Source organism: Bombina bombina, chromosome 3 (assembly GCF_027579735.1).
Source record: "Bombina bombina isolate aBomBom1 chromosome 3, aBomBom1.pri, whole genome shotgun sequence".
Taxonomy (NCBI): domain Eukaryota; kingdom Metazoa; phylum Chordata; class Amphibia; order Anura; family Bombinatoridae; genus Bombina; species Bombina bombina.
The window spans coordinates 422,665,749-422,954,106 of NC_069501.1; positions in this window are offsets into that span (position 1 = coordinate 422,665,749).

A 288,358-nucleotide genomic window follows, 5' to 3' on the forward strand; every position below is an offset into this window, starting at 1 on the left:
GGCAGATTAGATACTGTCATAAATTAGCTAAACCAGCGAGGTACAGAAATGTGCGGAAATAGACATTTTTGGAGTCGCCAGTGACTTACGGCAGTAAAAGATCTGCCGGTGCCTAATGCAAAAACAAAAAAAAAGTTTAATCTCCTATAAACATCTAACCCACCTCCAAAAAAATGAACCCAACATGTCAAAACCCCTAATCCGCCACCCCCCCCCACATCACAACTAAAAATAAAACATATTAAGCCCTAATCCACCATCCCCCCGCATTGCAACTAATAATAAAATATATTAACCCCTAATCTGCCACCCCCCACATTGCAATTAATAATAAAATGTATTAACCTCTAAACCACTAAAAACGCAAACTACCTATTTAAACTATTAACTCCTAATCCACCAACCCCCACATTACAAACTAGCTAATAAACTTATTAACCCCTAAACCGCCATCCCACAACGCAAAGTTCCTATCAACACTATTAACCCTTTAAACACCCCCTAACCTAACACCCCCTAAGTTAACCCCAATTACATAAAATAAAAAAGACTATCTCCCTAAAAAATAAATTAAAAATTACCAAAAAAAATAAATCCTAACTTAACATTAAAAAAACCCTAATATAAAATAAAAAAAATCTAAAATTACAGAAAAAATAAACAAAATTATCCAAAATATTTTTTTTTAAACCTTATCTAATACCCCTATTAAAAAAAGCCACCCTAAAATAAAAACACCACCTAATCTAACATTAAACTAGCAATAGCCATTAAAATGGCCTTTTGTAAGGCACTGCCCTAAGTTTAACAGCTATTTTACATTAAAAAACTGCAAATTAAACCCTAGCAGTAAAACCCCCTCCCACCCAACCCCCCAAAATAAAAAATAACCTAACTCTAAAAAAATCTTTAAACCTTAAAAGGGCAATCAGCTCTTTTGCTGCCCATTAAAAAAAATAGGATTTCAGTAGCTCTCATCCAATTGGCTGATTTGAAAATTTCAGCCAATAGGAATGCAAGGTATCCCAATATAAAAGGGATACCTTGCATTCAATCTTCAGTGTGCGGCAGACGATTGCATGAAGAGGACCTCCACGTCGCTGATGATCGCCGCCGCCGAGGAGGACCACCGCTCTGATTTGCGCATCGGAAGACCGCTCCGCACCTCCTGCAAGAAGAATGAAGATGGTCCCACGATGGATGAAGATAGATCTACCTAGATGAAGACTTTTAACCACCTGGAAGAAGATGGATGTCCGGACTTCAGGAACGGTGAGTACATTTTTTGGGGTTAGTGTTATTTTTTTTTTTATTTTATTTTTTTAGATTAGGGCTTTTTTATTTTTTTAATGGGCAGCAAAAGAGCTGATTGCCATTTTAAGGACAATGCCCATACAAATGCCCCTTTTTTAGAGTTCATTTTTTTTATTTTGGGGGTTGATTGGACGGGGGGGGGTTTACTGTTAGGGTTTAATTTGTAGTTTTTTATGTAAAGGAGCTGATTTCATCAGGGCAATGCCCTACAAAAGGCCCTTTTAAGGACTATTGATAGTTTATTCTTAGATTAGGGGGTGTTTTTATTTTGGGTGGCTTTTTTGTTTTTCTATGGGTTTTAGATTAGGTTTACGTTTTGTTTTATTTTGGATAATTTTGTTTATTTTTTTCTGTAATTTTTTTTTTCACCTAGATTTAGAGTTTGGCGTTAGCCGTCAAAAGCAGCGTTAAGGGGTCCTAACGCTGCTTTTTACCGCCCGCTGGTATTTAGAGTGAGGCAGGAAAGGGTCTAGCGCTCACTTCCTCACCGCGACTCCAGGCTACAGCAGATCCCCTTACGCCAATTGCGTATCCTATCTTTTCTATGGGATCTGCCTAACGCTGGTATTTGGAGTCTTGGAAGAAGTGAGCGGTAGATCCTCTAATGACAAGACTCCTACCGCCAAAAAAAGTCAGTAGTTAAGAGCTTTATGGGCTAACGCATGAATATAAAGCTCTTAACTACTGTGCTACAAAGTACACTAACACCCATAAACTACCTATGTACCCCTAAACCGAGGCCCCCCACATCGCCGCCACTCTAATAAATTTTTTAACCCCAAATCTGCCGACCGGACACCGCCGCCACCTACATTATAGCTATGAACCCCTAATCTGCTGCCCCTAACATCGCCGACCCCTATATTATATTTATTAACCCCTAATCTGCCCCCCCAATGTCGCCGCTACCTAACTACAATTATTAACCCCTAATCTGCTGACCGGACCTCGCCGCCACTATAATAAATGTAGGACAAAAAGATGAAGGTAGCACTCTTAGCAACAGGAAAACACCACATTGGGCGTCGTTCCTATTAAAGGTGTTTTCCTGTTGCTAAGAGTGCTACCTTCATCTTTTTGTCCTATTTGATTCCTTCAGATCTTGGTTGGGGGTCTGTGAAGGTTTGAGCACCTATTTCCTGCAAATCCTGCAGTGTTATATATGGAGGGGATGACCCAGGAGTGCTGATCCTAACATCAACTTTAACTATAATAAATGTATTAACCCCTAAACCGCCACACTCCTGCCTCGCAAACACTAGAATAAATAGTATTAACCCCTAATCTGCCCTCCCTAACATCGCCGCCACCTACCTAAAATTATTAACCCCTAATCTCCCGCCCGCACCGTCGCCGCTACTATAATAAAATTATTAACCCCTAAACCTAACTCTAACCCTAACACCCCCCCTAACATAAATATAATTTAAATTGAATGAAATAATATTCCTAAAATTAACTAAAATAATCCTATTTAAAACTAAATACTTACCTAGAAAATAAACCCTAATATAGCTACAATATAGTTAATAATTACATTGTAGCTATTTTAGGATTTATATTTATTTTACAGGCAACTTTGTATTTATTTTAACTAGGTACAATAGCTATTAAATAGTTAATAACTATTTAATAGCTACCTAGTTAAAATAAGTACAAAATTACCTGTAAAATAAATCCTAACCTAAGTTACAAATACACCTAACACTACACTATCACTAAATTAATAATAAAATAACTATTCTATAATACAAAAAAACAAACACTAAATTACAAAAAATATAAAAGAATTACAAGATATTTAAACTAATTACACCTAATCTAATCCCCCTAATAAAATAAAAAATCCCCCCAAAATAAAAAAATGCCCTACCCTATTCTAAACTACCAAAGTAATCAGCTCTTTTACCAGCCCTTGAAAGGGCTTTTTGCGGGGCATTGCCCCAAAGTAATCAGCTCTTTTACCTGAAAATAAAAATACAATACCCCCCCAACATTACAACCCACCACCCACATACCCCTACTCTAACCCACCCAAACCCCCCTTAAAAAACCTATTGCTAACCCCCTGAAGATCATCCTACCTTGAGTCGTCTTCACCCAGCCGAGCCGAATTCTTCATCCAAGGTACGCAGAGGAGGTCCTTCATCTGGTAGAAGTCTTCATCCAAGCGGGGCAAGAAGAGGTCCTCCATCCGATGGAAGTGTTCATCCAGGCGGCGTCTTCGATCTTCATCCATCCGGAGCGGAGCTATCTTCAAAGGAGCCGACGTGGAGCCATCCGGTAGAATGCGAGCCAATAGAATGCGGAGCCGATCGGCCATTAGAATGCGAGCTAAATAAGATTGGCTGATTGGATCAGCCAATCGGATAGACCTTCAATCTGATTGGCTGATTGCATCAGCCAATCAGATTTTTTCAACCTTAATTCCAATTGGTTGATAGAATCCTATCAGCCAATCAGAATTGAAGGGACGCCATCTTGGATGACGTCCCTTAAAGGAACCTTCATTCGTCGGGAAGTCGTCGGTTGAAGAGGATGGCTCCTTTGAAGATGGCTCCTCTCCGCTCCGGATGGATGAAGATTGAAGATGCCACCTGGATGAACACTTGTACCGGATGGAGGACCTCTTCTTGCCCCACTTGGATGAAGACTTCTACCAGATGAAGGATCTCCTCTGCGCACCTTGGATGAAGAATTTGGCTCGGTTGAGTAAAGATGACTCAAGGTAGGATGATCTTCAGGGGGTTAGCGATAGCTTTTTAAGGGGGGTTTAGGTGGGTTAGAGTAGGGGTATGTGGGTGGTGGGTTGTAATGTTGGGGGGGTATTGTATTTTTATTTTCAGGTAAAAGAGCTGATTACTTTGGGGCAATGCCCCGCAAAAAGCCCTTTTAAGGGCTGGTAAAAGAGCTGATTACTTTGGTAGTTTAGAATAGGGTATGGCATTTTTTATTTTGGGGGGATTTTTTATTTTATTAGGGGGCTTAGATTAGGTTTAAACATCTTGTAATTCTTTTTTATTTTTTGTAATTTAGGCCTAGATTTGGAGTTCGGCGGTAAAAGGGCTGTTAACGCTCCGCGGGTTTTTTTCTGGCCGCACCATAAATTTAACTCTGGTATCGAGAGTTCAAACAAATGCTGCGTTAGGCTCCAAAAAAGGAGCGTAGAGCATTTTTACCGCAAATGCAACTCTCGATACCAGAGCTGCTTACGGACGCGGCCGGCATCAAAAACGTGCTCGTGCACGATTCTCCCATAGGAAACAATGGGGCTGTTTGAGCTGAAAAAAAACCTAACACCTGCAAAAAAGCAGCGTTGAGCTCCTAACGCAGCCCCATTGTTTCCTATGGGGAAACACTTCCTACGTCTGCACCTAACACCCTAACATGTACCCCGAGTCTAAACACCCCTAGCCTTACACTTATTAACCCCTAATCTGCCGCCCACGCTATCGCTGACCCCTGCATATTTTTTTAAACCCCTAATCTGCCGCTCCGTAAACCGCCGCAACCTACGTTATCCCTATGTACCCCTAATCTGCTGCCCTAACATCGCCGACCCCTATATTATATTTATTAACCCCTAATCTGCCCCCCTCAACGTCGCCGACACCTGCCTACACTTATTAACCCCTAATCTGCCAAGCGGACCTGAGCGCTACTATAATAAAGTTATTAACCCCTAATCCGCCTCACTAACCCTATCATAAATAGTATTAACCCCTAATCTGCCCTCCCTAACATCGCCGACACCTAACTTCAATTATTAACCCCTAATCTGCCGACCGGAGCTCACCGCTATTCTAATAAATGTATTAACCCCTAAAGCTAAGTCTAACCCTAACACTAACACCCCCCTAAGTTAAATATAATTTTTATCTAACGAAATAAATTAACTCTTATTAAATAAATTATTCCTATTTAAAGCTAAATACTTACCTGTAAAATACATCCTAATATAGCTACAATATAAATTATAATTATATTATAGCTATTTTAGGATTAATATTTATTTTACAGGTAACTTTGTAATTATTTTAACCAGGTACAATAGCTATTAAATAGTTAAGAACTATTTAATAGTTACCTAGTTAAAATAATAACAAATTTACCTGTAAAATAAATCCTAACCTAAGATATAATTAAACCTAACACTACCCTATCAATAAAATAATTAAATAAACTACCTACAATTACCTACAATTAACCTAACACTACACTATCAATAAATTAATTAAACACAATTGCTACAAATAAATACAATTAAATAAACTAGCTAAAGTACAAAAAATAAAAAAGATCTAAGTTACAGAAAATAAAAAAATATTTACAAACATAATAAAAATATTACAACAATTTTAAACTAATTACACCTACTCTAAGCCCCCTAATAAAATAACAAAGCCCCCCAAAATAAAAAATTCCCTACCCTATTCTAAATTAAAAAAGTTACAAGCTCTTTTACCTTACCAGCCCTGAACAGGGCCCTTTGCGGGGCATGCCCCAAGGATTTCAGCTCTTTTGCCTGTAAAAAAAAACATACCATACCCCCCCCCAACATTACAACCCACCACCCACATACCCCTAATCTAACCCAAACCCCCCTTAAATAAACCTAACACTAAGCCCCTGAAGATCTTCCTACCTTGTCTTCACCATCCAGGTTCACCGATCCGTCCTGAAGAGCTCCTCCGATGTCCTGATCCAAGCCCAAGCGGGGGCTGAAGAGGTCCATGATCCGGTCAAAGTCTTCATCCAAGCGGGGCAGAAGAGGATCTTCCATCCGATTGAAGTCATCATCCAGGCGGCATCTTCGATCTTCTTCCATCCGGAGCGAAGCGGCAGGATCCTGAAGACATCCAGCGCGGAACATCCATCCGGACCGACGACTGAACGACGAATGACTGTTCCTTTAAGGGACGTCATCCAAGATGGCGTCCCTCGAATTCCGATTGGCTGATAGGATTCTATCAGCCAATCGGAATTAAGGTAGGAATTTTCTGATTGGCTGATGGAATCAGCCAATCAGAATCTAGTTCAATCCGATTGGCCGATCCAATCAGCCAATCAGATTCAGCTCGCATTCTATTGGCTGATCGGAACAGCCAATAGAATGCGAGCTCAATCTGATTGGCTGATTGGATCAGCCAATCGGATTGAACTTGATTCTGATTGGCTGATTCCATCAGCCAATCAGAAAATTCCTACCTTAATTCCGATTGGCTGATAGAATCCTATCAGCCAATCGGAATTCGAGGGACGCCATCTTGGATGACGTCCCTTAAAGGAACAGTCATTCGTCGTTCAGTCGTCGGTCCGGATGGATGTTCCGCGCTGGATGTCTTCAGGATCCTGCCGCTTCGCTCCGGATGGAAGAAGATCGAAGATGCCGCCTGGATGATGACTTCAATCGGATGGAAGATCCTCTTCTGCCCCGCTTGGATGAAGACTTTGACCGGATCATGGACCTCTTCAGCCCCCGCTTGGGCTTGGATCAGGACATCGGAGGAGCTCTTCAGGACGGATCGGTGAACCTGGATGGTGAAGACAAGGTAGGAAGATCTTCAGGGGCTTAGTGTTAGGTTTATTTAAGGGGGGTTTGGGTTAGATTAGGGGTATGTGGGTGGTGGGTTGTAATGTTGGGGGGGGGTATGGTATGTTTTTTTTTACAGGCAAAAGAGCTGAAATCCTTGGGGCATGCCCCGCAAAGGGCCCTGTTCAGGGCTGGTAAGGTAAAAGAGCTTGTAACTTTTTAAATTTAGAATAGGGTAGGGAATTTTTTATTTTGGGGGGCTTTGTTATTTTATTAGGGGGCTTAGAGTAGGTGTAATTAGTTTAAAATTGTTGTAATATTTTTATTATGTTTGTAAATATTTTTTTATTTTCTGTAACTTAGATCTTTTTTATTTTTTGTACTTTAGCTAGTTTATTTAATTGTATTTATTTGTAGCAATTGTGTTTAATTAATTTATTGATAGTGTAGTGTTAGGTTAATTGTAGGTAATTGTAGGTAGTTTAATTATTTTATTGATAGGGTAGTGTTAGGTTTAATTATATCTTAGGTTAGGATTTATTTTACAGGTAAATTTGTTATTATTTTAACTAGGTAACTATTAAATAGTTCTTAACTATTTAATAGCTATTGTACCTGGTTAAAATAATTACAAAGTTACCTGTAAAATAAATATTAATCCTAAAATAGCTATAATATAATTATAATTTATATTGTAGCTACATTAGGATGTATTTTACAGGTAAGTATTTAGCTTTAAATAGGAATAATTTATTTAATAAGAGTTAATTTATTTCGTTAGATAAAAATTATATTTAATTTAGGGGGGTGTTAGTGTTAGGGTTAGACTTAGCTTTAGGGGTTAATACATTTATTAGAATAGCGGTGAGCTCCGGTCGGCAGATTAGGGGTTAATAATTGAAGTTAGGTGTCGGCGATGTTAGGGAGGGCAGATTAGGGGTTAATACTATTTATGATAGGGTTAGTGAGGCGGATTAGGGGTTAATAACTTTATTATAGTAGCGCTCAGGTCCGCTCGGCAGATTAGGGGTTAATAAGTGTAAGCAGGTGTCGGCGACGTTGAGGGGGGCAGATTAGGGGTTAATAAATATAATATAGGGGTCGGCGGTGTTAGGGGTAGCAGATTAGGGGTACATAGGGATAACGTAGGTGGCGGCGATTTGCGGTCGGAAGATTAGGGGTTAATTATTTTAAGTAGCTTGCGGCGACGTTGTGGGGGGCAAGTTAGGGGTTAAGAAATATAATATAGGGGTCGGCGGGGTTAGGGGCAGCAGATTAGGGGTACATAAGTATAACGTAGGTGGCGGTCGGCAGATTAGGGGTTAATCGAGTGGCGGCGATGTGGGGGGAGCTCGGTTTAGGGGTACATAGGTAGTTTATGGGTGTTAGTGTACTTTAGGGTACAGTAGTTAAGAGCTTTATAAACCGGCGTTAGCCAGAAAGCTCTTAACTCCTGCTATTTTCAGGCGGCTGGAACCTTGTCGTTAGAGCTCTAACGCTCACTGCAGAAACGACTCTAAATACCAGCGTTAGAAAGATCCCATTGAAAAGATAGGCTACGCAAATGGCGTAGGGGGATCTGCGGTATGGAAAAGTCGCGGCTGAAAAGTGAGCGTTAGACCCTTTAATCACTGACTCCAAATACCAGCGGGCGCCCAAAACCAGCGTTAGGAGCCTCTAACGCTGGTTTTGACGGCTACCGCCGAACTCTAAATCTAGGCCTAGGTGTTTGTTTTTTTTTGTATTATAGAATAGTTTATTTTATTGTATTTTAAGTTAGCTAATTGTAGGTAATTTATTTAATTAATTTAATGATAGTGTAGTGTTAGGTGTATTTGTAACTTAGGTTAGAATTTATTTTACAGGTAATTTTGTACTTATTTTAACTAGGTAGCTATTAAATAGTTATTAACTATTTAATAGCTATTGTACCTAGTTAAAATAAATACAAAGTTGCCTGTAAAATAAATATAAATCCTAAAATAGCTGCAATGTAATTATTAATTATATTGTAGCTATATTAGGGTTTATTTTCTAGGTAAGTATTTAGTTTTAAATAGGATTATTTTAGTTAATTTTAGGAATATTATTTAATTTAATTTAAAATATATTTATGTTAGGAGGGTGTTAGGGTTAGAGTTAGGTTTAGGGGTTAATAATTTTATTATAGTAGCGGTGACGGTGCGGGCGGGAGATTAGGGGTTAATAATTGTAGGTAGGTGGCGGCGATGTTAGGGAGGGCAGATTAGGGGTTAATACTATTTATTCTAGTGTTTGCGAGGCGGGAGTGCGGTTAAGGGTGCGCTAGGAAAAAAAGCAGCGTTAGCTACGCGGGTCTTTACCGACAAAACTCTATATCTAGCGGTTTGTATTTTAATTTAATCTTAGTTTTTTTTTTTTTAATGTAATGATAATGTTATTTTAATTTTAAATTAGGATTTTTTTATTTTGGTAATTTTGTATTTATTTTTTAAGAAGATAGCCTTTTCTTTCATGTAATTGGCAAGAGTCCATGAGCTAGTGACGTATGGGATATACAAATCTATCAGGAGGGGCAAAGTTTCCCAAACCTCAAAATGCCTATAAATACACCCCTCACCACACCCACAATTCAGTTTTATAAACTTTGCCTCCTATGGAGGTGGTGAAATAAGTTTGTGCTAAGATTTCTACGTTGACATGCGCTTCTCAGCATTTTGAAGCCCGATTCCTCTCAGAGTACAGCGAATGTCAGAGGGACGTGGAGAGTATTTCCTATTGAATGCAATGATTTTCGTAACGGGGGTCTTTTTTCATAGGTTCTCTGTTATCGGTCGTAGAGATTCATCTCATACCTCCCTTTTCAGATCGACGATATACTCTCATATACGATTACCTCTACTGATAACTGTTTCAGTACTGATTTGGCTATATGTGGATGGGTGTCTTTGGGTAAGTATGTTTTTATTACTTAAGACACCTCACCTGTGGTTTGGCACTTTATGCATTTATATAAAGTTCTAAATATATGTATTGTACTTATATTTGCCATGAGTCAGGTTCATGTATTTCCTTTTGCAGATTGTCAGTTTCATATTTGGGAAAGTTAATATTGAGAAATACTTTTCTTACCTGGGGTTTAGTCTTTTTTTCAATTGACTTCAAATTGGGGGCTGTCTTAGGCTCGCGGGTGCGCTAAATTCTACACTTTATTGCGTCATTCTTGGCGCAAATTTTTTTTTGCCGTGAAAGGCACGTCCGTTGACGCAAGTTCATCATTTCCGGCGTCATACTTGATGCAGGGGTTCACACAGGGTTGCGTTGTTAGTGACGCGAGTGTGTCATTTCCGGACATGGTTGGCACCAAAAAAATTTCAGTTATGTTGTGCGTCATACTTGGCGCCAAAACTTTTTTCATTATTTATTGCCCCATTGCTTTTGCTTCTTGCCTTTTGCTATGTCAGAGGGCTATGCTATTTGCATTTTTTCCCATTCTTGAAACTGTTATATAAATAAAATTATAATTTTGCTTTATATGTTATTTTTTCTCTTACATTTTGCAAGATGTCTCAATTTGATCCTGCCTCAGAAGTATCAGCTGGAACTTTGCTGCCTGACATTGGTTCTACCAAAGCTAAGTGCATGTCAGGAACCATCTAATTGACATACTGTCACTTTAACTTTCTACATCATGTGATCAGCACATCCTATTTAAGCTTACCGGTGTCAATCAATCATTGCTAGGTAATTTGATACTATTGAGAATCTTCACTCTAGCCTCACTTTTGATAATCGCAGACTGAACTCTGAATCCTCATTATTTGTTCCTGGGATCTCAGCTCTCTAATTGCCTCTGCAGTTCACCATACTGGCAGCACTATTTGGTAACGCGTTTTCTTTGATTTTTACTCACCACCGACTGCAAGTTCTTTTCTCACACAGTACTGCATCTCTAACACGCTGGAGCATGTTACGTCACTCTGCAGAGCGACACAACGATCTCAAACTCAGACTCAGGACTTCCTGTAGCCACGCAGCCTGTCAGCAGTAGCAGCACCAGAGGACAGAATCTATGTACGGTACAGTGTTAATTCAAATAACGCATACTTACACTTCACTGGCATATATAAGACTTTTACTACTTGCTGATGTATTGCTACTTTTGCCTGATATTCGGTTACTCTAATTGGAGATTGTTTTTCACTGATTCATTCCTATGCTGCACGCTTACTCACCACTGCCATCTACTACTGCTAACTTACAGGAATCATATTGCTTGCTATTCCGTTTAACAAATTAACTTATGTATATATGTACCAGTTTACTCAATGCTACACTTTGTTCTAATTAGGAATTCTATTCTGGGCCTTAGAATTACTTATTACCCCTTTTGTATTCTATAGTTATAGTTTAGTTTTAGTTAGTGCAGGTATGTCCTCAGTGTATAGGTACTAATAAGTACTGTTCCACTACCTTTGACCTATGTTGGTCACCCTCATGTCTATGAGCAAACCAGGGTTTTTTCTTGTAATAAAACTCGAAGTGGGGTGTGAGACTGAGCGGTTATTCATATATATATGTGCATATAAGGGTGTTGTACTGATTCCTCACATATTACCTAGCCTTTAAACTGTTCACCCTGTCTACATATATATATATTCTCTTTCACAGAAAATGGATGTTGCAGAGTTGACTAACCGTGTTGGAACTCTCGCACAAAATATGGATCTCATGATCCAGGGGTTGAGAGAAATGCAAGCAGAAAATCTGGAGCTGCGTTAATTTATACGCGATCAAGCACAGCAAAAACCTGTTACCGCTGAAGCCCCACCTCCTGAGCCTGTACCTTGTCCTCCTGACAAATTTTCTGGTGAAAGATCACAATTTCGTGATTTCAAAAACTCTTGCACACTTTACTTCTCCATAAAACCCCGAAGTTACCCGACTGATCGAATAAAAGTTCTCACAGTCATCTCATATTTGAGGGGTGAACCAAAGAGTTGGGAGAATACTTATTATGAGACTGACGATCCTATACTGGATTCTCTAGAGTCCTTTTTCTCAGCTATGTCTCTTCTATATGAGGACCATGATAAGCAGACAACTGCAGAAACAGCTATTAGGTCCTTGAAACAAGGCCGGCGTCCCATTGAAGAATATATAGCTGAGTTTAAAAGGTGGGCTCCAGATACTTTGTGGAACACCCCAGCCTTAAAAAACCAATTTCGCATCGGTTTATCCGACTTATTAAAAGATGAACTTGCCCGTATAGACATGCCTGATAACTTTGAGAATTTAATGACTCTCACGATTAATATAGACCGACGACTCTATATCTAGAAAGGAAGCATGAAAGGGGCACATCAGACCTATTCCAAAGGAAATCATACAGCTCTAGTTCTATTAGTACTCCTAAAAACCAGGATGAACCTATGGATATAGCTTTTGTTTGTGGGCCTCTTAAGCCAGAGGAAAAGACTAGACGCCGGTTAAACAACTTGTGCCTTATTTGTGCCTCCAAGGACCACACCGTAAAGGAATGCCCAACCCTGCAAAAGTCAAGAAAGGGTAAGCATAAAAGGTTTAATCCTGAGCTTAAACATAAAAATGTTTCAAATAACACTTCACATTTTAATCATTCTGTTTCTCTGCAGTGGGATCATCAGGTGGTATCCGCGGTGGCGGTGATTGATTCAGGAGCCACAAACTGCTTTATAGATTCCACTTTTGTGCACTTGTATAATATTCCACTAATAAAGAAAACTGTCTCACTCGCAATACGTGTTGTGGATGGGTCTTTAATTAATTAATTCAGGTCCAATATCGCATCACACTCGACCTATACAGTTAACTTTTCCAAATGGCCATACTGAAGTGCGCTCCTTTGATGTTATACATTCACCTCTTTTCCCTCTAATCTTGGGTTTTAATTGGCTGAAACAACACCAGCCCACGATAAACTGGCTTCAAGGCACTCTTACCTTTGATTCTCATTTCTGTATAACTAACTGCATGCCTGTACCTATTCTGTTACAGTCCTCTACACAATTGATCCCAGATGAGTACTCAGATTTTAAAGATGTGTTTGACAAAAAACAAGCTCAAGCTTTGCCACCCCATAGGCCATTTTATTGTCCTATTGATCTCATACCCAGTTCAAAGACTCCTGTAGGTCATGTGTACCCTCTCTCACAACCAGAACTCACTCATTTGAAACAATATCTCAATGAAAATTTAGAAAAAGGTTTCATAAGGCCATCATCCTCACTGGCAGGGGCCGGTATGTTCTTCGTCCGTAATAAGGATGACACCCTTAAACAAATCATTGACTACAGGGAACTCAATAAGTGCACAATAAAAAATCGATATCCTCTCCCTCTCATCCCGAAGTTAATTGAACGTCTCCAGGGTGCCAAAATATACACTAAGCTTGACTTGCGCAGTGCATATAACTTGGTCAGGAATGGATGAGAGAGGGAGACGAGTGGCTCACAGCGTTCCGCACCCGATATGGCCTTTATGAATATCTAGTAATGCCATTCGGGTTGTGCAACGCACCCGCCACATTTCAGTATTTCATTAATCATCTCTTTAAAGATCTACTTGACACTTGTGTAGTTATCTATTTGGATGATATCCTCATATATTCAGATAGCATCGATAACCACATTAATCATGTTAGGACTGTTCTACTCAGACTTAGAAAGAACCAGCTGTTTGCTAAATTGGAGAAATGTATCTTCCATTCCGAGACTATTTCATTCCTAGGCTACCACATTTCCCCTAGAGGTATTAGGATGGAGTCAAACAAAGTAGAGGCCATTACCAACTGGCCCCCACCAGCTTCCAAAAAGGATGTACAGAGATTCCTAAGTTTCTCGAATTTTTACAGAAAGTTCATTAAGGATTTCTCAGCAATAGTGAAGCCTTTAACAGCACTCACAAGAAAATCAACCAAATTTCTCTGGACTAATCAGCCAATCAGATTGAGCTTGCATTCTATTGGCTGATCGGAACAGCCAATAGAATGCGAGCTCAATCTGATTGGCTGATTGGATCAGCCAATCGGATTGAACTTGAATCTTGATTGATAGAATCCTATCAGCCAATCGGAATTGAAGGGACGCCATCTTGGATGACGTCCCTTAAAGGAGCCTTCATTCGTCGATAGTCCGTCGGTAAAGAAGGATGTTCCGCGTCGGCGGGATGAAGATTCAAGACCCGGCTTGGAAGATGACATCGCCCGGATAGAAGACTTCTTCAGCGCCGCTTGGAAGATGACATCGCACAGATCAAAGACTTCTTCAGCGCCCCTTGGAGGATCACTTCATCGGATGGAAGATTTCTTCAGCGCCACTTGGAGGAAACTTCTTCCGCTCCGGATGTCCACTTGGTTCCATCGCTGCTCGTCTTAGTGAAGATGACTCAAGGTAGGATGATCTTCAGGGGATTAGTGTTAGGTTATTTTAAGGGGGGTTTGGGTTAGATTAGGGGTATGTGGGTGGTGGGTTTTAATGTTGGGGGGGTTGCATTTTTCTTTTACAGACAAAAGAGCTGAATTCTTTGGGGCATGCCCCACAAAAGGTTCTTTTAAGGGCTGGTAAGGTAAAAGAGCTTTGAACTTTTTTAATCTAGAATAGGGTAGGGCATTTTTTTATTTTGGGGGGGTTTGTTATTTTATTAGGGGGCTTAGATTAGGTGTAAGTAGCTTTTTAAAATGTTTGTAACTTATTTTTTTTATTATTTGTAACTTAGCTTTTTTTATTTTTTGTACTTTAGTTAGTTTATGTAATTGTATTTAATTGTAGTTATTTGTAGGTAGTTTATTTAATTTATTTAATGATAGTGTAGTGTTAGGTTTAATTGTAACTTAGGTTAGGATTTATTTTACAGGTAATTTTGTATTTCTTTTAGCTAGGTAGTTATTAAATAGTTAATAACTATTTAATAACTATTCTAACTAGCTAAAATAAATACAAAGTTACCTGTAAAATAAATATAAATCCATACGGCTAGATTTGGAGTTTTGTCGGTAACGACCCGAAAAACTAACGCCGGCTTTTTTCTGGCCGCAGCATAAAAATAACTCTGGTATTGAGAGTCCACATAAAGGCTGCGTTAGGCTCCAAAAAAGGAGCGTAGAGCATTTTTAACGCAGCTTCAACTCTCGATACCAGAGTTGCTTACGCAAGCGGCCAGCCTCAAAAACGTGCTCGTGCACGATTCTCCCATAGGAAACAATGGGGCTGTTTGAGCTGAAAAAAAACCTAACACCTGCAAAAAAGCCGCGTTAAGCTCCTAACGCAGCCCCATTGTTTGCTATGGGGAAACACTTCCTACGTGTGCACCTAACACTTTAACATGTACCCCGAGTCTAAACACCCCTAACCTTACACTTATTAACCCCTAATCTGCCGCCCCCGCTATCGCTGACCCCTGCATATTATTATTAACCCCTAATCTGCCGCTCCGTAAACCGCCGCTACTTACATTATCCTTATGTACCCCTAATCTGCTGCCCTAACATCGCCGACCCCTATATTATATTTATTAACCCCTAATCTGCCCCCCACAACGTCGCCTCCACCTGCCTACACTTATTAACCCCTAATCTGCCGACCGGACCTGAGCGCTACTATAATAAAGTTATTAACCCCTAATCCGCCTCACTAACCCTATAATAAATAGTATTAACCCCTAATCTGCCCTCCCTAACATCGCCGACACCTAACTTCAATTATTAACCCCTAATCTGCCGACCGGAGCTCACCGCTATTCTAATAAATGTATTAACCCCTAAAGCTAAGTCTAACCCTAACACTAACACCCCCCTAAGTTAAATATAATTTAAATCTAACGAAATAAATTAACTCTTATTAAATAAATTATTCCTATTTAAAGCTAAATACTTACCTGTAAAATAAATCCTAATATAGCTACAATATAAATTATATTTATATTATAGCTATTTTAGGATTAATATTTATTTTACAGGTAACTTTGTATTTATTTTAACCAGGTACAATAGCTATTAAATAGTTAAGAACTATTTAATAGCTAAAATAGTTAAAATAATTACAAATTTACCTGTAAAAGAAATCCTAACCTAAGTTACAATTAAACCTAACACTACACTATCAATAAATTAATTAAATACAATTCCTACAAATAAATACAATTAAATAAACTTGCTAAAGTACAAAAAATAAAAAAGAACTAAGTTACAAAAAATAAAAAAATATTTACAAACATAAGAAAAATATTACAACAATTTTAAACTAATTACACCTACTCTAAGCCCCCTAATAAAATAACAAAGCCCCCCAAAATAATAAAAAAAATGCCCTACCCTATTCTAAATAACTAAAGTTCAAAGCTCTTTTACCTTACCAGCCCTGAAAAGGGCCATTTGCGGGGCATGCCCCAAATAATTCAGCTCTTTTGCCTGTAAAAAAAACATACAATACCCCCCCAACATTACAACCCACCACCCACATACCCCTAATCTAACCCAAACCCCCCTTAAATAAACCTAACACTAAGCCCCTGAAGATCTTCCTACCTTGTCTTCACTTCACCGGGTTCAACAATTTGTCCAGAAGAGCTCCTCCGATGTCCTGATCCAAGCCCAAGGAACCGTCATTCGTCGTTAGTCCGTCGGGCCAGCAGGATGTTCCGCGTCGGAGGTCTGCAAGATGGATCCGGATGAAAGAAGATTGAAGATGCCGTTGATAGAAGACTTCATCCGGATCATGGACCTCTTCAGCTCCCGCTTGGATGAAGACTTCAGCCAGATCACGGACCTCTTCAGCCCCCCGCTTGGGCTTGGATCAGGACATCGGAGGAGCTCTTCTGGACAGATCGTTGAACCCGGTGAGGTGAAGACAAGGTAGGAAGATCTTCAGGGGCTTAGTGTTAGGTTTATTTAAGGGGGGGTTTGGGTTAGATTAGGGGTATGTGGGTGGTGGGTTGTAATGTTGGGGGGCTTGGGTATTGTATTTTTTTTTACAGGCAAAAGAGCTGAACTTCTTGGGGCATGCCCCGCAAAGGGCCCTGTTCAGGGCTGGTAAGGTAAAAGAGCTTTGAACTTTAGTTATTTAGAATAGGGTAGGGCATTTTTTTATTTTGGGGGGCTTTGTTATTTTATTAGGGGGCTTAGAGTAGGTGTAATTAGTTAAAAATTGTTGTAATATTTTTCTTATGTTTGTAAATATTTTTTTATTTTTTGTAACTTAGTTCTTTTTTATTTTTTGTACTTTAGCAAGTTTATTTAATTGCATTTATTTGTAGGAATTGTATTTAATTAATTTATTGATAGTGTAGTGTTAGATTAATTGTAGGTAATTGTAGGTAGTTTATTTAATTAATTTATTGATAGTATAGTGTTAGGTTTAATTGTAACTTAGGTTAGGATTTCTTTTACAGGTAAGTTTGTAATTATTTTAACTATTTTAGCTATTAAATAGTTCTTAACTATTTAATAGCTATTGTACCTGGTTAAAATAAATACAAAGTTACCTGTAAAATAAATATTAATCCTAAAATAGCTATAATATAATTATAATTTATATTGTAGCTATATTAGTGTTTATTTTACAGGTAAGTATTTAGCTTTAAATAGGAATAATTTATTTAATAAGAGTTAATTAATTTCGTTAGATTAAAATTATATTTAATTTAGGGGGGTGTTAGTGTTAGGGTTAGACTTAGCTTTAGGGGTTAATACATTTATTAGAATAGCGGTGAGCTCCGGTTGGCAGATTAGGGGTTAATAATTGAAGTTAGGTGTCAGCGATGTTAGGGAGGGCAGATTAGGGGTTAATACTATTTATTATAGGGTTAGTGAGGCGGATTAGGGGTTAATAACTTTATTATAGTAGCGCTCAGGTCCGGTCGGCAGATTAGGGGTTAATAAGTGTAGGCAGGTGGAGGCGACGTTGAGGGGGGCAGATTAGGGGTTAATAAATATAATATAGGGGTCGGTGGTGTTAGGGGCAGCAGATTAGGGGTACATAAGGATAACGTAGGTGGCGGCGCTTTGCGGTCGGCAGATTAGGGGTTAATAAGTGTATGTAGGTGGAGGCGACGTTGTGGGGGGCAGGTTAGGGGTTAATAAATATAATACAGGGGTCGGCGGTGTTAGGGGCAGCAGATTAGGGGTACATAAGGATCACGTAGGTGGCGGTCGGCAGATTAGGGGTTAAAAAAAAATGATTCGAGTGTCGGCGATGTGGGGGGACCTCGGTTTAGGGGTGCATAGGTAGTTTATGGGTGTTAGTGTACTTTAGAGCACAGTAGTTAAGTGCTTTATAAACCGGCGTTAGCCCAGAAAGCTCTTAACTACTGACTTTTTTCCTGCGGCTGGAGTTTTGTCGTTAGATGTCTAACGCTCACTTCAGAAACGACTCTAAATACCGGAGTTAGAAAGATCCCATTGAAAAGATAGGATACGCAATTTACGTAAGGGGATCTGCGGTATGGAAAAGTCGCGGATGAAAAGTGAGCGTTAGACCCTATTTTGAGTGACTCTAAATACCGGCGGTAGCCTAAAACCAGCGTTAGGAGCCTCTAACGCTGGTTTTCACGGCTAACGCCAAACTCCAAATCTAGGTCTAATATAGCTACAATGTAATTATTAATTACATTGTAGCTATCTTAGGGTTTATTTTACAGGTAAGTATTTAGTTTTAAATAGGAATAATTTATTAAAGTATAGTATAGTGTTAGGTGTAATTGTAACTTAGGTTAGTTTTTAGTTTACAGGTACATTTCTCTTTATTTTAGCTAGGTAAGCTATTAAATACTTAATAACTATTTAATAGCTATTGTACCTAGTTAAAATAAATTGAAAGTTACCTGTAAAATAAAAATAAATCCTAAGATAGCTACAATATAATTATTATTTATATTGTAGCTATATTAGGGTTTATTTTACAGGTAAGTAATTAGTTTTAAATAGGATTAACTTAGGCCTAGATTTGGAGTTTGGCGGTAGCCGTGAAAACCAGCGTTAGAGGCTCCTAACGCTGGTTTTAGGCTACCTCCGGTATTTGGAGTCACTCAAAAAAGGGTCTAACGCTCACTTTTCAGCCGCGACTTTTCCATACCGCAGATCCCTTTACGTCAATTGCGTATCCTATCTTTTCAATGGGATCTTTCTAACGCCGGTATTTAGAGTCATGTCTGAAGTGAGCGTTAGAATTCTAACGACAAAACTCCAGCTGCAGAAAAAAGTCAGTAGTTAAGAGCTTTCTGGGCTAACGCCGGTTCATAAAGCTCTTAACTACTGTGCTCTAAAGTACACTAACACCCATAAACTACCTATGTACCCCTAAACCGAGGTCCCCCCACATCGCCGCCACTTGATTAAATTTTTTTAACCCAAAATCTGCCGACCGCCACCTACGTTATACTTATGTACCCCTAATCTGCTGCCCCTAACACCGCCGACCCCTATATTATATTTATTAACCCCTAACCTGCCCCCCACAATGTCGCCGCCAGCTACCTACAATAATTAACCCCTAATCTGCCGACCGCAAAGCGCCGCTACTTAAATTATCCTTATGTACCCCTAATCTGCTGCCCCTAACACCGCGGACCCCTATATTATATTTATTAACCCCTAATCTGCCCCCCTCAACGTCGCCTCCACCTGCCTACACTTATTAACCCCTAATCTCCCGAGCGGACCTGAGCGCTACTATAATAAAGTTATTAACCCCTAATCCACCTCACTAACCCTATAATAAATAGTATTAACCCCAAATCTGCCCTCCCTAACATCGCCAACACCTAACTTCAATTATTAACCCCTAATCTGCCGACCGGAGCTCATCGCTATTCTAATAAATGTATTAACCCCTAAAGCTAAGTCTAACCCTAACACTAACACCCCCCTAACTTAAATATAATTTAAATCTAACGAAATTAATTAACTCTTATTAAATAAATTATTCCTATTTAAAGCTAAAAACTTACCTGTAAAATAAATCCTAATATAGCTACAATATAAATTATAATTATATTATAGCTATTTTAGGATTAATATTTATTTTACAGGTAACTTTGTATTTATTTTAACCAGGTACAATAGCTATTAAATAGTTAAGAACTATTTAATAGCTAAAATAGTTAAAATAATTACAAAATTACCTGTAAAATAAATCCTAACCTAAGTTACAATTAAACCTAACACTATACTATCATTAAATTAATTAAATAAAATACCTACAATTACCTACAATTAAACCTAACACTACACGATCAATACATTAATTAAATACAATACCTACAAATAACTACAATGAAATAAACTAACTAAAGTACAAAAAATAAAAAAGAACTAAGTTACAAAAAATAAAAAAATATTTACAAACTTAAGGAAAATCTTATAACAATTTTAAACTAATTACACCTAATCTAAGCCCCCTAATAAAATAACAAAGACCCCCAAAATAAAAAATGCCCTACCCTATTCTAAATTACTAAAGTTCAAAGCTCTTTTACCTTACCAGCCCTGAACAGGGCCCTTTGCGGGGCATGCCCCAAGAAGTTCAGCTCTTTTGCCTGTAAAAAAAAACATACAATACCCCCCCCAACATTACAACCCACCACCCACATACCCCTAATCTAACCCAAACCCCCCTTAAATAAACCTAACACTAAGCCCCTGAAGATCATCCTACCTTGTCTTCACCTCACCGGGTATCACCGATAGGTCATGGCTCCAAAATCTTCATCTAACCCAAGCGGGGGCTGGCGATCCATCATCCAGTGGCTGAAGAGGTCCAGAAGAGGCTCCAAAGTCTTCATCCTATCCGGGAAGAAGAGTAGATCCGGACCGGCAACTATCATCTTCCAAGCTGCATCTTCTATCTTCATCCGATGAGGACCGGCTCCATCCTGAAGACCTCCACCGCGGACCCATCTTCATCCGGCGACGTCCAACTGAAGAATGACGGTTCCTTTAAGGTTCCTTTAATTCCGATTGGCTGATAGGATTCTATCAGCCAATCGGAATTAAGGTAGGAATATTCTGATTGGCTGATGGAATCAGCCAATCAGAATCAAGATCAATCCGATTGGCTGATCCAATCAGCCAATCAGATTGAGCTCGCATTCTATTGGCTGTTCCGATCAGCCAATAGATTGCAAGCTCAATCTGATTGGCTGATTGGATCAGCCAATCGGATTGATCTTGATTCTGATTGGCTGATTCCATCAGCCAATCAGAATATTCCTACCTTAATTCCGATTGGCTGATAGAATCCTATCAGCCAATCGGAATTAAAGGAACCTTAAAGGAACCATCATTCTTCAGTTGGACGTCGCCGGATGAAGATGGGTCCGCGGTGGAGGTCTTCAGGATGGAGCCGGTCATCATCGGATGAAGATAGAAGATGCCGCTTGGAAGATGATGGTTGCCGGTCCGGATCTACTCTTCTTCCCGGATAGGATGAAGACTTTGGAGCCTCTTCTGGACCTCTTCAGCCACCGGATGATGGATCGCCAGCCCCCGCTTGGGTTGGATGAAGATTTTGGAGCCAGAACTGATCGGTGATACCCGGTGAGGTGAAGACAAGGTAGGATGATCTTCAGGGGCTTAGTGTTAGGTTTATTTAAGGGGGTTTGGGTTAGATTAGGGGTATGTGGGTGGTGGGTTGTAATGTTGGGGGGGGGTATTGTATGTTTTTTTTTACAGGCAAAAGAGCTGAACTTCTTGGGGCATGCCCCGCAAAGGGCCCTGTTCAGGGCTGGTAAGGTAAAAGAGCTTTGAACTTTAGTAATTTAGAATAGGGTAGGGCATTTTTTATTTTGGGGGTCTTTGTTATTTTATTAGGGGGCTTAGAGTAGGTGTAATTAGTTTAAAATTGTTGTAAGATTTTCCTTATGTTTGTAAATATTTTTTTATTTTTTGTAACTTAGTTCTTTTTTATTTTTTGTACTTTAGTTAGTTTATTTCATTGTAGTTATTTGTAGATATTGTATTTAATTAATGTATTGATAGTGTAGTGTTAGGTTTAATTGTAGGTAATTGTAGATATTTTATTTAATTAATTTAATGATAGTGTAGTGTTAGGTTTAATTGTAACTTAGGTTAGGATTTATTTTACAGGTAATTTTGTTATTATTTTAACTAGGTAACTATTAAATAGTTATTAACTATTTAATAGCTATTGTACCTGGTTAAAATAAATACAAAGTTACCTGTAAAATAAATATTAATCCTAAAATAGCTATAATATAATTATAATTTATATTGTAGCTATATTAGGGTTTATTTTACAGGTAAGTATTTAGCTTTAAATAGGAATAATTTATTTAATAAGAGATAATTAATTTCGTTAGATGTAAATTATATTTAACTTAGGGGGGTGTTAGTGTTAGGGTTAGACTTAGCTTTAGGGGTTAATACATTTATTAGAATAGCGGTGAGCTCCAGTCGGCAGATTAGGGGTTAATAATTGAAGTTAGGTGTCGGCGATGTTAGGGAGGGCAGATTAGGGGTTAATACTATTTATTATAGGGTTAGTGAGGCGGATTAGGGGTTAATAACTTTATTATAGTAGCGCTCAGGTCCGCTCGGCAGATTAGGGGTTAATAAGTTTAGACAGGTGGAGGCGACGTTGTGGGGGCAGATTAGGGGTTAATAAATATAATATAGGGGTCGGCGGTGTTAGGGGCAGCAGATTAGGGGTACATAGGGATAATGTAAGTAGCGGCGGTTTACGGATCGGCAGATTAGGGGTTAAAAAAATATGCAGGGGTCAGCGATAGCATGGGCGGCAGATTAGGGGTTAATAAGTGTAAGGTTAGGGGTGTTTAGACTCGGGGTACATGTTAGAGTGTTAGGTGCAGACGTAGGAAGTGTTTCCCCATCGGAAACAATGGGGCTGCGTTAGGAGCTGAACGCGGCTTTTTTGCAGGTGTTAGATTTTTTTTCAGCTCAAACAGCCCCATTGTTTCCTATGGGGGAATCGTGCACGAGCACGTTTTTGAGGCTGGCCGCGTCCGTAAGCAACTCTCCTTTTTTGGAGACTAACGCAGCCTTTATGTGGACTCTCAATACCAGAGTTATTTTTATGGTGCGGCCAGAAAAAAGCCAGCGTTAGCTACGCGGTTCATTACCGACAAAACTCTAAATCTAGCCGTTAGTTAATAAGAGAAATATTATTTAGATTTATTTAATTAATATTTAAGTTAGGGGGGGTGTTAGGGTTAGTGTTAGACTTAGGTTTAGGTTTAGGGGTTAATAATTTTATTACAGTGGCGGCGGTGTAGTGGGGGGCAGGATAGGGGTGAATACATTTATTATAGGTGGCGACGGTGTATGGGGGGGCAGGATAGGGGTTACTAGGTATAATGTAGGTGGTGGTGGGCTCCGGGAGCGGCGGTTTAGGGGTTAAGACATTTATTATAGTTGCGGTGGGCTCCGGGAGCGGCGGTTTAGGGGTTAATATGTATAGAGTAGCTTGCGGTGGGCTCCGGGAGTGGCGGTTTAGGGGTAATAACTTTATTTACTTGCGGCGGTGTAGGGGGGGGACAGATTAGTGGTGTTTAGACTCGGGGTACATGTTAAGGTGTTAGGTGCAGACATCTCCCATAGGAATCAATGGGATGTCGGGCAGCAGCGAACTTGTACTTTCGCTATGGTCAGACTCCCATTGATTCCTATGGGATCCACCGCCTCCAGGGTGGCAGTTTGAAAACCAGGTACGCTGGGCCGGAAAAGTGCCGAGCGTACCTGCTAGTTTATTGATAACTAGCAAAAGTAGTCAGATTGTGCCCCACATCTGGAGTGACGTAAGAATCGATCTGTGTCGGACTGAGTCCGGCGGATCGAAGTTTACGTCACAAAATTCTACTTTTGCCGGGATCTAGCCTTTGATAACTAAGGCGAATCAGCCTCGCCACAAATACGCTGCGGAATTCCAGCGTATTTGAGGTTGACGGCTTGATAACTAGGTCCCTATGTTTTAAATACATTTACAGACATATAGTGATAATGAATTAGCTATATGCACAGAAAACACTTACGGCTAGATTACGAGTCTTGCGTTAGGAGTAAAAAAGCAGCGTTAAGGTTCATAACGCTGCTTTTTTACTACTGCTGCTATTACGAGTCTTGTAGGTACAGCTGTACCGCACACTTTTTTTGCCTTACCGCAAATCAACTTACGCAATTTGCGTATAGTCTATTTTCAATGGGACTTCCATAGCGCCGGTATTACAAGCTTAACCTGGGAGGCCAAAAAGTGAGTGGTACAGCCTATACCGTCAAGATTCGTAATGCATTCTAAAATCAGTAGTTATGAGTTTTACACTACAACGCTGTAGTATAAAACTCATAACTAAAATGCTAAAAGTACACTAACACCCATAAACTACCTATTAACTCCTAAACCAAGGCCCTCCCGCATCGCAAACACTAAAATAAAATGATTAACCCCTAATCTGCCGCTTCGGACATCGCCACCACTAGAATAAACCTATTAACCCCTAAACCGCCGCACTCCCACCTCGCAAACACTAGTTAAATATTATTAAGCCCTAATCTGCTGTCCCTAACATCGCCGCCACTTACCTACATTTATTAACCCCTAATTTGCCGCCCCCAACGTAGCCGCCACCACTATATTATATTTATTGACCCCTAAACCTAAGTCTAACCCTAACACCCCCTAACTTAAATATAATTAAAATAAATATAAATAAAACCTACAATTAATAACTAACGCCTAGATTTAGAGTTTTGCGTTAGAAGGAGTGCGTTAGCTATGCGTGTTTTTTTTCCCCCGCACCTTTTAAACAACGCTGGTATTTAGAGTTCTCTGAAGGGCTGCCTTAGGCTCAAAAAAGGGAGCGTACAGGCATATTTACCGCCACTCTAAATACCAGTGTTGCTTACAGACGCGGCCAGCTTCAAAAACGTGCTCGTGCACGATTCCCCCATAGGAAACAATGGGGCAGTTTGAGCTTAAAAAAAAACTAATACCTGCAAAAAAGCAGCGTTCAGCTCCTAACGCAGCCCCATTGTTTCCTATGGGGAAACACTTCCTAAGTCTGCACCTAACACCCTAACATGTACCCCGAGTCTAAACACCCATAACCTTACACTTATTAACCCCTAATCTGCTGCCCCCGCTATCGCTGACTCCTGCATTACACTTTTAACCCCTAATCTGCCGCTCCGTACACAGCCGCAACCTACATTATAGCTATGTACCCCTAATCTGCTGCCCTAACATCGCCGACACCTATATTATCTTTATTAACCCCTAATCTGCCCCCCCCAACATCGCCGCTACCTACCTACACTTATTAACCCCTAATCTGCCGACCGGACCTCGCCGCCACTATAATAAATGTATTAACCCCTAAACCGCCTCACTCCCACCTCAAAAACCCTATAATAAATAGTATTAACCCCTAATCTGCCCTCCCTAACATCGCTGACACCTAACTTCAAGTATTATACCCTAATCTGCCAACCGGACCTCACCGCTACTATAATAAATGTATTAACCCCTAAAGCTAAGTCTAACCCTAACACCCCCTAAGTTAAATATAATTTAAATCTAACGAAATAAAATAAATCTTATTAAATAAATTAATCCTATTTAAAACTAAATACTTACCTGTAAAATAAACCCTAATATATCTACAATATAAATAATAATTACATTGTAGCTATTTTAGGATTAATATTTATTTTACAGGCAACTTTGTATTTATTTTAACCAGGTACAATAGCTATTAAATAGTTAAGAACTATTTAATAGTTACCTAGTTAAAATAATTACAAAATTACCTGTAAAATAAATCCTAACCTAAGTTACAATTAAACCTAACACTACACTATCAATACATTAATTAAACTACCTACAATTATCTACAATTAAATCAACTAAACTAAATTACAAAAAAAAAACCCCACTAAATTACAAAATCAAACAAACACTAAATTACAAAAAATAAAAAAAGATTACAAGAATTTTAAACTAATTACACCTACTCTAAGCCCCCTAAAAAAATAACAAAGCCCCCCAAAATAAAAAAATGCCCTACCCTATTCTAAAATAAAAAGTTTACAGCTCTTTTACCTTACCAGCCCTTAAAATGGCCTTTTGCGGGGCATGCCCCAAAGAAAACAGCTCTTTTGCCTGTAAAAAAACATACAATACCCCCCCCAACATTACAACCCACCACCCACATACCCTTAATCTAACCCAAACCCCCCTTAAAAAACCTAACACTAAGCCCCTGAAGATCTCCCTACCTTATCTTCACCACGCCGGGTATCACCGATCCGTCCAGAAGAGGGTCCGAAGTCTTCATCCTATCCGGCAAGAAGAGGACATCCGGACCGGCAGAAATCTTCATCCAAGCGGCATCTTCTATCTTCATCCATCCAACGAGGAGCGGCTCCATCTTCAATACCTCCGACGCGGAACATCCTCTTCTCCCGACGACTAGACGACAAATGAAGGTTCCTTTAAGGGACGTCATCCAAGATGGTGTCCCTCGAATTCCGATTGGCTGATAGGATTCTATCAGCCAATCGGAATTAAGGTAGGAAAAATCTGATTGGCTGATTGAATCAGCCAATCAGATTCAAGTTCAATCCGATTGGCTGATTGGATCAGCCAATCAGATTGAGCTTGCATTCTATTGGCTGATCGGAACAGCCAATATAATGAGAGCTCAATCTGATTGCCTGATGTAGGTTGCGGCGGTGTGCGGTTGGCAGATTAGGGGTTAAAAAATGTAATTATAGTGGCGGCAATGTGGGGGGACCTCGGTTTAGGGGTACATAGGTAGTTTATGGGTGTTAGTGTACTTTAGAGCACAGTAGTTAAGAGCTTTATGAACCGGCGTTAGCCCATAAAGCTCTTAACTCCTGACTTTTTTCTGCGGCTGGAGTCTTGTTGTTAGATTTCTAACGCTCACTTCAGCCAAGACTCTAAATATCAGCGTTAGATCCCATTGAAAAGATAGGATACGCAATTGACGTAAGGGGATCTGCTTTATGGAAAAGTTACGGCTGGAAAGTGAGCATTAGACCCTTTCCTGACTGACTCTAAATACCAGCGGGCGGCCAAAACCAGCGTTGGGACCCCCTAACGCTGGTTTGGACGGCTAATGCAGAACTCTAAATCTAGGCATAAATTATTCCTATTTAAAACTAAATACTTGCCTATAAAATAAACCCTAAGCTAGCTACAATATAACTAATAGTTACATTGTAGCTAGCTTAGGGTTTATTTTTATTTTACAGGCAAGTTTGTATTTATTTTAACTAGGTAGAATAGTTACTAAATAGTTATTAACTATTTACTAACTACCTAGCTATAATAAATACAAATTTACCTGTAAAATAAAACAGGTAAAATAGGCCAATAGGATTGAGGTTGCCAATAGGATTGCCAATAGGATTGAGCTTGCATTCTATTGGCTGATCCAATCAGCCAATAGAATTCAAGCTCAATCCTATTGGCTGATTGCATCAGCCAATAGGATTTTTTCAACCTTAATTCCGATTGGCTGATAGAATTCTATCAGCCAATCTGAATCTAAGGGACGCCATCTTGAATGACGTCATTTAATGGAACCTTCATTCCAGAAGAAGCCGTTGATTGAAGAGGATGCTCCGCGCCGAATGTCTTGAAGATGGAGTCGCTCCGCGTCGGAAGGATGAAGATAGAAGATGCCGTCTGGGTGAAGACTTCTGCCCATCTGGAGGACCACTTCTGCCGGCTTCGTTGAGGACATCTTGCCGCTTGGATGAAGACTTCTCCCGGTGTTGAGGATGGATGTCGGCTCTTCAAAACTGTAAGTGGATCTTCAGGGGTTGGTGTTAGGATTTGTTAAGAGTGTATTGGGTGGGTTTTATTTTTAGATTAGGGCTGCAATAGAGCTAAATGCCCTTTTAAGGGCAATGCCCATCCAAATGCCCTTTTCAGGGCAATGGGGAGCTTAGGTTTTTTTTAGTTAGGGTTTTATTTGGGGGTTGTTTGTGTGGGTGGTGGGTTATTCTGTTGGGGGGTTGTTTGTATTTTTTTTTTACAGGTAAAAGAGCTGATTTCTTTGGGGCAATGCCCCGCAAAAGGCCCTTTTAAGGGCTATTGGTAGTTTAGTTTAGGCTAGGTTTTTTTTAATTTGGGTGGGCTTTTTGATTTTGATAGGGCTATTAGATTAGGTGTAATTAGTTTAAAGATCTTGTAATTTGTTTTTTATTTTCTGTAATTTAGTGGGTTTTTTTTTGTAATTTAGCTAATTGTATTGAATTTAGTTAATTGTATTTAATTTAGGGAATTTATTTAATTGTAGGGTTAGGTTAGGTGTTAGTATAAGACAAGTTAGGTTTTATTTTACAGGTCAATTTGTATTTATTTTAGCTAGGTAGTTAGTAAATAGTTAATAACTATTTAGTAACTATTCTACCTAGTTAAAATAAATACAAACTTACCTGTAAAATAAAAATAAACCCTATGCTAGCTACAATGTAACTATTAGTTATATTGTAGCTAGCTTAGGGTTTATTTTATAGGTAAGTATTTAGTTTTAAATAGGAATTATTTAGTTAATGATAGTAATTTTTATTTAGATTTCTTTAAATTATATTTAAGTTAGGAGGTGTTAGGGTTAGACTTAGATTTAGGGGTTAATACATTTAATATTGTGGCGGCGATGTTGGGGGCGGCAGATTAGGGGTTAATAAGTGTAGGTAGGTGGCAGAAATGTTAGGGACAGCAGATTAGGGGTTAATAATATTTAACTAATTTGAAGCAAGAAGAGGATTTCAATGGCACTGCCTTTCTTAATTCTTGTGACTACACCCTATATAGGTTACTGGTTTCTGTTTCATATAACCACTGGGTAGATGGTGCTGTGTATTGTATACATTACAGAAAAAACACATAGGCCCGAAGGCCGTGAAAGAATACACTTATAGCACTCTTGTAGTCCTCTTATGACACACTATGTGTGTAATTTTGAAGATAGAGTACCAATGGTAAGGGGAGTACGCTTGAAATAATTAAAACATAACTTTTATTAGTACGCAAAAAAAAACGGAGATAAAATAAAGGGATGTGCAATTAAAAACAAAAGTTACCTGGGGAGTGATAAATTATGTATCTTTTATCACTGCGGTGTCTGAATATAACACTTTTCAGTTGTTGTATAGATAGGGTGTATACAATTGAAATATAAAATATATTAACCCCTGCTTTTATGGAAATGATATTGATACTCAATGTTTCATATATTAACACTTGAGTTAATTGTTTAGAGTAAACCCTAAGTTCATTGCAGGGAAAGGTTATCTTGTTAATTGTTACACAGAATATCTTGAAATTCTATGATATTAGAATTGTATAGGGCACATAAATGAGGGCAAAACGTGCATCATAAGTTTGGCAGTCAGTGTGATTGGTGTATACTTAGGTATTATTATTGGTGTGTTCCTAAATGATTGATTTTAAGCTATTTGCACTTCTTATAAAATACCTATCACATAAAGTTAGTATTTCACACTATGTAGTGAATATAGATACGTTTATTTCTGAGAAGATAGCTATAAATATAACCAAACCAGATCATATGTCAGCAGAGTCTTATAATCAGCTTCAGGTTGTTCCATAAATTGTATTATAGTCAAAAAAGATCAACCTTTATATTATTATACACCAGTATGTCTCTGGTATTGTGTTAAAATTCTCCCCTTGTAGAGAGAGTCTTAAATAATTTGGTTGGCTAAATAGCATATATTGTATGATATATATGGAGCCCACTTGATTGCTGTATTATTGGATAGTATAGTTGTCACAGTGTATTATTTTTAAGCAGAAACTCCTGTCTGCTTCTGTACACTGAGTGTGCAGTTTCCATATATATCTATCTCACTGACTCATGCTTGGAGTTAGCTAATATTAGTGTTAAACAATCGTTGCTAGGTGAATATCTTAAGTTGGTGCTTATGATTATATTGAGATTAAAGCAGTAAGTACTGTGGTCAATTAACAAAATAATAAATATAATACTATATTCTTGTTATTAACTCTGAGTTTGCAACCATTAAAGGTAACAGTTAATTGAATGTGCAACAGGTATAATTTTGTTGCAAACTCTCAGCTGTAAAGTTTGCCTCTGTATGTCACAGCTAAGCCGTTTGTTATACAGATTGTTGTCCACCCTCGTATTAGTCTTATATGTTAGTTTTCCCACCAGAGATTAAAAGTTGCTCTGTGTTGGGATTTCAAGTTATTTGGACTTCGCGGGTGTTTGCAATCAGCTGTATATATAAATCGACTGCTGTGTATTCAGCTATTAGCGTTGTCTATTGCGCCCATAGTACTGCATATCTTAAATAGTAAAAAACAGCATTTGGACTGCCTAAATGATCCCAGTTATGCTCCTCTTAGTGCCAATCTAAGTGATATATCGTTATCAAGATATTATATTAACAAATTCTGTGGTGCCTAATAAGCGTCTAGTATTGCTACATAGTACTGTGGCTGTGATATGCCTGTGACCGCTACAGCAGAACAGAAATTAACAACCTCTATTACCCCAGGTAACTAAGCCCTAACAAACACAGGAGCTCCCTGACTCCTCACCAGTTCCCTAACATGTTTCGCCGTATACCCGGCTTTCTCAAAGGGGGTTGTGCGCGCGTCGCGCTTAAGGTGCCTTCTTATTGCGTGGCGGAAGCTGAGTTGCCGCCCATTATATGACGTCACAATTTACCCGATCCCTACACTTGTATGCTGATAGCGGATAGGTATAGGTATTATTGTCTGTCATTTTCTATCAGTGTCTATCGGGTTAATGTTCTGTTTTATAAATAAGGGGAAACAGAAGATGATACTTAAAATTCCATTGTGTATAAGAGAGTAATTTTTATAAGTTCATAATGTGATTAGTAACGTTATCAATTGTTGATTCTGATGAAACGATTCTGTCATGTCCAAAATTCCTTTAACATATAACTAAATAAACTTATCTTGCTGATGTTTACTATATGAACATTAAAGAAACACTAATTTGTGATTCTTGTGTTTTTAGTGATTTGTTGCCCAAATGGGTTTACGTTATATAATAATAATTAGTGAAAAATTGTGTTTAAATGACTGGGAAAAGAAGAGAAAAGGTGGGGAGGAGAGGGAGGGAAAAAGTGAATGTGAATAATAAGGAAAAGGGGAAAGAGGGGAATTTAAGTGATGTGTCAACGAACATATTAGTATACATATCATTAGTATGAATTAAATTAATGCCTCAATTGAATGAGGTTTGTGACTACATTTATATTGTGATTAGGAGTGTTCATGTGATGATAAAATGTGTTGTTACAGTAATATAAAAATAAGATGTAAAATTGACTTCATTCTAAAGTCAAAAACATAAATGTAATTGATTACCATTACATTTGTGTAACCAACAAAGTTTATAAGATTTAGCTTAAGTAAAGGATACTTCTTGTTTGGTGCATACATTATATGTTTATTCGTTCCCAATTCATTATGAAATATTAATTTGGGTATTTATTTTCTATTTTTTGAAAAATTATTACTATCATTGTAGTATGTTTTTCTTTTCTCTTACAAAGTATACCATGTCTGACTTATATGAATAATAATTTATTATTTTATTTATATATGATGATATCATCTGCTTGTCATTGTTGATTTTATACTGGCAGACAATTGTTAGATTTTTATTCACAGATAGTGTCTGGTGGAATTTATACTGTTCCCCCTGGTCGGTTGTTTGCAAGACTTATAAAAAGTGGGCATAGTTGTTTTGTTCATTTAACCCTAAAGGGTGGACAGAATTTAATAAGAAAATCCACCTTGTTTCTGCTCTTAATAGAGTTTTTTCTTGGTCACCTCCTCTTATACCTAGATTTATTTTCTGTAGACCAAAACAGTGTAGATCTGATTGTTTAGATCTATGCACTGTGAGGAAATGTCTGGCGACAGAGGTAATTGTTTTCCCTGAGTTGCTGTCTTTTTGAGCATTTTTGATATTTCTCAAATGTTCCTGCAGCCTTGTACGTATTTTTCTGGTAGTCATTCCGACGTAAAAAAGGTTACACTTGCATATTAGAGCGTAAACTACCCCTTCTGTGTGACAATTTATATGCGCATTGATTTTGTGTATTTTCCCAAATCTGTACTTGACAGTATTTCTCTTGAGCATATAGTTACATGTGCTGCATGTCCCACATTTAAAGGAGCCTTGAGTCAGTTTGGTTGTTGTATTTTCTCCAGCAAAATGACTAGGACTGATCAGATCTTTAAGGTTCTTGGCTCTTTTATAACCCACCGACAGTTTGTCATCCAAAATGGTTGATAGCATAGGATCTGCATTTAGGATATGCCAGTTTTTGTGTAGTATTTCAATTATTTTATTGGTTTGTGGGTTATATGTGGTGACAAACCTAATTGTTTCCTTAGATTCAGCATCTTGTTTCTTAGTTAATAATTTTTGTCGGGGTGTATGTCTGGCTCTGTGTTCTGCTTTTTTAATAGACCGCTTGCTATAACCTCTTTGTAACAATCTTTCAGTTACTTCTTTTGCCCGATGTTTATAGTTTTCTGCTGTTGAGCAATTACGCTTCATTCTTAAGAATTCTCCAATCGGCAATGATTTAGCTGTGCTGGGCGCATGAGCGCTAGAAGAATGTAATATGCTGTTTGTTGCAGTTGTTTTTCTGTAAACATCAGTGCTTAATGTACCATCAGGCTCTTTGTTAATACGTAGGTCTAGAAATGTAATTTCGGTTAGGCTTGCTTCATACCTTAGTTTGATGTTTAGGTTATTTGTATTCAGGTTCTGTAAAAATATATCTAGTTCTTGTTTGTTGCCTTCCCATAAAAATAACACATCATCTATATAACGTATCCACAAGGGGATCTGGGATATGTATTTAGAGTTGGTATCTGAGAAAACCACTTTTTGCTCCCACCATCCCAAGAAAAGATTTGCATAAGTGGGCGCGCATGAGGTCCCCATCGCTGTGCCTCTTGTCTGCAGGTAAAATCCATGGTTAAAGGTAAAATAATTGTGATGGAGGACAAAACTTAATAGTTTTAGTATGAATTCATCATGAGAGATATCCTTGTTTGAACCCATTTGTAGGAAACTTTTCACTGCTTTCAAGCCCAAGTCATGATTGATACTTGTGTACAACAATTCCACGTCTGCCGTTACAAGCCATGTATTGCTGTCTATTTGAAGATGTTCCAATTGTTTCAGCACGTCTGGGGTGTCTTGAACATATGATGATAGCTGCGATAGATATTCTCTTAGTCGGTAGTCAACATATTTGCTGGCTTTTTCAGTAAGGCAGTTTATTCCTGAGACAATTGGTCGACCAGGTGGGTGAGTTTGATTTTTATGTACTTTTGGAATCATGTAAAACGTTGCCACAGTTGGATTTTTAACTTCAAGAAATTTATATTCTTTCGGTGTGATTATACAATTGGCTTTTGCAGTGTCAATCAGATTCTGATATTTTTCCAAAAAGGTATGAGTTGGATTGAAATGAAGTTTCTTATAACATCTGATGTCTTTTAGTTGTTTGTCTGCTTCGGATAGATACATTGAGATTGGCCATATTACAACATTGCCACCTTTATCCGAATTTCTTATTATTACATCATTCCACTGTTGTAAATCCGATAAGGCTTGTTGTTCTTTTTTAGATAGATTGCTGTCTGTTGTATAAGTATTACGATTTATAATTTCATTACATACCATCTGGTTGAATACTTCCAAATGATGATTATTACTCATTTTGGGCATGAACTGGGATTTGTTTTTTATTTTATTTCTCCACCGAGATTCCTGTTGTGGTTCTTTTTCTCTTAGTAAATCTTTCATAGTTTCTATGGTGGATAATTCCTCCTCAGTCCAGATGTTATTATCTGTTTCATTTGTAATGTTATTGGTTCTTGAATTATATAGCTTTTTCAGTGCTATTTTTCTTACAGTTGCACGTCCTTAATGACTTAAAATTTGTCATTTTTTGCAGTGGGGCAAAATGAGAGTCCTTTGGAGAGTACTCTGGTATGTTCTTCTGACAGCAGTTTGTGAGATAAATTAATAATTCTCATTTGGTCAGTCTTATCTGGGAAAATGGGCTCGGTTCCCTTTTGTATGGTTTCCAATTCTTTCTCTCTGACTTGTTCTGGTTGTTTTTGTTTTTCATTTGTTTTTTGGGCTTTCCCCCTGCCTCTTCTTGTCCGTTTGTTGGAGAAGAGGCATTTGAATCTAAAAAATCCTTCCTTTTCCTTCTTGTTGTTCTTTCATTACTGGAGGTACTCGGTGTTTGAGTTTTCTGTTTCTGTTTCGGAATTATCTGTTCCTTCTATGTCTGTATCTGATACATCGCTTTCTACCAGAATATTTAACTAATGTTTGCGAGGCGGGAGTGCAGCGATTTAGGGGTTAATATGTTTATTATAGTGGCGGCGATGTCTGGAGCGGTAGATTAGGGGTTAATAATTTAATTTTAGTGTTTGCAATGCGGGAGGGCCTCGGTTTAGGGGTTAATAGGTAGTTTATGAGTGTTAGTGTACTTTTTAGCACTTTAGTTATGAGTTTTATGCTACAGCGTTGTAGTGTAAAACTCATAACTACTGACTTTAGAATGCGTTAAGAATCTTGATGGTATAGGCTGTACCGCTCACTTTTTGGCCTCCCAGGACAAGCTTGTAATACCGGCACTATGGAAGTCCCATTGAAAATAGACTATACGCAAATTGCGTAAATTGATTTGCGGCAAGGCCAAAAAAGTGTGCGGTGCCCCTAAATCTACAAGACTCGTAATAGCAGCAGTAGTAAAAAAGCAGCGTCATAAGCCTTAACGCTGCTTTTTTACTCATAACGCAAGACTCGTAATCTAGCCGATAGTTTGTTAATGAAAATCTATTCGCCAGCTTTTTCTAAAGGGGAACATCTTCAGGGCAACAGAGGAACAGATGGACAACAGCTTCAACTTAAAGGGACAGCAAAGTCAAAATTAAACTTTCATGATTCAAATAGAAAATGCAATTTTAAACAAATTTTAAAGTTACTTCTATTATCTAATTAGCTTTTTTCACACTGTATCCTTTGTTGAAAAGCATGTCTAGGTATGCTAAGGAGCACCAATGCACTACTAGGAGCTAGCTGCTGATTGGTGGCTGCATATAAATGCATTTTGTTATTGGCTCACCCAAACAAGCTGCATTAGCAGCTTCGGAGCCCTGGTATTTTAGGCTCGCGTCTTAAGACCGCTGCTACCTAAAGTGTGGCAGATTGCAATCATCGACTCTTGAGTGCAATTGGCCACACGCAAGCAGGGGGTAACTTTGCACAAGCAAGGCCGGACAGATGAGGTTATTGACAGCAAACCTGCCTAGGTTTAGCTTTTTAACAAAGAATGCCAAGAGAACAAATCAAATTTGATGATAAAAGTAAATTGGAAAGTTGCTTAAAATTGCATGCCCTATCTGAATCATGAAAGTTTAATTAACTAGACTGCCCCTTTAACTAAGGTTACCAAGAGGATAAAGACATTTTGATAATAAAAGTAAACTGGAAGATTTTTTAAAATGCTCTTTCTGAATTATGAAAGACAAATGGGTATTTATTTAATGGAGTCAGGATTAGCCAATTATGTAAAGCTCACATAGTTATTGGTTGACACAATGGGGTCGATTTATCAATGTCTAGCGTATCATGTCCGCCAGATATCACTGAATGCCGACAGCATACGCTGTTGGCATTTAACATTGCACAAGCAGTACTAGTGAAATGCTTGCGCAATGCCGCCCCCTGCAGAATCCCCACTACCAGGGGGTGTCAATCAACCCGATCGTATGAGATCCGGCAGATTGATGTCTGCAGCCTTAAAGGCAGCAGGCGAGTTAAGGAGCAGTGGTCTTAAGACCACTGCTTCTTAACTCCTGTTTCCGACGAGCCTAATTCTTGCCATGATAAATCGACGCCAATAAATCATTCGACTGTCAAGGAGAGTTCTAGGTAGTTATTAAAAAGTGTAAATATAAATATTTTACCATAGTTTGAGTAATGATTTTAACTGAGTAATTTTTGTCAATAAGGACCACTTGTTTATTTTTTTTCTTTCTACTTTTATCCAAATCTAAATGCACATACCTTCAAGGGACATCTTTATTTTACCAATTTTTTTTTTTTTTTTTTTTTAAATATTTTTATTGAGGTTATAAGAAATGTTACAGAAAATGCTCGTCTCTTAACACTAAGAGTTTGGTATTGAAACATATACAGTATACTCAAAAACATAATGAAAAAATAGAAATATAACAATTCTGGGCATGTATTCTATGCTTCTCCAGAAGAGTAGCAAAACAGTAGCTATGTAATATGAAACTATATCTGGTATTCTTATTGTACAAGTTGTGAGTAGCGTAATTTGTAACAAATATCTAGTCAACGGAAATAGTGTTATAAGATATAGAAAACTGGTAAAACCACAAATGAAATTGAAACCTCATTTTTATATTATAGGAATAATAAACCTGGTCCCCACATTGCAACTTGTATGGTTATTAAATATGATAAAAAGGAGAATCGGGGCAAGTGGTGATTAGCTGTTGTTTGGTCACTATTGGACCAAATTGGCAGGGAGTGGGAAAAGGAGTTCAGCGGACAAGTGCCGCTCTAAGTGGAGTGGGGGGGAGGGGAGTTGGGGGGGGCGGAGCCTTAGACTGCCTCAGAGTCATAACATGCAAGGGATGAGTATAGAATATATTATAGAGCTAAAGGGATGGACTATAAGGGACAATCTATTAGATATGTAGTTGAAAGTAGATAATTGATAATTGATAAGGGGACACCGAAGTTGCTCAGAGCATAGCGGTTTATATACGTAGTGGAGGATCTGATCGGGAGGCCCTATCTGGCTAAATAGAAAAGTTTTGGCCGCATATCTATAAGCATAGGGGTGGGGAGCTGATAATGCCCTATGAGGAGATAATCCATATAATTAGGCATCTAAATTCCTCTGTAAAGTGCAATAAAACATGTAGGTTGGTTGCTAAAGGTTATTATGTAACACTATTATATAACAAGGGGTCATAGTGATGTAGAAGGCAACTGGTTTCCGACCCAAAACACATTACAAATAAATCTGTTTTCTATAAGATGAGCAATGTGGGAGGGGGAAATAGTTGTGTATGGAATATTAGGGACTTCTGGGTGAGTTCCTCTCCTGGGGAAATGCCAGCTATAGGCGATGTGGGAAAAAGGAGTAAGGGTATGACCCGCAGGCAGCCAGTACCGGCGGGAAAGGGAGGAGAGGGGCCCAGCAGTAACATATAAGTTATACTAACCATGAATTCACCTTAGGGGACCTCATTTTCCAGAGGAGTAGCTATAATTTAAGTCATAATAACAAACTTCACATATAAAACAAATGTATAAGTAGAGGGCGTAAGGAACTGCTAACCGCAGCACCAGCAACTTTCAGCATGCAATAAATGAGATTTCTAAGAAGGTAATGTAAAGTCTCTAACATCTATGGAGTGTGATTCTTTAAAAGAGATGAGATGGTAGCTTGTAAGGGCATTTCTAACATTCCTATGTCACAACCACCCCGACACAAAGGTTACCATAAGACATGTTATATTATGGCAATACAAGATAAACCCAAGCTGAAATATATGGTGTCAGTAAATAATTAGACACAAGAATAAACCGCATATTAGTTAATATAGCTATACAAAGATAAAATATGAGTTCAGATTAATCTAAGAAGCTAAGTGATCTATAGTTCAACATTGCATAATGAACGGGGGAAGAACACAAAATCAAAAACACAAATTCAAAATCACAGCATATTATGTAATGCGATACCAAGAGCTAAAGGAGAGTAAGGTTTGTACCCGTGTGTGAGCTCTTGGGTTTACCTGAGCAAGTCCTCTTGTCGGAGTGAGTCCTAACAACTAGTTCTGAGCAGTCAGAGCAGAATTGGAGTAAGTTATGTACCCGTGTGTATGCTCTGTAGGTGCTTAGGGTTTTGCCAGGGCGAACATAGCAAAGGTATCTGAAGGTGTAAATCAATGTCTTGAATAGTTAAGATTATCCGTGTAGGTCTTCTTCTTCTTGGGGAGGAGGTCCCTCACCTGGGGGATGCCATTCTGGTGCTGTAGTGCTAAGCTCCTTGGAGTTGTTTTTCCGTCTATCACTGGATTCCCGGGTGGGGGTAAGTTTCAGGTTGTGTAGCACTTTCAGGCCCTGCTCGAAAGTTGAGATAACGTAGGATTGTTCCTCATGTCTGAAGAAAATCTTTACCGGGAACCCCCACCTGTATTTTATGTTGTGATGTCTCAGGGTTTGTGTTACCTGTTGAAAGGATCTTCTTTTTGCTAAGGTGCGGGGAGATAGATCCGGAAAAATTTGCAAGTTGTGGTAAGGTTTATTGAGGGGCTTGTTGGCAAAAGATGCTCTGAGGATCTTCTCTTTCGTTGTAAAATAATGAAGTCTCAGGATAACATCCCTTGGAGCATCTGAAGGTGAGTTACGAGAACGTAATGCCCTGTGGGCTCTGTCCATCAGAAGATCTGAATCAGAAACGGCACCTAAGAGGTTTCTGAAGAAGCCGAGCAAATAGCTGTTAAGTTCCGCTGGGGCTATTTCTTCTGCTATTCCCCTGATCCTCAGATTGTTCCGGCGGGATCTGTCCTTGAGATCCGCCATCTTATCTTCCAAGTCAGAGATTTGCACTGCTAGGCTCTGTGAGTATGCAAGAGCATTAGAATGGTCTATAGCCAGATCTTCATGTTTCTTTTCTAAAGTTTCCGTTCTGTCATCTAGTGAGGAGATATCACGTTTCAATTCGCTAACTGATTAGCGTAAGTCCTGTCTTATGGACGTGTAGTGAGTGTCCATTTTATCTGACAAGGTCTTGATAGTCTCGAGGAAGGTCGCCTGTGATAGAGCTGTTCTGTCTTTAGATGGATTATCCCCTTCCAGGCGTCTATGTATGGAGAAGTTAGGGTCCCTTGAATCCTCCTCTGAGAGGTCTGGATCGGACGCATTTTTACTGTGAAAGTGGTCCGTTAGGGTTCTTTTGGGGATTTCTCGATGTTTTGGTTTCCTCTTTCCAGATTGTGCCATGTTGAGTAGAGAGTTGCCGTTTGTAATCTGGTCGGGAAAAGAATTTCTGCACTAAAAATGACTCCTGGGGGTCACTTATGGTGAGCCTAGACCTTTATCGTGTATGGAGGTTGTTTAGGTAGAAGAAGGGGTAGCAGATGAAGCCGAGTGCCAGTTGTGCCCCCTGAGCGTTTGTTTTCCCTCAAGAGAATTGCAACTGGTATTCTGAGGGAGTGAATATAGTCTTTTTGCAAGGCTGAGCTCTTAGAAGTTTCCCCCCTCCCAGGATAGTGCCACCTCTGGGCGAGTCCGGAAAAGGGAAAGTGGGTATGACCCACAGCCTATAGTGGCTGCGGGAAAGGGGGGGAGGGGGAGAGATTTAGTATAGTTGGTGGCAGGTAGCGTGATAGACCGTTTAATGAGAGGAAATTAACAATCTTTTGCAAAAGTTCTCCGTTTGTAAAAAAGATAGGGTTTCTCTTCCTAGAAACTCTGGGTCTGGAGGTGGGAGCGATGAAGCAAATCACCTCAGTTAAGGTAGTAGGAGAGGCAGGGATCATCTGCAACTAGGGTCTTCATTAATTGATGTCTCTGAGCAGTGGATTGCCTTCAGGAGTTTAAGGTTTAACTTTTTAGTTATGGCTACGTGACCTTTCTGTTGTTGAAAGCTGCAGGGATGCTTTAACTGGGGTGTTATGTGATATTAGAGTATCTGATGAATTGCTTGTAACGTGAGGGGATGCAGCCAATAAGAGCAGGGACCAGATGGTATAGTGTAGGTAGCGCTGGGAAACAAAGTCCTCTGTGTCTGTCTCTTGCAACTGAATAAACAATTTTCCTTCCCTGCACACCTAGATAGTGCACTGCAAAAATATTGGCAATAGGAGTACCTTTATGCAGCCTAGTTTATCAGGGAACTGACTTTCCTGCCCCCACTCTATCTCAAGAGTAAGCAATTCGTTGCGAGCAGAGGGGCTTTCCCTTAACCAGTGTGGAAGTACTTAGTAAAAATGGCGTCTATTCGCGCCAAAAAAAAAAACCTGTCACTGCTCCCGCTGCAGCCCCTGTGTCCCATCTCATAAAGTCAATCCAAGTGTGGGCTCCGATCTGTCCCCCCAACCACCAGACCCCAGGACCAGGTGTGCTGTGAGTTTACTTGTAACTTACCCCCAAGTGCGGTGGGTAGTGATGTGAGAGCTCCTCTCTGCAGCGTGTGTCGCCAAGTGCTGGGAGTTATAACGCAGGATGCGCCGCTGTATCAGGGGCCCTGCGGGAAACCCGTAGTATGTGCCTGAGTGCTCGATGTTGTAGCAGTGGCCGGCGGTATAAGTCACGTTCAGGGTAGCCGATCTGGGTGCAGCTCCGTATTGCGGCGGTGTTCCGCTATATGTCCTGCAGGCTGGTGGCTGTGAAGGGGGCTAAAGGAAGCTGTGGGGTGACAAACCAAGGAGGTTAGGTGCTAGATTATATTACCCATGCCCCCAAGGCTAAAGCACTTAGTTACATACATAAGAAAAAGGTTATATGGGCTTTTGTTGAGGAGAGCTCCTGTAAAACACAACCGCTCAGTACAGCTGCTGGCTCCGCCCCCCACCAAATTTTTAATTGTACAATTTGTACAAAGATGTAGAGGTCAGTTAATATTTTATTTTCCCTGTTCATTGTTTTTACTTCTCTATTTTTATAGTTAATCATCATATGAATGATTTGAATTCCCAAGAATGAATTCTCAAGAAGCGAATTATCACAATGTGCTTTGAAATTGAAAACATAACAAAAAAATGTTGATCTTGTATGTTTCAAGTAAAACTCAAAAGTCCAGCAAATAAATGATTAATTTATCCCCCAGAATAACTTAAAGGGATATTAAACCCAATTTGATTTTAGTGATTCAGATAGAACATGCAATTTTAAGCAACTTTCTAATTTACTCCTATTATCAAATGTTCTTCATTCTCTTGGGCCTAGATTTAGAGTTGAAGGGTAGCCGTCAAAACCAGCGTTAGAGGCTCCTAACGCTGGTTTTTACCGCCCTCTGGTATTTGGAGTCATTAAAGGGTCTAACGCTCACTTTTCAGCCGCGACTTTTCCATACCGCAGATCAACTTACGTCAATTGCGCATCCTATCTTTTCAATGGGATCTTTCTAACGCCGGTATTTAGAGTCGTGGCTGAAGTGAGCGTTAGAAATCTAACGACAAAACTCCAGCCGCAGAAAAAAGTCAGTAGTTAAGAGCTTTCTGGGCTAACGCCGGTTTATAAAGCTCTTAACTACTGTGCTCTAAAGTACACTAACACCCATAAACTACCTATGTACCCCTAAACCGAGGTCCCCCCACATCGCCGCCACTCTATTAATTTTTTTTAACCCCTAATCTGCCGACAGCCACCTACGTTATACTTATGTACCCCTAATCTGCTGCCCCTAACACCGCCGACCCCTATATTATATTTATTAACCCCTAACCTGCCCCCCACAACGTCGCCGCCAGCTACCTACAATAATTAACCCCTAATCTGCCGACCGCAAAACGCTGCTACCTACGTTATCCTTATGTACCCCTAATCTGCTGCCCCTAACACCGCCAACCCCTATATTATATTTATTAACCCCTAATCTTCCCCTCTCAATGTTGCCTCCACCTGCCTACACTTATTAACCCCTAATCTGCCGAGCGGACCGCACTGCTACTATAATAAAATTATTAACCCCTAATCCGCCTCACTCCCGCCTCAATAACCCTATAATAAATAGTATTAACCCCTAATCTGCCCTCCCTAACATCGCCGACACCTAACTTCAATTATTAACCCCTAATCTGCCGACCGAATCTCGCCACTACTGTAATAAATGGATTAACCCCTAAAGCTAAGTCTAACCCTAACCCTAACACCCCCCTAAGTTAAATATAATTTAAATCTAACAAAATAAATTAACTCTTATTAAAGACATTATTCCTATTTAAAGCTAAATACTTACCTGTAAAATAAACCCTAATATAGCTACAATATAAATTATAATTATATTATAGCTATTTTAGGATTTATATTTATTTTACTGGTAACTTTGTATTTATTTTAACCAGGTACAATAGCTATTAAATAGTTAAGAACTATTTAATAGCTAAAATAGTTAAAATAATTACAAAATTACCTGAAAATAAATCCTAACCTAAATTACAATTAAACCTAACACTACACTATCAATAAATAAATTAAATAAAATACCTACAATTACCTAAAATTAAACCTAACACTACACTATCAATACATTAATTAATTAAATAAAATACCTACAAATAACTAAAATTAAATAAACTAACTAAAGTACAAAAAATAAAAAAGAACTAAGTTACAAAAAATAAAAAAATATTTACAAACATTAGAAAAATATTACAACAATTTTAAACTAATTACACCTACTCTAAGCCCCCTAATGAAATTACAAAGCCCCCAAAATAAAAAAATGCCCTACCCTATTCGAAATTAAAAAAGTTCAAAGCTCTTTTACCTTACCAGCCCTGAACAGGGCCCTTTGCGGGGCATGCCCCAAGAAATTCAGCTCTTTTGCCTGTAAAAAAACACATACAATACCCCCCCCAACATTACAACCCACCAACCACATACCCCTAATCTAACCCAAACCCCCCTTAAATAAACCTAACACTAAGCCCCTGAAGATCTTCCTACCTTATCTTCACCTCACCGGGTATCACCGATCGGTCCTGGCTCCAAAATCTTCATCCAACCCAAGCGGGGGCTGGCGATCCATAATCCTGCGGCTGAAGAGGTCCAGAAGAGGCTCCAAAGTCTTCATCCTATCCGGGAAGAAGAGGCGATCCAGACCGGCAACCATCTTGATCCAAGCGGCATCTTCTATCTTCATCCGATGAGGAACGTCTCCATCGTGAAGACCTCCAGCGCGGATCAATCTTCTTCCTCCGACGTCCAACTGAAGAATGACGGTTCCTTTAAGGGACGTCATCCAAGATGGCGTCCCTCGAATTCCGATTGGCTGATAGGATTCTATCAGCCAATCGGAATTAAGGTAGGAAAATTCTGATTGGCTGATCGGATCAGCCAATAATGTAGGGATAATGTAGGTGGCGGGGGTGTACGGAGCGGCAGATTAGGGGTTAAAAATATGCAGGGGTCAGTGATAGTGGGGGCGGCAGATTAGGGGTTAATAAGTGTAAGGTTAGGGGTGTTTAGACTCGGGGTACATGTTAGAGTGTTAGGTGCAGACGTAGGAAGTGTTTCCACATAGAAAACAATGGGGCTGCGTTAGGAGCTGAACGCGGCTTTTTTGTAGGTGTTAGGTTTTTTTTCAGCTCAAACAGACCCATTGTTTTCTATGGGGGAATCGTGCACGAGCACGTTTTTGAAGCTGGCCGCGTCCGTAAGCACCGCTGGTATCGAGAGTTGAAGTTGCGGTAAATATGCTATACGCTCCTAAATACCAGCGGTATTTAAAAGGTGCGGCCAGAAAAAAAGCACGCGTAGCTAACGCACCCCTTTGGCCACAGAACTCTAAATCTAGGCATTGGTATCTTTATTTGAAAAGCAGGAATTTAAGCTTCGGAGCGGGCCCATTTTTGGTTCAGCACCCTAGGTGGCACTTGCTTATTGGTGGCTTCATTCGCAGATAGAACATACAATTTCAAACAACTTTGCAACTTACTTCTTGTTTCTAATTTGCTTAGTTCTCTTGGTATCCTTTGTTGAAAAGCTTACCTAGGTAGGCCCAGGAGCTGAGAGCTATCTGTTGATTGGTGGCTGCCCATATATAACTCTTATCATTGGCTTACTGATGTGTTCTATCGTAATCATAAAAGAAAAACTTGGGGTTTCATGTCACTTTAAGTAAAAAATTGATTTTAACAGTAGTTTTTAATTGCAAGAGATTAACCGCTCTCTCTTCCAAGAACACCACATGCTTCCTTTTCCTCTGCAATTCTACTGATCTTATAGCCAACTCTATTTGCAATTTTATTAGCAATTATCTTGTCTACTCTCATATTGCCTGGTTCACTAAAGCTCTCTGTTCAAAATTATTCTATAATAAAGAATAATAACAGTTTATTGTAGAATGCCAGTAAATGCACATAGACACATCATCCCATGGTACAATTTACAACATAAAATCCATTAAGAAGTAGAGGACCGTACCCATGAAATGCCACCTAATCCCCTAATGTAGTTTGTATTGTAATCAGGACAAGCAGGCTCATAAGCTTTATCCTAATAAAAATACAAGGGTAATTGGTGAGAAATGAAAGGTTTCTGACATAAAGAAACAGCTATAGGTTGTAAGAATACCTGAATATTATCTATTATTATTATAATTTATTGAAGAGCACCAACAGATTCCGCAGTGCTATAAACATAGGCGTGCTATAAAAGGTAACATTTATAGGGATCAAATAGATAGAGGACCCTGTTGTAGTTAACTCTTATGAAGGTGATCTACAAACAGTTGGACTCTTAGGCTTACATGCTAAGGGGATTCAAGGGGATAGCAAAGGAGGAGAGGAACTGGTATTAGGAAAGGTTAGCGTAGGTTGTATGCATCCCTGAACAGTAGAGTCTTTAGGGAGTGCTTGAAGCTTTCAAAACTAGGGGAGCATCTTTTGGAGCGAGGCAGAGAGTTCTACAAGATGGGAGTCAGTCTGTAGAAGTCCTGTAAATATGAATTTGAGGAGGTAACAAGAGAGGAGGAGAGTAGAAGGTTGTCAGGAGAGCAAAGGGGACGGGAGAGTATCTGGAGACAAGGTCTAAATCCAAGGTGAGATATAGGGGGAGCAGTGCAGTTGAGGGCCTTGTATGTCAGAGTCAGTATTTTGTGTTTAATCCTGAATAGTAGTATTTTGGGAGAATACTACCTGAATAGTAGTATTTTGGGAGAATACTTGAAACTCTGAAAATATAGGGCAAATACTTACATAAAATCAGCAAAGTTAGTAGAAATCAAGGTTCTTTTTCAACATACATTTCAATTTAATGTTTATACACATTTTACTTCCTCTGAAAGTGAAACAGTAATATTCCTAAGTAATTTAAATGACTTGGAACATAATGTTCAAACAAGCACATTCATTCAATCATAAACAGCATAATTATACCAAGGACATAACATTCCTTTCTTCCTTATGTTACAAAACCTTATCACACAATTTCAAAATCAACAATGGGAGTAACTGACATCCATTATATTGATTCAACCTTGACTTTAAATGCATCCCAGTAACTTTACCAGAGCAATTTATTTGCAAAGGTCGTGCAATACAGCTTATTTGAGATCTTTCTTATCCTCATTTCATACATGTGCACCGCTCAACTGATATGTGCATTTTGTTAATCTTAGTCAAAAATCCTACTGTCCAATGGCAATGTTTTCCTAAAATATGTAACATTGCGTTGGATAATAACTTACTGGATAATATGATTGCAATTTTGAATGAAGTCTATAACTTTTAGGCACATTCCATATCAAGCGAAGAGCCAAATAACACCTAGATTATGAGTTTTGCATTATGACTCAAATAGCAGCGTTATGGGACATAACGCATCATTTTCCCTAACGCTGCCATTACAAGTTTCTGTAGCGCCACAAAATCACCATCTACGCTCAAACGCTCTCCCAGACCAGTAGTTATTGATAGATCGTTACCAAAAACATTCACAAATCACTTCAAAAATATTATACAAAGTACATTTACACTCATACAAACACGGTACAATTTTTATTTCTTCATAGATTTTTTTCTAAAAAAAAAATGTAAAAGATAAAAGATACGAGATCTCGGGTGTTAGAAAAAAAATGCACAAAAAACTATTTTACATTGACTTACATAGAACTTACTCTCATTTAGCTACATCTACGTACAAATATCATCACATACATACAGAAATTGATACATACAAACAATACAGCACATTACTTACACAAAACATTTTTAAAATATGAAATTATCACGATTTCGGTACTTTTTCTCAGAATGACATGATGTCACTCACTGTACGCTCAACAGAAGTGTTAGAAGTTTTTTTTCATGCAAATTCTAGCTTTGATTGACTTCTCTGGGGAATATGTGCTTGTGCATGCGACCGGCCTCTTTCCGTAACGCAAGAGATATTTTTAGCTTTGAAGACTTGAAATGGTAGCATTATAATTGTGGCACTAATTCATTCATTCTTGTGTTGGTCTCACACTGATAAATAGATCAAGAAATAGACTATTTGCCACTGGAGTTATGTGAACATCACTACAACATCAAATTCTTTTAGGAAATTACATTACGTCAACTATAAATCACGATCAATGCTATCATCACCAATACAAAATCTGTTTCAAGAATTAACACATTTAAACGGATATAAAAAATACTTTTTAAGATTTCATTATTCAGAAACAGTAGGCAATTTTAAACACTTGTCTTATTTACGTCTATTATAGCATTTCATATGCTTTGATGAACAGCATATCTAGATAGGCTCAGCAGATGATGATTGATGGCTGCACATAGATGGCTTTTGTCATTGCCTCACACATGTGCATTGCTATTTATTCAACAAACGATATAGAAACAATGAACACATTTACATAATACAAGTACATTGGAAGGTTGTTTAACATTGGATTCTCTCTCTGAATCATGAAAGAGAAATTATGGCTTTAGTGTCCATTTAACATCACAATTTACTCATAATATAACATTAGGAATTCAGTAGAATAATAAGATATCCTTAGAAAATATTATAGTTGTTGCTTTTTTTGAAAGGAACAACAATAAATGAACAAATGTGGAAGAGAATCACAATACATACATATATGTACATAACACACATCACCCAACAACAAAGCACACATTTATCTTTTTAATTATCACACAATAAGAATGTTGCAAAATACAACAACAGAACGAAGATTTGCAAACTAGACAGGCATGTTGCTAATATGATCACATCAGTCTAAGCTTTAACCATCTGCAGAAATGTAGAATAAAAAAGAAGGCGCCACCATAGTGAACAATCAGTGGAACAAACAAGCCCAAATGCCAAGTATTGCTGGTACTTACAAGCTCCCAGACACTTGAGAATTGTCACAAACACATTCTGGAACCTTTAGAGTCGTCCAGCTAACTCCCACTCTCGCAAAGGTCAATTCGCTCTTTAGGATGTCAAGTTTGAAACCGGCTGGATTTCTTGCTCAACAAATCCACAGGTCACGGGCTTGATCCTTTCTTTTACAGCCTCTGGTCCTGTGTTGGAGGTAGCCTAACTCGGTAGGCTGGATTACACAGCTATAAGCGTGCTCGTAGCACACTGTGTATCAAGGATTTCCAAAAAAGTAATAAGATTATGTGTATAAAAATGGTATTGTTAAAAATAAGTTAGTGGAAACAAAGTGTTATAAAAGTTATTTTATTTTAAAAGTTATATTTTAAAAGTTATACTTTATTTAACAACACAACGTTTCTTGGTCTTAGGTGACCATTTCATCAGGTGCATAATGACATTTGAATAACCACAAACTTTTATCACCGTCTTTCGGCATCTACTGATGTCCACAGCACATGTGTGGAGGTGTGTCCGGATTCCAAGGTTACCATTGGCCAATCTTAGGGTGGGTGTGTGAGATACTGACGAGTCTCTGTGGACTCCCTAACCTATGACTGCAGTAATTGCCATACCAACATTGGGTAGTAATATCATTGTCCCGGTGGTGAATTTACAAATGGAATGTATTGATTAATAATAATAATATACTGGGTCTTTTAATTCCTTTATTGACCTTTATCCGGACACAAATCCGTACATGAATTTAATACATAGCGGCATGTGGTACCAATCTCACAAAAAAACCTTATCATATAAACCGATGAAATACTACGGCAAATTTCTCCTACAAAGGAAGATATATATATATTTTTTGTGAATGGTAATAATAACCGTTGAACATATTCACATTGGATTCATGGAATTAAAACAATTAAAAATAATTAAAAAATACTTTTAAAAAATACCAAAATAACAATATAAAATATAAAATACGTATATAATAAAATGAAATAAAATAAAATATCAATCCTTGTGCATACACATACAAACCCCCTGTTGCAGTATATACGAGCAAATATATATATGTATATATATATATATATATATATATATAAAGGCAACAAGTGTGAAATTATCTTATTGCCTTTACCACCATAAAGTACAATATATGTGGACCTAAAAAGTATATGATACTTAATATCTAATACACTAGCGGCTAGATTTAGAGTTTGGCGGTAGCCGTGAAAACCAGCGTTAGAGGCTCCTAACGCTGGTTTTAGGCTACCGCCGGTATTTGGAGTCAGTGATTAAAGGGTCTAACGCTCACTTTTCAGCCGCGACTTTTCCATACCGCAGATCCCCTTACGTCAATTGCGTATCCTATCTTTTCAATGGGATCTTTCTAACGCCGGTATTTAGAGTCGTTTCTGAAGTGAGCGTTAGAGCTCTAACGACAAAACTCCAGCCGCCGGAAAAAAGCAGGAGTTAAGAGCTTTCTGGGCTAACGCCGGTTCATAAAGCTCTTAACTACTGTGCTCTAAAGTACACAAACACCCATAAACTACCTATGTACCCCTAAACCGAGGTCCCCCCACATCGCCGCCACTCGATTAAAATGTTTTAACCCCTAATCTGCCGACCGCCACCTACGTTATACTTATGTACCCCTAATCTGCTGCCCCTAACCCCGCCGACCCCTGTATTACATTTATTAACCCCTAACCTGCCCCCCACAACGTCGCCGCCAGCTACTTACAATAATTAACCCCTAATCTGATCGGAACAGCCAATAGAATGCGAGCTCAATCTGATTGGCTGATTCGATCAGCCAATCGGATTGAACTTGATTCTGATTGGCTGATTCCATCAGCCAATCAGAATATTCCTACCTTAATTCCGATTGGCTGATAGAATCCTATCAGCCAATCGGAATTCGAGGGACGCCATCTTGGATGACGTCCCTTAAAGGAACCGTCATTCGTCGGGAGACGCCGGAAGAAGAGGATGGATCCGCGTCGGCTGATTCAAGATGGACCCGCTCCGCACCGGATGGAAGAAGATCGAAGATGCCGCTTGGAGAAGATGTTTGCCGGTCCGGATGTCCTCTTCTTGCCGGATAGGAGGAAGACTTTGGACCCTCTTCTGGACCTCTTCAGCACCGGATGCCAGGACGGATCGGTGATAACTGTTGAGGTGAAGACAAGGTAGGAAGATCTTCAGGGGCTTAGTGTTAGGTTTATTTAAGGGGGGTTTGGGTTAGATTAGGGGTATGTGGGTGGTGGGTTGTAATGTTGGGGGGGGGGTATTGTATGTTTTTTTTTACAGGCAAAAGAGCTGAACTTCTTGGAGCATGCCCCGCAAAGGGCCCTGTTCAGGGCTGGTAAGGTAAAAGAGCTTTTACATTTATTAATTTAGAATAGGGTAGGGAATTTTTTATTTTGGGGGTCTTTGTTATTTTATTAGGGGGCTTAGAGTAGGTGTAATTAGTTTAAAATTGTTGTAATATTTTTCTTATGTTTGTAAATATTTTTTTATTTTTTGTAACTTAGTTCTTTTTTATTTTTTGTACTTTAGTTAGTTTATGTAATTGTAGTTATTTGTAGCAATTGTATTTAATTTATTTATTGATAGTGTAGTGTTAGGTTAATTGTAGGTAATTGTAGGTATTTTATTTAATTAATTTATTGATAGGGTAGTGTTTGGTTTAATTATAACTTAGGTTAGGACTTATTTTACAGGTAATTTTGTAATTATTTTAACTAGGTAACTATTAAATAGTTCTTAACTATTTAATAGCTATTGTACCTGGTTAAAATAATTACCAAGTTGCCTGTAAAATAAATATTAATCCTAAAATAGCTACAATATAATTATAATTTATATTGTAGCTATATTAGGATGTATTTTACAGGTAAGTATTTAGCTTTAAATAGGAATAATTTATTTAATAAGAGTTAATTAATTTCGTTAGATGTAAATTATATTTAACTTAGGGGGGTGTTAGTGTTAGGGTTAGACTTAGCTTTAGGGGTTAATACATTTATTAGAATAGCGATGAGCTCCGGTCGTCAGATTAGGGGTTAATAATTGAAGTTAGGTGTCGGCGATGTTAGGGAGGGCAGATTAGGGGTTAATACTATTTATGATAGGGTTAGTGAGGCGGATTAGGGGTTAATAACTTTATTATAGTAGCGCTCAGGTCCGCTCGGCAGATTAGGGGTTAATTATTGTAAGTAGCTGGCGGCGACGTTGTGGGGGGCAGGTTAGGGGTTAATAAATATAATATAGGGGTCGGCGGTGTTAGGGGCAGCAGATTAGGGGTACATAGGGATAATGTAAGTTGCGGCGGTTTACGGAGCGGAAGATTAGGGGTTAATAATATAATGCAGGGGTCAGCGATAGCGGGGGCGGCAGATTAGGGGTTAATAAGTGTAAGGCTAGGGGTGTTTAGACTCTGGGTACATGTTAGAGTGTTAGGTGCAGACGTAGGAAGTGTTTCCCCATAGCAAACAATGGGGCTGCGTTAGGAGCTACATGCTGCTTTTTTGCAGGTGTTAGGTTTTTTTTCAGCTCAAACAGCCCCATTGTTTCCTATGGGAGAATCGTGCACGAGCACGTTTTTGAGGCTGGCCGCGTCCGTAAGCAACTCTGGTATCGAGAGTTGCATTTGCGGTAAAAATGCTCTACGCTCCTTTTTTGGAGCCTAACGCAGCATTTTTTGGAACTCTCGATACCAGAGTTAATTTTATGGTGCGGCCAGAAAAAAGCCTGCGGAGCGTTAACAGCCCATCTACCGCCAAACTCCAAATCTAGGCCTAAGTCTAGACCACAAATAAAGGGATATGCTATATAGACATATATACGTGTATATTTATAATTAACAACATAACAATATTATGTGCAGTGCGGGCCTGACCTTAATAGATGCTAAAAGCCGCTTCATGCCAACTGGTGTACATAACACTTTGTACCATTATTTGTCACAAACCCACGGGAAAATATCCCTGGTCTATACTATTGCTCAGAGATGAAAGTGTGTGATGGTAACTAGTAAAAAATTATTTTTGTTGTTACCTTTACCACCAAAAAAATACAGTATGTGTGAAACCTACAATAGAGGTCTGTGTTACTTAATATCAGATATACTAAGTCTAAAACACAAATGAAGAAATATGTTAATGCCACAATGCCGGACAGAATATGATTCTAAAGTTAATATCATATCCTATATCAATATTGGCTGTATATATCCGACTAGTCAGTGCTAATCTATATTAATAATAATAATAATAATGGTCCACACTGTGTCGCCAGTGAAGGGACAGTGTGATTTAATAAATGCTCCATGGATGATCATATGTGATATACACATTATTGACAAACATCCTCAGGCTCTTGATGTCTATAACAGTGAGTCTCGGGGTATCCTAATGTTGTATATATTAATAGTGATGTCGCAAACTTAAAATTTTCCGTTCGCGAATGGCGAACGTGGACTTCCGCAAGTGTTCGTGAACGGGTGAACCGCCATTGACTTCAATAGGCAGGCAAATTTTAAAACACACAGGGCCTCTTTCTGGCCACAATAGTGATGGAAAAGTTGTTTCAAGGGTACTAACACCTGGACTGTGGCATGCCGGAGGGGGATCCATGGCAAAACTCCCACGGAAAATTACATAGTTGATGCAGACTCTGGTTTTAATCCATAAAGGGCATAAATCACCTAACATTCCTAAATTGTTTGGAATAACGTGCTTTAAAACATCAGGTATGATGTTGTATCGATCGGGTAGTGTAAGGGTTACGCCCGCTTCACAGTGACAGAACAAACTCCCCATTTAACGCACCACAAACAACCGCAAACAGTCCATTTGCACAACCGCAAACTCCCCATTGCCACGAGATAGATTTGATAGATAGATACATAGATTAGATAGATAGATAGATCAATAGATGCAATAGATACATTTGATAGATACGATAGATAGATAGATAGATTTGATAGATAGATAATTTCCCAGACAGAGAATTACAAGACATGCAGACTGTGACCCATGGTAAGGTTCCCAGAGGCAGTTGCGGCGCCTGAGGCTCTGATTAGAACAGAGCACTCTGGAAAGTATCTGCCCTTGGCCGAAATCGGAACATTCTTTTGCTTTCTGCCTGTCGGCCAAATGTCCGTCGGCCAAATGTCCGTCTGCCAAATGTCCGTCTGCCAAATGTCCTTCTGCATTTTGTCAGAGCACCGCGTGCAATCTACTGTGCCACCAGATATGAGTGGTGTGTTAAGTAGTACTATTCTTATCAGTTTAATCCCTGTTACGTCCCCTATCAGGGGACGTGTATATGGCATAAAATTTAGGAACCGGGAGATGGAAAAAGATGCTTGGTCGGTCCTCCTACTTCAAATTTGGGGCACTGCGCGTGCAATCTACTGTGCCACCAGATATGAGTGGTGTGTTAAGTAGTACTATTCTTATCAGTTTAATCCCTGTTACATCCCCTATCAGGGGACGTGTATATGGCATGGATTTTAGGAACCGTGAGATGAAAAAAGATGCTTGGTCGGTCCGGCCATGAGATAGATAGATTTGATAGATAGATAGATAGATAGATAGATACATAGATTAGATAGATAGATCAATAGATGCAATAGATACATTTGATAGATACAATAGATAGATAGATAGATAGATAGATAGATTTGATAGATAGATAATTTCCCAGACAGAGAATTACAAGACGTGCGGTCTGAGGCCCATGGTAAGGTTACTTCCTTTTGCACAATCGAAAACAGGTTGGGGATTGCCTTTTGTGCATTGAAATTTCGACCAGGTACCTTCCACTGCGGTGTCCCCTATCAGGGGACGTGTAAATGGCATGGATTTTAGGAACCGTGAGATGGAAAAAGATGCTTGGTCAGTCCTCCTACTTCAAATTTGGGACACTGCGCATGCAATCTACTGTACCACCAGATATGAGTGGTGTGTTAAGTAGTACTATTCTTATCAGTTTAATCCCTGTTACGTCCCCTATCAGGGGACGTGTATATGGCATGGATTTTAGGAACCGGGAGATGGAAAAAGATGCTTGGTCGGTCCGGCCACAAGATAGATAGATTTGATAGATAGATACATAGATTAGATAGATAGATCAATAGATGCAATAGATACATTTGATAGATACGATAGATAGATAGATAGATAGATAGATTTGATAGATAAATAGATAGATTTGATAGATAGATAATTTCCCAGACAGAGAATTACAAGACGTGCGGTCTGTGACCCATGGTAAGGTTCCCAGAGGCAGTTGCGGCACCCGAGGCTCTGATTAGAACAGAGCACTCTGGAACGTATCTGCCCTCGGCCGAAATCGGAACATTCTTTAGCTTTCTATCTGTCGGCCAAATGTCCGTCTGCCAAATGTCCGTCTGCCAAATGTCCTTCTGCATTTTGTCAGAGCACCGCGTGCAATCTACTGTGCCAACAGATATGAGTGGTCTGTCAAGTAGTACTATTCTTATCAGTTTAATACCTGTTACGTCCCCTATCAGGGTACGTGTATATGGCATGGATTTTAGGAACCGGGAGATGGAAAAAGATGCTTGGTCGGTCCGGCCATGAGATAGACAGATTTGATAGATAGATAGATAGATAGATACATAAATTAGATAGATAGATCAATAGATGCAATAGATACATTTGATAGATATGATAGATAGATAGATAGATAGATTTGATAGATAAATAGATAGATTTGATAGATAGATAATTTCCCAGACAGAGAATTACAAGACGTGCGGTCTGAGACCCATGGTAAGGTTACTTCCTTTTGCACAATCGAGTACAGGTTGGGGATTGCCTTTTGTGCAAAGAAATTTTGGCCTGGTACCTTCCACTGCGGTGTCCCCTATCAGGGGACGTGTAAATGGCATGGATTTTAGGAACCGTGAGATGGAAAAAGATGCTTGGTCAGTCCTCCTACTTCAAATTTGGGGCACTGCGCGTGCAATCTACTGTGCCACCAGATATGAGTGGTGTGTTAAGTAGTACTATTCCTATCAGTTGAATCCCTGTTACGTCCCCTATCAGGGGACGTGTATATGGCATGGATTTTAGGAACCAGGAGATGGAAAAAGATGCTTGATCGGTCCTCCTACTTCAAATATTGGGGCACTGTGCATGCAATCTAATGTGCCACCAGATAGGAGTGGTGTGTTAAGTAGTACTATTCCTATCACTTTAATCCCTGTTACATGCCATTTTTTTGTTTTGTTTTTTGAAGCCACAGTGCAGCACCAGTGGCCCGAAAAATTTGGCATGTACACATGCCTGAAAAATTAGGTATTGTTGCAGCCGCTGCTGTAGCAGCGGCCAGAACAATTGATGTTTGTTTCCCTGGCAGAAAGTGCCCTAAAACATTGCGGCTTGAACCCTAGTTGGTGGCGGATAAGTCACGCAAGTCATCCGGCATTCGAAGATAACATACAGCAGCTTGTGGACCATTTATAGCCCAAGGCAGATCATCTCATTAGGCCTTTTTTACTCGAATGTATCGCCCAATGTCAGTCCCTTCGGGATCCATCCCTCATTCATCTTAATAAAGGTGAGGTAATCTAGACTTTTTTGACCTAGGCGACTTCTCTTCTCAGTGACAATACCTCCTGCTGCACTGAAGGTCCTTTCTGACAGGACACTTGAAGCGGGGCCAGAAGTTCTATTGCAAATTGGGATAGATCAGGCCACAGGTCAAGCCTGCACACCTAGTAGTCAAGGGGTTCATCGCTCCTCAGAGTGTCAAGATCTGCAGTTAAGGCGAGATAGTCTGCTACCTGTCGGTCGAGTCGTTCTCTGACGGTGGACCCCGAAGGGCTGTGGCGATGCATATGAGTTGAAAAGCTCCGCATGTCCTCCATCAACAACTCGTCTGTAAAGCGTCCTGTCTTTGCCAGCGTGGTCGTGGGAGTCGGAGGATTACTTTCACCTCTTCCCCTGTTAGATTCCCGTTGTGCTGTGACATCACCCTTATACGCTGTGTAAAGCATACTTTTTAATTTATTTTGGAACTGCTGCATCCTTTCCGACTTGCGGGAATTTGGTAACATTTCAGGCACTTTATGCTTATACGGGGGGTCTAGTTGCGTGGACACCCAGTACAGGTCCTTCTCCTTCAGCTTTTTTATACGAGGGTCACTCAACAGGCACAACAGCATGAAAGACCCCATTTGCACAAGGTTGGATGCTGAGCTACTCATGTCCCGTTCCTCGTCCTCAGTGATCTCACTGAAGGTATCTTCTATCCCCCAGCCACGTACAACACCACGGGTACCAGATAGGTGACAACGAGCACCCTGGGATGCCTGTTGTGGTTGGTCTTCCTCCTCCTCCTCCTCAAAGCCACATTCCTCCTCAGACTCCTCTTCCACACAATCCTCTTCCAGCCGCTGGTCCAGTAAGCAATGCTGATAAGGCTGTTTCTGGTGGTGATGGTGACCACAACTCTTCCTCTTCATGCTCATCTACGGCCTGATCCAGCACTCTTCGCAGGGCACACTCCAGGAAGAAAACAAATGGTATGATGTCACTGATGGTGCCTTCGGTGCGACTGACTAGGTTTGTCACCTCCTCAAATAGACGCATGAGCCTACAGGCATTGCGCATGAGCGTCCTGTAACATGGCAAAAAAATCCCCAGCTCCGCAGAGGCTGTCCTAGCACCCCGGTCATACAAATACTCATTAACGGCTTTTTCTTGTTGGAGCAGGCGGTCGAACATTAGGAGTGTTGAATTCCAACGTGTCGGGCTGTCGCAAATCAAGCGCCTCACTGGCATGTTGTTTCACCGCTGGATATCTGAAAAGTGCTCCATGGCCGTGTAGGAATGCCTGAAATGGCCACACACCTTCCTGGCCTGCTTCAGGACGTCCTGTAAGCCTGGGTACTTATGCACAAAGCATTGTACAATCAGATTACACACATGTGCCATGCACGGCACATGTGTCAGAAACCACTTTGCCGATCTCCAGTTGGTGCAGAGTCAGTCACTGATCCACCTGTGCGTTCAGGGCGGACAGGAGTGCTGCTGCGGTGTGACTCTCTGCTTTCAGGCAAGTCAACCCCAAGACGGCGTGACACTGCCATATCCGGGATGTGGAATAGTACCTGGGGAGCTGTGGGAGTGCCGTTTATGTGGAGCAAGACGCAGCAGCAGAAGAGGACTCAGCCGAGGAGGTTATGGAAGAGGATGGAGTAGGAGGAGTATAGGAGGTGGCAGCAGGCCTGCCTGCAAGTTGTGGCGGTGTCACCAACTCCTCTGCAGAGCCACGCATTACATGCTTGGCAGCCGTCAGCAGGTTTACCCAATGCGCAGTGTAGGTGATATACCTGCCCTGACCATGCTTTGCAGACCAGCTATCAGTGGTCAAATGGACCCTTGCCCCAACACTGTGTGCCAGACATGCCATTACTTCCTTTCGCACAATCAAGTACAGGTTGGGGATTGCCTTTTGTGCAAAGAAATTTCGGCCGGGTACCTTCCACTGCGGAGTCCCAATAGCTACAAATTTTTTGAACGCCTGAGACTCCACCAGCTTGTATGGTAAAAGCTGGCGGGCTAAGAGTTCAGACAAGCCAGCTGTCAGACGCCGGGCAAGGGGTTGACTTTGGGACATTGGCTTCTTACGCTCAAACATGTCCTTGACAGACACCTGACTGTGGGCAGATGAGCAGGAACTGCTACGGAAGAGAGACAGAGTGGCGGATGGTTGAGAGGGGTCAAGGAGGACAGCAGTGGTTGACGTGGCTGAAGATGCTGGACCAGGAGGAGGATGGCGGCTTTGAGTTTGTGTGCTGCTTCTACTCATGCGTTCATCCCATCGGCGTTTGTGATGTGAGATCATGTGCCTTCGCAAAGCAGTTGTACCTAGGTGGGTGTTGGACTTCCCATGACTCTTTCTTTTGGCACAGGTTGCAAATGGCATCGCTGTTGTCAGAGGCAGACACACACAAAAAAATGCCACACTGCTGAGCTCTGCGATGACGGCATTCTGGTGGTGGCAACAGCATGCGTTGATTGGCGTGCTGTCTGGCTGACCCCAGGTGCCGATGCATGCTGTCTAACTGTGCCACTAGCTCCTTGCGATGACCTCCCCCTGCTTCCAACTCGTCTCCTCCTCCTCCTCTTCTCTGTCTCCCCATCTGAACTTTCCCCCTCTTCTTCTTCTCTTCTAGCAGGCACCCACGTGACATCCACAGACACATCATCATCAACCGCTTCACTTGTATCTGACAAATCAACAAAGGAAGCAGCAGCGGGTACAACATCATCATCATCACACCGTACGTCCATGTCTGTAATGCTGCCTGACTGAGACATAACACTGTTATCTACGTCCTCTGTCAATGATGGTTGCGCATCACTCATTTCTTCAAACTGATATGTCAATAACTCCTCTGACAGATCAAGTGAAGTGGCTGTGGTGCTAGTGTTGGTGGTGGCGGCAGGCGGGCGAGTGGTCACTTGAGAGGTGCCCGAAGCTAAGCTAGAGGTGGATGGTGCGTCAAGGTTCCGAGCGGAAGCTGTAGAAGATTGGGTGTCCTGTGTTAGCCAGTCAATTAGGTACTCAGAACTTTTCGCTTTCATGGGACGTGGCCTCTGAACACTGGGCATTATTGTAGGTCAAAGGGAATCACAGCACCATGACCACGACGGCATCTACGGGTGGCCTGCCTCTGCCTGTCATTTTTTTTTTAAATGTACACTTACACTACTATTAAACAAGATATGAGTGGTGGCACGGGGCAAGTGGGCACAGTATACGCTGTGAGCCTGACACAAAAAAGCAGACTGATGTTTCACAATCCCAATTTTTTTTTTTTTAAATGTACAATTACACTACAATTAAACAAGATATGAGTGGTGGCACTGGGCAAGTGGGCACAGTATACGCTGTGAGCCTGACACAAAAAAGCAGACTGATGTTTCACAGTCAAAAAAGTTTTTTTTTTTTTAAATGTACACTTACACTACTATTAAACAAGATATGAGTGGTGGCACTGGGCAAGTGGGCACAGTATACGCTGTGAGCCTGGCACACATGCTGGCAAGCAGGCAACTGCAATTAGATTACACTAGCAGACTGATGTTTCACAGTCAAAATTTTTTTTTTTTTTTTAAATTTACACTACTGTTACAACAGATATGAGTGGTGGCACTAGTTGGCAAGTCGGCCTGGCACACACGCTGGCAGGCAGGCAACTACAATTAGATTACACTAGCAGACTGATGTTTCACAGTCAAAAAAGTTTTTTTTTTTATTTACACTACTGTTACAACAGATATGAGTGGTGGCACTAGTTGGCAAGTGGGCCTGGCACACACGCTGGCAGGCAGGCAGGCAACTGCAATTAGATTACACTAGCAGACTGATGTTTCACAGTCAAAACTGTTTTTTTTTTTTAATTTACACTACTGTTACAACAGATATGAGTGGTGGCACTAGTTGGCAAGTGGGCCTGGCACACACGCTGGCAAGCAGGCAACTGATATTAGATTACACTAGCAGACTGATGTTTCACAGTCAAAAAAGTTTTTTTTTTTTTTATTTACACTACTGTTACAACAGATATGAGTGGTGTCACTGCAGGCAGGCAACTGCAATTAGATTACACTAGCAGACTGATGTTTCAAAGTCAATTACACAGGCAAAAAAAAAAAAAAAGACTGATGTTTTAGGTGCTGTCCTTACAGCAGAGATCAGATGAGTCCTTCAGGACTGTAGTGGACACTGAATACACTAGCCTAGCTATCAATTTCCCTATGAAATCAGCAGCAGCTACACTGTCCCTCCTCTCACTAACAATGCAGCTTCCGAATTAATCTAAAATGGCTGCTGTCCAGGAGCTGGGAGGGTCTGGGAGGGAGTGTCTGCTGCTGATTGGCTGAAATGTGTCTGCAGACTGTGAGATACAGGGTCAAAGTTTACTCAATGATGACGAATAGGGGGCGGATCGAACATCGCATATGTTTGCCCGCCGCTGCGAACGTGAACAAGTTATGTTCTCCGGGAACTATTCGCCGGCGAACAATTCACAACATCACTATATATTAATGGATCCATAGATATAAGTGATGTGACCTACTATATGTGTTTATTTATTACTAGATTTGTAGTATTAAGTGATATGACCTCGAACAATACAATGATGGATGATTGAATAATCCTATATCCTAAATTTGTGTGCCTCGAATCCTACAAGAATATTTATAACCAGAATACAACCGGGGAGCTTAATTAAATGCAGCCATATCTATATTTGCATTTAAGCCACAGGGAGACAAAGTCTTGAGTTTCCATATCCAAAAGGTCTCCCTTTGTCTCAAATGCAAAAATCTATTTCTACCCCATTTGGGGACAATCAACTCCAAAGGAAAAATACTGAAAGTATCTGTATTGCCTGCATGACACTCTATAACATGTCTCAGGACACTGTGATTTTTTAAGTTTTTAGCTATATTTCTCTTGTGTTCACCCCATCTTTTTTTGAGGGGTGTGGAGTTCCTTCCTACATACTGTACCCCACATATGCATTCAAGCATATAAACAACAAATGAGGAATCACAAGTGAAATGGGTTGTGGTACAAAACTTTTCTTTGCTGACAAAAGATATAATCTCTGTTTTTTTGTCATCTGTATATGCACAGAGTCCACAGTTTGGACGGTTACATTTGAAGAAACCAGGTCTCCCCAACAATTTATTTGTGGTTGTACTGGTTTCAAAATTTCTTGTCTTAGTATTAGTGTAGTATTTCTTCATTACAATCTTACTGGGTGCAAGTCTACTTTTTAGAGTTGGTGCTCTCCTAAATTATTTTTCAGTAGAGGGTCACCTGCCAGTATATGCCAATATTTTCTCAGAATATTTCTAATTTTCTGATGATTGTTGTTATATTGAGTAATAAATCGTACCTCTTTAGTTGATATTATATTGTCTTTCACTGGTTCTGCTCCTACTTCTGACTTCTGAGAGGCAACCTCTTTATTAGTGTAGTTTATAAATAAATCTTCTCTACATTTATGTCTAGCTTTCAAGTAGCTTTCTTCTACCAGATTGCTGGGATAATTTGTCTCCAAAAATCTATTTTTAAGTATCAATGCTTGACCGTCAAATGTGTCTAGGCTAGAACAATTCCTGCGTATCCTGTAAAACTGTTTGTAGGGAATGTTGTTCTTCCAAGGCAAGTGGTGATTGCTCCTATAGTTTAAATAGCTATTGGCGTCAACTGACTTAAAAAAGGTTTTGGTTGTTACTTTGCCATCCCTGTCCCATTCTAATATTAAATCCAAAAATTCTATACTCTTCATGTCCATCTTTGCTGTGAAACTGATGCCCATATCATTGTCATTAAGACTATTTACAAATTGTTGGGCCTCCAGTGCACTGCCCTCCCAGATGAACAGCAGGTCATCTATGAAACGACCATAAAAGACCAGACTCGCCCCAAATTTTGATGAGTAGATGTACTTCTCTTCAAATAGACCCATAAATAAATTTGCAAAACTTGGGGCGAATCTGGTCCCCATGGCCGTTCCCTTCGTTTGCAGGAAGAACTTCTCTTGGTACACAAAATAATTATTCTTGAGGACAATATCGATACAATCTAACAATAACTCTCTCTGCCTCGCTGGCAGGTAAATATCTTTTTTTAAGGTAATTTTCACTAGCCTTCACTCCCAAATGATGGGCTATTTTAGAATATAATGCTGAGACATCGCATGTAAGCCATAACAATTCTCTCTCAGCTTTGCGAATATTTGAAATTTTATAGATAAGATCAGGAGTGTCCTTGAGATTTGAAAGTAACGTAAGTACTGATTTTTTTAGGAATTGGTCGACATATTCAGACAGGTTGCATGTCAAGTTACCAATGCCCAAAATAATCAGTTTCCAAGGCGGATCCACAATACTCTTGTGAATCTTGGGGAGATGGTAGTAGTAAGCTAAATTCGGTGCATAAGGAATTAGATAATGTCTCTCTTTCTTGATTAGAATACCCTCTAACAAACCAGCATCCACTAATTTTATTAAGTTGGCAAGGAATTTTTTTGTGGGATTAAATGTAAGCACTCTATAATATTCTGTGTCAAGGAGTATCCTATCCGCTTCTTTTGTATAGTCAACCATATTTTGCAGTACTATTCCTCCCCCTTAGTCTGCTTGTCTGATGGCTAAGTTTTTATTGGATGCCAGTCTAGACAAGGCTTTAACTTCATAAATGTTTAAATTGGAGTTTCTTATATCCCCTCTAGGTAGTTTTTCAAATTCATCTAGGACCAGATTCTGGAATAGTTGTATGTTTGAACCCTTATTTGATGGATTAAAATTGGATTTAGAAATTAAATCTGAATGAATATAATTTTCAAACAATTCCTCACAGAGAATATCTGGGTCATAATATATAATGTCTGTCTGGGGGCATTCAGACATCTCATTTGTGAGAATGGGCTGTTGGTCCAAGCCTTTAAGCTTTTTCTCACAAAAGTAACGTTGAATGGACAGTTTACGTACAAATTTGTTGAGATCTACAAAGAGCTCAAACAAATTGTGATTGTTTGAGGAGCAAAAAGAGAGACCTCTATTAAGAACACAAATCTCCTCATTGGTGAGGATATGATCAGACAGATTAAAAATGTTCCCTTTCATTTGTTTTTGGATGACTTAGCTCTCCCTCTGCTGCCACGTTTGCGTAAGATCTTTTTTGTTGTTGTTGATGGTGGTGTTAAATGGTGTACCCTTTCGTCTGACCTTTCTAATTGTTTTAAGCGTATCGTGGCCTGTCTCAGGTGTGGTGGATTGTAGGTCTCTTTCTGATCGTATTGAAAACCCTGAGATTTATTATAGACTATTGTTATAAGTTGGATGAATATTTCCATTCTCATTCTGACCTCTATGTCCAGAAGTGGTTGGAGAATTGTCATATTCTCTATTATATAGTTGTGGCCTGTAATTGGGTCTATGTTGGTGGTATGAGTCTCTATTGGACTTATGATTGTCATATTCCCAGTTTGGAGTAGGATACTGCCTATGTGGTCTGGGGGAATCATAATTATATGTATTTTGATTGTTTTTATTTTTATTATTATTATTATTGTTCTTGTTGGTTGGTATTCTGGGTTAGATGTTTCTTTTTATCTTTTGGTTTGCTGTAATGATTTACCTTAACCCATACATTTTCTTCTGATATTTCACTGGGTGGGTCATTAGTAAGATCTACTTCCTTAACTTTAGAGTTATAATCATAAATTTTACCTTCTAAATAATCTTTTTCATCTCTCGCTAGTTTTTTTATTTTTGTGTGTATAATTTTTACTTCTCTAATGTACTTCCCATATTCAGAATTGGATTCAAATTTAACTAGAGTATTCTGTATATCTTCAATTTCTGACTCAGTTTTACGTAAAATTGTTCCCCTAAATTCAATTAATAAATCAATGAGTTTCATAGAACATTCTGATAGAATTTCCTGCCATTTTGAAGTTAGCTCATTATCATGTTTAAAAGAGCAATGTTTTGAAATTCTCAAACCCCTGGGTATATGTCGTCTCTCTTTATACTTCTGGAGGGTATCTATATCCCACCAGTGCCTGTGTTCATTTTTCAAGGCTTCCTCCAATTTCTGAAATAGTTGTACCATAGATAAATCACCAATAGTGTCGCTAGACATATCTATTGTATTATCTGTGTTCATCATGGCTTTCCTATTGTTGATCCTTTGAACATATTTTTAACAATACCATTTTTATACACATATTCTTATTACTTTTTTGGAAATCCTTGATACACAGTGTGCTACGAGCACGCTTATAGCTGTGTAATCCAGCCTACCGAGTTAGGCTACCTCCAACATAGGACCAGAGGCTGTAAAAGAAAGGATCAAGCCCGTGACCTGTTGATTTGTTGGGCGAGAAATCCAGCCGGTTTCAAACTTGACATCCTAAAGAGCAAATTGACCTCTGCGAGAGTGGGAGTTAGCTGGACGACTCTAAAGGTTCCAGAAGGCATTTGTGACACTTCTCAAGTGTCTGGGAGCTTGTAAGTACCAGCAATACTTGCGCATTTGGGCTTGTTTGTTCCACTGATTGTGCACTATGGTGGCGCCTTCTTTTTTATTTTACATTTCTGCAGATTCCTTCCTTTTGGGACACCAACAAAACATTTGAAGAAGTTGCAAGCCACTTCTTTCCGTGAATCGTGATTATACCATTTGATTGACATTCTGTTCAACTGGGGATTATCCCCATACCAGTACCAGCTAAATTACTGAGTATTTTGGATTATTTTTTGGGACGTTCCCTGGGAGATAAGTTACGTTATTCCTGACATTTATATTTGTTTATCATTGCATTGTATGTGATTTTCACTATTGTTAGCAATTTCTAACACCTTTATTTATATTTGTATTGCTGGCGCACTGTTCTCTTTTTTATTATTGTTGTTCACATATTTTTTAGGATTAGAACAGTTTTGCGACACTACATTTTATATTATATATATTATTTCTCTTGTAAGGTGTATCCAGTCCACGGATTCATCCATTACTTGTGGGTTATTCTCCTTCCCAACAGGAAGCTGCAAGAGGATCACCCACAGCAGAGCTGTCTATATAGCTCCTCCCCTAACTGCCACTCCCAGTCATTCACTTGCAGCTCTCGACAAGAAAGGAAGTATCAAGAGAGATGTGCTGAATTAGTGTAGTTTATCTTCAATCAAAAGTTTGTTATTTTTAAACGGTACCGGTGTTGTACTGTATTTACCTCAGGCAGAAATTAGAACAAGAGTTTTGCCTGAGGTTTTTGATGATCTTAGCAGGTTGTAACTAAGGTCCACTGCTGTTCTCACACATAACTGAAGAGTATGGGAAAACTTCAGCTGGGGGATCGGCCTGCAGAATTAACTGCTCTGAGGTATGTTCAGTATATTTTTTTCTAGAGAGATGATAAGGTCTAGAAAATGCTGACAGTGCCTGATATATTTAAGGTAAGCCTGATTACAGTGATTTAACAAACGACTGGCATCATGCTTGCAGTAAAGGGTAGTATTCATGTTACTTGCTCTTATTACTTAGTATGTAAAACGTTTGCATGAAATATAAAGAATGTTTTTTACTGAGGGTGATAAATCTTTATTTGGGGCCTAGTTTTCCACATGGCTGACTAGATTTCTCCTAGGAGTAGTTATTTATGGCCCTTTCACTTGAGTGCATGGTGGGAGGGGCCTATTTTCACGCTCTAATTGCGCAGTAGTTTTTACATTCTGAGACATCCAGCTTCCCTGAAGGAGTCCCCTGACATATTGGACCTCTGTAAAGGGTTTTTGTGCCTACAAAAGTTGTTTTATGGGCAGGTAGGAGCCACAGTAGAGCTGTGGCAGTTTGCTTGTGACTGTTATAACGGTTTTACCATTTTTCTGCTTCGTTTTTGAGCCTGAGGGGTTAATCATCCATTTGCAAGTGGGTGCAATGCTATTTTAGTCTATTATACACACTGTAAAAATTTCGTAGAGTTAACTGCTTTTTTCACTGTTTTGCAGTTTTTGTGTTTGTTTTTTTCCCTTAAAGGCACAGTACCATTTTTTATATTCTGCTTTTTCACATTAATTAAAGTGTTTTCCAAGCTTACTGGTCTCATTACTAGTCTGTTAAACATGTCTGACATAGAGGAGACTCCTTGTTCATTATGTTTAGAATCCATTGTGGAACCCCCTCTTAGAATGTGTACCAAATGCACTGATCTTACTATAAGTTATAAAGACCATATTCTGGCTTTAAAAGATTTATCACCAGAGGAAATTGACAAGGGGGAAGTTATGCCGACTAACTCTCCCCACGTGTCAGAGCCTATAACTCCCGCTCAAGGGACGCCAAGTACATCTAGCGCGCCCATTGCGTATACTTTACAAGACATGGCGGCAGTTATGAATCATACCCTTACAGAGTTATTGTCCAAACTGCCAGGGTTACAAGGAAAGCGAGACAGCTCTGGGGCTAGAACAAATACAGAGCTCTCTGACGCTTTAGTAGCTATGTCTGATATACCCTCACAATGTGCAGAAGCCGAAGCAGGAGAGCTTCTATCTGTGGGTGATTTTTCTGACTCAGGGAAGACACTTCAACCTGATTCTGATATGTCTACATTTAAATTTAAGCTTGAACACCTCTGCGTGTTGCTCAGGGAGGTTTTAGCAACTCTGGATGACTGTGACGCCATTGTAGTCCCAGAGAAATTGTGTAAATTGTATAAATACTATGCAGTGCCTGTTTACACTGATGTTTTTCCAATAACTAAGAGGTTTTCAGAAATTATTACTAAGGAATGGGATAGACCAGGTGTACCGTTCTCTCCCCCTCCTGTTTTTAAAAAGATGTTTCCTATAGATGCCGCTACACGGGACCTGTGGCAAACGGTCCCTAAGGTGGAGGGAGCAGTCTCTACCCTAGCGAAGCGTACAACTATCCCTGTCGAGGACAGTTGTACTTTTCTAGATCCAATGGACAAAAAAATTAGAGGGTTACCTTAAGAAAATTTTTATTCAACAAGGTTTTATTCTCCAGCCACTTGCATGCATTGCCCCTGTCACTGCTGCTGCGGCCTTCTGGTTTGAGTCTCTAGAAGAGGCTCTACAGGTAGAAACCCCATTGGATGATATCCTTGACAAGCTTAAAGCTCTTAAGCTAGCCAATTCATTTGTTTCTGACGCCGTTGTTCATTTAACCAAGCTAACGGCTAAAAACTCAGGTTTTGCTATTCAGGCGCGTAGGGCGCTATGGCTCAAATCCTGGTCAGCTGACGTTACTTCAAAGTCTAAGCTTCTCAACATTCACTTCAAGGGGCAGACCCTATTCGGGCCTGGACTAAAGGAGATCATTTCTGATATTACTGGAGGAAAAGGTCTCGCCCTTCCTCAGGATAGGTCCAACAAATTAAGGACCAAACAGACTAATTTTCGTTCCTTTTGAAACTTCAAGAGTGGCGCAGCTTCAACTTCCTCTAATACAAAACAAGAAGGAAATTTTGCCCAGTCCAAGCCGGTCTGGAGACCTAACCAGGCTTGGAACAAAGGAAAGCAGGCCAAAAAACCTGCTGCTGCCTCTAAAACAGCATGAAGGATCAGCCCCCGATCCGGAAACGGATCTAGTAGGGGGCAGACTTTCTCTCTTCGCCCAGGCTTGGGCAAGAGATGTCCAGGATCCCTGGGCGTTGGAAATTGTGTCCCAGGGATATCTTCTGGAGTTCAAAGCTTCTTCCCCAAAAGGGAGATTTCCCTTACATTGTGTTCAAGACCTCCTAGTTATGGGAGTGATCCACCCAGTTCCAAAGGAGGAACAGGGGCAAGGCTTCTATTCAAATCTGTTTGTAGTTCCCAAGAAAGAGGGAACTTTCAGACCAATCTTAGATCTCAAGATCCTAAACAAATTTCTCAGGGTCCCATCCTTCAAGATGGAGACTATTCTAACCATCCTACCTATGATCCAGGAGGGTCAATATATGACTACCGTGGACTTAAAGGATGCTTATCTTCACATTCCGATACACAGAGATCATCATCGGTTTCTCAGGTTCGCCTTCCTAGACAGGCATTACCAGTTTGTGGCTCTTCCCTTTGGGTTAGCTATGGCACCAAGAATCTTTATGAAGGTTCTAGGGTCACTCCTAGCAGTCCTAAGGCCGCGGGGTTTATCAGTAGCCCCTTACCTAGACGACATTCTGATACAGGCGTCGAATTTTCAAATCGCCAGGTCCCATACGGACATTGTTCTGGCATTCCTGAGGTCTCATGGGTGGAATGTGAACGAAGAAAAGAGTTCTCTATCCCCTCTCACAAGAGTTTCCTTCCTAGGAACTCTGATAGATTCTGTAGAAATGAAGATTTACCTGACAGAGGCCAGGTTGTCAAAGCTTCTAAATTCCTGCCGTGTTCTTTATTCTACTTCTCGCCCTTCAGTGGCTCAGTGTATGGAAGTAATCGGCTTAATGGTAGCGTCAATGGACATAGTGCCGTTTGCCCGCCTACATCTCAGACTGCTGCAACTCTGCATGCTCAGTCAGTGGAATGGGGATTACACAGATTTGTCCCCTCTACTAAATCTGGATCAAGAGACCAGAAATTCTCTTCTCTGGTGGCTATCTCGGGTCCATCTGTCCAAGGGTATGACCTTCCGCAAGCCAGATTGGACAATAGTAATGACAGATGCCAGCCTTCTGGGCTGGGGTGCAGTATGGAACTCCCTGAAGGCTCAGGGCTCGTGGACTCAGGAGGAGGCACTCCTTCCGATAAACATTCTGGAACTAAGAGCGATATTCAATGCTCTTCAGGCTTGGCCTCAGCTTGCTGCGGTCAGGTTCATCAGATTTCAGTCGGACAATATCACGACTGTAGCCTATATCAACCATCAAGGGGGAACAAGGAGTTCCCTAGCAATGTTGGAGGTTTCAAAAATAATTCTATGGGCAGAGGTTCACTCTTGCCATCTATCAGCTATCCATATCCCAGGAGTAGAGAACTGGGAGGCGGATTTTCTAAGTCGGCAGACTTTTCATCCGGGGGAGTGGGAACTCCATCCGGAGGTGTTTGCACAGTTGATTCGACTTTGGGGCAAACCAGAACTGGATCTCATGGCGTCTCGTCAGAACACCAAGCTTCCTTGTTACAGATCAAGGTCCAGGGATCCCAAGGCAGCTATGATAGATGCTCTAGCAGCGCCTTGGTCCTTCAACCTGGCTTATGTGTTTCCACCGTTTCCTCTGCTCCCTTGTCTGATTGCCAAGATCAAGCAGGAGAGAGCTTCGGTGATTTTGATAGCACCTGCGTGGCCACGCAGGACTTGGTATGCAGATCTGGTGGACATGTTATCCATTCCACCATGGACTCTGCTGCTGAGGCAGGACCTTCTACTTCAGGGTCCTTTCAACCATCCAAATCTAATTTCTCTGCGTCTGACTGCTTGGAGATTAAACGCTTGATTTTATCAAAACGTGGTTTCTCCGAGTCGGTCATTGATACCATAATTCAGGCTCGAAAGCCTGTCACCAGGAAAATCTATCATAAGATATGGTGTAAATATCTTCATTGGTGTGAATCCAAGGGTTACTCATGGAGTAAAGTCAGGATTCCTAGGATATTATCTTTTCTCCAAGAAGGATTGGAGAAGGGATTGTCAGCTAGTTCCTTAAAGGGACAGATTTCTGCTCTGTCTATTCTTTTGCACAAGCGTTTGGCGGATGTTCTAGACGTTCAGGCGTTTTGTCAGGCTTTAGTTAGAATCAAGCCTGTGTTTAAACCTGTTGCTCCGCCATGGAGTTTAAATTTAGTTCTTAAAATTCTTCAAGGGGTTCCGTTTGAACCTCTGCATTCCATAGATATCAAGTTTTTATCTTGGAAAGTTCTATTTTTGGTAGCTATCTCTTTGGCTCGAAGAGTTTCAGAGTTATCTGCCTTACAGTGTGATTCCCCTTATCTGATCTTCCATGCAGATAAGGTAGTTTTGCGTACCAAACCTGGGTTTCTTCCTAAAGTGGTATCTAATAAGAATATCAATCAGGAGATTGTTGTTCCGTCACTGTGTCCTAATCCTTCTTCAAAGAAGGAACGTCTATTACACAATCTTGACGTGGTTCGTGCTTTAAAGTTTTATTTACAAGCTACTAAGGATACTAAGGAAGCTACAAAAGGCTTCAGCAACTTCTCTTTCTTTTTGGTTAAGAAGTATAATCCGCTTAGCTTATGAGACTGCTGGCCAGCAGCCTCCTGAAAGAATTACAGCTCATTCCACTAGAGCGGTGGCTTCCACATGGGCTTTTAAAAATGAGGCTTCTGTTGAACAGATTTGTAAGGCGGCGACTTGGTCTTCACTTCATACTTTTTCGAAATTCTACAAATTTGATACTTTTGCTTCTTCGGAGGCTATTTTTGGGAGAAAGGTCTTACAGGCAGTGGTGCCTTCCGTTTAAGCGCCTGCCTTGTCCCTCCCTTCATCCGTGTCCTATAGCTTTGGTATTGGTATCCCACAAGTAATGGATGAATCCGTGGACTGGATACACCTTACAAGAGAAAACAAAATTTATGCTTACCTGATACATTTATTTCTCTTGTGGTGTATCCAGTCCACGGCCCGCCCTGTCATTTTAAGGCAGGTGTTTTTTATTTTTAAACTACAGTCACCACTGCACCCTATAGTTTCTCCTTTCTCTTGCTTGTCTTCGGTCGAATGACTGGGAGTGGCAGTTAGGGGAGGAGCTATATAGACAGCTCTGCTGTGGGTGATCCTCTTGCAGCTTCCTGTTGGCAAGGAGAATATCCCACAAGTAATGGATGAATCCGTGGACTGGATACACCACAAGAGAAATAAATTTATCAGGTAAGCATAAATTTTGTTTTAATTAGGTCACATGAATGTTGGACGTTTGAGCCAGATTTCCACCAGCACCTAATATAAATTATTCCATTTTATATTATTATCCATTTGAATCATGTTGCTCCTACATGAGCCCCTTTTAGATTTATTTTTTGTATTATTGTTTTCACATTGGGAATATTTATTTTTATGAATAGACACATCTTATTAATTTTTTAATTATTTAATTATTATTTATTTAATAATAATCACATTTATTATTCAATATTGACACTTATCTATTTGGTACATCCACATTGGTATACACAATGCAGAGTAAAGATCAAAGGATCAACAATAGGAAAGCCATGATGAACACGGATAATACAATAGATATGTCTAGCGACACTATTGGTGATTTATCTATGGTACAACTATTTCAGAAATTGGAGGAAGCCTTGAAAAATGAACACAGGCACTGGTGGGATATAGATACCCTCCCGAAGTATAAAGAGAGAGGACATATACCCAGGGGTTTGAGAATTTCAAAACATTGCTCTTTTAAACATGATAACGAGCTAACTACAAAATGGCAGGAAATTCTATCAGAATGTTCTATGAAACTCATTGATTTATTAATTGAATTTAGGGGAACAATTTTACGTAAAACTGAGTCAGAGATTGAAGATATACAGAATACTCTAGTTAAATTTGAATCCAATTCTGAATATGGGAAGTACATTAGAGAAGTACAAAAGAAAGCTGATATATTCCAGAAAAAAATTATGCACACAAAAATAAAAAGCTAGCGAGAGATGAAAAAGATTATTTAGAAGGTAAAATTTATGATTATAACTCTAAAGTTAAGGAAGTAGATCTTACTAATGACCCACCCACTAAAAATATCAGAAGAAAATGTATGAATTAACGTAAATCATTACGGCAAACCAAAAGATAAAAAGAAACATCTAACCCAGAATACCAATAAGAACAATAATAATAATAATAAAAATAAAAACAATCAAAATACATATTATTATGATTCCCCCAGACCACATAGGCAGTATCCCACTTCAAATTGGGAATATGACAATCATAAGTCCAATAGAGACTCATACCACCAACATAGACCCAATTACAGGCCACAACTATATAATAGAGAAAATGACAATTCTCCAACCACTTCTGGAGATAGAGGTCAGAATGAGAATGGAAATAGTCATCCAACTTATAACAATAGGGGCCAGTTCTATAATAAATCTCAGGGTTTTCAATACGATCAGAAACAGACCTACAATCCACCACACCTGAGACAGGCCCCGATACGCTTAAAACAATTACGGCTAGATTTAGAGTTTTGTCGGTAACGACCCGAAAAGCTAACGCTGGCTTTTTTCTGGCCGCACCATAAAAATAACTCTGGTATTGAGAGTCCACATAAAGGCTGCGTTAGGCTCCAAAAAAGGAGCGTCGAGCATATTTAACGCAGCTTCAACTCTCGATACCAGAGTTGCTTACGCAAGCGGCCAGCCTCAAAAACGTGCTCGTGCACGATTCCCCCATAGAAAACAATGGGGCTGTTTGAGCTGAAAAAAAACCTAACACCTGCAAAAAAGCCGCGTTCAGCTCCTAACGCAGCCCCATTGTTTGCTATGCGGAAACACTTCCTACGTCTGCACCTAACACCCTAACATGTACCCCGAGTCTAAACAACCCTAGCCTTACACTTATTAACCCCTAATCTGCCGCCCCCGCTATCGCTGACACCTGCATATTATTATTAACCCCTAATCTGCCGCTCCGTAAACCGCCGCTACTTACATTATTCCTATGTACCCCTAATCTGCTGCCCTAACATCGCCGACCCCTATATTATATTTATTAACCCCTAATCTGCCCCCCACAATGTCGCCTCCACCTGACTACACTTATTAACCCCTAATCTGCCGAGCGGACCTGAGTGCAACTATAATAAAGTTATTAACCCCTAATCCGCCTCACTAACCCTATAATAAATAGTATTAACCCCTAATCTGCCCTCCCTAACATCGCCGACACCTAACTTCAATTATTAACCCCTAATCTGCCGACTGGAGCTCACCGCTATTCTAATAAATGTTTTAACCCCTAAAGCTAAGTCTAACCCTAACACTAACACCCCCATAAGTTAAATATAATTTAAATCTAACGAAATTAATTATCTCTTATTAAATAAATTATTCCTATTTAAAGCTAAATACTTACCTGTAAAATAAATCCTAATATAGCTACACTATAAATTATAATTATATTATAGCTATTTTTGGATTAATATTTATTTTACAGGTAACTTTGTAATTATTTTAACCAGGTACAATAGCTATTAAATAGTTAAGAACTATTTAATAGTTACCTAGTTAAAATAATAACAAAATTACCTGTAAAATAAATCCTAACCTAAGTTACAATTAAACCTAACACTACACTATCATTAAATTAATTAAATAAAATATCTACAATTACCTACAATTAAACCTAACACTACACTATCAATACATTAATTAAATACAATATCTACAAATAACTACAATGAAATAAACTAACTAAAGTACAAAAAATAAAAAAGAACTAAGTTACAAAAAATAAAAAAATATTTACAAACATAAGGAAAATCTTACAACAATTTTAAACTATTTACACCTACTCTAAGCCCCCTAATAAAATAACAAAGACCCCAAAAATAAAAAATGCCCTACCCTATTCTAAATTACTAAAGTTCAAAGCTCTTTTACCTTACCAGCCCTGAACAGGGCCCTTTGCGGGTCATGCCCCAAGAAGTTCAGCTCTTTTGCCTGTAAAAAAAAACATACAATACCCCCCCCCAACATTACAACCCACTACCCACATACCCCTAATCTAACCCAAACCCCCCTTAAATAAACCTAACACTAAGCCCCTGAAGATCATCCTACCTTGTCTTCACCTCACCGGGTATCACACCGATCCGTCCTGGCTCCGATATCTTCATCCAACCCAAGCGGGGGCTAGACATCCACTGAAGAAGTCCAGAAGAGGGTCCAAAGTCTTCATCCTATCCGGGAAGAAGAGTAGATCCGGACTGGCAACCATCATCTTCCAAGCGGCATCTTCTATCTTCATCCGATGAGGACCGGCTCCATCCTGAAGACCTCCACCGCCGACCCATCTTCATCCGGCGACGTCCAACTGAAGAATGACGGTTCCTTTAAGGGACGTCATCCAAGATGGCGTCCCTCGAATTCCGATTGGCTGATAGGATTCTATCAGCCAATCGGAATTAAGGTAGGAATATTCTGATTGGCTGATGGAATCAGCCAATCAGAATCAAGTTCATTCCGATTGGCTGATCCAATCAGCCAATCAGATTGAGCTCGCATTTTATTGGCTGTTCCGATCAGCCAACAGAATGCGAGCTCAATCTGATTGGCTGATTCCATCAGCCAATCAGAATATTCCTACCTTAATTCCGATTGGCTGATAGAATCCTATCAGCCAATCGGAATTCGAGGGACGCCATCTTGGATGACGTCCCTTAAAGGAACCGTCATTCTTCAGTTGGACGTCGCCGGATAAAGATGGGTCCGCGGTGGAGGTCTTCAGGATGGAGCCGGTCCTCATCGGATGAAGATAGAAGATGCCGCTTGGAAGATGATGGTTGCCGGTCCGGATCTACTCTTCTTCCCGGATAGGATGAAGACTTTGGAGCCTCTTCTGGACCTCTTCAGCCGCCGGAAGATGGATCGCCAGCCCCCGCTTGGGTTGGATGAAGATTTTGGAGACAGGACGGATCGGTGAACCTGGTATGGTGAAGACAAGGTAGGATGATCTTCAGGGGCTTAGTGTTAGTTTTATTTAAGGGGGGTTTGGGTTAGATTAGGGGTATGTGGGTTGTAATTTTGGGGGGGGTATTGTATGTTTTTTTTTACAGGCAAAAGAGCTGAACTTCTTGGGGCATGCCCCGCAAAGGGCCCTGTTCAGGGCTGGTAAGGTAAAAGTGCTTTGAACTTTAGTAATTTAGAATAGGGTAGGGCATTTTTTTATTTTGGGGGGCTTTGTTATTTTATTAGGGGGCTTAGAGTAGGTGTAATTAGTTTAAAATTGTTGTAATATTTTTCTTATGTTTGTAAATATTTTTTTATTTTTTGTAACTTAGTTCTTTTTTATTTTTTGTACTTTAGTTAGTTTATTTCATTGTAGTTATTTGTAGGTATTGTATTTAATTTATTTATTGATAGTGTAGTGTTAGGTTTAATTGTAGGTATTTTATTTAATTAATGTATTGATAGTGCAGTGTTAGGTTTAATTGTAACTTAGGTTAGGATTTATTTTACAGGTAAATTTGTAATTATTTTAACTATTTTAGCTATTAAATAGTTCTTAACTATTTAATAGCTATTGTACCTGGTTAAAATAAATACAAAGTTACCTGTAAAATAAATATTAATCCTAAAATAGCTATAATATAATTATAATTTATGTTGTAGCTATATTAGGATTTATTTTACAGGTAAGTATTTAGCTTTAAATAGGAATAATTTATTTAATAAGAGTTAATTAATTTCGTTAGATTAAAATTATATTTAACTTAGGGGGGTGTTAGTGTTAGGGTTAGACTTAGCTTTAGGGGTTAATACATTTATTAGAATAGTGGCGAGATTCGGTCGGCAGATTAGGGGTTAATAATTGAAGTTAGGTGTCAGCGATGTTAGGGAGGGCAGGTTAGGGGTTAATAAATATAATATAGGGGTCGGCGGTGTTAGGGGCAGCAGATTAGGGGTACATAACTATAATGTAGCTGGCGGCTCTTTGCGGTCGGCAGATTAGGGGTTAATTATTTTAGGTAGGTGGCGGCGACGTTATGGGGGGCAGGTTAGGGGTTAATAAATATAATATAGGGGTCGGCGATGTTAGGGCAGCAGATTAGGGGTACATAGGGATAATGTAGCTTGCGGCGGCGTTGCGGACTGCAGATTAGGGGTTAATAAGTGTAGGTAGCTGGCGGCGACGTTGTGGGGGGCAGATTAGGGGTTAATAAATATAATATAGGGGTCGGCGGTGTTAGGGGCAGCAGATTAGGGGTACATAAGGATAACGTAGGTGGCGGTCGGCAGATTAGGGGTTAAAAAAATGTAATCGAGTTGCGGCGATGTGGGGGGACCTCGGTTTAGGGGTACATAGGTAGTTTATGGGTGTTAGTGTACTTTAGAGTACAGTAGTTAAGAGCTTTATGAACCGGCGTTAGCCCAGAAAGCTCTTAACTACTGACTTTTTTCTGCGGCTAACGCTCACTTCAGACACGACTCTAAATACCGGAGTTAGAAAAATCCCATTGAAAAGATAGGATACGCAATTTACGTAAGGGGATCTGCGGTATGGAAAAGTCGTGGCTGAAAAGTGAGCGTTAGACCCTTTTTTGATTGACTCCAAATACCGGAGATAGCCTAAAACCAGCGTTAGGAGCCTCTAACGCTGGTTTTCACGGCTACCGCCAAACTCCAAATCTAGGCCTTAGAAAGGTCAGACAAAAGGGTACACCATTTAACACCACCATCAACAACAAAAATAAGATCTTACGCAAACGTAGCAGCAGAGGGAGAGCTAAGTCAACCAAAATGGAGAAACTTAAACAAATTTTTAATCTGTCTGATCATATCCTCACCAATGAGGAGATTTGTGTTCTTAATAGAGGTCTCTCTTTTTGCCCCTCAAACAATCACGATTTGTTTGAGCTCTTTGTAGATCTCAACAAATTTGTACGTAAACTGTCCATTCAATGTTACTTTTGTTAGAAAAAGCTTAAAAGCTTGGACCAACAGCCCATTCTCACAAATGAGATGTCTGAACGCCCCCAGACAGACATTATATATTATGACCCAGATATTCTCTGTGAGGAATTGTTTGAAAATTATATTCATTCAGATTTAATTTCTAAATCCAATTTTAATCCATCTAATAAGGGTTCAAACATAGAACTATTCCAGAATCTGGTCCTAGATGAATTTGAAAAAATACCTAGAGGGGATATAAGAAACTCCAATTTAAACATATATGAAGTTAAAGCCTTGTCTAGACTGGCATCCATTAAAAACTTAGCAATCAGACAAGCAGACAAAGGGGGAGGAATAGTACTGCAAAATATGGTTGACTATATAAAAGAAGCGAATAGGACAGATAATATTATAGAGTGCTTACATTTAATCCCACAAAAAGATTCCTTGCCAACTTAATAAAATTAGTGGATGCTGGTTGGTTGGAGGGTATTCTAACCAAGAAAGAGAGAGATTATCTAATTCCTTATGCACCGAATTTAGCTTACTACTACCATCTCCCCAAGATCTACAAGAGTATTGTGGATCCGCCGGGGAGACCGATTATTTCGGGCATTGGTAACTTAACATGCAACCTGTCTGAATATGTCGACCAATTCCTAAAAAAATCAGTACTTACGTTACCTTCATATCTCAAGGACACTCCTGATCTTATCTATAAAATATCGAATATTCGCAAAGCTGAGAGAGAATTGTTATGGCTTACAAGCGATGTCTCAGCGTTATATTCTAATATAGCCCATCATTTGGGAGTGAAGGCTAGTGAATATTACCTTAAAAAAGATATTTACCTGCCAGTGAGGCAGAGAGAGTTCTTGTTAGACTGTATCGATTTTGTCCTCAAGAATAATTATTTTGTGTACCAAGAGAAGTTCTTCCTGCAAACGAAGAGAACGGCCATGGGGACCAGATTCGCCCCAAGTTTTGCAAATTTATTTATGGGTCTATTTGAAGAGAAGTACATCTACTCATCAAAATTTGGGGCTAGTCTGGTCTTCTATGGTCGTTTCATAGATGACCTGCTGTTCATCTGGGAGGGCAGTGCACTGGAGGCCCAACAATTTGTAAATGGTCGTAATGACAATGATATGGGCATCAGTTTCGCAGCAAAGATGGACATGAAGAGTATAGAATTTTTGGATTTAATATTAGACTGGGACAGGGATGGCAAAGTTACAACAAAAACCTTTTTTAAGTCAGTTGACGCCAATAGCTATTTAAACTATAGGAGCAATCACCACTTGCCTTGGAAGAACAACATTCCCTACAAACAGTTTTGCAGGATAGGCAGGAATTGTACTAGCCTAGACACATTTGACGGTCAAGCATTGATACTTAAAAATAGATTTTTTGGAGAAAAATTATCCCAGCAATCTGGTAGAAGAAAGCTACTTGAAAGCTAGACATAAATGTAGAGAAGATTTCTTTATAAACTACACTAATAGAAGTCAAAAGTAGGAGCAGAACCAGGGAAAGACATTATAATATCATCTAAAGAGGTACGATTTATTACTCAATATAACAACAATCATCAGAAAATTCGAAATATTCTGAGAAAATATTGGCATATACTGGCAGGTGACCCTCTACTGAAAGATAATATAGGGTCGGTTCCAAATTGTACTTTTAGGATAGCAGCAACTCTAAAAAGTAGACTTGCACCCAGTAAGATTGTAATGAAGAAATACTACACGAATACTAAGACAAGAAATTTTTAAACCAGTACAACCACATATAAATTGTTGGGGAGACCTGGTTTTTCAAATGTAACCGTCCAAACTATAACAGAGATTATATCTTTTGTCAGCAAAGAAAAGTTTTGTACCACAACCCATTTCACTTGTGATTCCTCATTTGTTGTTTATATGCTTGAATGCATATGTGGGGTACAGTATGTGGGAAGGACCTCCAGACCCCTCAAAAAAAGATGGGGTGAACACAAGAGAAATATAGCTAAAAACTTAAAAAATCACAGTGTCCCGAAACATGTTATAGAGTGTCATGCATGCATTGGCAATACAGATACTTTCAGTATTTTTCCTTTGGAGTTGATTGTCCCCAAATGGGGTAGAAATAGATTTTTGTATTTGAGACAAAGGGAGACCTTTTGGATATGGAAACTCAAGACTTTGTCTCCCTGTGGCTTAAATGCAAATATAGATATGGCTGCATTTAATTAAGCTCCCCGGTTGAATTCTGGTTATAAATATTCTTGTAGGATTCGAGGCACACAAATTTAGTATTTAGGATTATTCAATCATCCATCATTGTATTGTTCCAGGTCATATCACTTAATACTACAAATCTAGTAATAAATAAACACATATAGTAGGTCACATCACTTATATCTATGGATCCATTAATATATGCAACATTAGGATACCCCGAGACTCACTGTTATAGACATCAAGAGCCTGAGGATGTTTGTCGATAATGTGTATATCACATATGAGCATCCATGGAGCATTTATTAAATCACACTGTCCCTTCACTGGCGACACAGTGTGGACCATTATTATTATTATTAATATAGATTAGCACTGACTAGTCGGATATATACAGCCAATATTGATATAGGATATGATATTAACTTTAGAATCATATTCTGTCCGGAATTGTGGCATTAACATATTTCTTCATTTGTGTTTTAGACTTAGAATATCTGATATTAAGTAACACAGACCTCTATTGTAGGTTTCACACATACTGTATTTTTTTGGTGGTAAAGGTAACAACAAAAATAATTTTTCACTAGTTACCATCCCACACTTTCATCTCTGAGCAATAGTATAGACCAGGGATATTATCCCGTTGGTTTGTGACAAATAATGGTACAAAGTGTTATGTACACCAGTTGGCATCAAGCGGCTTTTAGCATCTATTAAGGTCAGGCCCGCACTGCACATAATATTTTTATGTTGTTAATTATAAATATACACGTATATATGTCTATATAGTATATCCCTTTATTTGTGGTCTAGACTTAGTGTATTAGATATTAAGTATCATATACTTTTTAGGTCCACATATATTGTACTTTATGGTGGTAAAGGCAATAAGATAATTTCACACTTGTTGCCTTTATATATATATATATATATATATATATATATATATATATATATATATATATACATATATATATTTGCTTGTATATACTGCAACAGGGGGTTTGTATGTGTATGCACAAGGATTGATATTTTATTTTATTTTATTTCATTTTATTATATACGTATTTTATATTTTATATTGTTATTTTGGTATTTTTTAAAAGTATTTTTTTATTATTTTTTAATTGTTTTAATTCCATGAATCCAATGTGAATATGTTCAACGGTTATTATTACCATTCACAAAAAATATATATATATATCTTCCTTTGTAGGAGAAATTTATCGTAGTATTTCATCGGTTTCTATGATAAGGTTTTTTTGTGAGATTGGTACCACATGCCGCTATGTATTAAATTCATGTACGGATTTGTGTCCGGATTAAGGTCAATAAAGGAATTAAAAGACCCAGTATATTATTAAATTCATGTACAGATTTGTGTCCGGATTAAGGTCAATAAACGAATTAAAAGACCCAGTATATTATTATTATTAATCAATACATTCTATTTGTAAATTCGCCACCGGGACAATGATATTACTACCCAATGTTGGTATGGCAATTACCGCAGTCATAGGTTAGGGAGTCCACAGAGACTCGTCAGTATCTCACACACCCACCCTAAGATTGGCCAATGGTAACCTTGGAATCTGGACACACCTCCTCACATGCGCTGTGGACATCAGTAGACTCTGAAAGACAGTGATAAAAGTTTGTGGTTATTCAAATGTCATTATGCACTTGATGAAACGGTCACCTAAAACCGAGAAATGTTGTGTTGGTAAATAAAGTCATTTTAACTTTTATAATACTTTGTTTCTACTAACTTATTTTTAACAATACCATTTTTTATACACATATTCTCATTACTTTTTTGGAAATCCTTGATACACAGTGTGCTACGAGCACGCTTATAGCTGCGTAATCCAGCCTACCGAGTTAGGCTACCTCCAACACAGGACCAGAGGCTGTAAAAGAAAGGATCAAGCCCGTGACCTGTGGATTTGTTGGGCGAGAAATCCAGCCAGTTTCAAACTTGACAGTCTAAAGAGCGAATTGACCTCGGCAAGAGTGGGAGTTAGCTGGACAACTCTAAATGTTCCAGAAGGCGTTTGTGACACTTTTTAAGTACCAGCAATACTTGCGCATTTGGGCTTGTTTGTTCCACTGATTGTGCACTATGGTGGTGCCTTCTTTTTTATTCTACATTTCTGCAGATTCTTTCCTTTTGGGACACCAACAAAAGATTTGAAGAAATTGCAAGCCACCTCTTTCCGTGAATCGTGATTATACCATTTGATTTACATTCTGTTCTACTGGGGATTATCCCCATAACAGTACCAGCTAAATTACTGAGTATTTTGGATTATTTTTTGGGACGTTCCCTGGGAGATAAGTTACGTTATTCCTGACATTTATATTTGTTTATCATTGCATTGTATGTGATTTTCACTATTGTTAGCAATTTCTGTCACCTTTATTTATATTCGTATTGTTGGCGCACTGTTCTCTTTTTTATTATTGTTGTAAGCTTTAACCATACAGATTCCAGCATTAGGACTGTACCGCCCCTTTCATCAGTTTCTCACTCAATATTACAATATTATATATACGTAGACAAGAGGTTGGAAGATCTTCATTATTATTGTGATTTCAATGGGACACGTAAAATATTGAGATTTCGCCAATCACTTATAAATAGAATATTATAGATGTCAGCTGTTACTTTGTCATTTTGCAACATTATTGCAGCAACATTGATCAATCTGATTCTATGCCATGTCTATGCACACATTATACACACGTATGCACTTTCAATCATGTTAGCATGGTCATGTGGTTTTTAATATAACATCGTGTTTAATAAGTATTTGTTACGCATATGAACAAACATTACAAAGATGCACTGTATATGTTACATTTTACACTTTAACACTTTCACATTAGGATTTATTGGGGAAAAACAAAATTTCATCAAACACAAAAAAAATCGCCCACTTTGAAAGCATCCGTGCCGCTCAGGTACAATCAAGTGTATGCAATCAGCAATCATTATGAACACGCTACCATTGGAAATTTTGCACTAGAAATCACCCAAACACCATGGCCAAAGTGTCCCTTGTGATCGACATTGTATCAAATCGCTTCTGTGTGTTTGCATACCTTGTTACTCCTTGTGTGTTTGCTCTGCTGTTAGGCTTTGTGCTGCTTGACTTTGCAAATATGGATAACCCCCAGTTAGAGTGAGTAGGTGCTGTTGGACAAGTTTTGTACAACAGAATCAGGCGGGCTCGGCATCTCCAAGAGAGGCATGGGGAACATCTGATTAGGGGTCCTCGTGTTCACAGGGTGAGGCCCACCTTGGAGAACATGAGCGACTTTGAGGTTTTCGACAAGTATAGGCTCAATTGACAGCAGCTCATGAGCTTTTACGATGTACTTAAACCTTACCAGGAGCCACGCAAACGTATGCAGACTGCAATCCCTGGCATGACCAAGATGCTATGCTGCATACATGTCCTGGCCTCCAGAAGCTTTCAATCCGCATGGATTGTCCCAGGGTACCTTTTCTGTGGTTTTTGAAAGGTTTCTGAACACCATGGTACGAGTTTGTAAGCTTTACAAATGTCTAGTTTTAGCGAAAAACGCATATGTAGCAGGTCATAGCTTAAATGTGCAGCTATAGGATGCGCTTTAACCATTTATTTATCTCTTTCAGCAAATGTCTAGTTTTAGCGAAAAATACATATGTAGCAGGTAATAGCTTAAATGTGCAGCTATAGGATGCGCTTTAACCATTTATTTGTCTCTCTCAGCAAATGTCTAGTTTTAGCGAAAAACGCATATGTAGCAGGTCATAGCTTAAATGTGCAGCTATAGGATGCACTTTAACCATTTATTTGTCTCTTTCAGCAAATGTCTAGTTTTAGCGAAAAACGCATATGTAGCAGGTTATAGCTTATATGTGCAGATATTGGATGCAATTTAACCATTTATTTGTCTCTTTTAGCAAATGTCTAGTTTTAGAAACAAACAGATATGTAGCAGGTCATAGCTTAAATGTGCAGCTATAGGAAGCGCTTTAACCATTTATTTGTCTCTTTCAGCAAATGTCTAGTTTTAGCAAAAAACGCATATGTAGCAGGTCATAGCTTAAATGTGCAGATATAGGATGCGATTTAACCATTTATTTGTCTCTTTCAGCAAATGTCTAGTTTTAGAAACAAACGGATATGTAGCAGGTCATAGCTTAAATGTGCTGCTATAGGATGCACTATAACCATTTATTTGTCTCTTTCTGCAAATGTCTAGTTTAGGTGATTTTCGTATACACAAATGCATTGTATAATTTTATTTATTTAAATGTATTTTTATATCATAATTTTTAAGATATTTGTAATATTGACATATTCTAATGTTCATTATTTATAGGTGATTCGGGTTACATGAGCCGGTTTGGCTCATTACGCCATTGCGTAACCCCACAGACGAGGCCCAGGTGTGCTCCAATTGCGCACACAAGTGGACTAGGGCTGTAGTGGAGTGGATGTTTGGGCTCTTCAAAAAGCATATGAGATGCCTAGACAGGTCTGGAGGAGCCCTTCAATGCAGCCCTGGTTAGGTGGAAAAGATCGTTATAGCCTGCAGCATCCTTCATAACATAGCTCAGCGGGCTGGGGTGCTGCAGGCCGTCCAGGCGCCCAGAGACCTCCTCCAAGATGAGGAGGATGACCCAGTTCTAGAGGGGCTATTCCGGTATGAGGGGGTCAAAGTCAGAGCCAATATCATCAACTGCCACTTCATATGGTAAATACTATACGTTATATAGGTGCAGTGCTATTATGTGAGACTTTGAGTAAAATGAAAGTAGAATTGTGCTAACATGTTAGGATTGTTCAAAAAATGATTATAGCAAAATCTAAAATATATTTTATTATCATAGGTAATTTATGCATCATATGATTCTGGCATTGGCTCCTGTAATGACTTTGTCACCTGATTTTTAAAGACAACATGAGATGGTAAGTATATAAAATGTATGGATCGAGACTGGGGGGATTTTGCCCAATGATCCATCATATGGCATACAATTAGTTTACATGTAGTATTTAGTTTAGACATCATTAGATTTTAGATATTCTGAAAGGGATAAATGCCACAGATAGCAGATAAAGGGATACTCTGAAGCACATTAGAATTGACAAATTCATACATCAGAGGTTAAGTATGGACAATGTATGTGACTCTGCTTCACAATGTTTTGTTATAACATAACACAAGAGGCTACATATGCTTAGTAAGCTATTGCTATAAACATTTTAAGAAATATGTAGTGTTAGGGGAGGGATGCAGAACTATGTACCATTTTATTAGAGATTTGATTTACACTTTATTTTCCATTAGGGAGATTTACTTAATCTACAGACTGAAAGTGAAGAATACCAGGCTGAAAGTGAAGAATACTAATGTGATCATGTCTGTGGCATTGTCTTTCAACTGTGCTGATTTTGAAAAACATACAAAGACATGTTCACATGGTAAGTGTACACAATTGTCTGGAACAAGACTGGGGATGCAGGATACATCCTGTGGGAAACACTTATGTTTCCTCATTTCTTTTAGATGATATTTCACAATCCTTTATTTGGAAAGTGATGAATATGACACATAAGGAAGATAAACTGATATTTTGAATAGAATCAACTTTTAAAGATCATACATCCAGGTTAGTTTGCACAATGCATGCTATTTGTAATAATCATAGGAGGAATAATGTGAAACTGTGTCTGACAATTTTCACCTATTCTCCTCCTATTTTTGAAGACATTTATTTAATATACATTCACCCTACTTTGTGCTAGAGAGGACTCAGATTGTGATCAATCATATAGATGAAGCGATACATTTTATAGTTGACAATTAGGTATATTAGTTTTTGAAGGGACATGAAATATTACATTCAATTATGTCCCTCATACAATTGAATAATTAGGAATTTTTGAACAAGATAGGATATTAGGCATTATTTTGTCTAATGTTAAATGTTAATTTGTAAGTCAGCTCTTGATTAGACAATTTAATGTGAATAATTTCAAGCTATGTGTGTGTGTATATATATATAGATATAGATATCCAGTCTGAACCTGGCTTTAATATCAAAACAAACAATACATGTTAGAGCATAGACAGAAGATGACTTTACAATTATTATACTTACAGAATATTTTTTTAGTCATGTGTTTATGAAATAACATAATTGATTGCAGATTCTAACATTTTTCTTTTTTTTTCTTACAGATTTTAATTTTTGCTGAATTCTCAAAAGAATATTGATTTATTTTTAGAATATATATATATATATATATATATATATATATTATAAATATCTTAACATACAATATATTCTTTTATTTATTTAAATACATATTTTATATATATATATATATATATATATATATATATATAATTTGTATTTCTTTCTCTATCCAAGTAAGATAACAAATACATCCTTCTAATATTAGGACATGTAAAGAAAAGATTAGTCCCATGACTGGTTGTTAAAGTATCTATTTTACAAGCACATGCCTGATATTAAATATAATACAGTTGCACTTTTTGTTTTGTTTTTAAATATCAACACAGCTCAAGCAGATAATAAGTGTTAAAGTCTTGTATCTTACAAAAGTTAATGTGGAGTTAGATACAGCCATCTAATTTTTGATTATGTGATTTAGAGATTTACAAATCATAATATGTTAGTGACAAGGCTATGCAGTATGGAGTCTACATAACAACTTTGGTTATGTCACTTTTAAGAAATGTGTAGAGTGAACTTGTTAGATTAAAGTGACAGTGTAGTTTAATTTTATTATCACAATCTAATATCTATCATTTTTTTTAAAAAATGTTAACATATTCTTAAAATAAATATAGCTTAGTTATTATGGTATCGTTATTTGCAAGGTAACCTAGGTAGATTAAATGATCTTTAAATAAAACATGATAGCTAAGTTTATTTTCACATTTAGACAGAGCTAGTTATTGTATGCCATATTGATGACTTTTCACTCTAGTGGAGTCATTTGAAGGGACAGTTAACTCATAGATATTTCAAAATATAATTTCTCACAATTATTCTCTTTACCTGCTGGAGTGTATAAAATTGTTTACAAGTATTTTCATTACCCTTAATTTTGAATTTAAAATAGTTTATTTTTCCTATGGTATCTCCACCTATTCATAATGTTTTTGACCTTAAGGCAAAGCTGTGTAAAACACAGCCATTATAAGATATTACACACCCAGTGGGGCATGCAATATATAAGGTAATACAATGTAAATTTTATTTAGTTGATTGGTTTGCAGATATAAGAAGTATGTATATGTAAACAGTGTGATAAAGTTAGGAGATCAGATTATATCTACAAGCTAAAAACATTTTATTTTGTTGTGGCTTCAAAATAATAATTCATATACAAACAGAAAAAATTTAATTTCATACATTATATACTCTGCTGCTTATTAAATAATAAGGAATTGTAAACACATTAAGTGAATTAAATATTATAGTATACTGTCCCTTTAAGAGTCTGCACTGAATCATTAAAATGTTCCATCAAATGAGGGAGATAAGTGGACAGTTTGCATACAAGGTCCTCACACAGGTTTTAGTTAATAGTTTGTGATGGCTATTTCATTTGTAGTGAAAGGGAAATGCAACCCAAAGGTAATCTTCCATGATTCCGACAGAGCAGATTTGAATCTAAAATAAAATTTGACTTTGTTAATCACATATGGTTCATTCTCATGTTATCCTAAGTTTGCAAAAACAATATGCATAGGCTTATAATAAGCAAAGCATTAGTGGGAGATACCTGCTTTTTTTGTGGGTAGGCAACAATGCAATAAAATAATATGTGAGCATTTCAGACAAATACATGCTCTATTTGATTTTTCTAAATAAGGAACAGAATCGTTGAATTTCCATAAAAAAAAGTCAATTTATTTTCTCAAAGTAACGTCCATTATAAATACGAAGAACGTATTTCACCATTATTGAAATATAGCATGGTAAACGTATCTTTCAACACGAGATTCGCATTTATGAAAAGTTAAATATAATTTCACGCACTAGCACTGTTAGGATTATTAATACATTTAATAGCGCACTGTCAATACTTCACAATGAGTCACGATATTTATTTAATAAACAATGAATATATACAATATTTACATTTTTTAATCTAAAATATTTGTAAACTTTTTTTAAATAACTTCTCATCAAAATGTGTCATAAACATTTACTAATGTGACGGGATTATATTTACTATCGTGATTAAAAATAAAATCTAGTTCAAATGTCAACAAAATATATTAATATTTAACAGATTCCGTATATTATATATGCATCACATATATGCATACCATTCTCATAAATTCTAAAGAAAAGTCTACATGCAAAATGTAGTTAAAGCACCTCCAGGAGGTATGTGTATGTAAGTTACAAAGATATGAATCCATGAACAATTAAGTAACGGCCAATCAGAGTTCATCACACAAACATGACTTGAGTCAGTATGGCCTCACAGACATGCTAACAAAATTACAGTATTTTATCCAATCAGATGTACAGATACCATGTCCCATGGTGTATCTCATGTTTACTTACCCATATAAAAGTCCATTACATGTTGCCATTTTTGTCAGTACTCTAATGCCGGATGGTATATGCTAATATATATAATATATAGAAACATATATATCTATATCAACTAGCCAGGCAGGATGTCTCCCAGGTTCACCCAAGCAGAAAGTGCTGCACTGGTCCACGTGGTTGAGGATTTTATCCTCAGCTGTTTGGGACTCGGAAGAGGTCGACGAGTGATGCGATCAAAAGGGCACTCTGGGTGTCTATCACTGTTTCTGTGAATTCAGTGCATGACGTTCAGAGGAGCCCAGAGCAAATCATGCAGAGATTCAGGGATATGAGGTTGCGGCTTCGTGATAAAGTCCGCCTCATAAGGGAGTGGAAAAGTGTTCCTACAACCTCATGAGGAGACTTTATGCACCCTCCTCAATCTCCATTTCCCCCACAGATTTTCTTCTGCACGCTCCTCACCCCCTCCCAGTACCCAGCTGCTGGTCTTGAAACTCCCGACCCAGAGGCCAGTGCAGCTCCAATCAGTGACCTGGGAGGAAGCGGGACAGAGGCTGAACCAGGTAAAGATCAGAGTTCATATAATATTTTAATATTTGAGCATATATTTAAGCAATGTGTATATAGTCATATATTCCACCTATATATACCTCACAACAGACATTACTTATGATGGTAGACATCTGAATTAAGATTTGACACACAAATAGGAGTAATGCTTTTTCTTGCGCTGTCCCGAATATGCTTCACAGAGCCAAAATGGAATTGCGCATCCATGAAATCCCTATCCTCCGCAATTTCATACATTGAATATCGATTCATACAAAAGTTAGAAAAATTAATTTGTATCATTCAATCTTTACAATTATCCTATTGGAATATTGTGATACACACAATTGTAAATATGCTTTAAAAATTATACTCATCACACTACTAGATCCAAATCAATTCATAATCACGGATGTGCAGTTACGCTTTTAAATATTGCCCAATGATCATGGAAGATTTAATTGCGCAGAGACCTGAACATGTGTTTGCTGTAACAGTGGCATTACTTTAGACATGTTGGTCAAATGTATACATTAATTAGTATAAATGTGAAGAATACAATATCCTGATTTTCAATCTTCTTAATTACAAAAGCTATACTAGCAATATAAAATTAAAAATTGACAGATTAATGTGTAACAATTGATGACAATGCAAGAATACATAAAATGACTTAAAGGGACAGTCAACAACATAAAAAAGATTGAAAATAAATATACATGATCTCTTTATTTATAAATACATTTTAAAAAACAATGAACTCACATGAAGAATTAAAATATGTTTAACTTTGTCAATCTGAAAAACAATGTATGATTGTTTGTGTCTAAGTTCAGATTTGTATTAATGATATCAAATCAGGATTGGATATTTTAAAGAGCTGGATGTTGGTGCTGGACCCTCAAGCTTGGGTTTGTCCAAGTCTGGTATGTCTCATTATACTTCACTTTTGGCTAACAAATTTGGATATAGCATTGCCTAATCTATTCCCATTGATCTATATTAACATGGATCCTCTAATTAGATTTCAAGTGTATTTAAAAAGAAAAATCACGATTCAGAGATCGAATTCCATTGAAATCAAAATCACTATTTATTATTATTTGAAAATATTCCTCTGAATCTTGCTATCTTTATTTGAATGTAATATTAGGGTCTTGCCCATTTTGGATTCTGCAACTGGGTAGTGCTTGAGAGTTGGTGGCTACATTTAGGCAACACTAACACATTTTTACACATGTGCAGAATATATAAATATACATCTCATATGCTTTGATATTTTCTTCTAATCAATAAAGAGAAAAGGATAATTAAATATTCATTATGATAGGAGGAAATTATATATTTGATTGAAATTGCATGCTCTATCCGATTCATTACATCAACATATGGAATAGACTATTCCTTTTAGTGACATTCTCAAATATTGATATTGAATTTATCTAAAGATACAAAATATCTTTATTAATCATTACACTGTTTTGATAAAACAATACTGTGATTTAAATCGCATCTTTCACTCTTGGATAACCTTTATTTATAAGCATATTCTAACAGCACCATGATGACATAGCTTAAAATATATCTTACGTCTTACATTGTGATCAATATGTGCTGTGTCATAAACCAGATTACTGTACATTGCACAGATGTATATATGTGCCACATGAATTATGCTCTAGTTGTTACCAGTTGTTATTCAAAGTGTTCTCTGTTTGGATTTATTTCAAATCAGGGACCAATAGTTATTTTTAGATATGCCATAGATTAATATGATAAGAATCGGATGTCTAATATTTTAAGAAATCGGACATATGTGAAAGACATAATTTTCTTTCCACTCACCTTGATGAACTAATGAATTTATTTTTCATATTAGTGGTCTAGTCTTCACATTTTAAAGTTTATGTACAAATTGTGTTCTATAATATTTATTTATATTATTAATAGATCTAGTTATTTTGACAAGCCCTGAGGGATCCAGCACCGATGCAGACCTTCCTTTGCAGGATGCTGGTAAGTCCATTGACTCATTGATACATCATTAAAGATGTATTTTTCAAAAATATTCGGATCATGATTATGATGAAGCATTCCATTTGATTTAAACTTATAATATACTCCTCTAATTATATATATATATATATATATATATATATATATATATATTTATTTATTTTTTTAGTTTAATATTAAGATCTTAAAGCTTCTTAGTCTACACCTTTGTGCTTCAGAACATGACTAGCACATGTTGATATTTTGTATAAATGCAGACAACAATCATCAAGCTATACACACATGATAACTATTAAATGTTCAGTGTACTATGCTTTTTTTCACATTTAATTGTTAATAATCGATAATTATAAGTTTTATTTCAATTGCATGCTGCATTGAAATTATGAAATTCCTAACTTTGGTTCAGTATCTCTTTAATGCAACATTGGTGTGTATCCTTGTAACATTGGCCGTATACGGGACTTACTGTTGGCCAGATCAAACAGGAAACCGGTACCTTGGCTCATTCATAAGCTGGTTAGAGCCTTAGTATTGAATACCTGTCATTTTTCTCTTGAAAAAGTCTGAGCGGACTCAGACAAAACGCACATAGAGAAAGGTCATGCTGTGTCTCTGTATACTCCTGATCGGCTTTCACAGACTGGTTACAGACTGGTTATGGCTCAACCCCCAGACTTGGTATTTCATTGACTGAGGTGGTGGAACTGCCTAGAACCGGAGATCCATTCAGCCACCACAATTGGAGTGCATATGTTCACATCACATGCAGATATACTGACGTGCCTGTTATTTTTTTAACTTTTGTAAGTTGCCATTTAGCTGTGTGTGCACTTACCTCATAAAACGTCTTACACTTGAGTCGGCTGCACCTGTCTTTTTTCTTTTTCAGCTTCTCCTTGTTTTGGGTGTCAGCTTGGAAATAGACACCCTTCATCACGGGCAGCAGACAACCTCGTTGGATTCTATACAGTGTGGGATTTTCTTAACATCTTGGGGTCCTTATTGCCACTTACACTCACCATTGGGTGAAATTGGCTCTTTATTAACCATCTACGTATGGTGATTCACCATCAACAGCCGCTGGGCGCCTAATACCGGTATTGTGTGTTTTCATTGTTGATAAAGACCTCAGTGAGATTTTTCAGAGAGAATACTTGAGGGTAAGTCTGAAAAATTGGGGATGTGTACACGTGATGGTAAAAAAGAGTAAAAATAAAAATAAGTTATAAAAAAGAGGATATGAAAAAAAGAGTAAATGTCCCAAAAAAGAGGGGTGAAAAAAGTGAAAAAAAAAAAATATAAATCAATGCTGTATTTTCCTAGTCTCCTGTGGATTTCACAGCAGGGCTGTAAAAGAGAGAGGATACTATAAGATCCTAGTATTCTGAGGGTGTCACAACAGGTTTGGATAATGAAAGTTATAAGTGTAGATGAAATTGGTATAGATGAAATTGGTGTAGATAGTCTGCATCCGGATACCTAAAATGGAATAAAAACAACATGTGCAAAATCATCTAAAATGGTGGAGTTTAACTGAAATACAACTCACCAAACAAAGTGGACAATTCCAGGGAAGAACTCAAGTCTCAAAAATCCTTGTAATGTTGATGCATTTCGGCCCTTGAGAGAGCCTTTTTCAAAACATATAGAGGCTATTGTTCAATGAGTATATAAAGGGTATCTTAACCAATTAGATTTGCTAAGCATTATATGATTTTCCCACCCAAAAAAAAAAGGCTGTGTTTTGGCACCCATTGTTACCTAATAGTCATATCCAGCGTGATTCCATCACTTCTGGTTGAATTTGCATCACTTCCGGTTCCTATGCAACTTCTGGTTCCAACAAAGTCCGGTATTTTGTCACTTTCGGTTTTTATATTCAGCGACGATGGATCTATATTTAAAATGGACAGGAAGAGAGGCAAAAAGAGCTAGCATAAAAAGAAAATTGTATGCTAACAAATATCTACATAGGCAAGCGCTATTGCAGCAAAGATAATTTTGCACAAAAGTATATTTGTCAACAAAGTATTTATGAAAAATATATGTGTAAAAAATATAATATATATATATATATATATATATATATACAGTGTATAAAAATGTGTATATATTAATCATGTATTAATGTATTTAAAAATTGAATTATAAACAGAAATATGTAATCAATCCTATAGTTACCTAGAATAGAAAATGTAAAATCCCCATGCTCTAATGAATTAAATCATTATATTTCCCCATTAGAATGCCCCTCTAGTATTGTTAAATAGTATTGTTTTGCTTTATCACATTAGAGTAATCATAAGTAAATAAACAATGTCAAGTATTCATTCCTGAAGGAAGTAGGAAAACATCTAAACATCTGGTATGTCTACACAATATAAATAAGAAATAAAGAAGGATGAGAACAGCTCCTCAAATATGCAATTCTTCTGCAGACAAACATATGTAACAGTCTATTTAGTTGTTCCCGGGACTTACCCCAAATGAGCTCTGCCGCCCCTGTAGTTGCGACTTGGCTGTGTAATCTTTACCATATAGAAGCTCTGGATATGCCGAAGGACCTCCGTGGTCAAACCGAAACTTTGTCGGTGGGCTGATAGCTCCAAGTAAACGGCACTCACATGAAACTCCGGCAGCGCTTCTAGCTTGCCATACGGACATTCAGCGTCGAACGTGACGTCACAGGGTTCGCCGGTCGGGGGGCGATGCTCTCTGTCTTCACCCGGGTTTACAACTGGATACAGATGAACAGGGGCTAAAGCGGATCCCAAGCTGGTGTAGATACGTACAATCACAAAGAAGGCAGGATCCAGCTTTTGTATATAATAAAATCCAAATTTTATTCAGTATAATTTAAAACGCCAAACAGGCTATAGAAACAGCACAAACAAAGTAGGTGTGTGAGCGTGACACCAGGGCTTACATGTTTCGGCCAGCAGCCGTAATCATAGCCATAGGTGCCATGCAGGTGAGTGCATACTTAAGAAGGTAGTAGTAAATTGTGATTGGACTAAATACAAATTAAAAAAACGCCCACACTTCGCAGGTAGAAAAGGGAGTTAACCCTTACTTCCCTAAATATGGAACAACACGTATAGATACATAGACAGGTTAATATGTGTACAGAGTTATGGTATAGAATTCAAGACATCATTAGTGCATGATATACATGTTGGAGAGAATAGATAAAAATCAAGATAAAAATAAAAATAAATAATAAACGTTCTGGCCATACAAACCAACAGAATGCTATATAGATGTACAAGACTAAACACTATACAAAATAGAATGCTGCACTAGATGTACTATACTTCAAATTATGGTGCAAAAATGTATAGAATATAAAATATTTAACTTATAATACTTGACACTTCTAATACACAATATTGTATAGTAAAGTTTAGCCCCTGTCTACCTAATCTTAGTATAGTGATAGAATGTGTACTATGTAGACAATGCACCTAAATTTATATAGTGGTGCTTGCGGCTAGTTGTAATACTAAATAGACATTATGAATAATGTATAACAGGATAAGAGGGAAGGGGGAAAAGAAAGAAAAGGATGAAAAAAAAAAAAAGGATGAAAAGAGAACGCATAATGTATAATTCAATAGTAATGAAAGTATGAAGGAACATATACTAGAATAGTAAAATGAAAGCAAATAACATTGAGTAAAAGTGTGTATAATAGTTAGATATATGCCCTAAACGTACGATGGTATACGATTTATATTGGAAAAACATAAGAGCAATGTATATATATTCATAACCTTAATGGGTAATACATAGACCATGGTATGTCCTGAGAGTAGATGATAGTTCTTAAAGAGATAGATGTATACATATGTACTACTCTATCTATAGGGCAACAGTAAAATAAGAGGTATATAAACCCATAATATAGTAATATCAATAATTGCACAGAATGGTAGTTGGATGTAGTGTATAGTGTGTTATACTCTGTAGTATATGAAGCATGGTGTACATAACGGCAGGGCTTACCGATGTGACTATTCCCAAAAGTTGATCAAATCATATCTGGAGTTTAATCCTAATGGAAGTCTAGTTTTTAACGTATAGATCCAATATACTTCTCTTTTAGCAAGTATATTCTCTAAGTTGCCACCCCTTTTTGGGACTTTGGCTTGTTCTATTGCCAGCCATTTAAAAGAATTTAAGCTGCATCTATGTTTAGTGGCAAAATGTTGAACTAGAGGTGTGCTTGACGTACCTTTAGTGATTGTTGAAAAGTGTTCCCTGATGCGTGAATTGATGTCCCTTGAGGTTAACCCCACATACTGGATGTTACATAAGGTGCATATAATAATATATATGACATCCGTACTTTGGCAGTTGAGACAAGTTTTAATAGGATATGTCTGACCAGTTGTTGTAGAAGTAAATTCTTTTGTAACCCAAGCAAAGTCACAGGGTTTACACTTTTTATGGCCACATTTAAACATACCTAAATGTTGTAACCATGAGCTAGTGGGTTGTGATGTCTGTTTGAGTTCTGTTGGCGACAGGATGGATGCTAGTGTAGGGCTTTTTCTGTATGAGCACCTAACCCCTTGTTTTACGGTGTCAATCAGCTTATCATCAGCTGCCAGCAGAGGAAAATGTTTCTTAACTATATTACAAATCTGTGGGTATTGTGTACTATATGTTGTCACAAAGTGTACACCTTGAAAATCACTATGTATTTGTTTGGGTTTGTCTTTCAAAAGTTGGTCTCTATCTAACTTGTCCACAGCTGATCTCGCTTGTTTGATATGTCTGCGTGTCTGCTACATAGATGACCTTCTTTTCATTTGGTCAGGGTCACCTGTAGATATATTATCTTTCATGGAAATGATTAACAATAATGATCTAAACTTAAATTTTACCTATGTCACAGACACAAAGTCTATCAGTTACTTAGATCTATGCCTTACAGGAGAAAGTAGCGGACACATTACCTCTAAAGTATATCGCAAGCCCATCTCTGGCAATACCCTCCTGCACGCTTCCAGCTGTCACCCCAAAAACACATCATATGCTGTTGCAAAGGGCCAATTTTCTAGGCTAAAGAGGAACTGCAGCAATACTGTAGATTATGTGCGGGAGGCTGATTGCCTTGAGAAGAGGCTTAAAGAAAGAAAATATACACGCAGACATATCAAACAAGCGAGATCAGCTGTGGACAAGTTAGATAGAGACCAACTTTTGAAAGACAAACCCAAACAAATACATAGTGATTTTCAAGGTGTACACTTTGTGACAACATATAGTACACAATACCCACAGATTTGTAATATAGTTAAGAAACATTTTCCTCTGCTGGCAGCTGATGATAAGCTGATTGACACCGTAAAACAAGGGGTTAGGTGCTCATACAGAAAAAGCCCTACACTAGCATCCATCCTGTCGCCAACAGAACTCAAACAGACATCACAACCCACTAGCTCATGGTTACAACATTTAGGTATGTTTAAATGTGGCCATAAAAAGTGTAAACCCTGTGACTTTGCTTGGGTTACAAAAGAATTTACTTCTACAACAACTGGTCAGACATATCCTATTAAAACTTGTCTCAACTGCCAAAGTACGGATGTCATATATATTATTATATGCACCTTATGTAACATCCAGTATGTGGGGTTAACCTCAAGGGACATCAATTCACGCATCAGGGAACACTTTTCAACAATCACTAAAGGTACGTCAAGCACACCTCTAGTTCAACATTTTGCCACTAAACATAGATGCAGCTTAAATTCTTTTAAATGGCTGGCAATAGAACAAGCCAAAGTCCCAAAAAGGGGTGGCAACTTAGAGAATATACTTGCTAAAAGAGAAGTATATTGGATCTATACGTTAAAAACTAGACTTCCATTAGGATTAAACTCCAGATATGATTTGATCAACTTTTGGGAATAGTCACATCGGTAAGCCCTGCCGTTATGTACACCATGCTTCATATACTACAGAGTATAACACACTATACACTACATCCAACTACCATTCTGTGCAATTATTGATATTACTATATTATGGGTTTATATACCTCTTATTTTACTGTTGCCCTATAGATAGAGTAGTACATATGTATACATCTATCTCTTTAAGAACTATCATCTACTCTCAGGACATACCATGGTCTATGTATTACCCATTAAGGTTATGAATATATATACATTGCTCTTATGTTTTTCCAATATAAATCGTATACCATCGTACGTTTAGGGCATATATCTAACTATTATACACACTTTTACTCAATGTTATTTGCTTTCATTTTACTATTCTAGTATATGTTCCTTCATACTTTCATTACTATTGAATTATACATTATGCGTTCTCTTTTCATCCTTTTTTTTTTTTTTTTCATCCTTTTCTTTCTTTTCCCCCTTCCCTCTTATCCTGTTATACATTATTCATAATGTCTATTTAGTATTACAACTAGCCGCAAGCACCACTATATAAATTTAGGTGCATTGTCTACATAGTACACATTCTATCACTATACTAAGATTAGGTAGACAGGGGCTAAACTTTACTATACAATATTGTGTATTAGAAGTGTCAAGTATTATAAGTTAAATATTTTATATTCTATACATTTTTGCACCATAATTTGAAGTATAGTACATCTAGTGCAGCATTCTATTTTGTATAGTGTTTAGTCTTGTACATCTATATAGCATTCTGTTGGTTTGTATGGCCAGAACGTTTATTATTTATTTTTATTTTTATCTTGATTTTTATCTATTCTCTCCAACATGTATATCATGCACTAATGATGTCTTGAATTCTATACCATAACTCTGTACACATATTAACCTGTCTATGTATCTATACGTGTTGTTCCATATTTAGGGAAGTAAGGGTTAACTCCCTTTTCTACCTGCGAAGTGTGGGCGTTTTTTTAATTTGTATTTAGTCCAATCACAATTTACTACTACCTTCTTAAGTATGCACTCACCTGCATGGCACCTATGGCTATGATTACGGCTGCTGGCCGAAACATGTAAGCCCTGGTGTCACGCTCACACACCTACTTTGTTTGTGCTGTTTCTATAGCCTGTTTGGCGTTTTAAATTATACTGAATAAAATTTGGATTTTATTATATACAAAAGCTGGATCCTGCCTTCTTTGTGATTGTACACAATATAAATGACAGATTTGTTCTGAATGCAGAAGGGGGAAATATCTTCAGTAGTACAATAAGAGGAGAAATCTCTCTTTCTAGATATATCAAAGTATTTCAAAGTCTTGGTCATTTGTCCTATTGCAAAAACAGCCAGCTTCTTGTGATCTTTACTGAAAGGGTGGAGTATGAATTATATTTTTCATAGTTAAAGGGACATCAAATTTTATGAGCATTGAATTTGAAATTTTCCAATGTATTTATATTACAAATTGTGCTTCATTTTCTGGTATCCTATATATTCTATTTAGGTAGCACTAAAATAAAGTTCAAGTGCAGAATAAAAGAACATCTTAAAATCTTATTAATTATTTTGATAAACAAAGCTTGTGTGACCACTTTAGGTTAGAACATGCCAGCAACCCTGAGGGTCTTCAGGTCAGTGAAATTTAATGGGTGAAGCCAAATGTATGAGACCATAATATATTACTGAGACTGAGATGAGAAACCTACTCGATACAATAATTAGGTACCTTAAAGCCCAAAGGACTAAAGAGACACTCAAGTCAAAATTGTTTTTTATGATTCAGATAGAGCAGCAGTTTAAAGACACTTTCCAATTTACTTCCATTTTCAAATTTTGCAGTCTTTTTATATACACACTTTTAGGGGAAGATCCTACTGAGCATGTGCACAAGCCCACAGGGTATATGTATAATAGTATGTGATTGGCTTATGTCTTTCACATGATACAGGGGGCCAGCAAAGAGTAGAAAAAATAAATTATCTAGAAAAAATCTACTGCTTATTTGAAATTCAGAGTAGGTGCTATTCCATTGTCTTTTTAGTATGTATGTGTTAATTATGCAATTCTATTGTATTATTTGGTCATTTAAGTGTAGACTTAGACATTCAGGCATTCATTTGAAGCATAATGTGATTGATAGTATTTCAGTTCAATGAATGTGTATCAATTTATATTACTAATTAGCTGTTTTTTTTTTTTTTTTATAAAATAGTCCTTTTGGGTTTTTTTAATTCGTTGTTTTGTATTAAATAGTGGTTTTGTTGGTTTTAACATTATATCCCAACTGATATTGTATAATATTGTAATATTAAGAATGTCTAAACCCAACATTTTAGAGCAATTCAGTCCAAATACCTACATATAGCAACAAGGGGGCAGTAATTGCATTGCTCTTGAGAAAGTTCTCAGTAAGTGAACAAAACGCGTTGAACTAATTTGGACCCCCTGGGCTAACATAGTCACAGTTATCCAAGCCCGGTCTTCTGAGCATGTAGAACCGAACTCTGATCCTGGATGAAGCTGACAATGGGATAAAGATACGGTGCAGTACTACAACAGTCCTGGAGTGGAAACACGCTAAGTGATTATTCACATCACAATGGGAGCGTCCTCACTATTATGTATATGGCTTTCATTTTTTTTTATTTTGTAAGTTCCCTGCACATCAGGTCTGTTTTTATTAAAGTGTTATTTTTACTTTAAATCTATTTTGTGCTTCTCCTTCTAGTATTCTTTTTGGTGAGCTGTCCAGATATATGTTGGAAATATATTATTGGGAAGAGCTGCAAGCAATACCTCATAAAACGTTGGAGATCTATTCCTCAATAAGCACAGTACCAACACCTGGTTAATATGGATCTACAAAGCATACTGTATATGCCATATTCAGCAGTTGAGGTACTGCATATGCCCCTTATGTAAAAAGAACTGTGGGCTTTGTTAAAGGGACAGTAAAGTCAAAATTAAACTATCATAATTCAGATAGAGCATTCAATTATAAATAAATTTCCAATTTACTTCTATTATTAAATTTGATTCATTCTCTTGGTATTTTTAATTGAAGAGTAAAACTAGGTAGGCTCATAAGAGCTGAGAAGTGTGCATGTGTCTTTAGTACTCTATAGCAGCAGTGTTTTGCATTGTATTGTATAACATTGCATTGTATTGTATAACAAAGCTATAAATAATTTTGCAAAACATTGCTTCCATAGAGTACCAAAGACACATGCACACCCCTGAGCTCTTGTGAGCCTACCTAGTTTAACTCTTCAATGAAAGATATTAAGAGAATGAAGAAAATCTGATAACAGAAGTACATCGGAAAGTTATTTAAAATGGAATGCTCTATCTGAATCATGACAGTTTAATTTTGACTAGATATGTGCATGGCGAAAAAATTTGGTTCGGATCGATTCGGATTTTTTCAAATTTTGTTTTGGATCGTTTCGAATTCGGAAAAATTTGAATCAATTAGTTTATTAGTTTATGGGTGTTAGTGTACTTTAGAACACAGTAGTTAAGAGCTTTATGAACCGGCGTAAGCCCAGAAAGCTCTTAACTCCTGGTTTTTCTCTGCGGCTGGAGTCTTGTCGTTAGATTTCTAATGCTCACTTCAGCCAAGACTCCTAATACCGGCGTTAGAAAGATCCCATTGAAAAGATAGGATACGCAATTGGTGTAGGGGGATCTGCGGTATGGAAAAGTTGCGGCTTGGAAGTGAGCGTTAGACCCTTTCCTGACTGACTCTAAATACCAGCGGGCGGCCAAAACCAGCGTTAGGACCTTCTAACGCTGGTTTTGATGGCTAATGCAGAACTCTAAATCTAGGTGATTGTTGATTTAGTATCCGTTGATGAAGGAGCAACAATTACATTACAGGGAGCTACCGATCACATTTGGTGAGCCAATGACAAGATGCATAAATGTGCAAACACCAGTAGTGCATTGTTGCTGCTGGGTCTACCTAGGTATGCTTTTAAACAAAGGATACCAAGAGAATGATGCAAATTAAATAATATAATGCCCTGTCTAAATAATAAAAGTTTAATTTTAACTTTACTGTCCCTTTAATTATTATGCTGTAACAATATTCCATTAAATTAAAACTAATTATCCCCTTTTGATATTTTAACAAAAATGAACACTTTGTCATAGACCTTTATTATATTTATAAAAAAAATACATGTGGGCACAAAAAAAGAAGATATTTCCATAACAAAATGAAACAAATTCCATTGTTCAAGTCTCTTGTAATATATTCATATCTACCCTTCTGTAATACAATTCTTCATTAACTTATCCATATGCATTAAATGTAAGGACTAATACTTATTTGTTCAGATTACAAAAGGGTAATCATCTTATGAGTCAGATGTTTAACCAATCAAAAAACACACATTTTAAATGTCGCTCAAGGAAATTTTCTGGGTTTTTTTCACATCACATTTGTTATGTGGGTGATACAGAAATGTACTGAAAACAAAACATATTAATTAAAGAAACTATATTTTCTGTTCCAGCCCTTATTAACAGATATAACTTTGTATTTTTTTTTACTGTAGTCTTAGAAAGATAAACCATCTCTCTGGGCCTGATGAAAAACTAATCCTCATTAATCCTCACTTAATTACCATGATTTAGTGATCAAACATTGTTTCACTAACATCATTTTATAATGTTATTGTTTTGCAGTGAAAATGACACATTAAAATGCAGTACATAGCAATGTACTTTTGAACTAAAATTAGAAATAAATATACGTTTGGACAGAAAAAGAGAATAATTGTTCTAAGCCATAAAAGGTTACTGGATGAAAGGGAAGAATGGATGTCATGTGATACTTTGAGGATACGTTAGGCATAAAAGTTTCACAAATGCTACAGAATTATTTCACAAATCTCTTCCCAGTAGCGGCACAAAAGAACACAAAAGCTGTTCATTTTGCAGCAAGAAATAAAACATTGTTTTTTTCCCTAGTTGGTAATCATTTAGTTTTATAAATTTTGATTATGGGAATTTGCCCATTTCCACCAATAATACTGTCTCCATCATCAGCACACCTTTTTTCACTCCAGTGCAACTTCAACCATACAGCTTCAAAGCCGACAACCTTTCTTGCATATTTTAGACAAAAATAAACAAAAAACAAAGCACCTGCTTTTATTGTACAACAATAATCTCCCTTTTATCTCCTTCCTATCCAACTGCTTTACAGCCTGTGGCAGTGAAATAGGTTTAAAGTCTTTCTACTGAACAGTCTTCACTGCCATGGATTACATAGTACTGCCCTATCATAGATGGAATCTTACCTAGCTAATCATTCCCTCAGCACCTCCTACTCTGTTACACCTTTCCTACCATCTGTTGGTATTTTTCAAGTCTCAGTCCAAGAACTCATGTTCTTTTCAAGCTACACTTTCTTTACCTATGAATACCATCAGCTCATTTGGGTTCCTGTATTACCTCTATATGCTAATGTTATATAAATCTGTGCAGCCTTTCTCAGGCTATCCCCCTCCCTTTTAAATTGTTTCTCAAAGTGTCTCACTGATACCTCCTCTTGGGGGGCCACCAACACCTCAAAATCAACATATCCAAGAATCATGCTACTATCATGATTCCAACACCTGAAATCTTCTTGAGTGTTGACAAATCCCCTTTAAGAATTACACCCCACATCCACTACTTTTGAGTATTAGTTGACCTTGTCCTATCCTTTACCCCCCCCCCCCACCTTGCCTTTCCTTTTTTCTTCTTATGACTTATGCTTCATAAACCATCTAATCACAAACTTCTACTTTCATCTTCTCTTGTGCTGCACCTGCCCTGTGGAGTTCTCTTCCTCAGTCTGCCACACACTTTTACAGAATTTAAAGCTTTCAAAATTGCTCACAAAACCTGCTCACAAACTTCTAATCGCTCCAGTCTGCCTTGCTCTTCCTTGTCTTTACTTATTGTACCCATTTACAGCACGGTAGAATTGTATCATTATTAAAGGGACACTAAACACCATTTTTTTTAATGATTCAGACAGAGCATGCAATTTTAAACAACTTTCTAATTTACTCATATTATAAATTTTTCTTTGTTTTCTTGCTATCTTTATTTAAAAAGCAGGAATGTAAAGCTTAGGACCTGACCCAATTTTGGTTCAGAACCTGGGTTACGCTTGCTTGTTGGTTGGCTGAATTTAGTCACCAATAAGCAAGCGCTATCCTGGGTGCTGAACCAAAAATGGGTCGACTCCTAAGCTTTACATTCCTGTTTTTTAAATAAAGATAGCAAGAGAATGAAGAAAAATTGACAATAGGAGTAAATTAGAAAGTTGTTTAAAATTGCACTCTCTATCTGAATCATGAAAGATTTGTGTTTAGTATCCCTTATAATAATACTAATATTAATAATATTTTTTTCATACAAATATATAAGCTTGTTACACATAACAGAACAAATATATGAATTTAATAAGTTTTATATATTTAAGGGACATAAAGCAGCAATAAGAAAATGACACAAAGGGCTTCAACACATAACTAAAGTAAGAGAAGAAATACACTGCTTATCCTGATCTTAACAAGAATGGCAATTGTACAAATGCTGCCCTTGGTTGGCTCATTCAGATCCATACCAGGGGGGCATTGTTGGTCAGGAGGCTCGGATCTATTGTCAAACTGTGCTGTGGGGATTAAACATATACCGTAGGTATATACAAACATTAATGCAGTAAGAAAACGTACTAATAACATTAGAGTTATTACCTATTGCAGCTTTATGTTCCTTTAAAGGGACAGTCTACACCAGAATTGTTATTGTTTTAAAAGATAGATAATCCCTTTATTATCCATTTCCCAGTTTTGCATAAACAACACAGTTATAATAATATACTTTTAACCTCTGTGATTATCTTGTATCTAAGCCTCTGCATACTGCCCCTTTTTTCAGTTTTTTTGACAGACTTGCAGTCTAGCCAATCAGTGTCTGCTCCCAGATAATTTCTCGTGCACAGGCACAGTGTTATCTATATGAAATACGTGAACTAACACCCTCTAGTGGTGAAAAACTGTTAAAATCTGAAAGAGGTGGGCTTCAAGGTCTAAGAAATTAGCATAGGAATCTCCTAGGTTAAGCTTTCAACTAAGAATACCAAGAGAACAAAGCAAAATTGGTGATAAAAGTAAATTGGAAAATTGTTTAAAATTACATGCTCTATCTGAATCATGAAAGTTTATTTTGGCCTAGACTGTCCCTTTAAATAAAAAAGGTATTGATTTAAAAAGCTTGTCAACACAAGTCAGATATCATATGAGTTGCAGTATGTGCACTGGATGTATATTTTACAAGGGATAATACATTATACTATTAGCTCTGAAACAAATATAAAAAGGAGAAAAAACACACAGATTTTCTTTGTAAAATTATTCTTGGACCATATCAATATAAATCACCAACCTTACAATTGGGGTATAGGCGAATGACAATGAAAATGGCAAAACCAATATTACCTGTGAATTTTTTTTTCTGCCATTTGAATATTTCTGTTCTGTTTCTATTTGAATGAATGTTTAATATTCATTTATTACATTTGAGCATTAATTACGATAGAATTACCTGGAAGTCTATAAGGAATGAATACATGGATGGAAATTTTCAAATATTTAAACGTAACAAGTACATAGGAAGTTAATAATTTTTGTAGCAAAAATAACAACAAATAAGGGTGAATGTTGAGGAAAATAATGTGATGATTATGAATAATGACCAAATGCAGCCAACCTAATTTTAACAGATATGCCAATACATTTGCACATCCGTACAACTAAACTAGGCAACTTGTTATCAGGTTTTACAGACTGTAACACATTATTCTGATACTTCATATACAACATGTCATTTTCTTTGTTTAAGGATCAGTTAAAGCATTTAGAAATGTGCTTAGTTTACAAATAAATATATACATACAACTTAATTTAAACCTGTATTTTAGATCTTAATAATGGCATTTAACATCCATTATTACAAAAAGTTTATACTCTCCCTAATGTTTATAATATAATTTCAGAGACAAAGGGCTAGATTATAAGTGGAGCTTAAAATATCGCTTCAGAAAAAGAAATATTTGCACTCTACTTAGTAATACCAGCGCACGCAAATGTGCGCTGGTGTTACAAGTAAGGTGCAATGCGAACATAGCTTCACGTTTGCATTGCACAGAAGCATTGCGCTCACATTTTGGGTGCAATTGGGGCACATTTTTAAAATTAACAAGAGGTCTGACCTCTGGTTAGCTTTTGGAGTGCTTTTTGGAGTGCTTATTGCTACCGTGTGCACCCGTAAAAGGACGAATTTGCCTATTTATGGGCGCTAAATAAATAAGTGCTCCACTTGTAATCTAGCCCAAAATGAGCAATACAATCCTCTTTTAACTTTTTGTGTGGTGTGTCTCTCATGGTAAGAGTTGTCATTTCCCTGCCACTATCAACAGTTAAAAGTAAAAAGTTGGGGGGCGGAGTTAACCGCAGAGCAGAGTGGCAGCACATGTGGCGAGCTCCCTCTGATTTAGAGATTAAAAGTATTATTTAACATCTTAAATAACTTAGAAAAAGGGAAAACTTTTCACATATAACAGCAAGAAGTACCCTAGAACCGAGTTGGGGGAAAAATTGTGCAGGGACGAAAATTTGCTGGCACCCTCTTCAATTCTACGGAAGATACCTAGCCGCCAGACATCAAGAACCTGCTACAGTTCAATAATCCAAGCCTTTTAAGACCCCGGAGGGTCGGGGCTCCACCCCGGGGCACTTTGTGGGAGCCGGTGACACCTGGGGCTCGGATACCTACATTAAGATCGACCTCTAAGCTGCCGCAAGTCCACCTACAGCTGCGGATGGAGCGCTAGGTCTGATAGATGGACCACGGCCCTAGATATCGGCCTACGGACACCACACAGCCGATACAGTTGAGACTTGGCCACGACCCTCTGAAACCTTGACCGCTGAGCCTATTGCAGTACAGCCTACCTTCCTCCTGCTATCCGGAGGGTCGGGGCTCTGCTCCGGATCAGGCCGCAGCCATCCTCTTGCTCTGACGGGAGGCGCCAGTTGATTCCCCGCAGCGAAGGAGCATAGTCTGGACTGGTCCTCCCTTCTAGCTGGCTACTTATCTGGATCGGTGGCCTGGGTTTACCGCTGGTCTTCTGCGGGGACCAAGGGAGACCCTATAAATTTTAAAGTGCGCCATAATTTCAGTTTTGGGTGCGAATCTCCACCATATTGAGGCCTACTCCACTGGACTCACTAACGAACCTGAAAGCAGACCAAGGAAGATCAGGTGGACCGGGTAAGAGTGCCTTGAGCACATAGAGACACTTTCCCTACTTGAACCCCACTACCCCACCAGCCGACAACATCATGGCAAAACTTAACTTGATAGAAATTTAGGCCTTACAACCAGCCCCAGTACATATTGCAGCACCAACCTATGTACAAGGGATATATAGCCTGTCGCCTTCATTAGGTTATCAGTGGGGGTCTTACACTCGTCCTGGGCCATATGCTGTTATAACTGCCCATATCTAAGATCACCTATCAACTGCAAGGCTACATATTATCTGTAAAGTTACCATCTGCACATACTTCCCAAGTTCTGGTAGAGAAAATAATTTCAACCTCATTGTTACACATATCTACCTGTGAACTGCTGCAAAACTCTCCATCTCTACCCTGGCCTTAGAAAGAGCTTTACTGGTTATATGCACTCATAAGCCCAGTGCAGCTATTCCTGCAAACTTCCCCACTAGGTTACCATTCAGAGTGGAACCATTGGACACTTCTTGTTATTCAGCTGCACTGCTGGGGCTGCATGCAAACTCTTAAACTGTGTATTAGGTGAATTGTACCATTACTACAGCTGTTATATGTCTGCATTGCTCTATAATGTATACTGAACCTGTCTTACATGTAGATATCTTACTGCTTTCAAACTGTATGCATTCCTAATGAGGTAAGGAGCTAACTTTACCTGGTATTATACTAGCACCCTAGCACTTATAGATACCCTCATACACCTACACCCCTCATTTCAGGCCCCAAAAAATGTATACAGACCTCCAAGGTATTATCAGTAACTTTAGTGACATACAATAAGTTCTGGCACTTAAACATTAGGACCCAAGCTGTCATCTACACCAGAGTATTCAATCCATCCCACACCCCATATCACTAGGTAAATCCATACCTCTTTTCCAAAGTCAGGAATATATCCTGATTTTACCTTCTACCTAAATAATTTAGAGTAAAGTTTTGGAAACTGGGAAAACTACTGCCAACAAAGACCTAGACCTGTCTTTACAATACTATACTGCTTTGCTCACACCCCAGCAGTAGTGCTACTCAAGTCATAAGCATTAATTCAGGGCTCTCCTGAGCTAAACAGGCTCTAGAAGATCCCCTTCTACCTCCTCCTTTCCGGTCCAGCTAGTCTGGACTGGTCACCTCCCCTTTCCTTTTATCCTTCTGAACAGTTGTATCCCATATACCTGAGGTGCAAGGGGGTCCACAATTCAAGGTTGCCTCCTGCTGTTGAGATTTGCAATTTATGTGTATCTTGAAAGATGATTTAACAAAAATGTCTTAGTTTCTATAGGGTGATAACCAATCCTGCTCCGCAGCTCGAACAAAGTAAGGGGAGTTAGTAAACCTTAACATTAAGTGTCTTACTCTTTCAGGTTAACTTATTGTGTTCTACTTGCAACTAACTTTTGATTTTCAGCTTAACTTTATAATCTCTCCGCCATGCCTCACGGATCCAGGAGACAAGGAAAGACCCCCACAGTCACCAAAAAGACTGTTTATGATCATTTTACTCAATCCAGTAAAGAACCCAATCTAGTTCCTAATGAGGAGTTGAGTGACCCTGAATCACTTGACGCTGAATCTCACTCGAGTATGTGCTCAGAAGCGCTATCACACCATTATATTACAAAGTCAACCCTACAACAGATGTTGGCCAACCAGACACGCTTTATTACCCAGGAAATTCAACGCTCCTCTGCGGAACTGAAAAAGGAGATCTCAGAGATTGGTGAAAGAGTTGAAGCACTTGAGCAAAAACAAGATGATCTAGCAGTAGACCAGACGAACCTGCTAACTTACTCTGAAACTCTAGCAGACCAGATGACTCAACTTAAATTTAAAATGGCGGACATTGAAGACAGATCCCGCAGAAATAACATCAGGTTTAGAGGCATCTCGGAGAATGTGGAGAACACTGACCTACAGTCTTTTCTGAGGGAATTATTTGCAGAACTTGTTGGTTCCCCGGAAGGGTTAACTGATACAATGGAAAGAGCCCACAGAGCTTTAAGAGCACGATCTGTTCCTGCCGAAAAACCGCGGGATGTAATTGTCTGCTTCCATAGCTACATTTATAAAGATAAACTGATGCAAGCAGCTTTCAAAAGACCAAACTTGTCAGAGAAATTCAAAGACATACAGCTCCTGCCTGATCTATCAGCTCATACACTACAGTACCGCAAAACTTTCCAACAAATTACCTTGGCTCTCAGATAAGCTAATATCAAGTACCGATGGGGACACCCCACGAACCTGGTGGTCACAAGAAATAATCAAAGCCATATAATATCCACCATCCCTCAGGGCATGGCTCTCCTCACCACCTGGGGTCTCCACTCAGATCAACCTCCAGCAATTCAGCCTACCTACCCAAAATTGAGAGATTCAGCTCCCGAATTGTCCATTAAGGAGCAAAGAGCGAAGAGACCTAATACCAACCCACCTTAACAAGCCACTACCAAGCCTGGACAATTAGCCTGATCTTAGTAGTGTACGAATGAAGTTTAGGTTAAAGCTTCAAATTTTGTAAGTAACCTGAAAGTTATATTGTATTTATGCTCACCACGTCCAATGTTAATGCTTTTGTATATGTTTTGCACTATTGAAGTTATAATTTAGGTTAAGTTGTTACTGCGGAGCAGGGTTAGCCCTGCTGACTTCTGTTTCTGTTCACCGTTCTCTCCCCCCCTATTGGTAGCCCACGCTAGGGCTCCATCAAAGTGGATGATTTTCACTAACCCCTTCCCTTTATCTACTACCCGGCTCCCCCTACCACCTACCCCCTCTTACCTAATCCTTCCTGACTGACTTGGACTATCCCCCTACAACCCCCTATGCCCCCCTTAAAATCTTGACCCACAATGTCAGAGGTTTAAATTCCCCACATAAGCGAAGCCTCCTAGCTAGATCGCTCAAATTCCATAACCCTGATGTGGCCTTCCTTCAGGAGACACATTGGTCCTTAGACAACTCTCCATACTCAATATCCAAGGATTACACCGTTCTTGAATATACTACCTTCCTGAAAAAGGCCAGAGGTACAGCAATTCTAATTCATAAAAGAATAGCTTATGAGCAAATTCAAGTCCTAAAAGACTCTCAATCTAGATTCCTAATCCTGACATGCAAACTAGACCATATTGACCACACCCTAGTCTCTATTTATCTTCCTAACTCACATCAACCCAGATACCTTAAACGAGTCCTATGCACTGTGGACCGGGTGAAAATAGGCAGAGTCTTGGTGGCGGGAGACTTCAATATGACCTGGGACCCAACACTAGATAGGAAAAAAGCTACCCATGCAAAACAGCCTACTCCCCCCCACACAACTCTCCCATAAATTTAGACAAATTATCGCCCAATTCCAATACTAAGATATATGGAGATCACTTCACCCTAGGGACAAGGATTAAACTGACTTCTCCTACCCTCATAAAACTTATTCTAGACTCGACTATGTCTTCTGCTCAGCAGAAACCCTTGACCAAGTAAAACACTCTAATATTTCCCTATGTCCATGGTCTGACCATGACCTAGTTACAGTGACTTTCCGGTCAGCAGAACATAATAATACGAGACCCTCCTGGCGCCTACCACACCACGTCCTCCAGGATGCTTCTTTTAAAGAAACTCTCAGAAAAGATATAATATTCTATTCCCAATCTAATGACAACAGGCAGGTTAGGGATGATACCCTCTGGGGCGCAGCTAAAAGCCACTTTTCGGGTCCTTATAATAAAGAGACAAGCTCTTTTAAAAAACTCTCGGGCCTTCCCCTCTCTAGATCCCATATGGAGCTACGCAGATTAGAACTCCTTAATAGAAACACACCCTCAGACGTTACCATAGACCAAATCACGAAGATTAAAAACCATATTAATCAGTTGGAACTTAAGCGCACACCCAAGCTAACTTATTCAAATTAAAACAGATCTCCTATCACAAGAGAAATAAAGCTGATACACTTTTAGCTAATAAACTTAAAAACAGAGCGAGCTCATCAAGAATTCACCATATTCAATCTGGAAATCAGACTTATCGAAAACCCTCGGAGATAGGCACATGCTTTGAAAAATTTTACTCAAAACTATATAACTTAGAAAACACACAGGAACACTCACTAACCTCTACCACTAATATCCATATTTTTTTTAGACAACTTAAAACTCCCTACACTGTCCTTAGACTACCAAGAAGCGCTATCATCCCCTTTTACACTCAGAGAAATCAACTATGTAGTAACACATATGAAAACCTTTAAAACCCCGGGCCCGGATGGTTACTCGGCATCTTTCTATAAAACATACATAAATGAACTAGTCCCACTACTCCTTAAATTTTTCAATCAGGCTAGAGAAGAAGGGAACTTTGCCAGAGAATTTTTAGAAGCCACGGTAATAACTATCCCCAAACCACAAAAAACATAATTTATGCTTACCTGATAAATTTATTTCTCTTGTGGTGTATCCAGTCCACGGATCATCCATTACTTGTGGGATATTCTCCTTCCCAACAGGAAGTTGCAAGAGGACACCCACAGCAGAGCTGTCTATATAGCTCCTCCCCTAACTGCCATATCCAGTTATTCGACCAAAGACAAGCAAGAGAAAGGAGAAACCATAGGGTGCAGTGGTGACTGTAGTTTAAAGTTAAAAAATACCTGCCTTAAAATGACAGGGCGGGCCGTGGACTGGATACACCACAAGAGAAATAAATTTATCAGGTAAGCATAAATTATGGTTTCTCTTGTAAGGTGTATCCAGTCCACGGATCATCCATTACTTGTGGGATACCAATACCAAAGCTAAAGTACACGGATGAAGGGAGGGACAAGGCAGGTACTTAAATGGAAGGTACCACTGCCTGTAAAACCTTTCTCCCAAAAATAGCCTCTGAAGAAGCAAAAGTATCAAATTTATAGAATTTTGAAAAGGTATGAAGCGAAGACCAAGTCGCCGCCTTGCAAATCTGTTCAACAGAAGCCTCATTTTTAAAGGCCCATGTGGAAGCCACAGCTCTAGTAGAATGAGCTGTAATCCTTTCAGGAGGCTGCTGGCCAGCAGTCTCATAAGCTAAGCGTATTATACTCCTTAGCCAAAAAGAAAGAGAAGTTGCTGAAGCCTTTTGGCCTCTCCTCTGTCCAGAGTAGACAACAAACAAAGCAGATGTTTGACGAAAATCATTAGTAGCTTGTAAATAATACTTTAAAGCACGAACCACGTCAAGATTGTGTAGTAGACGTTCCTTCTTTGAAGAAGGATTAGGACACAATGACGGAACAACAATCTCCTGATTGATATAAAAATAGAACTTTCCAAGATAAAAGTTTGATATCTATGGAATGAAGAGGTTCAAACGGAACCCCTTGAAGAACTTTAAGAACCAAATTTAAACTCCATGGCGGAGCAACAGGTTTAAACACAGGCTTGATTCGGACTAAAGCCTGACAAAATGCCTGAACGTCTGGAATATCCGCCAAACGCTTGTGCAAAAGAATAGACAGAGCCGAAATCTGTCCCTTTTAGGAACTAGCTGACAATCCTTTTTCCAATCCTTCTTGGAGAAAAGATAATATCCCGGGAATCCTGTCATGAGTAACCCTTGGATTCACACCAATAAAGATATGTACGCCATATCTTATGATAGATTTTCCTGGTGACAGGCTTTCGTGCCTGAATTAAGGTATCAATGACTGACTCGGAGAAGCCACGCTTTGATAAAATCAAGCGTTCAATCTCCAGGCAGTCAGTCTCAGAGAAATTAGATTTGGATGGTTGAAAGGACCCTGAAGTAGAAGGTCCTGTCTCAGCGGCAGAGTCCATGGTGGAAAGGATGACATGTCCACCAGATCTGCATACCAAGTACTGCATGGCCACGCAGGCGATATCAAGATCACCGATGCTCTCTCCTGCTTGATTTTGGCAATCAGACGAGGGAGCAGAGGAAACGGTGGAAACACATAAGCCAGGTTGAAAGACCAAGGTGCTGCTAGAGCATCTATCAGCGTCGCCTTGGGATCCCTGGACCTGGATCCGTAACAAGGAAGTTTGGCGTTCTGGCGAGATGCCATGAGATCCAGTTCTGGTTTGCCCCAACGATGAATCAATTGTGCAAACACCTCCGGATGGAGTTCCCACTCCCCCGGATGAAAAGTCTGACGACTTAGAAAATCCGCCTCCCAGTTCTCCACACCTGGGATATGGATAGCTGATAGGTGGCAAGAGTGAATCTCTGCCCAGTGAATTATCTTTGAGACTTCTAACATCGCTAGGGAACTCCTTGTTCCCCCTTGATGGTTGATGTAAGCCACAGTCGTGATGTTGTCCGACTGAAATCAGATGAACCTCATTGTCGCTAGTTGAGGCCAAGCCTGAAGAGCATTGAATATAGCTCTTAGTTCCAGAATGTTTATTGGAAGGAGTGTCTCCTCCTGAGTCCAAGATCCCTGAGCCTTCAGGGAGTTCCAGACTGCCCCCCAGCCTAGAAGGCTGGCATCTGTCATTACAGTTGTCCAATCTGGCCTGCGAAAGGTCATACCTTTGGACAGATGGACCCGAGATAGCCACCAGAGGAGAGAATCCCTGGTTTCTTGATCCAGATTTAGTAGAGGGGACAAATCTGTGTAATCCCCATTCCACTGACTGAGCATGCAAAGTTGCAGTGGTCTGAGATGTAGGCGTGCAAACGGCACTATGTCCATTGCCGCTACCATTAAGCCGATTACTTCCATACACTGAGCCACCGAAGGGCGAGAAGTGGAAAAAAGAACACGGCAGGAATTTAGAAGTTTTAATAACCTGGACTCTGTCAGGTAAATCCTCATTTCTACAGAATCTATTAGAGTTCCCAGAAAGGAGACTCTTGTGAGAGGGGATAGAGAACTTTTTTCTTCGTTCACCTTCCACCCATGCGACCTCAGAAATGCCAGGACTTTGTCCTATGAGACTTGGCAATTTGGAGATTTGACGCCTGTATCAGAATGTCGTCTAAATAAGGGGCCACTGCTATGCCCCGCGGTCTTAGGACTGCCAGAAGTGACCCCAGAACCTTAGTAAAGATTCTTGGGGCTGTAGCTAACCCAAAGGGAAGAGCTACAAACTGGTAATGCCTGTTCAGGAAGGCAAACCTGAGAAACCGATGATGATCTTTGTGTATCGGAATGTGAAGATAAGCATCCTTTAAATCCACTGTAGTCATGTATTGACCCTCCTGGATCATAGGTAGGATGGTACGAATAGTCTCCATCTTGAATGATGGGACTCTGAGGAATTTGTTTAAGATCTTGAGATCTAAAATTGGTCTGAAGGTTCCCTCTTTTTGGGAACCACAAACAGATTTGAGTAAAATCCCTGTCCCTGTTCCTCCTTTGGAACTGGATGGATCACTCCCATAACTAGGAGGTCTTGAACACAGTGTAAGAATGCCTCTCTCTTTATCTGGTTTGCAGATAATTGTGAAAGGTGAAATCTCCCTTTTGGAGGAGAAGCTCTGAAGTCCAGATGATATCCCTGGGATACAATTTCCAGCGCCCAGGGATCCTGGACATCTCTTGCCCAAGCCTGGGCGAAAAGCGAAAGTCTGCCCCCTACTAGATCCGTTACCGGATAGGGGGCCGATCCTTCATGCTGTCTTAGAGGCAGCAGCAGGCTTTTTGGCCATCTTACCTTTGTTCCAGGTCTGGTTAGGTCTCCAGACCGACTTGGACTGGGCAAAAGTTTCCTCTTGTTTTGCATTAGAGGAAGTTGATGCCGCACTCGCCTTGAAGTTTCGAAAAGGCACGAAAATTAGTCTGTTTGGTCCTTGATTTGGACCTATCCTGAGGAAGGGCATGACCTTTTCCTCCAGTGATATCAGAAATGATCTCCTTCAAACCAGGCCCGAATAGGGTTTGCCCCTTGAAGGGAATGTTAAGCAGCTTAGACTTTGAAGTAATGTCAGCTGACCATGATTTAAGCCATAGCGCCCTGCGCGCCTGAATAGCAAAACCAGAATTCTTAGCCGTTAGTTTAGTCAAATGAACAATGATATCAGAAACAAAAGAATTGGCTAGCTTAAGTGCTCTAAGCTTGTCAAGTATGTCATCCAATGGGGTCTCTACCTGTAAAGCCTCATCCAGAGACTCAAACCAGAAAGCTGCAGCAGCAGTGACTGGGGCAATGCATGCAAGGGGCTGTAGAATAAAACCTTGTTGAATAAACATTTTCTTAAGGTAACCCTCTAACTTTTTATCCATTGGATCTGAGAAAGCAAAACTGTCCTCGACAGGGATAGTAGTACGCTTAGCTAGGGTAGAAACTGCTCCCTCCACCTTAGGGACTGTCTGCCATAAGTCCCGTGTGGCGGCATCTATCGGAAACATTTTCTTAAAAATAGGAGGGGGAGAGAACGGCACACCTGGTCTATCCCATTCCTTAGTAATAATTTCTGTAAACCTTTTAGGTATTGGAAAAACATCAGTGCACACCGGCACTGCATAGTATTTATCCAATCTACACATTTTCTCTGGCACTGCAATTGTATCACAGTCATTCAGAGCAGCTAAAACCTCCCTGAGTAATACGCGGAGGTGTTTAAGCTTAAATTTAAATGTTGACATATCAGAATCAGGTTGAATCCTCTTCCCTGAGTCAGAAACATCACCCACAGAAAGAAGCTCTCCTTCCTCAGCTTCTGCATATTGTGAGGGAGTATCAGACATAGCTACTAAAGCGTCAGTATGCTCTGTATTTCTTCTAACTCCAGAGCTGTCTCTCTTTCCTCGTAACCCAGGTAGTCTGGATAATACCGCTGACATTGTATTATCTATGACTGCCGCCATGTCTTGTAAAGTAAACGCCATGGGCGCACTAGATGTACTTGGCGCCATTTGAGCGTGAGTCCCTTGAGCGGGAGTCAAAGGGTCTGACACGTGGGGCGAGTTAGTCGGCATAACTTCCCCCTCGTCAGATTCCTCTGGTGATAAATTTTTTAAAGACAGAATATGATCTTTATTACTTAAAGTGAAATCAGTACATTTGGTACACATTCTAAGAGGGGGTTCCACCATGGCTTCTAAACATAATGAACAAGGAGTTTCCTCTATGTCAGACATGCTTAAACAGACTAACAATGAGACCAGCAAGCTTGGAAAACACTTTAAATCAAGTTAACAAGCAAAACATAAAAACAGTACTGTGCCTTTAAGAAAAACAATTTTTGTCAGAAATTGAAAAACAGTGAAAAAAAGCAGTAAATCAAACAAAATTTTTACAGTGTGTATAATAGGCTAACAGAGCATTGCACCCACTTGCAAATGGATGATTAACCCCTTAGATCAAAAAACGGATCAAAAAAACGATATAGATGTTTTTTAACAGTCACAACAAACTGCCACAGCTCTGCTGTGGCCCTACCTTCCCAAACAAACGACTTTGGAAAGCCTAAGAGCCCTTTAGAGATGTCCTATAGCATTCAGGGGACTCCTGGAGGAAAGCTGGATGTCTCAGTCTGCAAAAGTTACTGAGCAATAAAGCGCTAAATTAGGCCCATCCCACTCATGTCTAAACAGTGGAAAGCCTAAGGAAACTGTTTCTAGGCAAATTTAAGCCAGCCATGTGGAAAAAAACTAGGCTCCAATAAAGTTTTATCACCAAAGCATATATAAAAACGTTTAAACATTTCCAGCCAACGTTTTATATTGAAAATCTATAAGAGTATTACCTCTGAAAGTAAGCATGATACCAGTCGCTATTAAATCACTGTATTCAGGCTTACCTTACATAAATCTGGTAACAGCAGCATTTTCTAGTGTTTACATCTCTAGAAAAAAAAATTAACTGCACATACCTCATAGCAGGATAACCTGCACACCATTCCCCAGCTGAAGTTACCTCTCTCTTCAGTTATGTGTGAGAACAGCAATGGATCTTAGTTACAACCTGCTAAGATCATAGAGATCACAGGCAGATTCTTCTTCTATTTTCTGCCTGGGACAAAAATAGTACAACTCCGGTACCATTTAAAAATAACAAACTTTTGATTGAAGAAAAAAACAACTACGTTTCACCACTTCTCTCTTACTACTTCCATGTTTGTCGAGAGTTGCAAGAGAATGACTGGATATGGCAGTTAGGGGAGGAGCTATATAGACAGCTCTGCTGTGGGTGTCCTCTTGCAACTTCCTGTTGGGAAGGAGAATATCCCACAAGTAATGGATGATCCGTGGACTGGATACACCTTACAAGAGAAAGACCCATCTCTTTGCTCTAATTATAGACCAATATCTTTAATAAATTTGGACGTAAAAATCTATGCTAAATTGTTTGCTATCCACATATCTAAATTATTACCGCAACTCATAAACTTAGACCAAGTTGGGTTCATCCCAAACCGCGAGGGACCTGACAACACTAGATGTCTACTAAACATTTGCACTGAATCTGCTAGACTTAACAAGCCATTCTCTGTAATCTCGTTAGATGCAGAGAAGGCTTTTGACCGTGTAAGGTGGTCTTACTTATGGGAGGTCCTCAAGACCTTTGGTTTTCCGGACCATATCGTTAAGGCAATCCAAGCACTTTACTCCGCTCCCTCAGCGACGGTTAAGAGTCTAGGTTTCCTTTCCTCCCCCTTCCTAATCTCCAACGGCACCAGACAAGGGTGCCCTTTATCGCCTCTGATCTTCGCCCTTGCGATTGAACCGCTAGCTGAACAAATCAGACAACAAAAGAAAGTAGACGGCGTCCGCTTACATGGCACTATTCATAAAATAGCGCTATTTGCCGACGATATAACAATATTCTCTTCAGACCCCCTTTCCTCATTCCCGAGACTGAAGGAAATCCTGGAGTCTTTCGGACACATGTCTCTATATAAATTAAACTTAAACTGAAATCTTCACTTGGGGATTCCCCCAAGACACAGCTAATACCCTTAAAACCCAATTTAGAGTCCACTGCCCCAGTAACTATATATCACATTTAGGAGTTAAGATATCCAGCAACATCCCACAGATGATTAAAGAAAACTACCTACCGTTACTATCTGAACTTTGCACTTTAAAAGATAAATGGGACTACACTTATATATCATGGTTAGGAAGACTAACGGCCCTTAAAATGTCATTCTTGCCCAAAATTTCATATCTTTTTAGGTGCCTCCCTTTCAGAATCCCAGGGTACATTTTACATCAATTTCAGAGCGAATTCACAAAAACATATATGGCAACATAAACCCCCTAGAGTAGCCCATAAAATCCTCCAAAGCCCCCTCCACAAGGGAGGGATAGCTTCCCCTACGATTCTACGTTATTATGAAGGTGCGATGCTCACTCATATAGCACAGTGGGGTGCGAAGGAATCTCTTAGTAAATGGAAAACTATTGAACAAGCCTCACTACCGAACTCCATATACTTACCAGACTTGATCTGGATCCCCTCCCATATGCGGCAAACCTCAGACATTAGCAACCCTATAATACGAGAATGTCTCGCTATTTGGGACAAATTAAGGCATTATCCGCATATTGCTCCACACCCCTCACCTATCACCCCCCTAAAGGGCCTTCTCCGGGGCCTTCCTGACTCTCACCCGCATGGTTGGGCTCAGATGGGAATCCAGACAGTTGCAGACCTATGGGTTACCTCTTCGACCCTGCGCTTCCTAACACTTACAGAATTACAGACCGAGCTTGCTCTCCCCAGACACATGATTTATGAATACACAAGGTTGAGAAGTTTCCTCCTAAGTTGGGGATTCAAACCCGAAAAATATAGACCTTGAACACTCTGGGAAATAACTTGGCAACAAGGTAAAAAGCTACACAGACCCCTCTCAATTCATTACTCCCTAAAAGGAATCTCAAACTCCCTCATCTACTTAAATGGGAATCAGCCCTGGACACGACCATATCCCCACAGACATGGCAACACGTCATATCCCTCACCAAGAAAGCCCTACATTGCGTCACCCTCTTTGAAACATACTATAAAATCCTAACACACTGGTACCTCACCCCCACTAGACTGAACAAAATCTATGGATCTTCTTCGCCTTTATGTTGGCGTAATTGTGGGAAAAAAGGAGACTCCCTACACATATGGTGGGAATGCCCTACGCTTAGTCCTCTATAGAATACTTGCTTTCGAACACTAGCCAGCTTGGGTATAATACTCCCCAAAACCCCTTCAAATGCCCTTCTTCATATCGGTAACCGAGACCTACCCAAAAACCAAGCATATCTATGCATTTACTTACTAACAGCTACTAAAGCGGCAATAGCCAAATCATGGAAAACCACGACTCCCCCAAAATGGTCCTATATTTTAAACTATATGTCATACATCTATAATATGGAGAAAAATGTCTTCTACACTTTAAACAACTCAGATCTGTTTGAACTAGTGTAGGCAGACTGGCAAACTCGTTACGACACTAATTGGTCCCCGAACACTGCGACAAACGTAAATTAGACATTCTTACATAGTTTATCACTACGACGGACACTTTCTCTCTACCCCCTACGCTTTACTCTACCTCCCGCCTCCCCCCCGCCTTCCCCTCCCTCATCATCACATTCACTTGTAAGAGTATTTTATTATATTTATATAATATAATCTGCAATTATACCTACCTCAAAAGTTTGAACTGTTCAGATTGTCTATCTATGTGTTATGGAGGAACCTGCGCGCTCCAAGTACAATTCCTATTTTTTTATATTTGTATCTGAAAGTAAATTATCTTAATAAAAACATTTATAAAAAAAAAAAGTAAAAAGTTTGCATATGAGCGAAACCCGATGCTCCCTAACCAAATATTATGACCCCGTTAATGAGTTTCCCCATAGAAGTCAATAGAGGGTGAAGAAGAAAAAACCTAACAACTATCGCTTGCACGCTAACCTGACATGAGTTCTGAATATTTCCCATTCCAATGTTCTTTACTAACAGGATAAAGTCTTTTTTATTGTAAATATATATATATATATATATATATATCCTCCGTGTGTGTCTGCACTCCCAATGCTGTGTAGTCATCAACCAGGGTGCAAAGTCAAACAAGTATACAGTCTATATCCAATAAAGGACTGCACTCACTGGATTTAGTTTCAGAAACCTTCAAATCTTTATTGTGGTAACGTTTCGGGGTTCGCAGACCCCTTCCTCAGACCAGACAACAGTGCAAGTGAACAAAGTGTGCAATATATAGCACTAGCCCCACCCATCACAAACATCAAAATTGCACCAAAAATCCATCACCATGGTAACACACAAACAAGGCCCCATGACCATACCACCAGAAAACACAATCAAAATACAAAATAAAACAAACTGCATATGCAAGTATTTTGCATAACCTCATAGTTGAACACTAATATGTACAATCATCAGTAGTAGTAGATATTCAGTAGTTACAATAGAATCACTGTAATTAGTTACTGATCCAGTTTAAGTAGCTTAAAGTATATTTAGACAAGCAATGATGGAAAACACACTAATCAAATAATCAAAGTAAACATCATGCAAGAAGAGGAATCTATCTATCAGTTGCACTGTTTAAAAACATATCCACCTCCCTGTATCCAGTTACAGGACTCAATCTTAAGGAAATATACACATAAGCCATATCATATAAACATTGCAACATAGATTAGGCATTTAAACTTCTAGCATTTGAACTAGATGAAAAAGATATATATATATATATCTGTATACCTATTTCAATAGATATATAGGTATAGATATCTATTTTAAATTGACAATATCAGATATATAGAAATATATTATTTAATAATGAAAAGTAAATATGAAGAACATAGGAATGTAAAATATGCATATCGCTTTGCGTTTTGCGATTTAGGTCTAACATGGTGTTGGGTTAGAACACATGAAGAATTGCTAACCTCAATGCGCATTACTTGAAATATTAAAGGGCCATAATACCCAAATGTTTAAACTCTTGAAAGTGATGCAGCATAGCTGTACAAAGCTGACTAGAAAATATCACCTGAACATCTCTATGTAAAAAAGGAAGATATTTTACCTCAAAAGTTCCTCAGTAGCTAAAGGACTTCTAAGCAGCAAATCAGTATGTCTGTCCCGGGACAGCGGAAGGAGCGAGCTTACGTGCACTCTCATCTTATTTCCCTATTCAGCTTAAGGAAGTTTACAATGAAATCTCATGAGAGTTAAAGGGATACTAACCCCAAATTTTTTCTTTCATGATTCAGATAGAGCATGCAATTTTAAGCAACTTTCTAATTTACTCCTATTATCAATTTTTCTTTGTTCTCATGTTATCTTGATTTGAAAAAGCAGTAATGAAAGATTAGGAGCCAGCCCATTTTTAGTTCAGCACCTGGGAGCGCTTGCTGATTGGTTTGCTACATTTAGCCACAAATCAGCAAGTGCTACCTAGGTGCTGAACAAAAAATGGTCCGGCTATAAAGATTACAGTACTGCTTTTTCAAATCAAGATAGAATGAGAACAAAGAAAAATTAATAATAGGAGTAAATTAGAAAGGTGCTTAAAATCTCATGGTCTATCTGAATCATGAAAGAAAAAAAATTGGGTTTAGTATCCCTTTAAGTCAAATCTCATGAGATCACAGTAAAAGAGTTCATGACCTCAGCACTGCTGATGCTGATTGGCTGCTGTTCATTTCTTCTTTTTTTTTACCTGCAGCTGAGCAGCAGCTGAGTATAACTTTTTACACAGAACTTACTCTGCTGAGCTAAGGAAATTGTGAGGTAAATATCTTCCTTTTTTACATAGAAATGCTCAGGTGATATTTTCCTGTCAGCTTTTTACGGTTATTCTGCATCAGTTTCAAGTGATTTAGCATATGAGTATTATGTCCCTTTAAATATAAAATTTAAAAGAATAATAATAAGAATAATAAAATTATTAATAATTATACATACCGTAAAATATTCTAAATAATACATAGTATATATATATATATATATATTATTTTTTACAATATATATAATAATTTTTAATAATTTTTATTAATATTTTGTAATATTTCAGTAACACTCTTTGAGGTTAGCAATTCTTCATGTGCGCTAACCTGACCTAAATCACAAATCGTGAAGAGTGTTACGCATTTTTTACATTTCTTTAACGCACTACCCTTTAGCCAAGGGCTTCGTTCCAGCTAACCTGACAAGCCTAAAATGTGATTGCGTCTCGTGATCGTGTTTACTTTCAAGTTGTAAAATGCGCTATTTCCAACGTACAACACTTTTAATCTAGCCCTAAATATTTACCATCAACCTATGTGTTCATCTAATTTGAAAGAGTTGTCTTATCTGTTTTGGTTTAAAGATACAGGGCCAGATTATGAGTGGAGCGCAAATTATTGCTTCAGCTCGAGCGTTAATTGCACTGGAAGTAAGCTTTTTTGCTTCAGCTTGCGCTCATATTACGAGTTGAAAGTAAACTGTTTTTGATTTTGTGCTATCCTGACAAGCGCAATAATCCAAAGTTAGAATATTGCGTGCGCATTCACGTATTCCCCCATAGAAGTCAATGGAGAAAAAACATCCCGCTGTAACGCAACCCCGATCGCATATTCTCATTTGCACAAACACAACATGAAAATATGAATATTTCACATTCCAATGTTCTTCAAATAATAGAATATGTTCTATTTATTCATAAATACATATTTCTACATACAGTACTGTGCACAAGTCTTAGGCCACCATTAGATTTGTTGTTTTAGAAAAGTTTTAATAACCATCCATATTTATGTGTCGGTCTCTTAATTAAGATACAAACAGAAAATACAGGAAACATGTACAAAAAGTATATAAAAAAAAATTGTCAGAACAAAATTACTTCTTCAGGCAAAAGTCAGTATTTAGTGTGACGTCCCTTTACACTAAGCACATCTAAAACTATTTTGGGGAGACTGTCCAGAAGTTTTCTGAAGTAATTGTCTGGTATATTATACAAGGCTTTTTACAGCACAGAGTTCTTCTTTAGATTTAGGTTGTATTTAATTGTTTCTCTGCCGAGGTGATCCCACACAGCCTCTATAATTTTCAGGTCTGGACTCTGTGGTGGCCAGTCTATGACTATCAGTGTTTAATCAGCTGTTTTTCTCTCATTAGCAGTGTGCTTGGGATCGTTATCATGCTTAAAAAATAAAATTCTCCCCAATCAAGTGCTTTCCAGAAGGAATGGCTTGATGAATTAAAACCTGTCTGTACTTTTCAGCATTCATGATCCAATCAATTCGGATGATATCGCCAACACAACTGGAAGAAATGCAGTCCCAAACCAGGACAGACCCTCCACCATGTTTCACTGAAGGCCACAAGCGCTCATTCTTCCATCTCTCTCCAACTAATCTTCTCACATATTGTCAATGATTGGAGCCAAAAATTTCAAACTTGGATTTATCACTCCATAATATTCTTTTCCACTTCATTCCAATCTTTGTGAGTTTTAGCATATCTTAGCCTTTTCACCCTGTTCCCCTTCTGAAAAAGTGGTTTCTTGGTTGCTACCCTTCCACAAAGACCATTCCTGAATGGAATGTAGAAGGGTCAACTTGACATCCAGATGAAGCTGCCGGATGCTGAGCCAGGTCCTTGCTGGACTTTTTCTGGTCTCTCAAAGAAGAAACTCTGAGAAACTTCTCAATAGATTTTGTGTTATTGGCCTTCCCGTCCTTTTTATGTCCTTGACCTCCCCTGATTCTTCAAATTTCTTTAAAACAACTTGAATACCACATCTTGAGTATTCAGTTTGTTTACTGATTTCCCTTTGAGAGTGGCCTTGCTGATGCAAAAGTATAATTTTATGTCTGTCAAATTCTGTGATCTTTGGCATTTTGAATGGAATGATGTGATTGAAAGTTGATCTTATTAGCAAGCTTCCAATGAATTAAACTCATACCAGATGTGTATGCAATGCTCAAGCATGTCTTGCACAAACCTGGTGTAATAGACCTTTATCACAGCAGTCATTTTGACATGAAATAGTAGGACAAATACAGTTGTTAGCAATGGCATTAATTAGTGTTCCATTTAGGTTTACGAGAGGCAGGTTCCTGCTATTGCTCAAGTGTAAGGGGAGGTCACACTAAATACTTGCCACTTTAGCCTATAGAAGCTGTTTTTTTCTGAGGTTTTTTTCGGTTTTTTAATACTACATACAAATATCCTGTTTTTTTCTGGTTGTATTATAATAAAGAGAATGAGAAATAATTATATATGGTCATTAAACCATTGTTAAACAAAAATTCTAATACTGTACTGTATATCTGATGTTTTTTTGGTAAAATATATATATATATATATATATATATAAAACAGATGGTAGCGCATTCCCACTCGCCAAAGTCTCAAGACCAGGGTGCATAAATCATCAAATAAAGTCTTAAGAATATGCACTCACTGGATTTAAAGCACAGCACACTTTATTTAGGTTGTGACGTTTCGGGGCATTCACCCCTTCCTCAGACTGAGGAAGGGGTGAATGCCCCGAAACATCACAACCTAAATAAAGTGTGCTGTGCTTTAAATCCAGTGAGTGCATATTCTTAAGACTTTATATATATATATATATATATATATATATATATATATAAAATAATATATAGGTATAGATATATACTGATATTTATCTATTTAGAAATACATTGAACCTATTCTGCTATTTGCAGATCATTGGAATGTTAGATATTTACAGTAAATACATAGTTAAAACTTTTATTAAAAATCAATTCTGAGTAAATAAGCTTTAACATGTTTTCAACTATTTAACTGCAAAGGGCTCCAATGCACTTGTATATACTTGCCTGTAAAGACATATATACACATAAATACATAAATACATATGTACACACACACACATATATGAAAAACAAGAGAACCAGAGTAAAAGGTCAAAAAAACAAAGACTCGGGGACTGCGCTACGGCTCACCCAGAAGGAGTATAAGGATAGGACTTCCCAAACTACATACCCAGGGGCATAGAATCTTGACTGTATTTATTAGTCAAAAAGAAAAGAGTAGCTGGAAGAGGTTAGTGCAGCTAAATCACAAAAAGAAAGTAATATCCCTATTAAACTTCCAAATGACAAATGAGAAAAAACAAGAATTTTGTGATTAGAGCGCAAAAAACCTGCTTACTAGTATCACCTATAATTACCCAGTGACGCTTCATAATAATAAAAGTAAAAATGAACGGTTATAATAATATGAATATAGAAATAAGTATCAAAAATATTAAATGACTAAATCTGGTACTAAAAAAACCTAAGATCACATATACATTAGTAATATATAAATATAATAGGAATATAAAATGTATAATATATCAAAAATATATTGTTGCCTATAAAGTGAAAGCAAATGGATTCACTAGAGTAACAAAAGTTGACAATGCAGACACCTATAAACAACCATATACTATCGCATCCAAATAAATAGTGTAAAACGTAATGTCTAGTAAATGAAATAAGGAATGGTATTTCGAGAAATATAGCAGACAAAACTTAGCTCAAAGTATAAAAAAGTCTCTAATGTCAGTTTATATTGGAATCATAGGAGTCCAAGAGATGGTGTTAGAAGATATATATCTCCATATATAGTCTAAAGACAAAGGGGCCTAGTTATCAAGCCATCAACCTCAAATACGCTGGAATTCCGCAGCGTATTTGTGGCGAGGCTGATACGCCTTAGTTATCAAAGGCTCGAGACCGGCAAAAGTAGAATTTTGTGACGTAAGCATCGATCCGCCGGACTCAGTCCGACACAGATCGATTCTTACGTCACTCCAGATGTTCCGCACACAAGTGCGGCACATTCTCACTACTTTCGCTAGTTATCAAAAAACTAGCCGGTACGCTCGGCACTTTTCCGGCCCAGCGTACCTGGTTTTCAAACCGCCACCCCTGGAGGTGGCGGATCCCATAGGAATCAATGGGAGTCTGACCATAGCGAAAGTACAAGTTCGCTGCTGACAGACATCCCATTCATTCCTATGGGAGCTGTCTACACCTAACACCCTAACATGTACCCCGAGTCTAAACACCACTAATCTGTCCCCCCTACACCGCCGCAACTAAATAAAGTTATTACCCCCTAAACCGCCGCTCCCGGAGCCCACCGCAAGCTACTCTATACATATTAACCCCTAAACCGCCGCTCCCGGAGCCCACCGCAACTATAATAAATGTATTAACCCCTAAACCGCCGCTCCCTGAACCCGCCGCAACCTATATTAAATGTATTAACCCCTATCCTGCCCCCCCCTACACCGTCGCCACCTATAATAAATTTAATAACCCCTAATCTGCTCCCCCTACACCGTCGCCACCTATAATAAATTTATTAACCCCTATCCTGCCCCCCACTACACCGCCGCCACTGTAATAAAATTATTAACCCCTAAACCTAAGTCTAACCCTAACCCTAAGGCCCCCCTAACTTAAATATTAATTAAATAAATCTAAATAAATTAACTCTTATTAACTAAATGAATCCTATTTAAAACTAAATACTTACCTTTAAAATAAACCCTAATATAGCTACAATATAAATAATAATTATATTCTAGCTATCTTAGGATTTATTTTTATTTTACAGGTACCTTTCAATTTATTTTAACCAGGTACAATAGCTATTAAATAGTTATTAACTATTTAATAGCTTACCTAGCTAAAATAAAGAGAAATGTACCTGTAAAATAAATCCTAACCTAAGTTACAATTACACCTAACACTACACTATACTTTAATAAATTATTCCTATTTAAAAATAAATACTTACCTGTAAAATAAACCCTAAGATAGCTACAATATAATTAATAATTATATTATAGCTATCTTAGGATTTATATTTATTTTACAGGTAACTTTGTATTTATTTTAGCTAGTTAGAATAGTTATTAAATAGTTATTAACTATTTAATAACTACCTAGCTAAAAGAAATACAAAATTACCTGTAAAATAAATCCTAACTTAAGTTACAATTAAACCTAATACTACACTATCATTAAATTAATTAAATAAACTACCTACAAATAACTACAATTAAATACAATTACATAAACTAACTAAAGTACAAAAAATAAAAAAAGCTAAGTTACAAAAAATAAAAAAATAAGTTACAAACATGTTAAAAATATTACAACAATTTTAAGCTACTTACACCTAATCTAAGCCCCCTAATAAAATAACAAACCCCCCCAAAATAAAAAAATGCCCTACCCTATTCTAAATTAAATAAAGTTCAAAGCTCTTTTACCTTACCAGCCCTTAAAAGGGCCATTTGTGGGGGCATGCCCCAAAGAAAACAGCTCTTTTGCCTGTAAAAGAAAAATACAACCCCCCCCACATTAAAACCCACCACCCACATACCCCTAATCTAACCCAAAACCCCCTTACAAAAACCTAACACTAATCCCCTGAAGATCATCCTACCTTTAGTTGTCTTCACTCAGTCGAGCCACCGATGGAACTGAAGAGGACATCCGGAGCGGAAGAAGTTAATCCTCCAAGCGGCGCTGAAGAAATCTTCCATCCGATGAAGTCATCATCCAGGCGGCGCTGAAGAAAAGTCTTCGATCCGGCCGATGTCATCTTCAAAGAGGCGCTGAAGAGGTCTTCTATCCGGGCGAATTCATCTTCCAAGCCGAGTCTTGAATCTTCCTTCCGCCGACGCGGAACCATCTTCTTCACCGACGGACTACGACGAATGACGGCTCCTTTAAGGGACGTCATCCAAGATGGCGTCCCCTCAATTCCGATTGGCTGATAGGATTCTATCAGCCAATCGGAATTAAGGTAGGAAAAATCTGATTGGCTGATGGAATCAGCCAATCAGATTGAGCTCGCATTCTATTGGCTGTTCCGATCAGCCAATAGAAAGCGAGCTCAATCTGATTGGCTGATTGGATCAGCCAATCGGATTGAACTTGAATCTTATTGGCTGATTCCATCAGCCAATCAGAATTTTCCTACCTTAATTCCGATTGGCTGATAGAATCCTATCAGCCAATCGGAATTGAGGGGACGCCATCTTGGATGACGTCCCTTAAAGGAGCCGTCATTCGTCATAGTCCGTCGGTGAAGAAGGTGGTTCCGCGTCGGCGGAAGGAAGATTCAAGACCCGGCTTGGAAGATGACTTTGCCCGGATAGAAGACCTCTTCAGCGCCTCTTTGAAGATGACATCGGCCGGATCGAAGACTTTTCTTCAGCGCCGCCTGGATGATGACTTCATCGGATGGAAGATTTCTTCAGCGCTGCTTGGAGGATTAACTTCTTCCGCTCCGGATGTCCTCTTCAGTTCCATTGGTGGCTCGGCTGAGTGAAGACAACTAAAGGTAGGATGATCTTCAGGGGATTAGTGTTAGGTTTTTGTAAGGGGGGTTTGGGTTAGATTAGGGGTATGTGGGTGGTGGGTTTTAATGTTGGGGGGGTTGTATTTTTCTTTTACAGGCAAAAGAGCTGTTTTCTTTGGGGCATGCCCCCACAAATGGCCCTTTTAAGGGCTGGTAAGGTAAAAGAGCTTTGAAATTTATTTAATTTAGAATAGGGTAGGGCATTTTTTTATTTTGGGGGGGTTTGTTATTTTATTAGGGGGCTTAGATTAGGTGTAAGTATCTTAAAATTGTTGTAATATTTTTAACATGTTTGTAACTTATTTTTTTATTTTTTGTAACTTAGCTTTTTTTATTTTTTGTACTTTAGTTAGTTTATGTAATTGTATTTAATTGTAGTTATTTGTAGGTAGTTTATTTAATTAATTTAATGATAGTGTAGTATTAGGTTTAATTGTAACTTAAGTTAGGATTTATTTTACAGGTAATTTTGTATTTCTTTTAGCTAGGTAGTTATTAAATAGTTAATAACTATTTAATAACTATTCTAAATAGCTAAAATAAATACAAAGTTACCTGTAAAATAAATATAAATCCTAAGATAGCTATAATATAATTATTAATTATATTGTAGCTATCTTAGGGTTTATTTTACAGGTAAGTATTTATTTTTAAATAGGAATAATTTATTAAAGTATAGTGTAGTGTTAGGTGTAATTGTAACTTAGGTTAGGATTTATTTAACAGGTACATTTCTCTTTATTTTAGCTAGGTAAGCTATTAAATAGTTAATAACTATTTAATAGCTATTGTACCTAGTTAAAATAAATTGAAAGTTGCCTGTAAAATAAAAATAAATCCTAAGATAGCTAGAATATAATTATTATTTATATTGTAGCTATATTAGGGTTTATTTTAAAGGTAAGTATTTAGTTTTAAATAGGATTCATTTAGTTAATAAGAGTTAATTTATTTAGATTTATTTAATTAATATTTAAGTTAGGGGGGAGTTAGGGTTAGGGTTAGACTTAGGTTTAGGGGTTAATAATTTTATTACATTGGCGGCGGCATAGTGGGGGGCAGGATAGGGGTTAATACATTTATTATAGGGGGCGATGGTGTAGGGGAGGCAGATTAGGGGTTAATAAATTTATTATAGGTGACGACGGTGTAGGGGGGGCAGGATAGGGGTTAATAGCTTTAATATAGGTTGCGGCGGGTTCAGGGAGCGGCGGTTTAGGGGTTAAACTATTTATTTAGTTGCGGAGAGGTGCGGGATCAGCAGGATAGGGGTTAATAACTTTATAATAGAGGGCGACGGGGTAGGGGGGCAGGATAGGGGTTACTAGGTATACTGTAGGTGGCAGCGGTGTCTGGGAGCGGCGGTTTAGGGGTTAATACATTTATAAGAGTTGCAGCGGGGTCTAGGAGCGGCGGTTTAGGGGTTAGTAACTTTATTGAGTTGCGGGAGGCTCCGGGGGCGCCGGTATAGGGATAGTACAGTGTAGTTTAGTGTGAGTGCTTAGTGACAGGCTAGCAATAAAGCTGGGAAAAAGCCGAAGGGCAGCGAGATCGGATGAGTGATAACTGTCACAGTCCGCTGCTCATCGCCCCGCGGCTTTTTGACAGCTTTATTTGATAACTTAGGCGTATTTTTTCAGGTCCGCGGCGGCGATGTGAGGCGAGCTTAGGCGGGCGTATTGGGCCGGCGCAGCCAGAAAAGTAGACAGCTTGATAACTACCCCCAAACTGTAGCGAAATTCTCATAAAACGATTATATCCGGATTAATAACAGTGCAGGTTTTTCTTTCCAATAGTGCATATAGGTGGGTACTCACCAGATTTCACCTCAATCATATGAGGTAAGAGCATAGCCAGCAAAGGGAAACATCCGTTTTGAATGGAGCCTGAAAGGAAACTGCGGTATGTTTTTCTCCTCCTTTCCTTTTTTCACAAGGTGCCCCAATATAGACTGGTCCTAACTCTACAGTCCTTTTGCAAAATATATAAGTGTTTATATGTGTATATATTTCTGTAAATACATATATAAAAATATAAATACATATGTACATGCATATATATATAAATACACACAAACATATCCTTCTTTAGACATGTATATGTGTGTATCTCAATGTTAAAGCCCTTTGCCTGCCTTTTTTTTTATAACACCTGAGACCTCATATATTTGAGCCTTTATAACTTTTTTGTGCAATGTTTTTTTTTTATAATTTTTATTAGATGGTGTTATTATGAGTGTTACTATACTTTGTAATGTATTTTTTATGTGTTTTCTGCAACTTTGATGTTTCGTGAAACAGTTAACCAGAGCTCTGAAGTCGCTATAATTATTCTAGCATAAATTGTGATTGCACTCAAGGGTTCGGGTTTACCTTCAACTTGTAATAGCAGCGGTAAGCCATACAAGGACAAACCCCTGGGATAAACCCCTTATCGTCTGGGCTCAAACATTTGTGCACCACTTGTAATCTGTCCCACAATGTTCTAACAAAATATAATATTTTATTTTACACTAGAATGTCCCATTAAGGATGGATTTAATGCTAATTGTGAAATCAGACACTAGACGTGTCCAAGCATTTGGGGGTATTTTCCTTCTTTTTGCCCTCCCTACAGTGGACATTCATAGTAATTACTATTGCGCACTTATAGATTTGATCAAATAAAGCATTCTTCATTATTATGCTTACCCTTTATGTCTGTATGTTTGCTATTAACCTCTTGCTTGACAAACAGCTTCATTTTCACACCTACACCCCCAAATGTACCTGTTGTCTAAGTTTTCTCTAATCTAATTGCTGGCAATCATATAGTAACGTAATCAAATGTTCCTATTAAGATAATTGAAAAGGTTGCAGTCCAGGAACATACCTCTTAAAAAGTTTCTTTAAGGGTCATAAACCCCCAAATTTTTATTTCATGGTTTAGATAGAACATAACATTTTAAACAACTGTCTAATTTATTTCTATCATCAAATAGATAGCAGGAAGTTAAGTTCAGGGGTGTGCACGAGTCTGCAGCACTATATGGCAACAGTTTTGCTACAGTGTTATACATTAGCAAGAGCACTAGATGGCAGCACTATTTCCTGTCATGTAGTGCTCCAGACAAGTACACGCTACCTATCTAGATATCTGTTCAACAAAGAATAATATAAGAACAATGTAAATTTTATAATAGAAGTAAATTGGAAACTTTTTTAAAAAAAATTATTCTCTACCTAAATCATCAAAGAAAAATTTTGTGTTTTATGTCCCTTTAATTATATTACAGTTTATTTTCTCCTTTATATCTGCCAATTAAGGATAGACATATGAGCTGCTCACTGACCAATCAGGCCTGAGTTTAGAATCCTGCATGATTCCCTCCATCCTCTCAGCATTAAAGGGACAGCAAACACCTTGAGATTTTAATATAAATGGTCTAGGTATACATAGAGAAACAACTTTGCATTATACTTGTATTATTTATTTTTACCCTTTTTATTTAGGATTTTCTCATTCTCAGAATAAAAAAGCACACTGCAGGCTCGTCAAGGCTAACCCTGCTACATCTATTTCCATAATTGGCTTTAACAGATAATGGGGCATATGTATCAAGCTCCGTATGGAGCTTGATGCCCCGTGTTTCTGGCGAGCCTGCAGGCTCGCCAGAAACAGCAGTTATGAAGCATCGTCACCAAGACCGCTGCTCCATATCCTGTCCGCCTGCTCTGAGCAGGTGGACAGACATTGCCGGAAATCAACCCGATCGAGTACGATCGGGTTGATTGACACCCCCCTGCTGGCGGCCCATTGGCCGCGAGTCTGCAGGGGGCGGGGTTGCACCAGCAGCTCTTGTGAGCTTCTGGTGCAATGCTGAATACGGCGAGCGTATTGCTCGCCGTATTCAGCAAAGTCTGGCGGACCTGATCCGCACTGTCGGATCAGGTCCGCCAGACTTTGATAACTTGGGGCCTATATCTGCAAAACAATATATTTATAATAACAGTTTGACCATGGCTAGCCTTGTTTCCAGAGTCCAGACTCAAACCCAGTTTGGGTTCTCCAAATGAGACAAATGATGGGTTGCTTTGGCTATTGAAAAACAATTATTCCAAATTTGTTTTAAAAAAAATCCTTACACTTGGCTATTTTTATCTAAACCAAAACAACAGAACTGTTTTGTAATAAGGAGTTTTCTGTCCCTTTAAATTACATCAAAATCAGGGCAAAATTCATATGGCAACTACAACTCATTATATTTTGTATGTTAGTTGAATTTGTAGTTTAAAGCCCCATTATGCATTTTTAAAGGGACAGTCTACAATAGAATTTTAAAAGATAGATAATCCCTTTATTACCCATTCCCCAGTTTTGCATAACCAACACAGTTATATTAATATTCTTTTTACCTCTGGGATTACCTTCTATCTAAGCATCTTCTGAAAGCCCCCCGATCACTTTACTTTTTATTTTTTATCTATTCACTTGCATTTAGTACTGTGTTGTGCTAACTCTTAAATAACACGTTATCTATATCGCCCACATGAACTAGCAGTCTCCTGTTGTGAAAAGCAAATAAAAAAGCATGTGATAAGAGGCTGTCTGTAGTGGCTTAGAAACGAAACAGTCAGACATTTAGAGGTTTCAACGTTATAAAGTATATTAATACATCATTGTTGGTTGTGCAAAGCTGGGGAATGGCTAGTAAACAATAACAATTTTAGTGTAGACTGTACCTTTAAAAACAATATATAGCCAATGAATTAGAAACCAATAACAAAAAATAATGATATTATTACTTTCTTCATTTGCACACGACTGTTGTATCTGTATTGAAAGGAAAGTCTAAAAATAACAATAGTTCCTTGGCACAAAAATCTCCTATAAACAAAATAATGAAACTTGTTCTAGGAACTTGCTGTTTCATAGTAACTTTTCACATGCAAGAAAAGTGTGGAAAATGTATTTACTTAAATATGGTACTAGAAAAAAATGTTTGTGGTGGGTTCATTGCTTTTGGCATTAACAACTACCTAGGATTAATGAAACCATCTGCTTGTCAGAATGGAAAACGGCTGCTCCGACATTCATCAGATTAATCTGCTGCAGGATTATATTTATAAAAGGGGGTTAAGCAAAAGTCAAAACGGTTTGAGCACTCAGAGATTAATGTGAGGGTTCATTATACATCAACATATGTAACTCAGAGGGGATAACGTGTACAGTCAAATAAAAGTGGGCTTTAACGTTGTGTAGTTAAAACAATAGAGATAATAATACTGGATCATCCATCCGTAAGATGCTTGGAAATCTTATTTGGGACCAAACATAACTCAGTAGTGAAGGGTTTAAAGAGAAACTCTCACTGGGATTAATCATGCGATATTAAATAGGAGATAAATAGAATTGTGTATGGAGCTATATTAAAAGCTTATAACTCATTTAGTTGTGCTATTTTTGTTGTGGTCTAGAGCAACAGGGAATTTACACATTTAGTATAGTTCTTTGTTCAGAATTTATTGCAGTATATTTGACACTCAAGGCAAAGAATTTTGATTGTAGTGACACAATACTACTAATATAAAGTGTATAAGATGATGCCTTTACTGGTTAAGAAATCACCCCCCCCCCCCCATTTACCTAACCATTAAAGAGATATGAAACCTCAAAAATTTCTTTCATCATTTAAATTCATACAATCTACAATGTTAACTTTACAACTGACTTAATGGGGCAGATTTATCAATTTCTGGCGGACATAATCCACTGTAGCATACACTGTCGGCATTTAACATTGCACAAGCAGTTCTGGTGAACTGCTTGTGCAAAGCTGCCCCCTGCAGTTTTACGGCCAATAGGCCCCTTGCAGGGGTGACAATCAACCCGATCATATGAGATCAGGCGGATTGATATCCTCAGCCTTAGAGGAGGTTTACGAGTTAAGGAGCAGTGGTTTTAAGACCGCTGCTTCTTAACTCCTGTTTCCGGCAAGCCTGAAGGCTCGCGTGGAAACAGCTGTAATTTGGGCCGTGATAAATATCTATTTTTTTTGTTATCTTGCTATCCTTTGTTATCTTGTTATCTTGTTGTCCTTTGTTTGAAAAGCATACCTAGGTACAGAACTGGCTCTAGACAATTTGCTGCCTGGGTCAAATAATGAAATGAACCCTCCCTCGACTTCTAACTATGCACAAATATATATATATATATATATATATATATATATATATATATATATATATATATAAACATATGTACAGCTTCTGTGCTGTGATACAACAGTGTATGTATATATGTATGTGTGTGGGTGTTTCAATGGTATATCTAAAATAAAAATATTACAAAAATGTATATAGTACAATTGTATGCTCTGTTTTTTTAAAACAAGGCAGGATTTTTAGTGAACATAAATGCAACGCTATTTCTTTGTTGTCACTAATCAAATCCCTTGGTCAGTCAAGTTGATATTGCAGTTAAAAATTTCAATTTATGCCATTCTTACTTGGATCAGCTTGAAGTGTCCTTTGAAAACACTGCATGGGAGCAGGTAGAAGCTGACAGGCCAGTAGAAATGACAGGTCAAGGAGGTGCTATTCAGCTGAAAGCAGCAGTGCGTCTAAGTTTAGTGCAAATTTTGCAAATACGGCACTAATAGGGCAAAATCCTCTATATATACCCTGCCTGACTAAAGCCTTGGGGGACGTGCGAGCGGACATGATACAATGAAGCGTATCATGTCCGCCGCACATCGATAAATGCAGACAGCATACACTGTCAGTATTTATCAATGCACAAGCAGTTCTGGTGAACTGCTTGTGCAATGCCACCCCCTTCAGATTCGCGACCAATAGGCCACTAGCAGGGGTGTCAATCAACCCGATCGAATACGATCGGGTTGATTGACACCCCCTGCTAGTGGCCTATTGGTTTGATTTCTGTCCGCTGCCTCAGAGCAGGCGGACAAGTTATGAAGCAGCGGTCTTTAGACCATATTGCCGATGTATAGTAAACAATCCCTGGAATATAACTGCTCTGGGCCTGACTACTAATCCTAATACTCCTAAATCGAAGTACCCCACAATCGCAAACTAACACTACACTAAATATAAAAAATGCCACATACCTACTCCAAGTATCTATCCTATTAACCCCTATACTGTCACATACCTACTGCAAGTATCTATCCTATTAACCCCTATACTGTCACATACCTACTGCAAGTATCTATCCTATTAACCCCTATACTGTCACATACCTACTGCAAGTATCTATCCTATTAACCCCTATACTGTCACATACCTACTGCAAGTATCTATCCTATTAACCCCTATACTGTCACATACCTACTGCAAGTATCTATCCTATTAACCCCTATACTATCACATACCTACTGCAAGTATCTATCCTATTAACCCCTATACTGTCACATACCCACTGCAAGTATCTATCCTATTAACCCCTATACTGTCACATACCCACTGCAAGTATCTATCCTATTAACCCCTATACTGTCACATACCCACTGCAAGTATCTATCCTATTAACCCCTATACTGTCACATACCTACTGCAAGTATCTATCCTATTAACCCCTATACTGTCACATACCCACTGCAAGTATCTATCCTACTAACCCCTATACTGTCACATACCCACTGCAAGTATCTATCCTATTAACCCCTATACTGTCACATACCTACTGCAAGTATCTATCCTACTAACCCCTATACTGTCACATACTCACTGCAAGTATCTATCCTATTAACCCCTATACTGTCACATACCTACTGCAAGTATCTATCCTATTAACCCCTATACTGTCACATACCTACTGCAAGTATCTATCCTATTAACCCCTATACTGTCACATACCTACTGCAAGTATCTATCCTATTAACCCCTATACTGTCACATACCCACTGCAAGTATCTATCCTATTAACCCCTATACTGTCACATACCTACTGCAAGTATCTATCCTATTAACCCCTATACTATCACATACCTACTGCAAGTATCTATCCTATTAACCCCTATACTGTCACATACCTACTGCAAGTATCTATCCTATTAACCCCTATACTGTCACATACCCACTGCAAGTATCTATCCTATTAACCCCTATACTGTCACATACCTACTGCAAGTATCTATCCTATTAACCCCTATACTGTCACATACCCACTGCAAGTATCTATCCTACTAACCCCTATACTGTCACATACCCACTGCAAGTATCTATCCTATTAACCCCTATGCCGCCACATACCCAAAGCAAGTACTAAACTATTAACTCCTATTCTGCCACGCCCAAATGCAACTAACACCTAACCCCCCGTTTGTTTGTTGTTTGTAATGGTAGGTTTTTTTTCATTTTTTGTGATTTTAGTGGGGGTTTTTTAATTTTTGTAATTTTAGGTTTTAGTGTAAGGTAGTTTAGCATTTATTTCACAGGTAATTTTGTATTTATTTTAACTAGGTAGTTAGTAAATAGTTAATAACTATTTACTAACTAGTCTACCTAGTTAAAAAAAATACAAACTTACCTGTGAAATAAACATAAAGCCTAAGCTAGCTACAATATAACTATTAGTTATATTGTAGCTAGCTTAGGTTTTATTTCACAGGAAAGTATGTATTTAGTTTTAAATAGGTAATATTTAGTTAATAATTGCAAGTTTAATTTAGCTCTTATTGTAATTATGTTAAAGTTAGGGGGTGTTAGGGTTAGGTTTATGGTTAGGTTTAGGGTTAGGTTTCGGGGTAGGTTTAGGGGTAGGTGTAGGAGTTAATAGTTTAATTTAGATTTTTGCAATGTGGTGGGCTGGTGGTTTAGGGGTTAATAGATTTATTTAGTGGTAGTGATGTGGGAGGCCAGAGGTTTAGGGGCTAATAGCTTTATTAAGTTGTGGCGATGTCGGGGAGCGGCGGAATAGGGGTTAATAGATGTATTATACTGTGGGCGATGTTGGGGAGCAGGGAAATAGGGGTTAATAACTTTAGTATAGTGGCAGCGATATCGAGAGCGGCAGATTAGGGGTTAATAGTTTTATTTACGTGGCGGCAATATCGGGGCGGCAGATTAGGGGTTAACATTATGTAGGTGCCGGCGATGTCGGTGGGGGGCAGTTTAGGGATGTTTAGATGTGGGGTTTATGTTAGGGTGTTAGGTTTAAAAGTTAGATTTTTTCCCCATAGACATCAATGGGGCTGCGTTATGGAGCTTTTCTTTCTGCGATCGCAGAGTTAAACTTTTTTTCAAACATCTTCTCCCCATTGATGTCTATGGGGAAAGCTTGCACGAGCATGTCAAAACAGCGCGTTTTTTTGTGCAGGATGGATCTTAAAAGCTATAGGGGGTTAAATAACACAACTTTTCTTGCGTTCGTTAATAACTCGTAATCTAGTTGTAAGTAAATAAAAAATAAAAAAACTTCTACAACCCCAAACACAATCTAACCCTGCTCTTCCTAATACCCCCCCTCTAAACTAGCCCCCTCTCTAAACTACCCCCCCCCAAGTTATAAAAAAAATCTAACTTACAATAGAGATAATAAAAGCTAAGTTACAAAAAAGAATAGACTGTAGTATCCAAAATAAAAAAACACCATTATACCTAACACTAAACTACATGTCCCATAAAATAAAAAAACAACCATAAACAAAAAAAACATAAACATAAATTATAATAACCCTTAAAAGGGCCTTTTGTAGGGCATTGCCCTAAAGTGATCAGCTCTTTTAAATTTAAAAATCAATAAAATAATTAAAAAAAACTCTACAATACAAGTAACCCCCACCCCCCAAAATAACAAAACCTAACTCAAAAAACCTATCCTAGAAAAGTAAAGTTCTTAAAAATAAAAAAAACACCCCACAATTCTATCTAATCCCAAAAGTGGTACTCACCATTAGGAAATCCGGCTCCTCTTGATCCGATGTTGGGCCCTCTTCATACTGGCTCCTAGCAGCTGTCTGCTGCGCAATATTCTTCATCGTCAGGTTTTTTTTCATCCCAGCTCCTGGCGTTGGGTACCTATTTTTGCAGCGGCGGAGGCAAACTTCGGGAGCCTCTTCTGTCTCCTCCGCTTTATTTAATGGGTCATGTAGATTACTGCTAGGTATAATGGTGTTTTTTATGTGGATACTATAGTTTATTATTTTTTGTAACTTAGCTTTTTTATTTTATTGGAGCAGATTTTTATTTTTTTGTAGATTAGAGGTATTAGTTTAGATTGATTGATAGTTTAGAGGGAGGGGGGGTAGGTGATAGTTTAGTTCTAGTTTACATTGGGAAGTGGTGGTTTAGGCCTTAATCTCCTAACCACCCCCCATACCTGTATGGGGCTTGATTAGGTGATTAGTGTTAGTATTTATTGGGCCTTAATCTCCTAACCACCTCCATACCTAAAAGGAGGTTGGTTAGGTGATTAATGTTAGTTAGTATTTATTAGGCCTTAATCTCCTAACCACCCCCCATACCTATATATGGGGGTGGAATAGGTGATTATTGATGGTTACATTTATTATTTATTTATAAAATATTTTACAAGGAAGGATACATTGAGATTTCTCTCGTTTTCAAGTATGTACTGGGTCCACAAAACATTGCATTGATACAATAGGGTACAATAAAATACAAAAAACAATATTATACACAATATATACAAAATTTAACATAGAATAGCTAGGAAATATATAATCAACCATGACAGGAGCATTCTGTTTTGAGATATGTACAGAGGGATCTCTTAAAGGATTTTAGGCTTGGGGAAGGTTTGAAAGTGTGCGGGAGGTCGTTCCATAATTGTGGTGCTCTGTAGGAAAAGGAGGATTGAGCTGCTTTCTTTTTGTATTGAAGCAAACTAAATAATGTGCTGGTACTGGATCGGTGGTTATATTAGGTCGGAATAGCCGGGATGAGCATTCTGCTCAGGTAGGGTGGGAGCTACCCAGAAAAGCTCTTAACCTCTTAAGGACATATGATGGAATTTTTCCGTCATAACACAATTGAGCAAACTGAAAGCTGCGTCCTTAAAGGGTTAAACACAAGGCTGGAAAGATGGAGGGTGCATCTGGAGTCCAGCAACATCCAGTTTAGTTCTTTTAGCATGTCACAATGGTGGGTCCTGTAGTTACATTGTAGCACAAAGCAGCAGAACAAGTTATACAATGTATTAGGTTTATTAAGGTGAGTTTGCGGTGCAGGTGCATATACTACATCCCCATAATCAATGATTGGCGTCAGCATTTGCTGTACAATCTTTTCCTTTACTGCAGGGCTTAGGCAGGATTTGTTTCTGTACAGGGCACCTAGTTTTGGATAAAGTTTAGATGCAAGTTTTTCTATGTGGAGGCCAAAAGATAGATTGGGATCTAACAACATACCCAAGTATTTGAAAGAGTGGACTGCAGTCCGTGTGCAATTTGATTTTTTTTTTTGATACATAGATGGGAATTTTGCAGTTTGTGTAATTTAGTTACTGTTCCAAAGATCATTGTGACAGTTTTGTCAGTGTTTAGGAAGAGTTTTTTTTTAGATCCACTTTTCTACCTCTGTCTTGGAGCATTGCCTCAAGGTAGATCGGATTTATTAGGCCTTAATATCCTACCCACCCCCTATACCTGGATGGGGGTTGAATAGGTGATTATTGATTGTTACCATTTTTTAGGCCTGAATATCCTAACCACCCCTTATACATGTATGGAGGTTTATTAGGTGATTAAGTTAGGGCAGCTTTGGGGTTAATAGTGCATTTATCCACACAATAGTATGCATTCTTATTTATGATGCATATTATTTTAACTATTGCATATAAATTAATATGTATTTATTTTTTCTTACTGTGTTTTTTATTTTTAACATAAATATATATTTTAAAATTGATATTCATGTTAAAAAGACATTAGTATTACAATTGTTTTATTACATAACAGGCATGCAGTTATGCAAAACTATAATAATAAGGCAACTGTCTTTTATAACATAAATGTCTATTTTAAAAAATGTATATTTAAAAAAATAAATGCATCAAGCAAGAATATCTCCATTTTAATGTATATATTCAATACTTAAACTAATATGCATGGTACATGGCCATGCATTTTATTTCAAACATTGTATATATAATGTAGTCAGGCCTTGCATTGATAAGTATTGCATATACATTAAAATGCATTTATGTTAGCTTGTTGTGTTTATTAGTGATAACATAGATATATATGTTAATACATATTTATGTTATAGTAGTCAGTAGTATTAAATTATATTTTTCCATGATAGGCATGCAGTTATGTAGAACTATTTATGTTATTGTAGTCAGTAGTTTTATATTTTATTTTTACAGAACAGGCATGCAGTTATGTAGAACTATAATGTTAATTATTATGTCTTTGATTACAAATAATAAATACAACAAGCAACATTAAAGAAATTGGAAAACAAAAATTAAACTTGCAAGAATCAGATAGAGTATGTAATTTTAAGACACTTTTAAAATTACTTCTATTTTCAAATGTGCTTTGTTTTCATTGTTGAAAATGAATATGCATATATCCTACACTAGTGGGATCTAGCTGCTGATGGGTGCCTGCATACATTTGTCTCTTGTGATTGGCTAATTAGATGTGTTCAGGTAGCTACCAGTAGTGCAATACTGTTCCTTTAGCAAAGGATAATAAATTTGATAATAAAAGTAAATTTGAAACTTGTTCTATCCGAATCTATCCGAATCATGAATTAAATATTTGGGGTTTCCTCTCCCTTTAATTACATTTTAATGTGTATGCAAATATTAAAACATTATGCATTCTACATATTAATGCATCATTTTAAATATTGAATAGTTATGTGTAGGGCCTTAGCTTCTACAGTTAGTTCTAGGTTATGGCAGTTTAAGGGTCAATATTTAAATGATATGCATAGTTATGTACAATGCATTTTGTTTAAAGCATTGTATATATCTATAGACTAAAGGTATTTAATGATGCTTTCTATTATTTTAAACATAAACATATATTTTCAAAAATATGTTTGAAATAATAGCAAGCAACCATTAAAATCCATTTTAAGATATCTTGAATACTTAAAATAATCTACATTGTACATGACAATGCATATTTTGTCAAGATAAACGCCGGCCTAGCTAGGTTCCTGGAACTCTGCACCGGAAATGAAGTTTTGTTAGCCCCGCATCCTCCCAGAAGGTAGCACCTCCAAACTAGTGGTATCCCTAGGTACCTAATCAAATTGCTGACAATTTGCACCCTGCTCGATCGGGGCTTAATTCCGGTCTGGAGCTGGGTTCCAGGAGCCTGGCTAGGCCAGCAAGGTATTGACAGCAGTAGGCAGTATGTGGGAGTTAGCTGGGTGTTTCGGTAGTGTGTAGGTCAGGCATTACGTAGGTGTAGACAGTCAGTGGGAGGTAGTGAGGCAGTGCAAGGTATGTAGTTATAAGCGTTCAGGGGGAGTTAGCAGGGGTGCTAGTGGGAGTAGCCTGCACTTTGATTCAGACACATCAACCCAAGATCAATATGTTCAAATCACCAAAGTGCAGGTTTGCGAGGAGGGTAGCGGCCATGTATGTCTCGCCAGCTAGCAGCTGTTGCAACTACATTGCCTGAGCTAGTTAGTGTAACTGCAGTAAAACTTTGGTCATCGTGGCAATATATGAAGTGTGCCTACTCGGAAACAGTTTTTAGCTTCAGTGAGCACACTGTCTGCGCCGTGTAGGCCCACCTTAAATAGGGCCCCCCTGGCCGCATAAAAATGCAGATGAGCATTGATGTCATCGATGAGGGTGGTGACGTCACGCTCTTATTGACTTTTATGGCAGAGACATCCCCACTCGCTGGCACTGCTCAGACACACCCCTTTTCTTAGAATGTTGATGCTTTGAATATCGGGGCCTCAGTGAACAGAGCCAGGGCCAGGATTTTTGGTTACACATATGCAAATAAATATTTTGCCGCCCCCCCTCTGAAAAAAATGATATGCCCTACTATTACTGCTTATTATCAAAATATTCTAATTACATGTTAAACAGCTTATGATAAATATTTTATCTACAATGATAGAAAAAAAATATTTTCATTATAACATTAAATTTGTGACTGTTACTCCAACTTATTATAACCATAATAGCTATAATTATTCATTTCTGCAGGACATCACATTCCAAAGTAGTGGCTCTGCACACCATAAAATATCAGTGGTGGTTCTGCATAATGAATCAGACAATGGTGACAATATATAAAACAAACAAACCTAGAGGGAGGATTACCTTTTTCACTATTATACCTAGACTGATACTAGCATGTCTAACAGGAAAAGTGATCAAGCTGCAGACAGACACTCTCTCAAGCAGAGAACCTGTCCACTCACAGAAGACCTTTGTGGTTCAATCCTGCCCACTGCTCTTGGGCAACCAATTGCTTGAGAGCAGAGCCTCTCAATCAACCCAAACAAGCGAGTTTGAATTTATTTATCTCTGCCACCTAAGATGAGAGGCAGAAACTGTTTTTTTTTAAATTTGTGGTTGCAAGTCTGAACTGCAAATTTTCAAAAACTATGAATGCATCTTGATAAAGTTAATCAGTATACATTTTTCAGGCATTACTAGAATAGATCCTCTGAACTTGTACCTTAACTGAGGGGTAACAGGTATATCTGCAGTATCATCTGCAGTGTAGTTACTTGTACTGGATAGGTTCTCTACTGGATCAGCAACCTGTGAGGGAGATAGGCCTCATTATGCTGGTAAGACACAGCAGAGGGGTGCTTTAGTCCAGGTACTAGAGACTCAGGCACTACACAGCCCAGGGCTATCCAATAGTACTCTCCTTACAGGTACTACATAGCTTGGGGTCACAGACTTATATCTGATGAGCTTTTCCTATGTGTTTAACATGGGCATTTGGGGGAATGAGGCACAGGATAGTTCTTATCTAGCATCCATAGGACTCCTTAGTAGCTCAATTGAGGAATTTTTTACCTCACAAACCTTATTTCTTCATTTTTCCACAAATGATTACTGTCTTTTTAAGAGAGCCAGTAACTGCCTTGTGCAGTTATCAGTTAGATTTCACACAGTGCAGTTGGGCAGGAGGACACAGTTGGCCTTAGGAGACGGTGGGCCTGGTATCCTGGCTCAAGCATATTATTGGTAAGGCTTACTTGGTTGCGGTAAATACGCCACAGAAGAGAGAGTTACTGCTCACTTTACGAGAGAAGTATCTACAGCTTGGGCTTTCAAGGATGATGCCTCCTTGAAGCAGATTTCAAAGGCATCAACTTGGTCTTCCCTTCACACTTTTTCCAAATTTTATCATTTGACATTTTGCTTCTTCTGATGCAGCTTTTGGCAGGAAAATCCTTCAGGTTGCAGTGCAGGACAAATATGTATAGTCAGAAAATATTAATCAGATACTAGTTGTTGCTTCTTTGTGACCAAAGCCTTCTAATGCAAAGACAAGATTACTTCACAACCTAGATATTGCCTGAGCTTTAAAGTTCTTTATTCAGGCTGCTAAAGGCTTTAGACAAACTTCCAGTTTATTTGTTCGCTACTCTGGTCCTAGGAAAGGTCAGAAAGCTACGGCAGTGGCCCTGGTATCATGGCTCAAGCATATTATTGGTAAGGCTTACTTGGTACTATACTTGGTTGCGGTACTAAATATGCACCGAAGAGAGTTACTGCTCACTTTACCAGAGAAGTATCTACATCTTGGGCTTTCAAGGATCATGCCTCCTTGAAGCAAGGCAGCAACTTGGTCTTCCCTTCACACTTTTTCCAAATTTTGCCATTTAACATTTATGCTTCTTCTGATGCAGCTTTTGGAAGTAAAATCCTTCAGGCTACAGTGTCCGACCAATAGCAACTGCCTAATTTTTGTTTTAACATCTACTCTCAGCTTGGGTATTGTATCCCACATATTAGGAAGCTATGGACTCTCATCAGCTAAGAAGGAAAACAGAATTTATACTTACCAATACATTTATTGCCTTCAGGCTCATAAGAGTCCATAGCTCCCGCCCTATTTTTGTATATGGGTGACGGTTCTTATTTGCAACTTGTAACCCTGCTTTCTGTCTTTCCTACCTTTTTTTCTGTCTCTCTCCTCTGCTCAGCTATATGTAAACTCGAGAGGGAGAAGAGGTCGGAAGGGCTGAAGCTCTGTGAGGGTTCTTGACCTCCTACTGATAGGCTAGAATATATCCCACATGTTATGAAGCTAATGAATCTCATCACCCTGAAGGATATAAATTTATATGTAAGAAAGTAAAAGAATGGATACAACAACCATTCAAGAATACACATAGAGCACTCAATGCATACACATAATTAAATAAGTGTTAATTCAGTTTTTAAAAAGTGTTATTTTCTTTCAACATCATACCACCTCTGTCCCTGCGTGCCTAGGCTAACCGCCTGCTGTGACATGCTGCAAGTGCTTTCTTCACAAGTGGATATACAGGACAGTAGTGTTCTGGCTGTGATATTGTCAGGCTTAGTCAATGAAGTGCCGCCCACTGTCAAGTGCTGCCTGGGTCCATTGGACCCACTTGGTCCCATGGTTAACCCGGCCGATCCTTAGTAGGCTCAGGAGCTGGACAAAAGCTGCTGATTGGTGGCTGCACATATAAGCCTCTTATCATTGACTTACTGATGTGCTCAGTCAGCTCCCAGCAGTGCATTCCTTCAATAAAGGATAGCAAAGGGCCGATTTACCAATGTCTGGTGGACATGATACGCTGTAGCATACGCTGTCAGCATTTATCATTTCACAAGCATTCCTTATAAACTGCTTGTGCAATGCCGCCCCTGCAGATTCGGCCGCTAGCAGGGGTTGTCAATCAACCCGGTCGTATAGGATCGGGCAGATTGATGTCCACAGCCTCAGAGGCAGCGGATCAGTTAAGGAGCAGCGATCTTAAGACCTCTGCTTCATAACTGCTGTTTCCGGCGAGCCTGAAGGCTCCCAAGAGTATGAAGCAACATTGATAGCAAAAGTAAAATGGAAAGTTGTTTAAAATCGTATGCTCTATCTGAATCATGAAAGAAAATAAATGGGTTTTATGTCCCTTTAAATTCCTGAGCTAGTTTAATTTTGCATCATCAATGTTCAGACACTAATGTAAATTTCAGTTATCAAACTATCATCCCCATTGAAAGTAACCTAAGATTTCATGTCCCATATGGGCATCATTAGTATGAGATTTAATTAAGCCATTTTTCATGTGAGTCTGGCCTTGTGCAGCTATCTACTTGCATATTATCAAAATTATAATTTCAACAAATAGTCTAATCACTATGCAACAAACCAGGGTTTTTTTTACAATTGACCTTGAAGTTGTGAATGTCATAGGAATACAGAGACCATACTCCATATTTTTCTTGTAATTTACTGTCTAGTAGATTAAATATTCACCTTTTTATTGGATTAATGGTAGTTAGTGCTTCTGCTACAACCAGCAAAAGCACAAAAATGTTATATTGTTATATAAAAAAATAACACACATAAACAACATATATATATATATATATATATATATATATATATATATATGTGTGTATACAAGTAGAATGTAACAGGTCAGGGATCTGATCTGTAGACAAGCAGCACTCAAGGTTGATCGGGGGAGGAAAATCTTTAGCAGCCGTTATAAGACAAAAACATCAGAGGTTAGTAAGAAACTCCCCAACAGATGTAAGGGTTAAAAATGTGTACAAGGGTATAACAGCGCTTAAGGATTCCTCATCTAAAACAGAAAACATACAAAAAACATACAAAAAAGTAACGCCTAGATTTAGAGTTCTGCGTTAGCCGTCCAAACCAGCGTTAGGGGGTCCTAACGCTGGTTTTTACCGCCCGCTGGTATTTAGAGTCAGTCAGAAGAGGGTCTAATGCTCACTTTCCAGCCACGACTTTTCAATACCACAGATCCCCCTACGCCAATTGCGTATCCTATCTTTTCAATGGGATCTTTCTAACGCTGGTATTTAGAGTCTTGGCTGAAGTGAGTGTTAGAAATCTAACGACAAGACTCCAGCCGCAGGAAAAAGCCTGGAGTTAAGAGCTTTCTGGGCTAACGCCGGTTCATAAAGCACTTAACTACTGTGCTCTAAAGTACACTAACACCCATAAACTACCTATGTACCCCTAAACCGAGGCCCCCCACATCGCCGCCACTCTGTTAAATTTTTTAACCCCTAATCTGCCGACCGCACACCGCTGCTACCTACATTATCCCTATGTACCCCTAATCTGCTGCCCCTAACATCGCCAACCCCTACATAATATTTATTACCCCCTAATCTGCCCCCCCCAACGTCGCCGCCACCTACCTACAATTATTAACCCCTAATCTGCCGACGGACCTCACCGCTACTATAATAAATGTATTAACCCCTAAAGCTAAGTCTTACCCTAACCCTAACACCCCCCTAAGTTAAATATAATTTTATTCTAACGAAATAAAATAATTCTTATTAAATAAATTATTCCTATTTAAAGCTAAATACTTACCTGTTAAATAAACCCTAATATAGCTACAATATAAATAATAATTATATTGTAGCTATTTTAGGATTTATATTTATTTTACAGGCAACTTTGTATTTATTTTAACCAGGTACAATAGCTATTAAATAGTTAATAACTATTTAATAGTTACCTAGTTAAAATAATTACAAAATTACCTGTAAAATAAATCCTAACCTAAGTTACAATTAAACCTATTAAACACTACACTATCAATAAATTAATTAAATAAACTATCTACAATTATCTACAATTAAATCAACTAAACTAAATTACAAAAAAAAAACACTAAATTACAAAAACAAACACTAAATTACAAAAAAAAAAAGATTACAAGAATTTTAAACTAATTACACCTACTCTAAGCCCCCTAAAAAAATAACAAAGCCCCCCAAAATAAAAAAAATGCCCTACCCTATTCTATAATAAAAATTGTAAAGCTCTTTTACCTTACCAGCCCTTAAAAGGGCCTTTTGCGGGGCATGCCCCAAAGAAAACAGCTCTTTTGCATTTAAATAAACATACAATACCCCCCCCAACATTACAACCCACCACCCACATACCCGTAATCTAACCCAAACCCCCCTTAAAAAACCTAACACTAAGCCCCTGAAGATCTTCCTACCTTATCTTCACCACGCCGGGTATCACCGATCCGTCCAGAAGAGGCTCCGAAGAATTCCTCCTATCCGGCAAGAAGAGGTCCAGAAGAGGGTCCAAAGTCTTCCTCCTATCCGGCAAGAAGAGGACATCCGGACCGGCAAACAACTTCATCCAAGCGGCATCTTCTATCTTCTTCCATCCGGCGCGGAGCGGGACCATCCAATCAGCCAATCAGATTGAGCTCGCATTCTATTGGCTGATCGGAACAGCCAATAGAATGTGAGCTCAATCTGATTGGCTGATTGGATCAGCCAATCGGATTGAACTTGAATCTGATTGGCTGATTCAATCAGCCAATCAGATTTTTCCTACCTTAATTCCGATTGGCTGATAGAATCCTATCAGCCAATCGGAATTTGAGGGACGCCATCTTGGATGACGTCCCTTAAAGGAACCTTCATTCGTCGGGAGTCACTGGAAGAAGAGGATGGATCCGCATCGGCTGCTTCAAGATGGTCCCGCTCCGCGCCGGATGGAAGAAGATAGAAGATGCCGCTTGGATGAAGATGTTTGCCGGTCCGGATGTCCTCTTCTTGCCGGATAGGAGGAAGACTTTGGACCCTCTTCTGGACCTCTTCTTGCCGGATAGGAGGAAGACTTCGGAGCCTCTTCTGGATGGATCGGTGATACCCGGCATGGTGAAGATAAGGTAGGAAGATCTTAAGGGGCTTAGTGTTAGGTTTTTTAAGGGGGGTTTGGGTTAGATTAGGGGTATATGGGTGGTGGGTTGTAATGTTGGGGGGGTATTGTATGTTTATTTAAATGCAAAAGAGCTGTTTTCTTTGGGGCATGCCCCGCAAAAGGCCCTTTTAAGGGCTGGTAAGGTAAAAGAGCTTTACAATTGTGATTATAGGGTAGGGCATTTTTTTATTTTGGGGGGCTTTGTTATTTTTTTAGGGGGCTTACAGTAGGTGTAATTAGTTTAAAATTCTTGTAATCTTTTTTTTTTTTTGGTAATTTAGTGTTTGTTTTTTTTTGTAATTTAGTGTTTTGTTTTTTTTGTAATTTATTTTAGTTGATTTAATTGTAGATAATTGTAGATAGTTTATTTAATTAATTTATTGATAGTGTAGTGTTAGGTTTAATTGTAACTTAGGTTAGGATTTATTTTACAGGTAATTTTGTAATTATTTTAACTAGGTAACTATTAAATAGTTCTAACTATTTAATAGCTATTGTACCTGGTTAAAATAAATACAAAGTTGCCTGTAAAATAAATATAAATCCTAAAATAGCTACAATATAATTATTATTTATATTGTAGCTATATTAGGGTTTATTTTACAGGTAAGTATTTAGCTTTAAATAGGAATAATTAATTTAATAAGATTTATTTTATTTCGTTAGAATAAAATTATATTTAACTTAGGGGGGTGTTAGTGTTAGGGTTAGGGGTTAATACATTTATTAGAGTAGCGGTGAGGTCCGGTCGGCAGATTAGGGGTTAATAATTGTAAGTAGGTGGCGGCGACATTGGGGGCGGCAGATTAGGGGTTAATAAATATAATATAGGGGTTGGCGGTGTTAGGGGCAGCAGATTAGGGGTACATAGGGATAACGTAGGTTGTGGCGGTGTACGGAGCGGCAGATTAGGGGTTAAAAATAATATGCAGGGGTCAGCGATAGCGGGGGCGGCAGATTAGGGGTTAATAAGTGTAAGGCTAGGGGTGTTTAGACTCGGGGTACATGTTAGGGTGTTAGGTGCAGACTTAGGAAGTGTTTCCCCATAGGAAACAATGGGGCTGCGTTAGGAGCTGAACGCTGCTTTTTTGCAGGTGTTAGGTTTTTTTTCAGCTCAAACTGCCCCAATGTTTCCTATGGGGGAATCGTGCATGAGCACGTTTTTTAAGCTGGCCGCGTCCGTAAGCACCGCTGGTATTTAGAGTTGCAGTGGCGGTAAATATGCCTGTACGCTCCCTTTTTGGAGCCTAACGCAGCCCTTCTGACATCTCTAAATACCAGCAGTATTTAAAAGGTGCGGGGGGGAAAAAAGCACGCGTAGCTAACGCACCCCTTTGGCCGCAGAACTCTAAATCTAGCCGTTACTGCGTGGATCGAGTTGAAAAAATAAATAAATAATAAATGATAATAAACCGTGGTTATACAGTCTTGTAGGATATCAGGTGCAAAGGTAAATGCAAAATTGATAAATGTCCACTTAAATATTCTCTTAGGTGTACTTATATAATGCAGATCCCCTTACCAGAATTTACCTCAATCTAATGAGGTAAGTTTCCGCACTGAAAGGAGTACTCAAATACTGGTACAGGTAGGTCCGGTGTAGCGAGTGGTGCCTTACAGAACTTATCCACCTCTTGGAGTATGTAGTAATGAGTAGATTCCCATCCAATACTTTCCTCCCAGGATATTCAGGTATGCCATCCACCTCTTGGAGTATGTAGCTTTAAATTTTATTTCCTCACAGGGAGATGAGCCCATGAAAGAGAAAAGATCATATATAGTGTGATACAGTTTTTAATATATGATAAAAGCAAAACAAGCAATCATTAAACTCACATTGATTAACCTCAAACACTATGAGGTATATTTATAGCATATATATGGATAGTTCCATTCAGTTGATATGCAGTTCCAGAAATCCGCATACAATGACAGATGTGGTAAATGTAAAAAGTCAGGTAACAGGTACCAAGTATTAGCGTAAAAATATAAAATACAAAATACAATAAGAGTGCAATAAAAACAGTTCAGTCAAACATGGAAATACCCTGACGCGTTTCAAAGGATTTAAAATAGATTTCTTCTTCCTCAGAGGGGTAGTATGTGTCTTGGATAGCGTCCGTATAAGTAGGGGGAGCGGCAGGACGCCCCCTTCCACTATTGGAGGCTATTCCGGTCATGTGACAGCAGTGTAGCATGTGACATATATCTTGCTACGTCTGCAAGCCTAAGGAGAGCAAAGAGCGGAGCATGGGCCTGTGCACTCAGCTGTGCGACGTACATGTTACTACGTCAAAAGGCTCTAGTAAACAAAAGGTAAAATCCGAGCATATGCATACAGTGAAAGGTGTCAAGTATACCTCCCCTGTTATTGGATGTTAATTGATCATGTGACCTCATGGTATATTATTTCAATAATAGGATGAATGGTAAATGCAATTTTACGCATTGTATAAATCAGTTCCATAAGCCAAATAGAATGTATCTTACAAAATATAAATTTGAAATAATACTTTGGATCTGGTATATAGTACATAATAAACTTATAAGATAACACTTTTGATCCAGTATTTAAAAGAACAAAGTATAGTTTTTGGCATTTGTATTAAAGATAGATATATAAAGTTCAATACGTTGTATCTTTCTAACAGAGATTCATATTGCCAAAAACGTCTATATACGGCAATCACATTTAATATGATGTAGTGTACTTTTTAGGTGAGTTATGGGCATATATCTTATCAGAAATGCAAACTCTAGGATGTGGATAAGGAAGCAGTGTATATACCAGGTTGTTACCTGGAAACTAAATACTGTATGTTGAGTTCTATCAGAAAAACATACTATATTCTTAAAGAGTGTCAAGAAAATATTATTTTCCCCTGATATATGTAAGTATCTATTTATGATTCAAGGAGACCCTAGGCATACTTGGGTATGTTATTATTGGGAACATATGGATATATAATAAGGGAAAAGGGTAGATAGTTGAATCCAGAACTACTTAACTAATGATAGATCCACTATTGTACTAAGAATGCTGCTATGTCTATATCTTTATTTAGACCTTTTGGGGACATGGTACCCAATTTATGTATCCACTGGGTCTCCCTACGTCTAAGGTGTAATTCCCTACTTACACCCGCTGGTGGTTCTTTGATATGTTCTAGAATAGTACCTTTAAGGTTTTTTGGATCCACGCAGTTACTTTTTTGTATGTTTTTAGTATGTTTTTTGTATGTTTTCTGTTTTAGATGAGGAATCCTTAAACGCTGTTATACCCTTGTACATATATATATATATATATATATATATATATATATATATATATATATAAAAGTGTTATAGCAAAGTAATAAGAGAGCACGTTTCGGGTTCGGTCCCTTTGTCAAATTATCACAAGACACATGCTCAGGAAAAAACATATACAACCATCCCATCACCAACCCACTATATATATATATGTATATATATATATATATATATACTGTATATATATATATATATATATATATATATATATATATACACATATGAGAGATCAGAACCAAACCAATTGATTAACCCAGCTGTCTTCGTCTATCCTTCTGCTGCCTTCCTGCGCCCCTGACATTATTGCGGCGTGACCTGCCCTGATTGGTCGACGTCCGTGGGGGGAGGTGTGCTTAGATCTGACAGCTGTCATCATATAACATAGTGCTATGATCATGTTTGCAACATCAGCTGTGATACTCTTATTACTTTGCTATATCACTTTTTTGATAGCACCCTGGCAGTTGAACTGACACAGGAATCTAACAACTGACAAGGATATTGTAGGATTATTAAATAGTGTAAATGTGAAGTATTGTCAGCCTGCATAAAACCTTTCCTGCATTTAGAGCAATAGCTTAAATGCAAAAACAAATCAATGACATTTTCCTTTGTGGCATGCATGTTTTTGTTGACTTAGAATAGTGACTTTGTTATTGTATCATCTGTCCTAGAGTGCACGTCTAATATCTTTTTCACTGCTGCCCAATTCCAGTCTGTTCATTCCTATTGGTTGTAAATTGAGGATTCTTGGTTCCTGGACACAAAGCAGAGAGCCTCTGTGATGCTACAAAAACACAAACAGGAAGGAAAGACTACTGAAGATACAGACAATAACACAACAGGTACTAAGTGGGTGTCAAATTATATACCCCTGAGAGATCTGTATGAGAGCAAAGCATGGCAGTGAACTACACACCACCAGTACTGAATGGGTGTTATCATGTAATCCAGTGTAATACTTGTCCCATTTTTTAATTAGGCCTAGATTACAAATCTAAAGCTATTGATAGCGCAAGGTGCACTTTAAGTATCGCTAGGCCGCACTTAGATAAGCGCACAATATGGTATCGCAAGTCCATGGTAAAAAAGAGTAACCAGAGAATGTTTAGAGTGGTCAACATCTCTTTAGCACAACCTGTAATTTCAATGGATACAGTCGGGCTAAACATTAAGGGCTGAATTACAGGTAGAGCACATTTTTCTATGTACTTGGTAATGTGCACACATTTTACAAGTTGAAAGTAAAAATAATGTGAATTCACTGTTGCATCCTCGTGTTCAAAAGATCCCATAATCGCATTTCCCCATAGATTTTAATGGAGCCTTGTTTTCATGCAGAAAAACTAAAAGTCACCGCTCAAGCAATCTTGATCGCAACAACACATTAATATATATGTATATGAATGTATACATATATAATTATGTGTTTATATTTGTATATATGTTTTGAAATACATATGTACACATATAAATACTTAAATATATATGGCCAGATTACAAGTGGAGCGCTAAATATTGCGTGCGTGCAAGCGATGTTAGCGATCCACTGAGTAATACCAGAGCATGCTAATGTATGCCTTTAAGAACTACAAAAATCAAATATTAATGGAAAAAAATTGAAATGGGAAGTATCAAGTTTGAAAAGATACCTAGATACTAAAATGCTACCAAGGGGACTAAGAGTCAGAAAAAGACCAGTACAAATCTTAATGACCCTTTATTAGAATATTTTTAAAAAAAATTAGACAATTATGCTAGTGAATGTTAATTTAATTGGATGAGATTGATGCTAGAAGAAAATGAACTGAGATTAATAAAAAATAGAAGGTGAATTAACAGAAGTAAAGTTAAAGATAGATGAGTGCAAAAGCAAGAATAAATGGGAGTAGTAAAAATAGAGGTAAGAAAAGTACAGGACTCTATTAAGTTTCACAAAAGATAAAAATTTGGGAGAGATTGGGATGATTAGATTACCAATAAGATAAAGTGTATGATAGCACTTTAAATGTCAGCTGTAGTTCTGAGTTGTAAAATTCTGTATCAGAAGACAAGAACAGAGAGAGGAGTCAGTATTGAAGAGGGAGGAGAAGGGATTTTTTTAGAACAGAGACAGATAAACTAAAGAGACTCAGGAGGGAAGGTAGAGAACACAAAAGGTATGATTCAAGAAGGCAGAAAATATCTGCCAGGAGACTGGTGTTGAAAAAACTTTTGAAGATAAAAAGCAAGATATAAAATTAGATATATACGATAGACCTCTGTTGATGGATCTGGAAGACTTAGAATCCTAGTATGGTAACATACCAGCTCAATCACCAAAACATGAACATATAGGTTTCAGCAATTTGGAAAATAAATCTAAATATATGCCAGCATTATCTACTTTACCCAATGTGTATAATTTTGTGAAATAGGTAGGAAAGGATATTCAAATTATGAACATAAATGAGGGATTTAAGGCTAATCTAATTAAAAAACAAAGACAGGCTTTAAAAGAACTAAAAAACTAATAAAGATATAATCATTAAGCCCTTGGACAAGGGAAGCAATGTGGTTTTTCTAAATACTAAAGATTATATGCATGAATGTAATAGACAAATTAAAGACAAGACACATTACAAAATTCTGTCCAAAGACCCAACAGAAGCATATAGGGAGTTGTTGGGTGAGATGCTGAAACAGGCCCTTATTAAAGGCATAATAAACGAGAGTTTTAATTTGTAAAATATCCAAGAATCCCATCCCAACCGTCTAAAACCATTCCCAAAGTACACAAAGAAAAAATACCTCCCCCAGGTAGACCTATAATTTCAGGGATGGGTTCCCTGACAGAGAAAATATTGAAATATGTAGATTATTATCTAAGACCCTTTTTAGACACCCTTCTCTCATTTATAAAGGATACTCTAGATGTACTAAAAAAGCTAGAAGGATTAACATTGGATGACAACACAATACTGGTAAAAATAGATGTAGATACATTATATTCATCTATTCCTCACAATAAAGGTATTGAAACATGCCAGGTGTTCTTAGAGCAAAGAGGCCCCATTTATATTGAACATACACATTTTGGAGTATCACTTCTTGATTTCATATTAAGACATTATTACTTTGTCTTTAACAACAAAACTTATGAACAAATTCTTGGTACAGTCATGGGCACCTGTTGTGCACCAACTTATGTCTGCCTATATTTAGGCAAATGGGAAAAAGATTCTGTATGGGATTCAGAACAGAAATATTTGATAGGCCTATGGATACATTTCATAGATTATGCTCTCATGTTATGGGAAGGAACAGTGGACCAGTTGTTGCATTTTCTGAATCAATTGAGCTGCAATGATTATAATTTAAAATTCACATTTAATTTTAGTAGAGAGGAAGTTTCTTAGATAAGTAATCAAAAAAGAAGGATCAAAATTAGTGACAGCAACCCATAGAAAGAATGGAAGCTGGCAACACATTATTAAGATTATCCCAACAGGGCAATATTTTAGGTATCGCAGAAACTGTATTGAACTAGAACAATTTAAATATGAGGCTAAACAATTACATCTGAGAATTAAGGAAAGAGAATATTCACAGGGGTTCCTGAAAAGGGCATAAATAAATAAATTCTAGTTCATAAGTTTAGGCCATACTGTAGAGTATATGTATATACTATATTATGTGTCCACCCCACACTACATTTACATTTATTTTCATGTTAAACTTCCTCTATAGTAAGAACCTTCAAGCCTTATTTAAGTATTAGTCTACCTGGGTTGAATACAATTCCCCATCTATTGGCCCTTTTCCTTTATAAGGTTTTTTAAGTAGCCAATATGACATAATTTAAATAAAAAGGGTAAAAATAGGGAAAGAGGTTCAGTGTCTAGTTTGTATGTAGGTTTAGATAGGAGACGAAATAGTTAATATTTGGTAATAATTGTTATCAATTAATCTATTAAGCGTTAACCAATTAGAAGCAGCTTAGGGTTTCAAATAGTAGATTTTAGGATGTGAAGCAAGCAGCTACAAATACGGCACCCGCCGAAACGCGTCAGCCATTGCTTTTTATGCTGACTTCTTGCTATAACATTGTATGAGTCTGTGCTCCAGGCTTTTTAAAATGATTTAATAAATTTTCAAGTTTTATATTCTACTCCCAGCTGGTGCTCCTAATTTTGTGCGATTGTCTACCTTAACTAATCCTCTCCAAATTGTATATCCCAAGTACTTTGCTTCCTCTAAACCAATGGTACAGTTTGAAGGATTCACAGTTAAGCCAGCAGAAAAAATAGAGTCAAGAACTGCCTGAACTTTTGGGAGATGTGATTCCCAATCTGTTCTATAAATTATTACATCATCAAGATACGCTGCAGCATAACGAACATGGGGCTTTAGAATTCTATCCATCATTCTCTGAAATGTTGCAGGAGCACCATGTAACCCAAAGGGCTTTGGTATAAGAAGAAGGAATAAGGAGTTCCGGTCACTTGTTAAATTCACAATCCAAGGCTTTATTGGGTTAAAACAAATGGCAACAGCACACTGTTACAGCCCTCTGAGCTGCAGCACGGGATGGTGGTCACTACTGCTGACGTGTTTCGGCTCTCCCCGCCATAGTCATAGCATAGTTAGTGACCATCACCCTGTGTTTAAAAATGCAAAGATCACTTCCCATTGGTTAAGAAAAAACACTCCCACTGTGATGCTTATACAAATTTCCAAGATAAATCAAATTGTAATCAACTAGATAAATTAAATTGAATTAAATTTAGTCTAGATAAATGCTCATTTTAGCTGGTTTATGACAGAAATTTCAGGATTTGCATAAATAGGTGTAATCTGTTTCTTTTAACTTACACTCAGATGGATCTGCTGCATTATATTGTAAATGTTTATATCAGAACAGCAAACATGTGCATATATATATATGCACCTCCTGCGATATCAAATACATTTGAGGGTGTACTATATAATGTTATTGGAATAATAAAATGGAAAAATAACTAGGAAATTAAATAAAATAGAATAAATTGAATAAGCAATTTTGGGGATATGTGACACAATTTAACTCAGGATGGACAATAGAACTGATGAAAATAATAATTATAATAAATTAAATGAAATTAAATAAACTAAAATAAATTAATTGGATTGAATATGTGGATGTACTTGTATCAAACTGTGATCCTTTCATATAACAATCAATACTCCTCTTAACTGCTGGTGGACTATTTCCAGAAATTGATAAAGTCGAATTCACTATTAAGTCCAGATGGCCATCTTGTGCCAAGCCTGAGAATCCAATATACTTCTTCCCTTGCCAAAAGTGAAGATCTATCTCCTCCCCTCACTGGCGGTGAGATATGTTTGGCAATGGTCCATCTTAGTGTACTTGGACTTTTGTTGTGAATTTGGCAAAAGTGTGTGATAAGTGGTGTTGTGAGAGTGCCCAACTTAATGTTATTGACGTGCTCCCGGATTCTTGACCTGACCTCTCGTGAGGTCATACCTACGTATTGTAGGTTACATCCTGAGCACGTCAATACATAAACCACATAATTGGCTCTACAGTTGTAGCATCTATCATGCGAAAAATGCTCACCTGTTGTGGTACTGACAAATTCATTGCCTTGTAAAAGATGTTTACAGGCAATGCAGTCATTGTAATGGCATCTAAAAAAACCCTTAGTGTTTAGCCATGAGTTATTCACTCTGTTATTTGTACTTCTCAGCAATGTAGGAGCTACTATATTTCCTATAGTGGTGCCCCTTTTAAATGCAAAGCGGCAACCTTTCCTTTCTATATCAGCCAGACCATCATCAGCTGTTAATAAAGGGAAATGTTTTGAGATGATATCACAAATTTCTCCAAACTGATCACTATATGTAGTCAAGAATGTAGTTTTCTGTAACTGTCCCTTTTTGACAGTCCTATTTCCTTGCATTAGGAGGGAGTCCCTGTCCCTTTTGCTCACATCTTTTTTAATGGCATTAACCATTGACTTGGGATAGTCTCTAGAGACAAGCCTGTCAGTGAGTTCCCTTGCTTGGGTCTCATAAGTGGATTTAGTTGAACAGTTCCTCAGGGTCCTCACAAACTGTCCCTTGGCTATTGCCTTAAATACCCTATTAGGGTGATTACTCTTTGCATGTAAGATGGTGTTTTTGGCTGATGACTTGCGGTATACACTTGTGGTTATACTACCTCTCTTTCCTCCTAATGCCCCAACCAAGGCTATGCCAACCTCTATATGGGGTGGTGGGAGAAATCCCACATCTATGGAGATAGAAATCAATTCAAATCAAACATTACCTTCTACAAAAGATTAATCGATGATCTTATAATAATTTGGCAGGGTGATGAAACTGGGATACACCAATTTGTTGAAGAACTCAACAACAACAGTATTGGTCTAGGCTTTACTTTTGAGTTCAATACTAAAAGTATTAACTATTTGGATGTAACCTTGGTTGGGGCATTAGGAGGAAAGATAGGTAGTATAACCACAAGTGTATACCGCAAGCCATCAGCCAAAAACACCATCTTACATGCAAAGAGTAATCACCCTAATAGGGTATTTAAGGCAATAGCCAAGGGACAGTTTGTGAGGACCCTGAGGAACTGGTCAACTAAATCCACTTATGAGACCCAAGCAAGGGAACTCACTGACAGGCTTGTCTCTAGAGACTATCCCAAGTCAATGGTTAATGCCATTAAAAAAGATGTGAGCAAAAGGGACAGGGACTCCCTCCTAATGCAAGGAAATAGGACTGTCAAAAAGGGACAGGTACAGAAAACTACATTCTTGACAACATATAGTGATCAGTTTGGAGAAATTTATGATATCATCTCAAAACATTTCCCTTTATTAACAGCTGATGATGGTCTGGCTGATATAGCAAGGAAAGGTTGCCGCTTTGCATTCAAAAGGGGCACCACTACAGGAAATATAGTAGCTCCTACATTGCTGAGAAGTACAAATAACAGAGTGAATAACTCATGGCTAAACACTAAGGTTTTTTTTAGATGCCATTACAATGACTGCATTGCCTGTAAACATCTTTTAAAAAGGCAATGAATTTGTCAGTACCACAACAGGTGAGCATTTTTCGCATGATAGATGCTACAACTGTAGAGCCAATTATGTGGTTTATGTATTGACATGCTCAGGATGTAACCTACAATACGTAGGTATGACCTCACGAGAGGTCAGGTCAAGAATCCGGGAGCACGTCAATAAAATTAAGTTGGGCACTCTCACAACACCACTTATCACACACTTTTGCCAAATTCACAACAAAAGTCCAAGTACACTAAGATGGACCATTGCCAAACATATCTCACCGCCAGTGAGGGGAGGAGATAGATCTTCACTTTTGGCAAGGGAAGAAGTATATTGGATTCTCAGGCTTGGCACAAGATGGCCATCTGGACTTAATAGTGAATTCGACTTTATCAATTTCTGGAAATAGTCCACCAGCAGTTAAGAGGAGTATTGATTGTTATATGAAAGGATCACAGTTTGATACAAGTACATCCACATATTCAATCCAATTAATTTATTTTAGTTTATTTAATTTCATTTAATTTATTATAATTATTATTTTCATCAGTTCTAGTTTCCATCCTGAGTTAAATTGTGTCACATATCCCCAAAATTGCTTATTCAATTTATTCTATTTTATTTAATTTCCTAGTTATTTTTCCATTTTATTATTCCAAGAACATTATATAGTACACCCTCAAATGTATTTGATATCGCAGGAGGTGTATATTTATATACGCACATGTTTGCTGTTCTGATATAAACATTTACAATATAATGCAGCAGATCCATCTGAGTGTAAGTTAAAAGAAACTAACAGATTACACCTATTTATGCTATTACTGAAATTTCTGTCATAAACCAGCTAAAATGAGCATTTATCTAGACTAAATTTAATTCAATTTAATTTATCTAGTTGATTACAATTTGATTTATCTTGCAAATTTGTATAAGCATCACAGTGGGAGTGTTTTTTCTTAACCAATGGGAAGTGATCTTTGCCTTTTTAAACACAGGGTGATGGTCACTAACTATGCTATGACTACGGCGGGGAGAGCCGAAACGCGTCAGCAGTAGTGACCACCATCCCATGCTGTAGCTCAGAGGGCTGTAACAGTGTGCTGTTGCCATTTGTTTTAACCCAATAAAGCCTTGGATTGTGAATTTAACAAGTGACCGGAACTCCTTATTCCTTCTTCTTATACCTACATTGAACCAGCAAGGAGCTTCCGGTGTGTTTACTTTACCCTGCCTGTACCCCTTGGTCCACCGCAGCTGGATATCGGAGCTGTAACAGGGACGTGACGTTACACGCTCAACAGGACACAGGCACGCATACACGGACGTAACCACAGCTAGAGGGTAGCTTGAGGAGGGGAACGGGCGGTAGAGCCGGATCTCTGCAGGAGGCAACTTGGATATTTCTCGCCCAGGACCGAGCACCAGACAACTGTGGCAAGTGAGTCCTACATTTGAATTTGAAAATGAATTTGTATATGTGAGCGTGATAACCCTGTGAACTTATTTGAGGACATACACATAATCTCAAAGCTGTGGTGGTTTATAAATAAGGTGTACGATGCGGTCCACGCACGGAAGGGAGTAAAAACTTTGTTCTGATTCAGTTTTCTCCTTTGCCTGATCAGTGAGGGGTACCTGCCAATAGCCTTTCACTAAATCAATTGTTGTTAAATAACATGCTTTTCCTAGTCTTTCTATTAACTCATCAACCCTAGGCATTGGGTAGGTATCAAATTTTGAAATACAATTTAATTTACGATAATTGTTACAAAATCGTAAAGTACCATCCAGTTTAGGAACTAACACAATTGGTCTGCTCCAATCACTGTATGATTCTTCACCCCAAGTTTTAACATTTTTTCCACCTCCAATTTAATAGACTCCCTACGGGCTTCAGGAACTCTATAGGGTTTAAGGGAAACTTTTTTCCCTGGTTCTGTAACTATGTCCTGTTTAATTATGTTAGTTCTCCCTGGCATCATGGAAAATACCTCTCTGTTCCTTCTAATATAGTCCTCAACCTCTTGGTTTTGATGCACAGATAGGGTTTCAGAAACATTTACCTCTGGCTCAGTAACAGGTATCTCTGTTGTATTTACCACACACAAAACCTCCCTATCCGTCCAGGGCTTCAGTAAATTAATGTGATATACAGTATCTGCTCAGGTTTTCTTCTCCCTGGCTGACTCACCTTATAGTTTACATCACCCACATTTTCAATTATCTCATATGCCAAGTAGCCAAAAATGTATTTTCTACTGTAGGGACTAAAACTAGTACCCTGTCACCAGGCTGAAACACTCTAACCCTAGAATTATGATTATAACTGTGTTTTTGTGCTTCTTGGGCTTTTCCCATATGTTCCCTAACTATGGGCATGACAGCCTCCATTCGATCCTGCATTTGAGATATATGCTCAATAACACTTCTATAGGGTGTAGTTTCCTGTTCCCATGTCTCTAACAATATCAAGTAACCCACGTGGATGTCGACCAAACAAAAGTTAAAAAAGTGAAAACCCTGTTGAGGCCTGATGAACTTCCCTGATAGAAAACATTAAATAAGGCAATAAAAGGTCCCATTTTTTTTCCATCCACATCAATTGCCTTCCGTAACATACTCTTTAGGGTCTTATTGAACCTCTCTACCAGCCCATCAGTGTGAGGGTGATATACTGAAGTTTTCAGATGATTAATATGGAGCAGTTTTGATAATTCTTTTGTAACCTTAGACATAAAAGGAGTCCCTTTATCTGTCAAAATTTCCTTGGGTATACCTACTCTACTAAACATAAGCATAAGTTCCTTTGCTATAAATTTTGCAGAACTATTACATAGGGGTACTGCCTCAGGATAGCTGGTTGCATAATCTAGGATAACCAGTATATACTGGTGTCCTCTGGCTGACTTCACCAGTGGACCTATCAAGTCCATGGCAATTCTTTCGAATGGCACATCAATGATTGGTAAAGGCACTAATGGATTATGAAAATCCTTAGTGGGAGCAGTTAGCTGGCACTTGGGACATGAAGAGCAATAATTATTAACGGCCTTAAACACACCTGGCCAGTAAAACCTTCTAAGGACCCTTTCTTTAGTCTTATCCATTCCCAGGTGCCCCGCTAGTATGTGACTATGTGCAAGATTTAACACTGTATTACAAACAACTTGAGGTACCAACAACTGTTTAACAATATCTGTGCCCTTTTTGTCTACTCTGTATAGCTGGTTATTATTACCTTAAAAGTGAGGATTAGGTAATGGATTTTCTGGCTGTGAAAAACACCATTTACAACCCGGCTATAATTTCTTGCTTCAGCCAAAGTGGGATCCTCTCATTGGGCACTTTTAAAATTACCACAATTAACCTCCAAATCTAATAAATCATCATTGTTTTCTGTACTAACACCTGGCTCATTATTCTGGATAGGCGGGTCTCCTATTAATACAAACATGGGACAATAAGTTTTACCTTTACTGTTCTTGTCCAAATCAATTTCAGAAAAAAGGAAACACAAAATGCTCAATTTACTAATTTACTATTAAAGCCCATAATTCAACAAACTTAGGAAAATCTCTTCCTATCACCACCTCATGAGTTAATTTGGGTGCTACACCTACCCAATGTTTTAAAGAACCACCTTGTGTTTCAAAATTTACATCAGCTGTAGCATATTGACGTTTATCACCATAAACACAAAGAATACCCATTTTATGTATATGATCTATAGTCACATCTGGTACTATACATTTTGCCACTAATGTAACTATACTACCTGAATCAAGTAATGCTTTACACATTCTATCATTTACAGTCACCAAACACATGTGAGAGACATCACTATTATCAGGATAAATACAGTTAGACAGAAATGAGTGTGGCCCCATATTATCACTTGTACTATAGTCCATCAGTTCATCTTTAAGGGCACAGTCTCTGGCAACATGACCAACCTCATTACACTTAAAACATGTAATACTATAATTAGATTTCCTTCCAGGTTGCTTATATTTAAATGTTCCTCTATCTCCCAAAGAGTGTCCCATGTATCTTTTAAATATAACTGCTGGTTTCTCACCCCCCCCTTCCCCCTTGAACAGTCTTACCAGTTCTTGTAGAGTTCTGGCAAATAGGAGAGGAGGGTAAATCTGCTGGAGGTAGATGCAAAACTTCTCCTGCTGCAATATACCTTTCCACTAAAGCAATCAGTTGGTCTGCAGTTTGAGGGTCACCCTGACTGACCCATTGATGCAGGGAAGCAGGTAATCCTCGTTGAAAGTGATCCATCACCAATATCTCTACAATCTTATTAGTGGAGTTAACCTCTGGTTGCAGCCATTTTCTGGCAAGGTGAATGAGATCAAACATCTGTGATCTTGCAGCTTTATCCGATGCATATCTCCAAAAGTGGAATCTTTGAGCACGTACTGCAGAAGTCACTCCTAGGTGTGCCAGGATCTCAGCCTTCAGCTTGTCATAGTCACTGGCTTGCTCCGGCTCTAGGTCAAAGTAGGCTTTTTGAGGTTCTCCACTTAAAAAAGGTGCAAGTATGCTCGCCCACTCATCTGCTGGCCATCCTTCTCTTTCTGCTGTTCTCTCAAAGGCAAGAAGATGAGCCTCAACATCGTTCGCTGCAGTCATCTTTTGAATATAGTGACTAGCTTGTATAACTTTAGAGCCTTGACAGCCACCAGCAGGATCAGAGTTCAGTCTCTCAGATATAGCTTGAATCTCTTGCCACAAGGTGCATGTGGCGTTCTGCTGTTCCTAACAAACCTTTCTGAATGTTTCTGCTTGAAATGTAACCATCTGTTGCACCAGCACTTCAGTACTCTCTTTCTGTGTTTTTGCCATAATCATAGCGTTCTCCGTCTGTGCCAACACCAATATATATATATAAAATAAATAATCCAGGATATAATTGTGGTAAATGGCAGCATAAAAACAAGAAAGGCACTTAAGAACATAGAAAAAGTGGTAAGACTGCAGGTGGGTTGTCTGTCTTACAGGTTTCAGCTTCCAGCCTTAATCATTTAAAAGTACTTAGAAAATATTCTGCTATGTGCAGTACATTGGAATATGAAGTACCCACCCAGTATAACACTTTGATAACACTTTGATAAATGTGAATATTGCATAAATATGGTTTTTCATGTTTTCATCTTCTTGAATGCAAAGGGCTCCAATGCACTTTAATATATATATATATATATATATATATATATATATATATATATATATATATATATATATATATATATATATATATATACAAATATATATATATACAAATACATATTTAGACATGTACATGTATGTATCTCTACGTTAAAACCCTTTGTCTGCCTTTTTTTAACACCTGAGACCTCATATCTTTTTTGTGCAATTTTTTGTTTTTACTATTTTTTTATCAGACAGTGTTATTATGATTGTAACTCTACTTTGTAATGTATTTTTGATGTTTTTTTTACACTTTTTTTTTGCGAAACAGTTAACCGGAGCTCTGAGGACCCGCTATCCCAATGCGCGTTAACTTCAATTGCGCTCAAGTGATCCTGTTTACTTTCAACTTGTAATATGAGCACTACACCCACAATAAACCCCTTTTCCGCTTGCGTGTAACTTTTAGAGCGTCACTCGTAATATGACCTTAAATATTAATAGTGAACATAAATGAACAAAAATGATTTTTAGTGTTTACAAGTATTTGACTGCGAATAGGTCCAATCTACAAACACAATGTATACATATGTATCTATGTATTTATGTGTTTTACTGTATGTTTACTGCATATATTTCACATTCCAATATTCTTCACTTACAGGAAAATGTCATTTACACACACATATATATATATATATATATATATATATATATATACCTGTAAATCTATTCATATATATATATATATATATATATATATATATACAGGTATATATACAGTGGGGCAAAAAAGTATTTAGTAAGCCACCAATTGTGCAAGTTCTCCCACTTAAGAAGATGAGAGAGGCCTGTAATTTTCATCATAGGTATATACCTAAACTATGAGAGACAAAATGTGGAAACAAATCCAGACAATCACATTGTCTGATTTGGAAAGAATTTATTTGCATATTATGGTGGAAAATAAGTATTTGGTCACCTACAAACAAGCAAGATTTCTGGCTCTCACAGACCTGTATCTTCTTCTTTAAGAGGCTCCTCTGTCCTCCACTCATTACCTGTATTAATGGCACCTGTTTGAACTTGTTATCAGTATAAAAGACACCTGTCCACAACTAGTGATGTCGCGAACAGTTCTGCCGCGAATAGTTCGCAGCGAACATAGCATGTTCGCGTTCGCAGCGGACGGCGAACATATGCAATGTTCGATCCGCCCCCTATTCATCATCATTGAGTAAACTTTGACCCTGTAGCTCACAGTCACAAGACACATTCCAGCCAATCAGCAGCAGACCCTCCCTCCCAGACCCTCCCACCTCCTGGACAGCATCCATTTTAGATTCATTCGGAGCCTGCATTCTTAGTGAGAGGAGGGACAGTGTAGCTGCTGCTGATTTAATAGGGAAATCGATAGCTAGGCTAGTGTATTCAGTGTCCACTACAGTCCTGAAGGACTCATCTGATCTCTGCTGTAAGGACAGCACCCCAAAAAGCCCTTTTCAGGGCTAGAACATCAGTCTGCTTTTTTTTTTTTTTTTTCCCTGTGTAATTTAATTGCAGCCTGCCTGCCAGCTCAGGCTCACAGCGTATACTGAGCCCACTTGCCCAGTGCCACCACTCATATCTGGTGTAACAGTAGTGTACATTTAAAAAAAAACAAAACTTTTTTTAATTTGAAATAATAGCAGTCATTTTCCTTCACACGTGTGCGTTTGAGGTCCTGCCAGGGCACAGTGTGACACCAGTGCAAGTCATATCTGCTAAAAAAAGTAGTGTACATTTAAAATAAAAAAAAACACTTTTTTTAATTTGAAATAATAGCAGTCATTTTCCTTCACACATGTGCGTTTGAGGTCCTGCCAGGGCACAGTGTGACACCAGTGCAAGTCATATCTGCTAAAACAGTAGTGTACATTTAAAAAAAAACAACAACCTTTTTTTAATTTGAAATAATAGCAGTTTCCTTCACACGTGTGCGTTTGAGGTCCTGCCAGGGCACAGTGTGACACCAGTGCAAGTCATATCTACTAAAACAGTAGTGTATATTTAAAAAAAAAAAACAACCTTTTTTTAATTTGAAATAATAGCAGTCAGTTTCCTTCACATGTGTGCGTTTCAGGTCCTGCCAGGGCACAGTGTGACACCAGTGCAAGTCATATCTGCTAAAACAGTAGTGTACATTTAAAAAAAAAAAAAAACTTTTTTTAATTTGAAATAATAGCAGTCAGTTTCCTTCACACGTGTGCGTTTCAGGTCCTGCCAGGGCACAGTGTTACACCAGTGCAAGTCATATCTGCTAAAACAGTAGTGTACATACATTTAAAAAAAAAAAACCTTTTTTATTGTGAAATAATAGCAGTCAGTTTCCCTCACACGTGTGCGCTCCAGGTCCTGCCAGGGCACAGTGTCACACCAGTGCAAGTCATATCTACTAAAACAGTAGTGTACACACATTTAAAAAAACAACAACCTTTTTTTACTGTGAAATAATAGCAGTCAGTTTCCCTCACACGTGTGCGTTCCAGGTCCTGCCAGGGCACAGTGTCACACCAGTGCAAGTCATATCTGCTAAAACAGTAGTGTAAATTTAAAAAAAAAAAAACCCTTACACTACCTGAACGATAAAACATCATACCTGATGTTTTAAAGCACGTTATTCCAAACAATTTAGGAATGTTAGGTGATTTATGCCCTTTATGGATTAAAACCAGACTCTGCATCAACTATTTAATTTTCCATGGGAGTTTGCCATGGATCCCCCTCTGGCATACCACAGTCCAGGTGTTAGTCCCCTTGAAACAACTTTTCCATCACTTTTGTGGCCAGAAAGAGTCCCTGTGGGTTTTAAAATTCGCCTGCTTATTGAAGTCTATGGTGGTTCGCCCGGTTTGCCGGTTCGCAAACTTTTGCGGAAGTTCGCGTTCGCCGTTCACGAACGCAAAATTTTAGGTTCGCGACATCACTATCCAAAACCTCAGTCACACTCCAAACTCCACTATGGTGAAGACCAAAGAGCTGTTGAAGGACACCAGAAACAACATTGTAGACCTGCACCAGGCTGGGAAGACTGAATCTGCAATAGGCAAGCAGCTTAGTGTGAAGAAATCAACTGTGGGAGCAATAATTAGAAAATGGAAGACATACAAGACCACTGATAATCTCCCTCGATCTGGGGCTCCACGCAAGATCTTACCCCGTGGGGTTAAAATGATCAAAAGAATGGTGAGCAAACATCCCAGAACCACACGGGGGGACCTAGTGAATGACCTGCAGAGAGCTGGGACCAACGTAACAAAGGCTACCATCAGTAACACACTACGCCGCCAGGGACTCAGATCCTGCAGTGCCAGACGTGTCCCCCGGCTTAAGCCAGTACATGTTCAGGCCCATCTGAAGTATGCTAGAGAACATTTGGATGATCCAGAAGCGGATTGGGAGAATGTCTTATGGTCAGATGAAACCAAAGTAGAACTGTTTGGTAGAAACACAACTCGTCATGTTTGGAGGAGAGAGAATGCTGAGTTGCAACCAAAGAACATCATACCTACTGTGAAGCATGGGGGTGGCAACATCATGCTTTGGGGCTGTTTCTCTGCAAAGGGAAGAGGACAACTGATCCGTGTACATGAAAGAATGAATGGTCCATGTATCGTGAGATTTTGAGTGCAAACCTCCTTCCATCAGCAAGGGCATTGAAGATGAAACGTGGCTGGGTCTTTCAGCATGACAATGATCCCAAAAACACCACCCAGGCAATGAAGGAGTGGCTTCGTAAGAAGCATTTCAAAGTCCTTGAGTGGCCTAGCCAGTCTCCAGATCTCAACCCCATAGAAAACCTTTGGAGGGAGTTGAAAGTCTGTGTTGCCCAGCGACAGCCCCAAAACATCACTGCTCTAGAGGAGATCTGCATGCATGGGCCAAAATACCAGCAACAGTGTGTGACAACCTTGTGAAGACTTACAGAAAACGTTTGACCTCTGTCATTGCCAACAAAGGATATATAACAAAGAGGAACTTTTGATATTGACCAAATACTTATTTTCCACCATAATTTGCAAATAAATTATTTCCAAATCAGACAATGTGATTGTCTGGATTTGTTTCCACATTTTGTCTCTCATAGTTGAGGTATACCTATGATTAAAATTACAGGCCTCTCTCATCTTCTTAAGTGGGAGAACTTGCACAATTGGTGGCTGACTAAATACTTTTTTGCCCCACTGTATATATATATATATATAGGTATAGATATGTATTTTACATGAACATTATCAGATACACATAGAATTATATTTAATAATAAAGAGCACATCTGCTTCTTTGTGAAAAAAAATAGGAATGTAAAATATGTGATTTGTGCATCGTTTGGTGATTTAGATTTAACATAGTCGGGTTAGCAAGCATAAAAACTTGATAATCATATGGCGCATTATTGAAATATAAATTGTAATATATATATATATATAAAAATTAATAAACATACTGTAAAATATTCAAAATAATCCATAAAATATATCTATATTTTTTACAGTATGTTTAATAGTTTTTAATAATTTTTTTAAATATTTTATTATTAAGATTACTATGCTTTCATGTGCGCTAACTCAACGTGTTAAATCTAAATTATGAAACCTGATGCGCGAAACATATATTTTACATTCCTATGTTCCTCATATAGAAAATAATGTACTTAAAGGGACAGTCTAGGCCAAAATAAACTTTCATGATTCAGATAGAGCATGTCATTTTAAACAATTTTCCAATTTACTTTTATCACCAATTTTGCTTTGTTCTCTTGGTATTCTTAGTTGAAAGCTTAACCTAGGAGGTTCATATGCTAATTTCTTAGACCTTGAAGCCCACCTCTTTCAGATTGCATCTTAACAGTTTTTCCCCACTAGAGGGTGTTATTTCACGTATTTCATATAGATAACACTGTGCTCGTGCACGAGAAGTTATCTGTGAGCAGGCACTGATTGGCTAGACTGCAAGTCTGTCAAAAGATCTGAAAAAAGGGGCAGTTTGCAGAGGCTTAGATACAAGATAATCACAGAGGTTAAAAGTATATTATTATAACTGTGTTGGTTATGCAAAACTGGGAAATGGGTAATAAAGGGATTATCTATCTTTTAAAACAATAAAAATTCTGGTGTAGACTGTCCCTTTAATATTACAAATATTACAAAGAGCCATGAAAAACCCCTTATCGCTAGCGTGTTACACTTAGAGCGCCACTCGTAATCTAGCCCTAAATTAGTTATCAGCTTTTCCCAACTCTTTCCTATGCTATAGTTCACAGGTTGGAACCATGCTTTAGGTAGTCATTTTTTGAGCTTAACATGTAAAACAAGCAAAAAGAGCGGAGATGCATGTAATATATTGTATTTACTGGTATTACTAGGTAGTCTATTCCTTTTAAAACAGATATTGACGGTATATTTCCTTGGTGTCCTAAATGGAAAATTGACCGAAGATTAACATATTTGTATGGAATGTAGTTGATCATTAACAATACTTAATATTATTTTTTGATTTCCTTTAAGTAACATACTGTAAGATATGTCTTTCAGCTCATGTAGAGCAATTCAGTCTGTGCATTGTTTTATATTCTGGGTTTGAGAAACTTTAACCAATTGGCTGCAAGCAACTAAGGCCTAGGGAAATTAAATGGCAACAAATGTACTTTAATGCCAGAGTTTAAATTCTAACTAACATACAAAAAGAAGAATATTTCCTGGTTTTAAATGTCTCAATAAAAATGTGAAACTTAAATTCTTCCCTACCCCCTACTTTTAACCCTCTCTTGTTAAAGTATTTATTACTCAATATAGTGGTACATTTATTTTTCTAGCTGCAAAGTACTATGGAAGCACAGAGATTGCGTTCCCTGCATTTGAATTTGAATTTAGTTTTATTATAGAATGTATGCTTTTGAAGTTTATTGTGGCAGCTTTGTAGAATAGAATTTGCCCCTATTTACATATAACTATTGTAACCTACTTTCAAAAAAATTTTTAAATAGAAAACTCTTTAGGGGCAAGTATTTTTCTTTTAACGAAAACTGCAAATTACATAAATTAAACTGTCAGATCTCCAACCATCATCTTAATGTCGACTTTATAAAATATTTATTACATAACATGTATAAGTTTCTACTTTCCCTTAAAGTGAATGTAAATTTTGATGCTAAAGTGCCCGGTTTTAAAAAATTCGATTAAAAACAGGGGCACTTTAATTCATCAAAATGTACATTTCACTCGTGCTGTGAAAAAAAAACTTACCTTTTAATCTTGACAGCAGCTCCAGCTTCCTCCACCCGTCGCAAAGCCTCTTCCTGGGTCTAAAATGATGAATCAGGCTTCCTCCAATCACGGCGTTGAATCAGACCCTGATTCCCCTGGGGGGGAAGCTGTGATTGGAGGATGACCTATCCATCATTTCTGATGTCAGAAACGGCTTGCAACGACCAGAGGATGCTGTCAAGTTTAAAAGGTAAGTTTTTTTTTCACAACAGGAGTGAAATGTAACTTTTGATGAATTAAAGTGACCCTGTTTTTAAACAAAATTTTAAAAACCGGGCACTTTAGCATCAAAATTTACATTCACTTTAAAAATTTTTTTAGCTGTGTCCAACTTACTATGCAGAGTATGCAAGACATACTATTGGGGCACGTATGACAACATTTATTTTATGATTCAGATATAGGCCTTTATTCAAAAAGATATGCAGTATATTTTCAGTTTAAATACAATCCACGTCCATACACTCGAAGCGTATTTTCTTGATTATTCAAAGACAAATGCCAAAAAGTATGCAGCCTATATATCAAGCATATTAATGAATATTGTACCTGAATCGTTTTACGGTGTATATAATATAAAGCACAATCAGTGTAATGTGTTTTTGAGTTGCATGATTTTTATATTAAATACTATTAAAGTTATTAAAAAAGGCTAAATTGGTCATTTTTAAAATATCACTAGCTTAATATGGATTTGATACTTAATTTATTAATAATTAATTTATTAATAAAATTTTTGCCTAATAATATAATCCGAGAGCTAACTCCCTTATGCAACCTATTAAGATCTCTAATGGCATGCGGCAGGGTTGCCCTTTATCTCCACTCCTTTTTATTTTATTTTTATTTATTTTTTAATGATAATATTTCATTGAGTTTTGTAACAAGTTATAACTTATCAAAAGAAAATCCGTACTAGAGGTAAGTGAATGTGTTACAGTACAGAAACATCTCCTCAAACACTTTATTTTGGCAATGGAAATTCTAGCTACCTCTATCAGACATAATCCAGATATCTCTGGGCTTCCAATAGGGGACAAAGAATATAAAGTAGCCTTAATGCTGATGACGTTTTTCTAACTCTAACCAATTCCATCACAACCATTACCTCAAAAATGCATATTCTAGCTATGTATGGACTATATTCACACCTCTGCGTAAATACCACCAAATAGGAATTATTGGGTAGTGCATTAAAATAGTTCAGAGTTGTCCTATATCAAAAAAGAATTATATTTTTACATTAAACATGATGCTATAAAATATTTGGCAGACCACGTGACCCCAAACTATTCCAAGTATTGCCCCTGAATCATGATGCTTTATTGCAAGATAAACCTTTTTCCTGGATAGGTAGAGGGAATACAATTAAAATTTAAATTCAAAGCAATTCTTAATTCCTTTATTTTGCACCACAAATGTCCTCCTACAGCAATCAATACATTATACAGACCTAGGGACTAGGGGAGACTAGGGGCAACAAATCTTTTTTAATGTAGGACAGCATCCTTCTTGGCTATAGTAATAGATTGGAATAAAAATGCATGTAATAAAGAGTGGGTCCAAATAGAGCAAGAATTAGCAGAAAGGAAACAATTGTGCAGCGTGTATTGGTTACATCAGCTCAAAGAGGACTTAACAATATATCTACTTATTAAACCCTAAAGTCTATACCATTGTGGGATAAATGTATAAAGAAGTTTTGGTCTATCTCCACAATCCATTCTTCCCAGTACACATTACCCCAGATAGTTGGATAGCGAATACTATACATCAGTCAATACCATGCTACTCTGTACTGCACAATGGAAAATTGAAAACCTGTGCCGATATCTCCAAATCTATTGTCCCTTACTTTAACCATTTGTATAAACACATTCAATTGACCCACTCCCTAGTAATCCCTATAAAGTAAACACCTATCATCCACTCATAACGTTTGCAAATCTATGCTATCGCACAGTCCCCTCCAAAGATATGCTTTCTTTCAAATATAAAAAACTTCTAATGCATCATTTGGAAAGGTTACCCTTATATATAGTAAAATGGGACGAAGAGCTACAACAAACTATCCCTAAGGAGGAGTGGTTACAAATCTTTAAACAGATGAGTAAATCCACCTCCTCAATGTCAATTATGGAAATAAATATGAACCTTTATTTAGGTGGTATCTTACATTAATCAGACTAGAATCAATATTCTTGGTGGTACTAACAACCTGCAGGAGAGGTTGTACAGAAAAGGTTATGCAATTTCATATTTGGGGGACATGCCCACTTGCCCAATCATACTGTGCCACTATCAAAGTTGAGATAGAAAAAGTATTGTTTGTCACTTTAATTAACTATGAACCCGCGCCTATTTCTTTTTAAGAAATTTCCTAAGGTAAAGTGCTCTTTGCTGGCAAATTTACTTAAAGTGATGGTAAAGTCATCTGTTGTGCAACACATAATCCTTTTTCTTTTACCCTAACTAGCACTTCGATGTGCTTATATAAATAAAAAAACTCTGTAATGCCGATTTTATTTCCCTCTCCGTACAGTGTTTCAAACAGCCTCTCTATATTTTTTCACCGGTGCAGCTTTGATTGACAACGCTTTTAGCCAATCATCAGCTCACCATGCGCCCTATGTGAAATATGTACCGCACGCTCCCGACATCTACACTAAGTCTTTGCTACTTACTGCGCATGCGCACTTCTTACGCTAACTGCGCATTGCTATATGACACTACGCACTGATCGGCTAAAACCAGGAGCTGAGTATTCTCATATAGCAATGCGCAGTTAGCGCAAGCGGTGCGCATGCGCAGTAAGTAGCAAAGACTTAGTGTAAATGTCGGGAGCGTGCGGTACATATTTCACATAGGGCGCATAGTGAGCTGATGATTGGCTAAAAGCGTTGTCAATCAAAGCTGCACCGGTGAAAAAATATAGAGAGGCTGTTTGAAACACTGTACGGAGAGGGAAATAAAATCGCCATTACAGCGTGAATAAATGTTTTTGTATTTATATAAGCACATCGATGTGCTAGTTATGGTAAAAGAAAAAGGATTATGTATTGCACAACAGATGACTTTACCATCACTTTAATGACTAATAGTGCAAAACAATTGATCCCTGAACTTTGGAAAAAAAGCCACTTTACCTGCTGTCTTTATGTGGAGAGAAAAAGTTTCATTTGTTTTAAATCTGGAAAAATACCATTACGCATAGACCAAGCATACGGAAGATTGCTATTCCATATTTATCTGGGATTAATATATGTCTAAATAGGTTTTAAATGTTCTATACTGTTTAATTTTTATCTCTGTCTTCTGCTTCTCTGCAGTGTTTGATATTACACCGTATATCAAACAAAATATTGTGCTAAGAAAAGCAAGATCAATGTTGTCATGAAGACCTCGTGATTTTACGTGTAAAGGGTTAAATTCTAGCCTAGTTCTAAATATGTTATTTTTTCAGAGGATGTGTGTTTGTGTTTTTCTTGAAAAAAAAACAGAGCTCAGTAGTAAATAACGTGTAAGCTTCACTTGAGAACACTTGTATTGCACATATGCAAAAAGACTGATGCCTGAGGTCAGGTTTATTGCCCCAACTTGTCAACACATAGAGTGACAGAACACTATGGGCCCTAGTTATCAAGCCATCAACCTCAAATACGCTGGAATTCCGCAGCGTATTTGTGGCGAGGCTGATTCGCCTAAGTTATCAAGCCCTTTACACCGGCAAAAGTAGAATTTTGTGACGTAAGCTTCGATCCGCCGGACTCAGTCCGACACAGATCGATTCTTACTTCGATCAAGATGTTCCGCACACAAGATCGGCACAATCTGACTACTTTTGCTAGTTATCAAAAAACTAGCAGGTACGCTCGGCACTTTTCCGGCCCAGCGTACCTGGTTTTCAAACCGCTGCCCTGGAGGCGGCGGATCCCATAGGAATCAATGGAGTCTGACAATAGCGAAAGTTCATGTTCGCTGCTGCCCGACATCCCATTGATTCTTATGGGAGCTGTCTACACCTAACACCCTAACATGTACCCCGAGTCTAAACACCCCTAATCTGCCCACCTACACCGCCGCAACTAAATAAATTTATTACCCCCTAAACCGCTGCTCCCGGAGCCCACCACAAGCTACATTATACATATTAACCCCTAATCTGTACCCCCCCTACACCGCCGCAACTAAATAAAGTTATTAACCCCTAAACCGCCGCTCCCGGACACCGCCACAATTATAATAAATGTATTAACCCCTAAACCGCCGCTCCCGGACCCCGCCGCCACCTATATTAAACTTATTAACCCCTAATCTGCCCCCCCTACACCGTCGCCACCTATAATACATTTATTAACCCCTATCCTGCCCCCCTACACCGCCGCAACTATAATAAAATTATTAACTCCTAAACCTAAGTCTAACCCTAAACCTAACACCCCCCTAACTTAAATATTAATTAAATAAATCTAAATATTATAACTCTTATTAACTAAATTAATAATATCAGCCAATCAGATTGAGCTCGCATTCTATTGGCTGATCGGAACAGCCAATCAGCTTTTTCCTACCTTAATTCCGATTGGCTGATAGAATCCTATCAGCCAATCGTAATTTGAGGGACGCCATCTTGGATGACGCCACTTAAAGGAACTGTCATTCGTCGTTCAGTCGTCGGTGGAAGAAGATGGCTCCGCATAGGCTCGTCTGAAGATGGCTCCGCTCCGCTCCGGATGGATGAAGATTGAAGACGCCGCCTGGCTGATGACTTCAATCGGATGGAAGACTTCTTCAGCGCCCCTTGGATGATGACTTCTGCCGCTCCGGATCTCCTCTTCGGTTCCATCGGTGGTCGGCTGGCTGAAGACGGCTAAAGGTAGGATGATCTTCAGGGGGGTAGTGTTAGGTTTATTTAAGGGGGGTTTGGGTTAGAGTAGGGGTATGTGGGTGGTGGGCTTTAATGTTGGGGGGGGTTGTATTTTTATTTTACAGACAAAAGAGCTGTTTTCTTTGGGGCATGCCCCGCAAAAGGCCCTTTTAAGGGCTGGTAAGGTAATTGAGCTGTTAACTTTTTAATGTAGAATAGGGTGGGGCATTTTTTTTATTTTGCGGGGCTTTGTTATTTTATTAGGGGGCTTAGATTAGGTGTAAGTAGCTTAAAATTGTTGTAATATTTTTGAAATGTTTGTAACTTATTGTTTTTATTTTTTGTAACTTAGCTTTTTTTTTTGTACTTTAGTTAGTTTATTTAATTGTATTTAATTGTAGTTATTTGTAGGTAATTTATTTAATTAATTTAATGATATTGTAGTGTTAGGTTTAATTGTAACTTAGGTTAGGATTTATTTTACAGGTAATTTTGTATTTCTTTTAGCTAGGTAGTTAGGAAATAGTTAATAACTATTTAATAACTATTCTAACTAGCTAAAATAAATACAAAGTTACCTGTAAAATAAATATAAATCCTAAAATAGCTACAATGTAATTATTAATTACATTGTAGCTATCTTAGGGTTCATTTTACAGGTGAGTATTTAGTTTTAAATAGGAATAATTTATTTAAGTATAGTGTAGTGTTAGGTGTAATTGTAACTTAGGTTAGTATTTATTTTACAGGTTAATTTCTCTTTATTTTAACTAGGTAGCTATTAAATAGTTAATAACTATTTAATAGCTATTGTACCTAGTTAAAATAAATTGAAATTTGCCTGTAAAATACAAATAAATCCTAAGATAGCTACAATAAAATTATTATTTATATTTTAGCTATATTAGGGTTTATTTTAAAGGTAAGTATTTAGTTTTAAATAGGAATAATTTATTTAAGTATAGTGTAGTGTTAGGTGTAATTGTAACTTAGGTTAGTTTTTATTTTACAAGTTTAATTTCTCTTTATTTTAACTAGGTAGCTATTAAATAGTTAATAACTATTTAATAGCTATTGTACCTAGTTAAAATAAATTGAAATTTGCCTGTAAAATAAAAATAAATCCTAAGATAGCTACAATAAAATTATTATTTATATTGTAGCTATATTAGGGTTTATTTTAAAGGTAAGTATTTAGTTTTAAATAGGAATAATTAATTTAATAAGAGTTAAATTTATTTAGATGTATTTAATTAATATTTAAGTTAGGGGGGTGTTAGGGTTAGGGTTAGACTTAGGTTTAGGGGTTAATAATTTTATTATAGTGGCGGCGGTGTAGGGGGGGCAGGATAGGGGTTAATAAACGTATTATAGGTGGCGACGGTGTAGGGGGGGCAGGATAGGCGTTAATAAGTTTAATATAGGTGGCGGCAGGGTCCGGGAGCTGCGGTTTAGGGGTTAAGCAATTTATTTAGTTGCGGCGGGGTCCGGGATCCGCAGGATAGGGGTTAATAAATTTATTATAGGTGGCGGCGGTATGGGGGGGCAGGATAGGGGTTAATAGGTATAATGTAGGTGGCGGTGGGCTCCGGGAGCGGCGGTTTAGGGGTTAATACGTTTATTATAGTTGCGGCAGTGTCTGGGAGCGGCGGTTTAGGGGTTAATAACTTTATTTAGTTGCAGGGGCCTCCGGGGGCACCGGTATAGGGGGTAGAACAGTATAGTATAGTGTGGGTGCTTAGTGACAGCTTGTCAATAAAGCTGTCAAAAAGCTGAAGAGCAGCGAGATCGGATGAGTGATAACTATCACAGTCCGCTGCTCATCGCCCCATACTTTGTGCGCGGCTTTTTGACAGATTTATTGATAACTTTGGCGAGATTATTCAGGTCCGCGGCGGCGATGGTAGGCGAGCTTAGGCGGGCGTATTGGGCCGGCGAAGGCAGGTAAGTAGACACGTTGATAACTAGAGGCCAGTGTCTCTATCCAGGCACTGGCCTAAGGTTAGTTAAGGCTTATCATTTGATCAAATTTTAATAAGATTTTATATTTTCAGACACCTCTTCTGCTGGACATGTTTGGCATTTCTTTATTTTTCTTACTTTCTTAATAGTGGATGGGGTAACTGAAACTGCACTCTTCAGTACGAGTTTCTCGCTCTTGATATCTATCTTGTGCTCCTGTGTCTCTTTCTCAATATTTTCTCAATATCTTACACTACCATTTCCAAATCCATATCTATCTTATAAATGGCCTCAATGTCCTGTGAGGAGTTTCTTCAGAAGGTAAATCTGAAGATTTGCTTTAAGTTGTTTTAGAATGACTTTCACTGATGTAAGATGGAGGCACCAGTGAGTAAGGTGGTGGAGAATTAAACTTAGCCTTTATTTGTGAATATTGTTCTCTTGCGTTCTTTTTAACAAACTGAGCTTGTTCCTCCAAAGCTGGAAAATCTTTTCTGCTTTCCATTCTTTCTCTTGGATTTTTAAGCTTTTATTACTTCTCCAGTTAGATCCTTACCTACAAGTGTATAAGTATGTCTTAATATTTCTGGCATTCTTTGTGGTCACTCTGCTACGGGTATAGAGCTTATTTGTCTCTCTATTTCTAAAACTAAGCCCTTTAACATTTGGCTTTAAACAACCACATACCATCTCAAGATTATTTTCTGTAAAACTCAAACCTAAGAAATATGCTGCTACAATGCCACTATTCTTATTCACCATTCCTAAAGTATCAGAAATTGAGACCAAAGTAACATTATCAGTAGTCTTCTTGTATAGCGTACTAATCACTGAATTCCAGTCATTTGCCTCAACCAAAGAAATAGACCAGGAGGTAATATACCATTTATCAATGCTCTTTTTTTGTGGTGGATAATAAGTCAGATACACTCCATCTAAAGCATGGGTTCTATCGTTTAACCACAAGGCAATGTCCTTTAGATTTTGTGGTACTTGTCGGTAATTGTTGCTTTTATATTTGACATAGGAATTCCTGCTGTTTGTGCTGGAAGAACCTATATTTCTCCAACATTGGTGTGTCCGGTCCACGGCGTCATCCTTACTTGTGGGATATTCTCTTCCCCAACAGGAAATGGCAAAGAGTCCCAGCAAAGCTGGTCACATGGTCCCTCCTAGGCTCTGCCCACCCCAGTCATTCTCTTTGCCGTTGCACAGGCAACATCTCCACAGAGATGGTTAAGAGTTTTTTTTGGTGTTTAAATGTAGTTTTTAATCTTCTATCAAGTGTTTGTTATTTTAAAATAGTGCTGGTATGTACTATTTACTCTGAAACAGAAAAGGATGAAGATTTCTGTTTGTAAGAGGAAGATGATTTTAGCAGACAGTAACTAAAATCGATTACTGTTTCCACATAGGACTGTTGAGATGAAGTAACTTCAGTTGGGGGAAACAGTTAGCAGACTTTCTCTGCTTAAGGTATGACTAGCCATATTTCTAACAAGACTGTGTAATGCTGGAAGGCTGTCATTTCCCCTCATGGGGACCGGTAAGCCATTTTCTTAGTTAAAGACAAACAGAATAAAGGGCTTATTATGGGCTAAAAAACTGGTAGACATTTTTATGGGCTAAATCAATTGCTTTATTTGTGCATATTATTCAGATTTAGGCTAACAATTGGCATTATAATCTTGGGGAACGTTTATAAAACGGCAGGCACTGTATTGGACACCTTTTTCAGTCAGGGGGCCTTTCTAGTCATAGACTGAGCCTCATTTTCGCGCCATTAATGCGCAGTTGTTTTTTTGAGAGCAGGGCATGCAGATGCATGTGTGAGGATCTAAGAATCTCTGAAAAAGCTTTTAGAAGGCGTCATTTGGTATCGTATTCCCCTCAGGGCTTGGTTGGGTCTTAGCAAAGACTATATCTGGGACTGTATAGGGGTTAAATTGAAAAACGGCTCCGGTTCCGTTATTTTAAGGGTTAAAGCTCTGAAATTTGGTGTGCAATACTTTTAAGGCTTTAAGACACTGTGGTGAAATTTTGGTAATTTTTTAACAATTCCTTCATACTTTTTCACATATTCAGTAATAAAGTGTTTTCTGTTTGAAATTTAAAGTGACAGTAACGGTTTTATTTTAAAACGTTTTTTGTGCTTTGTTGACAAGTTTAAGCCTGTTTAACATGTCTGTACCTTCAGATAAGCTATGTTCTATATGTATGAAAGCCAATGTGTCTCCCCATTTAAATTTATGTGATAATTGTGCCATAGCGTCCAAACAAAGTAAGGACAGTACTGCCACAAATAATGATATTGCCCAAGATGATTCCTCAAATGAGGGGAGTAAACATGATACTACATCATCTCCTACTGTGTCTACACCAGTTTTGCCCATGCAGGAGGCCCCTAGTACATCTAGTGCGCCAATACTTATTACCATGCAACAATTAACGGCTGTAATGGATAACTCCATAGCAAATCTTTTATCCAAGATGCCTACTTATCAGAGAAAGCGCGATTGCTCTGTTTTAAACACTGAAGAGCAAGAGGACGCTGATGATAATTGTTCTGTCATACCCTCACACCAATCTGAAGGGGCCATGAGGGAGGTTTTGTCTGAGGGAGAAATTTCAGATTCAGGAAAAATTTCTCATCAAGCTGAACCTGATGTTGTGACATTTAAATTTAAATTAGAACATCTCCGCGCACTGCTTAAGGAGGTGTTATCTACTCTGGATGATTGTGACAATTTGGTCATTCCAGAGAAATTATGCAAGATGGACAGGTTCCTAGAGGTTTCCGGTGCCCCCCGACGCTTTTCCTATACCCAAGCGGGTGGCGGACATAGTAAATAAAGAGTGGGAAAAGCCCGGCATACCTTTTGTTCCTCCCCCTATATTTAAGAAATTATTTCCTATGGTCGACCCCAGAAAGGACTTATGGCAGACAGTCCCCAAGGTCGAGGGGGCAGTTTCTACTCTAAACAAACGCACTACTATTCCTATTGAAGATAGTTGTGCTTTCAAAGATCCTATGGATAAAAAATTGGAAGGTTTGCTTAAAAAGATTTTTGTACAGCAAGGCTACCATCTACAACCAATTTCATGCATTGTTCCTGTCACTACGGCAGCGTGGTTTTGGTTCGAGGAACTAGAAAAGTCGCTCAGTAGAGAAACTCCATATGAGGAGGTTATGGACAGAGTTCACGCACTTAAATTGGCTAACTCTTTTATTTTAGATGCCGCTTTGCAATTAGCAAAATTAGCGGCGAAAAATTCAGGGTTTGCTATCGTGGCGCGCAGAGCGCTTTGGCTAAAGTCTTGGTCAGCGGATGTGTCATCCAAGACAAAATTGCTTAACATTCTTTCAAAGGTAAAACTTTATTTGGATCTGATTTGAAAGAGATTATTTCAGACATCACTGGGGGAAAGGGCCACGCCCTTCCACAGGATAGGTCTTTTAAGGCTAAAAATAAGCCTAATTTTCGTCCCTTTCGCAGAAATGGACCAGCCTCTAATTCTGCATCCTCTAAGCAAGAGGGTAATGCCTCACAACCCAAACCAGCCTGGAAACCAATGCAAGGCTGGAACAAGGGTAAGCAGGCCAAGAAGCCTGCCACTGCTAACAAAACAGCATGAAGGAGTAGCCCCCGATCCGGGACTGGATCTGGTGGGGGGCAGACTCTCTTTCTTTGCTCAGGCTTGGGCAAGAGATGTTCAGGATCCTTGGGCGCTAGAAATAGTTTCTCAAGGTTATCTCCTGGAATTCAAGGAACTACCCCCAAGGGGAAGGTTCCACAAGTCTCACTTATCCTCAAACCAAATAAAGAGACAGGCATTCTTACATTGTGTAGAAGACCTGTTAAAGATGGGAGTGATACACCCAGTTCCAATAAAGGAACAAGGAATGGGATTTTATTCCAATCTGTTCGTAGTTCCCAAAAAAGAGGGAACGTTCAGACCAATTTTGGATTTGAAGATCCTAAACAAATTTCTCAGGGTACCATCGTTCAAAATGGAAACTATTCGAACGATTCTACCCACCATCCAGAAAAGTCAATTTATGACTACCGTGGATCTAAAGGATGCGTACCTACATATCCCTATCCACAAGGAACATCATCAGTTCCTAAGGTTCGCTTTTCTGGACAAACATTACCAGTTTGTGGCTCTTCCATTCGGATTAGCCACTGCTCCAAGGATTTTCACAAAGGTGCTAGGGTCCCTTCTAGCGGTTCTAAGACCAAGGGGCATTGCAGTAGTGCCTTACTTGGACGACATTCTAATACAAGCGTCGTCCCTGTCAAAGGCAAAGGCTCATACGGACATCGTTCTAGCTTTTCTCACATCTCACGGATGGAAGGTGAACAAAGAAAAGAGTTCTCTGTCCCCGTCAACAAGAGTTTCCTTCTTGGGAACAATAATAGATTCCTTAGAAATGAGGATTTTTCTGACAGAGGTCAGAAAATCAAAACTTCTAAGCTCTTGTCAAGTGCTTCATTCTGTTCCTCGTCCTTCCATAGCGCAGTGCATGGAAGTAATAGGATTGATGGTTGCAACAATGGACATAGTTCCTTTTGCACGAATTCATCTAAGACCATTACAACTGTGCATGCTCAAACAGTGGAATGGGGATTATACAGACTTGTCTCCAATGATTCAAGTAGATCAAAAGACCAGACATTCACTCCATTGGTGGCTGACCCTGGACCATCTGTCCCGGGGAATGAGCTTCCGCAGGCCAGAGTGGGTTATTGTCACGACCGACGCCAGTCTAGTGGGCTGGGGTGCGGTCTGGGAATCCCTGAAAGCTCAGGGTCTATGGTCTCGGGAAGAGTCTCTTCTTCCCGATAAACATTCTGGAACTGAGAGCGATATTCAATGCTCTCAGAGCTTGGCCTCAACTAGCAAAGGCCAAATTCATAAGGTTCCAATCAGACAACATGACGACTGTTGCTTATATCAATCATCAAGGGGGAACAAAGAGTTCCCTGGCGATGAAAGAAGTGACAAAAATAATTCAATGGGCGGAGGATCACTCCTGCCACTTGTCTGCGATCCACATCCCAGGAGTGGAAAATTGGGAAGCAGATTTTCTGAGTTGTCAGACATTTCATCCGGGGGAGTGGGAACTCCATCCGGAAATCTTTGCCCAAATAACTCAATTATGGGGCATTCCAGACATGGATCTGATGGCATCTCGTCAGAACTTCAAGGTTCCTTGCTACGGGTCCAGATCCAGGGATCCCAAGGCGACTCTAGTAGAAGCACTAGTAGCACCTTGGACTTTCAACCTAGCTTACGTATTCCCACCGTTTCCTCTCATTCCCAGGCTGGTAGCCAGGATCAATCAGGAGAGGGCCTCAGTGATCTTGATAGCTCCTGCGTGGCCACGCAGGACTTGGTATGCAGACCTGGTGAATATGTCATCGGCTCCACCATGGAAGCTACCTTTGAGACAGGACCTTCTTGTTCAAGGTCCATTCGAACACCCAAATCTGGTCTCCCTCCAACTGACGGCTTGGAGATTGAACGCTTGATTCTATCAAAGCGTGGGTTTTCAGATTCGGTGATAGATACTCTGGTTCAGGCCAGAAAACCTGTAACTAGAAAAATTTACCATAAAATATGGAAAAAATATATCTGTTGGTGTGAATCCAAAGGATTCCCATGGAATAAGATAAAAATTCCTAAGATTCTCTCCTTTCTTCAAGAAGGTTTGGAGAAAGGATTATCTGCACGTTCTCTAAAGGGACAGATCTCTGCTTTATCTGTCTTACTACACAAAAGACTGGCAGCTGTGCCAGATGTTCAAGCATTTGTTCAGGCTCTGGTTAGGATCAAGCCTGTTTACAGACCTTTGACTCCTCCCTGGAGTCTAAATCTAGTTCTTTCAGTTCTTCAAGGGGTTCCGTTTGAACCCTTACATTCCATAGATATTAAGTTACTATCTTGGAAAGTTTTGTTTTTGGTTGCAATTTCTTCTGCTAGAAGAGTTTCAGAGTTATCTGCTCTGCAGTGTTCTCCTCCTTATCTGGTGTTCCATGCAGATAAGGTGGTTTTGCGTACTAAGCCTGGTTTTCTTCCTAAAGTTGTTTCTAACAAAAATATTAACCAGGAGATAGTTGTACCTTCTTTGTGTCCGAATCCAGTTTCAAAGAAGGAACGTTTGTTACACAATTTGGACGTTGTCCGTGCTCTAAAGTTCTATTTAGAGGCTACTAAAGATTTCAGACAAACATCTTCCTTGTTTGTTGTTTATTCTGGTAAAAGGAGAGGTCAAAAAGCGACTTCTACCTCTCTTTCCCTTTGGCTTAAAAGCATTATCCGATTGGCTTATGAGACTGCCGGACGGCAGCCTCCTGAAAGAATCACAGCTCACTCCACTAGGGCTGTGGCTTCCACATGGGCCTTCAAGAACAAGGCTTCTGTTGACCAGATATGTAAGGCAGCGACTTGGTCTTCACTGCACACTTTTGCCAAATTTTACAAATTTGATACTTTTGCTTCTTCGGAGGCTATTTTTGGGAGAAAGGTTTTGCAAGCTGTGGTGCCTTCCGTTTAGGTGACCTGATTTGCTCCCTCCCTTCATCCGTGTCCTAAAGCTTTGGTATTGGTTCCCACAAGTAAGGATGACGCCGTGGACCGGACACACCAATGTTGGAGAAAACAGAATTTATGCTTACCTGATAAATTACTTTCTCCAACGGTGTGTCCGGTCCACGGCCCGCCCTGGTTTTTTAATCAGGTCTGATGAATTATTTTCTCTAACTACAGTCACCACGGTACCATATGGTTTCTCCTATATATATTTCCTCCTGTCCGTCGGTCGAATGACTGGGGTGGGCGGAGCCTAGGAGGGACCATGTGACCAGCTTTGCTGGGACTCTTTGCCATTTCCTGTTGGGGAAGAGAATATCCCACAAGTAAGGATGACGCCGTGGACCGGACACACCGTTGGAGAAAGTAATTTATCAGGTAAGCATAAATTCTGTTTTCTGATATTCCAGTTATTCCCCAATTCAAAAACTGAGCCAGTATATGACTTAAAATCCTAATTTTCCCAAAAAGATTATCTCTTTCAGTTTTCTCATCATTTGCAATTGGTGGTAATTCATTTTCCTTTACTGTACTATACAAACATCTCAATTCTAGCTATAGGGCCATGTCTTTGTATTCCTGCAGGAATAACAGGAGGTCTGCCTAAGATCTCTATTCCATCTTTATAAGAAACATGTATAATTCTATGTGTTGCTGCCTTAAAATCTGCTTGTATGGAACAATATGTTGGCTGTTGCAAAGCTACCCCAGCAGCATTTGTTAAATTTAGATGAATTAAACTATACCAATCCCCTACACCCCAAGGACCATTCTGGATTTCAAAAGCAATAACCTTATCATTCCGAATATCTCTACCATTATGCATTTTAAACACATCATTTCTTGATCAGCCATGATATTTCAGTACCTTCTCTTACGAATAAGAGGACCTAGGAATAATTAATTTAATAAATATTAAAAAAAAAAATTCTCAAATACCCAGGGTCAACAAATTTTAGTGGCTCACACCTTTTTCACTTATACGTTCTTAAAGGACGGTTATTTTAAAATTTAGTTTCCAAGCACCAACTTGTAATTGTATACCAGTGAAACAGGTCTTATTTCTTATAGACATTTTCTGAGAAAAATATATATTTTTTAATTTTCTAAAAATAAGAAATTAATTTGAGAGAGAATAATGTCAGAATTTTTTTTTAGCTGTAAATTAGTTAACAAAACTTGCTAAACAAATGAAATTCATTAGTATCCAAAATACACAGTTTCATCTTATTAAGTTCACTTTAATAACAATAATTGTTTAACATACCATTCAAATGACCTTGCAAGTTTCACAATCTCAAAGTAACCTAGTCTTTCTGTCTACAAAGAGATATATTTATAGTTTCTTAGTCTAATCTGATGACATTGTGTCCTTGAATGCATCTGTATACAGTTCTAGGATGTATCTTGAATTTCATTTAATATATCCTTACATAAAACTTTTAAGCTATTTAAATCCTTTATTTCAGGATTACAGAGAATATATTTATATACATATACATATATATATATATATATATATATATATATATATATATATTTTTTTGTAATTATTCGCACAGAGTAGCTGCAAGGAAAAATAAATTAACATTATTTCACTCAATCATGTTCAATTACATTCCTCTGGCATTTAGCTAAAGAACAGAATGAAGATAGAAGCACATTACTTTATTCTAACAAATAAACTGCAAAACAAATTTTGCAGCTATACCTGAAACCCATTACACATGTTTGATATCAAAATAATCCTCATGATGTCACAAGTGTATTCCTTATATGTGTTTATGTCCTTGGTATACATAACAAGAAGTTATAAGTATAATTGTTGCCAAGGTCTCAGAGTTGTTATGACCTGCCATAAAAAGTATAGGTGGTTACGTTCCCTGTCCACTCAGAAAGGGGCTTGTCAGAAATCTGACCTCAAATAAAAACACAAAAAATGTGTTTAACTGTGATTTCAACAATATAATTTTGTCATTTTACTTGGAAGCGGTCTGCTACAGTGTATTTTGACTGTTTTCTATTCCATCTCCCTACTATATTATTGTTATTACTCCTTTTTGTTTTTAAAACTGTTTGCTGTGTCTAATTTTATTTGTTAACACCGTTTGTATTTATATAAATGCACTGTGACTCCTTTTTGCTCGTGATAAATGTTAATTTATTAAGGTTTTTCCTTTACCTAATATTTTAACCAATTTTTGCTAAATTGTGTTCTGGGATTTACAATCTTGTTTTTTCCTTAAAATTCCCTAAACGTTTGGGCATTTTTCTAAGGTCTAGTACAGACTAGATAGTGTTTGCTAACACTTGCACTCACTGAACTAAATCACAGGCTTGTTTAGAGTGGCTAGTCTGTGAGAAACTGGTTAAGGTGGAAAGGGACTGTTAACCCTTTCTGTGCCAAACAAGTGACTGGTGCAGGGTTGGTTAACCCTCTACATCACAAATGTGAACTCTGTATCTTAACATTTTCTAGTTTTATTTGATACTTTTTGTTTTGTCTTTATCAAAAACGTCAACAAAATAAAAAATAAATATTGAAAAAAAACAAAAAAGGGGCATGTCTAGGCAGCGTCCATAGGATGCAATATCAGAAGCTCCGGGTGAAATCTGGAAAATCCGCCAATTCTAACCAGACATATGCTACATCTCTGGAAAACTTGCGCACCTATATGTGTATCACAAGCCGCTGAATCGAATAATACCAGATTTGTTGATATTATGATCCTGAAGTGCTGATCTGTGCCGCCAAGACCTTAAGTCGCGGCTTACTTATAAGATCTCAGCTTCCCCCCCCCCCCCCCCGTTATTCGGGGTAAGCAGGCCCAGCTGGGCTGCCAGAGGATAATCTCTAATCCACTATCTGCTCTAAATCTGCTCCTCACTGGGGACACACACAAAGCTACTACATCCCTTACTGGTGAATGGGAGAACAATAGAACACAAGATGGATGCCTTAGGAGCTGTGGCAGCATGGGAGTGCACAATAAAAAATGTGATCAAACAGTCTTACCAACAGCTCGAAAGGGACCTAAGGTTATTGCTCTTTTCAGTGGCAGCTCACTGTGACACTTCTCCTGTGGGGAATACAGAGCAGCTTCCCCCTTCAGTCACTGAAAGTCCCAGCTTGGAATTAATGTTAGAGCTGGATCTTACCACAAACCGACGATCTCGTGCTCAGAGCTTAACTGCACCACAATACCCCACCGCAGGCCCCAATGATTCCGAGGGGAAGACCGATGGTCTAGCTAGCGCAATGGAGAGGTAGGGACTTCATGCAAAGAAATAAAGTACCGCTCTCCCATTTTTTGCTGCCTACGGAATGACCTCACAGTCCAGAGAGAAGAGTACCTGGGGCAATGACTTTGGATTGCAGCAGATCGGAGAGATACTAACATGGTGATTGACCCGGCCTGGTGGTGTGGGGCTGAGATGAGCGTCTCACTTCCCAGGGGATTTATGCAGTTCATGAGGATTTCCTATGGTTGATGGAAAGGGCCTATAACATGAAGTTGAATTTTCAGGGGTACTAGGCTTACTGAACTTAAATTACATCAGAGCCATTTGTGCTACAACCCTAACTGAGACTTTTCTTCAAGGCCAGACACGTTCTGGTATTGGTTAAACTTGTAGAACACTCCTAACCCTGTCTTGATGTATGATTCTATTCCCCCTTGGCTTTAAACAGGATAACACAATGAACATTAAACAGCAGTTAAATTCAATTCAAGACTACCTTATAATGTAGGTCCAACAATCTATTTGTTAAAGTTTATGGCCATGCATCTTGCTTTCATTCATATGTGCATATCTCTATAGTTAAGTTGCAACTACATGCATCACTGAAAAATAGTAATTAATATGGTAGATTATACTGTTTAGTTTTAAATGTCTATATTCTGATCTTATGAGTTATGCTCACATATGTGTTTTCCTTTGCAAACTACCTGCATGTCACAAAATAATTTATACTAATGTTCTGTGTCATTGGCATTGTATTGCTATTTATCAGCGTTATTATGGACACTGTCACATTTTTATATACGTCCTGAATCAGAGGGGCTCTACGGTAAGGGAAGGGAGGCTCATCTTACTACTCCAAGACCAGGGGTATTTCTACACTATGGTGTCGTGCAGAGGGAAGTTATTTGATCAAGCTAGTACTTCTCGGCAATATGCTTTTGTATTATTGTAAGCAGTTATTTGAACTTGAGGTTTCATTTGTTTTGCTAATCTTTAGAGCTGTATCTGAGATAGTTTGCTATTCAGCATTTTGGAGTGATTTAATTATAATATCTGGGTGATCCTTTTTCTCCCAAGATGATCCTATGTACTTGAGTAGTTCCCCTTGCAGAGGTCAACTAGAAAGCAGTTTTAATGCTTAACAATAGCCAACATAATATTATTTAATTATCTTTTGTGCAGCCAGCAGCTGGGGTAGCACAATATGCTGAGGGCAATTACAGAGGGAAACTGGGAGAGTTGAGTAATAGCAAGTTTGAGTAAGGGGCTACCCAGGTTTGCAATTTAAGTTACCAAAATGCATTCAGTGATATTATTTGGGGGAGTTGGAGATCACCTATGATCTGAGGAGGTTGGCTCTGCAGTAGAAATGTATATTAATGGATGCAATGATAGTTCAACCCCTTTAATAGAATTATACCATTAATGGTCACTACCTATTTTTTGCTCACTCGAGCACTAGTTCAGCTCCCACCTGACACCCTAACACCAATAGTTCCCTGTCAACCTCAATGAGTAAAAGGGTTCACCATGTTCAACTCCAATTCTCCCTTCTTTGCAGATATAGGCTTAGTCAAGGGATAGTGCGCACTTAACAGGATGTCGTCGCTTAGGGCAATGATTGGTTATTTTTTCAAATATCCCTTACAATTGATTAATATCCCCATTATATATCTTTAATTTGATATTTGATATGGCAGACATTGGAGCATTCCATTTTGTTTAATCATTAAATTTTAAGGTCTAAAAGTGACCGTACCTATCATTAGAGTCCCCTTATTGAGTCACTTATATTTACATGGGTCCAAGAGTGGCCTTTTGAAGTTTTAGGGGCTCACACATATTCTACAAAACCATAAAATGAGGTCCATTACTAGTGTTCAGTAGCTTTATGTGAGATGTTGTTGGGTTGACCTTTAATAATCATTGTAATGTATTGCTTTGCATTTGCATGTCATAATTCTGCAACATAATGTACATGCTGTTTCTCTATTGAACATTTACTTGAAGCATTATTTTTGAACAACCTCAATAAAAAAATAAAAAAACAGGTAAGATGAAAATGGCACCAGCAAGACGGTTCTCTAATGCTGAACATCTATCTTTCTATCATCTGTAAAATTCATACATCTTGTTTCTTAGTTGTATATTTAATTGAAATGCTTGTATTTTTTGTCAATGCATGTTAATTTTGTAGCTTCTTTATTTTCTTTGCCCATGTCTATGATTAAGGTTTCTATCTGAAACTCATTAGACTACAATGGGAATGCAGTGACTATTTGAGACTTTTTATTTTTTGATGGTTTGCTGCTGTATAATGTTTTACCAACATGATTGTATATATTTTTTTTTTTTTTGGTTATTTATTTCTTAATTTTTATTGAGGTTCAAAGTGAGGCATACATGAAAAAACAGAACACAATAATAACAACAACATAGTAAATTTCCAAAAAGTAAGTTGAAAAGCATAGTATACCAGTGTAATGCCTAATATTCTGTGTGCTCCCTAATTGACCCGAGAGGCCACTTTTGGACCCCTGTAACAAACTTACAATCGTGGGCAGGGGGCTATTTCTAATGAAGAGACCGCTTTTGGATCCCTAAATGAAAACCTCTTTTTTCTTTTTCTTTTGTTGTTAAGTTTGATAAACACTTATATATCCACAATCTAGATGTATTAAAACCAATAACTGTAGGATCAATTGCTTATGCTCCTGGATAATTATTCAGTAGAGGAAAAAATTAGACTAGGAGCGTGGATTTACCGTAGGGGTCTAACGTATAGGGATATAGCTAGAGCCATGCTATATACTAACATCGAAGCAATGAAACAGCTATCTAGGGTCACAGGCTTTCACTTAATGTATAGGGAATTGAAGGCAGGGATAGAGCCCATTTCAAAGGCATATTGTTGCTTAGTGGGTTTTGAGAAAACTATGTTACATACTGTAAGCTGTTGGTTATCTGGAGGTATGCTTTGGTTGGTAAGGCAGTATAGCTCGTATAAGTTAGACAGTGTGGGCTGGAATTAATTTAGTAATGTGAATGCCAAACATAGGAGCAATAAAAAGGTAGCCAACTTAGCATTTATGTCTTATGTTGAAAAAGACTGGTAACTTCTTGTTTAGGCGCGTTACTAGGGTGGTCAACATAAATTTAGGTATGAATCACACGCCATTATCCCAGTGCAGGAAGATGGAATCCCGCCATCCCGGCCGTAGACAGCGAGATCCCATAACACACCAAAGAAAGACAAAACATAAATATTCTTAGGCGTAACTATGGGTATCAAAATAAGAGGAAACAGTGGCATAAGAAGTACTACTAATTGGAAAAGAATAAATATATCTGACCAGCAAACATATATTAGGTGAAGGTTTCATTTTTGCCGGATACTGCCTCACCTGGCGATAATATGAAGTAGCCACTATATCCCACCTATCAAGTTTCAGCCAAGCAAGAACTATAGAGATGTGACCCAGGAGTATTTAAAAAGGGTGAATTTCTATGATTTAACCTATGGAAACATATTAAATAAATAATAAATAACCAGTCAACATCCCCTGTACATTGGAAGTGTTAAAACATATTCAACCTGCGAGTATACATTTAGTCCAGCATTCAAACAGAAGCATTGTAGTTAGCAAGTGTTCATATGTATAAGAAAATAACTTCAATATGCAGCTCTAGTTGCCTCGTTAGATCGTGAACTTAAAAGTGTGATAAATAATGCAAAACTTTAGTCCAAGATACAGAGAGAACAGACCTATTAACCAACTTATAGATATCAACATATAGTATATAAGAAACAGCCTGTCAATGCGAAATTCTTTTTAACTGAATGTAAATTCACAGGCAAAGTCCCATTACTGTTCGTGAAAGCCCACACATTTTTGAGCGTTCATACATGCAGAGAGCAACATAGATTAAATACTCTGGTGCAAAAAACTGATCGCATAAGTGTAACTTCACAATGAGCATCTTGATAATGTTTATGGGGATCTGTAAAATCTTGAACAGTCAGATATGTAGAGAGCCATGTAGAGTAAATATTAATATTCTCCACCCTGGGCATTATGTAGAGTTATGTCTAGCCCACGCCAGTTCTATGGGGCGGGGGTCCGCATACCAAATGACTGTATTCCTGGTAAACAAGACCCCATGAAGTTAGCCACCTGCTAGTGTCCCCCACGGAGCTGGGTCTGGAGGTAGATGGAAGCGAGGCCTGGGATGTAAGTGCAATGAGGGGCCCCATATCATTGCCCTGCAGCGTCACTGCTAACTGTGGTGACATAGTGGCCATGCTCCTACCTCTATGATCCTTCATGGAGCGGTGTTCTGCTGCTGTCTCGGGATCCGAATTCGAGACAGGGGGAGGGTGAACATGTGTAGGTAGGGGTGTCGCGATGTTCTCCAATATGCGGTCTGAACAGATTGATGCGCTAAATACGCCTGGGGGGCAGCTACCTGCAGTAAGGACATCAGATCGCCACGCTGTGGTCTGTTTTTTGCTCCTGTGGGCAGACTCGCATACAATAGTCTCTGTGGTCTCGGTAATACAGCTCCGTTCGGGGTTTCTGTAGTTACCCCCTGCTGCAACTAGCGCACACTCAAGACGTAGGAAGTGTTCAGCCAGGAGGCTCTTCAGTTGGTAGTACAATTCGGTAGACTCCATCCGGTAGATAGTGTAGATTCCTCACACGGTAAATGGTACCAGGGCTCTTAAAATACTTAGCAATCAGCACTAAGTGCTGCGTAACGACAAGGCCCAGGCAGGCCTCGCCGGGGGGGGTAGATTAAAGGCCTCAACCTTATGAAGTGCTCCGGGGGCTCACAGTAATCGCCATCACATTAATTTTGGGCTCATCAGATGCAGGAGCGTTGATATTGTAGGGATCAAGGTATAAAGTAGGCAGATGAGCTGACTGAGTTATAGTAATAACCAAAAACAGGTGGAACACTGGAGCAGAGTGGTTTTGAGCGACCTATCATGGCCGCCACCCGGAAGTCCCCCCCCCCATGATTGTATATTTTAATATGTTACAATAAAAGTTACTTTTTAACCAAGATCGAACCAGTCTGGGAGTTTATTTTTCTTTTTTTCTTAAAGATACTTGAACATGGAGGAATAACAGGCGCCAACAAATACGCATGTTCAGTATCTAAATAATATGTTAAATAACAATACTATAAACACATGTAATTTTAAGGGACAGATTAATTTCAAAAGCATTTTTAGAAAGTTTTGGTTTATTCTTATTTGTTTTTCCATCATTTTAGCCTGCCATGTAAGTTTATAATGACTAAACCACCTATAATGACAGGTAATGCCTGTCTGGCAGCAGCACTAGTAGATGTAGGGATTAAAATGAAATAAATACATTACATAATATAGCTAACTTCCTTTTTTTGCTAAATCTATTTGCACAATGTTTAACGCATGGAATACAAGTCCCACTATTTGCACCATGTTTAACGCATGGAATACAAGTACCACTCTCCCCTTTGCACCAAATTTGAAGCAATACTTCACACCAAATTTGATGCAATACTCAAACTCTTAAACAACCCACAAACTAGTAAAATTTTCCAACACTTTTTATTGGGAAATGCTTAATCACATGATTAATGAAATCAACCAATATGATTGAAATATTCATTTTCTACTTTCACTAACTAATCAAATTGCTATATACTTGAGTCATTAATCACTCATCAGAAGTGCCTTTTGTTAAATTGTGTATTATACTTTGAAAGTATGTATATGTGAAAACAAAATTTATGCTTACCTGATAGATTTATTTCTCTTGTGGTGTATCCAGTCCATGGATCATCCATTACTTGTGGGATATTCTCCTTCCCAACAGGAAGCTGCAAGAGGATCACCCACAGCAGAGCTGTCCATATAGCTCCTCCCCTAACTGCCACCTACCAGTCATTCGACCGAAGACAAGCAAGAGAAAGGAGAAACTATAGGGTGCAGTGGTGACTGTAGTTTAAAAATAAAAAACACCTGCCTTAAAATGACAGGGCGGGCCGTGGTCTGGATACACCACAAGAGAAATAAATTTATCAGGTAAGCATAAATTTTGTTTTCTCTTGTAAGGTGTATCCAGTCCACGGATCATCCATTACTTGTGGGATACCAATACCAAAGCTATAGGACACGGATGAAGGGAGGGACAAGGCAGGCGCTTAAACGGAAGGCACCACTGCCTGTAAGACCTTTCTCCCAAAAATAGCCTCCGAAGAAGCAAAAGTATCAAATTTATAGAATTTAGAAAAAGTATGAAGCGAAGACCAAGTCGCCGCCTTACAAATCTGTTCAACAGAAGCCTCATTCTTAAAAGCCCATGTGGAAGCTACCGCTCTAGTAGAATGAGCTGTAATTCTTTCAGGAGGCTGCTGGCCAGCAGTCTCATAAGCTAAGCGGATTATACTTCTTAGCCAAAAAGATTGAGAAGTTGCCGAAGCCTTTTGGCCTCTCCTCTGTCCAGAGTAGACAACAAACAATGCAGATGTTTGACGAAAATATTTAGTAGCTTGTAAATAAAACTTTAAAGCGCGAACCACGTCAAGATTGTGTAATAGACGTTCCTTCTTTGAAGAAGGATTAGGACACAGTGACGGAACAACAATCTCCTGATTGATATTTTTATTAGATACCACCTTAGGCAGAAAACCAGGTTTGGTACGTAACACTACCTTATCTGCATGGAAAATGAGATAAGGGGAATCACATTGTAAAGCAGATAACTCCGAAACTCTTCAAGCCAAGGAGATAGCTACTAAAAACAGAACTTTCCAAGATAAGAGCTTAATATCTATGGAATGCAAAGGTTCAAACGGAACCCCTTGAAGAACTTTAAGAACTAAATTTAAACTCCATGGCGGAGCAACAGGTTTAAAAACAGGCTTGATTCTAACCAGAGCCTGACAAAACGCCTGAACATCTGGAACCTCAGCCAGACGTTTGTGCAAAAGAATAGACAGAGCAGAAATCTGTCCCTTTAAGGAACTAGCTGATAAACCCTTCTCCAATCCTTCTTGGAGAAAAGATAATATCCTAGGAATCCTGACTTTACTCCATGAGCAACCCTTGGATTCACACCAATGAAGATATTTACACCATATCTTATGATAGATTTTCCTGGTGACAGGCTTTCGCGCCTGTATTAAGGTATCAATGTCCGACTCTGAGAAGCCACGCTTTGATAAAATCAAGCGTTCAATCTCCAAGCAGTCAGACGCAGAAAAATTAGATTTGGATGGTTGAAAGGACCCTGAAGTAGAAGGTCCTGTCTCAGAGGCAGAGTCCATGGTGGAGAGGATGACATGTCCACCAGATCTGCATACCAAGTCCTGCGAGGCCACGCAGGTGCTATCAAAATCACTGAAGCTCTCTCCTGTTTGATCTTGGCAATCAGACGAGGGAGCAGAGGAAACAGTGGAAACACATAAGCCAGGTTGAAGGACCAAGGCACTGCTAGAGCATCTATCAGTGCTGCCTTGGGATCCCTGGACCTGGAACCGTAATAAGGAAGCTTGGCGTTCTGACGAGAAGCCATGAGATCCAGTTCTGGTTTGCCCCAAAGTTGAATCAACTGTGCAAATGCCTCCGGATGGAGCTCCCACTCCCCCGGATGAAAAGTCTGTCGACTTAGAAAATCCCATTCCCAGTTCTCTACTCCTGGGATATGGATAGCTGATAGATGGCAAGAGTGAATCTCTGCCCATCGATTATCTTTGAAACCTCCAACATTGCTAGGGAACTCCTTGTTCCCCCTTGATGGTTGATGTAAGCTACAGTCGTGATGTTGTCCGACTGAAATCTGATGAACCTGACCGCAGCTAGCTGAGGCCAAGCCTGAAGAGCATTGAATATCGCTCTTAGTTCCAGAATGTTTATCGGAAGGAGTGCTTCCTCCTGAGTCCACGATCCCTGAGCCTTCAGGGAGTTCCAGACTGCACCCCAGCCCAGAAGGCTGACATCTGTTGTTACTATTGTCTAATCTGGCCTGCGGAAGGTCATACCTTTGGACAGATGGACCCGAGATAGCCACCAGAGAAGAGAATCCCTGGTCTCTTGATCCAGATTTAGTAGAGGGGACAAATCAGTGTAATCCCCATTCCACTGACTGAGCATGCAGAGTTGCAGCGGTCTGAGATGTAGGTGGGCAAACAGCACTATGTCCATTGCCGCTACCTTTAAGCCGATTACTTCCATACACTGAGCCACTGAAGGGCGAGAAGTAGAATAAAGAACACGGCAGGAATTTAGAAGTTTTGACAACCTGGCCTCTGTCAGGTAAATCTTCATTTCTACAGAATCTATCAGAGTTCCCAGGAAGGAAACTCTTGTGAGAGGGGATAGAGAACTCTTCTTTTCGTTCACTTTCCACCCATAAGACCTCAGGAATGCCAGAACAATGTCCGTATGGGACTTGGCAATTTGGAAATTCGACGCCTGTATCAGAATGTCATCTAAGTAAGGGGCTACTGCTATGCCCCGCGGCCTTAGGACCACCAGAAGTGACCCCAGAACCTTCGTAAAGATTCTTGGTGCCGTAGCTAACCCAAAGGGAAGAGCCACAAACTGGTAATGCCTGTCTATGAAGGCGAACCTGAGAAACCGATGATGATCTTTGTGTATCAGAATGTGAAGATAAGCATCCTTTAAGTCCACAGTAGTCATGTATTGACCCTCCTGGATCATAGGTAGGATGGTTCGAATAGTCTCCATCTTGAAAGATGGGACCCTGAGAAATTTGTTTAGGATCTTGAGATCTAAGATTGGTCTGAAGGTTCCCTCTTTCTTGGGAACCACAAAGAGATTTGAATAGAAGCCTTGCCCCTGTTCCTCCTTAATTTATTAGACCTATCCTGAGGAAGGGCATGACCTTTTCCTCCAGTAATATCAGAAATGATCTCCTTCAGTCCAGGCCCGAATAGGGTCTGCCCCTTGAAGGGAATGTTGAGAAGCTTAGACTTTGAAGTAACGTCAGCTGACCAGGATTTTTGCCATAGCGCCCTACGCGCCTGTATAGCAAAACCTGAGTTCTTAGCCGTTAGTTTAGTTAAATGAACAACGGCGTCAGAAACAAATGAATTGGCTAGCTTAAGCGCTTTAAGCTTGTCAAGTATATCATCCAATGGAGTTTCTACCTGTAAGGCCTCTTCCAGAGACTCAAACCAGAAGGCCGCAGCAGCAGTGACCGGGGCAATGCATGCAAGAGGCTGGAGAATAAAACCTTGTTGAATAAACATTTTCTTAAGGTAACCCTCTAACTTTTTATCCATTGGATCTAGGAAAGCACAACTGTCCTCGACGGGAATAGTTGTACGCTTAGCTAGGGTAGAAACTGCTCCCTCCACCTTAGGGACCGTTTGCCATAAGTCCCGTGTAGCGGCATCTATTGGAAACATTTTCTTAAAAATAGGAGGGGGAGAGAACGGTACACCTGGTCTATCCCATTCCTTAGTAATAATTTCTGAAAACCTTTTAGGTATTGGAAAAACATCAGTGTAAACAGGTACTGCATAGTATTTATCCAATCTACACAATTTCTCTGGCTCTATAATTGGTGTCACAGTCATCCAGAGTAGCTAAAACCTCCCTGAGCAACACACGGAGGTGTTCAAGCTTAAATTTAAATGTAGACATATCAGAATCAGGTTGAAGCATCTTCCCTGATTCAGAAAAATCACCCACAGAAAGAAGCTCTCATGCCTCAGCTTCTGCATATTGTGAGGGGATATCAGACATAGCTACTAAAGCGTCAGAGAGCTCTGTATTTTTTCTAGTCCCAGAGCTGTCTCGCTTTCCTTGTAATCCTGGTAGTTTGGACAATACCGCTGTAAGGGTATGATCCATAACTGCCGCCATGTCTTGTAAAGTAAACGCCATGGGCGCACTAGATGTACTTGGCGCCACTTGAGCGGGAGTCCTTTGAGCGGGAGTCAAAGGTTCTGACACGTGGGGCGAGTTAGTCGGCATAACTTCCCCCTTGCCAATTTCCTCTGGTGATAAATCTTTTAAAGACAGAATATGATCTTTATAACTTAAAGTAAAATCAGTACATTTGGGACACATTCTAAGAGGGGGTTCCACAATGGCTTCTAAACATAATGAACAAGGAGTTTCCTCTATGTCAGACATGTTTAAACAGACTAGCAATGAGACCAGCAAGCTTGGAAAACACTTTGATAAATGTAAACAAGCAAAAAATAAAAACGGTACTGTGCCTTTAAGAGAAACAAATTTTGTCACAAATTGAAAAACAGTGATAAAAAGCAGTAAATCTTACGAATTTTTTACAGTGTGTATAATAGACTAACAGAGCATTGCACCCACTTGCAAATGGATGATTAACCCCTTAGTTTCAAAACCGGATAAAAAAAACGATATAAACGTTTTTTAACAGTCACAACAAACTGCCACAGCTCTGCTGTGGCCCTACCTGCCCATACAACGACTTTTGAAGGCACAAAAACCCTTTGTAGAGGTCCTAAGTGTTCAGGGGACTCCTTCAGGGAAGCTGGAAGTCTCAAGCTGCCAAAAACTACTGCGCGATTTAGGCCTGAAATTAGGCCCCTCCCAACCTGTACTCACAGTGAGAGGGCCATAAAAAACTATCCCTAGGCAAAATCTAGCCAGCCATGTGGAAAAAACTGGGCCCCAATAAAGTTTTATCACCAATATGTAAAAAAAAACGTTTAAACACTTCCAGCAAACGTTATCTTATTTTCAGTAATGTGAGAAAGTAATAAGAATATTACCTTTTACAGCAAGCATGATACTAGTCGTTATTAAATCATTGTAATCAGGCTTACCTTAAATAAATCCGGTATTAACAGCATTTTCTAGCATATTCATTTCTCTAGAAAAATTTAAACTGCACATACCTCATAGCAGGAGACCCTGCACGCCATTCCCCCAGCTGAAGTTACCTCATCTGTTCAGTTATGTGTGAGAACAGCAATGGATCTTAGTTACAACCTGCTAAGATCATCAAAAACCACAGGCAGACTCTTCTTCAACTTTCTGCCTGAGGCTAAAACAGTACAACTCCGATACCATTTGAAAATAATAAACTTTTGATTGAAGATAAACTACATAAATTCACCACATCTCTCTAGCTACTTCCTATCTTGTCGAGAGCTTCAAGAGAATTACTGGTAGGTGGCAGTTAGGGGAGGAGCTATATAGACAGCTCTGCTGTGGGTGATCCTCTTGCAGCTTCCTGTTGGGAAGGAGAATATCCCACAAGTAATGGATGATCCATGGACTGGATACACCTTAAAAGAGAAATAAATATTAAATATAAACATTGATGAGGACATTAGGCCACACAGTGTAATATTTTTGACAATGATTTTAATAATTGAATGATGTTTGATTTAATATAATCTTAAGCTGAAAGCTCAAAGGGATAGTCTACCTAACATTAAACGGTCATGTATCAGATACAGCAGACATTAATTTCACCTCTTTAATGTCATCCTATTTTCAGTGTTTTCTTCCTTCTCTTGAATTTCATTTTCATTAAGACATGTCATCTAGATGCCAGCCCATTTTTTTTACACCTGTTTTGGAGTGGTGTTTAAAACTAGACTTCAATAAGGAAGTGATACACAGGTGCAGAAAGAAAACTGTCCCAGTTCTTAAAATAGCCATTGTTTGCAAATAAATACATATGATACCCTGATTACATGTTATATTCGCAATTATTCTTGCTCGGAATAATAATATATTTATACTATATACATATAGTGGTATAAATAAACACAGAGATATGAAAGACAACATTGTTTAGTACAAGAAAAAACAATTTAGGAACATGTAAATATGTTTGCAAAATATTTCTGACATAACACACACACACATATATATATATATATATATATATAGTGATGTCGCGAATAGTTCGCCGGCGAATAGTTCCCGGCGAATATAGCTTGTTTGCGTTCGCCGCGGCGGGCGAACATATGCGATGTTCGGTCCGCCTCCTATTCGTCATCAATGAGTAAACTTTGACTCTGTATCTCACAGTCTGCAGACACATTTCAGCCAATCAGCAGCAGCCACTCCCTCCCAGGCCCTCCCAGCTCCTGGGCAGCAGCCATTTTAGATTCATTCTGATCCTGCATTCTTAGTGAGAGGAGGGATAGTGTAGCTGCTGCTGATTTTATAGGGAAATTCATAGCTAGGCTAGTGTATTCAGTGTCCACTACAGTCCTGAAGGACTCATCTGATCTCTGCTGTAAGGACAGCACCTCAAAAAGCCCTTTTTAGGGCTAGAACATCTTTTTTTTGCCTGTGTAATTTTGACTGTGAAACATCAGTCTGCTAGTGTAATCTAATTGCAGTTGCCTGCCTGCCAGCGTGTGTGCCAGGCCCACTTGCTAAGTGCCACCACTCATATCTGTTGTAATAGTAGTGTAAATTTGTTTTAAAAAAAAACTTTTTTGACTGTGAAACATCAGTCTGCTAGTGTAATCTAATTGCAGTTGCCTGCCTGCCAGCGTGTGTGCCAGGCCCATTTGCCAACTAATGCCACCACTCAGAGTCATTTGTTGTAACAGTAGTGTAAATATTTTAAAAAAATCTTTTTTGACTGTGAAACATCAGTCTGCTAGTGTAATCTAATTGCAGTTGCCTGCCTGCCTGCCTGCCAGCGTGTGTGCCAGGCCCACTTGCCAACTAGTGCCACCAATCATATTTGTTATAACAGTAGTGTAAATATTTAAAGAAAAAACTTTTTTGACTGTGAAACATCAGTCTGCTAGTGTAATCTAATTGCAGTTGCCTGCCTGCCAGCGTGTGTGCCAGGCCCACTTGCCAAGTTAGTGGCACCACTCATATTTGTTGTAACAGTAGTGTAAATATTTTTTAAAAAAACTTTTTTGACTGTGAAACATCAGTCTGCTAGTGTAATCTAATTGCAGTTGCCTGCCTGCCAGCGTGTGTGCCAGGCCCACTTGCCAACTAGTGCCACCAATCATATTTGTTATAACAGTAGTGTAAATATTTAAAATAAAAACTTTTTTGACTGTGAAACATCAGTCTGCTAGTGTAATCTAATTGCAGTTGCCTGCCTGCCAGCGTGTGTGCCAGGCCCACTTGCCATGTTAGTGCCACCACTCATATTTGTTGTAACAGTAGTGTAAATATTTTAAAAAAAAACCTTTTTTGACTGTGAAACATCAGTCTGCTAGTGTAATCTAATTGCAGTTGCCTGCCTGCCAGCGTGTGTGCCAGGCCCACTTGCCAGCTAGTGCCACCAATCATATTTGTTATAACAGTATTGTAAATATTTAAAACTAAAACTTTTTTGACTGTGAAACATCAGTCTGCTAGTGTAATCTAATTGCAGTTGCCTGCCTGCCAGCGTGTGTGCCAGGCCCACTTGCCAACTAGTGCCACCAATCATATTTGTTATAACAGTATTTTAAATATTTAAAACAAAAACTTTTTTGACTGTGAAACATCAGTCTGCTAGTGTAATCTAATTGCAGTTGCCTGCCTGCCAGCGTGTGTGCCAGGCCCACTTGCCAACTAGTGCCACCAATCATATTTGTTATAACAGTATTGTAAATATTTAAAACAAAAACTTTTTTGACTGTGAAACATCAGTCTGCTAGTGTAATCTAATTGTAGTTGCCTGCCTGCCAGCATGTGTGCCAGGACCACTTGCCAACTAGTGCCACCAATCATATTTGTTATAACAGTATTGTAAATATTTAAAACAAAAACTTTTTTGACTGTGAAACATCAGTCTGCTAGTGTAATTTAATTGCAGTTGCCTGCCTGCCAGCGTGTGTGCCAGGCCCACTTGCCAACTAGTGCCACCAATCATATTTGTTATAACAGTAGTGTAAATATTTAAAAATAAAACTTTTTTGACTGTGAAACATCAGTCTGCAAGTGTAATCTAATTGCAGTTGCCTGCCTGCCAGCGTGTGTGCCAGGCCCACTTGCCAACTAGTGCCACCAATCATATTTGTTATAACAGTATTGTAAATATTTAAAACAAAAACTTTTTTGACTGTGAAACATCAGTCTGCTAGGGTAATCTAATTGCAGTTGCCTGCCTGCTAGCATGTGTGCCTGATTGGCTAGACTGCAAGTCTGTCAAAAGAACTGAAAAAAGGGGCAGTTGCAGAGGCTTAGATACAAGATAATCACAGAGGTTAAAAGTATATTATTATAAATGTGTTAGTTATGCAAAACTGGGAAATGGGTAATAAAGGGATTATCTATCTTTTAAAACAATAAAAATTCTGGTGTAGACTGTCCCTTTAAACGTGGAGTTTGGTCTGTCACTGTGAAGCGGGCGTAACCCTTACACTACATGATCGATACAACATCATACCTGATGTTTTAAAGCACGTTATTCCAAACAATTTAGGAATGTTAGGTGATTTATGCCTTTTATGGCTTAAAACCAGACTCTGCATCAACTACGTAATTTTCCATGGGAGTTTTGCCATGGCTCCCCCTCCGGCATGCCACAGTCCAGGTGTTAGTCCCCTTGAAACAACTTTTCCATCACTATTGTGGCCAGAAAGAGTCCCTGTTGGTTTTAAAGTTCGCCTGCCTATTGAAGTCTATGGCGGTTCGCCCGGTTCACCGGTTCGAGAACAGTTGCGGAAGTTCGAGTCCGTCGTTCGCGAACCGAAATTTTTAGGTTCGAGACATCACTATATATATATATATATATATATATATATATATATATACAAGTATGTGCAAATATATATGTAGCATTAATAATCATTTTTTTAAAAAAGCATGAAATGAGCATATCATGATTTCTAGAAATACAAATACACATTAATTTATGTGAAAATATCATATATCAGATTTTTTGTATAAAAAATAAATATTATTATTATTATTATCAGGTATTTGTAGAGTACCAACAGATTCCGCAGTGCTATGAACATAGGTGGTATACAAAATAAAATTTACAGGGGTCAAGTGGGTACAGTGCCCTGCCGAGAGTTGCACTGTTGTAGTCGGCTCTTATGAATGTGAACTGCAAACAGTTGGGCTCGTAGGCTTACATGCTATGGGGTTTAAGGGGATAACAGTGGAGATAGGAAGGTTAGTGGTTGATGCTTTCAAAACTAGGGGAGAGTCTTGTGGAGCGAGGCAGAGAGTTCCATAAGATGGGAGCCAGTCTGGAAAAATCTTGTAAAAGGTAATGTGAGGAGGTAACAAGAGAGGTGGAGAGTAGAAGATCATAAGCGGAGACAAGGGATGTAGGGGGGAGCAAAGCAGTTGAGGGCTTTGTGTGTCAGAGTGAGAATTTGGTGTTTAATCCTGGAGGCAAGAGGAAGCCAGTGAAGGGATTGGCAGAGAGGTGCAGCAGATGAAGAGTGATGTGTAAGGAAGATGAGCCTGGCAGAGGTGTTCATTATGGATTGTAAAGGAGCTAGGTGGCAGCTAGGGAGACCAGAGAGGATGGAGTTGCAGTAGTCGAGGTGGGAAAGGATGAGAGAGTGGATTAAAATCTTAGTTGTGTCTTATGTAAGGAAATCTCTAATTTTAGAGATGTTTTAAGGTGGAAGCGGCAAGCTTTAGCACAGGACTGAATATGAGGAGTGAAAGATAGATCTGAGTCAAGTGTGACCCCAAGACATCGGGTATGTGGGGTTGAGGTAATGATGGAGTTATCAACAATTGTAGAGAAATGGGGAGTGGAGATTTTGGAAGAAGGGGGGGAAATAAGAAGCTTAGTTTTGGAGAGATTTAGCTTGAGGTAGTGAGAGAACATCCAACATGAGATATGAGAGAGACAGTTAATGACACCAGTTAGCAAGGAAGGAGATAGTTCTGATGCAGACAGGTAGATTTGGGTGTCATCAGCATACAAATGATAATGAAACCCATAGGACTTTATTAAGGAACTTAATGAGGACGTGTAGATTGAGAAGAGGAGGGGACCGAGGACAGAGCCTTATGGTACCCCAACAGAAAGAAGTAACAGGGCAGAGGATTCCCCAGAGAAGGCTACACTAAAGGTACAGTTAGACAGATAATAAGAGAACCACGAGAGAACTGTGTCACAGATGCCGAAGGAATGGAGGGTTTGGAGCAAAAGAGGGTGGTCAACAGTATCAAAGACTGCAGACAGATCAAGAAGGATAAGTAGAGAGAAGTCTTTGGATTTTGCTGTAAGTAGGTCATTGGTAAGCTTAACAATTGAGGTCTCTGTGGAGAGTAGGGGGCAAAATCCAGATTGCAGTGGGTCAAGGAGGGAGTTTAATGTAAGGAAATGGGATAGACGTGCATATACTAGCTTTTCAAGAAGTTTTGAGGCAAGATGGAGTAGGGAAATAGTGCGGTAGTTGGATGGGGAGGTTTGATCGAGAGAAGGTTTTGTGAGGATAGGTGTGACCAGTGCATGTTTAAGAGATAAGGGAAATATACCAGTGCTGAGGGAGAGATTGAAGATGTGTGTGAGTATAGGGGTAAGAGTAGAAGAGAGGGAGGAGAGTAGCTGTGAGGGGATGGGGTCGAGGGGACAGGTGGTGAGGTGAGACTATAGTATAAGGGCAAAAACTTCTTCCTTTGTACCGGGCAAATCAGCTAAATTTTTGGCTATGTGGGTTTTGGATGATTGTGGGCTTTTTTTGGGGATGGGAGACTAGTAGTATGTTGCGAGCCGATTTCATGTCTGATGGAGTCGATTTTGTTGCTGAAGGAGCTGGCAAAATCTTGAGCTGAGAGAGAAGTTGTAGTGGGAGGTGGGGATGGGCAAAGAAGAGTATTTGATGTGGAGAAAAGACGTTTTGGGTTTGTAGAAAGAGTAGAGATAAGAGTAGAGAAGTAATGTTTTTTATATAGATTAAGGGCAGAATAGTAAGAGTTCAAGATTAACTTATAGTGAAGATAGTCAGAAGAACTCCGAGATTTCCTCCAGTGTCGCTCAGCAATACAATAACATCTATGTAGATACCATGTCAGAGGAGTATGCCAGGGCTGAGGATGAGTGTATGATTTCCAAGCTATGGTATGCGGGGCCAGATTGTCAAGGACCAATGAAAGGGTGGAGTTGTAGTGGCAGATAGATTCATCAAGGCAGGAAAAGGAGGGGATGGTAGAGAGGAGAGGTTTGAGAGAGCTAGTGAGCTGTTACTGATCTAATTACTTGATTATTCTGTGAAGTTTGCTGTGAGGGGTACAAGGAGGGAGAGTTGTAGGGAGGGAAGTGATGTTACAAGTGAGGAGGTGATGGTCAGAAAGAAGAAAAGGGGAGTTTGTGAAGTTTGAGTGCATTGATAGCTGAAAATCAGATCAAGGGAGTGACCATCTTTGTGAGTGGGAGAAACAGTCCATTGTGACAGGCAGTGAGTTGCAGTATCTGTTTTGAAGAGGAGGCAGTGGGATTATCAACAGGTAGGATGACGTCACCAAGAATGAGGGCAGGGGTATTTGAGGAAAGGAAATAAGGTAGCCAGGTGGCAAAGTGATCTAGAAATAGAGTTGAGGAGCCAGGGGCCGGTATATGACTGCTAGACATATAGAGAGTAGAGAGAATAAGCGATATTGTTTGTTCAGGTATAAATCTAGCTATTTCTTGGACATTAACTGATGAAATATAAAAGATTAGCTTTAGAGAAATGTGCTTGTTCATGGACAGTAATGAAATTATATAACTAAATTTGTGAAAAACAGACAAAACTGTCTTTATTTGATGGACATTCAGGGTAGATCATTTGATAAATAAGGATATCCACAACATCGATGCCTCTTATTGACCTCAGCGAATGCGTTGAGATTGACGCCTTGATAAATCGTCCCCTTAATCTCTCGAAGGTCAAAGAGAATAAGTCTGGATATCCAAACATGTTTTTCCAAATGGATCCTAAAATGTAGAAACTTATACATAAGTTTATACAAAGTTTAATTAATCTGTACATGACATAAGCATCACATGCAGTATACATGTACCTACTTAAGCATATGCACATATTTAGACTGTCTTGTGGCCTTACTGACTAGAGGAGCAGCACATAAAGACCAACAGGTACTCATTAGATACTTGTAAATCAATGTCCAGAATAAGCAGAGACTGTGTATACTCACAAAGTAAATACACAATGTACATAGTTCATGAAAATATTCATGATTAATGCTCAGTGTCTGCATGATAAATGTATGTGCATGCATAGAAATTACTTAAAGGTATAAAAGAGATACCAATGGATCTTATCTATAAAGGAGCTCTACTGATAGTGAAAATATTCATGATCAATGTTTAGTATCTGCATGGAAGAACCTGTGTCCATAGATATAAATTACACATAACAAAGGTATAAAAGCGTCAAATAAATGATCTTCCGGTGGGAGGAGCGTACACGAGCTGTGTGCGGAGTGTGTGAGGAGCGCACACACGCTGTGTGAGATCCTGCTCGTCTGCCATACGACGAATATACAAGGAGATCGTCGTCTCGCCTGATTCCTTAGCCGCTATTAATTCAGGTGGCTTGGATATTCTGAAGTCCCATGCTGTGGGACCTGGCGAGTGGAAGCTAAATGTCTGGGCTGTGAGCCGAGCTGCCCCGGCACCTGCATACCCGAGCGCCAGAAGTAAATACTGTGAGCGCAACATATGACCTGACCTGACATAACGAAGGTGAATACCCCGGCACAGGAAGGAATAGAAAGTGCGGTGGTATATGGATCAACAAATCCCTTAAAAGCGATAACCTGCTATAAGCAACTGAAGAGGGCGAAGAACCGAAGAACCGGCAGTACAGGTACAGTGCTGAGGGTCATCTATGCCCTATGCTATATAATTACTCATTAAGCTAGTTTGGTCTACGGGCTGACCTGATGCTAGCGTGCTTCACACCTGGCCCAATCCAAGTACTGTCTGATGCAGCCGCCCAGGGTAAGTCCCTGATGCGATCAGGGTGAAGGTAGGGCGGTCTTTTCGTGAGGGCCAGGTTGCTGTATTATACCCCGGACTGTATACTGTTTGATACAAGTAAGCCCAATATAAAGTGTTGCATAAAGTGTTGCAAGATGCTGCAAGGGATCTTTTCTACATAGCAAGCTATATAATACACCCTGATATGTGTTTACATATGGAAAATAGGCATTAACACGAGCGCCCTCTTATTTTGTTAAGCTTTAAAAACATACAGGGAGTATACTAGCCTTCTGGGAAGCTATCCTCGGCTGGAACTTTATTCATATTTTAAAGCCTATACAGAGTCTACGATCGACTATATATATGAACTGGCTACTGAGAGATTATAAGTAACAACAAACTTTTTCTTTGAAGCTCTCTCACTCTCTTACTTATTAGGATAAAGATAAAAGAGGAACAATTTATATAATAGTATTCCTGGACATGTTCATGAATCTTTTTTTCTCTGCTATAAAAGAATATCTTGTTTGAAGTAACTGCTTCTATTAAGTTGAAAATTGTTGGAAAATAATCTTTAAGGGTGTCCGCTCTTCTAGAGAAACTCTGAAATACCAGAGCTCTGAGTAAATTTTGCCTACTACAGGTTCAATAGTTACTAAATAACAACATATCAAAAAAAAAAAATACCTGATAGTGGGCAGTTATAGATTTGTTAGATGTTGGCTGCTGAGTATTTAAGAACAAATTTGATTTAAAAGGGGAAAAAAAAAAGAAGAAAGAAAGAGGAAAAAAAAAAAAAAAAATCCAAATACTGTATACTAACTATATATATATAATAGGTGTGATATCCAGTTTAGACCAATGAATGTTAAAAGCAACAGAAACTGCTGATATTTCTCACTCTCTCCACAGGAATTACATTTTGTATATAGTGTTAAGTCTACAGAGGGGTTAAGTGACATTGAAATGTGCCCATATTTTTTTCTTCCAACCGTTACTGCTAAGAATGTCAAAATAATTTTGCTCATGTCTATAGGTCCAAATTAAGTTTTTCTTTTTTATACTGTGGGCCTCCTGAGTACAGACTATTATTATGTAAAGCTTGAAGTATATATATAGCTTGTGATAGTAACATATTGTATGATTTATGATTTACTATAGTGACTGGTAATGTAAATAATCAGCCTCTAGCTGCCTAGAATCAACTTAAAAACAGTAAGGTGACATAGCCACAGACACAAATAATTTCTTCCTTATATATTTCACTATCTATAGGCCTTCTGATGAGGTTTAAATACTCCACATATAGAATTAAATAATTTACTTTTTTGATTTATAACACACTTTATAGCACACTTTCACCTTTTTTTTTTTTTTTTTTCTTCTCTCTAGTGTGTGTGATCTATCCGTTTGATACATTTAATGGACAAATTTTTGTCCTCCTCTGCTTTTTCACCCCTAGCTATGCCACCTAAATCAAAAGATAAAAAGGGACCCAGAACTAGCTTAAGTTCTCAAGAGGAACCCTTATATTTTGAAAGTAAACAACTATTACAGAGTATGTCAGATTTATTTACGCCACAATTTGCAGAGATTAAAATAGAGATATCCAATCTTGCAACAGAAGTCCGCCAATTTTCTAGCCGACTTGACGAGGCAGAGCAGAGGCAGAGCAGAGTCCTCTGTAACGTTTATGGTCCCAATAAACGAGAAAAAAATTTCTGGGAGAACCTGAAATCCAAGTTAATGTATTATAGTAATCAAAGAATAATTATCGGGGGAGATTTTAATATTGCTCACAGGCCTCGACTAGATAGGTTTAAATGTGTTAATAAATCTGAATTTGGGAAGAATCGAATCTTGTCCAAATTTATGATGGATCTTGGGCTCTCAGATGTCTGGTGTGTACAATTTCCCGATATAAGAGCATTTACATGCGAATCCAAATCATTCAACACTCTTTCCCGTATAGATATGTTTCTGATATCAGAACCTTTATTAAATCAAGTTATTAAAACAGATATCAGAGATATAATTATTTCTGATCATGCAATTATCTCTCTACGAATCAAAACGGGTGTAAATTTCGGGCCTAACTTCTCTAGACTTTTTTTCCCCTCTTATCTAATAAATAATCTGCAATTCACTAATTGGCTGAGAGAGAAATGGAAGGAATATAAGAACAATAATATCTCCTTCTGGTTTAAACCAGAAATATTTTGGGAAGCATTTAAGGCGACCATTAGGGGTGAAATAAAAGCTTATCTATGTAAGTTAAAAAAAACTTGCAAGGCCCGAGAAACTCAGTTAACAAATCAGACTAGGAATGCCTATGAGGCATATATTAGGGACCCCAATAAACAAACCTGGGATAATTATTCTGAGAAAAAAAATGAAAGGGATCTATATATTAAACACAAGACTACCCAAGAAGACTTAAAACTGAGAGCTAGATATCAAGGGAACTATGGGAGATCTGCTAGGTATCTTGCTAATCTAATTAAACATAGACAGAGTAACAGAAGAATTAATAAAATTAGTGTAGCAGGTAAAAATATTACCAATCCCGCAGAAATTAATTAAAGAAGCCTTCTATGAATTTTATAAAGAGATTTACAAGAAAGAGGAAATAAATGATCAAAATAAATTAAACTTTTGGAAGAATCTTAAAATACCCAAGATATCTAGTCAAGAGCTTGAGTTATTAAATGCATCAATTACAGTGGAAGAAGTTGCAAAACAGATTAAGGTGGCCAAAACCTCTAAGGCACCTGGCCCTGACCAACTGCTGATGGAATTATATAAAATCCTTCTGGAATATGTTCCGGAAACTCTGGTGAAGTTGTTCAATTCGTATTATATAGAAAATAAGAAACCATCTAGATATTTTTCGGCATCTTTAATTACTCTCATCCCGAAAAAGAATAAAGATCCAGAAAATATGGCGGCATATAGGCCTATATCATTACTAAACTGTGACTATAAGATTCTCACATCAATTTTAGCAAATAGATTGAAAAGTTGTATCGGAAATCTGGTCCACGCGGATCAAGTTGGTTTCATGCCAGGTAGAAATGTGTCCAAAATCATACGCCGAGTTTTGACAGTTCTGGATTTCTTTTGGTTAGAGAATAAGGGCAAAACATGTCGAGAAAGATCCAATATGGCCTTGGTGGCGATCGACGCCGAAAAGGCTTTTGATCTCATTAATTGGGATCATTTATTCTGTTCCTTAGCAACTTTTGGTTTTATGGGTAACTTCCTAACAATGATCCATACAATCTATCAAAATCCAATCTCTAATCTATTAATAAATTCTGAACCTTCCCCAGATATTATTCTGGGTAAAGGCACACGACAGGGCTGCCCACTCTCACCTCTTTTGTTTAACTTGGCGTTAGAGCCTTTTGTGGTGAAATTAAGGCAAGACTTATCTGGGATAATGATTGGTAAAAATAAAATCGTGCTCACGTTATATGCGGATGACTTACTCCTATTTATAAATGAATCAGATCTATCCATACAACATTTTATGACTCTAGCTAAACAATTTGGGTCCTTTGCGGGCTACAGGATCAACCCAGAAAAATCCGAAATTTTATGGTTTACTCAAAATGACACTCCACCGGGTAGATATCCCTTTAAACTGGTAGATTCAATAAATTATCTAGGGATAAAAATTCATAAAGATCCTAATGCATGGTATGATCTGAATTTTACACCGTATTTTCTCAAATATAAACAAGAATTGGACAGGTGGAACGCGCTTCCAATCTCGTTATCTGCGCGAGTTGCCATGATTAAGACTCTTTTTTTCCCCCAGCTTCTCTATTTACTTCAAAATCTGCCGCTCCTGATTAAAAGTAAAGATGTAACCTTATTTAATAATCTCACAGCAGGGTTCTTATGGAAACAAAAACGCAGACGTATATCTATACAAAATTTAGCCTTACACACAAATATGGGAGGTTTGGCACTTCCAAATCTTAAATATTATAACTTAGCCATATTAAGTAAATACATTCTTGATTGGATCACGGAATCAGAGTATACAACTAACCTACACCTGGAAAGGGAAATTGTATCTCCATTTAGTCTGAGAGCGCTGATCCATCTGGATAAGAAAGAGCTACCTAAACGTCTGGCAAAGATGGGGACTCTGCTGCACCCTATCTTGGCCTGGCATAAATTGTGTCATGAGCTAGGGATTAATTGGAAATCCTCTAAATATTTGCCCATTCAAGGTAACCCTAAATTCCCAGTGGGAATTTCTACTAGGACTTTTAAAGTATGGTTTAATAAAGGATTACAGGATGTGATCCAAATAAGGGATAATAGGTTAGATATAGCTAAGTCATTCTTAGATCTCCAGAGTGAATTCGGGATCCACAAACATAGCTTCTATGCATACTTGCAACTAAGACACTTGTATGATGAATTGTGGCAGGATAATAAAACTGATTGGAAGCTTGGAGATATTGATATAATAATTAAAATTTACAGACAAGGTATCAGGTCTATTTTTCCCTTGTACAACTTATTAATTCAGAAAGCAGGCCAGGCCCGACTTGAAGTCCTAACTGAGAAATGGAAAAAATATTTCCCCCAGCTTACCTCGCTAGAAATCGAAGATAGTTTTAAAAGAATAGGGAAAACTACCAGCATAATATCATGGAGAGAATCGCATTGCAAACTTCTTAACCTGATATACGTCACCCCTGCACATCTTAAAAAATGGTATCCTCTTGGTAACAATGTATGCTTGAAGTGTGGGAATTTGAATGCAGACACTATGCACTGCTTTTGGAACTGTCCAATAATCTATCAGTTTTGGAATAAGATAAATTTCTGGTTAGCTCTTAGCTTAGAAGCCTCACATAAGATAGGCCCACTAGAGGCTTTCTTCCTGTGTAAACCCTTTGAAAATAAACATTACAAGACAATCAACACAATCATATTAATTGCCCGTAATATGATTTTACTAAATTGGAAAACTAATAAAGCTATATCTTTCCCAAAATACAAATCAATGGTGGCTAATACCATTATCACAGAACAATATTCCAGTGATCTATTTATAGAAAGAAACTTCAAGAAATATATGCAAAAATGGCTGGGTATAATTAAATCATATCCCCCCTCAATTCAAGAGCAGTTAATCTTGGGTATAAAGAAAACAACTTTTTTTGACATTTTGGTGCAGCTAGGTAGTTTACCACCTGAATGGGCGTAAACTTCTTACTACAGAATTTGACTAATTATAAAATACTGGGATAGTCGGAATGAGGATGGGGGGCGAGAGAAGTGGAGGAACCCTTTTTTTTTTTTTTTTTTTTTTTTTTTTCTTTCTCTTCTGGTGCGCATAGTTTTATTTAGTTTTGTTTTAGCTAGTTTGATTTGGGGCGGTTGGCAAATATAACAATAAAAACACACCAACCCAATGTTAATGTATAATTGAAACAAGAAAAGAAAGGAGCGAGAAAGGGAGAAAATGCTAGGTGAAGCAAAATTATATATTTAGATAATCAAGCTGATACAAATAGGTATATATGCTTATTTCTCCCTCCCTTTTCTCCTCCCCTTACGAGCTTACTGATATAGTATTTGTTAAGTTTTGTTTCAAATTACCCTGCGTGGTAAGATTAATATGTGTATGTAACAATTTTTTTTTTTTCTTCTTACTACAAAGAATGTCTGGACATTTTGTTGGTTTATAAATAAAAATTAAAAAAAAAAAAAAAAACAAAGGTATAAAAGAGATACCAATAGATTTTATCTCTAAAGGATCTCCACTTTTGTATTAAAATACAGATACATCCTGCAGGACTGCATTTGGAATTAAACAAAGTGCAATGCATAAAAGGCATTTACCTAGAGAGGCATATGTTATAGAATTGTGTACACTAATAGCATGGGACATATAATGTCTTGTATATCTACAGAGACAGAAGTTCTGCCTATGGTAAAATTATTATGTGTGCTGCTGAACATGCAAAGAACATTAAACAGTGTTTAGCAATTTGTATGTAATAACAGTATACAGAACCTAAATGAGGTACAATACTGCAAATAATATTCCAAAAAACATAAAATGCACAGCAGTGTATAAAATGCAGACTGTTTACATACCCTGTCAATGATGGGAGTACAATGCTTTATTGACTTATAAATAAGTATTAATAGCACAACTAGTTTTAAGAAATGGTAATGGCACCATATGTCTTTATGTTTGGTAGAATATATAATTGCACATATCATAAAAAGAGTACACGCTAGATCATATAAGAATGTGCTGTGGTGTACAGCTGGCTAAAGGTCCTTGCAAAACACACCTGCTTAAAGAATGTTATCAAATCTGAACCTTTAGGTTATCAGCACAAGAATTATCTTACACATTTACCTCAGGAGATTAAACCCCCAGATTTACGCTTACGCCTATACTTACTTAGTCTGGGGATAGCAACTAAACAACATGTCACTGTTTTGAACCTTTTATTTTTGGCTTCATGAGTAAAAACAGTAATTTCCCCTTGAGTGACATTTACAGGGCAAATTTCATCTGGAAAGTGGACGGTTGCGGCTTATATGTATGCAAAATCTTAATTATACAATTCTCACAGATTTGAGAGTGATCTGGCATACTGGAAAACATTCCAGTAAGATTAACATATATATGTAGACAGAGGGATATCAGAAATGAACTCCTCTATAGAGATATTAGTGTGGACAGAGCCATGTTGCTCCATAATGTTACTTATAATAAAGTTTGCAATGACATCCTGTAAAAGAAGCAGTACAGAGAAAACCTGGTATAGAGCCCTCTACACTATGTTAACACTTTCTCAGAAACTTAAAATATCTCACAGAGCCATACAGCCCCTATAAATATCAAATAACCCTGAAGTACCCCCTGGCAGCTCCTGTATGAGTATTCACCCCCTTCCTAGTACTGATAGGCATTAGAAATAAGTGTAGAATTTGGCCCAAACTGTTGAAATAAAATGTGGGTTCTGAGGCTCTGGATTGTGAGAGAAAAAGCCCAGGAAGACTGAGGAGGCGTGTGCTACCACCGGGAGAATAGCCGGTGCTGCCATAATGAAATAAAAAACACTTTTGGTTCTGCTTCATTAAATATTAGTGCACCAAGCATAAAAACTCCATAAACATCACAAAACATTGGTCCTTAACCGAACCGGAACCTCCTCTATTTAACTGCACATTGCACTAAGATTTTCTTAAAGGGCCATACACCTAATTACTAAAAGTGCCCCCAAAAGTATCGTAAGAGTTGCCAGAGGGCTGCAAAGGGTTAGGGCTTCCCTGATAATGTTCCCAATGATGATCGAACCATTAGGGACCTGATAGGGAGAACAAAATGTGTCATGAGGAGAGCATGTCAAGTCCCCTTGCTATGCTGTACCTATATCAGAGTACCTACAAATACCCTCTGGGCTGTGTGTGTGCTGTGTAAAGTCACTTACCTTATGCAGCACCCCTTCACTGGCTTACCAAGCATGTCAATCTATGTCAATGCAGCTGCAGCTGTATCCAGTAGAGAGCGCATCCAGTGCAGGTATCGATTACTGCTGAGGATTGCAGTAGCAAATACCTGAGTCCCTCAAGGGAAGGCTAGGGATGAGTCCCTGTGACACCTGAGGGTAGTTATGGCTGAAGTCCCGTTAAGAAAATACTGTGCACATAACAAGGTATTCCTATGTCCCTGGATCATTCAGCTGCTGTGAAGAGTCTTTTCTGTCTTCTTTGTAAATGATACTCCCCAGGGACTATGGGTCTCACATGGTCTGAGCTCCTAATTTTTAATCCATAAACAAGTAGCTGGAACAACCTCTATTCTCAAACAACTCCTACAAGACCAAGAAAAAAAACTAAGAGAGAGATGGGAGGTGGGAGGGATTTTAAGCTCTGATATGGGTTCTTGACCTCTTCCTAGGGGCAGGAAATATATCCCACATGTTATGGAGGACTGTGGACCATCATCATTTTACTAAATAAATTAGATTTTTATGAATTCTACGTGCATCTATTAACTATAGAAGAAAAAGCCAATCACGCCCATACATTTCCCTGTAAAGCCTTCTGCTAGCCATTTGTTCACTTCTTGTTTTTAAACGATTTTCATTCTATTTAGTTAGATTACTTTACCCTTATACAACAGATATGTGAATATTTTAGTTATGATCATGTGTTTGCTATATGAAATATAATGTATTGGAGCATTTAACACAACTATAGGCTGGATTGTAAGTCATGCTCTATTTAGCACTTTTGCTCAAGTATAAAATTGCACACATATTACAAGTTGAAAGTAAAAGGTTTTAGGAAACAAAACCCAAATATCGTAAGGTGTTAACATATTTTCCCCATAGAATTCAATGGAGAGCGCAGAAGAAAATAACATAGATTTTTCACATAGAATTTTTTTTTCATATTTATTATTACATTTTTGTTTATATATATATATATATATATATATCTGATAATGTTAATGTGAAATAGATATTTATACATATATATATATATATATATATATATATATATATATATATATATATATATATATATATATATATATATATATATAAGAATAGATGTATAGGTATATACAGATATATGTATAGAATTATGTATTTACAATAAAAATTACATTATCATGTCCGTGAAGAACATGTATTTATGTTATTTTTGGTACACCTTTTTTTTATGTAACACCCTTTCAGGGTTTCGGTCACGCTACCTGACAAGTGTAAAATGCGATTGCAGTCTCATGATTGTTTACTTGTAATAGATGTGATATTGACCCCACATTTCGCATTATTCGTTTCTTAACCAAAAACTACACAACACCGTCTTGGGAGAGAAAAGGCTGCAGCTTATTTATTAACATAACAATAAATTAACATTATTAACTTTATTAACTTAACTTTTTACAACATCATTTAACCACACCTCCGTGCTTACTATTACTTAACTATAAGCCCCCACCCCTTCTAGGGCGGGGCGTACCTCCACCTCCTTTCTTAGCCATTAATAAACACCAGCCATACTCTATTAGGCGTAAGCCTCAATAGGACATAGCAAGCACTTCCGCCACAGCTGCGACAATCCACCACTTTAACCTCTGGGGGAGGGAGGGCGGGACACACCTCCTACCGTTATGCTCCTGTTAGGGCACCTGTGACCTCACTTCCCGAGTCAAGCCACTTTATACCTATCCCACCCACCTTGGAATGTTCCACTCCTGGAGGAAGTGGGGTCACAGGTGCCCTCCTTCCATACTTACATACGGGCCTTTTCTTGACCCCACATTTCCCATTATTCGTTTCTTAACCAAAAACTACACAACACCGTCTTGGGAGAGAAAAGGCCGCAGCTTATTTATTAACATAACAATAAATTAACATTATTAACTTTATTAACTTAACTTTTTACAACATCATTTAACCACACCTCCGTGCTTGCTATTACTTAACTATAAGCCCCCACCCCTTCCAGGGCGGGGCGTACCTCCACCTCCTTTCTTAGCCATTAATAAACACCAGCCATACTCTATTAGGCGTAAGCCTCAATAGGACAAAGCAAGCACTTCCGCCACAACTCGCTCCCTAGTGAGTACCGCCACCTAAAGCTTATCCCCTCCCGTAATGTGAAATTAAACAGATGAAGCCCAACCTCATTCAAGTGAACACCTTCCTTCAGATAGAAGCACTTGCCTGACTCTCCTTCAAATTCAACATGGCGCAAGCCAACACCTCCCAATCTCTTTACATACCCAGTAATTGTCCTATTAACCTTCCGTCTGGAAGCCTCCAGTTTTCTGATGTCCCATGCCGCCTTCCATGTTATCCTACTCTCGATCTCCGACCAAACCAAGACAGGAAACAATTGTACTAATCTATCCAAACCCCTCTTAATGTCATCTATCAAATCTTTCTGCGGCATGAATCCTAGATCATTTCCCCCCGCATGCAAAACTAACACCTTCGGGGGGGAGAAAAGCCTTGCATATTCTACCACCGTCCCCACTATCTGTTCCCATTTCATCCCTCTCACCCCAAACCATTTTATTAGTAAACGGTCTTCTCTGAAACCCAGCTGTGTCCCATTTGGCTTCACCGCTGCTGCCTTCCTTGCCCAGAACACATAGGAGTGTCCAACAATCCAACACCTTCTTGCATCTGTCAAATAAATCAAACATGTTAGGAATCTCACATCACAACACCAAACCCGGCCTCACATACCCCCTGAATCTCTCCGATCTCCATCTTCCAACCCTCCTGATAACCGCCCCAATCCTAAATGAATGTGAACCAAACTCTAAGGCTCCCATACCCATTGACCCCAATGCCTTCCTCATGACAGCAACAAACTGAAAACGTGACAAAGACGACCCATCCTCATGTATTAGCAAAGGGCCTTCATTGTGCCTGGCCACCCTCAAATACTCTCTCACCGTTCCCACTGGGCAACAATCTCCACCAATCTCCCTTAACACCACCGTGGCTCCCCTACCCTCTTGATCCGTCTTAGACCTCCTGACCCACAATTCAACTACCCCTTCCTCCAAGAACACCTCTTGCTTTCCGATACCACTCCTATCCTGCCGGTTCTTGCCCACCAGCTCCGACACCCGGAACGCCCCAAAAAACGCCAACACAAACGCTGTTTTAAACAACAACTCCTCAAACCTTGAAGAACATATCCTATTTAAACTCGCTACGAGCCCTTGTAAAATTGCAAACGTAACCGGTCTTCGCTGGTCCGCTCGCCTCCCACCCCTGCACATCCCCCGGACCGCCATCCGGGCCACAAAAAGTTTCGTCAGGTCCTCTTTTCCCATCAGCTGAAAAAGAAATGCCATTGCTGCCTTTCTCTTACATACCTCAGAGGGCGACAGCCCTTCCCTCGCCCATGAACCTAACAAGTCCAACCACACTGCTACGCAGCTCCTCCCATACTCAAGACACTGCTCATCCAAAAGCCTCTGTTCCCACACCTTCCACACTCGGGCGTAAGCCCTCCATGTATTAGGTGCTAGTGCTCCGTTCACCAAGCTCAACATTCCTGGCAACCCAGATGCCACAGATCCTCGGGACATCTGACACCTTCCTGTTCCGCGTCCGGGGCCACCTCTCGAAACCTGTCCCACTGAAACCGTGACAAAGCATCAGCGATAACATTCACCTGCCCTGGAACATGCACTTGGCGGTTAATTGCCCACACCACGCCTTGGTTATCTGAATGGAAGCATACCCTTTTATTGCTCAAGCGATCAGGCCAAACACGCAGTGCCACCACCAAAGGGAACAATTCCAAGAAAGTTAAATTCTTCATCAAACCCCACTCAATCCACTCACTGGGCCACTGTCCTGCACACCACTGACCCTCCAAGTATGCTCCAAAACCATGCGCCCCTGCCGCATCTGTGAACAAGCACAACTGGTCATCCGTCCAGCCCTTCTCTTGCATAATGACCCTCCCGTTAAATTCCTGCAGAAACACTTGCCAAATCTTCAAATCCTCTTTCACCTCTTTTGACAGCCTGATGTGGTGCCTAGGGTTCGAGACACCCACTGTTAACAAGGATAGACGCCGGCAAAATACCCTGCCAATAGGAATGATCCTGCCAGCAAAATTTAGCTTCCATAACAACGATTGAATTTCCTTCAAGGTAGCCTTCTTGCTCCCCACCATTTTGTCAATAACCGCCCTAAGGTCGACCACTTTTTCCTCCGGTAACCTGCATTCCATGCTGACTGAATCCATTTGGATTACCAAAAAACTTAGAAGCGTCACCGGACCTTCCGATTTTTCAGCCGCCACGGGAATTCCAAAATCCCTGGTCACCCGATCAAATACTTGGACTAACCGATCACTGCTCCGGTCGCGGCTCCTGTCCAACCGTGCCCACGTAGGAGATGCTGGTGGTCCTCTCCCCCGTGACCTCTGTGGTGACCTGGATCTCCTGCATCCACCTGCAGTCACCGTTCTCTCCGGAAGGGCGTCCCTCCTCTCTGCTCTGCTACCGTCACCTGCTGCCTGTAATGGGGACATAGCAATAACCTCTCTCCCCCTCGATTCCCCCCTTATCACAGACCCTCCTCTTTTACTCCCCACACCTTGGGTCCCTCCACTCCGTGAAGGAGACAATAACTGTAAAATCTGCGCCAAGGCGGACAGATCTCCTACCTGTCCCGCCGTCCCCGGTCCCGCTGATGTTCCTTCAAGGGGATCCTCCTCCTCCTCCTCCTCACCAAAGTCTCCGCTGGCGTTGAGCTCAAGCGGTGGCTCCGTCTGCCGCTCCTGCTGCGCTGGAATCTCAACACCCACGGTGTTTAAAGCCTCCTCACCCCTCCGTCCGTCCCTGACTACTCCTGAAACATAGAAACAATATTAACACCACCCTCCTCAAATAAAATTACCCCCCCCCTCCTGAAGGCACCTGTCCCCGTGATAACTACCTTCCTACCCAAATGTTTAATTTTTTTTTTTTTAAAACTGCCCTGCCAGCGGGCCACAATAATATCAATACACAGTCCCCTCACACCACCGACCTAATTGCGGGGGAGCCCACACCACCACTTCTGACACCCGCCCCCCACCACTCGTCCCCGGAAAATTTCTGCGCACCCCTACCCAGAACCATTACCTATGTGCACTAGGGTTGGCGGCAACTACACCAGCCGCAGCCTTAAAGGCTAAAGGGAACCACCGGCCACCACCGGAACTCAGAGTCAACCCTTTTACCCCTTGTCCCTATATAAAATATTCACACCGTCTTTATTTTCTATATTTTAACAGCTGAATATTATTATTTTTTTTTTATTTTTTTTACCACACCCCATGAGCACACTATAAACTATGTTATATGCATCCCCACTCACTAGCTATCTCCCGTCCCTATGCCCTCTTTTGCTAACCGCCACCTTATCACCACGTGGCGCAGTTCTGCCCCATACCCTTCCTTGTTCAAATGGGGCACTCTCGGGCTCACCCGCGGCTTGCGGCTTTCACCGCCGCGGCCCTCATCCTAATTCCCCAGCCCCCACACGGGCTCTCCCGCTGCCAAGGGCCTTGTTTGAGGCCCACAACCTCCGCACCCCCTCCTGCTGCCTGCGAATACATTCCTTCCCCCGGCCTCATTTCCGGCCGCCTGACAACCCCTCCTCAGCCTATTTGCTTTGTTACCTGGCCTCATCCCCGGCCATCCGGTCTACCCCCCACCCCCCCGCTGCCACCCCTTCATGGCTCTCAATCCCCTTTTCCTTACCTCCACCCTTATAGGCCATATCCCTCGGGCTGTACTTAATCTACCAAATGGCCCCCTCAGCCCAGACCGCCTCTATAATTCGCATTCCCCCCCCATCTCCTTATGCCATCTTCGATAGCTCAGCCGTTAATCCCCATCTTCGATAGCTCAGCCTGCCTTACCTGCATCCCCGCCGGTCCTCCTGTTCCTCGGTGTCCTCCCGCGTCCTCTGCTGGCGCCCGTCTCTGCTCCTTGACGCACATCCGTGACGTCATTCACCGGCACTGTTCCCGGGCCCGCGCCTCGGCCGCCGCTCCCGTCCTGCGACCTCTGCTGCCTTCCGACCTCGCCCGCTGCACCTCCTGATGTTCTGGCTGGATCCTCTCACGACCGGACCTCCGGTGGCCTCGACCTCCTGGCCGGCCGTCTTTCTGCTCCGGTCTGCTGGTCCTTCCTCCAAGACTGCTGTGGCCGCCTCACCAGCCATGGACAACTGCTGCCGGACCCAGTCTTCACCGTTTCTCCTCGCCGCTGACAGCAACTGTTCCAGTAACGCCTCCATCTTCAGGTAAGCCGATGCACTACACACCTCCTACCGTTATGCTCCTGTTAGGGCACCTGTGACCTCACTTCCCGAGTCAAGCCACTTTATACCTATCCCACCCACCTTGGAATGTTCCACTCCTGGAGGAAGTGGGGTCACAGGTGCCCTCCTTCCATACTTACATACGGGCCTTTTCTTTCTGACCCGTGTATAACGCGCAACAGTTAGCACACCACTTGTAATATAGCTCTATATATGTTAATGACATCCACTAAGGAAACACTAGAGAAGACAGGAGAAAAAGCATCTATGGATTTCGAACATGATCTGGCCCTAGCAATGAGACCCATTGTCAATCTATCAAGCTTCCGTGAATTTGGCCCATTGACTGACAATATATTGCAGCCCAATCTGGCTATTAGGTCAAATAATTGGTTTGCTTGAATTGAAAAAAGTTAAAAATTAAAAATAGTTTTATCTTATGAGAGTCAGCATAAATAAAATGTTAAAAATTGACACCATGCCGCTAAGGGGTAACAGGTTTTAATAATTAACATGTTATTAGTACATTCAAATTGGTATGGTATTTATTTCAAAATAATTAGCATTACCTTTCTACAAGCAAATAGTCACTGGACTGAAGTATACTACTGTGTGATTTAAATCTCATTGCCAGGTACTTAAAGCTTTAATTATTCTTCCTTGGAACATCTTACCAATATTCCCTTTGTTACAAATGTCTTGCCTAGCAAGACTGATTAAGTATTGATGCTTTGAGATGTGAGTTATAAATCCTAAAACAATGCATGGCATTGGCAACTATACTCTTTTAATAAAAGTATGAGAAACAATGTTCAGAGCCAATTTTAACTCAGAAGTCCAACTTTAAAGTATATTAAGAAATTAACTCTGTTCAAAGCATAAAATACACATAGAACCTGTGTAACCTCTCAGCATAAGGATATCTCTCTTATTTTTCATTATGTTTCATTTGGAACTATATTATACATAGAACAAAGGAATCTTTTCTTGATATTTAAATGCTCACTAATGAAATGATCATTTAATTTGTCGGATAGTGGATACCTTCTCAAATATACAAACAATCTATATGCATAGCTCACCCCACTGCTTTTTTTCTTTTCTGTATATAACAGTTAAGGCTCTGTTCTCTTTGCCAAACAAGATAATTTGAATTTCAATAAACAAATAAGTTCCAACTGCAGTGCCAAGTGATTAACAATAGGGCAGGCCAAATATATTGTTTTTCATTTATCTAGTAACCTAGTATTGCTCCTGTTGCCAGGCAAAATCTCCTAATGGGGTTTTTAGTAGAAAATTATTGGTATTACTGCTCTATTAAAGTATCTATTATAAACAAATCTTAGCAAAGAAATATAGAGGTGAATATGCTTATAGTAAAAGTATTTTTTTTAATTGTCAGGAAAGTTTCATTTTGACATCCATGTCCCTTTAACCCAACAAATCTGTCATCTTACTATATAATAAATATATGCCCATTTCCCACCAAAACTCAAGTTTGCCACTGAAACCCCCAGGGTGTTCTGTGACAGGTTGATCTAGGAGGTGTTTGTTATGGTCCCAAAGAAGGAGTGTATAAATATTTTGATTAATTATATACCATCCCCAAATTATTGATCAAATTAATGATGATATTGACTCTGAATTGTCATCAGTGTGTTATAGATAATTTGCACGGTGGGGTGGGGCAAACCAGCTGTCAAAAGATGTACACTGAATTAGTTTTCAGGCTTTTACTAGTACATCTGAAGGGTGAACATTTGTGGGATTGTGTTTTGGAAGCATTTTGTTGATTTATGCTTCATGGTTTCCCAATGGATTGTTTTATCTCCCTGTGACATTCAGTAGTTATCTGGAATAGTTAGTAAGACAACAGTCAATTATTAAGTTTGTTGTCCCTTATTTGGATGGTTTCCTGTTTGCAGGTTCCTCAGATACTGAGATTAGGATGCCTTGTCTAGCACATTTACAGTCATGGTGAAATCTCTTGGAATACATTTAGTGCATGATAAATCAGAAGGCCCAGCTAACATGAGATGGTATGTAGGTAGAACCAGAGAAGAAGTTAACAAGCTTTTGTTCTTAAATTATAAAACACACAATAAAAACATTCCATCTTCAGAAAAGGGTATTGCTCTTAGTGCCCATCTTATTTACACCCATCTCCCCAATCCCTATTTTTTTCTTATAGATTTATGTTACAATATTCCTATTCTATTGTGATTCATGTGTTTTGCTGTATTTATTAAGGAATTAATATGAAGTTTAGCACAAGATCTCCAGTTAAGTTTGCAGAGTGATAAACTTTATCTGCATTTTCTGAAGTTAATGGAGATGTGTTGCGAGTGCTAAAATGTAAAAATAATATTTTATTATCACTTTAAAACAAAGATAGGACAACATTAGAGACACTCTTCACTTACAGTGGACAACTACATGACACATTTTGTGCTTTCTCAAAGATGGTACATCCAGGAGGGATTGATTTATGCTTAGTTATATGTATACAATTGGACTTTTGAGGTTGTAAGAGCTATTTTTGCTTGGTAAGCATGGAATAATTGAAATAAATACATTTCTTAGTCTGTGAAACCCAAACAATAATCAGAGAAGGGTAAAGATACTTGCCTGGATTGTTATCATATTGCTTGGACTAACAACACTCTGGCTACACCTGGGTACTCTGGAAATTGTTACTCCATTGAGTCATAAGACCTCAATGGCATGGGCTTTCAGAAGAGGGGAGGTAAAGGCCTAGATTTAAAGGCCTAGCGTTTGGCGGTAGCCGTGAAAACCAGAATTAGAGGCTCCTAACGCTGGTTTTAGGCTACCGCCGGGATTTGGAGTCACTCAAAAAAGGGTCTAACGCTCACTTTTCAGCCGCGACTTTTCCATACCGCAGATCCCCTTACGTAAATTGCGTATCCTATCTTTTCAATGGGATCTTTCTAACTCCGGTATTTAGAGTCGTGGCTGAAGTGAGCGTTAGAATTCTAACGACAAAACTCCAGCCGCAGAAAAAAAACAGGAGTTAAGAGCTTTTTGGGCTAACGCCGGTTCATAAAGCTCTTAACTACTGTGCCCTAAAGTACACTAACACCCATAAACTACCTATGTACCCCTAAACTGAGGTCCCCCCACATCGCCGCCACTCGATTAAATTTTTTTAACCCCTAATCTGCCGACCGCCACCTACGTTATACATATGTACCCCTAATCTGCTGCCCCTAACACCGCCGACCCCTGTATTATATTTATTAACCCCTAATCTGCCCCCCACAACGTCGCCGCCAACTACCTACAATAATTAACCCCTAATCTGCCGACCGCAAAGCGCCGCTACTTAAGTTATCCTTATGTACCCCTAATCTGCTGCCCCTAACACCGCCGACCCCTATATTATATTTATTAACCCCTAATCTGCCGAGCGGACCGCACCGCTACTCTATTAAATTTATTAACCCCTAAAGCTAATTCTAACCCTAACCCTAACACCCCCCTAAGTTAAATATAAGTTTATTCTAACGAAATAAATTATCTCTTATTAAATAACTTATTCCTATTTAAAGCTAAATACTTACCTGTAAAATAAACCCTAATATAGCTACAATATAAATTATAATTACATTGTAGCTATTTTAGGATTAATATTTATTTTACAGGCAACTTTGTAATTATTTTAACCAGGTACAATAGCTATTAAATAGTTAAGAACTATTTAATAGCTACCTAGTTAAAATAATTACAAAATTACCTGTAAAATAAATCCTAACCTAAGTTACAATTAAACCTAACACTACAGGGAGTGCAGAATTATTAGGCAAACGAGTATTTTGACCACATCATCCTCTTTATGCATGTTGTCTTACTCCAAGCTGTATAGGCTTGAAAGCCTACTACCAATTAAGCATATTAGGTGATGTGCATCTCTGTAATGAGAAGGGGTGTGGTCTAATGACATCAACACCCTATATCAGGTGTGCATAATTATTAGGCAACTTCCTTTCCTTTGGCAAAATGGGTCAAAATAAGGACTTGGCAGGCTCAGAAAAGTCAAAAATAGTGAGATATCTTGCAGAGGGATGCAGCACTCTTAAAATTGCAAAGCTTCTGAAGTGTGATCATCGAACAATCAAGCGTTTCATTCAAAATAGTCAACAGGGTCGCAAGACGCGTGTGGAAAAACCAAGGCGCAAAATAACTGCCCATGAACTGAGAAAAGTCAAGCGTGCAGCTGCCAAGATGCCACTTGCCACCAGTTTGGCCATATTTCAGAGCTGCAACATCACTGGAGTGCCCAAAAGCACAAGGTGTGCAATACTCAGAGACATGGCCAAGGTAAGAAAGGCTGAAAGACGACCACCACTGAACAAGACACACAAGCTGAAACGTCAAGACTGGGCCAAGAAATATCTCAAGACTGATTTTTCTAAGGTTTTATAGACTGATGAAATGAGAGTGAGTCTTGATGGGCCAGATGGATGGGCCCGTGGCTGGATTGGTAAAGGGCAGAGAGATCCAGTCCGACTCAGATGCCAGCAAGGTGGAGGTGGAGTACTGGTTTGGGCTGGTATCATCAAAGATGAGCTTGTGGGGCCTTTTCGGGTTGAGGATGGAGTCAAGCTCAACTCCCAGTCCTACTGCCAGTTTCTGGAAGACACCTTCTTCAAGCAGTGGTACAGGAAGAAGTCTGCATCCTTCAAGAAAAACATGATTTTCATGCAGGACAATGCTCCATCACACGCATCCAAGTACTCCACAGCGTGGCTGGCAAGAAAGGGTATAAAAGAAGAAAATCTAATGACATGGCCTCCTTGTTCACCTGATCTGAACCCCATTGAGAACCTGTGGTCCATCATCAAATGTGAGATTTACAAGGAGGGAAAATAGGACACCTCTCTGAACAATGTCTGGGAGGCTGTGGTTGCTGCTGCACGCAATGTTGATGGTGAACAGATCAAAGCACTGACAGAATCCATGGATGGCAGGCTTTTGAGTGTCCTTGCAAAGAAAGGTGGCTATATTGGTCACTGATTTGTTTTTGTTTGTTTTTGAATGTCAGAAATGTATATTTGTGAATGTTGAGATGTTATATTGGTTTCACTGGTAAAAATAAATAATTGAAATGGGTATATATTTGTTTTTTGTTAAGTTGCCTAATAATTATGCACGGTAATAGTCACCTGCAGAGACAGATATCCCCCTAAAATAGCTATAACTAAAAACAAACTAAAAACTACTTCCAAAACTATTCAGCTTTGATATTAATTAGTTTTTTGGGTTCATTGAGAACATGGTTGTTGTTCAATAATAAAATTAATCCTCAAAAATACAACTTGCCTAATAATTCTGCACTCCCTGTATACTATCATTAAATTAATTAAATAAAATACCTACAATTACCTACAATTAAACCTAACACTATACTATCATTAAATTAATTAAATAAAATACCTACAATTACCTACAATTAAACCTAACACTACACTATCAATACATTAATTAAATACAATATCTACAAATAACTACAATGAAATAAACTAACTAAAGTACAAAAAATAAAAAAGAACTAAGTTACAAAAAAAATAAATATTTACAAACATAAGAAAAATATTACAACAATTTTAAACTAATTACACCTACTCTAAGCCCCCTAATAAAATAACAAAGACCCCCAAAATAAAAAAATGCCCTACCCTATTCTAAATTACTAAAGTTCAAAGCTCTTTTACCTTACCAGCCCTGAACAGGGTCCTTTGCGGGGCATGCCCCAAGAAGTTCAGCTCTTTTGCCTGTAAAAAAAAACATACAATACCCCCCCCCAACATTACAACCCACCACCCACATACCCCTAATCTAACCCAAACCCCCCTTAAATAAACCTAACACTAAGCCCCTGAAGATCTTCCTACCTTGTCTTCACCATGCCAGGTATGACCGTCCGTTCCAGGCTCTGATATCTTCATCTAAGCCCAAGCGGGGGCTAGACATCCATCATCCGACGGCTGAAGAAGTCCAGAAGAGGGTCCAAAGTCTTCATCCTATCCGGGAAGAAGAGTAGATCCGGACCGGCAACCATCTTCTTCCAAGCGGCATCTTCTATCTTCATCCGATGAGGACCGGCTCCATCCTGAAGACCTCCACCGCGGACCCATCTTCATCCGGCGACGTCCAACTGAAGAATGACGGTTCCTTTAAGGGACGTCATCCAAGATGGCGTCCCTCGAATTCCGATTGGCTGATAGGATTCTATCAGCCAATCGGAATTAAGGTAGGAAAATTCTGATTGGCTGATGGAATCAGCCAATCAGAATCAAGTTCAATCCGATTTGCTGATCAGATCAGCCAATCAGATTGAGCTCGCATTCTATTGGCTGATCGGAACAGCCAATAGAATGCGAGCTCAATCTGATTGGCTGATCGAATCAGCCAATCGAATTGAACTTGATTCTGATTGGCTGATTCCATCTACTCTTCTTCCCGGATAGGATGAAGACTTTGGACCCTCTTCTGGACTTCTTCAGCCGTCGGATGATGGATGTCTAGCCCCCGCTTGGGCTTAGATGAAGATATCAGAGCCTGGAACGGACGGTCATACCTGGCATGGTGAAGACAAGGTAGGAAGATCTTCAGGGGCTTAGTGTTAGGTTTATTTAAGGGGGGTTTGGGTTAGATTAGGGGTATGTGGGTTGTGGGTTGTAATGTTGGGGGGGGTATTGTATGTTTTTTTTTACAGGCAAAAGAGCTGAACTTCTTGGGGCATGCCCCGCAAAGGGCCCTGTTCAGGGCTGGTAAGGTAAAAGAGCTTTGAACTTTAGTAATTTAGAATAGGGTAGGGCATTTTTTTATTTTGGGGGTCTTTGTTATTTTATTAGGGGGCTTAGAGTAGGTGTAATTAGTTTAAAATTGTTGTAATATTTTTCTTATGTTTGTAAATATTTTTTTATTTTTTGTAACTTAGTTCTTTTTTATTTTTTGTACTTTAGTTAGTTTAGAAGAACTGAACTTATTGGGGAATGCCCCGCAAAGGGCCCTGTTCAGGGCTGGTAAGGTAAAAGAGCTTTGAACTTTAGTAATTTAGAATAGGGTAGGGCATTTTTTTATTTTGGGGGTCTTTGTTATTTTATTAGGTGGCTTAGAGTAGGTGTAATTAGTTTAAAATTGTTGTAATATTTTTCTTATGTTTGTAAATATTTTTTTATTTTTTGTAACTTAGTTCTTTTTTATTTTTTGTACTTTAGGTAGTTTATTTCATTGTAGTTATTTGTAGATATTGTATTTAATTAATGTATTGATAGTGTAGTGTTAGGTTTAATTGTAGGTAATTGTAGGTATTTTATTTAATTAATTTAATGATAGTGCAGTGTTAGGTTTAATTGTAACTTAGGTAAGGATTTATTTTACAGGTAATTTTGTTATTATTTTAACTAGGTAACTATTAAATAGTTCTTAACTATTTAATATCTATTGTACCTGCTTAAAATAAATACAAAGTTGCCTGTAAAATAAATATTAATCCTAAAATAGCTACAATGTGATTATAATTTATATTGTAGCTATATTAGGGTTTATTTTACAGGTAAGTATTTAGCTTTAAATAGGAATAAGTTATTTAATAATAGTTAATTTATTTCGTTAGAATAAAATTATATTTAACTTAGGGGGGTGTTAGGGTTAGGGTTAGAATTAGCTTTAGGGGTTAATACATTTATTAGAATAGCGGTGAGCTCCGCTCGGCAGATTAGGGGTTAATAAGTGTAGGCAGGTGGAGGCGACGTTGGGGGCGGCAGATTAGGGGTTAATAAATATAATATAGGGGTCGGCGATGTTAGGGCAGCAGATTAGGGGTACATAGGGATAATGTAAGTAGCGGCAGTTTACGGAGCGGCAGATTAGGGGTTAATAATAATATGCAGGGGTCAGCGATAGCGGGGTCGGCAGATTAGGGGTTAATAAGTGTAAGGTTAGGGGTGTTTAGACTCGGGGTACATGTTAGGGTGTTAGGTGCAGACGTAGGAAGTGTTTCCCCATAGGAAACAATGGGGCTGCGTTAGGAGCTGAACGCGGCTTTTTTGCAGGTGTTAGGGTTTTTTTCAGCTCAAACAGCCCCATTGTTTCCTATGGGGGAATCATGCACGAGCACGTTTTTGAGGCTGGCCGCGTCCGTAAGCAACTCTGGTATCGAGAGTTGCAGTACCGTTAAATATGCTCTACGCTCCTTTTTTGGAGCCTATCGCAGCCATTCTGTGGACTCTCAATACCAGAGTTATTTTAAAGGTGCGGCCAGAAAAAAGCCAGCGTTAGCTACGCGGGTCGTTACCGACAAAACTCTAAATCTAGCCATAAGATTTTAATATTCAAATCCAGTTATATATTTTTGCATTGTCTTTATTAACATTGTCAATGACAAACATCTTTATTATTCCTCCCAACAACAAAGAAAAGGGATCCATTTTCATTATGCTATTAATTAACCTGATGCTAATTAATTTCCATCTTTTTGTTTGCACTGTTTTTTTTTTAAAGAAACATTTAAGTCAAAGTTAATCTTTCGTGTTTTAGCATAACATTTTAAGAGGCTTTTAAGTTAACTGATGCTCTCAAATTTGCCTATTCCCTTTGGTATCCTTTGTGGAATAGGATACCTAGGTAGCTTCAGGAGCTACTGGGAGCTAGCTGATGATCGATAGCTACACACATATGCCTCTTGTCATTGGTTTGCTAGATGTGCTCAGCTAGGTCCGAGTAGTGCATTGCATATGGGGTAAATTTCTCTTGTAAGGTGTATCCAGTCCACGGATCATCCATTACTTGTGGGATATTCTCATTCCCAACAGGAATTTGCAAGAGGACACCCAGAGCAGAGCTGTAATATAGCTCCTCCCCTAACTGTCATACCCAGTCATTCTCTTGCAACTCTCAACAAGCAAGGTCATTGTAGGAGAGAGTGGTTAAATATAGCTAGTTTATTTTCTTCAATCAAAAGTTTGTTATTTTTAAATAGTACCGGAGTTGTGCTATTTTATCTCAGGCAGTAAATAGAAGAAGAATCTGCCTGAGGTTTCTATGATCTTAGCAGGTTGTAACTAAGATCTATTGCTATTCTCACATATGTCTGAGGGGATTACACAGATGAGGTAAGTTCAGCGAGAGAATGGCGTGCAGTTTATTCTGCTATCAGGTATGTGCAGTTATATTTTTTTCTAGAGATGGAAAACACTAGAAAATGCTGCTGATACCGGATTAATGTAAGTTAAGCCTGAATACAGTGATTTAATAACGACTGGTATCATGCTTACTCCCAGGGGTAATACCCTTATGATATTTCAATATAAAACGTTTGCTGGCATGTTTAATCGTTTTTATATATGCTTTGGTGATAAAACTTTATTGGGGCCTAGTTTTTTCCACATGGCTAGCTTAAATTTTGACTAGAAACAGTTTACTGAGGCTTTCCACTGTTATAGTATAAAAGTTACAGTTGGTGCAGTTAAAATTACAAACTGTGACATCCAGCTTCCCTCAGGAGTCCCCTGTATGCTATAGGACATCTCTAAAGGGCTCAAAGGCTTACCAAAGTCGTTATTGGGGAAGGTAGGACCACAGCTTGCTGTGGCAGTTGGTTGTGACTGTTAAAAAATGTCTATTTCGTTTTTTTGATCCGTTTTTTTAACTAAGGGGTTAATCATCCATTTGCAAGTGGATGCAATGCTCTGTTAGCCTATTACATACACTGTAAAAATTTCGTTTGATTTACTGCATTTTTTTCACTGTTTTTCAAATTCTGACAAAATTTGTTTCTCTTAAAGGCACAGTACCGTTTTTTATATTTGCTTGTTAACTTGATTTAAAGTGTTTTCCAAGCTTGCTAGTCTCATTGCTAGTCTGTATAAACATGTCTGACATAGAAGAAACTCCTTGTTCATTATGTTTAAAAGCCATGGTGGAACCCCCTCTTAGAATGTGTACCAAATGTACTGATTTCATTTTATGCAATAAAGATCATATTCTGTTTTTAAAAAAATTATCACCAGAGGAATCTGACGAGGGGAAAGTTATGCCGACTAACTCTCCCCACGTGTCAGACCCTTTGACTCCCGCCCAAGGGACTCACGCTCAAATGGCGCCAAGTACATCTAGGGCGCCCATAGCGTTTACTTTACAAGACATGGCGCAGTCATGGATAATACACTGTCAGCGGTAATTAGCCAGACTACCTGAACTTAGAGGTTAACGAGATAGCTCTGGGGTGAGACAAAATGCAGAGCATACTGACGCTTTAAGAACCATGTCTGATACTGCCTCACAATATGCAGAAGCCGAAGAAGGAGAGCTTCAGTCAGTGGGTGATGTTAATGACTCAGGAAAGATACCTGATTCTAATATTTCTACATTTAAATTTAAGCTTGAACACCTCCGCGTGTTGCTTAGGGAGGTTTTAGCTGCTCTGAATGACTGTGATACCATTGCAGTGCCAGAGAAATTGTGTAGACTGGATAAATGCTTTGCAGTACTGATGTTTTTCCAATACCTAAAAGGTTTACAGAAATTATTAATAAGGAATGGGATAGACCAGGTGTGCCGTTCTCTTCCCCTCCTATTTTTAGAAAAATGTTTTCCAATAGACGCCACCACACGGGACTTATGGCAGACAGTCCCTAAGGTGGAGGGAGCAGTTTCTACTCTAGCAAATCGTACTACTATCCCTGTCGAGGACAGTTGTGCTTTTTTAGATCCTATGGATAAAAAATTAGAAGGTTACCTTAAGAAAATATTTATTGAACAAGGTTTTATCCTACAGCCCATTGCATGCATTGCCCCAGTCACTGCTGCTGCGGCGTACTGGTTTGAGTCTCTGGAAGAGGCTTTACAGGTAGCGACTCCATTGGATGACATACTTGGCAAACTTAGAGCACTTAAGCTAGCCAATTATTTTATTTCTGATGCCATTGTTCATTTGAATAAACTAACGGCTAAGAATTCTGCTTTTGCTATACAGGCGCGCAGAGCGCTATGGCTTAAATCATGGTCAGCTGACGTGACTTTAAAATCTAAGCTACTTAACATTCCCTTCAAGGGGCAGACCCTATTCGGGCCTGGTTTGAAGGAGATTATTGCTGATATCACGGGAGGAAAAAGGTTGTGCCCTTCCTCAGGACAGGTCCAAATCTAGGGCCAAACAGTCTAATTTTCGTGCCTTTCGAAACTTCAAGGCAGGTGCGGCATCAACTTCCTCTAATAATAAACAAGAGGGAACTTTTGCTCAATCCAAGACGGTCTGGAGACCAAACCAGACCTGGAAAAAAGGTAAGCAGGTCAAAAAGCCTGCTGCTGCCTCTAAGACAGCATGAAGGAAAGACCCCCTATACGGTAACGGATCTAGTAGGGGGCAGACTTTCACTCTTCGCCCAGGCATGGGCAAGAGATGTTCAGGATCCCTGGGCGTTGGAAATTATATCCCAGGGATATCTTCTGGACTTCAAAGCTTCCCCCCAAAAGAGAGATTTCACCTTTCACAATTATCAGCAAACCAGATAAAGAGAGAGGCATTCTTACACTGTGTACGAGACTTCCTAGTTATGGGAGTGATCCATCCAGTTCCAAAGGAGGAACAGGAACAGGGTTTTTACTCAAATCTGTTTGTGGTTCCCAAAAAAGAGGGAACCTTCAGACCGATTTTGGATCTAAAGATCTTAAACAAATTCCTCAAAGTTCCGTCGTTCAAGATGGAAACTATTCGTACCATCCTACCACTGATCCAGGAGGGTCAATATATGACTACAGTGGATCTAAAGGATGCTTATCTTCACATTCCTATATACAAAGATCATCATCGGTTTCTCAGGTTTGCCTTTCAAGACAGGCATTACCAGTTGTAGCTCTTCCTTTTGGATTAGCTACAGCCCCAAGAATCTTTACAAAGGTTCTAGGGTCGCTTTTGAAGGCTCAGGGATCGTGGACTCAGGAGGAGTCTCTCCTTCCAATAAATATTCTGGAACTAAGAGCGATATTCAAGGCTCTTCAGGTTTTGCCTCAGTTAGCAACTCTGAGGTACATCAGATTTCAGTCGGTCAACATCACGACTGTAGCTTACATCAACCATCGAGGGGGAACAAGAAGTTCCCTAGAGATGTTAGAAGTTTCAAAAATAATTCACTGGGCAGAGATTCACTCTTGCCACCTATCAGCTATCCATATCCCAGGTGTAGAGCACTGGGAGGCGGATTTTCTAAGTCGTCAGACTTTTCATCCGGGAGAGTGGGAACTCCATCCGGAGGTATTTGCACAACTGATTCTCCGTTGGGGCAAACCAGAACTGGATCTCATGGCATCTCGCCAGAACGCCAAGCTTCCGTGTTACGGATCCAGGTCCAGGGATCCCAAGGCGACACTGATAGATACTCTAGCAGCGCCCTGGTCTTTCAACCTGGCTTATGCCAAGATCAAGCAGGAGAGAGCATCGGTGATTCTGATAGCACCTTCGTGGCCACGCAGGACCTGGTATGCAGATCTAGTGGACATGTCATCCTTTCCACCATGGTCTCTGCCTCTGAGACAGGACCTTCTACTTCAGGATCCTTTCCACCATCCAAATCTAATTTCTCTGAGGCTGACTGCCTGGAGATTGAACGCTTGATTTTATCAAAGCGTGGCTTCTCCGAATCAGTTATTGATACCTTAATACAGGCACGAAAGCCTGTCACCAGGAAAATTTACCATAAGGTATGGCGTAGATATCTTTATTGGTGTGAATCCAAGGGTTACTCATGGAGTAAGGTCAGGATTCCTAGGATTTTATCTTTTCTCCAAGAAGGTTTGGAAAAAGGATTGTCAGCTAGTTTCTTAAAGTGACAGATCTTTGCTCTGTCTATTCTTTTGCACTAGCGTCTGGCAGATGTTCCAGACGTTCAGGCATTTTGTCAGGCTTTAGTTAGAATCAAGCCTGTGTTTAAACCTGTTGCTCCACCATGGAGTTTAAACTTGGTTCTTAAGGTTCTTCAAGGAGTTCCGTTTGAACCTCTTCATTCCATAGATATCAAACTTTTATCTTGGAAAGTTCTTTTTTTTTTTGGTAGCTATTTCCTCGGCTCGTCTCTGAGCTATATGCCTTACAATGTGATTCTCCTTATCTGATTTTTCATACGGATAAGGTAGTCCTGCGTACCAAACCTGGGTTCTTACCTAAGGTGGTATCTAACAAGAATATCAATCAAGAGATTGTGGTTCCATCCTTGTGTTACACAATCTGGACGTGGTCCGTGCTTTAAAGTTTTACTTACAAGCTACTAAAGATTTTCGTCAAACATCTGCTTTGTTTGTTGTCTACTCTGGACAGAGGAGAGGTCAAAAGGCTTTGGCAACCTCTTTTTCTTTTTGGCTAAGAAGCTTAATCCGCTTAGCCTATGAGACTGCTGGACAGCAGCCTCCTGAAAGAATTACAGCTCATTCCACTAGAGCTGTGGCTTCCACTTGGGCCTTTAAAAATGAGGCTTCTGTTGAACAGATTTGCAAGGCGGCGACTTGGTCTTCGCTTCATCCTTTCTCAAAATTTTACAAATTTGATACTTTTGCTTCTTCGGAGGCTATATTTGGGAGAAAGGTTTTACAGGCAGTGGTTCCTTCCATTTAAGTTCCTGCCTTGTCCCTCCCTTCATCCGTGTACTTTAGCTTTGGTATTGGTATCCCACAAGTAATGGATGATCCGTGGACTGGATACACCTTACAAGAGAAAACACAATTTATGCTTACCTCATAAATTTATTTCTCTTGTGGTGTATCCAGTCCACGGCCCGCCCTGTCATTTTAAGGCAGGTAATTTTTAAATTTAAACTACAGTAACCACTACACCCTATGGTTCCTCCTTTCTCGGCTTGTTTTCGGTCGAATGACTGGCTATGACAGTTAGGGGAGGAGCTATATTACAGCTCTGTTCTGGGTGTCCTCTTGCAACTTCCTGTTGGGAATGAGAATATCCCACAAGTAATGGATGATCCGTGGACTGGATACATTACAAGAGAAATAAATTTATCAGGTAAGCATAAATTGTTTTTTCATTCTTGTTGATTGTGTTTTTTGGCTCCCAATACACCATTTTTAAAATCAGAGCAATCACAATACAAATGATAATAACATTCGTAATATCATAATATACTCAGTTCACAGATCAACCAATATACACATCAGATAAACAATAATAATATTAGCCACCCATCTGAACATACTCTGAACATACCTGAATGTTACTTCCCATGTCAACAATGGCAGCGGCCATTGAACATCTGAACATACCCGAATTTTACTTCCTGTGTCAACAATGGCGATGGCCCTCATTGATGATGAATAAATAGAATGAGGATGAGTGGCCTAATCAGTTGGTGAGAGCGGCTGGGCAGCCTGGAGAGCAGTTGTATTTTTTTTTGGTTCATTCATTCTGTTTTTGGTGACCGAACACCCATTGTCGGCCATTAATGATAAGGAGATGGAGATCAAGTGAGATTGTTATTGTTGTGATTAAAAAAGGCTGAAGCCTTTTTTTCAAAATCGAATGAAAATCTCAAAAAGTTTGGAATCAAGAACAAAGTTATATACAAACAACAGTGCAATGATACATGTTCTAACACATTGCATAATTTATTTTTGTATTTTTATATCCCTTTAGTTTCCTGGTTTTCAATGATTAATATGTGGAACTGGAGGCAAATTCTGTAGGTCAAGTTAATGCCTTACATTCTGTGTCCATTTATTTTGCTGCTGAATGCTGCCTGAAAAAAAATATGTGTAATATAATATTTTATATTGTAAATAACAGATCACAAAATAAAATTAAATCATAGAAATATACTGTGCACCAAGGTCTCTCATCTAATTCATTTTAAGGTTGTGTAAGACATTTTGTTGGGGGATTTCCATAACATAAAATATGTCTTAGATGTACAGTCTGACTTCTTTTTTTAATCATTATGCTTTACAGTTGCATTTATCAAACACAACCCAGCACAGAGTCTGCAGTAGAAGTCAAAGCAAATATAAAAACTAAATAACTGTTGAAAACAATGAGATTTGTTCACTCCTTCATATAAAGTTTTAGCTGACAGCGTTTAGCTTTGCTTTTTCTCTTCTAACACATTTAATGAGATGACAGGATCCCTGGTTAGTGGTTGACTTGAATACTATGTTTATGTTAGTATTACGATGTATAATTAACTTGTCCTGTTTGACAAGGTACAGTACACTTCACACACTCCAGGAAAAGTTTTTAACCTTTTGGCTATATTCAACCATTTCTTTGCTGTTTGCACACATGTCTACATTTCTAAACACTGCAAACATTGAAATATTTCCTCTTCAAAATAGTATCCAACATTTTTTTAGTAGTTCTGCTTTCTACTCTGGCAATATGATAGATACATTTAGCTTGTTTTAACATGGCTCTAAGCAGTGCTGTGTATTTCAAAGTGGTCTTGTATATCCCTTTAAAGAGACATTAGATATTTTTTTACATGAAAAAGTTGTCATAGTTACTTGTTTTAATTTTGAAAATTAAAGGAAGTCAATAATTAAGCAATGATCTTTAGTGGGATACAAATATCATTGCCTGAAAAGGAAAACTTTCACAATTTTACTGTTGGACAGTAACAATCCCCATGAACATCTGGTTAAAAAAAAAAGAGAAAATAAATATTAATACATGTTGTAATGCCCTTTTTTAGATGACACAAAGAAAAATATACCTTTAAGTGCTTGAATTTCAATGCGTTGTCTGCTTTGCTTATGAAAAACAGAATAACTGCTGGCACTGTAATGTCCTCCTAGGGAACTCCTCTTTACCTGTTGTCTTGTGGATTCCCAGTTTTGATCACCGGTCACTGTACCCTCCACCATTACAAGTCTCAACCATTACAAGTCAAGCTTCAGGTCGGTATGGAAGTGTCCAGGAGCAAAAGTATTTCCTCAGTGTTAGCGGCGCAGGAGGACATCTTCAAAATCACATATAAAACGTCAAAATATAGAAATCTAATTGCCCCTCATTTAAAAGGACAGAAGCCTCTCATTCATTTAAAACGTGTCACCCTTGGATGTAGTTCCATCACCTTTAAAAATGGTGATTAGCTGAACCCCCTTAGCATGTAAGCCTAAGAGTCCAGCTCTTTGTAGATCCCCTCTTAAGAGCTGACTACAACAGTGCGACTCTTGGCAGGGCCCTCTACCTGTTTAATCCCTATAAATGTTTTGTGTATAGCGCTGTGGAATCTGTTGGCGCTCTACAAATAACCGATAGTAATAATAATAATACACTGTATACTAGAGATTTTGTTTTTAATGGAGGGGTGTGTTACATAGTTTACTAAATTTCAATGTTTGAAGACAACAAAGCCTAGACATTCCTTGTTTGGCACAGGCTCTGCTTGCCAGGCACCTCACCACTGCATACACAGAAATTAGTCCAGACAAACTTTTTAATTAAAACTGACCTTAAAGGGCCATGATACCCAAATGTTGAAACACTTGAAAGTGATGCAGCATAGCTGTAAAAAGCTGACTAGAAAATATCAGCTGAACATCTCTATGTAAAAAAGAAAGATATTTTACCTCAAAAATTCCTCAGTAGCCACATCCCATTTTAAAGGATGTCTAAGCAACAAATCAGTATGTCTGTCCCGGGACAGCTAAGGGAGTGAGCTTTTGTGCCAACTCATCCTATTTCCCTATTCAGTTTAAGGAAGTTAACCATGAAATCTCATGAGAGTTAAGTGAAATTTCATGAGATCACAGTAAAAGAGTTCATAAGCTCAGCACTGTTGATGCTGATTGGCTGCTGTTCATTTCTTCATTATTTTTTTTTATTTGTTTTACCTGCAGCTGAGCAACAGCTGAAGTATATATTTTACACAGAACTTACTCTGCTGAGCTGAGGAATTTTTGAGGTAAAATATCTTATTTTTTTACATAGAGATACTCAGGTGATATTTTCCTGTCAGCTTTTTACAGTTATACTACATCAGTTTCAAGTGATTTAGCATATGTGTATTATGTCCCTTTAATTTTAATACAACGGAGTCCAACATTAAAATGTGCAGTGGTTCAACTTCATAATGAGATCTTAGTCACGGGAGAGAAAACACCTTGTAATTACAATGCATTTATGTTACGGTATGTTACTATAGAATAAAAAATCTTTTGAAAAATAAAATATTGTCTTTTTTACTGCAAATAGTTTTCAATAGCCAAACTCCACTGACTATTTTCCTTATTTGGTATAAAGTACTTTGTTTTGCAGTTGTTATTAGCTTAAGCCAATTAGGCACATCTATATAACAGAGTTAGTCTTGAGATGTCAGCAGCTTGCTTTTTATGTTCTGAGAATTAGAATTTGCTCAATTTTCAGTGCTAAATTACAGAAAAAGGGCAAAAAAAAAGAATGAAAGTATATTGCAAAGTTGTTTTAATATTCACAACTAAAAACTTTATATAAAAATATTTAACTGTCCCTTTAAAGTTTATTACTATGGGGGGGCGGAGCCGGCCAAGGAACAGCATGGCCGCAAATACTTAGTGCTCCATGAAGCTAACTCCTGCCTTAACATTTAAAAGCAGTCCAAGTGACCTAATTAAAAGTTCAGGCTGAGTAGATGTCAGGGGAAACCCACGGGCACGTAACGGCACCATGTGAGAAGAGAACAAGCTTTCGGGGAAACAGATACGGCTCCTCACTTACAGCCGACAGGGCCTAAACACCCAGTATCATTGGCGCGAACCGCCATTTGTGGCAGAGCTAAAAGGAGAAGTGGTGGCGGGTCTGAGTTTACCGGACACAGCCGAAACATCGTAGCGGCACAGCGGACAGATCGAGGAAGGCATCGACTGACATACTCACCTCAGCACTAGCAGGACTCAGTGAGGGAAGAACGGGAGCCCGCCATCTTTGACAGACGTTCGTGTAAGCTAAGGTACAACCTCACACAGGGATAATAGGTGTTTGGGAGGCTGGCTGCCAGAGTTCTACACCTGAACTGTATTTCAAACATGCATGGGACATAAAATAATAGAGCAGCAAGCTACAGGGGGCTGTGGCATACACTTAACCTTATAAGCATCACAACGACACAACTACCGTGTGGCAGACACCATATTAAACCCTGCTTCTTGTACAGCCCTAATCACGCTCCTGCAGACCAATGAGAGATAGAGAGAGACTGTTATAAACATGCAGTTAGTATAATCTGCAATCTAATTAGAAGCAGCAAAGGACAGGGAGGCTCTGTAACAACAGTATCAAGAAACCCCTATACATAGAAGATGCCTTATTAAGCATACCTTGAACAACTACATGTGCAGGGGTTACAGATCATCCCTTAAGCCAGAGCGGAGCCTCTCACAGTATTCCGGTGTATTGCTCAGGTCATAAATTTACAGCTCTGTGAAACGCAGGCAGTGCATATATACCTCAACAGATACCTTGCAATCCACCAGAGAGATAAGACAGTGTTGTGAGACCCAGTGCAGGCTACTCTAAGGAAATAGCCTAATGTAGAGAGTTACTTTGCAAAACAGATAATATCACTGCTGGTACAGGGTCTTACAGGTTACAATACAACACTGAGTAGCTTTTGAACCAGACCAGAGACATTTAAAGCATCGACATGACATCTAAAAGACAACAAAAAATGGACAAAGTCCAAAAACAAGTCAATCCCTCAGGTTCTAAAATGAACTCTTTCTTTAAGACAGTGGCTACACCTGGCGCCATAACACCAAGCTCTCCTACTTCCGACTTAGAAGAAGACAGGGCTCACACGGAAGATATCACACACGAAGCAGACTCTCCCCTTACCAGAGCAGACCTAAATGCTTTACCCTCCAAAGAGGATTTTTCAACCTTCATGCAACAGGTTAGCCAACTAATCAAAGACGGCATGGCTGAAGTCAAGAAAGACATCACAGAACTAGGCAACAGAGTTGTACAACTTGAGGAATATGCTGAAGAGGTGTCGGAATCTACAAATTTGACCACAATGCAACTCCAGCATCAGACCACTGAGATTATACAACTGCAAAATCAAATTGAGGACCTAGACAACAGAGGTCGCAGACAGAATTTAAGGATAAGAGGGATTCCAGAAACCATCTTGCCTGCAAATCTACAACAATATCTACAAGATTTGTTCCACTTCCTGCTTGGTACAGATCCCGACACGGACATAATGTTAGACAGAGCTCACAGAGCATTAAGGCCGAAACCACAACCCTCGGCACCACCTAGGGACGTCATCCTGAAGTGTCATTATTTCCAAGACAAGGAAAATATATTGGCAGCAGCAAGAAAAAAATCACCTGTTCGCTACTTAGACACCCCTCTTCAAATATATGCAGACCTAAGTCCCCTCACCTTATCAAAACGCCGGGATGTGGGATTTCTCACAGTGCACCTGAGAAGTTTAGGAGTGCCCTATCGTTGGGGCTTTCCCTTCTCTCTGAGAGCTTTAAAAGACAATAAAGAGGCTGTTTATAAAGACCTGGAGGACTTAGACACTTTCTGTACGCAATTAAATATTGCAAAACCAAGGATACCCGAGGAATCTGGTAAAGGCCAAGAAGATGGCCCAGTCCAACATCTACCACCGAAAGCACAGAGACAAAAATAGACAACAGTCCAGAGGAAAGCGAAATCGATGGTTCTGAAACATACGCACAAAGATTCCAGCAACATCGCTTCGCTATGAAGCTACTGATAGCAGTGTTCACAGGACTCTCCTCAATATAGAAAAGACCCAAGGTTATTATTGGACATGATAAGGTATAAATAGACTATTAGTCTGAAATGGTAGCGGCAGATTGTTTGTAGAGCCTTGGCTGTCTTTGTCTCTCTTTCTATCAACAGGCTTCTACTACATGATTAAAGAAACTGTTACATAAATTTTGGACATTACCTTTTGTTTTTCAATTGGCAGGAGTAGCAGCAGCAGTTGGTTTGCTGTCTCCTCCCACTGGTAGAATATGAGATTAGTCTATAATGGGATAGACTATATTGTTAGGTTTACTGTTCAGTTTATAGTTAGTAAGTTATTTAATACTTATGTGTTTTTTTTGTTCCATTTACAGAAATTTCTCCTAAATTGCTTAAGTTATTTCTTACAATCACAGAGCCTTTTTTGGGGTCCTCCGGGCTGGGGAGCGATACAGGCGTTCCCAAAAGATGTCATCAGATCACAAGGTAAGACTACACACCTACATTTGTTAAGGCACAATGCATAGAAACATAACCATAGTTTCCCAGAACGCAAAGGGTCTCAACTCCCCCTCTAAAAGATCTATAGCCCTGAGGTGGTTTGCTAAGCAAAAAAGCTCAGTTATATTTGCCCAGGAAACCCACTTCTCAAAAACCTCGGAGCCTAAATTCTCATCAAGGGATTTCCCAACAGGTTACTTTAATTCCAATGGAAAAAAAAAAAATGGGGTGGGTATACTGTTACACCGCAGCACACCTTTTCAGCTGATCAATACAGTAGGGGACAGAGAGGGTAGAATACTCATAGTAATTGGATTGATATTTAACAGACCAGTGACATTTGTCAATATTTACGCACCCAACTCAGGTAGGACACCCTTCTTTAGAAGACTGCTCTCCCTGGTCCTAGAACATAGGAAAGGTGTGTTGATTTTGGGAGGGGATCTCAACGTAACTATGGACCCCCTCCTGGACACAACCTCCATTAATACTAGTGCAGCACATAGACCCCCAGACTTGGTTTATAGATGTTTCCGACAACTTGGACTGATAGATATTTGGAGGGTACAGCATCCCTTGCAAAGGAATTATACATTTTACTCACACCCGTGGGCTTCATATTCGCAGCTGGATTATATGTACATAGACCAATCCAGCTTATCCTTCGTGACAGACTCAGATATCCAACCAACCACATGGGCGGATCATTCATCGGTCTATGTGTCCATACATTGGCCAGAAACCCCAGTAAGCCCTTTTATTTGGAGGTTAGATGAATATCTCCTGAACCACCCACCAACAAACAAGGCTTTAACCACCTCAATCACAGAATACTTCCAGTTTAATATGAACACAGAAGTATCATCACTCAACATTTGGGAGGCACATAAGGCAGTGGTCCGAGGGGAGTGCATCAAACATAAAGCTTATATGAAGAAAACATATAACATGACAGTGGACTCCTTACTTTCTAAATTACGAGAACTAGAAATAGAACATAAACAAAGACCAAAAGACCCTAACCTTTTAACGCTAATAACTAAGGCCAGAACAGACCTTAACAATATACTTACAAGAGAAGCACAGAAGTCAGCACTTAAACTAAGAAAAACTTTCTTTTACGAGGGAAACAGAGTGGGACCACTACTGGCAAGGGCTCTGAACGTCAAAACTGGACAAACACATGTACACAAAATACAAAAACAGTCTGGGACAGATATCCATGACAGCAAGGAAATAGCAGACAGTTTTAGGGACTTTTACGCAAGACTTTACAATCTAGAACAATTAGACACGCCGCCACATTTCAGAGACATGGAACAATATATACAAACTGCCAACCTGAACCCCCTGACAGAATCTCAGAAGGGAGATCTGGACATGCCATTCACACAAAAAGAAATCCTGACAGTTATCTCCCATCTCCCAACAGGGAAAAGTCCGGGTCCAGATGGGTTCACTAACTCATATTATAAAACTTTTAAACACATTTTGGCCCCTCACTTATTGTCCTTATTTCAGGCCATAGATAGTGACTTAAAATTCTCAACGGAAATGTTAACGGCGCACATTGCGGTAATATTAAAGCCAGATAAACCACAGGATCAAATGGGTAGCTACAGACCTATCTCCTTGCTCAATTCGGACATAAAGATTTTTAGCAAACTTATAGCAAACCGTATAAACTTAGTATTAAACGATATCATACACACTGATCAGGTGGGCTTCACACCTCGCCGAGAAGCACGAGACAACACAATACGGGCATTAACACTATCGTCATATGCAAAATTCCACAACATACCGGCAGTAATAATGACAACGGATGCAGAAAAAGCGTTCGATAGGACAAATTGGCAATTTCTTAAAAAAACATTAGAAATATTTGGATTCGGCCCCAAAATGATAGATAGAGTCTGTAGCCTTTACACTTGCCCACAGGCCAGAGTTAGAGTGAATGGCATGCTATCAGATCCATTTTCGATCCGAAACGGCACGAGACAAGGGTGCCCACTGTCCCCCATCTTGTTTATATTGACTATGGAGGTACTCGCTGCTCACATACGTGCCAACAAAGATATACATGGTATAACTATAGGGCCTAACGAGTTTAAAATCGCAATGTACGCGGATGATGTTCTCTTCTCTGTCACCTCTCCTAATAGCACCATCCCAATGATACTCAGGGAAATTGAGAAATTTGGCACTTTTTCAAATTTTGTAATAAATCAAACTAAGTCAGAAGTACTGAACATATCACTGAGTCCATCAGAATTCCAAAAACTTTCACGGGTTTGCCCTTTGCGTCTACAGTCAGAGTCAGTCAGATACTTAGGTATTCACCTTTCCCCGAGTCCCTCAACCCTCTTCAAGAAAAACTTTGAGTCCCTATTCAATAACATATCAAGAGATCTGAACACTTGGGCCACTAAAACACTTTCATGGTGGGGTAGAATCCACTCTATTAAAATGACAATACTACCTAAAATCCTATACCTACTACAAGCCTTACCAATCCACCTTCCCTATGGGTTCTTAACACGGGTACAAAGACAGATAAACACCTATGTATGGGGCAAGATAAAACCCAGGGTTAATAGAAACACCCTACACAGATCTACAACTATGGGTGGGGTGGGATTACCAAGAATTGAGGAGTACTATCATGCAGTGACTCTCCAGAGAATTTTGGACTGGCATGGTTCATCATCTCATAAAGCTTGGGTGTCTATTGATTCCCATATCCTACAGATTTCATTTGTGGGAGCAGTATGTTGGGTCCCCTCGGATCTAAGACCACCACAATGCGGACAATTAAATGTACATAAACACTTCTTTAAGGAATGGGAGAAGATAAAGACCCTATACCCTCATATTTCATCCATTAGATCTCCACTGTTCCCTATAGTTCTCAACACAGAAATGGTGGGGGGTCTGGATAGGGGATTTAGAAGACTTAAGGAATGGGGATACACAATTCCATTATGTAGACTTATTGAGGAGGGGAAGTTACAGAGCAGACACAGGTTAGAGACCTCTGCAGAAGGACGATACATACATTGGCTTAAGTATGCACAACTTCAGCATTTCCTACAGACATCACCACACAAGAAGGAGTTCCTCCGCTCTTTGACCCCCTTTGAACGGTTGTGTAACAGTGAAAAGACAATTCAGAGCCCTTTGTCAGTATCACGCCACCTTTTGCTAGAACCCCAAAATACCACATTACCAAACTACACAACGAGGTGGGCACATGACCTTCATGCGGAGATAGATAGGAAAGACTGGCACAAAATGTTCCAAAGGACTATAAAATCCTCTACCTCCCCACAAATACTCGAAATGAACTATAAACTTTTGTCTCGTTGGTACTTGACTCCAACTAGACTGAACACAATATACCCTGACTCTTTGCATATGTGTTGGAGGGGATGCGGGGGACAGGGATGCTTACTACATATATGGTGGGATTGTCCCTTAATTAGGAAACTATGGAAGGAAGTGGAAATATACCTTCAAAGATTGGTGGGCGACACATTTAAATTAACAGCTAGAATAGCACTATTAAATGACACTACCCACATTACATGTAAGCTGAGATCTCTTGTAGTACAGATAGGTCTGAATGGAGTTCGTTCATTAATAGCTAGAGCATGGAAAACACCCTTCCCCCCAACTAAGGAGTCGTGGATTGAAAGAACCAATGAACTCATGGTATTAGAAGAGTATGGGTTCCTAAAACGGAACAAGCTCTCCTTCTTCCTAGATGCCAGATTTTTATGGGAAAATTTACATTTACCATCTCAAGACACAACACATTGACAAGATCACCACGGTCGGTAGGACTACTGATTCAGGGGCTTGCCTGTGTCACTCCCCCCCCGGCTCCCGGATCCAGGATGATTCATAGGAGATTCAATGATAATAGGAGAATTAGCCTGTAGGAGATATTAGGTAAGAATGATAGTTTTAATATCTATCAGTGAATGGTTTTAGAATGGAACATAAGTTAATAGTTAAAATTGACTTTGTAATCTTTGCAGACTTAAGAGTTTACAACTATGCTGTACAATGATTGTTTGACTTTCTTTTTTGTTTTTTTGTAAACTGAAAACATAATAAAAAAAAAAAAAAAGTTTATTACTATGGTAATGGTGGCCACCTCCCATATGTAGGCGCCATTTTGTTTTTTGCTAAAGAAGGGACTTGTAACAGCTCCTATCACCTCTAATAAGTCATGGAGAGACTGAAACCTGATTTTGGAAAGAGGGTAGCCCCAACTTTACAATTTTTGTTTTCTTGCCTGTAGAGAGCAATCACTTTACTCTATGGAGGGATTGGGGCTCCATTACCCTAAAAAAGGCACAAAACACATGCGATGTTCCTTATATAAAATATGGTATTGCCCTTGTTGGGACCCATGTCCCTCTAGGTAGCAAAAGATTGCCATTGTAATTAAATCCCATGTCTTTATAGATGTCAGGTGATCATCATAGTAATGATGATCACCTAGCAGCAACCGTTAGCCACAATGTATTGTTTATTTTAGGGTCACACATACTTGATTGTTAGTGTCCAACTAAATAGAAGACAATGTATTACATGTTGTGAAAATCTTTATAGGAAGATTTTTGATGGTTTAGGGCTAGATAACAAGTGGCACATTAACTGTTGCACAAAAAACAATATTTTGTTTTTGCGTGTTAGAAATAGTGTGTGTACTACAAGTTAAAAGTTAACTTGATCATGAAAGCCCAATCACAATTTACACTCATCAAAACATAGTGCATTAAAAAAGTTGCATAAAACACAACATAAATATATTCAAAATCACAGTTACACTCATATAAACACTGTCTGATAAAAATTATTCATATGAATATTTAAAAACAAAAAAAAAAGTTGTAAGGGTTAAAAGGTATATGGTATACGACAAAGTGTTTGACTGCAAAGGGCTATATTGTTTATACAGTATATCAACATAAATGTCTAATATGTGTATGTATGTTTATATATGTATTTATTTTATTATTATTATTTTGTAAATAAAAATAAATGTGATAACATTAGAATAAAATAAAGGATATACATGTAAATATTCTGGAAAAGATAATTCCTATCTTCAATGTGATCAAAGTGACGTGTCAAAGAAGCAAATGTCCAAATCAGAATTCCTGACGTGATCCCGTTGAATCTTAAAAACAATTTAATATAGCGTAACACCTTAAAAAGTCTTATAGGGGGGGCGGAGCCAACTACAGAACAGGCAAGACACATAGTTTCTGAGCTCCTGAAAGATGAAGTGTTTTGGGGGATTAAATGCAATTTAATGCAATACCTCTGGTTTATATACACATATGAGTGAAGCAGCTACTGTTTAGAGCAACCTAACAGGATTTTATATGGATCTAAGCAGGTTGTAACGAACACGTGGAGGTAGTGATTACTGGCCTCACTGAAGCATTCTAATATATGTAGCACTCGTTACTACACTACCAAGTATGTAGGATTTCTATCTACAGGTACAGGCACTTCTTGATAACCTTGGAGAGAAGATGCAATGGGACTTTGATGATCTCGTAATTGCCTGCAGAGCTGAGTCCACAGAGGAAATCACCTTGACTGCTGTAATGGCTGCTAGCATAGACCTCACAACGGTCACAGATAAATTGGCAGCTCCTAGGCTGGAGTTTGCAGAAGAGAACGGAGGTCCTCCCACGACACTGCAAATTAATCTACCTCGTATAGATGTACTGCACCAGGAGAGAGCTTGTCCAACAGTGTGACCTATGCACATAATGGAACCCGATATCCTCACACTATCTGTGTCAGTTTTAGCTCCCACAGTCGCACACATGGCATCTACAGCTGACTTGGGTTCTTCCAGGATGTGCAGATGGACAGATCCATTTGCTGCTATACAAGGGATCACTCCGCTCATGCAGATATGCAAATTGGTACCAGGAAAAAGCCAACAAAAACCCTCGGCAGTGTCAACCCTGGCATCAGACACGTCTCAGCCTAGATCCACCCTCAGAGGGACATCAGTCTACAGACATATTTGGGGGGACTGGTCTCACCACTCGGGCAGCTCTGTATCAGCCAACAATTGGGTCTTAAAATAAATAAAGCTGGAGTAGGCTAAAGACTAATGAGTAAGTAGAACAAGATAGTGTTTAGTGCTCCTTTCATGACTTTTTTCTCGGCTATGACTCTGAAAATTTGTGAACTCCCATATACATAAATGGATTCTGATACAAACTGGACTGTATTTAAGTCTTGTTTACTCCTCAATAGAAGTAAGTGCTCTCTCTGCTATCACGTAACATTTCTTTTTTAAGGTTCACAGACCTAGTTTCTAGCAACAACCGTTTTATGTGATGTTTGCTATGCTTGTGTTTTAGAGGTTTCCCTCACATTTTCTGTTTTATATATTCCACTGTTAATGGTTGTTTTACGAACCTAGCCAGTATTTAAGGACTGTTTCACACATAGACATAGAATAATATTTTAGGAGGTTTATACTAGTCCCTCTGACATAACCCAAAAAACAGGAGAACTTATAATCACATCACTCAATTTCGGAGTCATTTTGAAGCTGAGGGTATACATTAGGTTGTCTTTCCCTATTTATAGCTAACGGTAAAGGGGACCTTTAGCTTAGCTGGCTGAGATATGGAAGAGAAGTTTGTATACACTAATGGCATGTTCCAGAAATATGGACTTTGCTGGTTTCGGTACATAGATGACGTGTTTGGCATATGGGGGGGCGACATTGACTCCTTATATGCATTTGTAGCTGATTTAAACATTTCAACAAGATCTATAAAATTTCAATTGAACCTGAGTGAGGAATTGGTCCCTTTCTTGGACACACTGATAATCAAGGATGGTAGGACTTTAAAAACTGACTTGTACAAAAAAATGAGTGATAGGAACAGCCTATTGAGGTTTGATAGTGTACACTCTCCATCCTTGATTAAAAGTTTGCCCAAGAGCCAGCTTCTACGTGTGAAGCGAATAGTTTCAGATAAGGATAAGATGACCTCTAGACTCAAAGAAATGGGCAGATGTTTTCTCAAAATGGGCTTTCCAAAATCCCTGATTGATAGTCAGATTAAAGAAATTGAGGCTTCAAATAGGGAACTAATTCCTAAGGGAAATAATGTAAATAGGAAATTTCAGAAAAAGGAGAGACTTGTATTTGTATCAAAATAAATGGTATCATCAGGAAACATTGGCCTATGATAAAGGATTTGAATAAGCACATCAAAGAATTCCAAGAGCCCCCTATGCCAGCCTATAGGAGATGTAGAAATATTAGGGACACTTTGGTCAAAGCTGACATTGGCCCAGAGAAGGGTCTGAGACAGACACATATTAGTAGTCCCCGGATGGGTTGCTATCCTTGTTTAGGATGCTGCAACTGCAACAGCATGATCAAAGGTGAGATGTTTCTACACCCCCTAACAGGAAAGAGATATAATATCTCAGGATACTACACATGTAATACAGATTTTATTATCTATCTGATTAAATGCCCCTGATCTAAAATCTATGTAGGGGAGTCTACACGCAGGGCCAGGGATCGCATAAATGAGCACAAATCCAATATTCGTACAAAAAACCTTGATGCCCCGGTGTCAGGTCATTTTCTTCAGGCTGGTCACTCAATCTCGCAACTTAGATTTCAAATCATTGAACATGTTAAAAGACCTAGGCGAGGGGTTGATAGGGTTAAAATGCTGAAAAGTAGGGAAACATTTTGGATATATACCCTACAATCTTTGGCCCCTATAGGGATGAATAAAGAAATAGATTGGGGGATAACCCTTTAACATACATGTCTCTCCTTGAACCTTAAATAAGTACCATGTGGGTTATGTACTTACACTAGACAATATATGTGATTCTGGGAATTTTACATTTTTTGCTAGTTTCAAGTATTTTTAATTTAAATATATAAATATGTTATATATTGTTTTTAACTTAGGTTGTATGTATTTACAGGTCTTTTGAGGGTTAAAGAAGAATGATCTCTCTGCTAACAACCACTAGAGGGATTATGTAGGTTAGGAATGTACTTGATTACACCTGAACCAGGTAATTGAGCCCCTCCCCTCTAAGTAAGGGTATAAAGTGTGAGCAGTTATGATGTTATTTAGAACATGATTAAGGTCAGTGTATGACCGAAACGTTGTATCTCTTGTCTGCCATGATGTCAAACCAATAAAGGAAGAATTTTTGCATTCATAAGGTGCTGCTGTTTTTCTGCTTCTTGAGATATGGGTTCCAACATATCCCCTATTTACCACAATACACTTCCCATAGTAAACCATTTGGAGTCCAAGAGAACTCCATGCTGTCAGCGGCTGCGACAGCGTGGATAAGTTTCTGGTAAAAAATATAGCATAACTTATACATACCTAGTCACATAGGAGACACGTTAGCTTATAATGCAAATATTTGAGAACTAGGGTCTTTATATATGACCTGTGATATGGACATTTTCAGAGATCCCTTTATATAGGCTTAATGTTCTATTCTTGCCATGTTCGCATATCTATACTTTACTAACATATAGCTTAATATATAGCTACTAGAGAAGCATAAAAGCTTCTGACATATGCATCTGGGCCTACTGATAACTATATTTGAGATTTACTGTGGCCTGATATATGATCAGGTGAATTAGGGATTGCTATAACTGATCGCTACTTACCTAAATTCCCATAATGCTTATAATGCTTTAGTAATGTATGGATAACCTTCATGCACTGGTCAGAGTGGTATACTGAGACTCATACTGCAAATTTTCATAATAGTATTACTTCCTAGAGCTACCTAGCTTCCTTCACACTACAGGGTGCTACAAATATATAGAGAGGGGCCCCAGAATCTAATTCTCTCTTTATCACACTAGGTGAAACAATAGAAGGATCCTTACTAATCCCTTTTCACTGGTACACCAATCCTATATTGAATAATTACTAATATAACAGATCATCTGGAATACCCACTTAAATCCCAGAGTATGATGGCTCCCATACTAATTTGTGTATAAAATAACTGTCACATCATGGGATTGTCTCTTTACCATGTATGTATTTGTGAGGTCTAGTCAACTATTGTTTTTTCGGTACTGGTAGGCTTCAGATTTGTACATGATGACATTATTTTAATGCCTGATCACTGCACTTGGGGAGAATATTAGATAGCGGTGTACTCTCAGTACTATATGTTTTATTCCTAGCCCTCTATAGACACACTCTTACAAGATCATATCCCATACATGTGATCAAAGATTATTGGCACTTATTAGACGGGTTCTGTTTTTTAGACTGGTCTCTTCAGATGTGATGTTTGTTCTGAATGTAATTGTGTTACCTTTATCTCCTCCTGTAACTTACTATGTCTGATATTTAAAGCTGGAATGCTTCATTCAAAGTTTATTTAGGAATAGTGGTTGGGTCCCTCCTTAAAGATAGAATATCTGCTTTAATTTTAATATTTACCCACTTCTATCAACTCTGCATCCTAACGGTAAGACTCTACAACTTATTCACCCCACAAGCTCAATAAATCACTCAAATACCACTTAGCTAATTTCTTAAAACAATTTAGGACACTAATTTAAACCCTTAAAATCTCCTGACACTTCTGTATTCCTTACAGCTCCCTTAATAGAGCCCGCCCCCCCCCATCTCTCCCCTCTTTACTAAGCGGCTCTTGCCCGCTGACTCCCCTCCCTACACACCTCGGTCCAAGAGTGGCCGACACAAAAGCCAACTCTACACATCATTAGACTAAAGTGCACCTTTTATATCAATGTGGGGAACATTAGTCACAGGAGATATCAAAAAAGGAAGTTCCATTCTAGTTTGTCCGAACATTTTTTCATACCATATTTGGAAATAAAATGCGTCCTAGTCAAAGCCTGTTCATTTCATTGTTGTACTTTATTTGATGCAATTGTTATTTACGGACAAAATCTGTATGTTTTATCTACTCACAACTTCAATAAAAAATTGTTTCTCAAAAAAAAAAAAAAGTCTTATAGGTACAATGTAGAAAAGACACGTACTTATACTTTAAAGAGCTTCTAAAAGCAATTGTATAAGGCGGTCCTGATTCACAACGCTGTCAGCGATCTCAGCGGCTGGAAGTCCAGTGTATTTCTAAACTTGTGAACTCAAGAAGAAAAAAGGAAACAATGTAATACCACAAAAACATAAGTATCGATTGCGTAGCAAAGGTATATACTCACACTTTTTCCTATATTGTATCTATATGATTTTTTAAGGTGTTACACTATATTAGATTGTTTTTAAGATTCAACAGGATCATGCCAGGAATCCTGATTTGGACATTTGCTTCTTTGACACGTCACTTTGATTACATTGAAGATTGGAATTAGCTTTTCCAGAATATTTACATGCTTATCCCTTATTTTATTCTTATTGTATCTCATTTATTTTTATCATTATTTTGTATGTGATTATCATTGTGCTTTTATTTGTATTTACGTATATATAAATATATATATATATATATATATATATATATATATATATATATATATATATATATATATATATATATATATACAACACCGGGTTAGACCTAAATCGCAAAACACAAAGTGCAATATGAATATTTTACATTCCAATGTTTTTCAAATATAATTTTTTTGTTATTATTAAATATAAATATATATTTAGCCTTAAAGCCTTAAACAAAATAACATGTCCCATTCTGTGTTTGTATAGATGTACAATTATGGATATCACTTTAATGTTTTTATAGGGTTTATTAGTTGTTTTTTTTAAAGGTGTACTATTATGACAATGAGATGTTTGTTAGCCCTATAAATTGAATGAGGGGTGGATGAGCTCTTAGTCTTTGATTTAGCACCACCAGGGGGCGCAAAACACGTAAGTTGCTGAGCCCATGTCTATTTTTCAACTTTTTTAATGGATGCAATAAACACCTGATTTTATTTTAAATCCACTGGTGTGCAATTTTTAACTTTGGCATATTTTAGCACCTTGCCGAAGCTTGGAGTCACTGCTGATGACATCAGTATCTAGCAATCGACCTGTCGGTGAATACTTGCGGTGTGCCGGAGCAGCCTAAATCCATTCTACTGGAAAATGATTATAGTCCTTGTAAAACTGTTTTAGTGTCATTTCCCCTTTGGTCTAAATAAGGAATATGTCATTGAGGTAGCAGAGATAGAAATGTGGTTTAAGTTGTTGTCGATATAGAAATTTATTTTTCAAATAAGCCATAAATAGATTGGCATATTGTGGGACCATACATGTTGCCATAGCTGCACCCATAGCTTGTACAAAGAGCTTTTCATTAAAACTAAAGTTGTAATGTTTGAGGATTAATTCTGCCAGTTTTAGTATAGTGGCGTTAGGAATATTCTCTGTATCCTCCCTCTTGGAGAGAAATGTCATGCAATCTTCATCGGGTATGCTTGTATAGAGGGCACTGACATCCATAGTAACCAGGACGGAGTTGATTTTTTTTTTATACTATTGAGTTTATTGAGGGAGTTAGTGGTGTCCTTTAGCAAGCTCTTTGTAGAGTGCACCAAGGGCTTTTATATGCAGTAAAGGAATAGTCTAGTTAAAATTAAACTTTCATGATTCAGATAGAGCATGCATTTTTAAGCAACTTTCTAATTTACTCCTATTATCAATTTTTTTTCTTCATTCTCTTGGTATCTTTATTTGAATGTAAGCTTAGAAGCCGGCCCATTTTTGGTTCAGCACGTGGGAAGTGCTTGCTTATTGATGTCTAAATATAGCCATCCAATCGGCAAGCGCTACCCAGGTGCTGAACCAAAAATGGGCCTGCTCCTAAGCTTACTTTCTAGCTTTTTGAAATAAACTTACCTAGAGAACAAAGACAAATTTATAATAGCATTAAATTAGAAAGTTTCTGAAAATTGCATGCTCTATCTGAATCATGGGCCCGATCCGATATGCAGCGTCGCCCGCAAAAGCCAGCGATGCCAAATTTTGAGCTGGTTTGGTATCCTATATACGGCGTAACATAGAAGTTACGCTCGTATAATTCACCATTCGGCCGTAGTTTTTTGGCCCATAGAGTGATATACCAAACCCACGCAGTTTGGTATCCAATATACAGCGTTAGGACTTACGTGGTAAAAATGGAGAAATCTTACTACATTTTCACCTCGCCACAAAATGCAGGCGTAGTAAGCCATACGCTGAGTATTAGAGCCCCGTAACTCCCTAAACTGCCTGCAAAATAAAACATAACACCTAACGCATGCGCAATGTCTATCTACCTGTCAACCGCAATCCCCCGCAGCAATACCTAATAAAGTGTTTAACCCCTAAACTGCCGCTCCCGGACCCCACCGCCACCTATATTATAGGTATTACCCCGTTAATCTGACCCCCCTACACCGCCGCCACCTATATTATATGTATTATCCCCTAATCTGACCCTGTTACACCGCCGCCACCTATATTAAATTTATTAACCCCTAATCTGATCCCCTTACACCTCCGCCACCTATATTAAATTTATTAACCCCTAATCTGAGCCCCCTACACCGCCGCCACCTATTTTAAATATATTAACCACTAAACCTAAGTCTAACCCTAACCCCTAAATAAATCTAAATAATATTAATATTATTAACTAAATTATTCCTATTTAAAACTAAATACTTACCTATAAAATAAACCCTAAGATAGCTACAATATAATTAATAATTACATTGTAGCTATTTTAATTAGACCTACTGTAATTCTATTGGCTGATTTGAATAGCCAACAGAATTACAGTAGCTCTTATTCTATTGGCTATTCAAATCAGCCAATAGAATTACAGTAGCTCTCATCCGATTGGCTGATTTGAATTTGAAGGCTCAAATCAGCCAATAGGAATTCAAGGGATGTCATTTTTAATCGCGTACCTTGAATTCCTATTCAGAGTACGGCAGAGATCGTATGAAGAGGATCCTCCACGCTCCATGGCTCCGGTCTTCAGTTCCAGCATCGCCGGTCTTCAGTTCCAGAGTGGACGGTCTTCAGCTCCACGGTCATTGGTGTTCAACTCCTTCCGCTCCGTGCCGGCTGGTTCCTGGAAGAAGAAGATGTCGCCGCTTGGAAGAAAACTTCACCGCCTGGAACAGGACCTTCTCCGCCGGTCTTCAGGACAGGTAAGGACCACTTGGGGGTTAGACTTAGGTTTTTTTAAAGGGGGATCGGGTGGGTTTTAGAGTAGGGGTCTGTGGGTGGTGGGTTGTAATGGGGGGTGTTCTTTTTTTTACAGGTAAAAGAGCTGATTACTTTGGGGCAATGCCCGCAAAGGCCCTTTTAAGGGCTGGTAATGGAGCTGATTACTTTTTTAATTTAGTTTAGGGTAGGGACATTTTATTATTTTGGGGGGCTTTTTTATTTTATTAGGGGGCTTAGATTAGGTGTAATTAGCTTAAAATTCTTGTAATCTTTTTTTTATTTTTTGTAATTTAGTGTTTGTTTTTTGTAATATAGTTTAGTGTATTTAATTGTATTTTATATCTTAGGGTTTATTTTATAGGTAAGTATTTAGTTTTAAATAGGAATAATTTAGTTAATAATATTAATATTATTTAGATGTATTTAAATAATAATTAAGTTAGGGGATGTTAGGCTTAGACTTAGGTTTAGTGGTTAATATATTTAAAATAGGTGGCGGCGGTGTAGGGGGCTCAGATTAGGGGTAATACATATAATATAGGTGGCGGCGGTGTAGGGGGGTCAGATTAGGGGGTAATACATATAATATAGGTGGCGGTGGTGTAGGGGGGTCAGATTAGGGGGTAATACATATAATATAGGTGGTGACGGGTCTGGGAGAATGCGGTTTAGGGGTTAATACATTTATTGTTAGGAGTAAGAGGGGGGATTGCGGATAGAGGCTTATACGTGTCGGGCTATTTTTGGGAAACCTGCGCCGTATATTGGATCACGCCCCATATATGTTTATTTTTTACTAGACTATCCCTTTAAATGAATCATCATGTGTTTTCTGTAAATGTGTTAATACAAGAAATGATGGGACTGCCATAATCTGTGTACGTTTAGGAGTATGTAAAAAATGCCTGTACATGGGGAATCTAGTATAAGTGTGAGATGTTGTTCATAAATGTGTTTTAGTAAGTTTCTCATAATAATTGTTATCATCACATTTTTGTAATCCCTAGTGTGGTCTGATGGGAGTTTCTTGTAATAATCCATCCAAATGTTGTCTATTTGCTTTTACCAAAACAGTAATAACCCTATTTATGTTATGGAGTTAAAATAAACTTGAATGCTTTGCATGAAGGATATTGTTGAATAAAGAGATTTGTAGATTGTTAAGTTGGGTGAATGTAAATTTATTATAGTAAGTGTTACCTGTTTATAATCATTTACTTAGACTATCTGGCCTATGCTACAGAGTGTGGGAATTATTCAACTTTAGCTCACAATTATGCTAGATCATACTTTGCTTTCTGCCATTGCTACTTCCAGTATAAACCATAAGTCAGTGTATATATCACTGTGTCACTGCAACAATATACATTGCTGTTGTGGTTGTATAAAAATGCATACAGAATTATTACTTTACAGAGCAGAAAGTCACATGCAATGTCTAGACACAAACCAGTCTGCACTCACAAGAAGTTCCTTCTTAAGCAATAACAAAATCTATCTTTTCTGGACTTGTTTGGATGTGTGATAAGCAATAGGCCACGTGTAGCTCATAAAGGGGTATGTGTTTGACAGTGGCTAAATTTATAACCCTAATGCATTGTATTTTTAGACCTTTTACTCTGCAATAAGCTATCAGCTAAAGAAGGAGAATTGGATGGGTTTTCTATTGTTGCAACAAAACAATGGACTAGTGGAATCTTTTTTTTTTTTTTGTTTAAACATATTTGCTCAAACCACTTCTTAATTACCTTCATAGGCAATATTTGAGTAGATCACAACAGATTCTGGATTAGGTAGTAATAGCCCATTTGTTTATAAACACAAAATGTCTTCCAATTTAGGATGACTGGGGAATATAAACGTTTTACCATTATAGAAATGTTTCTAAGGAAGCTTAATTGGACATTGCTTTGAATGTCTTTTTCTTTCCTCCATTTAAAAAGAGATATTTCAGAATGTATTAAAGTATTTTTTTAATTATAGTTACTTTTTAACATATTTAAATATTTATTTGGTGTTCTTTAATATGCACAATGTTGTTTCATTTACAACATCCCTTTAAATACTTAATATCAGTGTAATAATTTATAATTAGACATTATCTAGTAGAAATTAAATGAGAAATTCCTAAAGCAGAGTTTTGACATTCTTGAGTTAAAGAGATATCAAAGGCGCAATTTTTCAACCATGCGTATAGAAGCCAACCAATTAAATATGTTTTCCCTGAGATAAGGATAAAGGTTAAGCTTTTTCTTAAAGTTTCACTGTGATATAGAGTTAATTCATGCTTGAGCAGAGTGTATGTTTACTGGGTGAAACTGAAATACTCTCTTAGTTCTTACTGGAAACAAAGTATCCACAAAATTTAATGGAAAAGGGAAATTTATTCAGAATGGATTTTTTTTTTTTTTTTTTTTAAAAACACCAAATAAAAAAAACAAAACTCTATATAAAGCTTTCACTGATCATTTTGATTAAAGGGACATAAAAGAAAAATGCACTTTTTACCCTATTGCATGCATGTAACTATGGGGTCGATTCTAGTCGTGTTAATAGTGTATATTGACTGTTCACAATACAATCAACAACATATTTTTTCTATTGGATAAAATACTGTTTCGGATATTGGAAATTTCATCCAAATGATGCATGGACAGCACTGATTTTGGCAATTACTATACTCCCATTCACAATCTATTAACTAAATATTGACAAAAAAAAACACATCGAATTCAACAACCAAGAGTTGTTGATAAAGTACAATACTGGCCTTTTCAACGTGTTTGGGAGTAAGAAACTTTGGAATAATTCTATTGTCTTGAGCATGTGAAATACACTCTGAAATGGCCAAAAACACAATTTTAATGTATATATGAATATATTGTCTAGATTCATTAAACTTAAATTAATTTCTATTGTATAGTTCGTCAGCAGTGGGCGGAATAGAAATTGCATAGGTATATGTAGAAGATAAGATAAGCTGTGGCCCCATAGTATAGAAATTAATGCCCTGTATAGTTCTTCTTGATATTAGATAAAAAATCTTGCCAAATCAAGTATTATTATTATTATTAATAATGTTTATTTATAAAGTGCCATCATATGCAGTGCTATATGCAGTGCTATACAAATGTATGTTACAATTATTAACGTACAAACAGTACTAGGGTTACAATGACAAGTTATACAATAATTGAAAAATATTACAAATAAATATTTGTAACTTATTAAAAGATTAAAAACATCATTGAGCAAGCATGCCCAGTATACACATAATGCCCATATACAAATGGCATCCAGATAGTTTTAACACTGATCAGAAAAACAATTATCTCCAATTACAACACACACCCAAGGACTTCCTTAACCCCATTAACCAATTTCAGATTTCAGCGATTGACAGTGGGTAAGATTACAAGTTGCAGGCTAATGATGATAGCAAGGTTGCGATAAGCAATATCCCTGGACCGCGCTAATATTAGCACGTGACTTGATATTATTAGTCCATGGTAAATCCCATTTATCAAAGAAGTGTTAGCGCTGTCAACATTGCTCTAGCGCAATGTATACTTGTATTGGATACCTCGACCATGCTAAATAGCACTCATATTGCACGTTGAAAGTTATAGGTTGCACTCGAACGAAAGCTGAAACTGTGCTAGAATATTAAGTGTAAATTGAGAGCTAAAGTCAAGAGTAAGGGTTAAAAAAAAGTCACAAAACACATCACCAATCCTGAAAAAGTCGGGACAATATGGAAAATGCAAAAAAAAATGTCATTTAAAAATTCAATTCACCCAGTACTATATTGAAAACACATTATTAACACATTATTTGATATTTTACGTATGTATTTCTCTTGTTAAGTGTATCCAGTCCACGGATCATCCATTACTTGTGGGATATTCTCCTTCCCAACAGGAAGTTGCAAGAGGATCACCCACAGCAGAGCTGCTATATAGCTCCTCCCCTAACTGCCATACCCAGTCATTCTCTTGCAACTCTCAACAAAGATGGACGTAGTAAGAGGAGAGTGGTGTATTATAGTTAGTTTCTTAACTTCAATCAAAAGTTTGTTATTTTTAAATGGTACCTGAGTGTACTGTTTTATCAAAGGCAGCATTAGAAGAAGAATCTGCCTGTGATTTCTATGATCTTAGCAGAAGTAACTAAGATCCATTGCCGTTCTCACATATTCTGAGGAGTGAGGTAACTTCAGAGAGGGAATGGCGTGCAGGTTCTCCTGCAATAAGGTATGTGCAGTAAACATATTTCTAGGGATGGAACTTGCTAGAAAAATGCTGCTGATACCGGATTAATGTAAGTTAAGCCTAAATGCAGTGATTTAATAGCGACTGGTATTAGGCTTATTAACAGAGATACATACTCTTATAAAAGTGTAATATAAAATGTTTGCTGGCATGTTAATCGTTTTTATATATGCTTTGGTGATAAAACTTATTGGGGCCTAGTTTTTTCCACATGGCTGGCTTTATTTTTGCCTAGAAACAGAGGCTTTCCACTGTTATAGTATAAAAGTTACAGTTGGTGCAGTTAAAATTACAAACTGTGACATTCAGCTTCCCTCAGCAGTCCCCTGCATGCTATAGGACATCTCTGATGGGCTCAAAAGGCTTCAAAAGTAGGAGCTGTGGCAGTTGTTATGACTGTTTAAAAAACATATTTTTCGTTTTGTTAATCTGTTTTTTGTATTAAGGGATTAATCATCCATTTGCAAGTGGGTGCAATGCTCTGCTAACTTGTTACATACACTGTAAAAACTTTGTTAGTGTAACTGCCTTTTTTCACTGTTATTTCAAATTTTGCCAAAATTTGTTTCTCTTAAAGGCACAGTAACGTTTTTTTTATATTGCTTGTTAACTTTGTTTAAAGTGTTTTCCAAGCTTGCTAGTCTCATTGCTAGTCTGTACAAACATGTCTGACACAGAGGAAACTACTTGTTCATTATGTTTAAAAGCCATTGTGGAGCCCCATAGGAGAATGTGTACTAAATGTATTGATTTCACCTTAAACAGTAAAGATCAGTCTTTATCTATAAAAGAATTGTCACCAGAGGGGTTTGTCGAGGGGGAAGTTATGCCGACTAACTCTCCCCACGTGTCGGACCCTTCGCCTCCCGCTCGAGGGACGCACGCTAATATGGCGCCAAGTACATCAGGGATGCCCATAGCGATTACTTTGCAGGACATGGCTGCAATCATGAATAATACCCTGTCACAGGTATTAGCCAGATTGCCTGAATTGAGAGGCAAGCGCGATAGCTCTGGGGTTAGATGAGATACAGAGCGCGTAGATGCTGTAAGAGCCATGTCTGATACTGCGTCACAATATGCAGAACCTGAGGACGGAGAGCTTCAGTCTGTGGGTGACGTCTCTGAATCGGGGAGACCTGATTCCGAGATTTCTAATTTTAAATTTAAGCTTGAGAACCTCTGTGTGTTTCTTGGGGAGGTATTAGCTGCTCTGAATGACTGTGACACATTTGCAGTGCCAGAGAAATTGTGTAGGATGGATAAGTACTATGCAGTGCCGGTGAGTACTGATGTTTTTCCAATACCTAAAAGGCTTACAGAAATTATTAGTAAGGAGTGGGATAGACCCGGTGTGCCTTTTTCCCCACCTCCTATATTTAGAAAAATGTTTATCCCGGTTGAGGACAGTTGTGCTTTTTCAGATCCAATGGATAAAAAATTAGAGGGTTACCTTAAGAAAATGTTTATTCAACAAGGTTTTATTTTACAGCCCCTTGCATGCATTGCGCCTGTCACTGCTGCGGCGGCGTTCTGGTTTGAGGCCCTGGAAGAGGCCATCCATACAGCTCCATTGACTGAAATTATTTAGCTTAGAACACTTAAGCTAGCTAACTCATTTGTTTCTGATGCCATTGTTCATTTGACTAAACTAATGGCTAAGAATTCCGGATTCGCCATCCAGGCACGTAGGGCACTATGGCTTAAATCCTGGTCAGCTGATGTGACTTCAAAGTCTAAATTACTTAACATTCCTTTCAAAGGGCAGACCTTATTCGGGCCTGGTTTGAAAGAAATTATTGCTGACATTACTGGAGGTAAGGGTCATACCCTTCCTCGGGACAGGGCCAAATCAAGGGCCAAACAGTCTAATTTTCGTGCCTTTCGAAATTTCAAGGCAGGTGCAGGATCAGCTCCCTCTACTTCAAAACAAGAGGGAACTTTTCCTCAATCTAAGCAGGCCTGGAAACCTACCCAGTCCTGGAACAAGGGCAAGCAGGCCAGAAAGCCTGCTGCTGCCTCCAAGACAGCATGAAGGAGCGGCTCCCTATCCGACAACGGATCTAGTAGGGGGCAGACTCTCTCTCTTCGCCCAGGCGTGGGCAAGAGATGTTCAGGATCCCTGGGCGTTGGAGATCAAATCTCAGGGATATCTTCTGGACTTCAAAGCTTCTCCCCCACAAGGGAGATTTCACCTTTCAAGATTATCTGCAAACCAGATAAAGAAAGAGGCATTCCTAAGCTGCGTGCAAGACCTCCTTGTAATGGGAGTGATCCATCCAGTTCCGCGGACGGAACAAGGACAGGGGTTTTATTCAAATCTGTTTGTGGTTCCCAAAAAAGAGGGAACCTTCAGACCAATTTTGGATCTAAAGATCCTAAACAAATTCCTCAGAGTTCCATCATTCAAGATGGAAACTATTTGAACCATTTTACCCATGATCCAAGAGGGTCAGTACATGACCACAGTGGACTTAAAGGATGCCTTCCTTCACATTCCGATCCACAAGAATCATCATCGGTTCCTGAGGTTTGCCTTTCTAGACAGGCATTACCAGTTTGTAGCTCTTCCATTCGGGTTGGCTACAGCCCCAAGAATTTTTACAAAGGTTCTGGGCTCACTTCTGGCGGTTCTAAGACCGTGAGGCATAGCGGTGGCTCCTTACCTAGACGACATCCTGATACAGGCGTCAAGCTTTCAAATTGCCAAGTCTCATACAGAGATAGTTCTGGCATTTCTGCGGTCGCATGGGTGGAAAGTGAACTAAGAAAAGAGTTATCTATCTCCTCTCACAAGGGTTTCCTTCCTAGGGACTCTGATAGATTCTATAGAAATGAAAATTTACCTGATGGAGTCCAGGTTATCAAAACTTCTAAATGCTTGCCGTGTTCTTCACTCCATTCCGCGCCCCACGGTGGCTCAGTGCATGGAAGTAATCGGCTTACTGGTAGCGGTGATGGACATAGTGCCATTTGCGCGCCTGCATCTCAGACCGCTGCAATTATGCATGCTCAGTCAGTGGAATGGGGATTACACAGATTTGTCCCCTCTACTAAATCTGGATCAGGAAACCAGAGATTCTCTTCTCTGGTGGTTATCTCGGGTCCATCTGTCCAAAGGTATGACCTTTCGCAGGTCAGATTGGACCATTGTAACAACAGACGCCAGCCTTCTAGGTTGGGGGGCAGTCTGGAACTCCCTGAAGGCTCAGGGTTCATGGACTCAGGAGGAGAAACTCCTCCCAATAAATATTCTGGAGTTAAGAGCAATATTCAATGCTCTTCTATCTTGGCCTCAGTTAGCAACACTGAGGTTCATCAGATTTCAGTCGGACAACATCACGACTGTGGCTTACATCATCCATCAAGGGGGGACCAGGAGTTCCCTAGCGATGTCAGAAGTCTCCAAGATAATTCGCTGGGCAGAGACTCACTCTTGCCACCTATCAGCGATCCATATCCCAGGGGTAGAGAACTGGGAGGCGGATTTTCTAAGTCATCAGACTTTTCATCCGGGGGAGTGGGAATTCCATCCGGAGGTGTTTGCTCAATTGGTTCTCCGTTGGGGCAAACCAGAACTGGATCTCATGGCGTATCGCCAGAACGCCAAGCTTCCTTGTTACGGATCCAGGTCCAGGGACCCAGAAGCGGCACTGATAGATGCTCTAGCAGCGCCTTGGTTCTTCAACCTGGCCTATGTGTTTCCACCGTTTCCTCTGCTCCCTCGTCTGATTGCCAAAATCAAACAGGAGAGAGCATCTGTGATATTGATAGCGCCTGCGTGGCCACGCAGGACCTGGTATGCAAACCTAGTGGACATGTCATCCTTTCCACCATGGACTCTACCTCTGAGACAAGACCTTCTAATACCAGGTCCTTTCAATCATCCGAATCTACTTTCTCTGAGACTGACTGCATGGAGATTGAAGCTTGATCCTATCAAAGCGTGGCTTCTCCGAGTCAGTAATTGATACCTTAATACAGGCACGAAAGCCTGTCACCAGGAAAATTTACCACAAGATTTGGCGTAAATATCTTCATTGGTGTGAATCCAAGAATTAGTCATGGAGTAGGGTTAGGATTCCTAGGATATTGTCCTTCCTCCAAGAGGGTTTTGGACAAAGGACTATCAGCTAGTTCTTTAAAGGGACAGATTTCTGCTCTGTCTATTCTTTTACACAAGCGTCTGGCAGAAGTTCCAGACGTTCAGGCATTTTGTCAGGCTTTAGTTAGAATTAAGCCTGTGTTTAAACCCGTTGCTCCCCCATGGAGCTTAAACTTGGTTCTTAAAGTTCTTCAAGGGGTTCCGTTTGAACCCCTTCATTCTATTGATATCAAACTTCTATCATGGAAAGTTCTTTTTCTGATAGCTCTTTCCTCGGCTCGAAGAGTCTCGGAGTTATCTGCCTTACATTGTGATTCTCCTTATCTGATCTTTCATTCAGATAAAGTAGTTCTGCGTACAAAACCTGGGTTTTTACCTAAGGTGTTGTTCCATCATTATGCCCTAATCCTTCTTCAAAGAAGGAACGTCTTTTGCATAATCTAGACATAGTCCGTGCATTGAAGTTTTACTTGCAGGCTACTAAAGATTTTCGCCAAACATCTCACCTGTTTGCTATTTACTCTGGACAGAGGAGAGGTCAAAAGGCCTCGGCAACCTCTCTTTCTTTTTGGCTTTGGAGTATAATCCGTTTAGCATATGAGACTGCTGGACAGCAGCCCCCTGAAAGAATTACAGCTCATTCTACTAGAGCTGTGGCTTCTACCTGGGCCTTTAAAAATGAGGCCTCTGTTGAACAGATTTGCAAGGCTGCGACTTGGTCTTCGCTTCATACCTTTTCAAAATTTTACAAATTTGATACTTTTGCTTCTTCGGAGGCTGTTTTTGGGAGAAAGGTTCTACAGGCAGTGGTTACTTCATTTTAAGTTCCTGCCTTGTCCCTCCCATCATCCGTGTACTTAAGCTTTGGTATTGGTATCCCACAAGTAATGGATGATCCGTGAACTGGATACACTTAACAAGAGAAAACATAATTTATGCTTACCTGATAAATTTATTTCTCTTGTAGTGTATCCAGTCCACGGCCCGCCCTGTCCTTTTAAGGCAGGTCTAAATTTTAATTAAACTTCAGTCACCACTGCACCCTATGGTTTCTCCTTTCTTGGCTTGTTTCGGTCGAATGACTGGATATGGCAGTTAGGGGAGGAGCTATATAGCAGCTCTGCTGTGGGTGATCCTCTTGCAACTTCCTGTTGGGAAGGAGAATATCCCACAAGTAATGGATGATCCGTGGACTGGATACACTACAAGAAAAATACATTTATCAGGTAAGCATAAATTATGTTTTTTGAAAATATACACTAATTTCAAATCTGATGACTGCAACACACTCCAAAAAGTTGGAAACCAGTTGGTTAAGTTTAGCAAGCAGAATTTTCCCATTCATCCACTATGCATGTCCTCAGCTGCACAACTGTAGGGCCTTCATTGCCTTATTTTGCGCTTCAAATTCTCAATCAGAGACAGGTCAGTACTGCATTCAGGCCATGCTAGCACCCGCACTCTCTGCTTATGCAACCATGCGCTTGTAATCCGGGAGGAATGTGGTTTGGCGTTGTTCTGCTGGAAAACGCAGGGACTTGCCTTGAAAAGACTACGTTGGATGGCAGCATATGTTGCTCCAAAATGTATAAATATCTTTCTGAATTAATGGTGCCCTCACAGATGTGCAAATTAACCATGCCATGGGCAATGACACCCCCCCATACCATGACAGATGCTCCCTTTTGGACCTGATACTGATAACACCTTGGAAGGTTCTTTTCCTCTTTGGCCTGGAGAACTTAACGACTGTTTATTTCCAAAAACTATTTGAAATATTGACTCATCAGAACACAAAACAAGATTCAACTGTGCTACTGTCCAGATGAGGCCGAGCCCAGAGAAGTCGTCGGCGCTTCTGGACAGTGTTGATATATGGCTTCTGCTTTGCATAGTAATGCCATCTGTGGATGCAGTGTCAAATGGTGTTAAATGATAAAGATTTACCAAAGTATTCCTGAGCCCATGTAAGGATATTCATTAAAGTCTCATGACAGTTTTTGAGACAGTGACGTCTGAGGGATTGGAGATCATGCTAATTTAGAAGGGATTTTCATCCTTGCCCTTTACACACCAAGATTTGACTGGATTCCTTGAATCTTTTAATTATATTGTGCACTGTAGAAAGTGAATTGCCCAAAATCTTACCGATTTGTCTTTGGGGAATGTTGTTTTCAAAGTTTTGGATTATTCGCTGACGCATCTGTTGCCAGATTGGCGAACCTCGACTCATCCTTGCTCTTGAAGGACTAGGCCTTTTTTGGAGGCTCCTTATATACTATTATTACACAGTTGACTGTTTCACATCACATTCTTATTTCAACTTGTCACATCACTATTAGTCTTAAATTGCCCCATTCCCAACTTGTTTGGAACGTGTTGTAGTGATCAGATTTGAAATGAGTGTATATTTTCAAAAATACATTAAATGCACAAAGTAAAACACAAAATAATGTGTTAATAATGTGTTTTCAATATAGTACAGGATGAATTGAATTTTCAAATGACTCTTTTTGTTTGTTTTTTTTAATTTTTCCATACTGTCCCAACTTTTTTGGAATTGGGGCTGTAAAGTATTACACTCATATATACCTTTTTTAATAAAAACATTTTTAAATATTGTTTTTGTTTTGTTTTTTTATTTAAAAAGGGATATGGTATATGACAAAGTGACTGGAAAGGGCTCCAATGAATTACTATTGAGATATTTTGCACTTTAGCGAATGAAACGTATAGAGGTGGATGATTTCTGATCGCCCCCAGTGTCCAAGGGTTTAAAATACATTGAAGATTGCAAACATTGAATGTGACATGACCGCTTTCTTTTCTGTGAGCCAGGAGAAGTAAAGTGAAGGAACGGCATTTATGGAGGTAAAAATGAGAAGACTGACAGGCTAACAGACGGACTGGTTTTACTGTGATGAAGAGCTGTGTTTTTATTGATTTCTAGTAAGTGCAACTTATGCCTATATTGCATATATTGTATTATAATAAATTATCCTTGACATAATGTACTCATCCCAGATAAGGGGGCGAGTGCATTTTTCAAGTGCTGTATACATGTACACACATATTTAAAGTTTAGGGTAACTATGATTATACCGGAGTTGCAACATTGTAACAGGCTCCAATAGAAAGTATAGGGTGTTGATCGTGTGAACTGCTGGTGCAATGCCGCCCTCTGCAGATTTGCGCCAATCGGCCGCTAGCAGGGGGTGTCAATCAACCCAATCGTATTGAATCGGGTTGATTTTCGGCGATGTCTGTCTGATGTCAAATCAGATGGACAGGTTATGGGGGAGCGCCAGAAACACGGGACATCAAGCTCTGTTCTGCTCTGTTATATATATATATATATATATATATATATATATATATATATATATATATATATATATATATATATATAAAATAAAGATTTAGTAAATTGACTTTGTAAATTTTCTTTAAAAAAATAATTTTAAAAGATCTGAAAGTTGTTTAATTTTTAAGTACAGAACATTCATGTAACATAGTGTTAAGTGCTTAATACATTCATATAATGAGCATTTTCAATGTCTGCAATTTTATGGAATTTATTCATTTCGATCTTTTTCGCTCTAGGAGAGGTTTTAAAACCCAGGTCATGAGCTACGTTATGTAACGTATTTCATATTAGTTTCTCCCTCAGATTGAAATATAAATTATTTTGGAAATTTAACAGAGTCGTCAGCACTGTTTGACTGTTGAAGAACATCCAGCCGGTTTGCTTCATTCCTTCAGACATTTATCTCTGGGCTTGAACAAAAGGCCAATTAAGGCCAAAATAATCAGAAACATTGGAAGAAGGGTTGATGAATGTTGACCTGACATAAAATGAAACCAAACATCACAGTGTAGTTCAATAACCAAAGTATTATGTGGATGAAACACTGCACGAGAAATCTAAAATTGAGCACGATTAGGTTCCTTCTAGAATATAAAGATTTTTTTTTTGCATACATATGGGAAATTATTGTCATTTGAACTTTGGAGATGTGCACAGGGCTTGTGCATAGATTTTATCTTCTGTGCTAAAAAGGAAACTCTAAGTGAAGCATGTAATAAGATTTCAGCTTAATAAAACATGTTGGCAACTGGCCCACATCTTTTTTTGGCTTTCCTTTGTGGCTGTAGAAAAGAGGAGAGATGTTGGAGGTTGGATGTTTTATTGTGCAGTGATTCGGAAAATAAGAGTTACATTGTGACTATGTGATGTCTGCCTCCATTGTTTTAGTTCTACAGATATTTTAAGCTTTTATTGCACAGTTATTATTCCAGTTGCAATGAAAATAAAATTGTCATTTTTCTGCATCTAAAACATCCTTACTGACCTTTGTATATTGGCTCAGAATAGATGATGATACATTAGGAAAATGTTTAATGGCAAACATTAATGACATACTGTATAAGAATAGTATAAGCTCATAAATTGCTTCTGTAAAATATGAGTTTTGAGAACTTGTATCTGCTTTGTAAAAGGGTTCATCAGTATACTGTATGTGTTTGTAACAAATTATGTTCTGAAATTGCAATAAAGACAAAGCTTTAAAATAACAGTTTACCGGTATATTTAATGGGTTGAGGTATAAAATTGTGCATATGTTACAGGGGCGGAAATGTTATCTCTCGGGTAATTGGACAGAAATATGACATTTATCATCCTATTAACTGGAATACTACCCATGTTACCTATCTACTCGCCTGTAGTGGGTGCAATATACAGTACAGTACAAAATATATATAAATAACTATAAATATTGTGCAAAAAATCATATAGATGCTAAGGGCTAGGGATGGAATTTGAAATGTAAAACAAATTTTGATACATTCATTCGTTCGAATCGAATTTCGAATGTTTATATAATATTCTATTTTCAAATTTTCATTTTGAATTTTTCAATAACATTCGAAAAATATTCATTTAAATAATAGAATGTTTAGCTGTGTATTATATATCCCATTCAATTTCCAAATGTAACCTTCAAATTCAAAATAGTATTTCTAGGCTACAACAGTGTTTTATAAATGTAATATTCGAATTTGAATGTCACATTCGAATTGGAATGTAGCATTCAAATTCAAAATAGTATTTCTAGTCTACAAATATGTTTTATAAATGTAATATTTCAATTTGAATGTCACATTCGAATTCAAAAGTGACATTCGAAAACTATAAATAACATTCAATAATAGAATTTTTAACAATATTCGTTCATATCAACATTCAATTATGTAAATCAAATTTCTACAATAACATTCGTTCTAACATTCAAATTCGAATTTAAAACACATACTCCCATTCCTACTATGGGCCTGATGCTCTAAAGGTCTCTGGGCTGGTGAGATTATGAAAGAATGCTCAACAGCACTTCTATTTCCTTGGTGGAATGATCTAAAGACACTTTTTACCCACAAAACAGGGTGTCTCCCTAAAGGGCGTTTACATTTTTTGTATGGGGAGGATATACAGACATTACAAAAGTGCACCATAAAATTTGTATTTTAAAAATCTATAACATTCACACAAAGAAACGCAGGAAAAAATTGTATTGTTAAGGTGCATCAAAAATCATCTTGCCATTCACAGGGACTGTCCCTTTCTTACGATAATTCCACCAGGGCAGCCCCTGCGAGGGCCTGCGTGAAAAACCACATCTGAACTTGCAAGGTTTAGATCAGCAGACTCTAAGTATTGTATGGCAGAATATTCAATATTTGATTTCTATTATATGTTTTAAGGGTTAAATAATTCCAGTACTGATTAAACAAAAATAAATAAACAGCAGGGATCTTAGCTGGGTAAACAGACCAGTAAACAAGTGTCAGTGGGCACAAAACACGTATGGCAACTTTATCTTACTGAGAGTCTGTCATTTGAGGAAGTTAGAAATGTTTTTGCTAAAATAACATTATGCTTAATCCTGCCCCATGATGCTAAACTTAAAGGCAAGTGAGACACCTTGAGATTATAATATAAAATGGTTTACATACAGGAAATTAAAAAAAAAAACTTTGCTATATATTTTCATTATTTATCATGCACCATTTTCCTGTAATTTACCTCTGATCTTCCAATTCAGAAGTGGACACTGCAAATTGTACAGCTCTGCTACATATTTGCCCCTATTTGGCTTTAAAAGAGATGGCCAGATATGGATACTGCAAAACAGTGCAGGCTTTGCTAAAAAAATTGACAGTAACAAGCCTTGGCTTCTCCAAATTAGGCAAATGATGGGAGATAGTTTTACCACTGAATAAGCATAGTTTTTATGAATTTTAAAAGTTTACACATGGCTAGTTTGTTGATTTATTGCAAGACTACAGACAAGTCTTATAATTACAAGGTACTTTATGTCCCTTTAATTAAGTTTTTTTCCTGCCATACAAACAGATATTAAAGTGAATGTCAATTTTGATGCTAAAGTGCCCGGTTTTTAAAAATTTGATTAAAAACAGGGGCACTTTAATTAATCAAAATGTACATTTCACTCCTGTTGTGAAAAAAAACTTACCTTTTAATCTTCACAGCCGCTCCAGCTTCCGCTGGTCATTGCAAGCCATTTCTGACGTCAGAAATGATTGATAGGTCATCCTCCAATCACGGCTTCCCCCCCCGGGGGAATCAGTGTCTGATTCAACACCATGATTTGAGGAAGCCAGATTCCTCATTTTAGACCCAGGAAGAGGCTTTGCGACGGGTGGAGGAAGCTGGAGCTGCTGTGAAGATCAAAAGGTAAGTTTTTTTTTCTAAACATGAGTGAAATGTAAATTTTGATGAATTAAAGTGCCCCTGTTTTTAATCAAATTTTTAAAAACCGGGCACTTTAGCATCAAAATTGACATTGACTTTAATGCTTGTTGGTTTTATGTTTTCCTGCCATACACTCTTGACTAAAATATATCTACTTTGGTTAAAATACACAACTCCTTGGGGCATATTTATCAAGCTCTGTATGGCTCGCCGGAAAACAGAAGTTATGAAGCAGCGGTCTATAGAACGCTGCTCCATAACCTGTCCATCTGCTCTGAGGCGGAGGACAGAAATCAACCTGATCGAATACGATCGGGTTGATTGACACCCCCTGCTAGCGGCTGATTGGTCGCGAATCTTCAGGGGGCGGCATTGCACCAGCAGTTCACAAGAACTGCTGGTGCAATAATAAATGCAGACAGCATATGCTGTCTGCATTTATCAATGTGCAGCAGACATGATCCGCTATATCGGATCATGTCCGCTTGCACCATAGTAAATAGGCCCCCTTGTACAAGTTGGTTGATTAGTATTTTGTGGACCCCCAAATCTGACTGTAACAGAACCCCAGGATCTCTATTGAAACATTATGAACATGATATTAACCAATCTTGTCCATCAATGCTAAGATGCAGTGCCCTGGAGGTACAAAGCCAATGCAACAGCAGGGATCAAGTGCTCATGATTGTATTGCATCACCAGATTAGATTAGGAAGGATGCTGTTTCTGAAAAACTATGCATATTTTAGATATTTTTTTTTATACTTTACTTTATACCCTTATGCCCACAGATTAAAATCATAAAATTAATGTTCTGAAATATACTATACACACACTCACATAAGTAGTGCCCCCCAAGTGATGCTAAGGTAGCAGGGTGGGCATATTTGCAGCTGACTGACCGTCAGTTATATTACAAAACCAACCACCATCTCCTGATAAAATGAGGTTTTGGGTATACATTAAGAAATCAATTGCTTATTTAAATAAAAGTCTAATGGTCTGGGGCTGAGCAGGCTGATAAAGAAGATGACCACATTAATGTGAGCTCTGTAAAGCCCCTGTCATATGTAGTAGAATGGTAATAATATCCAGTTCTCCCATCTAGGGCTGTTAATTGATGAATGAATACTTAGAAACAGATGTACAAGATCATTCAAAGGAGTGAGAAAAATACTTTATTTATTTAAAAAAAAAAAAAATGTTAAAGGGGCAAAATACACCAAATTTAATTTAACTGCATGCAACAGACACTACTTTAAAAAATAATATGCACCTATACTGATATAAACATCCAGTTTAAAACCTTTTAAAAACTTGCTTAGAAGCTCCCAATATAGCCCTGTTAATAATATAAGCCTGGGACATCAACTGAAAGGGGCTGATAGCAGAACCTGCCCCCCTCCCTGCATATGAAAAGACCCATTGTACAAACAGAAGCAGTCTGGAATCTGTACACATCTGTATACATCTAAAGCTTTGGGGCTTGGTTAGGAGTCTGAAAATCAGCACAATGTAATTTAAAAATAAGCAAAACTATACATTGTTACCAAAACACACACAAATGGGCTGTATAAATGGATCATCTACAAAACATTTATGCAAAGAAAAATCTAGTGTATAATGTTCCTTTAATTATAGGTATTTCATGCCCCAACTAAAATATTAGTTACAGACAAAGATTAATCTGGGTTACCTAACAGATTAAACAATACCTACAACTATAAAATATAAGTTGACACAAATATATTTATTAATTATAACAATCATTACATTACCTTGAGATCCTACAGGCATCTGGTAACATTAGTTAAAAATGTATTGTATTTATATACATCTTAAACCAATCAGCTTTTTCTATGTCATAAATGCAAAAGGCAATGAGGCCTATTTATCAAAGGTCTGTCGGACCTGATCCGACAGTGCGGATCAGGTCCGACAGACCTTGTTAAATGCGGAGAGCAATACGCTCTCCGTATTCAGCATTGCACCAGCAGCTCTTGTGAGCTGCTGGTGCAACGCTGCCCCCTGCAGATTTGCGGCCAATCGGCTGCCAGCATGGGGGTGTCAATCAACTCAATCGTACTCAATCGGGTTGAATTGTGGCGATCTCTGTCCGCCTGCTCTTAGCAGACGGACAGGGTTATGGAGCATCTCCATTCGGAGCTTGATAAATGGGCCTCTAAATCTATACCTTAATATCCTTATAAGACAAATATGCCTGACATATATATACAGTAATTCTACTTTACTTTTTACTCCTGAATAGTTTAACAACATGACATATGTAAAAGAAAAGAAAAAGAAGCGCACCCAGGGTACGATTCAAGTGAAGGTTTATTAACATAAAACACACGCAACTTACAATGTTGCACTTACTAGATTAAAAACAATAATGAGCCTGTAAGCTTTGAATATCCTTGTGTGTGCTGGAAACAGAAGATGACAAAAGGTTCCTACACGCCGGCCCAGGTAGCTGCAAGGCGTCCGGACTGCCCTCTGCCGATACCACAATAGCCATCCACAACGGAAAAACAGGAGCAGTGTCCTTTTCCTTCCCTGCAATGTGTTACCCTGTACCACACTGGTGTTCAGGAAGTGGAAGGAAATTGAAAAGTTATAATGAACTTTCCTAGCTAAGTCTAATTATTGCTTTGATTGACATGAGCAACTTTTCTGAATGTGAATGTTCTTGAGAGACTTAACGCATTGCTAGCTAAAATTTGACTAACTAATATTATTTAAATGTATATATATTAGAATTTATAACTCCTTATTCTTCACTACTAATACTATCCTATAATAAATTATATTTTATAACTCCATAGAGTCATCTCGGAGCAGCAACATAGTGTGTACCTTCAGGCACTAAAGAGTCAAATTCTGCATTAAAATTCTAAAAACACTCCGCTTCACCCTCCCAGTACAGAATATATGTCCTGATGGACTAAATTAAAGCTGAATGAAATCTCTCCTGCAGCCTCAAACCCATGACTGCTAAGCCACATTTATCTATCATTCCTGGGTACTGGTGTGAACTGAGAGGCTATCAGAGACATGGGTTACCACTGACCACAGACAAACACCCAGCAACCAGGAGAGGATACAGGAGGCCTTACGCAGCCGACTGATTATCGAGGAAGCACAGGCTAATTCTAACGGAGTGCATAGAACCAGCCTTTTAAATTGCCAGAGAGAGAGAACAAGGGCATCCACCATCTTACACATGCAGTGGCCAGAACAAACTGAAAAACACACTTTCATCCATATCACAATTAATAACCTGCTGACATAGGCTGCATCACTATACATTGGGTATAGATTCAACCAGCTACATTTTACTTATGCTGAAGCCAAAGTGTTACTGTAAAATTTATCTATCAATACCTGACAATAAAAAGCTACATAGATGCAGCGTTAATAGACTGAAATAACACTCTGAGACTTTATACTCAACTTGATCAAAATGCTGCTCCTTTCAATATTCAATATTAAGTATAATTTCTGTAAACATTCCACGGTGGCCATTATGTCTCCTAAATGGCTTCCTAAACCTAATAGTAATCACAGATCAGTCCAAGCAGCTTCCTCTTCAGTTAACAATTTGTTTTCAATATACTGGCCCCATCTGCCTCTACAGCTATTGATGTATAGCTCTGATAAAGAGGCAGGTGAAGCTACTTATATCTGTAAAATACCTAAGAGCTTTCTCACATATCTGCCATCAAAAATGATTTAGCCAACCTATTTAACAGATTTTGGAGTTTAAAATCACAGACATTGGCTCCAGAGTTTAATCTTTAATAATTTAAGGGACGGAAGTACAAGGGACAGATCAGTAATATATGAATCATTAAATAAACACACAAGATGGCCAAATTTCACAAACTAATGAGAAATTGGAGGATCTAGAAAACAGAAACTGAAGGAATAATATTTAAAGCTGTGAATCCTCGGAAAAGTTAGAACCATATACCCAACATTTGTTCCTAGCATCTTAAAAGCATGTCAAAAGATTCTACAGAACTGTTAGACTCTCAGTCCATGACCAACAGATAAAGCCCCACCCAGAGATGTCTTTCAATGATAAGAAAGGATAAGGAAGATATAATGACGGCAACAACCTATACTATTTGAAAACACCAAGTCAATTATTTGTGGATCTAGCTCCACAAGCACTACAGATTTCATTACTACCACACTGATTTCATGTCTTGAAGCCAAAAACTTCCATTACACATGGGGCCTCCCATTTATTCTATAGGTTACTTCATGGCCTTAATATCTTGTAGCCATTTTAACTGGCAATTACTGATATTGTTACATAGTCACAGTGTAATCCAATTTGTTACATTAAGATTAAACCAATATTACAAAATTAGGGAATCATGTGGTTTTAATTTATTGTTCTTCATTTAAGTGTATATTTTCAGAGTAAGACAATTATAAATTCTGTTTGAAGACCGCAAACTTCTTTTAAATACACAGTTAAGTATTGACAAACCTCTTAATACTTAAACCAATGGGGAGAACAAAGAAGACTTTTTATTTAAAGAGGACAAACCTTATATACATACTATATATATATATATATATATATATATATATATATATATATATATATATATATATATATATATATATATATATATATATATACTGTATCTCTATACTGTGTATAAAAATAACATTTTCTACTATGTGAAAAACATTGCAATGTAAAATATTCATAACTACTTAACAACCTTTGGTTGCAAGCAATGAATGATAGGGTTTCTTTGAAGTCTATTAAAAGAAGAAGTTAACGCGGTCACAATATCTGAAGTCCTAAAGTTAGCACGCATCGTGTTTCAGGTGCGCCATCTATTTACTTTTTACTTTACATACAGAGTTTTTAAACATTACAGTGATATGAAAATGTACTATTATGCTTAAAATTATTATCAGAATCAGCCAATTTGGCTTGCATGGTCTCTAAATGTGAGTTTGTTAACGTTAGTAAGGATTTTAAGAGGTTTGTTTTTTAGTTTAAATTAGGGAATGTATAAAACTGAATATTAGCTGACTTAACAATGTTTTATATCTAATGTTATTGTATGTGAATGGTTTAAAATTAAATGTCTTGGGAAGTTCATTGGCATTCAGAGCTTGTCTGTTAGCGTATATTATCTATGTAGGGTAAATAATTATGTACAGTTTTTAAGAAATAGAAAACAATCCTAGAAAAAACTAAGATCTTATAGTATAGGAACCAGTCCTTTCTTATTACACGTAAAAAAACACAAATCTTAAGGCAAAAATATAGGGGCATATTTATGATTTTGCAAGCGGACATGATCCGATATAGCAGATCATGTCCACTCCACATTGATATACAATCCTACCAGGAGGGGCAAAGTTTCCCAAACTGCCTATAAATACACCCCTCACCACACCCACAATTCAGTTTAATGAATAGCCAAGCAGTGGGGTGATAAAGAAAGGAGTAAAAAGCATCAACAAAAGAAATTTGGAAATAATTGTGCTTTATACAAAAAAATCATAACCACCATAAAAAGGGTGGGCCTCATGGACTCTTGCCAATATGAAAGAAATGAATTTATCAGGTAAGTTCTTACATAAATTATGTTTTCTTTCATGTAATTGGCAAGAGTCCATGAGCTAGTGACGTATGGGATAGCAATACCCAAGATGTGGAACTCCACGCAAGAGTCACTAGAGAGGGAGGGATAAAAACAAAAACAGACATTTTACGCTGAAAAAATTAATCCACAACCCAAAAAAATAAGTTTATTCTCATAAATGAAAGAAAAAAACTTAAATCAAAAGCAGAAGAATCAAACTGAAACAGCTGCCTGAAGAACTTTTCTACCAAAAACTTCTTCTGAAGAAGCAAATACATCAAAACGGTAGAATTTAGTAAATGTATGCAAAGAGGACCAAGTCGCCGCTTTGCAAATCTGATCAACTGAAGCTTCATTATTAAAGGCCGACGAAGTGGAGACTGATCTAGTAGAATGAGCTGTAATTCTCTGAGGCGGGGCCTGACCAGACTCCAAATAAGCTTGATGAATCAAAAGTTTCAACCAAGAAGCCAAGGAAATAGCAGAAGCCTTCTGCCCTTTCCTTGGACCAGAAAATAAAACAAATAGACTTGAAGTCTTCCTGAAATCTTTAGTAGCTTCCACATAATATTTCAAAGCTCTTACCACATCCAAAGAATTTAAGGATCTTTCCAAAGAATTCTTAGGATTAGGAAACAAGGAAGGGACAACAATTTCTCTACTAATGTTGTTAGAATTCAGAACCTTAGGTAAAAATTGAAAAGAAGTCCACAAAACTGCCTTATCCTGATGAAAGATCAGAAAAGGAGACTCACAAGAAAGAGCAGATAGCTCAGAAACTCTAAAAGGAACAACACTTTCCAAGAAAGTAGTTTAATGTCCAAAGAATGCATAGGCTCAAATGGAGGAGCCTGTAAAGCCTTCAAAGCCAAATTAAGACTCCAAGGAGGAGAAATTGATTTAATGACAGGCTTAATACGAACTAAAACCTGTATAAAACAGTGAATATCAGGAAGTATAGCAATCTTTCTGTGAAATAAAACAGAAAGAGCAGAGATTTGTCCCTTCAAGGAACTTGCAGACAAACCCTTATCCAAACCATCCTGAAGAAACTGTAAAATTCTAGGAATTCTAAAAGAATGCCAAGAGAATTTATGAGAAGAACACCATGAAATGTAAGTCTTCCAAACTCTGGAATAAATCTTTCTAGAGACAGATTTACGAGCTTGTAACATAGTATTAATCACTGAGTTAGAGAAACCTCTATGACTTAGTACTAAGCGTTCAATTTCCATACCTTCAAATTTAATGATTTGAGATGCTGATGGAAAAACGGACCTTGAGACAGTAGGTCCGGCCTTAACGGAAGTGGCCAAGGCTGGCAACTGGACATCCGAACCAGATCCACATACCAAAACCTGTGTGGCCATGCTGGAGCCACCAGCAACACAAACGATTGTTCCATGATAATTTTGGAGATCACTCTTGGAAAGAGAACTAGAGGTGGGAAGATATAAACAGGTTGATAACACCAAGGAAGTGTCAGCGCCTCCACTGCTTCCGCCTAAACATCCCTGGACCTGGACAGGTATCTGGGAAGTTTCTTGTTTAGATGAGAGGCCATGAGATCAATCTCTGGAAGACCCCACATCTGAACAATCTGAGAAAACACATCTGGATGGAGAGACCACTCCCCTGGATATAAAGTCTGACGGCTGAGATAATCCGCCTCCCAATTGTCTACACCTGGGATATGCACCGCAGAGATTAGACAGGAGCTGGATTCCGCCCAAGCAAGTATCCGAGATACTTCTTTCATAGCTTGGGGACTGTGAGTCCCACCCTGATGATTGACATATGCCACTGTTGTGATATTGTCTTTCTGAAAACAAATGAACGATTCTCTCTTTAACAGAGGCCAAAACTGAAGAGCTCTGAGAATTGCACGGAGTTCTAAAATATTTATTGGTAATCTCGCCTCTTCAGATTTCCAAACTTCTTGTGCTGTCAGAGATCCCCAAACAGCTCCCCAACCTGAAAGACTTGCATCTGTTGTGATCACAGTCCAGGTTGGTCGAACAAAAGAAACCCCTTGAACTAAACAATGGTGATCTATCCACCACGTCAGAGAGTGTCGTACATTGGGATTTAAGGATATTAATTGTGATATCTTTGTATAAACCCTGCACCATTGGTTCAGCATACAAAGCTGTAGAGGTCTCATGTGAAAACTAGCAAAGGGGATCGTGTCCGATGCTGCAGTCATGGGACCTAAAACTTCCATGCACATAGCCATTGAAGGGAATGACTGAGACTGAAGGTGCCAGCAGGCTGCAACCAATTTTAAACATCTCTTGTCTGTTAGAGACAGAGTCATGGACACTGAATCTATCTGGAAGCCTAAAAAGGTGACCCCTGTCGGAGGAATCAAGAAACTTTTTGGTAAATTGATCCTCCAACCATGTTTCCAAAGAAACAACACTAGTTGATTCATGTGAGATTCTGCAGAACATAAAGACTGAGCTAGTACCAAGATATCGTCCAAATAAGGAAACACTGCAATACCCTGTTCTCTGATTACAGAGAAAAGGGCACCTAGAACCTTTGAAAAGATTATTTGAGCTGTTGCTAGGCCAAATGGAAGAGCAACAAATTGGTAATCCTTGTCTAGAAAAGAGAATCTCAGGAACTGATAATGTTCTGGATGAATCGGAATATGAAGGTATGCATCCTGCAAGTCTATTGTGGACATATAATGTCCTTGCTGAACAAAAGGCAGAATAGTCCTCCATCTTGAAAGTTGGTACTCTTACATAACGATTCAAAATTTTCAGATCCAGAACTGGTCTGAATAAATTTTCCTTCTTTGGGACAATCAATAGATTTGAATAAAACCCCAAAACTTGTTCCTGAAAAGGAACTGGCATGATTACCCCTGAAGACTCCAGGTCTTAAGCACACTTCAGGAAAGCCTGAACTTTTACTGGATTTGCTGGGATACGTGAGAGAAAAAAATCTTCTCACAGGAGGTCTTACTCTGAATCCTATTCGATACTCTTGAGAGACAATGCTCTGAAACCATTGATTTTGGACAGAATTTATCCAAATATCCTTGAAAAACCTTAATCTGCCCCCTACCAGCTGAGCTGGAATGAGGGCCGCACCTTCATGCGGACTTAGGGGCTGACTTTGGTTTCTTAAATGGCTTGGATTTATTCCAATTTGAGGAAGGCTTCCAATTGGAAACAGATTCATTGGGGGGAGGATTGAGTTTTGTTGCTTATTTTGATGAAAGGAACGAAAATGGTTAGAAGCCTTAGATTTACCCTTAGGTTTTTTATCCTGAGGCAGAAAAACTCCCTTTCCCCCAGTGACAGTTGAAATAATAGAATCTAACTGAGAACCAAATAAATTATTACATTGGAAAGAAAGAGATAGTAATCTAGATTTTGATGTCATATCAGCATTCCAAGATTTAAGGCACAAAGCTCTTCTAGCTAATATAGCTAAAGACATGGATCTAACATCAATTTTGATGATATCAAAAATGGCATCACAAATAAAATGATTAGCATATTGCAGTAAGCGAATAATGCTAGATATGTCAGAATCCGATTCTTGTTGCACTAAATTTTCCAACCAGAAAGTTGATGCAGCCGCAACATCAGCCAAAGAAATTGCAGGTCTGAGAAGATGACCTGAATATAAATAGGCCTTCCTTAGATAAGATTCAAGCTTCCTATCTAAAGGATCCTTAAAGGAAGTACTATCTTCCATAGGAATAGTGGTACATTTAGCAAGAGTAAAAATAGCCCCATCAACTTTGGGATTTTTTCCCAATACTCTATAGAATTTGCTGGTAAAGGATACAATTTTTTAAACCTTGAAGAAGGAATAAAAGAAGTACCTGGCTTATTCCATTCCTTAGAAATCATATCAGAAATAGCCTCAGGAATAGGAAAACCCCCTGGAGAAACCACAGGAGGTTTAAAAACAGCATTTAAACATTTATTAGACTGAACGTCAAGAGGACTGGTTACCTCAATATCCAAAGTAATTAACACTTCTTTTAATAAAGAACGCATATACTCTATTTTAAATAAATAAGTAGATTTGTCAGTGTCAATGCCTGAGGAAGGATCTTCTGAATCAGATAGATCCTCATCAGAGGAGGATAAATTATTATGTTGTTGGTCATTTGAAATTTCATCAACTGAGTGAGAAGTTTTAAAAGACCTTTTACGTTTATTAGAAGGTGGAAATGCCGACAAAGCCTTCTAGATAGAATCAGAAACAAATTACTTAAAATTCATAGGTATATCATGTACATTAGAAGTTGAAGGAACTGCAACTGGCAATGTACTATTACTGATGGACACACTATCTGCATGTAAAAGTTTATCATGACAACTATTACAAATGACATTCAGCGAAATAATTTCCACAATCTTACAACAAATGCACTTAGCTTTGGTAGACCCGATTTCAGGCAGCAATGTTCCAGCAGAAACTTCTGAGGCAGGATCAGATTGAGACATCTTGCAAAATGTAAAAGAAAAAACAACATATAAAGCAAAATTATCAATTTCCTTTTATGACAGTTTCAGCAATGGGAAAAAAATTCAAAAAGCATAGCCCTCTGATAGAGAAAAAGGCAAGAGGCAAACATCAATGGGGTATTAAAATAATGAAAAAGTTTGGCGCACAACGTAACTGAAAACTTTTTTGGTGCCAATAATAACCAGAAATGACACACTCGCGTCACTAATGACGCAACCGTGTGTAAGGCTCCGGCGTCAACCATGACGCCAGAAATGATGAAGTTGCGTCATAGACGTATTTTTCGCACCAAAAAATTCTTGCGACAAAAATTACGCAATAAAGTCTAGCATTTGACGCACCTGCGGGCCTAATACCGCCCTCAGTTTGCAAGAAGTAGTCAATTGATAAAAAGACTAAACCCCAGGTAAGAAAAAAAATTCTTAAAAAATGTTCATTTTCCCCAAATATGAAACTGACAGTCTGCAGAAGGAAATACATTAACCTGACTCATGGCAAATATAAGTACAATACATATATTTAGAACTTTATATAAATGCATAAAGTGCCAAACCATAGCTGAGGTGTCTTAAATAATAAAAAACATACTTACCAAAAGACACCCATCCACACATAGCAGATAGCCAAACCAGTACTGAAACAGTTATCAGTAGAGGTAATGGTAAATTGAGAGTATATAGTCGATCTGAAAAGGGAGGTAGGAGATGAATCTCTACGACCGATAACAGAGAACCTATGAAATAGACCCCCGTTAGGGAAATCATCATAATCATAAGTGATACTCCCTTCCCGTCCCTCTGACATTCGCTGTACTCTGAGAGGAATCAGGCTTCAACAATGCTGAGAAGCGCATATCAACGTAGAAATCTTAGCACAAACTTACTTCACCACCTCCATAGGAGGCAAAGTTTGTAAAACTGAATTGTGGGTGTGGTGAGGGGTGTATTTATAGGCAATTTGAGGTTTGGGAAACTTTGCCCCCCCTGGTAGGATTGTATATCCCATACGTCACTAGCTCATTGACTCTTGCCAATTACATGAAAGAAATGTTTGTTCTCTACAAATGTATTATTTTTAACACTGATTCATATGAAAATGTAATTTGCAAATAAATTATTAAATGATCATGAAGTGACAGCATTAGAAAAAGCTGATGAATCCTTATCTGACAATTTAAGCACTTATAGTCTAACCGTTCAATTAAAACCTCAAGCCCTTAAAGCTTTTGAGAAAGTCAGTTATGTGATTGTGAGTCACAGTTTATTGAAGCAACACTTCATAACAAGGGAGCAATTAAGTTTTAATTTGTTTCTCTTCTATAACATAAAATGACTACAGCAAGCATGCAGTTGCTGAGACAAGAATGGCTCATATACTTATCTAACAAGACTTGCATTTATTAGTTCATGCCTTGTTACCATTAAAGAGACATTAAAAAACAAAATGAATCCCCCATAACATGTTTAATTATGTATAATGAAAGGAAAAATACAGTTTATATCTATAATTGATTTTGCCTGCTTTCCCCATAATTTGCCTCTGTAGACTCGCTCAAGACTATGGGGTAGATTTATCAAATGGCGGGCGGACATGATTCGCTGTAGCGAATCATGTGCGCCCGACATTGCTAAATGCTGACAGCATACACTGGTGAAATGCTTGTGCAATGCCGCCCCCTGCACATTCGCAGCTAATTGGACACTAGTAGGGGGTGTCAATCATACCAATCGTATCTGATACCCTTGTTTCCGCATGAGCCTTCAGGCTCACCGAAAACTCTTAAGCTGCTCCTTAACTCGTCCGCTGTCTCTGAGGCTGCGGACATCGATCCCCCTGATTGTTTACGATCAGGTTGATTGAAACCCCCTGCTAGCAGCCAATTGGCCACGAATCTGCAGAGGGCGGCATTGCACAAGCATTTCACCAGAACTGCTTGTGCAATGTTAAATGCTGACAGCATTCAGCAATGTCTGGCTGACATAATTCGCTACAGCATATCATGTCCACCAGACATTGATAAATCGGCCCCATAGTCTTTACACATTGATTTACAAGCAATGGTTAGAGCACGGACAAAAATATTTTACTTTATGGTATCTGAATAGCCACAGCAAATGGGATAAAGTACACAGATACCAAGAGAGTTCTCTAGTCATGCATTCTTGACCTTCTCTAGATTCATAAAATCTTAAACATGTTGTTTAAAAATCCGTTTTTAAAGGGACACTGAACCCAATTTTTTTCTTTTGTGATTCAGATAGAGCATGGCATTTTAAGCATCTTTCTAATTTACTCCTATCATCAAATTTTCTTCATTCTCTTGGAATCTTTATTTGAAATGCAAGAATGAAAGTTTAGATGCCGGCTCGTATGTGGTCTAGTTTAGTGTTGGGAAGATGTACAAATAAAATTGTTTCAGGTGTATGTGGGATGTGCAGGCTCAGTCTAGTCGATATGTCTGTTAAAACTATCGTCCAGTAATTAGTCAACTTCGAGCATGTCCACCAGATGTGCAGAAGTGTGCCTACCTCCCCACACCCTCTCCAACACTTAGCACTAGCTGTACGAAAAAACAGATGCAGTCTAGCTGGGGTGTAATACCACCTGGTCTGTAATTTAAGCTGAATCTCCTGTACTCTAGATGAAACAGAGGAGCATTTTATTAGTCTGAATGACTTGAGCCAGTCCTCCTCGTCAATCAAATGATTAAGGTCTTTGTTCCAGGCTCTAGTATAAGAAGGTAGCTGCACATCAGGGGGGATTAAAAGCAGTTTATATAACTTTGATATTAGTTTTTTTGGGGGGTGAGTACTTGTGCACAGTAACTCAAATGGTGTGAGGTCCCTATTAAAATTATGTCTGTGACCATGATGTGACAGAAAGTGAGCTAACTGATGGTATCGTAACCAAGATGAGAAAAGTGCCCCGTGTCGTTCCGTCATGATTTGTTGTGTGCAAAGCCTACCATTTTCTAATGCAAAGTGTAGAATGCCTAGTCTCAGGCTATATGGAGCGCATAAGCGCTTACTTAGCGCATAATAAGGCAGCTCAGGATTCTCAATGATTGGTATCATTGGAGATGCTGGTGAGGATAGATGTGTACTAGTTGCCATAAGTCTATCCCATTCGAGTAGTGTTTCTGATGTTAGATGGTATTTATTGAGTAAGTCCGGGTGCTTCAGCGCCGGTATCCAGGCCAGAGTGCCCACATTGTGAAGTTGAAAGATTTGTCCGTCTAGTCTGACCCACTGTTTCTGTGTTGTATTATGTGACCATTCGGTCAGTCTCTGTAGTTGTATAGCCCATCTATATAAAGCCAGATCAGGAAATCCCAGCCCACCTCTGTCACGAGGGAGATATAATGTCTTCCTTGGTATTCTGGGTTTTACCCCAGACCATATAAATCATTCTAAAATCCTCTGTAATTGAGGCAAAAAGTCTCTAGGTAGGGAAACCGGAACAGTCTGTAAGACATATAAAATACGGGGCAGTATGTTCATTTTGATTATTCCTATTTTCCCCAACCAGGACAATAATTTATTCTTCCAGGAAGAAAGGTCATTGATTATATCTTTCCTCAAGGACAAATAATTGTATATATAGAGGTTTTAAGGGTTCGCTGAAAGGTATATGCCGAGATATTTAAGTTTAGAAGTAGCTATTGGGATTTTGAATTCTGCTGCTAAGGATTGTATGTGTTCTTGAGTTGCATTAATATTAAGAAGTTCTGACTTTGTGATGTTTAAATGGAAATTAGAGTGTGAGCCATAATCAGTAATTTCTTTCAAGAGTTCAGGGATCGAGGTGTCAATGTTCGTAAGGGTGTAAAGGACGTCATCGGCATAAAGTGCCTGTTTGTATTCCGAATCCCCAATCTGTATACCTGTAATGTTTGGATTCTTCCTAACTTTGTGTGCTAGTGCTTCTATTGATAGGGCAAAAAGTAGCGAAGAGATGGGGCACCCCTGTCTAGTCCCGTTAGATGTGGAAAAAGGTTCGGAAAGAGTGCCATTTATCCTAACGCGAGCATTTGGGGACGAATATAGCACGAAGGTCATGTTGATAAAAGATTCGCCAAAATTCATTATTTTCATAGTTTGTCATAGAAAAAGCCAATCAACGCGATCAAAAGCTTTTTCCGCATCGGTCGCAAAGAGCACCATAGGGATACCTTTTACTTGTGCATGATTTATTAGTTGTATTATTTTGTTGGTGTTATCACGCGCCTCTTGGCCTGGGAAAAACCCAACTTGATCCGTGGAGATCAAATTCGGGAGATATTTATTAAGGCGATTTGCTAGTATTTTGGCTAGGATTTTAATGTCCATGTTAAGTAAGGAGATGGGCCTAAAATTTGCAGGGGATGTAGGAGGTTTTCCCGGTTTAGTGATGACTGCGATATGGGCTTCCAGCATCGAACTTGCTAGTGTGGGATTGGTAATTAGGCTATTGAAGAGTAAGAGCAACATAGGGCTCAGGGACTTTATAAAAAGCTTAAAGTATTTTGGGGAAAACCCATCTGGGCCTGGGCTCTTCCCATTTGGGAAATCTTTTATGGCCTGAGCAAGTTCCTCTCCTGAAATAGGTGCGTCTAGACTGTCTTTGTGTTCAGATTCTAACTGTGGTAAGCCCAAATCAGTCAAGTACTGGTCTATCTTTTGTTGCCTACGCAGAGTGTCGGAAGAATTGTCCCTAATGTTGGTCTTATCATTTATATTATACAGCGCCTTATAGTAGGAGTGAAATGAATTAGCGATTTGTTTACTACTCTTTAATGTAGATCCATCAGGGTCTTGTATGAAGTGTATATGCGTTTTTAGTTGTTTTCTACGGATTGTTCTTGCTAACAGTTTCCCTGGCTTATTGCCCCCCTCATAATATTGCTGCTTTGTAATATTGCTGCTTTCTATGTACGCTGGAATGCTTTTCTCATAAGATCATTTAGTTTTTTCCTATTATTTTCTAGTGTTTCTTTAGTTTCCATGTCTGATGGATTAGTCTTATGTAGTCCCTCTAGTTGAGTGATGGATTCAATCAATTGCGTGTGTTGAATTCTGTGTTGTTTGTTAAGGCGCGCCTTGTGTTTAAGGAGTATTTGTTGTGTGGGGGCGAATAGTATGTGAAGTCCTTACTCGAGGGGTGTAATGACCTCCATATATCATGCAGCATTAGATTTGAGAGTGCACTCTTCACTGATTTTGTAATCTTTGGAGAAGTGCTAGTAGTTCCATTGGAGGTATCAAGCTGTGCCTCCATAGACAGGTTGAAATCTCCAGAGAGGAATATAGGGCCCTTTGCCACATCTAAAAGGAGTTTTGAGATTTTGACCATAAAGAGGTGTTGGTCTGTGTTCAGGCTATATATTAAAGCCAGAGTTATTTGACAGTCGTATAAAGTATCTACCTTCTGGGTCTTTTTCTGTATGCGTGATCTTTAAAGGGATGGAGCGATGAATTAAAATTCCAACTCTGCATCTTTTAGCTGTGCTTGATGCAAAAAGGGCCGTTGGGTATTCTACATTAAACCATTTGGGCTCTATGCCCCTGCGGAAATGTGTTTCCTGAAAAAAAAGTACATGGCTATGCAAATTTTTTAAGGCTCTGAAAGCTATTGACCTCTTACCTGGGCTGTTCAATCCTTTTGCATTTATAGTGGTAAAAGTAAGCCCATGAGAACCAAATTTGCTCCCGTGAGCATTCATGTTAAAAAAAAAAAAAAAAAAAGGGAAAGAGAAAGGATGGGGGAAAAGCAAGGAAAAAGTGAGATCAAGATAGAAGGAAGGAGAGTGGGAGTGTCCGGTACACAATAGAATTCAAACAGAACACTACAAATAAGATAATGTCCAGTACAAGCAATCAGTAGACAAATGTAGTGTAATAACAAACAATTAGAGCAGGGGTAGCAACCCCTAGACTAATACAAAATAAGAGGGTGAGATACTCTTGGCGATACAAGAGTCTCATCCAAGCGATTAACTTCTCTATGGCATTATTTGGAAGATATAACTATAGAGAGTGGAAGGGGAATGGGAGATGCGTAATTTGTAGCTTGTGTTTTGAAAGAAAAAGGTCTAAGGGCGTTGTATTGAGAAGAGGAGGAGAAAAGAAGAGCCGAGAGAGGATTGTGGTGTATGGGGGGAGGAAGAGAAGAGGGACAGGGGGAGAGTGTGGGAATGCTAGTTAAAGACAGAGCAAACCGGGGGCGGAGCCGACTAGCTAAGTAAGCAGACATGTATCTCTAGAGCTCCTCATTTATAGTACTATATAGTGAATTTATATACCTATGGGAGAACCCTTCTCAGAAATTATTTGGAGTTGTCATCGAGTCTATATTGTCTCCTATGTGTTGAGAGAGTTACAGGCGAGCTTTACAGAAGAACAGCTCCTAAAGCCGGTACCAAGTGTATAGCTACAAGGGCGCAAATCACCATTTTGGTTTAGAATGGAGTTTCTGGATAGATGGGAGAATAGGACAGAACAATCCCTTCAAACCTATTACAGTGAGTTAAAGCAGGATCTGGCCGCTATAAGAGACAGGCTGGCAGTATTGTTGCCTCACAGACAACAAGATTGGAAGGCATCTGAGACTGCGGTTCACCCCTCTCTGCTAAATATCACTGATGGCACTTCAGATCTCACAGATGAGCTTACTCCTAGACAAGATCCGATGGCCCCACCTAATAGCACACAGATTGACACACTAGACCCTGATACCCAGAGGAAATCCACAGCGGTTGCACCCTGGCCGACTGATACTGGGCTTGAGCTCTGTCATATGGTACAACTTGAGTGGTCTAACCACTCCACAAAGCACCTGAGCCCTCAGCTTACTATTGTGAATTTAACAGAGAGCCATGCGGACACCACCTCGCCTTACATACAAGACACCCTCCCTGCGCCTTCTAAGGAAGAGGCACTTTGAAGAGGATCCCCGGAGTGACAGCCTGGGACATGGAGGTCTGTTAACTTTTCATGTAATTGGGTCCTATGGTATAGAGCTGGGGTGTATCGCAGCTATTTCTGCTCCTGGTCCCGCTACCTGCCCATACACCTTACCCACCCAGCTGGAGTGGTGGGAACTGCCCAGCGCTGACTGCTGGGGTTCTAGACTGTTGGAGTTTGGGCCTCAATTTCTTCTGGGACTGTATTCTCTTAGTGATTGTATCCAGACTTGGCACTATAGCGCAACAACCGATGATAGTTGGTACCCCTCAGTAACTTACAGTGACTTTCAATTTGTACTTCTCAGAAGAATGGGCATTGGCTAAAGGGATAAACCCTTAGCATGTGAAAGGGGACACCATCTTATTGTTATCTATGTTAGAGAGGTATGAAACCTTCATGTGATTCCTGATAGTAGCAAGGGGTTGTTTTGTTTATAATGTTTTCACGCCTGATGTTTTGCCTTGTTAAGTACATAGTGTAGTAGAGCATTGTTTTATATATGTCTAGTCAGTTTCCTTTATTCTTAGACTTCCAAGTTTTGACATTACCATACACATAAGGATACGTTTAACCTATTGTTTACTAATGACATTTGTTAATGGAAGATAGAAGTATTCATTAAGATAGCTGGAGCTCAATGGCCTTACCGCACAATATGATCTAGCTACATAATGCTTATATAGAGGTCTACCTTTAGTTCTCTTTTAGGTTCTCAAAATATCTGATGCCCTGGAGTTGTACTAACCCACAGGAAGCTCAGGATAATCTGTTTTATGTTAATGGAGACATGAAATACCCACTATACCTAACAGTTTCATATCCCCCTAATGTTATTTTAGTAACAATGTTACTATCATGTGATCGTTCCTCAGTTTATGTTTGAAGATACTTAGCCCCAATCTTTCCACAACCCCTGTTAATACCAGTTTACTAGAGGGACTCTATGCATCATGTGACCAAATATTCATACACCTTTAAGTCGTCCCCAGGTCATACATTCATAAATTTTCCTGCTAAATGCATTCTGTAAACATCATGGGATATAAGGTTGCTTTCTACATAATGAGGTTATTTGGGGCATATTTAAGTATATGGTTCTAGAATTGGTTTCTCAGATCATATAATACACTGAACAAAATTATACTCCATCCCTATTAGTCTATAGTCCTAGTTAAATGTATCTTACATGTCATCTCTCGAGCAATTATAAGATCTTCTGATAGAGCTTGTTGGTAGCCCAGCTCCTCAACACGTGGTAGCTTATACTGCTTACACACCTGTAGAAACTTTTCACATAACGAGGTTATATGGAGAACACTCAGATATGTAACTCTACAGTTTGTCTTGTCATCCATTATAGTACTCATATTAATATTAATTTTTAATTCTAGGAACATAAATTCCGTACTGTTTTACACAAAGCTATATCCCATTCCCACTAGCATAGGATTCTAGTCAAATGTATTCTGCATGCCATCTCATGAACAATTGCAACTATTAAACTAGCCTTGGCTAATAAGCATTACGTTTTCGGTACTACTATGACAAATGGTGGGATCCACATTATTGAGAACAGCATTATAACACCACACATTAGTGTACACCAATCATATTTAGACAGAAACTTTAACTTAACTAAATCATTTGTGAGGCCCCTCCCCTCCCGCAAAAGTCATCCTTCTTATAAAACGGTCCCCATTTCATTTCTACATACCCTAACCTTACTCTCCTTACTAATTCTTCTGGCTACCCTGGTCGGCTCCGCCTCCCCCACCCCATCCCTCCAATATTAAGAATGGCTCTTGCACATTGTAGCCCTTCCCCCCCCTTTGTAAGCTTTGGCCATGAGAGGCCACCTAAAATGCCACCTCCTCGAGTAATAATTTTATTAGCATTTTTGGGCTCATGAGTAGCACCTATGGTCCTATGAGGAGATAATATTATATGATATACTACAAAACGAAGTCTCATCTCTCCTAATCCAGACACATCTACCACACAGCAGCTATACTAGTCAGATGGCTCCATCCCTTCATGCCTATTTTTCACGGCAGACTTTGTTATTTCTTTACAAATAATCACATTTCCAGCTATAAACCTGCACACCATATTGATGGCTTTACAGTAGATTAAGCTACACTCTTCTTCATTGCCATATGACATTGCAACCTATGATCTTGTTGTCCAGGTTTGTGCAATAGCAATCTGTACTATATTACAATGTATCTCAGATTATGGATTATCCCTGTTTGTATCATTTTATGCAAGACTTCAATAAAAAAAAAAAAAAAAAGACAGAGCAAACCAGCCACCCTTCTTAAGTCAGTTATGACGCTCTGACCATCTCTCAGATCACAATGGGTGACTGTCCTATATAAGAAGGTCATGGGGTAGATCTAGTCAACCATGCTGGGCCTAACTATTTGCAACATTTGACTGTCGCCAACAACCCCTTGACAGTATATTAACCTTGTGTATAGACATTAACAATTGTCAACCCAACTAAACCACAACCAAAACATTAAAATATGAGGCATAACATTGTTTCATAACCTGTAAGATAAACATTAATAGGTTAGAGCAATAATGAAAGGATACTGTTCTAGGATGTCCATTATTTGGTAACAAAGTGTCCATCAGAAGATGTTGCTGGTAAATGAAGATATAGCCAAGCATGGCAAACAAAGTTCTTGAGGTTTTTCCCCAAGTAGCTAAGGTGCCTGAGAGTACTTCAGATGCATAATCGGCCACATTCTCAGGCCAATGCAAATTACAATGATAGTAGGTACCCTAAAGTCTGTGTCGTCATGCTTTCCAGAGGGCATTTTGTCTGATCTGTATTGAGGTAAAGGTCAGTCATGTATATCCTCATTTGGGCTGTCCAGAAAAATAGCAATCATCTAGAGGCCTGAGTGCAGGTCTTCTTCCTCCCTCCTGAGGGGACTCTTCATGTTGATGATTGTGACCATATTCAGTGGTCTGAATCTATTTGGTCACCAGCTTGAGCTTGCAGAGGTATGGGGTTCTCTTCCAGAGACAGGCTCGTGTAGAAGGTTTGAATGTCCGAACCAGGTTTGTAGATAGCGGTTTTGTTTTGATGAGTGGCTATCAGAGACACTGGAAAACCCCACCTATATTGAACCTTGTGTGATCTCAGTTTAGCTGTGATATGGCTTAGGTCTGTTCTCTTTTGTAGCGTAGTTGGTGATAGGTCGGAGAAGATCTCACCTGCATGTCGTACCGGGTGTTGTGTACGAGCACATTTAAGTATTTCCTCTTTATCCTTAAAGCTAAGGAGGCACACAATAATGTCCCTGGGGGGAGCCTTTGGAGGAGGTCTAGCTCTGAGTGCTCTGTGGGCTCGTTCTATAGCAATATCTGGGGAGGACGGCGTTCCTTTCAGAGTGCGGAACAAACTCTGCAAGTATCCTTCAATTGCTGGTGGGTGGATCGTTTTGGAGACCCCTCTGATATGTAGGTTGTTTCTACAGCCCCGGTTGTCGAGGTCTTCCAACTTGTCAGAGAGTTGTTGAATGACTTCTGACTGTCCTTGTATTTCTATAGCCCTTTTCTGGATAGAGGTGGTGTTGGTGATCTGAGTTGCTTCTACTTGCGTGACCCTATTGTCCAGGGAGCTGATGTCTTTTCTAAGATCGTTAAATAGATTTCGCATTTCTTGAACTGCGTTCTTAATATCTTCTTTTGAGGATAAAAGTAGCAAATCTTCATTAGTGATAGATTGTTGTTGTTGAGCTACGACATGTCGCTGTTGTTGTGGTAGCGTTTGTGTTGGACCCTCCATACTGTCTGGTGTAGGGGGGCTTGGGCACTCCACTTGTTTTAAATATTTATTGAGTGTGCTTATTGTTGTTTGTGTTTCTGCCTTGTTTTGCTTTTTACCAGGCATCACTTAGCTAAACCTTCAATAAGGCTTTAGTGTTATAGACCAGTGCAGATCAGCAAGTTTTTTAGAACCCTTTACTTTTTACTTTCTTATTATTTTTCTTTTTCATCCCCTTTTTTTTCCCCTTTTCTTTTCTTTTAATTTGACTTATAACTCAAGCACTGCTATGAAGAACCTGCAGATTAGCCCTGTGTGTAGTGCTGCCAGGGAACCTTTATTTTATTGCATAAAGAACTCCCTGTTCCTGAAGCAGTCAGTAATGAAGAGCAGGGATCAGAAAGGTTTCTAGCACTCTTTATTATTTTTTATTCAGAGAAGGGGAAATGGGTGTCATAGGACAGGTCACGCTATTTTAGTGAGGAAACAGGCTCTTTTACGAGCATTTAGTTGAAATAGAGCTGGGGGTATTTGCCTCCTTAATGAGGTACCATGCGTTTATAACCTCAGGAGAGAGCAGCCCTGCAACGTGTATACGCCGGGAATATTGGGACCATGAAGAGCAGTAGCTTGGTCCGTATAGCCGTTGTCTGACAGGTAAGGTTCCGGCTCTTCTTTTATCTGCAGCGCGTGATCCGCTCAATGGCGCAGCAGGGCCTAGTGTGCTCTGTCAGGGCTCTGTCGTGCGCGCTTGTGTGGGAACGGCCTCAGGACCGTATTGAGCAGCTTCCCTTACCACAATGAAAACGGCAGTGACTAGCAGCTCTGCTAAATATTTTCAGGTGAGGGATCAATGCATATCCAGTGTCAGTGTTTGTAGCGATTAGCGCCAGCAGCCTTTCACTCACTCCTGACTCCCGTCGCAGCTCCTCCAAGGAAACTCCTACGATGACCTCCTCTTTCAGTTTTTGAAGTGATTTACTGTCCGGCAGCTACAATATACTCCCCAGGCAAATTTTTCATAAGTTGAAGGATATTATGCCATTTTTTACTGTTCTTTTAGTCTAAGGGTTTAGGAGCTCACTTAGTGTGCCGCCATTCGCCTGCGTGGCCAAACTCTGTCCCCCAAAATTAAACTTTTATGGCTTAGATGCATGTCATTTTAAACAACTTTCCAATTTACTTCTATTATCAAATGTGCTTAATTCTCTTGGTATCCTAATAGTTGGTTTAGGAGCACCAATACTTCTGGGCGCTAGCTGAACCCATCAATGACAAGAGGCGCATATTTGCAATCACCAATCATCAGCAAGTTCCCAGCAAAACATTGCTGCTTCTGAACATATGTTATAGAAGCAAATTAGAACATTGTTTACAATGCATACGCTATTTGAATGATGCAAGCTTAATTTTGATGTTATTGTCTCTTATTATGTGTCAACATATTTTGCATCACTATAATAATATCTTAAGTATTGAATAATACTTTATCAGAAAGTACAACTATATAAACAGAAATAACTAATTAAAGAGTGTCCATACATTTACAACCTAGAGTAAATAATATATGCAGTAAAGGTACAATACTACTTATTACTACGTATATAGGATCTTGATCTTGCAAATTAAAGTCAAGAGTAGGGGATAGTTCAAACAAACAAAAAAATAATAATTGAGAAGCCTGGGAAGCTCTTACCTGCATACGGATACATCCCATTGATGACATTCTTTAAGCCATTTCTATTGCACATGACAATAAATTGATCTACAGTACCTACATCAGATCTCTACCCTACGAGGCATGAGCCAAACAGTTTTTGATTCAAATACATGATAGTAAAACTTCTAGTAAAACTTTTTCTTTTGTCATTAAACACATGTGTTGTGCTTTCTCTGCCAACATTAAATATTATAAACCATTTAATTGTGTTTTCCTAAATAGCACTTTGGGAGTAGCCATCAAAAAACAAAACAAAACCAATAACAATTTATGATTTGCTAAATTATATTTAAAGGCAAAACAGAGTGAATTAAAAAAAGACTGTTTAATTCTTGTTTGAACTAATAAGCTTCAATACATAATATTTTTGTTTTTCTTACTTGCACAGAGTGGTTATTATCCCTGCGTTACCTAGCTGGGCCAGTCTCTGTTTCCATAACGATATTCTAATTCAATGTAACATGACCCTGTTGCTATAGCAGTTTTGTGAAGAAGCAAAATGTTTATCCAAAGTCCTGGATTCTGGCAATTTATTTAAAATTATGGGTAGTTGAAGGAGTTGCATATCATTAAGCACCAAGCAGTAAGAAATATTGTGTAAATGCTGTAAAATAATGAGGCAACAAAGCAAAAGGAATGTTTGTCATTATTCATAGGCCTGACAATTCAATAAGTGGCCATAGGCTAAAATATTTTTCCCTACCTTTCATCCCCTAGACTCCTTCTTGACAAAGCTTGGTTTCAATTTTATTTTTTAAATTGCTTGGGTTGTTTGTACATTAAATATTACAACTACTTTTTTATTCAGTAGTTTTATATTTAATATGCCTTACGTTTT